We start from the raw sequence: 288,358 nt of genomic DNA, 5'->3' as shown, positions 1-288,358 counted from the left end.
TGTTTAACCTATTTGGAGGTGTAGTCAGTTGGATGAGTAAGAAACAATCTGTAGTGGCACTACGAACTACAGAGGCAGAATACATGGCAGCCGCTTATGCAAGCAAGGAAGCAGTTTGGTTGTAGAGATTGTGTTCAAGTATGGGGTTAGTATAGGGAGCTATAAGGACAGACTGTGACAACCAAAGTGCAATTTTCTTCGCAAAGAACCCTGCATATCATTCAAAGACAAAGCACATTGATGTTCAGTATCACTTTGTGAGGGATATGGTAGAAGACAAAAAGGTGTTGCTAGTAAAGGTGGACACTTTGAAGAATAGTGCAGATGCATTGAAAAAATATGTGAGCTCTGAGAAGTTCTCTTGGTGTAGAGAAAGAATGGGCTTACAGGGCTAGATAAATGACTAAGCTCTCTTGCACCCCCCTATGGAAAGAAAACAACAAGTGGGAGAATGTTGGGTTGTGTTATATTATTTCCATGACTAGCCCACGTAGTTAACCGGGGGGTTAGAAGGGTTGTGGAGCCCTCCCTTCATTGCGCTGATTGCGTGGAAGGGGGAGTCACAGGGGGTTTGAGGGATGCAGGTAACCCCACTCTATGGGTTTCGGGGCAGCTCCCTAGAAAATTTTGGTATTGGACCCTATGTTAGGTTCGGCGGACCTTCCTATGGTTTTGTGCATGATTTTCACACATGGTTTTGGATGCGATGGTTTTCGGTCCATGGTTTTGGATGCGATGGTTTTCGGTCCATGGTATTGGATGCTTCAACATGTATAAATATGTATTATAACATTGAAAGGAACATAATGAAAAATCAAGCTGTTAGTCCCGGTTTTGGGATACAGGGGAAAATCTCTATGTATATGTGTTTTATATGTTATGCTCTCGCATTGTTTATTTTCTGTGTTTTAGAATTCATATGCAGGTAATTTCTATATGGGGTTAAAGTCTACACATGTAACCTAGAGTGTAATAACAAAAGTTATTACCATACCTTTTTTCAAATATAGTTCTCTTCTAATGGGATGACTTAGATTTTGTTGCCCATTTAGAGGTCCATAATTACATGGATTAAGAAATTCCTATTTTCCTCTTTCTTAACAAAGAAGAATTTGAACCATTGTACCTTTTTTGGAATAGAGATAATGTAATATACAAGGTTTCTTATCCACAACATTCACCTATTGTCAACATTAAATGTTGAATTTAGTGTGATATTCTAGATGCTGCTAGTAATGTAATTTTAGAGAAGTTAGTTCCTAAACATTTGACTATCTTCAATAGTTAAAATTAAATACATAAAAAAGATATCATAGGGAATGTTAACCAACCACTTTTCTATTCATTCTTCATATGTGTTTGTACTTTGAAAGGATGGATGAAATGATTGCACCTACTCCAAATAACCATTTATTGCATTAGTTCATATAGGTATCCATATTCACCTAATTCCAAATGTGTTATAACATATGATCACATGTTATGAGCCTAAGAGGTCCCTCAATACTTTGGAAAATGTACCTATTAATGTTTTTATTCTTTATGTTATTCCTCTAGGTCATGTTTCTTCTTACATTCTAGTTTTATATCTTGGGATGTATATCTAGTGACTTCCCCTTGATGATAAAATCATGTTGCCTCTTCAATTCTTTTCCAATGTTGATTCTCTTTTGTTTGGTCAAAATCTAGTTTTGGTCTAAGTAAGAGAAGTGGGTTGAATATTCATCCCAACCCATACTGTGCTCATGGTTTGCACCAATTTCTTGCACATTGTAGCCATTGATTTAACAAATTGTAATTTGAATGGGGAATGGGGTTCCTATATTTGAAGGATGTAAGGTGGGGACTACCACTTTCTTTGACAAGATAAAGTAGCATCATCCCCCAATAATCAATGTTTTTCCTCTAGATGTGACACAAATTCATCTTTCCCTATGCATGAAGTAGAAATATTGTAGGAGTATCCATTCTTAGACCTTAAATTCTTGCTATTGGTAAGGTTTCTTAGCCAGTTGGGGATGCTTGTGCTAGTTGAGGTGTTTCTTAGTTTATTGAAGTTGATTTGTAGGATAGGGCGAGTCTTCAATTTTAACCACTATTGTGAAGTATGGTTCCATTTATCCAAAGATCCATTTTTATCTTGTTCTCTTCCTTCTCTAGGCCTAGGGATCTGAATCTATGATTGGTGTGCTCCATTTGAGTTTTGTAGTTTTCCTTAACTTTATTAGGGTGGTTGAATATTCCTTACCTGAGTTTTCTACTTTGATACTTTTCTTTTCCTTATGTTTATAGTGCCCTGGAATTGTGAATTTATTCTTCACCTTTTTTGTAATATCCTTATCCTTCATTTCCTCTTGTTTCTCCAAGAAATCTTTCCTATCCATATCTCTAAAATCGATCCAAAAGAAAATGTGTTCCAACTTATCCAAAGTATGGAAAACCAATAGTTGAATGAGCCCATAATGGGATAACAACTCATGTTTGCCCCCTTTTTTTTTTCTTGGAAATCATTCCATTTATGGATTGTAGGAGGAAGTATGCCACATTTACGGTCTCTACAAGTTATAATTGTGGTTGGTGTCTAGTTGGTATTGGAGTTTGAATTGATAAACATAAACTATACTTAGCATTCCTTAATATGATATATTTTAAAAATATGATATGCTACCTCATCCTAGATACCTTAATAATAATGCCTCTAGTCACAAAAATTTCAATCCCCTTAACAATAGTCACATATTTATTTTTTCCATTTTTTTGAAAATTCATGGAAAATTCCCTAGCTAAATCATCCTTATATCCTCTTAATTTGTTAAAACAATCTATTGAGTGGTATCTCTAAAAAAATTACACCACTTCAGGGTGTTGGCAGATCCTGGAGGGATCAATGTGTTTCCTATGATTAAAGGTCTCCCCCATTTCAAAATCATGTCTTATATAATTCTAAAGAAGGTTGCAATGTTGATGGATCTTATAGATGATTGAGTTCAAAAAATTATTTGAATTCCCTTCTCTTTTAGAATAATTGGATCAAAGAGATTCATTATAATATTCTATTCAGTTGAGAGTAGTGTTCTATTGGAATGGTTAACAAGAAATGAGTACATAGCTTTCTTATTGCATTGTATTTTTCCTAAAAAGCTGTGGTGAATTCTCCTTTCTCTATATGTAAACATTTATACACCCTCCTATAGAGAAATATGTAGAAATGTAGTGCAACCACAAAAATGAAATCTAGTCAAGGAACATGAGTTGTGAGTAGTTCAACAACTTACTGATAGATGACCAAACTAACTTATAATTGTTAGATAAATTATATATTACAGAGCAATGGAACACATCAAATATATTGCAGAAATATAAACAAATAAAATGTGTAAAACAAGTGAGACACAGATATACGTGGTTCACCCAATTTGGGATATGTCCATTGAGAAACAACTAGTCCTTCCTTTTATATTATCTAGCAAAATGAAGAAGTACAACCTACAACAGATACAATGTAATTCCCTCTTCGCTCTCACACAATCTCCTCTCTCTTTCTTGCTCAGAATACAAATCTACATAGATGCAATAAAATTCCCTCATATATAGTGAGGGGTTGCCTTCTAGGGCAAAAAACCCTAAATTAAACATAACTTCTACTGTCAGATCTCCGTCTAATGAATGGCCCAGATTGACTACGAAATTACAACATTTTACAAGGCAATTTTACATCTATTTTTAGCTTCAGAGGCACTGCCCTCGATCCCTCGCTAGTGGGGGGCTCCCAAAGATCACAGCACCCCCCATGGACCCCCCTACAATGTACATTTTATGGACAGTGTTGCCGCCACATTACGAACTGGGGTCCAATGTGGCGATACCTTTAAATAAAGAAGATAATCACGCTCCACACCCAACAATCTCCCACTTGGAGACTGATTATAGAAACTCCACCACTGCTTAATTTGCTAGAAAATGACTCCACTTTCGACTTGGTTGTTTCTCACCTTCTTCATCATACATGAAGAGCAATTGAAACTAAGCAGAATCTCAGTTTCTCCCTAGTTACAACTTTTGTTAACATATCTTTAGGATTCTGTCTAGTGTGTATCTTTTCCAGCTTCAACTATCCATCTTCCAATGATCACCATATGAAATGGTACTTGAGCTGTATATGTTTAGTCTTCTAATGAAATATAAAGTTATTTCCAAGATGTATGTCACTCTGGCTATCACTGTATAACCTGCCTAATTCCTACTTCTCACCCAATTCATCTACAAAACTTTGTAACCAAATCATTTTTTTACTAGCCTCTGTAGAAGCAACATACTCTGCTTCTATTGTTGAGAGTACAATAAGAATTTGTAGTTTTGAGACCCAACTGACAGCTATTCCACCTACAGTAAACACATACCCTGTGGTGCTCCTCTTGTTATATCTATCACCCACCATATTTGCATCAAGATATCCCTGTAGAGAAATGTTTGAACCACCAAATCATAATTCTTGATTTGTGGTACCTCTCAAATACCTGAGAATCCACTTCACTACCATCCAATGTTCTTTTCCTGGATTGTTCATGTACCTTCTTACAACTCCCACTACATGTCCAATATTAGGCCTTGTGTAGACCATTGCATACATTAAGCTTCGAACTATTGATGCATATGGAACTTTAGACATATAATCCATTTCTTACTGAGTCTTGGGACACATTTTCTTAGTTTGAAATGACTAGCCAAAGGTATACTAACTGGTTTTGCATTCTGCATATTAAATCGTTTCAACACCTTTTCTATGCACTCACTCTCAGACAATGTTAATTTGCGATTCTTCCTGTCTCTAGTTATTCTCATACCAAGGATTTGTTTTGTAGCACCCAAATCCTTCATTGCAAATGAGTTTGATAATTTTCTTTTGAGCACATTTATTTCCTGCATGTTAGAACCTGCAACAAGCATGTCATCTATATACAATAACAATATAATATAGCTGCCATAATTTTTCCTTTTGAGATAAACACAATGATCAAAGTGACATCTAGTATAACCTTATTCAGACATAAACCTGTCAAATTTTAGATACCACTGCCTTGGAGATTGTTTTAAGCCATACAAGCCCTTCCACAACCTGCACACTAGTTTCTCCTTCCCTTTTATCTCATACCCTTGTGGCTGCTGCATATATATATATATATATATATATATATATATATATATATATCTTCCTCCAAATCCCCATGGAGAAAGGTTGTCTTTACATCTAACTGCTCAAGATGCAAATCTTTAGCTGCTACTAGACTTAAAATAGTTCTAATTGAAGTCATTTTAACAATAGGAGAAAATATCTCATCAAATTCTATAGCCTTTTTATGTGCAAACCCCTTCACCACAATTCTAGCTTTATACCTTTTTCTACCTCCATATTCTTCCTTCAGCCTATAAACCCATTTATTCTGCAATGTTGTTTTACCTACAGGCAACTTGACTAAGTCCCAAGTCTGGTTATGTGCCAAGATGTCCATCTCTTCTTTCATTGCTTGCTCCCACTTCTTCCTAGTTTCTATCTGCACTGCTTCTTCTTAAGATTCTGGTTCACCAAAATCAGTCAACAATACATAATATAATGAAGGAGAGTATCGTTCATGGGGTCTACTTATCCTGGTAGATATTCTAACACCACTTTCAAGTGTTTGAGGTGCTTGTTACTATTGTGGTGGTTGTTGTTGTTCTGGCTGTTGATCATTATGATTTTTAGGCACCTTCACTTTTTATGTGATGTCATCAAGAACTGTGTATCCTCTATCTTGTTTTTCCTGTTTCTTTTCTTGCATCTAATCCTTATACAAAACCTTTTCATTGAATATGGAATCTCTACTCCTAATCATTTTGTGTTTTTCATAATCATAAAAGTGATAACCAAAATCATTAATACCATATCCAATAAAGGTACATTTCTTTGATTTTGCCTCAAGCTTTGTTCTATTTTCTTTATTAATGTGGACAAAGGCTTCACAACCAAAAGTCTTTAAAAATGAGTAGTTTACATTTTTACCTATCCATGCCTCCTCTGGAATACCACCATCCAAGGAACTTGAAGGCCCTCTGTTTATTAGATAAACAACATTATCTACATCATTTTCCCAAAATTGTAAAGGAAATCTTGCATGCAATATCATGCACCTTGCACGCTCCATGATTGTCCCGTTAATCCTTTCTAACACACCATTTTCTTGTGGTGTTCTTGGAACCATCTTCTCTTTGTGAATTGCATTCTTTGAAAAGAACCTATGAAACTCTTTGCTGCAATATTCACTTCTATTATCTGTTCTGAGACACTTCAACCTTTTTCCTGTCTCATTTTCAACTAAAGCTTTCCATTTCTTGAAAGTATCAAATACATCAGATTTATTTCGAATACAATAAATCCAGGTTTTTCTGGTTGCATCATCAATAAAAGTAACATAATAAAGAGAGCCACTAAGAGATGATACCTGAGCAGGTCCCCATACATCTGTATGCACAAGCTCTAATTTTTCGCTCTTATTTTCTTTCCCAACTCTGAGGAATCTGACTCTCTTCTATTTTCCATAAACACAATTCTCACATAATTTTAAATCAACATGCTTCAAACCTGGCAAATTTTTTTTGGAGTAAAGAATATGCATCCCCTTCTCACTCATGTGCGCAAGCCTATGATGCCACAATGCCGTATCTTCTCTTGTAGAGGTTAAAGTATTAACAGAATTAGAAATACCATTGCATAAATACAATGTACCAACCTTTTCTCCTTTCGCTATTGCCAGGGCTCCTTTAGTGACCTTCCAGGTTTTATCTATAAAAGTAGTTACAAAACCTTCATCTCCCAACTTCCCTATTGAAATTAGATTTTTCTTCAGATATGGAACATGCCTTACCTCCTTCAATATCCATTGATTTCCATTCTACTGTTTTATGAAAATTGTACCCATTCCAATGATTTTACAAGGTTTATCATCACCCAATCGAACCTGTCCAAAATCTCCTTGAACATAATCATGAAAATGTTTCCTATCAAGTGTGGCATATAATGAGGCCCCTAAATCTACCACCTATGCATCAATAATATTTTCTAATGAAATAATCAAAGCATATTGCAACACATCACCTGTCACATTCCCTTCATGATTGTTTTCTTGCTGCACATCTCCTTCTTTTCCCTTCTGAGACTTGTAGTATTTATTCAAGTGTCCTTTCTTCCCTCATTTCCAGCACACTATCCCCAATCTGGATTTGGATATGCTTTTCCTTGACTTACTGTGATATCTTGGTCTCTTGCGTCTTTCCATTTTTCTTCCCCTAGCCTTTGCAGTCAAAGCATTATCTGATGTCTGACCGAAGCTTTTCCGTCACATTTCCTTGCTAAGGGTTGCACCAACAACATCATCAAACTTCAAAGTACTAGATCCAGAGATAGAGTTACTAATGGCCATAACTAAACCACTCCAACTTTCTGGCAATGAGCATAGAAATAACAGAGCCCTAACTTCATAATCAAAAGTTACCCCTACACAACTTAATTGACTAGTAACTGTATTAAATTCATTTAAATGATCAGCAGTAGATCCACCTTCTGACATCTTCATATTAAATAAACACTTCATAAGAAATACCTTATTTAAGGCCGAGGGATTTTCAATTCCCATCCCTACCACCCATAAATCATGTTATACTCTACAGTTAATTCATTGTTAAATCAAAACAACAATAGTCTCTATTGTTGACAAATTGCATGAATAATTTACAGAGACTATTACAAGTTGCTACAGGAACTATTACAAGCCACTATAGGTTTACATGTTGCTATAGGAAGTACTGTAGGTCTAGAGGGGATTTCTATAGGATCACATATATGCTTCCAAATTTATCTCACCAAGCTCCCTGTGTGTATTAAAGATATTGATGCCCCAAAATAACTTATGAAATTCGTACCAAGTCCTTTGCTCTAGAAAATGCTTAGTTTGTATAATTTGTTCTGTGATTAGCTAGGCTCATAGTTTGAGTACAATTTCTTTTTTTGTGTCAAATTGTGAGTGGAAAGAAAGGAGATTCACCAATTTTATTCTTCATATTTTGATGCTTGGTTTAATGAAAGTATAGATTCAAGACTGTGAATTTTTTGTCCATTAAAAAAAAAACCCCACAAAGGTGTTGCAATAGGAAACTCTATTTCCTATAGCAACACAATCACACCACCTTCTCTCTAAATTTTCATACCCATAGATATTTTTTTTAGCTTGAGAAAGTCTTTAGGATTTATAAGAAGGAAACCTCCAGGTGTGATCTAAAAATGATTTCTAAAAATTGATTGAGAGAAATTTATGAGAATGGATTTGGGGGTAGTTTCAATATGAGAGAACCCATTGACACTAACAGAAATTATGAATACCTAAAGTTGTCACTATAATTGAAAATTAACAATGGCTAGGGTTTTTTGAGAGATTCAATTGTTTTAATGATGAGGTGGCAATGGAGTTTTTTGTGAACCTATAGAACCCTGAAGAGTAGGAGTTTTTTATTATAATCAAGGGGTCAGTAATTTACATAAATGAGGACTCAGTACGAAGAATAACAACTATCCCTATGGTACTTTAGTGGAATAAGGAGGAAAGACAAGAGGTCGCCATTGCAAAGAAATGACTCTTCCTACAATATGAAAAACATAATGAATATAAAAATGGAGTGAGGAGGGAAAGTCCACATGATCCTTGGGATGAGGTGGCCTACCACATCCTTAAATATATCTCCTATGAGGGTTGGTTAAGCATATTTATACTTACCGATTCAGGTGGTTACATCACCTAAAATTCCAAGCCCACCTCCCAACTTTTGAACTACTAAGCATTCCATCCTTTCTCCTACAATATTTTAAGAATATGAATACTAAGGTAAAGGAGGTAATGCACAATTATTTATCCAATCATGGCCTACTCAAATTGATTTAATTAATTTGTTAACACTAGAAAGTCGTACACATGTTTGCACAATCCATAAGGCGCTGAATGACATCCAACAAAATGCACAAGTGAATATTTTCCAGCTGAACACATCATGAAGTTTACAAAATTTGATTTCTCATAAGGTCAAAAGTTTATAAAGTTAAAAAATTAAGGACTCTGTGGCTATTTCTTTGGTAGCCACGCATCATGCAAAATTTTGTTCGAAAGTCGCGCAAATGAGAAATTGGATGAATCAGTGAACTCAGGACCACTTCACACACATGGAGGTGATTCCCTGATAGGATATCAATTGAGGACAACTGAATTCGAGTCTCCATGAAGATATGAAACCCTCAATGGCATCATCTTGTTCTACTCATGAGTAATTTTCATGCATGAACCAAGAGAGGGAAGATGGAGTCAAATTTTTCATATAAACAGGCCATGGGAGAAGCAAAATATGAGACAATGTTATTCTGGCCAAATTTATTTCGGAGCAAGCCAACATTCCATTTTTGAAGCCAAAGAAAGTAATAGCACTAGCATGTTAGCCATATTGCTTCTAAGAAATCCATCATCTTAGTGAGAGGATAAGAGTCCACATTTGGAGAGTCTTCATACTTCCTTGGGAGAGAGAGGAGAAGATTGCAAAGAGATTGAGGAAAAGAACCTCCTTGCCAATGATTTTAGAGCACCATAGTTCAAAGAATTATCTTCAAGTGTTTAAGATTCATCTATTGTATTCAACCTCTACTACTAGTAGTCGATAAAGGGATATTTTTCCATTGTTATGTTGACTTGTTTAATCCATGGAGCATTTTTTGTGTATTTATCTCTGTGTTTTAGTTTATGTTTGTATATGCATTTTTTTCACTATTTTCAATGCTCTATTTATCTAAGTCTATTCACTAACATAACCACATATGCATGTGATCGTTTGCAGGGAATAAACAATTGCTAAGGAGGTGTCTTTTGGTACACCATTTCCATAAAAAACCTACAACAAGACGCATTAGAATACCTACAGAATATGATTCCTTGGGATAACTTCATAGATATGGATAGATTCTTCAGTTTATGGAAGGCATCGCCAATTCTTTCAGGATGTTGCCTTAGGACCCATCAAGAGGTATCTCCACAAGGCCCAAAATATACTTTGAGAGTGATAAGGAAAATTAGGTCTTCTTAGGATCTTTTTTCACACGAAAAAAAATGAAGACCATTTTTTGTATGATTGATCACACGGGCTAAAGTTAAACGAAAAGTAATTTTTTTTATTTTTCGCTTTATTTTATGTATGTGATTTATTTTCTTTGAAGAATCATATCCTTCCCTCACCATACACAAAGTATCACACACTCTAATCAACACCATAGGGGACCCCACAACTCCCCATTGATCTAGACGTTTCTTAAACCTCCCCCCATTACCGGGAGGTGTGCTAGGACTCCCGCCATTTAGGCATAGAGGACGTCATGCAACCACCATTATAGGATCTTCCTTTATTGGTGCATCTTTGCTTGGGACCCCTCCCCATCAAAGCACACCCTTCATGACCCCACAAGGGTCCCTGCATGCTACCCCTTTGGGGAGCCCACATACCACTCCTCCAGATAGTCCGCGAGACACCCATCGAGGTAGTTCTCTTGAAACTTCCCCACAAAGGACCCCTTTAAATATAGCTATCAAAAATCATTTCACGATGGATGATAACTCGAAGATCCCATTCTTAGCTTCTTTAAACCTACCAGATTTAATTAAGCTAACCAATGACCTAATCACCCATAGCCAGAATTGGCTAGCTATGCCCACCAAGCTCCCTTTAGACATTCCAAAATTTGAAGGGAAACAGGGAGAAGATCCAGGAAACCATGTCATGAATTTTCACTTGTGGTGTTCATATAATAGTATCATAGACAATACTATTCGATTACGACTATTTCAATGCACCCTTACTAGGCCTGTAGTGAAATGGTACATTGGCTAAACTTCTGCATCACATGAAAACTTTAGCTCCCTACCTACAACTTCCCTCACTTTTTTCTAGCTCTCGGTTCGTCGGGATTCGGGCCTGGAATTCCTCACCCACTTCAAACAAAAAACTTCTACACACATATCACATCATATACATGAATGGTGGGAATTTCCTAGTTTATGTAAAGCATAGTTTGAAGACAAAGTCCTCCTCGACTTGTTTTTGAGATTCCTCACATCGTAAATTTCAAAAGACATGGAAAATGCATCCCGCATAATGAGGAAGAATCCAGTAGAAAATATCAATAGTTAGAGCTTATATACACCCAATCTAGATATATCTATCATGTGCTTCTATATTCCCTATGCTTATAGACTTATGAAGACACACCAGGAACATCCAATACTACTTATGGATTGATTGGGTCCATAACTCAAAACCAACTCAACAACACCTACCAGTACCCTGGATACTCATTCAATGTCTAAGCATTTGATGCTACACAAAATGCACGACCATTGTAGCATACATGATACTACCCTAGTCAACCCATACTGATGCAGAATATAGTCAGTAGGGTTAACCAATATCAGCCCCCTCATGGAGGCTCATATCTTCCCCCATAGGGAAACTAGAACTCCTCTAGGAATAGAGGTGTAATGTATTCTTATGAGAATCCATATACCAAGCAGGGACAAGGAAACTAATATTCTCCTTTCTCTGCACAACAATAGAATAACCCACCAGTGCAAAATAATGAAAGTCTTAATCTAGTGAAACCTTATCTCACTTACAACAACAATCAGAGGAGCAACTGAACCTAGCTAACATGCCTAATGTTGCTAAGAAAAAACAAGACAAAAAACCAAAGGGAGAACCTGAACATGGGGGAAACAACCACTAGCAACCCCCACAGGCATCGATAAGGGGAAACCCTAACTAGAATCAAAACTAAGGATCAACCAACAACAACCTATAGAAGCAAAGAAAGAACACAAGTCTACAGACTAATCACTACTATGCTATATGTGGGGAATATGGTCATTATACCTATCATTGTCCTCAACTCCCTGAGTTAAAAAGGATACAGGACAATAGGGGGCAGGGAGGTCAACAAAGTACAATAATGAAAGACCCTTTCCTCACACTCAACAACAATCATCCCACCCACATCCTTCTGGAGGAAACCCCCATAACAATTCTAATCATGAAATTTTTATGATAGGAGAAGATATCTTGCTACATATGCGTAATAGAATTTACAAAGCTCCCCCAGAGCCCAACCCTTCCACCTCAACCACAAAAATACCTAGAGGGTCGGTGATTGTTCCTCAACTTCCTATAGAGCCTATTCCAAATATGGTCAAAGGACCTTTATGATGAGAAAGACATAACTCAAAATTTTCTCATAGCTACAGTATAGTCAACAACTTAGCGCAATCAACATTAGCTATGTCAACATTAGAGGTCTTGCAAACATGCCCAACCCAACGTAAAGCCTTACTTTATTTTCTAGGTGCAATTGACTCCACAGATTCTCACCTAATGGTATTTGACTTGGATAAAGCTACCCCATGACTACTATCATTCGTTTCTTTCCAACTTCTAGTCTTAGTCAAAAACATCATCATCCATCATTTCATTTTCGACGAAGGGGCATCCACATGTACAATGTCAAAATATGTTTGGCAAAAACTGGGATCCCCCAAAATCAAGCCTTATGACATCACACTTAGAGCATATGATGGGTGCCCTTTATCCCTCGTAAGCCTATACCCTAGTGTGCTAGTACAATTGGCTGGAAAAACCGTGCTAATAGATATCGAAGTACTCGATGCTCAGTTGGATTATAATATCTTGTTGGGCTGAAGTTACAAGTATGGGATGTTGGTAGTCACCTCATTTGTATTTAGGGTAATGATGTTACCCAAAGACGAAAAAATCATTACAATATATCAACTCACATATTATGAGAATAAGACATTATCGACACCCGATGGTGTGATACCTTTAGTTTCATCTTCTCATGAATGGATCACCACTTACACTGAACTCAACCCTAGCCAATTTAAGCCGTCAACACTCCTAGAGACATTCTCAGGAGACCCTACTTTGATAGAGGAAATTTCCCCATCCATACGAGCACCAGTGTGCACTATGACCTCATCAAACACCCCCCAAGATCAAGAACTAGTTCCGGATAATAACAACAATGTTATTACTGATCCAAATTTCTTATAATATTCCATCACTCAAACACCCTTCTTGTTTCCCCAACTTGATTTGTCTCACACTAATTCATCGCAACACTCTCATTTCCCCCTATGGATCTCGCGATAGTGGTATGGTATTTAACCCCTCATGCCAGGCCAGGAAGCTCAGGAATCACTACAACAGGAATAATTCCTATTCCTCCTTAGGATAGCATGACACCATAAGTAACACCTACCCAAGCAGTGCCTACACCAAAAGAAATACCTACATTGACACCATTCAATGCTAGAAAAAGGGATAATAAAAAAGGTAAAAAGGTAGAAGCTTCAAACACTCCCTCTTGTAGGGTCCCTCAACCCTATGCTTTGTGTGAAATAGTTAGGCACCCCACCAATAGGTGCCCTAATTTAAATGAGCTCAAAGCTCTTTTGCATTCCCCAAAAGCACTAGTGAAACCACCTACCACTGTAGGAGAAAAGAGCACATCGACGCGTCATAAGGCATTGCACACCAACCATGCATGCACCATATGTGCGGAATATGGGCATTACACTCATCATTGCCCTAAAATCCCTTGATATCGAGATGCATTAGGTGTACTCACCCTAACAAATAGCCCATTACTCCCAATAGAGGATGGATCCAAAAACATTTTTTATGTCGTAGGGGAAGAAGCTTCTTGCTCCTATCCCTCGTTTGGTCCATCAACCTCCCGCCATGATTAGAGGAAACCTGAACCAACAACATTCCTTCCAGTACTCACTTGTGCTTCATGCGATGCACCAGGTCATTTGATCAGCCAATGTTCTGAATTAAGGGCCTTTACCAGTTATATCAAGTTACGGATGTCGCTCAAAGCACCAAACCCAGTCATAAACATTTCACTTGCCATTTTTTTCCAGGAAATCATAATGTGTGACATTTTCCCCACCTTTATCGATTCCATTCTTTGCTAGGATTCATGCAGCGATTTATTGCTAAGACTTATGATTTAGTCGGATCAGATATCAAACCATTAGATCATACCCTACCATCAGGGAATGAAGCATCTAGGTCCATTTTATGTGCATTTGAGGAGAAACAACCACCAACAATACAGAAAGCCCCCCATCATTACATCTCCCCTCACCATCATCATCAATCTAGATCATGAAAAGAATGATCTAAGACTATATGGTAAAAAATATCACCCCTCACATGTGCCCTATGTGATAAACCCAAACATTTGGTAAAATAATGTTGTGAATTGCCTAATTTTAATGACATATTTTGCATGGTGGTCCAAATTACACAAATCCATCTCTAAAATCAAGAGAAAATCACATGATGTTATTGTCACATCTGCTCTCAATCACATCATATGAGTGTTATAGACATATTTGGGCATTGCAACCCCAAACTCATATGTCCATAAACCAAGAGCTCTTTAGTCCCTAAAAGTGTTGTTTCATATGCTAAAAGATCATGGTCAACTGATTACATCATTTCCCAGAAGTTCCACTTGAAAAACCACTCAGAACTGGCCAAAATTGGACCATACTGACTGCTCCATGGTTAACGTGCGATGCATACTAGCTACTACACTAGCCAGGTGTGATGCATACTGAAATAGCCTTCTGTGGGGTGTGATGAGTGAGAATAGACAAATGGCAGAGACAGTTTGCTAAGTGGATGATCATGGAATCTTACAGAAACTTCTCATATGACACTTGCCTCTCTGAATTCGCCCAGGGATGAGTAAGAGATAAATGAAATCTCCAAGTGGAACCAAGAACTATCAGTGGAATGACACTAATAAAAAACCTAGAGCTGACTCACACCCTTGTAAGACATCTATAAATGGATCCCCCATCTGAGAGATCTGGAGGTTGGAATTTTGTAATTTGTAAGGAAGTGTTTTTGGTTTATCTGTGAGAAAAGACATTGTATTGTTGGGTGATCTTGCTTTTCATGAGGTGAAGAGGGATTCTATGTTGGGAGGATGATGCTGGATCAGATCGCTGGGTTGTAATCCTCTCTTCTACTATTAATAAAGTTCTTTGAGTTTTCCTCCATATAATTATGTATTTGTGAATCTTATTGTTTATGAATGAAATTGTATGGTCAATGTATTTTTGATTCTGCATTGTTTATGATGCTTTAGATCGTGATGCTTTGATGGTTTTCTGTTACTTTGACTCTATAGGTACTCTTTAAAGCAGGACAAGTAGGAGAGGAGTGGCAAATTCTATCAAGGGAGAGAGAAATCAAGCAAGGATCCAAGCGGAAGATCTAGGTTGGTCCTCTTTTCTTCTCTCTTATCTATTACACTTAAAGGAAATCTTAAATTTCTTTGATTGTTTGTTTCTAAGATAGCTACCCATCTTAGTGGGACTAGCAGTTCGAATCGACACTAGTTTTCCCAGAAAAAATGAGGAATTGTCACTACCTTCCACATTTTTGCGCAGTGAGAGAAACAGTGAGGAAAACCCACATCAGGAAGTCATGTCACGCAAATACTAAGATCTAGGGATGGCTATGACCCCAAGATTTCCCATCGCATGACGTTAAATTGGCATCATCATCTCATATTATGAGCAATACCACCACCCACACTATCTATTTGGTTAGTTCTAGTCCAGTGTGCAGTATTTGTACCAGTATCTCTCATAGCACCAAGATATGTCAGATGTTACAAAAATTTCGACAACTTAGGATTCAACATCAAACTCCTATTGAGGAAGATACTTTTGCCCCTTGTACACCAACAAGAATGTAAGAAATTCCTCCCACATGGCATCAACCAACCATAACTAAAATTATACCACCACCTAATGATGATGACACATAATACCATATATGATTCATTTCCTCATCTATAGGAACCATGATTCTTAATCTATGCTCATCATTTTTTGGTGTTGATACCACAAAATTCATCCCACCAGTGGTAACGCCATTGATGGTGCAGACCCATCCCATATGCACTTTTTCAACCTCACTTGGTTCTTCAGCATCAACCAACAAAAAATATTCCCTATTTTATGTGGTGTTATCTTCCGAAGTCATTGCATTCATGATTTTTTTCTTCTTTTTTTTTTGGAATCGACATTTCGAACCAACCTTTGTGGTTCATCATCAGGATTAGATCCATGAATGAATAAGTCGGAACTCAATAGGGTTAATAAATAAAGGCTAGGGTTGGGAAGGGAAAATAGCCGACATGTTTGATGATGATGTAATTCATGTTATAATTTAACTATATTTATGTTTTAATTCATTAATGATTTTAGTTTTTAGTTTTAATTTAATATTCTAAACTGCATATTAAATTAAAACTAAAAACTAATATCATTAACAAATTAAAATATAAATATAAATAAATTATAACATGAATTACATCATCATCAAACCTGTCGATTGTTTTCCCTTCCCAACCCTAACCTTTATTTATTAACCCTATTGAGCTTTGACTTATTCATTCATGGATCTAATCCCGATGATGGACCACAGAGGTTGGTTCGAAACTTCGATTCCCAAAAAAAAGAACATGAATGCGATGACTCTGGAAGATAACACCACACAAAATATGGATTGCAGAAGCATCAAATCAATAATATTCCCTCTTGTCGACCAGCACAACTAGGTCTGAACCACAAGACTTGGTATAACCCAAGTGAACACTAGATAATATTTTTCACTTAGATGAAGATATTCTAGAAGCCATGATGGAACCCAAATTTCCTTGGAATTCCATGCACCATCGTTCATTTTTTCTACTGAAAAAACGTTTATACCCACTAACACATCAATCCATGATATCTGCGCCATCGAGTCAAAAAATTTCCTCCCACTAGAAAAGGTCGATTTCTTCAAAAATCCCATCCCAGCACCTGATGCATTTGAGGAAGGCAACATGTCAAATATTTCACCTACCATCAAGGTAAATATTTCAAACAAACTTGGAAAAGTTGAAGAGATCTCCCTGGGGCAACATGCTCTCCAGAAGAAATAACTGCATACACATCTTTGTTCTAAGAGTACAGGGATATTTATGCATGGGATTACTTTGAGATACCAGGCATGAGTCCCACCATTCTGGAGCATCATATTGACATGTGGCCTGACGCCCATCCCGACAGGTAGAAATAACGATAGTTACATCCTTCTAAGGCTGAAGCAATCAAATAATAAATCCATAAAATCCACAAAGTTGGGTTCATATATCCTATCACTTACATGTCTTGGGTTTCTAACCCTATACCCGTCATGAAAAAATAGGGCACCATCTCTATTTGTGTGAAAATTCCCCTAACAGGAGTCCTTACTGCATCAACTGATGATATTACTCCTATTTGTTAAATTCCTTTAAACAAATTACTTGTAGTTTCCTACAGAAAATATCGTAATGCATACAATGCATCCTTCATTTAATTAAATTATAAGTAGAAACAAGATATTGAGCAAGAAAGAAAATACAACACAACAGACACTATTATTTTTGGACAAATGTCCCCGGAAAAACCCAATGCGAGAAAACCAGTGCAATAGTTATGAGGGTTTATTTTTATTAAGCAGTAGAAAATTATAAATACATCTCTGAATACCTCTCAGGTTATTCATTTACAGAGAGATAAATACTGGTAGAAATATTTGGTAGATTACCTCACACTATCATTGGAAATCCTGGCTAATCCAACCCCCAGAATGATTGCCCCCAACTTTTCTAGTTTCCTTTGTGTTGCCTCTGTGCAGTATCTGCATCAACCCAATGTCAAGCTCTCTGGGGAAAACGTCAACCCTCTGGCTGATCGATCTTCTACCCAGGAGATTCGATTTTTGCCTCTTGGTCTCACACCCTAGCTCCCGGTTTCTGAAACTTGAATTCCCTATGTAAATTTCAGACTCCCTCTTGGCTTCTACGCTGCCTCTGCATGGCTTTGTGTCAACCCTTTTGGCTCAGTGTTGCCATTGATGGATTACTCTCTGCCTCTCTCTGCTGATGATTCTCCATTTGAGAAAATTAGTCTATCTCCGGAAGCTACCCCTGCCCGTCAACTACAATAAATCTCCTCAATCGAATTTCCTCCTGAGAACTTCTCACTTCAGAAATTTGATCTCTTAATCTCTCTTGATGTGTTTTCCAAATGACCCTTAAGACCCTTCTTATATCTTTCTGTTGGACAACCAACGTCCTAGATTAACTCTTAATGAAAGGCTTAGATCATTTTGACTTGATCTCTGTCTTTTTTCTAGAAGTTACACCCATAATTAGATTAATACCCATTTATTATTTTAATTTCATAAGTTTAGACTTAGGGTCTCATTAAAAATAATTAATTATTTTAATATAATCGTTTCTGGGTGGAATTTCCCAAAATTATTTTTGGGTTTTTTTGAATACATGTGCCCAAGCCTCCCTTGAAAATTTGTGGCCTAGAGCACATCCTATGCTAACCCAAATCAACATTCCCTCTTAGCGAGGAATGTGCTCTAGTAATATATTGTTGCTGCATACTACTATGACTCTAAAGCATCATACTCTGCACTACTGATGTCTGACCTGTTGTCCACCAACTATTGCGTTGTTTCTGTAACTATACTACTACCTTTGACACTGCCATTGCCAATGCTACATATGTACTACAACTCCCTCTCAAATGTTGCATCTGCTATGCTACTAGCACTACCACTACTAACATTGCATCTGTACTACAACCCAGTTGCTAAGAAAAGGAACTGAAAAACATCCAAAATTATTGAACTAACCGTGTTCAGTATGATACCTCATGAATAATGGAACTGACTACTACTAGTCTTTGCATTGACCCTCTGAATCTACTGCACTGCTGTTGACCTCTGCTTTGTGCCATCAACACTGCTACCAACTCTGCTTTGTGCTGCTTAGACTCTGGCGCTCCTAGCCACTGCAACTATCTCCCCAAGACTCCTCAACACCATCCGATACTAGTCCAACCTGCTACTACAAAAATGGGTTCTTGTAGCAAGATATTGATCCAAAAGGTGGACTCCTTAATGATCCTGCCTATCTATAGCCCTTTCGAGCTATAGCTCCAAATCAGCCCGCCTCGCTCCTGGAGGTATCTTGGTTATCATGGTGAACTCATCCTATTCGATCTTCGGGACTATAACCTTAGGATAATATTTCTCATCCTTGTCCTTTTTCTTGAGACGAGATTGGGATTCATAGTGGCCCATCTCGCCACATATGAAACAATTCACCTTGGATAGATCCTTCTTACATCTCCACTACTCCTACTGTCCCTTCGATGGAAGGGATGAATTATCCTCTTCCTTCTTGGGTTTCAACCCACTGCTACTATTGCTTCTGTCAAGTTTGACCTTAACCATGTCTTTCCTCATCTCCTCTTGTTTTAGAGCTAACCACATCTCATCCCAATTCGGCAATGCTTCTGTTCCTAGGATACTCTCAACAAACAATTGCCACTCATTGGAGACAGAATTGAGGGCTATTCTAACCAACTCTAAATCCTAAGGTGTATGCCCCGCATCAGATAACTCATCATGGGTTTCCGTTAGCTTCATGAGGAATGGATCCACATGTTCTCTCTTCTTCATCTGAGTAGATCTCAACTTCTACTCAAAGTACATCTTCCGCTACTCAGAATATCCCTGATATAATGTGGCTAGGGCATCCTACATCTCTTTAGTAGTCGCTCTTCTAGAAATGTGGCACACTACATGATCCTTGAACATGGGGGCTTCACTGGGGGAGAAATACCATACCAAGTGGGTTCATATTGGGGGATATTTATTAAGGAAAAAATGACATAATATAATGGGGGATATATAGGGGGTAGAGGGTTTTTATATTGGCACGTATAAAAAAATGGAACCTAAAGTTAATGAAAAAATATAAAGGGGTGTAAAAAATGTTAATGAAAAAAGGATACCTACAATATCTAGTGAAAGTAGGGGTTTTTAAATTGGGAAGGTATATTGGGTTCATATTGGTAGGGGGTTAAATAATGTGATTTTTAGAAGTATTTTTCAATATGTAGTCAAATTAAGGGTATTGTTTAATATGCCACGAATGCACGTGATATGTTAGAGGTTCATTTAGTGAAGCCTCCATGTCCTTGAATCCATCCAAGATCATCATCTTGGCCTTTTCCGTCTCATCATTGTACTTCTTCAATGGATCTGCCTCTGTAGGTTCAACCACTGCGCTATCATTGTATGTCTTAAGGGCATGCTCATCTATAAGGAAAGACATTCTAGCCTTCCAGATGACATAGTTAGATTCTCCACCAAACTTGTCCTAGTCCCTAAAGCCACTGGTTTCCATATCTGCCAAAACTATCAAAAATCCCCTCTCTGCTTGTCACTGCTGTTGCTCAGCCAATGAGAAAATGAAATTCTCGGTGGGAATTCTAATGACGAAAATTTCCATCAAGGTGCTTCTCTTCTCTCTTCTGACATTTTTCATCCCAACAAACGACCTACAAAAAAATATATGACCCACCAGCTCTCTCACACTGAGGCTTCAATGCTACTCCTTCTACCCCTATAAAATTTCGAACTGGAAGTCCTTCTCTCTATCGACTCACTCGAGGAGAGACTGCCTCGAAAATCTGCACTCTAGGCTTGGAACTCCTTCAAACCTCCGGGGTTTTGAACTGCTGCCTCCTACATATTTTTTGAACTCCCTTCGTCTACTTACCACTGGATTTAATGACTTTTCTCTTCTTTCTTAACCTGGCTCTGATACCATGTGAAAATTCCTCAATAGGAATTCCTACTGCAACAACTGATGATATTACTCCTATTTTTAAAATCCCTTTAAACAAATTACTTGCAGTTTCCTACAGAAAATATGATAATACACACGTTGCAGCTTTCACTTAATTAAATTATAAGTGGAAACAAGATACTGAGCAAGAAAGAAAATATAACACAATAGACACCGTTATTTTTGGACAAATGTTCCCAGAAAAACCCAATGTGGGAAAACCAGTGCAACAGTTCTAAGGGGTTTATTATTATTAAGCAGTAGAAAATTTTGAATAGATATCTGAATACCTCTCAAGTTATTTAGTTATAGAGAGATAAATACTAGCACAAATATTTGTGAGATTACCTCATACTATCACTGGAAATCCTGGTTGATCCAGCCCCCAAAATGATTGCCCCCAGCTTTTCAGGCCAAGGAAAATTTTAAGGATGGAAATTTATCTTAAAGCTTCAAAACCTTGGCGAATCCCACTAGTCCATAATATGAAATCTATCAAATGTTTGGATATATTTTTGTAAAAATATTCAAATTTATAATATTTTTACATAGTCTATATATAATTTTTTGGAAATTTTTCGGGTAAAATAATTTCATTCTATAAAATTTGGGCGAATCAGTTTTACAAAAAAATGGAAATTAGCGAATCTTTTTTTTGGAAAAAGTATAGAAAATTAGCCTCATGGGAAAATATTAGCCCATAAAATTTTCCTTGTTTCGGGATGCCTCTGGGTAGTATATGCATCAGCCCAATGTAAAGCTCTCTGGGTACAATTTTAATCCTCTAGATGGTTGATCTGCTACCCAGGAGATTTGATTTCTGCCTTCGAGTCTCACACCCCGGCTCCCCACTTCTGAAACTTGAATTCCTTCTGCAACTTTTGGATTCCCTCTTTACTTCTGCACTGCCTTTGCATGGATCTGCATCAATCCCTATGGCTCAGTGTTGCAACTACTAGATTACTCTCTACCTCTCTCTACTAATGATTCTCCAGTTGAGAAAATCACTCTCTCTCCAGAGACTGTCCCTGCTGCTCAACTGCAAGAAATCTCCTCAATCAAATTTCCTCTTGAGAACTTCTCACTTCAAAAATTCGATCTCTTGATCTCTCTCAGTGTGTTTTCAAAATGAAACTCAAGCCCCTTCTTATACCTTTTTGTTGCACAACCAATGACCTAGATTAACTCCTAATCAACGGCTTAGATCGTTTTGACTTGATCTTCTTCTTTTTCTATTAGTTACACCCATAATTAGATTAATACCCATTAATTATTTTAATTTTCTAACTTTAGACTTAGGGTCTCATTAAAAATAATTAATAAGTTTAATATAATCGTCTCTTCGTGGAACTACCCAAAACACTTTCTGCGTTATTTTGAATAAATGTGGCCAAGCCTCCCTACAAAATTTGAGGCCTAGAGCACATCCGATGCTACCCCAAATCAACAGTTTGTACTAATTTCAGAGATCTCAACAAAGCTTGTCCCAAAGATAATTACCTGACGCCATTCATCAACCAAGTCATCAATGCTCGTTAATCATGAGGTCCTATCCTTCATGGATGGGTTCTCTAGGTATAACCAAATCCAAATTCTTCATACAGATTAGTAAAAAATAGCATTTACCACCCCTTGGTGTACATTCACATACCACGTTATGCCTTTCAATCTTAGAAATGTTGGCACCACCTTCCAGTGGGCCATGAACTACATCTTCCATGATTTAGCTCATCTCATCCTTGCATATCTGGATTACATTACAGTATGATCTAAGAAGTGTGATAACCATTAGAAGGATCTCTGTGTGGTCTTTCAAAGATGTCAACACTATAACCTATGCTTGAACCCTCTCAAGTGTGTATTTTGAGTCAATTCCAGAAGACTACTGGGTATTGTAATTTCCTATCAAGGTACCAAAGTCGACCCCCTCAAATTCCAAGCCATTAAGGAGATACCACCTTCGAATACATTGAAACAATTACAAATATTACAGGCTAAGGACAATTTAGTATGACGCTTTGCCCCTAATTACGCTACTTGCACGTAAAATTTCCTGCACCTCCTTCATCGGGATATTCCTTTCCATTGGGATGATCAAGCTCAAAAATCATTTGAATCTTTAAAAGATGCATTATCTCAAGCTCCTTTGATTAGACCACCCGACCACAATAAATAATATAACCTATACCTATCAGCATTATATGGAGCCATCATTGGGGTGTTAGTCTAGGACAGACTAGATAACAAGGAGCACATAATTTATTACATTAGCAAGAACTTATCTGGGCCTACATTGAAGTATGAGCTAGAGGAAAGAAATGCCTTAGCTCTCGTACATTCTATACAGAAGCTTTAACTTTATATCTTCATTTGTACCACTATCATAATAGAAACTATTAACCCCATGAGGTATCTGCTAACTCACCATATGATGAACCAAAAATATGCTCCATGGATCATTATTATGCAAGAATTTGATCTACAGTTTAATTCTCCTAAGAGAAAAAAGGCACTCATCCTCATCGATTTGATCACAGATCTCCCAACAGATACCTAAGGCTCTCCCGTTAATAATTCTCTCCTCGATGAACATCTATTTATAGTATCAACGAATGACCCTTGGTACAGTCACATCCTCCTCTTTTTACGAACTAAAAAGTCCAGGCCCCAACTTACCCACAATGATCAGAGGCGCATATGCCACCAACCCCCCATTACCTCCTTTTGGGGGATGTCCTATATCAACGATGCATAGACAACATCATACGTCGATGCCTCACCCACCAACAAGCTTATAAATACTTAAATGATTTCCACATTGGGGCTTGTGGCAAATACCTGTCAGGGATGGCCAACGCCTAGAATATCCTCCGTGTCGGTTATTTCTAGCCCACCCTCTTGCACAATTGCATACATGTAGTAAAAATATGTGAGAAATGCTAATGATATGTTCATAAGGTGCAAGCACCACCCGCTCGCCTACATCCATTCATTGTATCCAACCCCTTCTTCAAGTGGGGCATTGACTTCATGACCTATAAACCCCCACCGTTCGGCAACCATAGGTACATTGCAGTTTCCATTGACTACTTCACCAAATGGTCAAGAGGAATTCCCACATATAATAAAACCGCATAAACCTTGACACAATTTTTCGTTAACCATGTCATAACATGGTTCGATGTTCCCAAGGAGTTGGTTTCAGACCATGATAAATATGTCCAGAATGAAATATTTCAAGAGCTATCCCAAAACCTTGGCTTCTCTCACGAGTTTGCTTCACCATACTACCCTCAGTCCAACGGTCACGTAGAAGTTGTCAACAAGATTCTCAATTTTTTTTGCAACACATGGTGAAAAATCATAAAACCAATTGGCACCATATGGTGTTCTCAACCCTATGGGCATACCACACAAGGATCAAAGCATCTACAGGTTTCACACCCTTCTAACTAGTATATGGGGTCAAAGTTGTTCTTCCCTGCATTGCCATGTGAGGTCCCTATATTACGCTTTGCCATCAAACTTCTCAGTAACACCAAACGTTTGGACAAAAGGCTGTTATAGTTCGAACTTGTCGAAGAAACTCGATGAGAATCTCTCCAAAATAATTAATCACACAAAAAGAGGGTCAAAGCCTCATTTGATCGAAACATCACCCCTCAAACATTCACCAAATGGGAGTTATTCCTCCACTATGATGTTGCCTAAGAAGTGGTAGGACTCGGGAAGTTTAAAACCCTATGGAGGGGCCCATACATTATCTAAAATTTCCTCCTTATGGGAGTATACATCTTGTCATAGCCCGATGGGACTTTCCTGAAAAATCATTTCAATGGCCTCTACCTCAAAAAATATTACCCATAAAAATACTTGAGTAAGCCCTAGAATGTACATATATGCATGATGACTTATTTCTTATATGATGATCACCTAATTGTGTACCCACTCCAAAAATAACTCTCTCATCATGTGTCATAGATGGATCATCTTCTAGCCTATCCCCAGGAATTTGCTGATGGTGCCTCTCGATGGTTGCAAAACCTCATTATCACAGCCTGGGACATATACTCTCCCTAACAGAAACCTCGTGTTGGCTTTTGGGGGCTTGACCCAGGTTCACCGTTAGTTAGCCAAACAAATCCCTACACTACTGGCCCTTTCGGCATCAGCCTATGGAGCGTGGACTGAAGTCTCACCCGAAGCAGTATGGAGGGATGCTGGAACCAAGTTTTCACACCCTTGAGATGGTTGTGATGTTGGTTTATTCCAACTATACCTATCTTCATGCAGGTTTCTTCGCTCTTTGCTCTATCCTTCAGTACCTTCACGAAGTGTTAGATTCGGCTTTCACACAATCCTAACCAGGGGTTGTAGTCCTTTCGCGTTGCTAGAGCAGCGATCTATACTATCTCTCAAACTAGGTCAAGTATCTTACTTATCTTATTAGCAGATCTTAGTTATCTTCACAGAAACAAATGTTCTTACTTACATTTACTTAACCAATATATTTATAAACATTCATGCATCATATAAGCATTAGAATTGAAATTCATACCCAATATAACAGATGCATAAATAGGAAATAAATACGCAGAATGATAGAAAACTTCTCTTTATTAATGATTCTCGATGGTTACAGACTCGACTCAACCTACACACTTAGCTGCAGGGGTCCACGCACTCAGCTGCGGACTACTAGGCCTCTATTCTCTCAGCTGCAAAGCCTCTACCTATGCTATGACCCAAAACTTAAACTTACACTTTAGAGTTATCTCGCATACCTCTTCATTACTTAGAACTTGTTGATTATTCTTCTAACTACTTAGAGCTTAGCTCTATTTATACAATGCCATAGTCTATGGACCATGGGTAGATCTTCTATAGCCGACATTACATTATAAAAATAAGGGTGGACAACCCTATGACTCTTTAATAACAACGTGCTCTACGCCCACAATATGTGGAGTCTTTACATTGGAATTACAAAATTGGACCAAAATCTGGGCTTTAAGCCCCAAAACTACCCTTGGGGGATCCCACGCCCAATAGGCCCCCAACACAAACATCGTGAGTCGCCCTTAAATCACTCTATAGGTGTGGAGATATTAGCGTGAAGACCTCCTAGCTCTATCTGGATCACTGCAACTTCGGCAACACACTGAGCGGCGACTTGTTGGACTTCCTCCACGTGCTATTTGGTGACCGCTGCTGTTGAACTACTGCCCTGTATCCTCTCCTGAGTTGCTTGTAGTTGAGCGAGCTTTGCTTCAATGGAGGCTGTAATTGTATACGCGTCATCGATCCATGGTTGTAGGTGCGCTTTTAAGACCGTTTCTTTGTGCCAAGCAGCATCCACCTGTTCCTTGAGCACCTTTACCTGCTACATCCATGCAAGCCTTTATGTAAGGGTAACCGTCTGCATGGTCCCTTGTACCTCATCGTATTTTTGTTGCAGCTCACGTGCCTTTGTCTCCAGGTGCTCCACATTCGATTTCTCCTACAGGGCGGTTAGGACCTCGAATGACTATTCAAACAACTTCATGCAGTCTGCCACTGCACTATCAACCGCCGCAATCGTTTTCATAACCATGGTGGTACATTGTTCCTTAACCTCTAGCAGGGTTGAAGGCTGAGCCTTCAAGTGTAGTTTTGCGATCTACAGGTTCAACTCCAGCTAAACCCCATCCATTTCTGCTCTTGCGTCACGCACCCCTGTGGCTAACTTATGGACGTGCGCCTCCACTGGTTCCTCTACCTAAATGGCCAACTTCGAGACCATTTGATAGGCTTCCTCTATCACCTACATGATTTTCTAATTCTTCTCGACTCCCTCATTGTGCTGCAAGCCCAACTGTTCAATGTTGATGCACTGCTCGCTCATCAGCTGCAATGCACGACTCTCCCTAACTCAAAGTTCTATGGTGACTCCATCCTGTAAGAGGTAGAGTGTCTCTCGAGGGAACACAACCATGTTCAACCATACCCCTTTCAAACTGCTCACCGTGGGTTTGTTGGCTTCCTTCTCTATAGTAAGGGCCCCAGCTAGTAGCACTATCATGTTGGTCACCTTGGTGCGCAACATTTCCTCAGTAGCTGAAGTGCTGACTACGAGGTTGGTGGAAACTATGCCAGCTTGTGGAGTGCAAACCTACAACTCCTGCAACTCTATCCAAAGAGCCCCCAATACCAACTATCGTTGTTCCTCAAACTACTGGAGGGCCTCCGCAGTGACATCCCTCACCATTTCGCCAATATCATGCAAATCCCCCTCAGTGAGTGTGATTAGGTCGAAGGACATTTTGGATGCCTTGGTCTTCTTTCGCAGCACTATCTGATCATGTGGTCATGGATGCTTGAGCTGGGTGGACGTCATCTATGGTTCTACACCACCTTGTTTTGTGTCTGTCTCTTGTTCGGGCGAAAGTGACTTCTATCCTTCATGCTCTTCTTGTCCTGTTTTCTGCTGTTGTTCTACCAACTTCGTAGCTTCGCATGCTGCCTGGGTCTTAGCCACTGCTTCTTCCTTTCTGCGCTTCTCCGCTAGCTGTGCCATTCGAAGTTTTGTCTATTCTTTCTTACGCTGAGTAGTAGACTTCTCCATTTCCACTGCAGAGCCAACTTAAGCATGCCACTCCATCAGCCAAGAATCAAGGATTGTGAATATTACATCATCAGTTGCGAAGTATGGTAAATCATGCCACGTCTTCGTAGGGTCCTTCCGCGTCTTGATGAAGACATGGTGGAAGTCTGCTTCGAACTCTACAAAGCTCTGCAAACTATTGTAGGATGTGGGCGATAACTACAGCTTGCGATTGATCCCCATCTGGATATTCATCTCCATGAATATCCAAAATATCTTGCTCTCTTTTATCCTCTGCATGTCCCTGGTTGCCCACAACGAAGCATACTTTGCTGCATCTGGAAGGTTCGGCATGACTGAAGGGAATTGGCTATATTCAGGTAGCTCCCATGGCACCAGTATGATCAACAATAGGCGCCATGCATAATGAAATGTTTTTCCCTGCTCCTGTGCCTCACGGTAGTTTGTAAGAAACTCACCGCATAGATAGTTCGCCCAATTGAATTGTACCCCTTATGTGCATTGCGCTACTAGTTCAACCACTAACATAGGACCCTCATCTGTGCAACACTTCTGCATCACCTTCCCTACCAATATTTGTGTCACGACCTTAACTGCAGGGTTGTTAATCCTGGAGATGGCATACCCTCGCTTCTTCTTCTTCAACTTAAACTTGTTTTTCATTGCCTCCGTGAGGGCCAACTCGCCACCCTTTCCCTTTGAAATGTTTCCTGGGTCCTCTCCTAAGAAAGGTAGCCATATAATTAGGTGAATCAGATGGTTTGTGATGGGGATGGGCTCCTCTAGCCACAAGAACCCATCATGCACCAAGTAGAGCAACTGCCTAATGACAAAGACGGTCACTGGGGCGCGGTGGTAATTCTGCACCCATAGCAGGTTTAGCAACTCGGCCTTCTCTACAACTCTGAGCCATTTGTGTGGCTCTAATTCAATCATTCCATCCATTGCATCGATCTTCTAGTGCATTTTCTTCACAATCGGTAAATGCGGGAACTTCTCGTGGTCTACGAGGTCCCAATCTTGAAATTTCAACACAGGAACCTGCTCCAAGTGCGGTCCCTCAGATAATATTGTCTGCGATAAATGGAGTTTGTAGAGAGCTCTTTCTCTCATCTATATCCTTCGGAGCCTTGGCTTTACCCTTTCGCGGAGGAATATATTCAGGTAACTGGGAAATAGGGTCCGCACCCTGGGTTTCAACTACCATCTCTACATCCTCCTCCTCCACTAGGATTTCTTCAAATTCTTCCTCTTTGGCCTCCAAATTAATGGCCTTCCCATTTTCTTGCAATGTGAGCTTGGTCCTTAGTGGATTTCTAGGTGAGACATGCACTGGGATCATGGCCTACTTATCCTTCATAGGTCTTGGTGCTCGTGTTGATTTAGGGACCTCATCGATTATTCCAGTGCTCTTTGGGGCTTCCACTTTTGCAATTTCCTACGCGACCTCCTCGGCTGTCACTACTCCTGTGTCCATGAATTCTTCTAGTGCTAACATAGCGCTACTCCATAGTTCGTTCAATGTCTTGGGTAGTTTCTCAAACAACGGATTCACTTTCAGAGCCTCAAATAAGTCTCGGTTCTTGAATACTTGAACGTGCAACAACTCAGTTCTCAAATTTCCAAATGTTATTTGTTGGAAAACCACTTGTATTTTAAAGCACATTTTGAATTTGAATTCGATCATTCCCCCCGCATTCATTTGCGTCAATTGTTATCCACCCACTCCATTTGGCCTTAAAGCAACCATCAAATCGTGAACAATGACTTTAACGGTCACTTTTTGGCAAACTTGTGCACTAGCGTAGCTGTCTTCGTGTTGTCACAGACCCAGTGACACTTCACTACTACATGCAGTCTTGAGATCGCATAGCTCCCGGGTAGTGTAGTTTATAGTCTCGTGCCTCCTTTCAGCTGCCTCGGGTGCTAAGAATGTGCCACTTTCATATAGTCACATCGCCGGATCGCTGGTGTATGGCTTCAAGCGACTGCCATTCACCTTTCCTGGGAAGGGATCTCCATTCAACTTAACCAGTTGTATCATGCCTCCGTCAGTAATATCCTTAATAATATGTGGACCTAACCATTGCATCCTAAACGTTTCAGGGAATTTATCAAACTTACTACCATACAACGAAACCAGATCATTTACCTTGAATATGCATAGCTTGATATGTCGATCGTGCCATGCCTTTTCATGTTACTTTTGGACCTGCTGGAAAATTGAGCCAAAAATCATTCTTCTTGAAGCTCATCCAACTGTGTGAGCCTTTTCTTTAGGGCTCTGTGATCCATCATACCTATGAGCACTGTTATGCGTAGACTAGTCATGATGTATTCCATAGGCATTACGACTTCCACTCCATAGACAAGCCTAAAAGGTGTATGTCCCGTCAGTTTCTTGCATGTCATTCGATAAGTCCATAACATTGTAGGTATGCATAGGTCCCAATCACTTCACTGAGCAGAGCATACCTTGGTCAACGCATTTTCAAGAACTTTGTTGAAGGCCTCCACTGTCTTGTTAGCTTGTGGGTGATAAGGTGTTCTCTTTTGATGATACAATTGAAATTCCTCTGTTAATGTTCTAATTGTCTCATTCAGGAACTGTGTACTGCGATTGCTCATCAAGATCTTCAGACATCCAAATCATGTCAGTATGTGTTCAAATAGAACCGTCAAGGCAGTCGCGCCCATGTAATCCTTCACCGGCTGCACTTCTACCCAACGAGTCAAATACTCCGTCACAGCGATAATATACCTCACGCCTATCTTTCCTTGAGGTTTAATAGGTACTACAAAATCTATTGCCCAATTTTCAAAAGGTTGCAATGTCATTTGTGGATTCAAAGGCATTTCATCCCTCCGTGATGGCCTTCCTATCCACTGACATACATGACATGCCTTGCAATATGATTTTGAATCCTGATGAAGGGTTGACCACCACAACCCGGCACGTAGAATCTTCTATGCGGTTGCTCTTCTTGCATAATGTCCTCCCGCAGCACCCCCATGAGCATCCACGAGGATGCTACTTCATTGAAACTCAGGTACATACCTTGGTAGTATTTCATCATTCCCCATCTTATATAGATGCCCAGAAATGACAGAGAAATCTTCCTCGCATACCACTAATTCCTTCTTCTTCTGGAAAAAGTATCCTTCTAGTGCAATTCCAGTTGTCAGAATGTGTATTATATCTTCAAAATGTCCATCCACGACACGCACAACAAAGAGTTGCACGTCAGGTAATCCTTCCACCAAACTAGTAGGTTCCTCCCCTGTCTTGATGCGTGACAGGTGATCTAGTCTCGCGTTAAATCATCCAAGCTTCACAAAAACTTCAAAATCATATTCTTGGAATAGTAAAAGCCATCTGCAAATTTGCCCCCCCCAACACAAGCTTATTGATCAGGTACTTTAGTGCGGAGTACAGGTGCACCTACTCAAGTTGGGGCTTTTCTTCATAGACCTACATCCATGTGCGTGGATCATTCTGCCCATCATACTTGTTTGTCAATTGCATATTAGTCTTCACAAATCATGTTTGCATCATTCTCCTACATTCACACCAATCATCGAAGCTTCCTTTGTGCATACCCCACCATCTTACGGGTGTAGCGCGTAGGATCCAGTCCAAGGCTTGGAAGCATTACTTTTATGGCACCTCCCTTTAGAATGCATCCAAGAAGGTATCTACCTAATTTATACCATCATAAGTAAGCAGATATGTTACTTCTGTCGACATGCAGCACAATGACTGGGTCATCATGTTGCAATTCAACGTAGTTACTTCGTGTAACCAATTCTGCCATCGTTCTACTTCCTCATCAGAATCCAAAGTGCAAGAACTCTCACTCTCCCATGTAATCTGTCCATCCACGGTGGGATTCACCCAGTCTTGGTATCGTGATGTTATCTTGTAGATGCAATCCAGATCATCATCACTCTCATAGTCACGGACTGGTTCCATATAGCGAGATCCCTCAGCAAGATCTAGGGGTATTATTACACGCAATGAATTCTTCTCAAAGATCATCTTCCACTTCTTTAGATTAATTACCCCATTCATATCAGTGGCCCAATCAATTATCAGGAGTGCGGGTTAGGGATTGTTGTCATCAACAATCTCTATCACTTCAAAATCTTCTAGTGCACTCACTCCCTCAATATCCACAGTTATTCCCTGCAATCGCCCCATGGGTATGATTTTCTGCTGGTTCACCATTCTCAGCTGAATCAAAGACCATTGCAGTGTAGGTCTTCCCATTCACTCCCATGTATGTTTCGGTAAAAAATTCACATCTGATCCCAAATCCAGAATGATTTGATCAATCTCGTATTCTCCGATTTGCGCGGTGAGTCTCATTTCAAGCCTCGTCCTTGTTTTATGATTTCCGATCTTCTGGACTAAGCACGGTTCTCCTAGCGTAGTCCCAACACATCTGTTGATGAGTTCCTGTAACCCTTTGACGACGTTACTGTCACTCAGTAACTTCATATAGGTTTCCAGGAAAGTTGTGAGCATGGAGGGATCCATTTTCAGCTCAGGCTGATCTTTGCTTCCTGAAGTGGAGGCCTCAGCAAAGCTCTTCTTAGCTTCCATGAAGGTTTCCTGAGCACGCTGTAAATTAAACTCAGCCTCTTTCACCGGGGCTTTGCGAACCTAGGTACTCTCTTCTAGTTGTTTCCCCTTGTCATCTCTCGTCGCGATTCCACTTCAGAGCACTATATTTACGTTCGGATCTTCCTCACGTGGCTCAGACCTCATCATCTGTAGGTTCTAAGTTGGGGGAGGTGGTAGTGCTCCTTTGTCATGGATCCTAGCTATCAGTGTAGTCTCATGATCAAAAAGCATGTTGGATTAGTGAAATCATAGGCATAGTGTCCTAGCCCTCCACAATTGTAGCAAATCAAATGTCCATGACCTCTACGAGGTCCTCCTCCACCTTGGCCTCTTCCGCGCCCTTGAAATACTGTCTGCGCCATTCCTGCATTTTGGTCAAGGGGCCGTGCTTCGGCCTAAACTCTATAAGTGGGTGTTCTATCCATCATCAATTCATAGCTCCTACAAGTACGCTCATCATGTCCCACCGACCTACAAAAGTTACAGAATAATTGTTGCGGGGTTTGTGTATACTTCTGTAGCAAGTGGCAGTTATCCATGGCATGCTTTCCAGCTACTTGACAGATAGTGCACCACAAAGAAAGCACCACGCTAGGTCCTGCTTGAGCTTCCAGCCTTAGAGGCATCGATCCTCCTCCTACAAGGTAATTTATAAAGACCAGGCAGTGGTCTTTGTCTTGAACTTGACTCTTGAATTTCACGCACCATACTTCTTCGCACACTTCTGGTCGAGCTGTCCTATCCTGCTTCAAGCTTTGCATCTCAAGACACAGACTCTTAAGCTGCGTGTGAATCGGCTGAACTCCTTGATTAGGATCTTACATCATGGTGTCATGTAGTCTCGTGTCAATCTCTAGGGCCTTTGCCTGAGTTGTTATCTTCTGCTGCGACAACGCACTCCTCAAGTGTGGTAGTAGCGAAGCTACAAACCACTCGTGATGTTGTTCATCTGTAAGATTCATATTGGCTTTGTGAATCATACATTTCATCCTCTGATCCAGTTCCCAAGGTGTCTGACCTAGTAGCATCATGATTTATTTGAATCCAACAATTGACCGTGCTTCAGATTTAGGCCTGCTAAATTCCCTATTCAGTGCTGCTTCAATGTTCGCTACTCTCGCATTCGAGTTATCGTTGGAGTACTTAATATACCAGGCCAGTTAGTGATCTTGTAGGATGCTAACCAATGTTTCTTTCTTTATCTGGTCATTTGTAACACCTTGAGCTTCCCATACAGCCTTCACTGCGAACCAAAATTGGTCCAAATCCTCATTTCCCAAGCCTTTGAACCAAGGCAACTTCACTGTGTTCGCCATACGAAATCACAATGGCGGTGAAGGTAGTATAGGTGAAGATGGAGGTGATGGCGATGAAGCTGGTGGTGGTGTGGGTGGAGGTGGGATTCACAGAATTATTTGTCTTATCAGATGAATAACACTTCACAGAGAGACCTTCGCGAGCTCTTTCTCATCCCCTCGTGGAGATGAAACCAAGGGGCTATTTTCTGGACCCTTATTTCCTTCTTTCATGTAAACCTTTCTGCTTCGCGTAGCCCTGAACATCAAGGTAACTGCATAACCTGCTTTTCATAAAACATCATTTTAATCCAAGTATTCAAAGACTTTACGTACATACCTCACGATCCTTTGAGAAAGCGTCGCTCTGCCTCGCTGTAGCTAACTAAGGTGTCAACCGCGAACTTAGTAACAAATCCTCCTATAATGCGATCGAGCTAATGATTGACGACGCACGCGATCTTATCCTCTGTTGCTTCCAATATTCGCACTAGCTTTGGGGTCCACACAATAGGACTGTCAATTTTCTACCTTCCTTGGCTATTTGCTACCTTACCGATCCACTTGTATAGCTTAGTAGGGAAGGATGCAAAAAATATTTTGTGGATCTGCGTATACAGGTAGCTATCTAACCACTATTTTTTTGACAGTCGTGAGTTTCTGTTTTCCTATTCCGTGAAATCGTGAATTATTTTATCGAACTAGCCTTCGATTTCTTTCTTAGTTGGATTCCAATGATACAACATCACACATATCTTATGCAGATTCCAGTCCTGGCAACGAAACCATTTGTTGGCTTGTGGTGGCTTGACCTAGGTTCAATGTTAGTTAGCCAAACAAATCCCTACACTACTGGCCCTTTCGGCATCATCTTGCGGACAATGGATTGAAGCCTCACCTGAAGCAGTATGGGGGGATGCTGAAACCAACTTTCCACACCCTTGAGATGGTTGTGATGTCGATTTATTCCAACTATACCTGCCTTTGCGTAGGTTTCTTCGCTCTCTGCTCTATCCTTCAGTACCTTCGTGAAGTGTTACAATCGCCTTTCGCGCAACCCTAACCAGGGGCTACAGTCCTTTCACGCTACTAGAGCAATGATTTGCGCTATCTCTCAAAATAGGTTATCTTACTTATCTTATTAGAATATCTTAGTTAGCTTCACGTAAATAGATGTTCTTACTTGTGTTTACTTAACCAATATATTTATACACATTCGCGCATCATATAAGCATTAGAAGTGAAATTCATAACCAATATAATAGATGCATAAATAGGAAATAAATACGCAGAATGATAGAAAACTTCTCTTTATTAATGATTCCCGATGGTTACAGACTCGAGTTGCCCTATGCACTTAGCTGCAGGGGTCCGTGCACTCAGTTGCTAACTACTAGGCCTCTGTGCACTCAGCTACAGAGCCTCTACCTACACTACAACCCAAAAATTTAACTTACACTTCAGAGCTATCTCACATACATCTTTATTGCTTAGACCTTGTTGATTATTCTTCTAACTACCTAGAGCTTAGCTCTATTTATACAATCCCATGGTCAACATTACATTATCAAAATAAGGGCAGAAAAACCTATGAATCTTTAACAACTACGTGCTCCGCGCCCACAAAATGCGGAGTCTTTACATTGGAATTACAAAATTGGACCAAATCTGGGCTTTAAGCCCTAAAACTACCCTTGGGGGATCCTGCACCCAACACCTCATATATCTAATTATGGACATTGTATCAGGTCATCCACCAACAATCAATATGAATATGATGTCGTAATAGGTCTCTTGGATGATTCCTACAACTTAGGTATCCGTCACCTGCATGTATTCCTTGATTCCTAGCTAGTTGTATCACAGTTGAACAAGACCTTTCAGGTTTGTGATTCACACCTTTTTCGGAGGTATTTGCATGCACAAAGGTTAGCTCAACATTTTGATCATATCACATTTACAGATATACCCAGGCATCAAAATCATATAGTTTTTCGTATAGTTAATAAAATCCTAGACTAACATGCATACATATATATAAGCATAAATATACATAAACCGTGAGCATAATATCCATCTCAAAGAAATGTAGAAATATATCAAAAGTGTAGACACATAATACACATCATAAAGAGTCACCAAAATGTATCATCTCATATATTATATAAAAATATGTGAGTACCAAAAATGGTTGTACATCGACTGGCTCATGGATAGGAAAAATAAGTCCCAAAAACAAGGGAGCATCCTAATAATGGGTGCTTTACCTGGTGCATACATCTTATCATGTAGGGTCAGGGCCCTCCCATCCCCTCCAAAGGACCAATCTCTGCATCAGGGGCCAAAATCATACTAATGTTGACCACTACCATCATGATGCATCAAAGGACTGGTCTGAGTACCCAATCATGTTCCATCACTGTCTCTAATACTACCTCCCCCAATCCCAGCCAACCATCCTCAGGAATCCCCCTCATCAAAGATACAATTCGGTCCCATGCATCCACATAATCTCAGAGCTGAGTTGCCATAACTACTAGCTGAGCCTTGCTGCATCATCGCACTCTCGATGTCTCTTCACCTGCCCAGTCGTAAATGAGCTCATCCCCACACTAGAGGGACCACTAATCTCAAGTTGTTGATGTTGGACCAGCTACTCAAGCTCCTCCTCCTAGTCCTCACGTCGTTGTTGCGACACAATCGGATTACGAGGCACCCTCATGTGACATTTATAATTGCTTACCAAATAGGCGAGCAGTCGCCCACATGGCCCAACATCTACAACATAAAAGACATGATATCAAAATAATTTAAACAAAATAGCGTCATAAAATATACATGTCAACAAAATGGAAATTAGAAATAAAACATGTCACATACCTTTTAGCCCCCATACATCACCAGGAGGCAACCCCATATCTAGGTCACCCCTAAAATCCACCCCAAAATAGGGGAACTCCAAAATCATCTAAGGGTTGGACAGAAACCAACCCTCCACCTCTGTGTTCCAATAACACCACGTTTCACCTCACCCTTGTTGTGGCATCATAGGTGTCCAACATCTCATGCTAGGCTCCCTAGCTGGACCTGGGGGCATCATTATAAAGGGTTGTAGCATCATGACCCTCTCATACAAAATGTTGTACATATTGCTGGCATAACAAAAAATCCCTGATGAACCCTAAAAAACCTCCATCAGCTGGGAGACCATCCCCCTATACACCAAACCCACCTAATAAAAAAAGTTCCCTTCCTGTAACCTTAGCAGCATTGAAATCGTAGGCCTTGATACACAGTGCGAAGCCACTAAACTTTCTAGGAACACAATCATGGAAAGCATCACTCACTTCATATGGTCTAGGATAAATGGTAACCTGATACAAATACCATCTATAGGGTTGGGCCCATAATGAGCCCTGGACCACCTCCCTATGTCCACCCCACTAGTTGGCAGGGGATAAGGCATCCTCTCTCCTCAAGGCACCAACCAGGTAACAAAGCACACATAGATTGTCATACTGATCAGACTATCTAACCCCCGAATAATAGATATCTATCACTCCACATCCCATAACTACATTAGAAATCACAAGAACTCATCTTGCAATCTTAGTATGGAGTTTTGAAGAAAATTCAGCAACCCCCAACGATCCAAATTTTTTCTAATTGGAGGATCCTCTGCAACTTCCAATTGTAGTTGCTACCAATATCGCTCCCTCCAAAGCATCCCCATCCTACCATTAAGGATAAAAAAGAAAATCTCTACCTTCTAGGTTGTTAAAAATCATGTTTTTAAACCACCACGTGGTTATGTTCATCACAGACATGTCATCCGCGCATCTATTCATCAAAAAATGCACAGTTTGCACATCTATCACACCCTAACCCACGAGATGCCCATTCTAGGGACCGCACATCTTCTCACTGAGTAGACACATCATCTGTGCGTATGTTATTGAAATAGACGCATAGACTTTGTGACCTGGGGAGGCTAAGTTGCGTAGTCATCAGAGCAATGATGCAGCAACTTCAAGCCCATCAACCTCACTGACGGTGCGATTGTTATTCCATTTGTTGTGGTGTCTCCACATGAATTCTTCGAGAAAACATAGAGGCCACACGACTGTCATCTTTCCTCCCATGCGGTTGAGGTTCCTTGATTGTATAAAATACATATAGGGCACCCCTGTACGGCTTACCTAACCTAGTATACAAAATTTACAAGGTTAAGGTTCAATGTTCTAACCTGACTATCTGCGCGTGCTACTCTGGTACACCGATTGACTGCAATGGAAATGAACATCTCCTTGATCAGCTATAGATTCCCAAAACAGAAAGTGAAAATGAGGTGTTATTGGGCCCACATTTCCCTATATATGACCTTTTTAAACATCTTCTCAAGTACAGTATAGGAGCCGAAAACCTATGTTTTCAAAACTGTAAAAGACATTAGGATTAGAACCACATCATCCTCATCATGGCACCCCCCATTCCATTTCAACCCAAAAATCATTTTTTGGACTCGTTGCACGCTCACAGTACCATTTCAGGTGTGCCTTCTCTTATTTTTCAATTCATCTAGATCAATTGATTTTAGATTATTTATATGATCAAAAAATATGTTTTCACTTGGGTTATTTTCTTTTAAATTTTATGCACATCAACAAAGTTCCTGCTAGGATCAATGCCCCGATGGCCAGTAACTGAGAAAGTATCATTCATCACTCATCATGATAGGATTCCCAGAAAGATTTGCATATCCAGACATCATTTCTCTTGAATGCACCATAGGGTCCATCATCTCGATCACATTTACCATCACCTCCCCTCACATATGGTAAACATCCATGCTGGTCAATAGAGCCTCCCCATGCATGGATCACCTCATGATATAGTCCCCCACATACTACTAGGACCCATGACCATAATACCCAGGGCTAGGAACCACTTTAGATTACATGCCTTGAAGATCAACCTCATTCTTCTTTAATCATTTCTCACCAACCCCATTCCAGGGGCACCCCTTACATGTTATGACAGATCAAGATAGATGCACTATCGTGTCCTACATTTGGGCTATAATTCACCCAAATTACGTATACCATCTACGTCACTTCATCAACCTTAGCAACCCAACATAGAGACTTGCCAATGGGGCCCCCTCCCTTAGAAAAAGCACCACACCTCCATACAGGTCACTATTATCATGGGGCACCCATCTCCATGTCTGTACATCCAAACCACCGTCATATTCTTTTGGCAAGTGTACAAATATTTTTTTAGGAAAATGTCTCCCACCCATATTTTCATGTCTTTTACCCAGTGACAGTTTCTAGTCACCCTTGGTCCGAGCTCGCACATTACCCACAATCATCTACCATCTTCACAATAGTCAAAACATTCCTTCACCCACCCTAGAATTCCTATCGACTCTAGGGCCATCCATATAAGCAAAAATTGTTTTGATTGCCACCATTTGCATAATAGCTCCGACCTTGGGCCAGTTTTCCATTTCCACTCATATGATTAGCTCTCATTATTATTCCTTTTCTGACCCACGCTATTACAGTTTGTTTACACCTTATATTGATTCCCCGAAACACCCTATCGGGCGGTTGGCACTTCTCTCATATTGACTCCAACACTCATATTCTAGAATTGAGGTAGTACCTTGGATACTACCCCCTTGAAGGGATATCATTAAGTGGCATAATGGTAATCACTATTTCCCACTAATGTCATCAGTCCCCTTGACATTCGAAACCAACACAAGTTTTCATGTCAAGGTGGTACTTTACTTAATGACCATTGCAGTTCATTCATTTCATCAAAGACCCCTACATCACTAAGCACCTCATCCAATAGTGCTTACATCTTGATACGGGAGAGGTATGGAAAGTTGAATAACCATGCATACCTCAACACCTCATTCAATAGTGCCTCACCCTTTTTATGCATGTGGGAACCTAATTCAGTCTATTTGAAGAAACACCCTTGAGGGCATCAATAGTTATCATCATCATTCATCAACTCGTTGACCACCATAATATTGACTAGACATAACTGTTACTAGGAAAAGTGTCTATTTAGAACTACTCTATCCCACTAAGGTGTGACAGCTGCCTTAGAAACAAACAGAGAAAAACTACTTTTATATTTCCTTTATGAACTATAGATAGAGAGGAATAGGAAGAACCAACCTGTGTCTTGCGCTAATCCTTTGATCCAATCTCTCTCTTCTTTGACAGCTTCTAGCTACCAGCTCCCTTACTTGCCCAGCTTCACCAAGTACCTGCAAGATCATAGAAGAAGAACACTATACAAAGACATGGATCTATATTCATAAACAACTTAGGATCATATTTAAGTTAACCATACAAATGTAACAAGCATCAATGATACAAAAGCATGGAGGAAAAACTCAAATAGTTTTTATTGATAAACAAGAAAAGATCCAAGAGGAGTTACAACCGATGATTCCTGACCCAGCATCAACATCCCAGCAAAGAAGCCCCTCTTCACCTCCAACAAAGCATAGATCACCCAATACTCTGATGTTTGTCTCAAAACCAACAGCAATTCCTTACAATGTGCAAAATTCCAGCCTCTAGATCTCTGGGATGAGGGATCCATATATAGATGTATGTAAGGAGGATGAGTCAGCTTGTGATTTGATTAGTATCTTCTCTTTGTTAGTTCTTGCTTCCACTTGGAGACTGAAGGCCTCTTACTCATCCTTGGTCGAATTCAGTGAGGCAAGTGTCATAGGAGAAGATTCTGGAAGCTTCCATTGTCTCTCCACCTCGCGGAATGGCACTGCCATTTGTCATTTCTTTCCCAACGCACCCTCATAGTGCATTTAGGTGCATTGCAACGCACCTAGCCAGTGTGTTTAGGTGCTATGCAACGCACCTAGCTAGTGGAGCAGCTGAAATGATCCTGTTTTGACTTATTCTGAGCAGTTTCTGGTGGAGAACTTCTGGGAGAAGCTGTAATTTGTTGACCTTGTTCCTTTAGGGGTTAGGACAACACTTTTAGGGACTTAGGAGCCCTTGGTTTATGGACATTTCATGCTCAGAGTTGCAAGGCACAAAAATGTCTATAACAGTTGCCCCCTAAAGTATGAGGCCGTTAATCAGGTGAAATGCTTTATTATGAGGATCCAAAGTTCTTTCAATGATGGGAGGAGACCTGTAATAAGATACAATACAATACATTATCTTCATACTATTTTCATGACCTAGCTAAGGCAGGCATTCCCATGCTCAGGTTTATAAATTCATTTTTATGTACATAGGACAGACAATCGTCTGAGTGTAGACTGATGATTCTGATAGAGCCATCATCCTTTTGGTAGGATGATTATCTCTGCTGCAATGCTTGTACATTTAATGTCTCTATTTCCCTGAATATATATCGCAGCCCGGATGGATGAAACTAGATCCAGGGTCTTCAATCTCGTCCGATCTTCACTCAAAGTACAAGTTGATCCATGTGAGAAATGTCCTAAAGTCGAACATGCAAAGACATCGCTTGATTACCAGTCAATGATGTAAACTGTTAACAAGTGTTATAGACATTTTTGTGCCTTACAACATGAAGCATGAAATGTCCATAATCTAAGGGATCCAAAGTCCCTAAACATGTTGTTCCTACCCCTAGAGGAACAAGGTCAGCAAACCACAGCACTAAATATCAGTTCTCCACCTGAAAACACTCAAAAACAAGCAAATTCTGGATCATGTCAACTTCTCCACTGAGCATCTGCACTGAATGTCAAGTGCTCCACTCTGTACCTGCGTTGAATGTCAACTCCAACAAAGGCTACCTGCGCTGAGCGAGATTTGACATGTGGAAGTCTCATTCCTCAATGTGTCAGTGCCCAGGAAGCTTCCAAAGTGACACTTGGATCAAGGAATTCACCTAGTGATGAGTAAGAGGTTCTTAATCTCCAAGTGGAAGCAAGGATCTCCAAGTGGACTCAAGAACTGAAGAATAACTGAAGTGGGAGAGGACACTAGTCAGCTCTCAAGCTGACTCATCCTTTCTCCAAAACTCCTATATATAGAGCTCTCTCATGAGGTCTAAGGAGGCTGGAATATTGTGAATGTAAGGAAGTGTTGTTGGTTTGAGTTTAGAGCTATTGGGTGATTGCTTTGAAGGAGGTGAAGAGGAGATTTCTTTCTGCTGGGAGGTGTTGTTGGATTGGGCCTTTTATGGTTGTAACACTTCCTGAACTTTAATTCTTCCATTAATAAAGCATTTGAGGTTCTTCTATATGCATGTATCTCAATGGTGTATTGTTATACTTGTGTATTTGATTTATTCTAATCCTTGAATCAATTATGAATGTATGCTTCTTGTAGTTTCCCTCTCTTGCCTTTTTGCAGGATCTTTGTGTAGCTGGGCCGGTGAAAGAGCAAGGAGCTGGGAGCAAGTAGCAAGGAGAGAAGATTGGATCAATCATTAGAGAAAGACATCGGTTAGTGGATCCCTTTCTCCCCTATTTTACTTTCATAAAGAAGAAATCTTAGATAGCTTTGCTTCGGTTGTTGCTGAGGTACTATCACCCTTAGAGTGGGATAGGGTCATTCCGTATTGGATACTTTTCCCTACAACAACAAGCGTGAGAGGAATCACCGATAATGATAATGATCCTCAAGGTACTGCAGTACAATTCACGTGGTGTGAATAAAGGACTTGGTGTCGAACACCACGCAAAATCTTTCGGTCGAAGGTCATTGATGTAAACCTGTCACCGGAAGTGAGAAACTTGCCATTGAGACATGCAAGCTTCAAAGTACTGAATGGGGTGTTCCTAGACCAACTTCTTAGATAATGAGCTGATGTCGACAAGAAGTGATCTGTCACAGGAGGGCCTTAATAAATCCCACATCAATGACACGGAACAGAGCAAATGATTTTGATGGAGGTGAAAACGATCTGATGATATACAGTTCAGGGTGGCGGTCATGAAAGAATGGAGTATAATGTATGGTAGTGGGTGGGACATAGGTGGCTTCTCTGAATGACTTCACTTGAACATGTCGGCGACACTGATGTGATGGATTGGTAGCATTAACCCCAAATGTGGATGGTATGGTGTGACCATGGCGATGTGACCGGTGAATGAACCAACCCAACCCGACTCGGACACGGAGTGGAAGTGTCATGTTCAAGAGCGACTTGCTACCAATAAAGATTCTTTGAGTTTTCTTCCCAATTTTTCCCCAGTCATTGCTGACCAGTACCTCTTTATTTTTGTCAAGCTTGAGGAGGATAACATATGCTTTTTCTATAATTTGCCCTTCGGGCAAACCCATCGCTATGTTTTAACGAGCCTAGCGATAGTGAAACTCGTTCTCGTCTAAAGACAAGTTTGTCGCTATTAATCTTTTTAACGAGTTTAACGACAAAGATAATTTGGTCCTTTTCAATTTTAGAGAGTTAGAAAAGGTACGTAAAGATAACTCCAAAATTCCTTTTTCGTCATCTAATCCCTTAAGTCCGAAAAAGTGTAAAACAATACAGAAGGGATGAATTTTCGATAGTTTTAACGAGCCGAACAAAACAAGCGCTCGATCTTTTTGTGCAATAATCCCTCAGGTCCAAAAAGATTAAAATCTAGATGAGGGATAACACTTCCTGTCCCTTTAACGAGTTGGAGAGGCCAATGGCTCAGCAATCTTTTCATATTTTACGAGTCAGTTGAAAAGAGCTTAAAGGAGACTCGTCTTTTGAGGAACGAGTGATAAAACGGGTAGCAGCTGATTCCAGGTAAGGTTTGGAATTTTCCAATCACGGCAGTGTCACAAGGATGGCTAGTGAAATCACTCTTCGCAGCTGTTCCTCAAAATGGGTAAACAATCAAGTGGAGGTGAATGATCGGCCAATGAAAAAGTGGAGGTGACGGTGCAAACACGACCAAGGCTTTAATGGCTGAAGTACTTCATTCATGATGGTTATTTACCGGGGAATAGTTCATTTTTTAACGAGCTTAAACGCGGGTGGAAAAATTTGCCCGATGCGGGTTTATTTTTTAATGAGCTTGAACCTTGCGGTAACAGTGCTCGATTAATCCAGTCGAATGATAAGAATGTCTCATATAAAATGGAAATTTTTAGAGTTTTTCCCCACATCCTTTCTTTATGCAAGTTAGGAAATGACTAATCCAAAAACAAATAAATAATTGCTCTTTGCTTACACTCCAAAAGGTTTGCATGCCCCCAAGTATAAAACAGAGTTTCAAGGTTACCTCTACTTCTTTGCGCCAAAACATTTGTTTTACCGAGAGAGGCCTACCTCTTACAGGTTACCCAAAGATTGTTCTATTCACAATGCAAACAAAACACTTCTTCGGCGATGTCTACCGAGATAAACAAAGGTGAGTGGCAATGCCTGCCAACTCACATAACTTTGACAAGAGAATCTTGTTCTAGAATAACCCCCTCTTCCAATCACGGATGGGGGTACAGACTAGTCATATTCTCCCGCGGAAACCTACCCTATACCTGAAGTTTTCCTGCCGAAGCAGACCAGGATGCATGCCCCCTGGGTTTCAGTCATATCCCTCTGAATTACTCGCGCTCATCGGGAGGACAAACTAGAGATTGAGACATTTCTTGCATGAAAAGACCATTTAGGGATGGTATATGACTATTTTCTCTGTATGATCCGAGGAATGAAAGCTGGTCCATGAGCTTGACCATTCTTCCTTCGTGCGGAAAACACATTACTCTAAAGAGTGAGGAGACAATTGCTCCCATGCAATAAATATAGTCTCGTCCAAGGAGTAGATTGTAATCCAGGGGTCCTTGAACTACCATTACGTTCATGCGAACTATTTTCCTTCTCAATGTTATGGGCACATCGGGAAGGATCCCTAAAGGTCGACTGGTTCCTTTATCAAAGCCTGTCAGATTTCTCATCTCAGGCAAAAGCGATGGTGAACCAAGCGCTTTCCAAGCAGTTGAGGAAAGGATACTCACAGAAGGCCCCTCATCTATGATGGTACCAGCCATAACCATTCTATATATTTGAAAGATAATTCGGAATGGTATGCTAGCTGGTAAACGGGGTCTGCCTAGTTGATTCCAGTTGAAGGAGACAACTAGGTTGCTTGGAGGTGGGACCGAATAGACGGCCGGGTATGACTCTGGCGAACTTCCTTCCTGCGGTAAAGGAACGGGTAAATTGCCCCCATGTTCGTTGGAGTCTGTGCTTATGAAAAGAATTTGGACAGTGTCATCCTTGTTCTCTTCAGTGATTGTATCATCTGAAGATGGAACCTCTGAAGGCAAGACCGGGTCAACTGCCGCCTTGACCTTTTGACTTTCGTCTAGTATGGATTCAGATGGTTCATCTCCAATGATAGATGCTTTAGCCGACCACCTGAGCGAGCCAGCCAGATTTTCAACTAGTGATGGACTCGGCAAGAGTTTTTTATATCCAGGAGGGAGTCATAACGGTGAAACCGGATGATCATCAAAAACTCTTTTAGCTTCATCTAAGAAGGGACAACGGTGGATGGCATGATCGCCTTCACACAGTTTACAAGGAAATCTATATTTTCCTTTTTGTCCTGGGGCTTCACTTTCACTAGTCGACGGTGTGCTTTCAACATGATCATCAGAGGTTGAAGACACCGGGTTGTGCAATCGAGGAGACCAATCCCTTAATATCCAAGGGATGCAAGGAAAATCTCTGTGAAGGTGGTCTCCTTTGTAAATGACACATGGAAATTTAGGCCTGGTTGGTGCAGTGTGTGGATTTTCGTTAGATGACACTCGTTTTCCCCCATTCACCTTTGGCTCCTTCTTCTTCTTCTCTTTCTTCTTCTTTTCCTTCTTCTCCTTAGGAACTTGACTTTTAGCTTTACCAGCCCCATCAAGCGAAGAGGAAGGAGGAGAGGAAGAATTAGAGGAAGTAGAAGGTTGGTGGGCAACTTTGGACTTGTCTAATTGCTGATTCGATTGTTCAGGAATAGTGGTGTTCTGAATGACAGAGGTTGAGAAGAGCCATACAGGAAAACCAATTGTCAGCCCTGGAAGCGACAATGTGGCCATATGGGGCGCACCAACATCTCCCCAAGAGGAGAAGGGACTAGGATTTCCTCCAAGGGGAATTCCTTGGTTGGTAGACTCCATTTTCTCAACCCAAGATCAACGTAGGAAAGGGTAATGAATATTCCGTTTAAAATAAATTTTTATACACTTTGACACAACTTGTTTTTTTAGTTTTTAAGAGTCAACAAAAAACAAAAGATGACTCTAGTCTCCTTCAATTTTTAATGAGCCTGAAGTGACAAGTGCTCAGATGGACCTTTTCCGTTAAGGAGTCTGAAAAGGAACGAAAGGGACTGCTCTGGAGGTCTAGGTAGAGGGAGTACCAAACCAATCGCAAAACTGTAGAATACTTTTTACGGTACGGCAGTCAATCTTCCCGAATGCTGTGTTCAGTGCATTGCGATCGATAGGGCGGCAGACACGGCTTCCTATGGATAAAGGATTTAAGCCTATAGGGGTCTCCCAAAATATACTCGATGGTACGTGGGAGCACAAGTCTGTACTGGCACTTATCGTCTCAAAGTGGAGGAATCACCCAACCATCAGTGAGGACAACAGTTACCAGGCTTTACGACGCTAGAATACGTCTCTAGCCTAGACCTCTAAATGTTGTGCGTTAAGTTCCAAAGCATTGTTAGATTCATTGAATTTATTTTAAGTTGATCTTGCTTATGAAGTTTGCCTTTTGGGTTCACCACAAGATGTAGATGTAATTCCTAAAATGCAATCTAACGATGATAAACAAACTTTTATCTCTTTTGCGCAATGAAAATCCTAGCTACTAGAGGAAAAGAAATACACAATCTTTTCACAAAGAGCAAAGAGCACACTGTAAATGCACTTTCCTAAATCAAGCCAAACAAACTGTCTATATGCAAATGCACATGCATGTATTTGTTTTCGACTTTCTTAGTATTGATGCTAAAAAGAAAGTTGATGTACAAATCTGAATTTGCTTTCAAGCGACAAACACAAACAAGCTTCTTTTCGAAATCAAAAGATAGAGATGATTACGACACCTTGCGATTTTGAAATGAATACTCGTTTTTGACACTAGAAAATCACAAATTCAGACCAAAGGCAATAGTAAAAGTATAATCGACCATCAATAGCAATCAAACTTTCTCCTATGATCGAAATCAACACTTGCGACAGATCTAAATCAAAGGACGACAGTACGACTATTCTACTTTTGCAATGGAAAACTGTAAACGACTCAACAAACACACAAAAACATTTACAGTTCTTTTGTACAAAGGAAGCGAAATAACAGCAAGGAAAGGGGTTTTAAACAGACATATACTGATCATAGGCAGCAAAATTCAGAGACAGAACTGGAAAGAATGAAGCACAAGAACCTCAGTTGCACAGGGCTAGTCTGATCAGCGCACCTGTAACACAGAGAAACTGGATTGCAGCGCAGGTTGCCCTTTCGAGAAGTGCGCTGAAATACAGGAACTCTTAACAGTACCTGTGCTGGGCCAGAAACGAGAATCTATCTGGGTTCTGGGTCACAGTTTGCAGTTCAGTCTTTGGTTTTTGGCCGAGTGAAAGCAATCAGTAATGCACAATCAGGGGTAGATCTAAGGAGGGTCTAAGAGCTATCACAAGGGCAATCAGATAGTTTGTGAATCAGATGTTCAAATCGTAAACAGATCCAGTGAATGGATTGAAGCAGCAGATGTCTACTTTGCATTTGTTATGGCAAATGCAGTTCGAATGCTACTTATGAGTTTATGAAACAAACAACAAAGAGATACACAAACAAACTAATTAGACATTCTCCCCAGCGGAGTCGCCATTTTGTTACCGGGAAAAGTGTCTATTTAGAACTGCTCTATCCCACTAAGGTGTGACAGCTGCCTTAGAAACAAACAGAGAAAAACTACTTTTATATTTCCTTTATGAACTATAGATAGAGAGGAATAGGAAGAACCAACCTGTGTCTTGTGCTAATCCTTTGATCCAATCTCTCTCTTCTTTGACAGCTTCCAACTACCTGCTCCCTTACTTGCCCAGCTTCACCAAGTACCTGTAAGATCACAGAAGAAGAACACTATACAAAGACATGGATCTATATTCATAAACAACTTAGGATCAGATTTAAGTTAACCATACAAATGTAACAAGCATCAATGATACAAAAGCATGGAGGAAAAACTCAAATAGTTTTTATTGATAAACAAGAAAAGATCCAGGAGGAGTTACAACTGATGATTCCTGACCCAGCATCAACCTCCCAGCAAAGAAGCCCCTCTTCACCTCCAACAAAGCATAGATCACCCAATACTCTGATGTTTGTCTCAAAACCAACAGCAATTCCTTACAATGTGCAAAATTCCAGCCTCTGGATCTCTGGGATGAGGGATCCATATATAGATGTATGTAAGGAGGATGAGTCAGCATGTGATTTGATTAGTGTCTTCTCTCTGTTAGTTCTTGCTTCCACTTGGAGACTGAAGGCCTCTTACTCATCCTTGGTCGAATTCAGTGAGGCAAGTGTCATAGGAGAAGATTATGGAAGCTTCCATTATCTCTCCACCTCGCGGAATGGCACTGCCATTTGTCATTTCTCGCCCAACGCACCCTCATAGTGCATTTAGGTGCGTTGCAACACACCTAGCCAGTGTGTTTAGGTGCCATGCAATGCACCTAGCCAGTGGAGCAGTTAAAATGATCCTGTTTTGACTTATTCTGAGCAGTTTCTGGTGGAGAACTTCTGGGAGAAGCTATAATTTGTTGACCTTGTTCCTTTAGGGGTTAGGACAACACTTTTAGGGACTTAGGAGCCCTTGGTTTATGGACATTTCATGCTCGGAGTTGCATGGCACAAAAATGTCTATAACAATAACCTTTTCCTATCTAATTGTAATAATTTCTCACTAGTCATCATAACAAGCATATGACATTCCCGCCTTGTATAGACACTTTTTTACTCTTTAGGTTTTCTTCAAAGCATGGTTATCCTTTATACTCAGTCAAGGGGTTTCCCTACTCATCTCCATAACAAGTTATCCTCTCTCTCAAAAAGTTGATCAGATTCTTCGTCAGAATAGAAAACATGATGTATTTAGCTATATGTTTTCTCCTAACCTCATACATCAGGTGGAAACTTTTAACATGAAGAAATAGTACACATGTTTTCACAATCCAGAAGACGCTAAAAGATGTCCAACAAAATTCACAAGTGAATATTTTCTAGCTAAATACATCATGAAGTTTAAATAAATTGATTTGTCTTAAGGTCCAAAGTTTATAAAGTTAAAAAATTGAGGAATCCACGACTATTTCTTTGATAGCCACACACCGCGCAAAATTTTCTTTGAAATCTGTGTTGTTGAGAAAATGGATGACTCAGCAAATTTAGGACCACTTCACACACTTGGAGGCGATTCTATGATAGGATCTCAATCTAGGACAACCAAATTTGAGTCATCGTGAAGATATGCAACCCTTAATGGAATCATCTTGTCCTAGTCATGAGTCATTTTCATGTATGAACCAAGAGAGGGAAGATGGATTCAAAAATTCTATATAAATAGGCCATGGGAGAACTAGAATATGAGGCAATGTTATGCTAGCCAAATTGCTATCAAAGCAAACCAACATTCCATTGTTGAAGCCAAAAGTAAGAGCACTAGCATGTTGGCCATATTGCTTCTAAGAAATCCATCATCTACCAGCAGTCAATAAAGGGAGCTTTTTCCATTATTTTTTTGACTTGTTTGCTCCATTTAACATTGTTTGTGTATTTATCTCTTTGTTTTAGTTTATGTTTGTATATGCGTTGTTTTAACTGTTTGCATGCTTTGCTTATCTAAATATGTTCACTAACAACACAAAATATGCCTATGATCATTTGCAGGGAACGACCAACTCCTAAGGAGAAGTCTTTTGGCACACCATTGAGACAAAAGCACTACCACAAGATGCACTAGAATATCCACAAGATATGGTTCCTTGGGATAACTTCATGGATATGGATAGATTTTTTTTTCGAAAATCCCAAGAAAAACTCAATAGGCTAAAAAATATTACAACTAAAAAAAGGAAATGGAAGGCAGTAGCCAGCCCCTCAAAATAGAAGAAAATATACACTATGGAAGAAGAGGAAAAATAAATAGTAGCTACCTTGGTAGGTGTAAGTACCCCTACCAGGCCCATGGTGACTATTTTTTCCCAAAAAATTGTTTATGCAAGGAGAAAGAACACTAGAATCATACTCAGTGGAAAACCTCAACCTCCCTTTGCTACTCCCATTACAATAGAAGAGACACCTAACCCCGAAGGGAAATAGATGCAAGGGGGAGAAATGTAGGGTGTTCTCGAGCTACAAGTGCAAAAAAATGATATACAATAGAGGAAGATAGTAGTATTTCTTGCAAAAAGAGATAATCTATATGAGAATATTGTCAAGCGATAGCAGCAACTTGTCCAAATATAGGAAAAACATACATAACTACAAGAGGCATAAAAATCTGCAAAATTATCTACACCAAGGAAGACACCTTTTTCCTTTCCTAGCCATTAAAGGTTGACCCTCCTACTGCTAGGATATCAGGAGGAGTGACACCTGCACATCCAGTGCATCACTTTATGATTGAGGTAGAAAAGGTGAAAGTAGAAACACATAGATGGAAGAAAATTTCACAAGATAAAGGGGTGTCCAATCTTGCTAACATGGAAGAAGAAGTCAACAAAGTGATGGAGGAAGTGACCCTCTTAAGTATAGAATAATCTAATAGAAGAGATCACCTAGAAATAGAATATAAACAACTAATGAATTAATTGTAACATGCATAAGAATTGTTAAAAGTAAAATATGCTCAAATTGCACTGATGGAGACATCCCTAGGAACCATGACACATATTTATTTAGAAGCTTTCAACATTAGTTAGTTGTTGGATTGAGGGGCTTAGACCTAGGTTCAAAGTTAGTTGTGCGAACCAACAAAACCATTTATCGTCGGCCCTTTCAACAACGATTTTCTCACATAGACCATAGTCTCACTTGAGGCGATATCGGGGGATGCTGGAACTAGGTTTCCACATCTAGAAGGATTATGGAGTGTGGATCCTAACTTAGTCAGACTCACCTACAGATCTATTACTGTGCTACATGATATTACTTAATATTATACCGAATCCAATATATTCGTACAAAAATAGTATTTCACAGATCTAAAACTCTATCTATTGTGCATAAATCAATGGATCTTAACTGTAATTAACTGTATCATCATTCATATATTAATTTTGATCTTCTCTTTTACTATGTAACACAAAATTAAATAGTAATTGCATAAAGTAAAGTACAAAATCTAAGTACATAGGTCTTCCTCCAAAATATTCTTTATTATCTTTAGATCTTTACAATTACAATTCTTCTTACCCTGTGCACACATTTGCAGGGGCCTGTGGACACAACCGCACACTTACCAAGGTCTCTGTGCACATAGCTACAGGAGCCTTCCCCTTCTCTCTAACACATAAATATTTGACAATTATAGAATCAAAAACATCAAAACATATCCATCAATGACCTTTGACTTACAAAGACAACTCTTTATATATATTTTTCTCTTACAATGCCATTGCACACAAACCATGGGTGAAGATCAAAACATACAAATTGATCCCATCCTTTTACAAAATAAGGGTCTTCAACCCACCCTAAAGCCCCTATGACTCCTAAAACACTGCGTGAAGCACACTCTACTCCTCAAAATGTGGGATGTTTGCAAAACTTTGACAAACCTTTGACCTAGGGGGGCCCTACCCAACCTGCTCCCAACACAAAGATGTGACTGGTCCCGCGTCACTCAGCTGGTATGTCCTAAATATTTGCTTTGAGGCTAATATACGCATCCTTCAATGGTTGAAGTGTCTCTATTCATTGCGTGTCGGCTTATCATACTTCCTCTACTAGCTTCTCTATCGTCGGCTTTGCTGTCACCAGATTGATGGTTCTTTGCGTCTGCCTTATGATCTTAACTTTCTATCAACTATATGTGAAAGATGGATGGACTCATCGACCCATGGATAAATCCACATTAAAGTGATATTCCCCTTTCACTACAGCTCATCGATCTGCCCTTGCAAAAAGTATCTCTCCTGGAGATGGGAAAACCATTTCGCAAGTGCTAGGGTCTACACCATTACTTTGATCTCATCAAACTGTTGCTTCTTATCGCTGATATCTACCTCTACATTCTATACATGTGGGTCCTCCCGCAGCGAGGCTCATATCTCCATAGTTTCTTCAAAGATACAACTACAACCCTTGACTCTAGTAGTAATATTCTCCATAACAACCTTGATATCTGCTTCAAACTACTCATGAACCTCTGGTGGAGTTACTGGCTACAGTCTCATCTGCAACTTTGTGATCTACATTTCTAGCTCGAATTTTACTTTTTTGACTTCCACCTTTGATTATTTTACTACTCTCACAAGCTTCTAAAGTTCCTTTTCGGGTGCTACTTCTATCTCAATATGGATCTCTGGTAGCTCATTGCAAGCTTTCGCGATGGCCTCTTCTAGCTGCTTCCTGTGCACAACTGTGTCATCACGATCCTTTATGGCCTGATTCTTGTCCTCAAACATTTGTCGGTAGTCATTTTTAACTTATTTAATTAACAACAATGTGCATTTCTCCCGCAAATTTAGTTCATTGGTGGCTCCTTGATGTAATTCATGCAAGGTTTGAATGGGAAGCGTTGTAAGATTGATACTCAGATTTTTCCAGTGCTGCGCGTGCTCCCCATCTTCGATAGTCTCAAAAATGTAGAGTGCTACCTAGTAGTGGCACAACCTGGATCTTGGATGTAGTTACTATCTATGTTCTTCTTGTAGTTATGCGTGATGGTTCCACGCTCGCTTGAACAATGCTCGCCTGAGCCATGCTCGCTTGAACCACCCTCGCCCGAGTTTGCATTTTATTGAGGCCCTGTTGGACATCTGTCAAAACTACTTTATATTGGTCTTCAATTTTCCCCCATATGTCCTCAATCAAAGCTCATACTATGTCACCAATATCGTCGATGTTCCCCTCAGTGAGGACCATCGATTTTTCACTAGTGGATTTGTATGATTTGTGCTTGTTTTGCGTACCTCCTGCACTTGGTTTCCACTTTTTAACTATGAATGGAGAATCGACATCCTTAGTGTCAACAAAAGGACCTTCACCACACTGATCAATGCCTTCAGTGGGAGGTTCCTATTGCGCTTATTCGTGCTGTCTCTCTTTTGCACAGTGTCCTTCTCTAGCTTGATTGTGACTTTCTTAGACACCTTCTTTTCGTCCTTCTTGGTTGGCTGCTTCTTGGTCTGTGCACTTGAAATATATTTCGTTGTTCAGCTGGTGTCTTGTTCTGTCTCTGTGCCTTCCATGGGTGGATTTTTCCAATCACGTGGCCAATTTCTGACCACTTAGGTGATGTCATCATCAGTGACTGTTGACACCTAATCCGAAACGGATGAGGTGAAGCCGGACAGTCATCTAGAAGATGAACTGATCCGTTTTTGTATATGTATAAATAATAATAGTTGAATGAATAATATCACTCAGTTGTTTTGCGCTCATTAATTTCTGAGCTAACCTGGCCTGACATGGTATCAGAGCACAGGTCCCAGGTTCCAGAAATAGCGTAACTCCTCTGCTGCCTCATGAAACCTCTGCTCCCTGGCGCACCAGCGCTGCATACGCTCTCTGCTATTCTGAATAGCCTGACATCCCTTCTGACATCGCTGCATACGCCCTCCCTTTCCGCTGGTCTTTTTTTGAAACACTAATTGCTCATAACGCTGCGTTGAGGTCCGTTGCTGTATGTGGAAGTCGTGGAAGAGAACGAAGGTCTCCGCCCGGTTACCAATACTATCAAGGAAGAGAACGGTATCGTTTTATTACCTGCATTTTAATGTATTGAGAGCTGCCTGTTAACATATTGAAGACCTGCATTTCAATGTATTGAGAACTGCCTGTTAACGTATTGAAGACCTGCATTTTAATGTATTGAGAGCTGCCTGTTAACGTATTGAAGACCTGCCTTTTAATGTATTGAGAGCTACGCCTTTAAACGTATTGAAGCCTGCGTTTAAACGTATTGAAGACCATGGTATATGGTGCTGGTGACTGCGCCCTTTATTAAACACTGTGGTATATAGAACTGTGACTGCGCCTTTATTAAACGCTGTGGAGACTGCGTTTTTAAATTCTGGATGCGTATTTTAATGGCAAGCTAACACTGCGTTTTTTAAATGCTGGATGCGTATTGTAATGGTGTATTAATACAAGCTAAGACTGCGTTGATGTATGATGACTGTGCGTTTCTAATACAGCATTTTCATAACAGTGGTATTGGTCTTCCATGTCAGCGTTTTCATAACAGTGGTATTGGTCTTCCATGTCAGCGTTTTCATAACAGTGGTATTGATCTTTCATAACAGCGTTTTCATAACAGTGGTATTGAGCGCCCTCCTTTTCAAAACAATGGTATTGGTCTTCCATATCAGCTTTCCCGAGTTTTTTAAACAGTGATATACATATGTTTTCATATGAGCGCCTTTGTTGAACAGTGATATACATTGATATATACGTGAGAAATGATATGTATATGAGCGCCTTTTTTGTTTGATATATGTAAGCAGTGAGCGCCCTTTTTGTTCAGCAGTGATATATGTAAGCAGTCATATATATGTGAGTGCTATTTTTTTTGTTGAGGTATTGATATATGTAAGCAGTGAGCACCCTAGTTTTGTTGAACAGTGATATATATATGAGCAGTGATATATATATATGGAAAATGCATAAGGATATCATATAAGGATTTTTTTCTCTCTCAATAGAAGTGTTTTTTTTGGCAGAGATATTTTGTTACAGTATGCATTCAAGAGAAAGAAGAAGATACTTCAGAGGCAGGGGGGGCAGACACCCTCAAGAAGAAAAGGCAGACTTACATTGCATTCACTACAAACAAAAAGGATCTCATGATGCTTCTACATGCAAGCTACCATGGGAAAAGATTGAGCAGAGAAGAAATCAGCATAAAGGTAAAACTGATGACTCAGATAAAGGTAAAGCACCTGAATCCGCTCACTATATTGAGGCACAATGTAACATTGGAGTAAATGAAGATCTGTTTAATGCTTCACTTACTTCTTCGAAAAATTACTGGTTGCTTGATTCAGGAGCAACCTGTCATATGACTCATAGGAAATATTTTTTTGAAGATTTCACTGATAATGTTGATGGAGCAGTATACTTTGCAGATCAGTCAAAAATCAAGCCATCAGGGCTTGGCACAGTCAGGCTTAAACTGCCTGGTCTTCCAGACTTTCTTCTGGATCATGTTCTATATCTCCCACAGCTCAAGAGAAACTTGTTGTCCCTGGTCCGCATCCGCCAGCAAGGTCACTCCATTCATATGTTTGATGGAAAGCTTGAAGTAAGAAAGGCATCTGACCATTCACTTGTCATGAGGGGTATAGAAGAAGAAAGACTTCTTAAACTACAAGGAACCTCTGCTCATGCACAGCATTTTTCATATATTTCTCATCATGATGAAGGTACACTTCCATCAAGTTTATTATGGCATGCTAGATTTGGACATCTAAACTATGATAGTCTCCGCTTGTTGAAGAAAAATGGTGTTGCTGGTTTGCCTACAATTCCTAGAAAACATAAACAATGTGATGCTTGCATTCTAGGAAAGCATAGCAAACAGTCTTTTCATGATTCACATTCAAGAGCACATAGGAAGCTTGAACTTATTCATTCAGATTTATGTGGTCCAATGCCTGTTCCTTCTGCAAATGGAAATAAGTATATCATGACATTTATTGATGATTACACCAGAATGTGTTGGGTTTATTTTTTGAAGAACAAATCTAATGCTTTTCAAACATTCAAGAATTTTCATAAGTGGATTGAAAATGATGCACAATCTCATATTGGGTCTATTCGCACTGATAATGGAAAAGAATATACATCAAATGAATTTGAACACTATCTTCGCCAACATGGGATTAAACATCAAACAACTGTGCCTTATAATCCTCAACAGAATGGTGTAGCTGAAAGAATGAACAGAACAATTTTGAATATGGTACGATCCATGCTTTTCTTCAAAAATGTAAAGACAATGTTTTGGGCTGATGCTGTTCTATGTGCTGCATATATAAATAATAGATGTCCATCTAGTGCTATAAGAAACAAGACTGCTTATGAATTGTGGTATGGACATGTTCCTTCGGTAAAACATCTCAGGATATTTGGTTCCACCTGTTATGCTTTAATACCAAAGGTACATAGAAACAAACTTGGTGCTAGAAGACGTAAGTGTATCTTCCTGGGGTATTCAAACACATCTAAAGCATACCACCTTTATGATGAAGTAAATAAAAAGTTTGTTTTATCTAGAGATGTCATTTTTCTTGAATCATCCAAATCTGACAGTGCTGTTGAGCGGCAACTTGATCGCTTGGATAGATTCACAAAACCAAAATCATTTCAAGAGTTTGATAATCAGATTCCACATCTTGAAGGGGGGATTCCTATACTAGATCAACATGTGGAATCTTCTTCTGAAGAACAATCTCCCCTACATGACACTCCAACAACGGATGATGCTTTAAGTGATGTAATTGATAGAATTGGGAGACTCAATCTTGATTCAGACCCAACTCCATCAACAGAACAGCCTGGACCATCTCAAAAAGGTCCTCCAAAGTGGCTGACAAAGACACTTGAAAGTGTTCATCCTGATGAAATTGGAAAAACAGGAACCAGAAATTCAAACCGACAAGATGGAGGTGATGTAGATAACTCTAATTCACCTGTTGATATGGATGTTACTTATGATTGTGAATTGAACTTGTCTACAGATTTTGAACCAACTTCCTTCCAAGAAGCTGCTTCTCATGATGAATGGAAAGAAGCGATGCAGAAGGAGTATGATGCCCTCATAAAGAATGGCACTTGGAAGCTGGTTGATCCTCCATTTGGAACCAAACCAATTGGCTGCAAGTGGGTCTACAAGAACAAGTACAAAGCTGATGGCTCACTTGACAAGCACAAAGCTAAGCTTGTGGCAAAAGGTTTTGCATAGAAGGAAGGGGTCGATTATGAGGAAACTTTTGCTCCCATAGCAAAATGGGCCACCATCCGGACACTCTTTGCACTAGCTGCTCAGAATGGTTGGAAAGTCCATCAAATGGATGTAAAAACTGCATTCTTGAATGGAGATCTAAAAGAGAATGTTTTTATGTCCCAGCCTGAAGGATTTGCTGTGAAAGGACATGAACACAAAGTATGCAAACTTGTGAAGTCCTTGTATGGCCTCAAACAAGCACCACGAGCCTGGTATGAAAAACTAACTGAGCATCTTCTGAAACTCAACTTCAAACATTTTGATCTTGATGATGCAACTTTATTTGTCAAGAAAGTTGGCAAAACAGTTGTATATCTTGTGGTATATGTAGATGATCTTTTAATGACAGGGAACAATGAAAGCTATATTGCATCCATAAAGAAAGAATTAGGAAATTTTTTTGAAATGACTGATTTGGGCTATGTTCATTACTATCTTGGCATTGAAGTAACCCAACATCCAAAGTCCATATTTCTTTCTCAAAAGAAATACATTGGAGATTTGTTATACAGATTTGGTATGACAGAGTGCAATCCCCTTTCTACTCCAATGGAACAAAACTTGAAGCTCACATCTACTGAAGGAAAAGAATTTGAGGATGCAACAAAGTATAGACAGCTTGTAGGAAGTCTCATCTACCTAACTACTACCAGACCAGACATTTCATTTGCTATTGGAATCCTCTCCAGGTTTATGCAAAAGCCTTGTGAGGGACATTGGTCTGCTGCAAAAAGAGTTCTAAGGTACTTGAAGGGAACTCAAGACCTTGGAATCAAGTATACACAGGTGGACGACTTCAACTTGATTGGATACTCTGATTCAGACTTCGATGGAGACAAAGAAACTGGGGTATCTACTTCAGGATATGCTATGAGTCTTGGATCAGGAGCTGTCTCCTGGAGATCACGCAAACAATCAGTACCAGCAGATTCCACAACAGAAGCAGAATACGTGGCAGCAGCTGAAGCAACGAAAGAAATTGTGTGGCTCAGGAAAATTCTTGAAGATTTGCAAGTAAAACAAATACAATCTACCCCACTCATGATTGATAACACATCTGCAATAAAGTTGGCCAAGAATCCAAAGTTCCATGATCGTACTAAGCACATCGATACTAAATATCATCTGATCCAACATCATGTTGAGGCCAAAACAATCCATCTCCGTCATTGTTCCACAAACGAGCAAATTGCAGACATCTTCACCAAAGCGCTTGGGAGAGAAAAGCTTGAAAGATTCAAAACGATGCTTGGACTCACCAACATCCCTTCAGATTAAGGGGGGGAATGTTGACACCTAATCCGAAACGGATGAGGTGAAGTCGGACAGTCATCTAGAAGATGAACTGATCCGTTTTTGTATATGTATAAATAATAATAGTTGAATGAATAATATCACTCAGTTGTTTTGCGCTCAAGTATGGAAACTCTTACCATACCTCCTTTAGTACCTTCTTGGCGCAGATGTGTACATGGTGAAAGTCTTCCTTGAAGTCTACAATCTCTCTATATTGTTCGAATAAAATAGGTGACATCTTTAGCGTCTAGTTGATCATGGTGCATAAATCCATTTCAAACAAGACCTAGAACAATTTTTTCTATGTAACACGGTTCATCTCCTTGGAAGCCCACAACAAGGCATATCTCATAGCCTCATAGATGTCAGGGTCCACAGTAGGGAAATATGACTCCTCTGGTGTTCGCCATGATATCAATGCTATCAAGAGAAATAACCAAACATAGTGGAATTGCTTTCTCTCATATTGTTCCTCCCAACAGTCATCCAAAAATTCTTGGCACAAATATTCTGCCAAGTTAAACTGAACTCCCTTGCTACATTGCTCAGCCAATGATACGACCAATGTGGGTACCTTTTCCACTTGACACTTCCTCATTATTTTCCTGGCCAAGATGTGCGTGAAAAATCACACAACCTGATCATTAATGGATATGATGAGAAATCCACGAGAGTTTGTGATCGGATCATAATCCTTCTTCATCGTCTCGGCCAACATTTTCTCCTGCGATTTTTCGACAAATGCATCGGCGGGGTTTTCTCCTTTGTAGGGAAGCATAGTTATTATTCTAATCAGCATATCATCAATGGGGATTTTCATCCCCAACCATAGACATCCATCATGCACCAATGGTAATGGCTGGCACACAAAGATTGTGTTGATATTACTGCACCTGAAGTGTGAAATATGTAGCATATTCAAGAGCCCAGTGCACTAAATTCCTGCTGCCCACATCATCAATTCGACACTTGTTACTCCAACTTCTTCATAGTAAACTGATTTTAGGTACTTGCTAGGATTGAACTGGGGATACTTTCTCCGATCGTTAAGATCCCAATCCTCCATGCATAATTGTGGCACCTTTGCCAAGAAATCTCCCTCAATCTACACCTCATTTGGTAACAATGGTGTAAATACTTAGAACTTGATAGCATCTGGGTCTGTGGTAACCTTTGAGGTTGAATTTCAGTCAGCATATAGGGTGGCAACCTAGAGATCAGTTCCACGTCTTCTGCATTGATATATTCTACTCTTTTGACCACTTCTTCCATATATGAATCTTGGGGTTGCATTCACTGCTTCTCCTTGTCGGACCTCTCCTTAGTTCTCTTCTCCTTAGTGATTTTTCTTGGCGATTTCCTAACTAGAGGATCATGTAGTTTGCTTCCTTGGGGACCTCAACTCGATTACATGCACTAGCACTGTATAAATCATGAGGAATCCTAGCACTCATCTAAGAAATTCTTGTTCAATCTCCTACCAATTCTTACCCGCCTTGCAAGAGAACATTCAGCTCACACTTAAGCGAAAAATCACTAGTCAAAATATTAGTGAGTAAAGTGTTCAAATGTGGAGTGGGTTGCCATATTTATAACATTTTTGAATTTCAAACTCCATTATATCCTTCAGATCCACCTCATAAATGTGAATTTTGTAGCATATTTGCCTAGATATGCCCATTAAATGCATCTCCCTTGTTATCACTTAGAAATTCCAAACATCAATTTTTTAAATATTGTCAAAAGGTTGCTATTAGTTTTGGTCTGGTCTTCTCATCTTGTTTTAGAGTCTAAGAGTTTAAATAGGGTCTTGTTAAGAGTCTTGTTGGTATGACAAAAGGGGTCAATTCTCTGCTTTGGTTCATCATTGGTCCCATATCTCACATGAACATCATATGTCAAAACTTGTTTCAAAGTTCTTATGCGCTACGAAACTGTCTAGGTGATTTCGTAGCGCAAAAACCTAGTCTAGGTGATTTTGTAGCGCAAAACCTAGATTTTGCACTGGCTACACTATGAAATCGGGGATTCGTGCAGATCCGAAGAAAATCTTATCTAGCTGTCAAATTTGTCAAAAATCAGTTATCCTTACTACACTTGGTCAGTCCCTGAAATAAAGGAAGCCAAATACATCAGAAAGTTCAATACAAGACTGAGAGCTGGGATTAGAGTCATGAAGAGGCAAATAGAGGACTTGAAGATACAACTAAGCCAGCGGGAAGGATTTCCTTAGCTAAGGAAAATCACGCAGTAAGTAAGGTTAAATCCTTAAATTTTGATGATTTACCTTTTTGAATTTTTCCTTGAAGAATGATGCCTCTGCATTTAGTTTTGGATAACTTTAGGATAGATGAAAAGGACATTCCAAGATAAAGAAGATTAAGACAGTCGAATTTTGGCATTAAAACTGTGTTTTTGTGATTACACAACAGTTTCGTAGCGGGCTACGAAATGCTACGAAACTGCTGAAACTGCATGTTATAAATTCTGTTGACCAATTGCGAGTGACAAAGGGTAAATATTTTTGAAAAGAAGTTTATGAAGAGGATCATTAACAAAGTGTGAACATCCAACAATGGCAAAGCAAGTAGAGAAAGGACATATATGAACTTTCAAGCTATGTGTTATAAAAATGGTCATTACTCATAGCTAGTTTTGTTCATGACACTTCAAGAAACATAGGAGTTTTTGTCTTCACACGTATACATGGGCCAGGTCTACAGTACATGAAAACATGGCAATCCAATAAATTGTTTTGTAATCAAAGAAGAACAACAAGGATAATTGATTTCGAATATCCTTGTGGAGACCAAAAGCAGAAAAATTGGGGCAGTTTCCTACTTTCCAGGAGTAGTTAAGAGATGAGACATTGAGGCCAGCAAGCAGTTTCAAACATCCACCAAAGTTAAACTAAAGGAGACCACTTGTCAGAGAATGAGTTTTGATTGTAATAAATGCTATTACCAGCATGATGTGGAGTTAGACTCCTAATTGTCTTAGGTCTCTAAAACTTCCAGTTAGAAGTTTGTTGCATTTAATAGTTAGTTAAAGTTTGAGTAGGTGTCATAGCAAGCAGAATTTGAGTTCCCCTCATGCTGGAGGAGGAATCTCAGCTATGTAAAGAATTCTATATATAGGAGAGAGAGCAATGTAACTAGGGTTGGAAAATTATTCAGAAAAGATCTCATATTTGGCTTTATGTAAAGACTCTATTTTTTTTTAGTAATATAGTACTTTGGCTCTGCTTCTCAGGAATCAGAAGGAATTCGATGCTTTGAATGTCTTGTGTTGTTCTTCTCTCTTTATTTACAGTGGTATGAATGTGTGATTACTTAGAAATCTCTGATAGTGCTCTAACTTCCTTTACACATTTATAAATTGTGTGGTCCTATGTTTTCTGATACATTCTCCATATGTTGAATTCTTATGCCCTGACTTCTATGTAGAGCTAACCTTACTGTCAATACTGAAGCATATCAGACTCCATAGGCCCAATGGATACTTTCTAATTGTGTTTCCACCACTCACATTTTTACATTGGTTTCATAAGAGTTAGCCATCTTACTCGCAATCAAAAATCATTAATCCTTTGAGAGAGTCCTCTCAGGTTGAAGAGGCTAAGCCTCAGCCAAAAGTAGGTTTGAAATAGTTACTTAAGGTCTACTTGATTAGCAACCTATCAGGAACCGATTTTGAGATAACACCCCCAGCTCCTTTTAATAGAAATTTTCTTGTCAAATCAACTGTAGCAACCCCAACAATCATATTATGGATGAGCTATGTCAGACCCTTCCCTGCAGCATGGTTACTCCTTCTTTGTCACAACTTCCTCCATCTGCACCATCCTCTTGAATACTGTGCAACACTTCCTCCTTGATGAAGTCCGTCTTTAGTAGAGTAGTTTAAAGTCTCGTGCTTCCTTCCAACTACCTGTAGCATTAAGACTTTTTTCCATTCATATAGTCATTGTGCAGTCCCAGGGATGAAATTGCCCCTATATATTTTCAACCTACTAGAATTTACTCGCCTAGAAATAATTCTCCATTCAACTTCTTGAGTTGAACTGCGCCACTGTCTGAGATATCTTTGACAATGTATGGTCCTAGCCAATGCATTTTGAATTTTCCTAGGAACCTTGCAAACTTACTATCATACAACATAACCAAGTATCTATTCTTGAATTTTTTCTGCTTAATATGTCAATCGTGCTAGACCTTTTCCTTGGCTTTCTGCACTTGTTATCGAAATCCTACAATAAAGCGATCTTCGTCGAGTGCGAGCAATTGTTCGAATATCTCCTTCATATTGTTGCTATCTACCATTTGCGTGACTATGGCGATTCTAAGACTCGGTACTATTTATTACATAGACATTATGGCTTGCTGTCCATAAACCAATCTCAATGGAGTTTGTCCCTTCAACTTCTTGTAGGTAGTCCTGTATGCCCATAAAACTACTCGTATGCATGCATCCCAATTGTTTCTATTGAAGTTGCATACATTAGTCAAAGCATTCTCTAAATTTTTTTTGAAGCCTCAATCATGTCATTCACTTGAGGATGATAACGCACGCTCTTCTGATGATGTGCCTGAAATTCTTCCATCAATGATTCAATAGTGCTGTTTAGGAAGTGCGATCCTAGGTCACTCATCAAGATCTTTGAACACCCAAATCTCGACAAGATATATTCAAAGATGAATTGCATAGCAGTGTCTCCACTGCAATCCTTTACTGGTTGTGCTTTAGCTCACCTGGTCAAATAATCCATCGTGGTAATAATATGTATCATGAACTAGTCTTCTTTCTCGGTAGATTGACCAGACCAACAAAGTCAATCACCCACTTACCAAAAGTTTGCAATGTGACCTGTGAATTCAATGGAAATTCATCCCTTCTTGATGCTCTTCTGGTCCTCTGTCATACATCGCAAGCACTACAATATTCTTTGGAATCCTTGTCCACCATGGGCCACCATAGTCCCCCCCTTAAACTCTTCTACACGGCGGATTTCCCTACATAGTGTCCTCCTATGACAGCACTATGCGCTTCTGCCAAAATACCGTGTCATTCGTGCTCAAGGGCATATATGAGAAATATCTTGTCCGGGCCCATTTTATACAAATTTCTGACAATCAGAGAAAAATCCACAACTCTAATTACAATTTATTTCTTCTATTAGGTTGTATATTCCACAAGGGCTAATCCGATAGACAAGAAATAAATGATATCGGCAAAATGATCATCATCAACCCTTACTGCAATGAGCTGTGCATTGAATGATCACTCTTCAATGTTTTATGGTTCTTCACCAGTCTCAATTCTGGACAGATGACCCAGTCCAACATTCAATCATCTTGGCTTGACTATTACATCAAACTCATACTCTTGGAACAACAATAGCCACCTATAGATATTCCCCCCCAAAAAGGCTTGTTCACCAATTACTTCACTGAAGAATGGTTCGTAAACATCTTGAAGTGTGCACCTAATAAGTAATGCCTAAATTTCTGGAGTGAGTACACCATATCCAAGCCCTCTCATTCTATTGTGGAATAATTCCTTTCTAACGTAGATAATTTTCGACTTGCAAATGCGATGGGATGATCAAGATCGCCTTCTCCTGGCTACGTTAAGACAACACCCAACTCTATGCACAACACATCTACATGAACGTGGAACTCCTTCTTCCAATTTGGAAACACTAGGATCGATAGAGTGACCTTGTTTTCTTTTAAGATGTCAAGGCTATTTTGACATTCATCATCCCAACAAAAGGTGACATCTTCCTTCAGTAATTTTTCCATTGGCATAGTGATCTGCACGTAGGCCTTGATGAACTTCTGATAATAACCACTATGCCCTAGAGTCATGTGTAGCTACATCACATTATTCGACGGATCCAGATTGATAATAAAAAAAAAATTTGCAGGGTCCACCATCAACCCCTGCTTGCAAACAACATGTCCAAGTGATATTCCATATGGAACACAAAAAATACACCTTTTCAGGTTCAGCAAGATTTGATATTTCTTGTAGGTATCCAACATCAAGTGCAGGCTCGAAATGTGCTTCTTTAAAAATCCAAACATTGTCTAGTAATCAAAGTAAACCTCCATAAATTTGTGGATGTATTATTTAAACGCTGTGATGACAGCTCTGGAGAATATCACAGGGGCATTCTTCAACCTAAACAGCATGACTGTATACTGAAACGATCCCCATTCAGTAGAAAAAGTGGTCTTACTCCTATATTTCAGCGTGATCTAATATGATGGTACCTTGAAAAACCATCTGTAAAGGAGTAGGCCTCCTGTCCTCCCACATTATCCAATCTTCATCAATGAGCGATGTTGGGAACGGGTCATGTGCTCATCTGTCACTCAACTTTCTTAAATTGACACAAATCCTTATGTCACCCTTAGTATTTTTCTCTTGCACTACCATAAGGCTCATCCATTCGGATTAATCCATAGGTTCAATTATTCTAGCTACGACTATCTTCTCAAGCTCCTCCTTCCACGGTCATATTATGAAATTCTATTGCATGTTGCAACTGCATGTTCTAATCAAGTTGTACCCAAGTCATTAGCTCATTTGGTGTCTGGAAAATTCCTTCTTTTATTTCCTCAAGGGCATCATCGATACACTGAAAACCATCTTCAAAGCTAAAGGTCAATATGAAGATTTCCTTCAGATCATACCAGTCAGCGGTGCCACGGTGCATCTCTGTTTTGAGATACCAATTCATTGGTATCATATCCAAAGTGTTGACAAATATGTGTACCCATTCTGGTTGAGGTTCTTTGCCCCATGTTGTAGTACAGTGAGACAAATGTTCTCAGGGATCATCCTTACCATTATACTTCTCTACGAGCTTTGTGTTTACATGACCAAATCTAAACCTCATCAATCGATGATACTCTTTCCAATCTCCTATATTGTATTTATGCGTTCATCACCATAGCACATGTTAACCTCAAAGCTATATCCAAGGCCTAGAATCACTATTATTCTTCTACATCCCTTTCAAACTCATCAGGAAATAAGCTGACATCACCTATCCCATCATAGTAATGTAAATTACGTACCTTTGTTGAGATTCAACGAAGATATTTTGTAAGTATGTTACAACGCATAGTAGAAACTTTATGTAACTGGTTCTATTAGTTCTCCAAATCCTCATCAGAGTTCGAGACACATGAACTCTCCTTTTCCCAGCTTATCCTCCCATCTGCAATGGGGTTGATCCAATCCTCATCTTGCACTGTTAACTTATAGATTTTTTCAATATATTCATCACCATATTCTTCATGGACAAGTTCTGTATATGGTGCTCCTTGAGAGGGGTCCAAAGAAACAATGACCCTGGTACCATTCTTCTCGAATACCATACTTATTCATTTCATATTGATTATAGCATCCATATCAAAAGCCCAATTGATTTGAAGTAAAGTGAGATAGGAATTGTTGTCATCCACAATCTCAATGACTTCAAAGTCTGCTAGCACACTTACTCCTTCGATGTCCACAACAATGCCATGAAATCGACCCATGAGGATGATTTTCTATTGATTTTCCATGCACAATTGAATCGGTGACCATTGTAGCTTTGGTTGCTCCATTTGCTCCCAGGCCAGCTTCTGAAATACATTTTTATCTAGTCCCAAGTCTAGAATTACTTGCTCCATTTCAAATTTACCGATCTGTGTAGTTAATCAAATCTATCGGTTGATTCTTTTCTTATTTCTATATACTTTGTTTACTACGCGTTATTTAGGCTATGGCTTCTCTTTACCAACACAATTGTCAATTAGTTCTTGCAATCCTTCCAATACTTTTTGATCGCTTAGAAAATTAATATATGTATGCAGGAAGGACATCAAAATGGTTGGATCAGGGTTCTTCGTCATAGTAACCACTTCAGGATTATTCTTCCATGGTACTAGTTGCATCTGCATCTTCGATGTCGAAGCTCCTGGGTCCATGAAACTCTTCTTCGATTCCATGAATATTTATTTCTCCCTCTGCATATTGAACCCAATACTCTTTTTTCTAGCCTTCCTGAATCATGTATCTGCCATAGGCTTTTTTCCCTCTGTTTATCTCCTCCTGTAGGCGCACCACTTTGTGTCACTATGTTAACACTTGGATTAGCTTTGTGTGGTTCGTCCCTCATCATTTGCAAGTTTTGCATAGGCTTCTAATTCTTCTCTTCCTAACTTTTCTCCATAAAAATAGAATAATCCTCTATTACATTGTCGAACTATCTACAATACTTACAGGAAGGGGTAGTGGGGCTCTAACAATCACACACAAAATGTCCAGCTTCTCCGTAGTATAATCTGACCTCGACCTCATCCAACACCCCCTCCTCGACTGCATCCTCGACTCTAAAATCCTTCGCGGGCTGCAAGTGAACCATAATCTTCCTTTGTGTGGCCTTCAACTTGCATTTTATATGTCGTAGTTTGATCTATCGTCAAATCATAGCTACGACATTTTTTTTCATCATGTCCTACTGACTGGTAGAAGTTACAAAATAACTACTTTGGCAACTGTACATATTTCTATAACAAATAACAATGGTCAGTCGGGTGCTAGCCTACAATTTGGAAAATACTACACCAGACACTCGATCCAGTACTTGGTCTAGCACTAGGTTCCGGCTTCAAAGGATTAGGACCTCTAGAAGCCAAATAATCACGATAGACAAGACACTGGTCGTTATAGTGACCTTTCGCTTTACACTTTATGCACCAAAATTCTGAGCGTATATCAGGCAGATCTTAGTTGCGCTTCTTCAAATATTGTATCTCCATATGTAAGCTCACTAACAAGGTTTGTATTTACTGAAATCCTACATGAGTATGCAGTACTAGCAATGCTTCTAGCTTCATCTGAATTTCTAATGCCTCAGCTTGTGATGCGATCTTTTGTAATAGCGGTAATCTGAGATGTAGTAATAGTGTAGCTATATACCACTCTTTACGCTACTCATCAAAGATCTGAAGGTTTACTTGTCCCATTATTTTTTTAAATCTTTGATCTAATTCCAAGGCGACTGCATTGACTGCTTGTTTAATCTCTTTTATATCTATAATGCACTGCAACTGTGACTTTGGTTTCTTGAAATCTACGTTCAGTGCTTTCTTTGTATCAGCTAGTGAAGCACCTGGGTTTGTTGTTCTGTACTTAATATACCATGACAATGCTTTGTCCTACAGTGCTGTGACAATCTAAGATTTCTTCATATCTTCATAATTGATCTCTTGCGCTTTCCATACATCTTTTGCGACAAACCAAAATTGGTCAGGATCCTCTGATCCTTGACCGTTAAAAACATGCATCTTTACTGCATTAGCCATATTAAATGGGGGAAGTTGAGGTGTAGGTGTATGAGGTGGAGGTGGAGTGGTTGGATGGGGAATCCCATAAGTTCCTTCATTATTAGATTTAGATGCAGCTCTAGGCATGCTAGGGTTTCTCCTTTCTTCTTTGCTTTCTGATTCACCCAATAATGGACTATAAATAGTTTCAATGAAATTATCACAGTCTATTCTGAATCTCTTTCCACTCCACGTAGATCTAGTCTTTCTTCCTTTAAACATCAATTCACTTGCATGCGTAGTATTGTTATAGACATTTTTGGGCACTGCAACCCCAATCATACATGTCCATAAACCAAGGGCTTCTAAGTCCCTAAAAGTGTTGCTTCACACCCTAAAGGAACAAGGTCAGCTGATTATATCATCTCCCAGTAGTTCTCCACAGAAAACTGCTTAGAACTGGTCAAAGCTGGACCATACAGACTGCCCAATGCAGAGGGTCCGATGCATATCACCTGCTCAGTGAAAAGGGTGTGATGCATACTGGAAAGCCCTTCTGTAGGGTGTGATGGATGAGAGTAGAAAAATGGCAGAGACAGTTTGCAAGGTGGATCGTCATGGAACCTTCCAGAAACTTCTCCTGTGACACCTGCCTCTCTGAATTCGCCTAGGGATGAGTACGAGATCATCAATCTCCAAGTGGAATCAAGAACTATAAGGGAGAGGACACTAATCAAAATCCCAGAAGGTGACTCACCCCCCTGCAATCATCTATATATGGATCCCTCATCCCAGAGATCCAGAGGCTGGAATTTTGTATTTTGTAAGGAAGTGTTGTTGGTTTCTTGGTGGAATATCATAGTGTTGGGTGATCTAAGCTTTTCATGAGGTGAAGAAGGACTTTCACGTGAGAGGATGATGCTCGGTCAGAACAATTGGTTGTAATCCTCTTTGATATTCTTGATATTAATAAAGCTATTCAAGTTTTCCTCCACATTCTTGTATGTTTGATGATATATGCATTTGTGTGGTCAATATATATCTGATCCTATATTTTTTATGATTGTAGATCTCTGTTCTTCGATAGTATTGTGCTTCTTTGATCCCACAGGTGTTCTTTGAAGCTGGTTAGACGAAGGAAAAGTGGCAAGGATCTGTCAGAAGGGAGAGGAAGCAAGCAAGGAATCAAGCGCAAGACTACTTCTCATAAAGTAGAGCAAAAGTAGTTTTAGTTTGTTTGTTTCTAAGATAGTTACCAGTCTTAGTGGGACTAGCAGCTCCGAGTGGACACTAGGTTTCCCAATAACAAAATGGCGACTCCACTGGGGAGAGAATAGATTGTTTGCTTGTATATACTTGTTTGCTTTATAAACTTACAGATGGAGCCTGAAGTTAAGCCAACTAGCCTTCAAACTGCATTTTCTATGCAAGTGCAAAGTAGATCAATGTTGCTTCAGTCTATCTCTGGGTTTTGTTTATAAATTGAACAATTGATTTTCAAACCTTCTAATTGCCCTAGTGGTGGCTCCAGTAACCTCATTAGATCAGCCCCTGTGATTTCTATTTACTGACTATCATTAGCTCGGCCTAAATCCTTGAACTAAGCTGCAAACTGTGACCCAGAACCAAGTTGAAGTCTTGTCCCTGGATCATCGCACTTTCTCCTCTTGGGAATCTGGATGCATCATACCTCCCATGTGTAGTAGGTGTGCTGCATCACACTTTCCCTGTGTTGCAGGTGCGTTGATCAGACAAGACCTCTTTTGCTCTCAGACTTTAGTTTTTTGCTCACTCTCTTTAGCTTTATTCAGGAGTTTTGTTGTCTGTGATCAGTATACCACTGTAGAAACTCCCTTATTTTGCATGATTCTGCCTCTATAATACAAAGAATTGTGAATGTTTTTATGTATTGTGCACCATTTATAGTTCTCTTTTACAAAAAAGTAACATAATAAAACTGTCGTCTTTTGATTTGGAAGTGTCGCAAGTGTCGTTTTCTGTCAAAGAAAAGAAATCTATTGTTCTTGATGGTCGATTATACATTCACTCTTGTATTTGATTTGAATTAGTAGTTTTTCAAGTGTCGAAAGCAGTTTTCAATTCAAAATTGCAAAGTGTCGTCATTATCTTCCTTTCATTTTTGAAAAGAAATTTGTTAGTACTGTCGCTTTGAAAAGATAATTCAGATTTGTACTTAGCATTCTTCTTGTCATTCACACATTAAGAAAGCTGAAAAAAATACATGCATGTGCATTTGAATTTATACTGCTTGTTGGTTTGATTTAGGACAGTGCATCTAGTGTGTGCTCTCTGCTCTATGTTGAAAGAATATCATCTCTCTTTCTTTAGTAGCTAGGATTTTCATTGCAAAAAGAAGATTAAACGATTGTTTATCATCTTAGATTTCATTTTAGGAATTATATATCTACATCATGCAGTGAACCTGAAAGGCAAATTTCTTAAGAAATATCAACTGTAAAATAAATTCAATGAACATAAAAATGCTTTGGAACCTAACACACAACATCTAGAAGTCTAGGCTAGAGACGTATTCCGGTGTTGTAAATCCTGGTAACTGTCGCTTTCATTGTTGGTTGGGTGATTCCTCCTCTTTGAGACGACAAGTGCCAGTATACACTTGTGCTCCCACGTACCATCGAGTATATATTGGGAGAGTAGAATAGGTTATATCCTTTATCCATAGGAAGCCATGTCTACTGCCCTACCGATCGCAATGCACTGAACACAACATTCGGGAAGATTGACTGTCGTACCGTAAAAAGTATTCTGCAGTTTTGTGATTGGTTTGGTAAATCCTCTGTTTAGATTTCCAGAGTAGTCTCTTTCATTCCTTTTCAGACTACTTAAAGGAAAATGTCCATCTGAGCACTTGTCACTTCAGGCTCATTAAAAATCGAAGGCAACTAAAGTCATCTTTTGTTTTTTCTCGACTCTTAAAAATTGAAAAAACAAGTTGTGTCAAAGCGTCTAAAATTTATTTTAAATCAGAATAATATCACCATTCCCGCGTTGGTCTTAGGTTGAGAAAAATGGAGTCCACCAACCAAGCATTTCCCCTTGGAGGAAATCTTAGTCCTTTCTCCTCTTGGGGAGATGTTGGTGCACCTCATATGGCCACATTGTCACTTCCAAGATTGACGATCGGCTTGCCAGTATGGCTCTTCTTGACCTCTATCGTTCAGAACACCATGATTCCTGAACAATCGAGTCAGAAACTAGATGATACTAAAGTTACCCCCCAACCTTCTACTTCGTCCGATTCTCCCTCTCCCCCTTCCTCTTCGCTTGATGAAGCTGGTAAAGCCAAAAATCAAGTAACTAAGAAGGAGAAGAAGGGGAAGGAGAAGAAAGAGAAGAAGAAGAAGGAGCCAAAGGCAAAAAGGGGTAACCGGGCATCGTCTAGTGAAAATCCGCACACCGCACCGTCCAAGCCTAAATCTCCATGTGTCATTTTCAGAGGAGATCACTATCATCAAGATTGTCCTTGTATCCCTTGGATCTTAAGGGACTGGTATCCTCAGTTGCACAATCCGGTGTCATCAACCTCTGAAGATCATGTTGAAAGTACACCATCAACTAGTGAAAGTGAAGCATTTGGACAGAAAAGGAAATGTAAATTTCCTTGAAAACTGTGTGAAGGCGATCACATCATCCACCATTGTCCCTTCCTAGACGAAGCTAAAAGATTCTTGGATAACCATCCTGCTTCACCGCTACGGCTTCCTCCTGGATACAAGAAACTCTTGCCGAGTCCATCACTGGTTGAAAATCCAACCGACACGCCATTGTGGTCAGTCGAAGCATCTGCCATTGAAGATAAACCCGCTGAATCCATACCAGACAAAAGTCAAAAGGTTGAGGCGGCAGTCGACCTAGTCTTGTCTTCAGAAGGTCCATCGTCAGATGATACAGTCATCGAAGAGAATGAGAACGACACCATTCAAATTCTTTTCATAAACACAAACTCTGATGAACATGGGGGCAATCTACCCGTTCCTTTACCGTAGGAAGGAATTTCATCAAAGTCATATCCGATCGTCTATTCGGTCCCACCTCCAAGTAACCTAGTTGTTTCCTTCGATTGGAATCTACTAGGCAGACCCCGTTTACTGGCTAGTGTACCATTCTGAATCATTGTACAAGCTTACAGAATAGTCATGGTCGGTACCATCATAGATGAAGAGGCTTCTGTGAGTATCCTTTCCTCAACTACTTGGAAAGCGTTTGGTTCACCATCGCTTCCGCCTAAGATGAGAAATCTGACAGGCTTCAACAAAGGAACGAGTCGACCATTAGGGATCCTTCCCAATGTGCCCATAACATTGAGAAGGAAAACTATTTATGTGAATGTAATGGTAGTCCAAGGACCTCTATATTATAATCTACTCCTTGGGCGTGACTATATTTATAGCATGGGAGCCATTGTCTCCTCACTCTTTAGAGTAATGTGTTTTCCGCATGAAGGCCAAGTGGTCCAGCTCGTAGACCAACTTTCATTCCCCGGCTCACACATAGCTAATAGTCAAATGCCATCCCTAAATGGTATTTTCACGCAAGGAATGTCTTATCAATCTCCGGTCCATCCACCTAAAGAGCACGAGTGATTCTGGGGGACAAGACTGAAACCCAGGGGGCATGCACCCTGGTCTGTTTCGGCAGGAAAACCTTGGGTATAGGGTAGGTCTCTGCGGAGGATATATGACTAGTCTGACACACCTGTCCATTTGGGAAAATTGGATTAGACTGGAATAAGATTCCCTCATCAAAGTTATGTGAGTGGAGGCGACCGTGCCACTCACCTTTGTCTATTTTAGTAGACATGGTCAAGGAAGTGTTTTGTCTGTGGTGGGGATGGAGCAATCTTGCAAATGCGAGAACTTCCATATGGTAACCTAGAAACTATACTTCTCTATTCCTGGGGGCATGCAAACCTTTTTGCCTGAAAGTAAAGAGCGACCATTTATTTTCTTAGTTTGTAGTTTCTCAACCCTTTAAACTCATAGGATTGGTCGTTCCTAGCTTACATAATGAAAGGATCCGGAGTAAAGTTTCGAATGGTGCAAGCTCCCTAAAAATTGAACCTATCGATGAGACATCCTTATCATACGACTGGCACGAGCAGTTTTTATGTGGAATTCAAGCTCGTTAAAAATTAAACCTAATAAATGAGCAAATGTTTCCCCTAGAGTTTAAGCTCATTAAAAAATGAACCAATCCCCGGTAAATTACCATTGTGAATGCATTATCATCAACTTTTGAGCCCTGGTTGTGTTCTTACCATCACCTCCACTCTGTTTTAGCTGATCATTCACCTCCATTTGATTGTTTACCCATTTTGAGGGACAACTGTGAAGAGTGATCCTGTTAGCCATCCTTGTGACACTACCGTGATTGGAAAATTCCAAACCTTACCTAGAATCAGCTGCTACCTGAAATTATCACTCGTTCCTCAAAAGACGAGTCTCCTTTAAGCTCTTTTCATCTAACTCGTAAAATATGAAAGGATTGCCGAGCAATGGGCCTCTCTAGCTCGTTAAAGCTACCGGAAGTGCTATCCCTCCTCTATATTTTAATCTTTTTGGACCTAATGGATTATTACACAAAAAGATTGAGCGCTTGTTTTGTTCGGCTCGTTAAAATTACTGAAAATTCATCCCTTTCATATTATTTTATACTTTTTAGGACTTAAGGGATTATGTGACGAAAAAGGATTATTGGAGTTTCCTTTATGTCCCTTTCAGACTCTCTAAAATTTAGAAGGACTGAGTTATCTTTGTCGTTAAACTCGTTAAAACCAAATAGCGACAAACTTGTCCATATAGACAAGAACCAGTTTCACTGTCGCTAGGATCGTTAAAACATAGCGACGGGTTTGCCCGAAGGGAAAATTATAGAACAAGCATATGTTATCCTCCTCAAGCTTGATAAAAATAAAGAGGTACTGGTCAGCAATGACTGGGGAAAAATTGGAAAGAAAACTTGAAGAAACTTTATTGGTAGCAAGTCGCTGTTGAACATGACACTTTCACTCCACATTCGAGTTGGGTTGGGTTATTCCGTTCACCGGTCATATCACCATTGGTCCATTGCACCATCCATATTTGGGGTTAATGCTACCAATCCATGTCAGTGTCATCGGTATGTTCAAGAGAAGTCGCTCAGAGAATTCACCTGTGTCTCATCCGCTGCAATACACTCACGCTCCATTCTTTCATGACCACCACCCTGAACCCTATATCATCAGATCATTTTCATCTCCGAAATCATTTACTCCATCCCGTGTCATAGATGTGGGATTCATTAAGGCCCTCCTATGACGGGTTGCTTCTTGTCGACATCAACTCATTATCCAAGAAGTTGACTTAGGAACAACCCTTTCAGTACGTTGAAGCTTGCATGCCTCAATGGTAAGTTTCTCACTTCCGGCGACAGGTTTACATCAATGGCCTTCAACCGAAAGATTTTGCATGGTGTTTGACGCCAAGTCCATTTTCACACCACGTGAATTGTACTGCAGTACCTTGAGGGTCATCATCATTATCGGTGATTCCTCTTGTGCTTGTTAACAACTTACATCATTGGCTGGTAATGAGGTGATGTCTTTCCATGTTCGACTCCAGAACATCTTTCACATGGATCAACTTGTACTCTGAGTGAAGATTGGACGAGTTTGAAGACCCCAGATCTAGTTTCATCCATCTGGGCTATGATATATTCAGGAAAATAAAGACATCAAATGTACATCATTGTTGCACAGATTATCATCCGAATCAAAGGATGTTGACTCTATCAGAATCATTAGTCTACCAGACAGATGGTTGTCTGTATTATGTACATGAAAATGAATTTATAAAGCTGAGCATGGGAATGTCCGCCTCAGCTAGATCATGAAAAATACTATGAAGATAATGTATTTTATTGTATCTTATTACAGGTCGCCTTCCAGCTCGAAAAAACTGTAGATCCTCATGATAAAGCATTTCACTCGACATCAAAAGATTAACGACCTCATGCTTTAGGGGGCAACTGTTATAGATATTTTTTGGCACTGCAACCCAAATCATACATGTCCATAAACCAAGGGCTCCTAAGTCCCTAAAAGTGTTGCTTCACACCCTAAAGGAACAAGTTCATCTGATTATATCATCTCCCAGAAGTTCTCCACAGAAAAATCCTCAAAACTAGTCAAAGCTGGACCATACAGACTGCCCAATGCAGAGGGTCCGATGCATATCACCTGCTCAGTGAAAAGGGTGTGATGCATACTGGAAAGCCCTTCTGTAGGTTGCGATGGATGAGAGTAGACAAATGGCAGAGACAAGTTTCAAGGTGGATCGTCATGGAACCTTCCAGAAACTTCTCCTGTGACACTTGCCTCTCTGAATTCGCCTAGGGATGAGTACGAGATCATCAATCTCCAAGTGGAATCAAGAACTATAAGGGAGAGGACACTAATCAAAATCCCAGAAGGTGACTCACCCCCCTACAATCATCTATATATGGATCCCTCATCCCAGAGATCCAGAGGCTGGAATTTTGTATTTTGTAAGGAAGTGTTGTTGGTTTCTTGGTGGAATATCATAGTGTTGGGTGATCTAAGCTTTTCATGAGGTGAAGAAGGGCTTTCATGCTGAGAGGATGATGTTGGGTCAGAACAATTGGTTGTAATCCTCTTTGCTATTCTTGATATTAATAAAGCTATTCAAGTTTTCCTCCACATTCTTGTATGTTTGATGATATATGCATTTGTGTCGTCAATATATATATGATCCTATATTGTTTATGATTGTAGATCTCTGTTCTTCGATAGTATTGTGCTGCTTTGATCCCACGGGTGCTCTTTGAAGCTAGGTAGACGAAGGAAAAGCGGCAAGGATCTGTAAGAAGGGAGAGGAAGCATGCAAGGAATCAAGCGCAAGACTGAGGTTGGTGTCCTTTGTTCCTCTCTTATCTACTTCTCATAAAGGAAAGCGAAAGTAGTTTTAGTTTGTTTGTTTCTAAGATAGATACCAGTCGTAGTGGGACTAACAGCTCCAAGTGGACACTAGATTTCCTGATAACAAGTACACCCTTCTCACATAAGAGCATCTTAATCTAGAGCTTTAATGAATTCAAGTACTTGCCTCGCGAGTCCATGAAAAACTGGCACTCAGCTTCTATGTAGGATACCGATGTGTCAATCGTGAATTCAGTAATAAAGCCTTCGAGAACACTATAGATCTAGTAATCAACATCTCTTGTGATCTTATTTTTAGTGTCCTTGAGTCGCTTAATCATGTCTAGGGTTCACGCAATAGGCTCGCCATGCTTCCAATAGGTCTTACCTTCAACTAGTTTTGAAAGCCACTCATGCAACTCATTAGCGGATGATATGAAAAATATCTCATGCAGATCTATAAAGATATATTTCTACCACCACCTCTCTGTTGACAGGCACAAATTTCTATTCTCTTGTGCTACAAATTTGCGTAGCTTCAAATCGACCCAATCTTGAATATAGTTTCTGGTCGGATGTCACATCACATATCCCTCAGATAGATCCCAGTCTCAAAAATGGAACCATGTGTTGGATTAAGGGGCTTAGAACCAAGTTCAGAGTTAGCTACACTAATCAACAAAACCCTTTATCACTGACCCTTTCAGCAATGACCTTCTCACGAAAACCACAATCTCACCTAAGGCGATATTGGGGGATGTTGGAAACAGGTTTTTGCATCTATTACTCCGCTACACGATCTCAATATTATTAATGAGCCTCAGTATTGCAACAAGAACGCTGCAACTCCAAACGCTACCAACATTAATTATCAACTCGAGGTTCATACAAACTTAAAAGGTATCAACACTATATGTGCAACATACAATGTTTCATTCCTTTGTTGTCATGAGAGAAAAGAAATGCTGCCTATTTCCAGGAATGAAATATTAAATTTAAAAATGCTTGTAAAGTAACATGAAATCCTATATCTACTTATTAACACACTTTGCTTGCAAAAGAATCATATTTAAGCCTATATGTCACATGTGATGTTTTAACTAATCTAAGAATGAAATCTGATCTAGAGAGTGTTGGAAATAATACTGAGAGGGGGGGGGGGGGGGGTGAATCCGTATTAGTCAAATCAATAATCTTTTTCTTTTCATAGTCAAATTCATATACATTACTCTAGTGAAGGTAACTCGCGTGTACACGCAACTGTGTTTAAGGAAACCAACATATATCCAACAAACTTATGATTCAATTAATTCATTATATATTGATCTTTAATCAGTGCATCAGTACTTCATTAACCATATAAACAATAACCATGTGCAGTAATACCAGAAAAAACCAGCATACATAAGAAACACACATGAACACCAAGATTTAAGGTGGAAACCCAATGCAAGACAAAAACCACCCGCTGTTATCTTCTTTTAATATAAGAAAAACCTATCTACATTCTTGTACTAGTGCATACTAATACCAGTACGCAAGCACCCACCTGCAGAAGGCTACAACCTTCTCTCATTCTCCAACTTCTATTGGAAGGGAGCTACAACCCCCTAGCTCTTGTACTAGCTGATCTATTTACTAGTACGTAGGTGCTGGCCTAGTGAAGGCTCCAACCTTGACTCATTTTCTAGCTACTACTGGAAGGGAGATCCAACCCCCTGGATCTTGTACTGGTCGATATGTTTACTAGTATGTAGGCACTAGCCTACAGAAGGCTATGACCTTCTCTCTTCCTCCAGGGACCATGTTTCATAAATTTTCAGACTGGATACTCTTGGAACACAACACCATAATATGAAGGCCACGTTTCATCAAATTTTCATACTAGACCCATCAACAACATTGAAGCTCAAAGTCAATCACCACTACAATACAACCATCAAATACATCTGCATTAACCAATCATTGAAACTCAATCATCAATCTCTGAATCACCCACAACTAAATCACTGAAGTCCCATCATCACTGAAGCAAATCACAATCAACCAATCAATCTGAACATTTAGTATACTGTCATCAAAAACACAGTCACCAGAACACAGAGCAGAACCCAGAATTCTGCAACAACAGCCAAATCCAACTGCAACGTCAAATATCATATCTCTTAATTTATATGTTACTTTGATGAACTGAACCAGCATGTATACACATTTTTACCAAAACCAACCAATGTATACATCCACAAATATTAATTCATAATTTTGCAGCTATTTAAGACTTCAATCATACCTAGATTATAACATTTACAGAACAACACATGCGTCAGTATTTAGATCTATATTATACATGATCAAACCATATAAAGATAATTCATTTCAAGCCTTAAGATCTTGATCCATCATTAGATCTTATCCCTCACTAACCGCTAAAGTTCATCCTTGGTTCAGATCAAGCAAAGCACCATCAGCTGATAACCTGCATACTAGATCTCACACTTCATCAGATATTCAATACTTGTTCACCTGGCCTAATGATCTTCTCCACCTTTTATAGTTTTAGGCCTTTCTCAATACCATGGACCAAAACCACTTAGGACCAATTACTTGGACCAAATACCTAGGGTCAATACCTCGGACTAGATACCTTGGACCAATACCATGGATCAAAATACCATGGACCAAATACCATGGACCAAAAGCTTAGTTTTCCAACATATACGCACTTTTCCTTCTGTGAAAGTGTGTGTGTACATATACACTACTTATGTTCAATGAACCTACGTGTATACGCAGCTTGGTCAAGGTGAACCTGCGTATACCTCTCTTTCTTCTTCTTTGTAGTCTGATCTGGGATTCTTTGTTGTTGACATGCTGCACCGTGATATTTCACCTGAGTGAGTTGCATCAAGGAAAACACCTGTATCATAATGCCAACAGAGAGTAATAACTATTTTGCGCATGTGTAAATATAAAAGAACTCAATTTTTTTTTTTTATCTTTTTTCTTTATAAATGCAAATGCTATCTTTCCTTGATCTTTAGCAGGGGAGACAGGTGTGGAGGAAGATGGGTACAATGATTTTGATGGATTGGAGGTCAAGTAGGGGCCTAATCCCAACCTCAATGATAATTTTTCTCAATTCAGGTTCAAAAGAGGCCGCTACAGGATTTCCTACAGTATGTACTAGTTCCCCTACAAGATACCCTAGTTCTCCCATAGGATCCATTGTTTTACTACAAGATGTTACAAATTTACTATACGAAATTATAATTCATCGAATGACCAAAAAATTCAAATCCAAATTGGATGGGACAAATTTTTTTATTGACTATAATGTATTAGGTCCCCATTCCAAGTGGAATCACTCAAAAATACCTCTGTTAACCCATGCTAAAAAATAGCATAAACTTAGTAGTCGAAAATCTAGAAATTCGAGAACTAGTGAGCTAGTAAATATATAAATTTCCTAACCTAATCACGTGAAACTTCAATGGGGTAGTTTTTTTTATGAACTAGAATGTTTTTGTGATCGAATGCAAGTGGAACCAACTCGATTTGAGCTTGTTAGCATGCTCTAAGAAATTGTAGGAATTTACTGTTCTTTGCCACAAAGGAGTTATAGAAATCTAGATTTCGGAATAAGAAAGCTAATCCAAGTAGCTCAATGATTACTATGACCTTCCAAAGATTTTCCAAGGATGAAATGATGCTTGTGATCCTACAAAATAACTTACATCAACCATTTAACCAAATACCACAACAACAAATCATTAATACTATATGCAGAAATGGAAAGAAATAAAAACAAGAGATGCATGTGAATAAGAAGTGAAAAGAAGGAAATAAAATGATACAAAAGCATTCTGAGGATCTTGGGATGGACAACCCCAAGTAAAATCAGAGACTTATAGAGGATAAAAAGATTTAGAGGCTAAACATGACACCAATCTTCATTATTTTCATTAATACAATTACATACCTGCAAGAAAATACAATGGAACTACAGAAATACAAGTTCTCTCCACAAGAAAACTAATAGAAATCTATATCTAGAGGAAAATTCGACTTGGTATTTATAAAAAATGATTAGGAATAATTCCCCATGAAATAAGGAAGCTTTCCCCACCAAAATCCCTTGATTAGTGGATCTAGTTCCCAATACTAGAAATCTGCATTAAATGGGAGGGAACACATTCCTAGATTTTCTCAATATTGGAGTTCCACAATCTATGCCATAATTCCATGATATCTTATTGCTTTATTATTTAATATTGATCCTCTTATAGTAGGGAGCAAGTCCCTAAATTATATTTTCCTCCAAATCTTCATAATAAATATTCTCATAATATTCCACAAAAATAAATAATATTAGGCACAAATATCCAATTATTCATAAACCTTCCTAATGAATATATTAAAGTCAAATATACATTAACGCAGAAAGAGAGGTTTAATGTGTTTAAGGATAGTCACAGGCTTTAATTTATGTTTAATTTAGAGGCATGGGCCTTAATTTATGTCTAATTTAGAGGTCCATCATACCCCCTACTGAAAGTGTTGCTCATCCTTTAAGCAAATTAGTGATCTAATTGTGCCTCATTCATGGCCCTAGTGGCCTCTCACTTGTGCATTAATGATCTTGGCTGTAATTTCTACAAGGACAAGCCCAAAAACATATTTGTGCATAGAAAAATTGTTGTTTCTTGAGACCATTAGTTTTCCTTCTTCCCCTTATTCAAGATGGGTTCTTGAATATTTTTCAGTTTACCAAGGTCTTCCACAACCTTATCAACCTTTTTCTACCATGTTCCACCATTTGGACACCTGTGAAATCTTCAAAATGTCTTTAGATGAGAACTATGAAATCCTGTTGTAATTCCTGTCAAAACTATAGGAAACCTACAGGAAACCCTGTTAAAACTACAAGAAACCTATTTTGAGGATAAATGATAGACTGAGCCTAGAGCAATCCCTCAACTTGACTCCCATACCTTTCTCTCATTTCTATAAAATCTTTTAAGCCTTGGACAAAAGCTAGAAATAGATTAGACACCTCTTGGAAAGCCTCTTTTCATCACTGCAGTTTGAGTTCTATTTTGATGGTGGATGCCTCATTTTCCTTTTGTTTCCTTCTTCTTCTCTCTTGTGGCCTAGATGATTGCCTAATGGCCTTGGAGTTCTCTGTTTTGATTAGGTCTCTCTTAGGCACTGTCATTTTGGGTTTTAGTATAATTTTTTCCTTTCTTCCTTCTTGTGGAAGCATTCTGCCTTCCTGTAGTAGTCATTCCTTCTTCCTTCAGAGTCTTACAACTGTATGGGAGTTATGAGAAATGATGTAGGTTTATGAAAATGAAGAGGACGCTATGTTTGTTTTTCAAGAAATTTTCAGGGTGAGACAGAGTGTAGGGTTTTTTTTTGAAATTATGAAATGGGATGGATGAATGATGGATAGATAATGAATATGAAGTGGATGGATGGCTTGGAGTGCTATGGTGACTTGGCCTTCGCAAAAATTTCTTCTTTTAACTTTTGTCCTCATTCCTTGAAATCATCACCCTTTATAATTTTCACTTTTCAACACTGCGTGAGTGAAGGAGTGAGCTGCAATTAACTAGTTGAAGGTCACTGGAACTACTGACCCACCCTTAGCTTATAAAACCTCATCTGTCATGCATTGACAACAAATTTCTAAGTATAATATGCTCAAGAGAAGAGGTCAAGAATAATGCATACCCATACCCACCTGATGGTTGTTGGAGACGCATGCATGCTGCTGCTGGGTTGATGTTAATGTGCTTCTCATGATTCAGGTACATCTTCTTGACTGCATTTTTCTTTTTTGTTGATCTTATTTTGATGATGGGTTGTCTTCTTGTTGATGTGTAGGGGATGGCTTCCTGTGTTGCTGCTGAGCTCTAGAGGAGTTTCATTGTGCCTGTAGCTATGCTTCGCCTCTTTCAATCATGGTGCTGAAGGTTAGGCCTAGAGCCTGCTATTACTTCCAAATAGGCTACTATAGCTACCCTTTTTTCTGAATGTTTGTGTCCTTTCTTTGTTGGAGGGTTAATAGGTATTGGAATGAGTGGAAGGTGTGGCCATAGAGTGACATGGTCATGGTGGGCGTGGGCTGAGATGTGGTGAAGTCAATGTCATTTTTTCCTATCCCAAAACAAGCCTGCATCATAATTTTTCCATCGGACAGCCTTTCCTATAGATTTTCAGAACTTCCTGTAGTACTACAGGAAACTCCTATAGTAATTCCGAACAACCTCTTGTACCAGACTTGTTTTGTCCATATCTCCCAAATGGTACAATGAATTTACCTGAAACTTTATGAGTATGTTTCCATCATCATCATGAACCTCCCCATAAAATATCTTAGTCAATGGATGCACGAATCTTGAGAAAAACTAAAACATGGATGAAGGTGATGGAGGTCGATTTCTTAGAAACCGTGCACTGGAATTGGTTGAAAGTTCTTGGGCATGTTACCATCATCCATATGCATCTCCTGATGAAAAAACATTTTAAATGGATGCATGGATATCAAGAAAATTCAAAAATGGTTGTAGGTGATGGAGGCCGATTTCTTGGAAACCGTGTAGTGAAATTTGCTGAAATTTCTTGAGCATGTTACCATAATCCATGTGCATCTCCCCATGAAACATATTGACAAATGGATTCATGGTTTATAAGTTATGGTAAAAATAAATTTCTGCTCTATGTATTTTTGTTTCATGTAGTAAAACAGAGCATTCTTGTAGTTTTTAGGACAACAAGCAAACTGAATGGGAAAAGCTTGAGAATGATGGGTGGATGATGGAAATAGATGAGGGTGATGGATTGGCATGGCCTTGGCCTTGTTGGAGAATTTGAGCAAAGGAGGAGAAAGTCAAAATTTGACTTCTTTTGACTAGGTTTGACCTATTTTTTTCTTTCTTTGGTGGCAACTTGTTTTTGTTCCTTGTAGATGTTGGAGAGCACCTACATTCATCAAAGAGATACATGGAGCAAGGATTTTTTTTATTTTTCCTCCTTTTTTTTCTTCTAGGCCTACTAGCTGCCTCAAGGAGGTTTTCAACTAGTAGGTTTGCCTAGGCGCCTCAAAGGAGGTATTCACCTAGGATCTTTTTCTTTTTCTCTTTTTTCTTTTTTTCCACCCATTGACCACCTCATGGAGGTTTTCAATCAATGAGCCAATCTGAGGCACCTCCAAGGAGGTTTTCACTTGAGATTTTTATTTTTTTCTCTTATTTTTCATTTTTTTCTACCCTACCCTACTTGAAAAACAAAATCACTTTCAAGTATAAGAATACTTCCAATGGAACCATGTGCACATCAAGATGACAGAAAAAATGATGTGGAGGATTGAAATGTATGCTTTGACATGTACCTGGATTTGAGAGATCAAATGCTTTGACTTTGATGATATCAAGCACAATTAAAGAAGAGAGTGTTGCTGCAACTTAGTGACTGTCTGGAACCAAACCTCAATATAACTTTCATGCCCTTGGTTTGATTGCTTATCTGGATCATTCTTCATGTCTTCTTCTACCATGACCTTCAAATCTTCCTCTTTTTGCTGATTGTTCTCTTGAATACATGGAGGATTTGATGGTAACCATGAGGGAGCTTTCTCAATCTCTATTTTTGATGTCTTCTCTTCATCAAGTGCAACCCATGATTCTGTGGTCTTCTCATTTGAATCTTCTTCTTTTGGATGTGGTCCTTCAATGATATCAAGATAATCTCTTTTTTGCAATACTCTTCCTGAGCTATGGTGAATACCATTGATCTCAAGAGGAGATGTTTGGAAGTGTTGTACCTCAACATTGTAAGTGGGCTAAGCTACTTCAATGTGTGGGTTTGGAAATGGCGGTACAGGTAGTTGAGTGAGAGTGGATATTTGAGATGGATGTGGTTGGGGTTGTGGTTGTGGAGGACGTGAATGGTAGGGATAACATGGAGTTGGTTATGGAGGATATTGAGGAAAATATTGTGGATGTCTCCCATAATTTCCTTGCCAACCTTGTTGCCAAAATTGGTTTTTGGGTTTAGATGGCCAATGTTGCCAAGGAAAGGGTGTGTTCCAATTAATTTGAGATGGATGTGCATAAGCTTGAAATTGTGAATTAGGTTCTTTCATCATACTAGGTTGAATAGGATGCCATGGTCCTCTTGGAGCTACATAACATAGGTGCATTTGCAATTGACTTGCTCTCTTGTCCTCTTGTTAAACTTCCTTCGAGCTTGGTAATGATGGACAATGTTAAACGTCATGTGATTCTACATGGAAAACACAAATATCAACATCTTTTTTTCTTGATCTTGCATTCTTAACATTTCTTCTTGTTTGGTTAGATTGCTAAGAATTTATGTTTTAAAATCATCAACTAAATTTTGAAGTTTAGATTGACTTACTGATCTTGATGTTGATTTACCTACTCTTGCCTTTCCTCTTAATATGTGTTTGCAAGTTTCACAAATTTCTTCAAATGATAATTGTTATACATCACCTCTACTCATGAGATCAAGGAGATTAATCCATTCATCCCTAATTGTTCTAAGCAAGAGGGTTTTTAGTGTGTCAGATCCTAAATGATGTAGTTTTTCCCTCTTAACATTATTCATCAACCTCTCGATTAGATCCTCAAGGCTCTCATGTTCTCTTTGATTCATTCTAAATATTTCTTCTTTAAGATCATGATCTTTATATTTTTCTAGAATTATATTTTTCATATCATTCCATGATCTTATTGAATTAGTCCCTTAACTCACGAACCATTTAATAGCTCCATTGTTTAATGTTTCCAGAAACAATCCCAATTTTTGAGTTTTTAATAAGTAACCATAAGGTCTACAAACAATTTCAAATTCAAAGAGAAAGGTTTTTGGATCCTCTGACCTTAGACCATGAAATTTTGGAAGAAAAGATGGAGGGATTTTCTTCATGTGCACATTACCATCAATATCTTGAATTGGAAATCTGAGAGAATATTCCTCATTTTCATCATCTCCATACATATCTTCTACATTCTTTGCAATCTTCTTCTTCTACCTACAAAAGTGAATAGTGATGTGGCTCTTACTACACCACATGATCAAATGGGGGGGTGGGTTAGTGTTGGAGATCTTTTTTTGTTTTTATGACTCAATGAAAACACTAATGTAATGCGCTTTTCTATTTTTGAAATGAAATATGACTAATGTAATTTTTTTTTTTTTTGAAAAAGTAAAAAGAAATGAATCAACTAGGGAAGAAAACAATTCATACTTTGACACCTCCCCAGCAACGGCGCAAAAAAGTGATGAGCCTCGGTATTGCAACAAGAATGTTGCAACTCCCAAGGCTACCAACTTTAATTATCAACCTAGGGTTCATACAAACTTAAGAGGTATTGGCACTATATGTGTATCATACAGTGTGTCCTTCCTTTGTTGTCATGAGAGAAAATAAATGTTGCCTATTTGCAGGAATGAAAGACTGAATTTAAAAATGCTTGTAAAGTAACATGAAATCCTCTATCTACTTATTAACACATTTTTCTTGCAAAAGAATCCTATTTGACCTTATTTTTCACATGTGATGTTTACTAATCTAAGCATGAAATCTAATATAAGTACTAAGTCTAATGGATCTAGTTCCGAATACTAGGAATCTGCATTAAATGGAAGGGAACACACTCCTAGATCCGTTTAGTCATTGGAGTTCCACAATCTGTGCCATAATTCCAAGATATCTTGTTGATTTATATTCAATATTGATCCTCCTGTAGTAGGGAGCAGGTCCCTAAATTATCTCCTCCTCCAAATCTTCATAATCTACCCAATATTCTCATAATATTCCACAAAAATAAATAATATTAGGAACAAATATCCAATTATTCATAAACCTTCCTAATGAATATATTAAATTTAGAAATACATTATCTAATGTAGAAAGAGAGGTTTAATGTGTTGAAGGACGGTCATAGGCCTTAATTTATGTTTAGTTTAGAGACATGGGCCTTAATTTATGTCTAATTTAGAGGCTCATCAATATACTGAATCCGATCTATTCATACAAAAAGACTACTTCACAGATCTAAAACTCTATCTACTATGCATAAATCAATGGACCTTAAATGTAATTAACTGTAACAACATTCATATATGAATTTTGATCTTGTCTTTTAGTGCGCAACACAAAATAAAACAATAATTTCATAAAGTAAAGTACAAAATGTAAGTGCACAGGTTTGCTTCAAAATCTTCTTTATTATCTTGAGATCTTCACAGTTACAATCCTTCTTACCCTATGAACACAGCTACAGGGACCTACACACACACCTACAGAGTTACCACAGTCTCCACCCACATAGTTGCAGGGGCCTTTCCCTTTGCTCTAACATAGAAAGATATGACAATTACAGACCCAAAAACATCAAAACATATATGTCAATGACCTTTGACTTACTAAGACAACCCTTTATATATATTTTATGTTACAATACCATGGTTCGAAAACCATGGGAAGAGCTCAAAACATACAAATTAATCCCATCCTTTTACGAAATAAGGGGCTTTAACCCACCCTAAATCCCCTATGACTCCTAAAACACTGTGTGTAGCACGCTCTGCTCCTCAAAATGCGTGCTCTTTACAAAACTTTGACGAACCTTTGACCTAGGGGGACCCTACCCAATAGTAGATTTGTAAGGCATACTCAATGTTCCTAAAAGAGAAATGGTGTAGGTTTAAGATTAACCAGATAACTCATAAAGACACCATACAAAGACAAACACTTCGTAGACTTCTTCTTAAAACTTATCATGGAGGACAAGGCCAAATTTGTTGAATTCTGCATGCATAACCTTGTCCTCTCTGATATGTCAATATGGGACCCCAATCCTTATTTGGGTGACACACATATACTGACACTAGCATCTTGGTTAATACATGAGGAGATTATAGTAGAAGAACTAAAAAGGAAATTGGAAGGGCAATTAAATGATCCACAATAGATTAAACTAGAACACCCATCCCCTTTAGTTCTTACATCATCTTATGTCATTCTTTCACAAGACCTTGAGGTAGAAACTATTTGGAAAAAAAAAAAATAGAAGCTATCCTACATTTTGGGGGAACCTTCATACTGTTGGGAGAATAAATTTCACAAGATTTCAAGAATATATGGCAAGGCTTGTCTTACAACATGAGGATAAGGGAGTATCACTCGCCTAATAGAATACAAGCAACACTAGAAAGAACCCATCTATATAAGAGGATCATCCAGAGGCTTGGGGTTCAGTGAATAGGACTCAAGTTCAATCGACTTCTACTGCTAGGGCAAAAAGTGCACCAAATCCAAGAAAAATAATACCTAGTGTGTTCTATCCAGCATGGGAACCACAATTAGGTTAGCCTGGGACATAAGGAAAAATATAAGAGGGTTGAATGAATAAGAGAAAATAAGATAAGAAGATTGAATTGCTCAAGGATGAGCAGAAATTCCAGTAAGGGGTTATTCAAGGCCTCCTAAATAGGTTAATTATAAGGCCCATTAGTGAATGATGTGTCGGGGTTCAAACCTGTATAAACCATTTTTATATTACAAAAAGATAAATTTGTTTTAAAAAGAAAAACTGTCATTACACTTCCAAACATTCTTCCATTGACCGCCAACAGTTGCCATGACCATAACCACTATCGGTTATAACCATTGGATAAATTTTTAAAACCCGATGCCATATAATATTCACATCCATGTATGTTTTTAAATATGGATTTCTTGGTATTGTAACCATTTTTTTATGTTCCATTTAATAATAATGATGGGATTTATGGTTATAACAAATCCTCATAATAAATTTTGTTTTTAATAAGGCCCATACATATAACCATAACCAACCTATTTTTAAAAATATTTGTTGGTGTGTTCTTAATATAGTTATATTAATAATCATATGGTTATTTTAATATACTTTCTTTTTGTTTTCTTATGAATTTGTTTTATATGAAAATTTTTAAAATATATATATATATATATATATATATATATATATATATATTGTCTTTTTGTAGGAAGAAGAAGCCAATGACTGGGCACCATGTGTCAATGACTGGTAGGCCAATAAATGTTTGCCATATTTTTATAGACATTTTTGGGCACTACAACCCCAAGCATAAACGTCCATAAACTAAGGGCTCCTAAGTCCCTAAAAGTGTTGTTCCAACCCCTAAAAGAGCAAGGTCAATTGCTTACAGCTTCTCCCAGAAGTTCTCCATGAAAAACTGCTCAGAACTGGTCAAAACTGGACCATTTCACCTGCTCCATAGGCAAAGTGCATTGCATCTCACCTAAATACACACAGTAGGTGCGTTGCATTTCAAAAAGCCCTTCTATGGGGTGTGATGGGCGAGAGGAGACAAATGGCAGTGTCAATCCACGAGGTGGAGAAGCATGGAATCTTCTAGAAACTTCTCCTATGACACTTGCCTCTATGAATTCGACTAGGGATGAGTAAGAGATCATTAATCTCCAAGTGGAAGCAAGAACTATCAGAGGGAAGACACTAATCAAATCACAAGCTGACTCATCTCCCTTGCAGACATCTATATATGGATCCCTCATCCCAGAGATCCAGAGTTTGGAATTTTGCATCTTGTAAGGAATTGGTGTTGGTTTCTTGAGGCAACATCATAGTGTTCCGTGATCTAAGCTTTTCATGAGGTGAAGAAGGGCTTACTTGCTGAGAGGATGATGCTGGGTCAGAACAATTGGTTGTAACTCTCTTGGCTCTTTCTTGATTATCAATAAAGCTATTCAAGTTTTCCTCCACACTCTTGTGTGATTTATGTTTTATGCATTTGTATGGTCAATTTACATCTGATCCCAGATTGTTTATGATAATAGATCTATGTTCTTGTATAGTGTTATGCTGCTTTGATTATGCAGGTACTCTGTGAAGCTGGGTCTACAAGAAAACAAGTAGCAAAGGGCTATCGGAAGAGAGAGGAATCGAGCAAGGAACAATCGTAAGACAGAGGTTGGTCTCCTTTATTCTTCTCTCATCTATCTCTCATAAAGGAAAACGAAAGTAGTTTTACTTTGTTTGTTTCTAAGGTAGCTACCAGCCTTAGTGGGATTAGCAGTTCTGCATAGACACTTTTCCCTGTAACAAAATGGGGACTCCGCTGGGGAACGAATAGATTGATTGTTTATCTACATTTGTTTACTTTATAAACTTACAGATGGAGCCTGAAGTCAAGCCAGCTAGCCTTCGAATTGCATTTGCTATGCAAGTGCAAAGTAGATCAACGCTACTTCAGTTAATCTCTGGGTTTTGTTTATGAATTAAAGAATTGATTTACAAGCTTTCTAATTGCCCTCGTGGTGGCTCTAGTAACCTCCTTAGATCTACCCCTGTGATTGATTTACTGATTACCACTTGCTCGGCCAAAATCCCTGAACTGAACTGCAAACTGTGACCCGGAACCCAATCAAAGTCTCGTCCCTGGTCCAACGTAGTCTATTCTATGAATCTCAAATTCAGTTCACTTCCTGAGTGTAGTAGGTGCGCTGTATTTCAAATTCACTGTGTTATAGGTGCGCTGATCAGACAAGGCCTTGTTCCTGAATTTTGGTTTCTGTGTTCACTCTTTTCAGATCTATTTAGGAGTTTTGCTGCCTGTAGTCAGTACACCTCTATTTGAAACTCCTTTTCTTGCTATTATTCCGCCTCCATTTTGCAAAGAACTGTAAATGTTTTTATGTATTTGTTGAGTCATTTTCAGTTCTCCTTTACAAAGAAGTAACGTAATTGTATTATCGTTTCTTGATTTGAAAGTGTTGCAAGTGTCGTTTTCAGTCATAGAAGAGAATTTTATTGTTCTTGATAGTCGATTACCCTGTTACTATTGTATTTGATCTGAATTAGTAGTTTTTCTAGTGTCGAAAGCAAGTTTTCATTTCCAAATCATAAAGTGTTGTCATTGTCTTCATTTTGATTTTGAAAAGAAACTTGTTAGTAATTGTCGCTTTGAAAAATAATTCAGATTTGCGCATTAGCTTTCTTTTTATCATTGACATATTAAGAAGGCTGAAAACAAATACATGCATGTGCATTTGCATTTAGACTGTTTGATTGGTTTGATTTAGGAATGTGCATATAGTGTGTGCTCTTTTCTCTTTGTTGAAAGAATACTGTCTCTCTTTCCTTAGTAGCTAGGATTTTCATTGCACAAAGAAGATAAAATGACTGTTTATCATCTTAGATTGTATTTTAGGAATTGTACATCTACATCATGCGGTGAACCTAAAAGGAAAATTTCTTAAGCAAGATCAACTATAAAATAAATCTAATGAATCTAACAATGCTTTGAAACCTAACACGCAACATCTAGAAGTTTAGGCTAGAGACGTATTCCGGTGTCGTAAAGCCTAGTAACTATTGTTTTCATTGTTGGTTGGGTGATACCTCCACTTTGAGACGATAAGTGCCAGTACGGACTTGTGCTCCCACGTACCGTCAAGTATATTTTGGGATACCACAATAGGCTTAATCCTTTATCCATAGGAAGCTGTGTCTACTGCCCTATCGATCGTAATGCACTGAACACAGCATTCGGGAAGATTGACTACCATACCGTACAAAGTATTATGTAGTTTTGTGATTGGTTTGGTAATCCCTCTGCCTAGATTTCCAGAGCAGTCCCTTTCGTTCCTTTTCAGACTCCTTAACGGAAAAGGTCCATCTGAACACTTGTCACTTCAGGCTCATTAAAAATCGAAGGCTACTAGAGTCATCTTTTGTTTTTTCTCGACTCTTAAAAATTGAAAAAAAAAGTTGTGTCAAAGCGTCTAAAATTCATCTAATTCGGAAACATACTTCCCCTTGATTTTTAGTTGATCGAGTAATCTGTAATCTTGGAAGAAAGTCAATTGAAACCCCATCGTTCGCGAAGGCTTACTAGTCAACCGTCTTTGTCTACAGAATCGAAACTATTATGGACAAAGCAAACTCGTTTAACCGGTTCCAAATCTCTTGGTAAAGTTAGAACAAGTGTTCCAACAACATCAGAGACTCCAGTTACTCTAAACATTTCTGGTATCCTTGCCTTTACAGAAGAAGTTCAGCAGCCACCGAGGGACAGTAGCTCTGATCCTAGTTTGAAGGTAAACACTTGTGTTACTGAACCAGTTTCATCTACAACCGGTTCAGAGAGTGTTATTCCCCAAATATCTGTCGTTGCAGATTCCATACCTTCTTCGGCACCAGAAATATTTTACGGACCTGACATTCTACCTCTTCCACCTGGTCTGATTGCTATAGAAGAGATTGTGGAGGATCCTCCATCTAGTACTCCATCGCAATTTGGAGTCGGGATCACTCTATATCCTTCTTCATCAGAAATTAGTCTACCGCCAGTGGAAGCTCCTATAGAATCGCCAGGTAATCTTTTGGATAGATTAGAAATGTCTGAACAACCGTCGACATCTAGGACTATGTCGTCCGACACAGCGATGGCAGAACTTCCTGCTATCACTCCAATAATGTTCGTTGGTATACCATCTGTCCCAACTAGCTCTCAATCGCTAGAAGGGGCCCACTCAGGGGCTATTTTGATAGTATGGTCCATTCCTGTTTGCACATCCGGAATAGTATCCGGTAACTCTTATGTTGAGTCTCAACAAATTGATCCTTCAGGATGTCAATTTGGGCAGTCCGGTCCTCAAGGGAAAACCATTCCTTTAAGTACCGGATTACTGCCATATGGGGGGCAATATACCCTTTCATTGTCTCCTTCGGGAGGACAGCCATACGGGAGTTCACAACAAAATTCAGGTTATGCTGGAATTACATCTAGCAGTTGGGTGCCGATACTGCCTCAACAACCAAGAGTTGTATATTCAATGCAACAATGTTTACCTATGTCAAATATACCAACTACGCCAGCGATTGTGACAGTGTCACAAGTACAAGCGCTGCTTGTTGTATGCCAACCTCAGGTTCTCAGGTTGTAATGCAACAGCCTCTTGACCCTGCGACTCAACCACAATCACTGACTGGTGGAATGACACAGGCCCAAACGGGTATAATTACCCCTCATCTTGGTCAAACAGTTAGTATCGGGCAACAACACATGGCTTCACAACCCTGGCTGGTGCAATACCAACAACCGCAATTCCAACAAGTATACCAAGGATCTGAGCAACAAATCTTTGAAAATAGTGGGCAGTCGTATATTCAAAACGGTCAAAATCAACCATTCTACAATGGTATGCCCACAAACCTTACAAAAGTTACCAACATCAAATGCATTATGCTGGTATGCAAAGACCAACTGCTCATGCGATTCCATCCTATCCTAGGTATGCTTCACCTACCCTGAATCAACAGCTACCCTTCGTGGCGACTTTAGAGTTACCAGATCTAAATTGGTTAACAAACGATCCAATCTCTTACGCCCCTTGGTGGCCAGCGATTCTGCATAAACTTCCGTCAGATATTCCTAAATTTAATGGAAATCCGGGTGAAGATCCATCGAATCATGTGATGACCTTTCATCTGTGGTGTTCATCAAACACCCTAAATGATGATTCGATTAGGCTTCGCCTTTTTCAGAGGACATTAACTGGTCCGGCAGCAAAATGGTATATCGAATTTCCCATAGCTTCGTTTGACAACTTCAGTACCCTAGCCACAACCTTTTTAACCCATTTTCAATTACCGATAAGGTACGAAACGGGAACAAAACTTCTTACCAATTTCAAACAAACAACGGCCACTCACATATATGATCATATTCATGAGTGGCGACGTTGTCGTAGAATGGTAAAAACGTATGTTCCTGATCAGCTTTTAGCTGAATGGTTTATTAAGTCTTTGTTACCTTCCATTACAGAAGATGTGGCAAAAGGGGGAGTCGTCACCAAAGAGCAAGTTATTGCTCATGCGCAATATTTAGACTTGATTTACACTCAGTCTGGCACGCTCTACGATAAAATACCTGATGCTCCCAGACCGGAATTCTTGGTCCCTCCCCCTCCTAAATCAAACAATGACTCTCATGCTGGCGATGGCGTGATTGGCACGACAGAAACAAAATCGACAAAGGCTACATCAAAAATGGCCCGTAAGATTTCCGGTCAAAATGCAAAGAAGAACTTCTCGCCTCGGAAGTAAATGCCATCTTGACAAATAACGGCAAAGAAACCAAGCAACCAGGAGGCAAGAAGAAAAACAAAGGGAAGAAGAAGAAACAGGAGGAATCATTACCTAAAAAATCTTCTACAAACCCTTCTGGAAATAGGAAACCAAATCATCCATGCTTTATATGCGATGAGGATCATTGGACATCAGATTGTCCATATAAAGTTGAGCTCAAAAATTCTTCAAGAATACAAAGACCTCAGCAGTATTAACGGATCCGTTTCCGAATCCAGGAACAAATCTGGTTGACAGTGGAAACGCTTCCCCGTCTCAAGTGCTGATGTTGTCAGTTTCAAAACAACAAAATGATGCTTTGATATCGACAAGGAACAAAGATTACGAGAATCCACAGCTATCGAGCAACAAGGATAAAGATCAACCTAGTAGTTCGACAACAACTTCGACAGAAGTTGCGCTGCCCATCATTCCTGAGCTGACAATAAAACCGCCAAAGAGAGTAGTACACAAGTCGACATTTATTCTCATGCCAGAGCAGCACAACATTATAATATAGTGGAAGATCTGGCCCAATCACCATCCGCTATGTCGACACTTGAGGTACTACAAAATTGCCCATCCCAAAAGTAGGCTTTATTATCAGCCATCAGTTGGATAGACCCAAAGGATTCCAATCTTGTGTCCTTTAATCATAAAGAATACGATCCTCAGTTACCAGCTCAACTAGCTTTCCTCATTCAAGTGAAATCCCTCAACAAAACTGTTCATTGAACAATTATTGATGAGGGGGCATCTACATGTATTATGTCGATGAGTTGCTGGAAAACTTTAGGATCTCCAACCTTGTCGCGATCTTCGATGACATTAAAAGCATTTGACGGATGAACATATACCCCATATGGTATTCTAAGTAACTTGCAAGTTGAACTAGGGGGGAAAACAATAGAAATAGATGTTGAAGTAATCGACGGAAACCTCGATTACAACATCCTACTGGGAAGACCATGGATATATGCTATGGCTGCTATTGTGTCAACCTATTTTAGGAAGATTGCATTTCCCTTTCAAGGAGGGATTACAATCGTCGATCAACAAACCTTCCTCCCCAATGGTTCTCAAGTTACGGGAAGCATTCCAATGATCCATGGAAGCCCCCATTCACTTCAAAATATCAGAGTAGGCCTACTAAAAGACCCTATATTAATGGGAACTTTTGCCCTTCCACCTCCAATAAATCTGGCGGAAGTAGCATCGGTAGGAACCTGCAATATGATATCTTTGATTGAAAAGATCTCAGAAAACGATATAAACATGGATCATACGCAGGTATTGCCTCCAAGCCCAATGGAAATATTGTAGCAATCAATGTTCCTAGCATGGGAGGCAAACCCAAATCAACGCTCATCAAGCGTTTGGATAGATAGGTCTAAGGAATATGGCACCCCTTCAGATCCTTGGTCGCGAGTGCATTACACTGACGAAGGAATTGTTCAATCAATGGTAATTGAAGGGGCACCATGGGAAGATTACCACCATCGTTCCCTTCTTCCAGATTGTGAAGAAGATATTCCTGATGACCTTCATCATCCTTCAGTTTTTGATTTCCTATCAAATACTGTAAACACAGTGGATTCCGAGCGAAACTTGTCCAACATTGAAGAGACTATCGCCATAAATATCTCGACCAAAATAGATGTTGTAGAGAATATTTATGTTGGAAAATGTTGTTCTCCTTCAGAACTGGAAATATATAACGCTCTTTTTCACGAATTCAGATATGTCTTTGCTTGGTCATATAATGAAATGCCAGGCATTGACTCGAGTATCGTTGAACACGAAATTAAGATGTATCCAGATGTCAAACTAGTATGACAACGGCTACAGTAGGTGCACACCAAGAAAGCCGCTACCATCAATGCAGAAGTTGAAAAACTTCTCCATGCTAGTTTCTTTTATCCGGTTCCTCTAACCGATTGGGTATCGAACATTGTTCCTGTTATGAAAAAGCAAGGAACAATTAGAGTGTGTGTTAGGCCCCTATACTACAAGTGTAACCCCTTATTGTTATTAGTACAACCCACTTATTATATTGATGTACCCATGTAGTGCCTATATTGTTACTATTGTGCCCCATAGAAGCCCACTATTGTTATTATTGTGCCCTTACATTATTATTGTTATGTCGGCTCTGATTATGTTATGAACCCTTAGATTCCTATATATAGAAAGGAGGTCTTTTTAATTGTATCATCCAAGAATTGTTCATTTATGTAATGTAAAGGAGGTTTCCCCCTCAAAGAGGCTGAATTCTAAGGCATTGATCTATCTTTTCTATCTTTTTCTTGAGCTGATTACATAACATTTGGTATCAGAGCTTTGGATTCTAGGGTTTCGCTGCTCCAAACAAGTGATCGTGGCATTTTCACTATAACTTTTTTTCTATGACGTTTTAGAAGTTGCAAAAAAAACCCATTTGAGAAGAAATCACGCTAAACCTTGGGTCTGAATTTCAGAGCTTTTTGCGTGATATTTGCAGAGATATGATCTGAGGAAGTTGGTCTTTTTGCAGACTCCTGAATTACATTCAAAACAGGTGACCTGGGGAAAATCGTCATAACTTTCTCTCATGGGATCGGATGGAAATTTCATAAGAAGTTACATAAAGAGGATAGACTATAGTTTCTTGTATATATTTTTCAGAGCCAAAGGTCGAAAAATTGACACGTGGCACTTCATACAATTTCGCACTTCTGGAAAGGTCTATAATTAGGTCATCTTGGGAGATTGTGCATAACTCGTTTTTGGAGAATCCAATTTGGATCAGACTAGTGGCATTGGAAAGAGGACACAGAGGGCTACTATAGGTACCAATTTCAAAACTTAAATATCTGAAAGTATATAGTTACAGTCGTTTCAAGATCGAGGTCTTAAAATCAAGAAAAAGCAAGATGAGGAAGTTTGATGGCAAGGATCCGGTAAATTGGATACTTCAGATGGAGCAATATTTTGATCTACATGGTGTACCACTATTACAAAAGGTATGTATTGCATATTCATATTTAGAACCGGATCAATTTTTATGGTATAAAGGGCTTTGTTCTCGTAAAAAACTTGTTACGTGGTCAATTCTCATGGAGGAAATGATAGCACATTATGAGGATACAAAGAGAAACACCTTCTTTAGAGCAAAACCACAACAATTGGAAAGAGTAAAAGGGCTTTGTGACATATTGGAAAGTAAAATTATGGCAACAAGGAAGTATACCCCTCACAACTATAAAGATGGAAGTGTTGTTTCTCCTAGCCTTCCACAACCTACAAGGGTTACACCACAACAATTGGAAGAAAAAAGAGAAAAAGGGCTTTGTTACAATTGTGATAGAAAATGCACTAAAGGTCATAAATGTGCTGAGAAGAAATTGTTTTTACATAGAGTATAAAGAGGAGGAAGAAAAGGATCAAGAAACATCAAAAGAAGAGGATATATGTCAGGACTCAACCCTAGAGAAAGAAGAAATGAATCAGGCCATATCTTGTCAACTATTAGCAAGAATGACCACTCCTCAAACTCTCAAGATAGAAGGACATATCAAGAAGAAAAAGGTGAAAGAAGTGAAAGATCACATTAAGAAAGAAGAAATGAATCCAACCATATCTTGTAATTCATTGGTCAGAATTACCACTCCTCAAACTATCAAGATAGAAGGACATATCAAGAAGAAAAATGTTCAAGAAGTGAAAGATCACATCGAGCGTCAAGAAATGAATCCGACCATATCTTGTAAAGGATTGGAAGAAATTACCACTTCTCAAACTCTAAAGATAGAAGGACATATCAAGAAGAAAAGGGTTCAAGCAGTGAAAGATCACATCGAGCATCAACAACAAGTTCTCCAACTTTTAAAGGATAACTCCACTTTGGTGCAAAATCAAATGAAACAACAGGTAGATCAACATCATAGTGAAAATTTTTTTGATGTAGGTGATTGGGTTTTTTTACTGCTACATCTAAAGAAAGCTATTTATGAGAAGGAAATGTTGGCAATACTACATGCACGTAACAAATGGAGACTTTACCGAATGGGAAGACTCTTCAAGGATGAGGATGTGGAAGAATTGTTTTGTGCTATTTATATTATCCAACCAGATTGGATAAACGAAGCAAGGAATGAATGGAAGAAGGAAGAAGTATGGCCACTTATTCAAAAGTTGCAAAAGATCCCAATTCAAACAATATTGCCAGAAATTGAAGAGGAAGGAAAAATCATATTGGAACTTGGAGCAGTCACAGAAACAAGAACCCAATAGCTACGAAATCGATCAATTTCAGAGTATCTCATCAAGTGGAAGAACTTACCCACTGAAGATTCCACATGGGAGGACAAGAATTTTACATAGAAGCATCAAGAACTACTCAAGCATTGAGGACAACGCTTTTTGAAGGAGAGGGGCATGTTAGGCCCCTATACTACAAGTGCAACCCCTTATTGTTATTAGTACAACCCACTTATTATATTGATGTACCCGTGTAGTGCCCATATTGTTACTATTGTGCCCCATAGAAGCCCACTATTGTTATTATTGTGCCCTTACATTATTATTGTTATGTTGGCTCTGATTATGTTATGAACCGTTAGACTCCTATATATAGAAAGGAGGTCTTTTCAATTGTATCATCCAAGAATTGTTCATTTATGTAATGTAAAGGAGGTTTCCCCCTCAAAGAGGCTGAATTCTAAGGCGTTGATCTATCTTTTCTATCTTTTTCTTGAGCTGGTTACATAACAGTGTACGTCGATTATAGGGATGTAAATCAAGCTTGTCCAAAAGATAACTACCCTACACCCTTCATTGACCAGATAATTGATGAATGTGTTGAATGTGAAATCTTTTCATTTATGGATGGATTCTTCGGGTATAATCAAATAAATATCCGCCCACAGGACCAGTCAAAGACTGCATTTATTTGTCCGTGGGGCACATTCGCATATCAAAAATTACCCTTTGGTTTAAAGAACGCATGGGCAACATTTCAGAGGGAAATGAATTATTCCTTCCATGACATCAAAAACATTGTTCAACCATATCTCGATGACCTTCTGGCTCATTCGCGAAAGCGGACTGATCATTCGAAGCATTTAAGAGCGATATTTCTACGTTGCCGACACTACAAGATACGACTCAATCCATACAAATGTGTTCTGTGTCAGTTCTAGTCATTTACTTGGCTTTGTAGTCTCAAAGGACGGGATTTGTCTCGACCCATGTAAGTTTCAAGCAATCATAAATTTGCCTCCACCTTCGAATTTGCTTCAGATTCAGAAACTCCAAGGGAAAGCAAACTTTCTGAGGAGGTTCATTCCAAATTACGCCAAACTTGCTAAAGGTTATACAGTTCTATTGAAAAAGGAAGTGCCCTTCGACTGGGATCAGGTTGTGTAAGCTTCCTTTGATGCTTTAAAAGAATCCCTAATGAAAGCATCATTAATGTATGCTCCTGATTATCAAAAAGACTTTAACCTGTATCTGGCTGCAGCGGATACAACCATCGCAATGGTTTTAGTTCAAGAAGACAATGGAATTGAACATCCTATATATTATTTGAGTAAGAACTTAAATGATACAGAAAGCAAATATTCTTATGTTGAAAAGCTAGCGCTCGCAGCTGTTCAAGCGATACAGAGATTTTGACACTATGTCCTCTTTCGAAAAACTACCATTTTGTCAGATTGCAACCCCATGACTTATATATTGTCGTGACAGTTGCTGGGGGGCAAATATTCAAAATGGATAGCAATTTTACAAGAGTTTGATCTGGAATTTGTAAAATACAAGTCAAAGAAAGCCCTGGTTTTCGCAGAATTATTATGCGATCTCCCATCGTCATCCAATGATGAAACATCCAAAGAAACAATCATGGATGAATCTTTGTTTCTGATATCTTCAAGCAATCCGTGGTATGGAGATATAATCATTTATCTCCAAACCCAAAAATATAGGCCTAATACCTCCCGCTCTGAACAAAAACTTATTCGATACCAATCAAAAGACTACATGATCGTCGGTGATACACTTTACCGTCGTGGTGTCGATACAGTTCTGAGGAGGTGCCTCACCCATGAGGAGGCCGAAAAAGTCCTGAATCATTGCCATTCAGGCGCGTGTGGGGGGCATCAATCCGGTTACGCTATGGCGCAAAAATTTTTACGAGCAGGATACTTCTGGGCAACAATGTTCAAAGATTGCATAACCGTAGTCAGAAGTTTCCATGCGTGTCAAATTTCGATAGCAAAACCAGAAGACCACCCGCACCTCTGCAACCAATAGTTGTTGTTGGGCCATTCACCAAGTGGGGCATTGATTTCATGACATGTAACCCCACCTCGACCGGGGGGCATGGGTATATCATAGTCGCAATGGACTATTTTACCAAATGGGCCGAGGCGATGCCTACATTAGATAACGCTGGTGAAACAGCTGCCCTTTTCTTTTTCAATCATGTAGTCGCCAGATTCGACGTCCCACAGGCTATAGTCACAGATCATGGATCGCATTTTCGCAATCACATGATGGTCAAATTAGCTGCGAAATTAGGGTTGTCTCACGACAGCTCTACTCCATATTACCCGCAGGCCAACGGACAAGTTGAAGTAATCAACAAAGTCCTGAAGAGCATGCTGCAAAGGATGATTGGAGTCCACAAAAGGAGTTGGCACCTGATCTTGTACTCAGCCTTGTGGGCATACCGAACATCAGTAAGGAATGCAACCGGGTTTACACCTTTCCAACTGGTGTATGGCCTAGAAGCAATCTTACCAGTTCAGTGTGAAATCTCGTCCCTCAAACTCGCAATTGACCTTCTCCCCAAAACTTCAGAAGAGAAGGCTAGTTTCTTGGAACTAATCCAATTGGATGAAACCCGTCGTGATGCCGCTTTGGCTAACGAATCCCATAAGAAACGAGTCAAGGCACAGTTTGACAAGAATGTCAAACCCCGTGTCTTCTCAGAAGGTGACTTGGTCTTGCTTTATGACCAAGAATCTGATAAATTGGGAGCAGGTAAATTGAAGTCTTTATGGATGGGCCCCTATATTGTTAAGCAAGTGTTAGCAAAAGGAGCCTACGAGTTAATGGATTATGACGGGATTCCACTGTCACAACCTCGTAATGGGTTGTACCTTAAGAGTTACTATGCATGATTCAGTGTGGTAACCTATATTCTTTTGTTACATTTTTGTTTTTGCTAAAGTATTTGTTTTGGTCAAGTAAGTCCACTTTTTACATTTGTCGCAAATGTCGAACCTATTGGAATCTTTTGTTGGATATGCCGACGGAGCAAGTCATAGTTTGCGGAACCTATCTTCTGCGGCCTGGGCCATTTTTGATCCAAGCGGTGAGTTAGTAAGTTTCAGAGGGGTATGTATTGGTCAATCAATGAATAAGATCGCTGAATATAGCGCGTTGATAGAACTTCTCTCTGATGCCATCACACATGGCATACGCCGACTGGTCGTCAGGCTAGACTCACAGCTCGTCATACCACAGATCACTAGTATCTACTCCGTTCGAAATCCATCTATCTATCGCATGTTCCTAAGGGTCAAGATTTTGGAAAGGCATTTTGATTTTATTCAATATTAGCATATTTCCATAAGCTTAAACACATTAATTGACTCATTGGCAAATTATGTGTTAGATAGAAATTTGCAACATTTGTAAAAAGAAGCATCTCATCAATATTTGCATCAGGATCATGTAACTTAACCAAAATAAAACTCCGAAAATCAAAAATATATATATAATTGTTTATGGTTTACACATAATGTTCTATAACCAAGACAAAATTGGTCAAATGACCCAAAACTCAAAACGCTAGGGGGCACCCTAGTCTAATGATGCTGGTGATAACAAGTCACCACCTGTGCAATCATGCGTAAAAGCCTAGTCCATCGACTTGGCATGCCAGTAGTATGTCGCTGCAACCTCAAAGGCAGCTTGTCAGTCCTCACATCTGGAATACCGAGAGTGAGGCCCTCGACCTGATCCTGTAATGCTGAAAGAGTCTCGGCCACATCAAGGTTGCAAAGGATAGCCCTTCCCACAGCCTCTCCTGCTGGAGTGGCAGCTGGTACTCTAAGGCGTACTACTAGCCAAACAGGACCAACATCTGCATGAGCACATGAGTTCTGATTAGTCTTGATAGAGTAAAGCACAAGGACATTATAAAAGAAAAATGATAAACAAAAATATGGTCAAGAATTTACCAATGGCACCCCACTGTTCGCCAGCCGGCAGTATCAAATTCGGGTCACCCCAGAAGTCCATACCAGCATATGGATACTCGGAATAAATCATCTCCTGACGATCAAACCACCCGAAGAAGGTATCAGAAAAGGAAATCTGAGACTGACCAGCATGCCTAGACATATGGTCGACCCATCTTTGCATACGTGGTTCAGTCGGTGGAGGTAAACCAAGTGCAATATACTGTGGCTGCATCAGTGGTATCTTTTCCAAGGCGAAGGCAGTCAAAATAGAACCATATCCAAAGTTCTTCAATCTCTCGCTTTTCACCTTGGTCAACTGTTCTTTCATCACAAGGAGTACTGCATCACACCAGTTGAACACCTTCTGTTCGAGACATTCCAAGGCGTACTGCATATAAGACCGGTTGGCCACATGAAGAGCCGCACCACCAGCCATCCTACCAAAAGTGAACAGAATGGTCCTCAAAGACCTGTCAATGACATCTCGGATGATGATCTTTCCATCTTTACTCGGCTGAGATCCCTCTCTGCAATACCTGTGAACATAATCTCTCACAGATTCACCTCCACGGGCCAAACTTGATAAAGAGATAGGGGCACCCCGCCTCGCTAAGCCAGTCAAAAAATAGATGTCCACTACAGTCAAGGGGATGGATTTGCCCCTAATCTAGAACACTTGGCTGGTAGGATCCCAAGCATTGAGAAAATACTGCAACAAGTTGATTTGTTGTCTCATGCTAGAGATGCGAAAAAACTTCAACAGGCCACAGTTTTGCAGTGCGTTTACTGTAACCGGATCATGTAAAGCAAGCATGTCCTCTTCTTCATGCTCACATTCTCGCCATGTAATAGTCATCTTACTCCAATAAATCTCTGAAAGCAAACAAGAGAAGAGTTAGATCTTGATTTGGTGAGAAACAAGCAAAAATTTCCATTGAAAATTGTGCATAAATTTCCTTCCTTGCACTCATCGCACCTACAGTAGTGTTCTGGGTGCGTTGCATGACAATTGGCTACTGGAAAGGCCAACATGAAACACATTTTTTGATATAGAAAGGGTGCGATGGAGCCAGGGTGAGTTTTTCAAACCCCAGAGGCTCAGAAAAACCAGAAATCAGGCTCAGAATGCAAAATGGAAAGGATGAAATGAAAGAGCTTAGGTTTAGCTCCTACCTAGTCTAGACGGCGCCAAAAATCGTCCACAGAATCTCCTAGAATCAGCTGGTGAAAATCAAAGGGGGAAAGCACCTTCAAAGCTCCAACAAGCCAAAGTTCAAATGAAATGGTAAAATGGGAGGTAAAAGCACTTTTAAATTAATTTTTACGTAATTCAAGCAAAATATTAGTGTCCTAACTCATTTTTTAAACATATATTGTTCATTTCTAACTAGTTTGATGAAGCTATTGAGCATGCAGTACAATCTTTGAAGGAACAAAACTATTTATGGTAAAGTCAAGAAATGACCATTATAATCGGGCAATTTTAACGCAGACTTCATGCTCATTAAAAAATAAACATAATCAATGAGCAAATGTTTCCCCCAGTGTTTAAGCTCAATAAAAAATGAACCAATTTCTGGTAAATAACCATCGTGAATGTAGTACTTCAGCTTTTAAAGCCTTGGTCGTGTTCTCATCATCACCTCCACCCTGTATTGGCCGATCATTCACCTCCATTTGATTGTTTACCCCTTTTGAGGAACAACTGTGAAGAGTGATCTTGTTAGCCATCCTTGTAACATTGCCGTGATTTCAAAATTCCAAACCTTACCTGGAATCAGCTGCTACCCGAATTTATCACTCGTTCCTCAAAGACGAGTCTCATTTAAGCTCTTTTCAACTGACTCGTAAAATATGAAAAGATTGCTGAGCCATTGGCCTCTCCAGCTCGTTAAAGTGACCGGAAGTGCTATCCCTCCTTTAGATTTTAATCTTTTTGGACCCGAGGGATTATTACACAAAAAGATCGAGCACTTTTTTTGTTCAGCTCGTTAAAAGTACCGAAAATTCATCCCTTCTGTATTGTTTTATACTTTTTCAGACCTAAGGGATTAGATGACGAAAAAGGATTTTTGGAGTTTCCTTTACGCCCTTTTCAGACTCTCTAAAATTGAAAAGGACCGAGTTATCTTTGTCGTTAAACCCGTTAAAACCTAATAGCGACAAACTTGTCCATAGTAGACAAGAACGAGATTCACTATCACTAGGCTCGTTAGAACATAGTGATGGGTTTGTCCGAAGGGCAAATTATAGAACAAGCATATGTTATCCTCCTCAAGCTTGACAAAAATAAAGAGGTAATGGTCAGCAATGACTGGGGAAAAATTGGGAAGAAAACTTGAAGAAACTTTGTTGGTAGCAATTCGCTCTTGAACATGACACTTTCACTCCGCATCCAAGTCAGGTTGGGTTGTTTCATTCACTGGTCACATCACCATGGTCACATCACACCATCCACATTTTGGGTTAATGCTACCAATCCATTATGTCAGTGTCGCCGATATGTTCAAGAGAAGTCACTCAGAGAATTCACCTGTGTCTCATCCACTGCAATACATTTACGCTCCATTCCTTCATGACCGCCACCCTGAACCTTATATCACCAGATTGTTTTCACCTCCATTAAAATCATTTTCTCTATTCCGTGTCATTGATGTGGGATTCATTAAGGCCCTCCTATGATGGATCACTTCTTGTCGACATCAGCTCATTATCCAAGAAGTCGATCGAGGAACACCCCTTTCAGTACTTTGAATCTTGCATGCCTCAATGGCAAGTTTCTCACTTCCGGTGACAGGTTTACATCAATGACCTTCGACCAAAAGATTTTGTGTGGTGTTTGACACCAAGTCCTTTATTCACACAGCGTGAATTGCACTGTAGTACCTTGAGGATCATTATCATTATCGGTTGTTGGATACCTATAGTAATAGGTTTCATATTTCATGATTGGCAAGAGAAAAGCCAAATATGCTCTGCTCTGGTATCCCAAAGATCCCATATTTCCTAGGAAGCAAGAGCTGGGTAAAGTGTTTCAAGTATTGAGGACCTTATTTCAAATTTTGTGGATGATTCAACAGTTTAATCTGGATCATGCCATGTTTCAATTTTGTGTTGTAGAATAGAGAAAGAGGTCTGTCCAAACAGCTTAATCTTGGCAGACAAGTAGTTCAGGCAGAGAAGCAAAGGTTCCCAAAAGTTCAATCTGGGACCTTGGAAGACATAAGGGTAGAAGTAGATAGAGAGAAAAGGAAAAAGCCAAAGAAAAGAAAAGGCAATTGAGGGTTGCAAGTCCAAGTGCCCCTCCAAGAAGAAACAAAAAAATGCTAGGAAAATAGTTGGGTAGGCAGTTGTGGTTGCAGAAAGAATATGATCACCATTACCCATGCATCAATAGGTCTCTTGCCAAGGCAATAAATCTATCAGCGAACAAAGTGGTGAATTCCATGAAATTACAGCAAAGAGGATCACTAACTTCTTTTCTTTTCCCTCTCTAGTCCATCACTAACACCCCCTTTCTAATTCCCCTCCTTCATTCATGTTAACTCCTAATTCTACTATATAACCTCCCTTATCTTACCCCCACCCCTAATATTATTAACACTAAGGTGTATAAAACCCCAAATCTTATGTATATTCCCTCCCCTAGGCATAATAGCCGTGTATTTTTCAAAAGGGACCAAATGGCATCTGGCCACTTTGGTGAACCTATTCCACCCTATTTCCCCTTTGCTGCAAGTCAATTTGCCTTCAACTCACCTCTGCATTGCTAAAACCCACTTTCCAAACCCATTTTGCCTATAAAACCTTTGCAAAGATCAAATGCCCGCCTCTGGCACGTTTCCCAATCCTACCGCATTGTGGTTTAATCAAAACATTTGCAAAACCCACATAAACCCATAAAATTTGATTTTTCCGCCCACAATATCAGACACGCTTGTTTCCCCTCCGCCAGCCGTCTGATCAAGCCCACCAGATCCGACGGCCTACAGCAATATCGGAGCGCCTCCCGTGACCGCACGTTAACTTCCGGGGAAGTGACGTTGCGCCTTGTCACGCCTCCTCCACGCGTCGGGCGTTAAACCATCTCGGAGCCCGCTCTGACATCCTCCGCGCCGTACCTTAACCGCCCCGGGAGACTGCGACGGTTAAGGCCTTAACCGTGACCGTTGCATGTTAACCGCTGCCTACCCGCCGCTAATTCACCGCCACGTCTTTCCCTGCCCGTACCCGCTTACGTTATTGGCCCACCTCACTGCTGACTGGGCTGCCACCTCGCCGCACCTTTGACCAGTCGCCCACTGCCACGTCACCCAATGACGTCATGCTGACGTCAGCAGAAAAAAGCGCCAAATGGTAAAATGACCCATATTTACCAAATTTTCCCGTGTTTTTACCATTTTCACTGTGTTTTTTACTGAGCGCTCTGCTTGACCGTTTGAGCTCGAATTTTCGCCAACCAGCCGATTAGCCCGGGCGACCTCCTCAAAAAACAACCGTGCACCTGTGTTTCAACCTCTGCTCGTCGAATTACAGGTATTTAGATCATTTCGCCCTCCATACGACCTTCATTAAGCTCAAAATTGCTCGCAGGGATAATAGAACCATAAAGACTAGATTTACACCGTTCATTCCCCTTCATTCATCCAGCATTGTCATTGTGAGGGCCAAGAAACACCGGCAGAGCTCTAGAAACCTGCAATTCCCATTAAACCTCTGTAATTCTGCGTTTTCCCGGCAGAATTGCTAATAGACATAATTCACCCTGTCAGAGAGTTCAGTTACACCACAGAGAGGTTCTGTCACTAGACTCCAGTAGTATTTCAATTGCTACTGGGAGAATTCCCCTTGGACATTCAAAACCTCAAACTGTTTCCACAGAAGACTGCCTCCAGACTGTGTTTTCACCATTCCACCTGTCTATTTGCAATTCTGGTAACTTGAACAGCTATGGAGACCCCTATTGCACTAAACATTAAGCCCATCAATGCACCTCACCAAGAACTAGCATGGAAAGCCCTGGGAGACATGGACTACCAAATGCTGGATTGGTTCCCTATGGGGACCAAGTACAATATTCAAATGTTGAATGAATTAAGAGCCCAACACCTCAGTGAGGCAGATATCCTGGGGATTTGGGAGTCAAATCTGCCCATATACAACCTTCCCCAAGTCAACCCTATGCCAGAGCTCATTTATAGCTGCCAGGAATGCTATGACCCCAGCCAAAGAGCAGTCATGAGCCCCACAGGCCTAGTCCTGTTCCAGATCACCCCAGAGAGCATAAACCAGATGCTGCGCTTCAATACAGCCAAGAAATTGACCCCTCTATCTATGCAGAATCTGATAAACAGAGGGAGCAAGCTGTCCAGTGACCAGATTGTCAAAATCAACCAACTGTTTGTCACACCGGGCTCTGAAACAGTCAGAACCCCTCCTATTGGGTACCACTATCTAAATGAGTTGGGCAGAATGTTGGTGGATCTAATTGGCTATGTCCTAGGATTCAGGGGGCTGGAAGATGTAGATGAAAGCATAATGGCAATGCTGTCCATATTTGCCCCTGGTAAGCCTCCAGCTGTGCAGTATGATTATGCAACTTACATAGCAGAGAAAATCCATGAGCAGTTCATGAATTTGAAAAGGGAGAGACTGTTCAGGTACACCTCCTATATATATCATTTATTCCTTTTCTACCAGCCAGCTACCTTCTCTGTTCCTTTGAGGCCACTCAATGCCCAGGGAATCCCAAGATCAGTTGTTTTCTGGACCTCTGTTTTTCATTCTACCTCAGTATCACCCTATACATACTGTGAGTTTATTGATTTATTTGTTCATCCAGCCCTAACAGCTCTGCAAGGTACTCCTCCTCCTAGATTAACCGATGATATGAAGAGGATTCTACATTTGAACAAATCTTATAATATTGGCAACTGGTACTTCTACCAGAACCACACAGTCATTAGGATATATGGCTGTGAATTGAACCCATTTAGGTTGCCAAGGTATGTCCCCATGAGGCTTTTTGCCTTAGAATATTTCAGGCAGTTTGGGAACTCAGATTACCTTCACTTTCAGAGTAGAAACAAGAAGTCACAATTGAAGGTAAGAAACCAGCTAGGTTCCTTCCTATATAACAGGAAAGAGGAAGGGTGGAAAGAGGCACACAGCATACTGGAAGGCCTCAGATTGCAGACCAGTTTTGAATGGATTCCCTATGACCCCAATCATTCTATCTCCCTCAGAAGAATTAGATACAAATTGGGCAACTATGCACATAAAAGACAACCTGAAATTGAACAGTATGCCAATGCACTAGATTGGAAAGAGGGTACACTAGTAGAACAAGTCACTGAGGTAGAATTACTTGAGAAAGAAGCTAGGAATGTGCAAAAAGAAGCTGACTTGGAAACTTGTGGACAGGTGCCCCTCTCCTACAGAAAGCAAATTGGAACAGCTGCTAAATCTTCAGCAGCACAACAGAAAACTACTGAGAAGACACCCCAGGCAGCAAGCAAAGACAAAGGAAAACAAGTGGAACAGCCACCTATATTGACAGAAGAACAAGTTGACACCTTGCTACAACAGCAAGAAGAAATGGAAGAGCAAGAACTGGGGCAGCAACAAGAAGAAGCACAGTCCAGTGAACAGCAGCCCTTGCAGCAGGAAAAGGGGACAGATTTACCTAGTAACACTGAGCAGCATCCCCAAACAGAGGTGCCTCCCAGGACAGACACCAATGTAGACACCTCAGTCCTCCAAACACCACAGAAGGAGGACTTGACCAGGAAAAGGGAGAGAGAGACCCCCCAGACCTCATCCTTCATCAGAGGAGAGAAGAGACAAAGACTGAATGACTCCCAAGAGGAGGACATAGCAGTAAGGCAAGCCATGGGCATGGGCCCACCCAGTGGAGAACTTTCGGCCAGCTCATCTCAGCGTGGACATGACATGACTATGGGAGGAGAGGTCAGCTCCTCCGGTCAACATAGAGAAGAGCAGTCAAGTATAAAGCAGCAGTTCATTGACATCAAAAGGAGGAGTGATCCCATAAAAGTGACAGCTCAAATGAAAGCAGTGCTATGGAGCAACATTGGGCGGTCCATTGCCAACCAGTGGCAATATATTGAGACCACGGATGAGCAAATGGTGCTCATCACCAAAGCAAACAGAGAAATTCAGAGAGCCAGGGCAAGCCTTGGACACATGCCAGAAGCTGCTACAAGGATAATCAACACACTGAATTATAAGACTAGCTCTCAATTAGCTGTCATGGGAATCACTAACAGGACAGAAGCAATTGCTGTAGCAAAGAGAGTCATTACATTGAGAAACTTGGTTGGGACATTGGAGAGGAGGACCCAGGATATGCAAACTGAAATCAACAGATTCCTGGAAAAATTCGTGACACTACAGAACAGAGGCCTCCCCAGCATCTTAAGCAGTGTAGGAAGACTGCTCACCCTGGACAATTACAACAAGAGGATTGATGCCCATGCAGTGGCAGAGATTGCACAACCACCCAGCACTTCAGCAGAGCCAGGGCCAGCCACAGGGCAGAGTATGTATGACAGGGTAGAGAACCTGTTTTTCCTCATGAATGAAGTCGAGCATCTGTTTGATACACCACCTAACTTCTTCAAATACACAGAAGCAGATGAAACTCTAGGGGCAATCTTAGCACACCAACTACCCACACAGGATGTCTGGAGGAATTTGACACAGACAGTTTTGTCAAGCCAGAATCAGTAGCGCTAATTCTCCAGGCAAATGAGCATACATGCGCAGGCACAATTTTGAAGAAAAATATCTACAGGGAAGAGGCAGAAGCTGAGCCAACTCAGCAGGACCATTGATTCACCACAAGCAACAGTCACAATCTCAGGTGACAAGTCCAAGACACAGCGTACAAAGCATTGAAGACAGATTTTCCAGCATTTACTCAGAAAATCTCGACCGACTTAGCTGTCTCCAAAGGCTAAAATATCTTCTGACAGAGCATTAAAATGCCTGTACTCTGTAATCAATGCTGCATTAAATTTTGGCCATAATATCTTAAGTAGTTGGTAAGAAAGTAAAATCTGAGATAACTCAGGACTCAGATATTTTGTAAATGACCGCAAGTATATATTCACCCTTCACAGCAGTTGAAGGGGTTGTTGTTATTTTCTTTTGAAGAGCTCTAGCTCGTTGTAACATTTTCAGAGAATTAATACAAAGGAAGAATGGAATTTCCAAGGCTTGGTGTTCTTTGATGTATTGTGGTGAAAGATGAATGTTACAGGATTCCAGGGTGTTGCATAAAACAGCAAGTATTCTCAAATCTCTTCGTTATGTTTTTTTGAGTCTTTTGTTCTCTTTTGTTGTTCAAATGTTTTACACTTGATAGCAAGGTGAAAGGATAGTCCCAGGATTTAACCATGTTTACCCTGGACTCAAACTGAGCTATTATACATGTTTTCCTCAGATACAGTGACAGAATTGTAATTCTTAATTGCTGCATTTCGAAACTGTGTCTTCTACTGTGATAGACATTCTCAGGGATTCAATCTTTGCCCCTAAGACCTCTGTTTTCTCCTCTTAAAGCTATCTGTTGGGAACATGTAGATAAAAAGTGGAAATTCTTAAATGCTTTCACTGTTTGTGTTACCTGTTTCCAGTCATTTAATCAAAAAACCTGTTCTATTAAGCACTCGAATGGCCCTGTAAGTCCCATCTTTCATCTCAAAGTTTCAAACACATATAGCCACAGACTCCATTGCCCAATGGTACTCAACCTCTCTGAAAACTACATCACTGAAATCTGAAAGGAGTTTCATCAACCAAAAACATGAACATAACCTATGCCCAATACCTAGCCTAAAACACTATCATTGTAGATACAAACTCATAAAGAGAGAGCCCTCTCTGATCACAGTTTGGCTAGAAACAGTGATCCAAAGACTGGTTAGTGGTTACCCCGGCCGTATTCCCTTGGGAGTCATAGGGAACAACCTGGGTGTTAACATAATTGGCGACTCCGCTGGGGATTTTAAGATTTTGCAGTTTCTATCTATCTTCCAAAGCTACCATCAAGCCTGAAACTAGCCAAGAGGCCTTAGGACTGTTTCTCTAATACAGGAACAGCTTTAGGGAAGAGCTAGCTAGGGAAACTTCATCTTAGCTTTGAGACCTATATAGTCATTCCAGAATGCTTGTTCAGTCCTTGTACATATAAAACTTCTGTATAAAGTTCTAAAAGAATACTTAGAAGCTGGCTCCCAAAAGAAACCCAAGGCACACTAGGGCAAACCCTGACCCTAATCAACCTATCATTGTTGATAATCCAAATATCATACCAAAGAACATAAGGAGACGGCAAAAGCAGGAGAAGCCTGCTGATTCAGATATAAGTTTAGACCAACCTATCCTCATTCCAACTCCTTGTAAAGTCCTCTTCCGTTCCACACCTAATTCCCCTAGCTCATCATCAACACCTCAAAGCCCTCCTCTCCCATCTTCACCATCTGCACATACTCTTCCAATCAGTTTCCCGCTTGTTAACCCGGTTACACCTGTAATCCCTGTTGTCCCATTTATTCCTATTAACCCCATAAACCCCATAAATATGGCTAACAGATATGCACCTCTGCAGATACCAGCCAATGCTCCAGCTCTACCCCAAGACTACCAAACTAGACTCTCATTTTTTGACTCCCATGGCCCTTTGACAGCCATCCAGCATGCTAAAAAGATGCAAGACCACTTTGAGACCTATGAAATAGACGATGACAGTGTCAGGATGAGGATCTTTGTCCAAAGTTTAACTGGGGATGTCAGAACTTGGTTTAGATCCTTAAATGCAAATTCCATTGCAACCCCTGAAGTTCTATACCAGGAATTTACCAATAGATGGGAGAAAAAGAGAGATCCGCACCATATACTTGGTGAATATAACACTATTAAAAGAGGTCCCCAAGAAACGGTTTTGGAGTATTGTGCTAGGTTTAACAACATATACAATGCTATCCCCCAGAACTTAAGGCCCCCTCCTGATTTGGCCCTTTATAACTTCCCTGATGGTTTTGATTCTGATATGGCCTATCAGTTGAGAGAAAGAGACCCTCCAACCCTTGCAGAAGCCCAAAGGGTTGCAGTCACTGTAGAAGCCAACCTAATCGCCAAAAGAAACAGGGCAAAGCTGGAAAAGAAGACTGGTTTCAAAGAAGAGCCCTCAGGTTTTGATCAGAAGTTGGATGCAATACTAAACAGCATGAAAAGACTAGGTGAGAGAGTGGAATCAGTAGAAAGAAAGTCATCATGGGAGGCACCACAAAACAATACTCCTAGAAATCCAAATTTTAGGAGAACACAGAACCCCAATATAGGAAAAACAGGTGCTGATCAAGATATCAGACCCCCTTTTCAAGAAAATTATGCAGAAACTTCCTCAGCTAATCAGCTCAATGAAGATCCTGAGATCAACTTAATAGGTCTGGATGGTAAAAGCCAGGTTTTCTTAACACAGCAAGACCATGAGGAAGATGAAAACAAAATATTCCAAATACAATCAGGAGAATCCTTTGACTTTAAACAAGGATATGATACTGCTGTCTATGAAGTCCATAAGCAATACAAACTAAGGAGTAGGACTGTGAATGTGAATCAGCCCGAAAAGATAAAAGAGAAACAACAATCTAAAGAAACCTTAGTCACTGAACCTAATGACAGAACAAACTTACCTACAAAAGAAGTAGTGGTTGAGGAGGTCACTGAAATACTGCCCCCACCACAACAGTCCACGGCAGCCTCGCCCTCTCACCCTAACCCAAACACTAATCCTCAAGACATCAATATAAGGGGCAAGTTCCAAAATCAGGATGAAATCCACCAAGAAGATCTAGTGAACAGAGAAAGAACTGCTACCCGTGACTCCAAAATCCAAATTGATAAACCTTTTGACCTAGGAACAGAGATTGGCAAGTTAAAGGTAGCAATCCCCCTCTCAGAGCTAGCCAAGCATGACATATACAAACAACAGATCAAAAAATCCCTTCAGCTCACCAATAGCAAAGATGATGTAAATGTGCTAGATGACACTCCAGAATTGCTGTTTGGCCCAGAGGTAGATGGAAAAACAGTAGTCACAGGGGTTTTACCTTTTTATGTCAGCTTGCATATTCATGATAAAATACTGCATAATGCAATGTTTGACTCAGGTGCATCTCACAACCTTATGCCAAAAGCAGTCATGGAAAGATTAAACTTGGATATAACAAGACCATACAAAGACCTGTTTTCCTTTGATTCTAGTCAAGTCAAATGCTTGGGCCTAATTAAGGATTTATGTGTGTCCCTGGTTCAATTTCCCAACAAAACCATTTTAATGGATGTTGTTGTTGCCGATATCCCACCCAAATATGGGATGCTCTTATCAAGATCATGGGGAGCGAAACTCCAAGGCTCCCTGCAATTAGATATGTCATATGCAACCATTTCTGTCTTTGGACAACCAAAAAGACTCTATAGGGAAACACTCATGAAATATATGGTCAGTAGTGAAGAGAAGCCTCAAAATTTTCCAATATATGCTGTCCATTCGGACATAGACTCCTTCATCCTCTTCAATAACAGCGCAAGCTTCTCAAACAATGACATTAAGACCGAAACACTCATACAAGAACAAAACATTGATCAAACAAGTAGCACCTGCCAAATCTCAATTAGCCCAACAATACCCATTAACCCTCCTCCATTTGTCAAAGATTGTCAAACAAATGATGAAATTATCCTAGGAGACAAATGGGAAAAGAAACCTCAACTCATGCTCACATTGCCATCCCATGAAAAGAATGTTAAATCTCCTATTCAGCAAAATAGTCTGTGGGTCCTAGAGTTTGATGGCTCAGTTAACAAGTTAGGGGCAGGAGCTGGAGTATGGATACATAACAAAGAGAAAGGCTATGCAGAAGGCCGGGCTTATAGATTAAACTTTAAATGCACTAACAACATGGCAGAATATGAAGCTCTGCTACTAGGCCTCAAGATTGCAAAATCATTACAAGCACATAGCCTCTCAATCCTGGGGGACTCTGATCTAATAATTCAACAAGTGAGAGGAAATTTTGTTACCAATGACAAAAGATTGAGGTCCTATAGGTCTGCTGTAATTGAAATATTAGAGACTTTCTCCGAGTTCGTTATCACAAAGATTCCAAGGGGCCACAATCTCCATGCTCACAGCTTGGCAACATTTGCCAGCACCTTCAAATTCCCACTACAACCCAACAATTGTTTCACAGCAGAGGTCAAATATAGGCCTTCTATTCCAAACAATGTCAAAGAGTGGCAAGTATTTGAGAATGACATGCAAATAAACAACTTTTTAACCTTGCAACAAGAGTTTACAGGATTAAATATTGACCTTGAGATAGCAAGTCAATCTCAAATAGTTGACGGAGCAAGTCAATCACAATTACAGTTTCAACAGTCTGCCCACCCAATGTCACCTAGAACAGCCAAACAATTACTCAGTCCAACCATCTTCAACAAAGAAAACATTCAGCAAATTCACCAAATTGACTGTGAAGAGCTGAGCAACGCTGAAGATGAGATCATACAACTCAAAGACAATCTTCTTCCAGCAGGCCTTACCCCACTAGAGGATATTTTTGACTCAAATGATGTCCCCAGAAAACCAAAGATGCAGCCATTAGATGCAACAATTGAAGAATGTAACATTGGTACCACTGACAAGCCTAAAATAATAAAGCTATCTGCTGCTTTGCCCCCTGACCAAAAACCCAAATATGTTGATCTCTTTAAAGAATTCCAAGATGTCCTTGCCTGGGGTTATGAAGACTTGAAGTCTTATGATACCTCTGTTATCCAGCACACCATTCCCCTCAAGCCTAATCAAAAACCATTCAAACAGAAACTGAGAAGAATCAATCCTGTGCTTCTTCCTTCCATTGAAAAAGAATTGCAAAAAATGTTCAAAGCTGGTATCATAGCACCAATCAGGTTTTCTGAGTGGATTTCAAATTTGGTCCCTACAAGAAAGAAAACTGGTGAGATTAGACTTTGTGTAGACTTAAGGAATCTGAATCAAGTATCACTCAAAGATAACTACCCCTTACCCAAAATGGATCACATCCTTCAGAGGGTAGTAGGGGCTTCAAGGATATCACTGCTTGATGGATTCTCAGGCTTCAATCAAATTTTAGTACACCCTGATGATCAAGACAAAACTGCATTTACTACCCCATGGGGAACTTTCAAGTATGTGAAGATGCCCTTTGGATTGAAAAACGCAGGGGCAACATTTCAGAGAGCAATGGACATTGCTTTTGCAAAAGAGATTCATGACTTCTTGGTCATCTACTTAGATGATCTAACACCCTTTTCAAAATCTGACCAAGAACACTTGAAACATTTGAGACAAATCTTCATAACATGCAGGAAATATGGCATTTCCTTAAACCCCAAGAAGTCATTATTTGGCTTGGAAGAAGGAAAACTTCTAGGGCATATTATTTCAAAAAATGGCATAAGAATTGATCCAAATAGGATACAAGCTATCCTACAAATGCCTTACCCAAGGAATGTCAAGGAGCTGCAAGGGTTCTTAGGAAAAATCAACTTTTTGAGAAGGTTTATCCCAAATTTAGCAGAGTTAATCAGATTACTAAACAATATGCTAAAGAAAGATTCAAAGGTCAAATGGACTGTTGAAGCAAAACAAGCTTTTGAAAGTATAAAATTGGCCTTAACTCAAACCCCAGTGTTAACTAACCCTCAGTTTGACAGAGACTTCATCATTTTCTCCTTTGCTGTTTTATTACAGAAAGATGACCAAGGGAATGAAAAGCCCATTGCTTTTTTCAGCAGAGCTCTTAGAGATGCCCCCCTAAAATACCAAATAATGGAGAAACAAGCCTATGCCTTGATCAAAGCCATCAAAGACTTTAGGATTTACATCCTTTACTCCCATGTTGTAGCCTATGTACCAAGTCCTATTGTCAAAGACATTCTCACACAAGAAAACTTAGAGGGAAGGAGAGGAAAATGGATTGCAAACATACTTGAATTTGACATTGAAATAAAGCCTACAAAGCTGATAAAAGGGCAAGGTTTGGCCAAGTTAATGACAGAAGCAAATTTCCAAGCCTTAGATATCAACCAAATGGACAGTGAAACAGAGCTGGCGACTCCAAAGATCAATGTAGCCTTTGAACAATCTCCATGGTACTCTGATATCTGTTATGTGTTACAAAACCTGTGTGCTCCCCCAGGACTGTCCAGAACTAAGTCTAGGTTCCTAAAAATGAAAACATCTAAGTTTTGTGTGATAGATGAGAATCTACTCTGGAAAATCCATGAAGGTATTTTGCTGCACTGTCTTCTTGAGAGTGAAACTGACAATATCATGCAAGAATTCCATGCTGGAAACTGTGGTGGACATTTGTACTGGAAGTCCACTGTGGACAAGATATTAAGGGCTGGTTATTACTGGCCCACTATGTTCTCTGATGTGAAGAAATTCACAACATCATGCCACAAGTGCCAACTGTTTGAAGGCAAAAGACAGTTGCTGCCACTTCCTTTGAGGCCCATTGCAACAGAGAGACCTTTTCAACAATGGGGCTTGGATTTCATTGGAGAAATTCATCCCTCATCTTCAGGACAACACAGATGGATCTTGACAGCAACAGACTACTTCACCAAGTGGATTGAAGCTGTCCCGTGCAGACAAGCAAATGATTCAGTAATCATTCAATTTTTGGAGAACAATATACTGGCTAGATTTGGCTGCCCAGATAAGATAATAACAGACAATGCTGCTGCCTTCAGATCCAAGAAAATGGTGAACTTCTGCCATAAATTTCACATTACTTTGGGCCATTCTACAGCTTACTATCCTCAAGGAAATGGTCTTGCTGAATCATCAAACAAAAGCCTGATAAATATCATAAAGAAAGTGCTAGAAGAGAACAAAAAGAACTGGCATAAGAAACTAGTAAATGCTTTATGGGCAGACAGATTAACCACTAAAAGATCAATTGGGACCAGCCCATATGAGTTAGTCTATGGATTAGAGGCCAGATTTCCTTCATCACTAGGAGTGCCGGTTATGAAACTTCTGCAAGAAAGTCAAGCAGAGCCAAATGACATGCAAAGAAGGATTAACCAGATAATCTGTTTACAGCAGACCAGAGAGCAAGTTTTCAGCAGAGTGCAGATACTACAAGAGAAACTGAAAAAGGCCTTTGATAGACGAACCAAAGCAGAAGATTTCAATGTAAGGGACAAAGTTTTAAAGTGGGATGCAAGAAGAGAAGAGAAAGGAAAACATGGGAAGTTTGATTCTTTATGGAAAGGACCATTTGCTGTCCAAGCAGTACAAGGTAATAACACCTACTTCCTAAAAAGTTTGACTGTAACTGAACTGGATGAAGGCCCTGTCAATGGCAGGATGCTGAAGCACTATTTTGACTGTTCACTATGATAAAAATTCAGAGGTTCATTGTATATATGCAGTTGTACATATTCCTTTCTGATTTAAATTGTATAAAGAGGTTTTCCCATATGCTGCACCTAGCAGCAACAGGCAGATAGAATCAGAGGTTCTCCAAGAAAGAAGCACACTATTTTGACAGATTATATGCAGCAGATTTTAAAGACAAAGATGGGCAGTCAAGCCACAAGGCAATCTGACCTGCTGTTCTTGGTCTTTCAAAAGAAAAACCATCCCCATGTGGAGCCACTGTTGGATACCTATAGTAATAGGTTTCATATTTCATGATTGGCAAGAGAAAAGCCAAATATGCTCTGCTCTGGTATCCCAAAGATCCCATATTTCCTAGGAAGCAAGAGCTGGGTAAAGTGTTTCAAGTATTGAGGACCTTATTTCAAATTTTGTGGATGATTCAACAGTTTAATCTGGATCATGCCATGTTTCAATTTTGTGTTGTAGAATAGAGAAAGAGGTATGTCCAAACAGCTTAATCTTGGCAGACAAGTAGTTCAGGCAGAGAAGCAAAGGTTCCCAAAAGTTCAATCTGGGACCTTGGAAGACATAAGGGTAGAAGTAGATAGAGAGAAAAGGAAAAAGCCAAAGAAAAGAAAAGGCAATTGAGGGTTGCAAGTCCAAGTGCCCCTCCAAGAAGAAACAAAAAAATGCTAGGAAAATAGTTGGGTAGGCAGTTGTGGTTGCAGAAAGAATATGATCACCATTACCCAGGCATCAATAGGTCTCTTGCCAAGGCAATAAATCTATCAGCGAACAAAGTGGTGAATTCCATGAAATTACAGCAAAGAGGATCACTAACTTCTTTTCTTTTCCCTCTCTAGTCCATCACTAACACCCCCTTTCTAATTCCCCTCCTTCATTCATGTTAACTCCTAATTCTACTATATAACCTCCCTTATCTTACCCCCACCCCTAATATTATTAACACTAAGGTGTATAAAACCCCAAATCTTATGTATATTCCCTCCCCTAGGCATAATAGCCGTGTATTTTTCAAAAGGGACCAAATGGCATCTGGCCACTTTGGTGAACCTATTCCACCCTATTTCCCCTTTGCTGCAAGTCAATTTGCCTTCAACTCACCTCTGCATTGCTAAAACCCACTTTCCAAACCCATTTTGCCTATAAAACCTTTGCAAAGATCAAATGCCCGCCTCTGGCACGTTTCCCAATCCTACCGCATTGTGGTTTAATCAAAACATTTGCAAAACCCACATAAACCCATAAAATTTGATTTTTCCGCCCACAATATCAGACGCGCTTGTTTCCCCTCCGCCAGCCGTCGGATCAAGCCCACCAGATCCGACGGCCTACAGCAATATCGGAGCGCCTCCCGTGACCGCACGTTAACTTCCGGGGAAGTGACGTTGCGCCTTGTCACGCCTCCTCCACGCGTCGGGCGTTAAACCATCTCGGAGCCCGCTCTGACATCCTCCGCGCCATACCTTAACCGCCCCGGGAGACTGCGACGGTTAAGGCCTTAACCGTGACCATTGCACGTTAACCGCTGCCTACCCGCCGCTAATTCACCGCCACGTCTTTCCCTGCCCGTACCCGCTTACGTTATTGGCCCACCTCACTGCTGACTGGGCTGCCACCTCGCCGCACCTTTGACCAGTCGCCCACTGCCACGTCACCCAATGACGTCATGCTGACGTCAGCAGAAAAAAGCGCCAAATGGTAAAATGACCCATATTTACCAAATTTTCCCGTGTTTTTACCATTTTCACTGTGTTTTTTACTGAGCGCTCTGCTTGACCGTTTGAGCTCGAATTTTCGCCAACCAGCCGATTAGCCCGGGCGACCTCCTCAAAAAGCAACCGTGCACCTGTGTTTCAACCTCTGCTCGTCGAATTACAGGTATTTAGACCATTTCGCCCTCCATACGACCTTCATTAAGCTCAAAATTGCTCACAGGGATAATAGAACCATAAAGACTAGATTTACACCGTTCATTCCCCTTCATTCATCCAGCATTGTCATTGTGAGGGCCAAGAAACACCGGCAGAGCTCTAGAAACCTGCAATTCCCATTAAACCTCTGTAATTCTGCGTTTTCCCGGCAGAATTGCTAATAGACATAATTCACCCTGTCAGAGAGTTCAGTTACACCACAGAGAGGTTCTGTCACTAGACTCCAGTAGTATTTCAATTGCTACTGAGAGAATTCCCCTTGGACATTCAAAACCTCAAACTGTTTCCACAGAAGACTGCCTCCAGACTGTGTTTTCACCATTCCACCTGTCTATTTGCAATTCTGGTAACTTGAACAGCTATGGAGACCCCTATTGCACTAAACATTAAGCCCATCAATGCACCTCACCAAGAACTAGCATGGAAAGCCCTGGGAGACATGGACTACCAAATGCTGGATTGGTTCCCTATGGGGACCAAGTACAATATTCAAATGTTGAATGAATTAAGAGCCCAGCACCTCAGTGGGGCAGATATCCTGGGGATTTGGGAGTCAAATCTGCCCATATACAACCTTCCCCAAGTCAACCCTATGCCAGAGCTCATTTATAGTTGCCAGGAATGCTATGACCCCAGCCAAAGAGCAGTCATGAGCCCCACAGGCCTAGTCCTGTTCCAGATCACCCCAGAGAGCATAAACCAGATGCTGCGCTTCAATACAGCCAAGAAATTGACCCCTCTATCTATGCAGAATCTGATAAACAGAGGGAGCAAGCTGTCCAGTGACCAGATTGTCAAAATCAACCAACTGTTTGTCACACCGGGCTCTGAAACAGTCAGAACCCCTCCTATTGGGTACCACTATCTAAATGAGTTGGGCAGAATGTTGGTGGATCTAATTGGCTATGTCCTAGGATTCAGGGGGCTGGAAGATGTAGATGAAAGCATAATGGCAATGCTGTCCATATTTGCCCCTGGTAAGCCTCCAGCTGTGCAGTATGATTATGCAACTTACATAGCAGAGAAAATCCATGAGCAGTTCATGAATTTGAAAAGGGAGAGACTGTTCAGGTACACCTCCTATATATATCATTTATTCCTTTTCTACCAGCCAGCTACCTTCTCTGTTCCTTTGAGGCCACTCAATGCCCAGGGAATCCCAAGATCAGTTGTTTTCTGGACCTCTGTTTTTCATTCTACCTCAGTATCACCCTATACATACTGTGAGTTTATTGATTTATTTGTTCATCCAGCCCTAACAGCTCTGCAAGGTACTCCTCCTCCTAGATTAACCGATGATATGAAGAGGATTCTACATTTGAACAAATCTTATAATATTGGCAACTGGTACTTCTACCAGAACCACACAGTCATTAGGATATATGGCTGTGAATTGAACCCATTTAGGTTGCCAAGGTATGTCCCCATGAGGCTTTTTGCCTTAGAATATTTCAGGCAGTTTGGGAACTCAGATTACCTTCACTTTCAAAGTAGAAACAAGAAGTCACAATTGAAGGTAAGAAACCAGCTAGGTTCCTTCCTATATAACAGGAAAGAGGAAGGGTGGAAAGAGGCACACAGCATACTGGAAGGCCTCAGATTGCAGACCAGTTTTGAATGGATTCCCTATGACCCCAATCATTCTATCTCCCTCAGAAGAATTAGATACAAATTGGGCAACTATGCACATAAAAGACAACCTGAAATTGAACAGTATGCCAATGCACTAGATTGGAAAGAGGGTACACTAGTAGAACAAGTCACTGAGGTAGAATTACTTGAGAAAGAAGCTAGGAATGTGCAAAAAGAAGCTGACTTGGAAACTTGTGGACAGGTGCCCCTCTCCTACAGAAAGCAAATTGGAACAGCTGCTAAATCTTCAGCAGCACAGCAACAAACTACTGAGAAGACACCCCAGGCAGCAAGCAAAGACAAAGGAAAACAAGTGGAACAGCCACCTATATTGACAGAAGAACAAGTTGACACCTTGCTACAGCAGCAAGAAGAAATGGAAGAGCAAGAACTGGGGCAGCAACAAGAAGAAGCTCAGTCCAGTGAACAGCAGCCCTTGCAGCAGGAAAAGGGGATAGATTTACCTAGTAACACTGAGCAGCATCCCCAAACAGAGGTGCCTCCCAGGACAGACACCAATGTAGACACCTCAGTCCTCCAAACACCACAGAAGGAGGACTTGACCAGGAAAAGGGAGAGAGAGACCCCCCAGACCTCATCCTTCATCAGAGGAGAGAAGAGACAAAGACTGAATGACTCCCAAGAGGAGGACATAGCAGTAAGGCAAGCCATGGGCATGGGCCCACCCAGTGGAGAACTTTCGGCCAGCTCATCTCAGTGTGGACATGACATGACTATGGGAGGAGAGGTCAGCTCCTCCGGTCAACATAGAGAAGAGCAGTCAAGTATAAAGCAGCAGTTCATTGACATCAAAAGGAGGAGTGATCCCATAAAAGTGACAGCTCAAATGAAAGCAGTGCTATGGAGCAACATTGGGCGGTCCATTGCCAACCAGTGGCAATATATTGAGACCATGGATGAGCAAATGGTGCTCATCACCAAAGCCAACAGAGAAATTCAGAGAGCCAGGGCAAGCCTTGGACACATGCCAGAAGCTGCTACAAGGATAATCAACACACTGAATTATAAGACTAGCTCTCAATTAGCTGTCATGGGAATCACTAACAGGACAGAAGCAATTGCTGTAGCAAAGAGAGTCATTACATTGAGAAACTTGGTTGGGACATTGGAGAGGAGGACCCAGGATATGCAAACTGAAATCAACAGATTCCTGGAAAAATTCGTGACACTACAGAACAGAGGCCTCCCCAGCATCTTAAGCAGTGTAGGAAGACTGCTCACCCTGGACAATTACAACAAGAGGATTGATGCCCATGCAGTGGCAGAGATTGCACAACCACCCAGCACTTCAGCAGAGCCAGGCCCAGCCACAGGGCAGAGTATGTATGACAGGGTAGAGAACCTGTTTTTCCTCATGAATGAAGTCGAGCATCTGTTTGATACACCACCTAACTTCTTCAAATACACAGAAGCAGATGAAACTCTAGGGGCAATCTTAGCACACCAACTACCCACACAGGATGTCTGGAGGAATTTGACACAGACAGTTTTGTCAAGCCAGAATCAGTAGCGCTAATTCTCCAGGCAAATGAGCATACATGTGCAGGCACAATTTTGAAGAAAAATATCTACAGGGAAGAGGCAGAAGCTGAGCCAACTCAGCAGGACCATTGATTCACCACAAGCAACAGTCACAATCTCAGGTGACAAGTCCAAGACACAGCGTACAAAGCATTGAAGACAGATTTTCCAGCATTTACTCAGAAAATCTCGACCGACTTAGCTGTCTCCAAAGGCTAAAATATCTTCTGACAGAGCATTAAAATGCCTGTACTCTGTAATCAATGCTGCATTAAATTTTGGCCATAATATCTTAAGTAGTTGGTAAGAAAGTAAAATCTGAGATAACTCAGGACTCAGATATTTTGTAAATGACCGCAAGTATATATTCACCCTTCACAGCAGTTGAAGGGGTTGTTGTTATTTTCTTTTGAAGAGCTCTAGCTCGTTGTAACATTTTCAGAGAATTAATACAAAGGAAGAATGGAATTTCCAAGGCTTGGTGTTCTTTGATGTATTGTGGTGAAAGATGAATGTTACAGGATTCCAGGGTGTTGCATAAAACAGCAAGTATTCTCAAATCTCTTCGTTATGTTTTTTTGAGTCTTTTGTTCTCTTTTGTTGTTCAAATGTTTTACACTTGATAGCAAGGTGAAAGGATAGTCCCAGGATTTAACCATGTTTACCCTGGACTCAAACTGAGCTATTATACATGTTTTCCTCAGATACAGTGACAGAATTGTAATTCTTAATTGCTGCATTTCGAAACTGTGTCTTCTACTGTGATAGACATTCTTAGGGATTCAATCTTTGCCCCTAAGACCTCTGTTTTCTCCTCTTAAAGCTGTCTGTTGGGAACATGTAGATAAAAAGTGGAAATTCTTAAATGCTTTCACTGTTTGTGTTACCTGTTTCCAGTCATTTAATCAAAAAACCTGTTCTATTAAGCACTCGAATGGCCCTGTAAGTCCCATCTTTCATCTCAAAGTTTCAAACACATATAGCCACAGACTCCATTGCCCAATGGTACTCAACCTCTCTGAAAACTACATCACTGAAATCTGAAAGGAGTTTCATCAACCAAAAACATGAACATAACCTATGCCCAATACCTAGCCTAAAACACTATCATTGTAGATACAAACTCATAAAGAGAGAGCCCTCTCTGATCACAGTTTGGCTAGAAACAGTGATCCAAAGACTGGTTAGTGGTTACCCCGGCCGTATTCCCTTGGGAGTCATAGGGAACAACCTGGGTGTTAACATCGGTGATTCTTCTCGTGCCTGTTAACAGCTTACATCATTGGCTGGTAATCAGGCGATGTCTTTCCATGTTCGACTCCAGAACATCTCTCACATGGATCGAATTGTACTTTGAGTGAAGATTGAACGAGATTGAAGACCCCGCATCTAGTTTCATCCATTCGGGTTGCAATATATATTCAGGAAAATAAAGACATCAAATGTACATCATTGCTGCACAGATAATCATCCAATCTAAGGGATGATGGCTCTACCAGAATCATCAGTCTACAGTCAGACGATTGTCTATCCTATGTACACGAAAATTAATTTATAAAGCTGAGCATGGGGATGCCTGCCCCAGCTAGATCATGAAAATATTATGAAGATAATGTATTGTATTGTCTCTTATTACAGGTCTCCTTCCAGCTTGAAATAACTTCGGATCCTCATGATAAAGCATTTCGCCAGACATCAAAAAGATTAACGACCTCATGCTTTAGGGGGCAACTGTTATAGACATTTTTTGGCACTGCAACCCCAAGCATAAATGTCCATAAACTAAGGGCTCCTAAGTCCCTAAGAGTGTTGTTCCAACCCCTAAAAGAACAAGGTCAACTGATTACAGCTTCTCCCAGAAGTTCTCCTGAAAAACTGCTCAGAGCTGGTCAAAACTGGACCATTTCACCTGCTCCATAGGCAAAGTGCGTTGCATCTCACCAAAATACACACAGTAGGTGCGTTGCATTTCAAAAAGCCCTTCTATGGGGTGCAATGGGTGAGAAGGGAAAAATGGTAGTGTCAATCAGTGAGGTGGAGAAGCATGGAATCTTCCAGAAACTTCTCCTGTGACACTTGCCTCTCTGAATTCGACCAGGGATGAGTAAGAGATCATCAATCTCCAAGTGGAAGCAAGAAATATCAGAGGGAAGACACTAATCAAATCACAAGCTGAATCATCTCCCTTGCCGACATCTATATATGGATCCCTCATCCCAGAGATCCAGAGGCTGGAATTTTGCATCTTGTAAGGAATTGCTGTTGGTTTCTTGAGGCAACATCATAGTGTTGGGTGATCTAAGCTTTTCATGAGGTGAAGAAGGGCTTACTTTCTCAGAGGATGACGCTGGGTCAGAACAATTGGTTGTAACTCTCTTGGCTCTTTCTTGATTATCAATAAAGCTATTCAAGTTTTCCTCCATACTCTTGTGTGATTTATGTTTTATGCATGTGTATGGTCAATTTACATCTGATCCTAGATTGTTTATGATAATAGATCTATGTTCTCGTATAGTGGTATGCTGCTTTGATTCTGCAGGTACTCTGTGAAGCTGGGTATACAAGAAAACAAGTAGCAAAGGGCTATCGGAAGAGAGAAGAATCGAGCAAGGAACCAAGTGCAAGACAGAGGTTGGTCTCCTTTATTCTTCTCTCATCTATCTCTCATAAAGGAAAACGAAAGTAGTTTTACTTTGTTTGTTTCTAAGGTAGCTACCAGCCTTAGTGGGATTAGCATTTCTACATAGACACTTTTCCCTGTAACACATATAAACCATGGGTCTGACCTGTTGACTCGGATACCATGTGGCATGATGTGGCCCCATTTTCTTACCTTTCATGACAAAATTCAAACTGCAATATGTTGGTCATACAAACTGGGATTTGAGTGCTATCTACACCATTGGAATAAGGACGTCAAGCTCTTCAATATGGTCTTGTATCAGAAAAATCTGAGGAATTTTATTCTTGAGCCATCACAGATCCACCTAGATCATGGGAAAACCATCATTTTAGCTTGATCTTCAGGGAGCTATTTTGGGATTCCAGTGGACAATTTTCAGTCATGTTCTTTGAGGTAATAACTCTCTAACCCCTCTATTTTTACGTCTTCATGTCAAGTTTTCTTGATGATTTCTATCAATTTTAACCTTCTAATGAGATGAAAAGCACACCCTTCAAGTGTTGCACCTTTCCCGTATTAGGAATTGCGACACTCTAAGGTTGTCGCAGGTCCCAAACATGAAAATTTTGATACTATCACACTATCTCTAACTAGAGTTATGTGACACATCGGAAAAAAGTGTTTTTTAATTTTTTGAGTAGAAAAAGTGAAAAAAAATTCTTCCTAGTGGAATAATAAGTTTCATCTTTAATTTTTTCGGGTTATTTTATCAGCAAGATGTTGAAATGGAGAGGGGGGGGAGAGAGAGAGAGAGAGAATGAAGTGGAATATTTAATTGAAAAGAATTATCCAAATACATTTCTATTACTTTGTGAATGCAGGTTAATTAAAATTTTCTTGATTCTTGGCATGAGGGCTTATTTATAGTTACTAATACACTTGGTGAGGATGTAGCTTGTAGATGAAAAAATATTTCAAGTTTGTGTCCATACCCTCATCATTGATGTGGAATATATATAATTTTTTACCACCCACATTTCCTCCATTCTTATGAATTATCAAGTCATATACCACTTGAAGATAATTTTCCAGTAAGCATGAAGTGCCTCTATTCCTACTATAGAAAACTACATTGTTCTATAGAAAGATGAAAAAAACCTATAGGCCCATCTTGTTTAACACAAATATCCGTCTAAAGGGACTACATTCTCCAAAAAACTCCACAAATTCAGAAATACCTTCCACAAATGGTGAAGAGGTCCTAAGTAGATACATGATCCCCTATAGACTGCTACAAGATGAGATGTACACTACAATCAACACTTGAAAACACATAAAAGAATGACATACATCAACATCAAAAGTCCAAAACCTAACCATGAGGTATGGAACCCCCAAAATCTCTCTCAAATTCATTTAATGTGTAGTTAAAATTATCTTTTGTGTAAAAAAAGGTTCAAATAGGGTAAAGAATGAAATCTAATCAACTAGTAGTTGAAGACTAAAATAATAGTAAACACTCACTTTTCTAAAAACTTTCTTCCCACATGTGAGGGTAAAATGAGAAAATTGAGCTATTCTCTTGGAATTATTCAAAAATGTGGTCATTATCTTCATCTGATATAACGGTTGAGGTGGGATGGCCAAGGCATGTGTTGGAAGTGGAGTGGTAGATGAGATAACTAAGAATTGCGGGCTGAGTCCCATCCTTACCACCCATAAATTATGTTATACTCTACAGTTAATTCATTGTTAAATCAAAACAACAACAATATCCATTGTTGACAAATTGCACGAAGAATTTATAGAGACTGTTACATGTCGCTATAGGAACTATTACAAGCCACTATAGGTTTACATATTTCTATAGGAACTGCTCTAGGTATAGAGGTGTTTGCTATAGGGTCACATATATGCTGCCAAATTTATCTCACCAAGCTCCTTGTGTGTATTTAAGAGGTTGATGCCCCAAAATAACTTATGAAATTCTTACCAGGTCCTTTGCTCTAGAAATTTCTTAGTTTGTATAATTTGTTCTCTAATTAACTATTATGAAACCAGCTCACAAAAACATAGAAAAGATAAATCAATGCCTTAGAATCCAGTCTCTTCGAGGGGACAACCTCCTTTACATTACACAAATGAATGATTCTTCGATAATTCAAATGAAAAAACCTCCTTTCTATATATAGGAGTCTAAGGAGTCACAATATAACCCAGCCGACCTAACAATAATAATATAAAGGCACAAAAATAATAATAGAGGGATTCTATGGGGCATAATAATAACAATATGGGGACAATAGGGGCACAAAAATATTAATAAGGGATACAACTATAGTAATGGGGTAATCACTAGTATTATAGGGACCTAACATACCCCTCTCCTTCAAAAAAAGTGTTGTCCTCAATGCTTGAGTAGTTCTAGATGCTTCTGTATAAACTTCTCATCCTCCCATGTGGAATCTTTAGTGGATAAGTTTTCACTTGATGAGATACTCCGAAATTGATCGATTTCATAGTTTTCAAGTTCTTATTTCTGTGACTGCTTTCGATTCCAATATAATTTTTCCTTCCTCATGAAGTTCTGGAAATATTGTTTGAACTGGGAGCTTGTCACCTATAACCTTCTTTAAACATGAAACATGGAAAACTCAGTGCACTCGAGAAGCTGCAGGAAGCTCCAATTTGTATGCCATAGTACCAATATTTTGCAACACCTTGTATGGACCATAATACTTTGGTGATAATTTATTATCGTTCTTAGCTTGCTTGAGGGATAGTTGTTTATATGTTTGTAGTCGTAGGAATACCCAATCACCTACATCAAAACTTCTTTTGCTGTGATGTTGATTTGCCTATTGTTTCATTCTATTATGTGCCAACACGAGGTTATCCTTTAAGAGTTGGAGGACTTGTTTTTGATGCTCGATGTGATGTTCCACTACTTGAACCTTAGAATTTTCTCTTAAATATGATGTGATGGATGGTTGTTGATTTCCATAAAGTGCCATAAATGGGGTCATTTTTGTTGCTGTATGGAAGGAAGTGTTATACCACCATTCAGCCAGAGGAAACCATTTGACCCATTGTGTCTGTTTATTAGATACAAACCAATGAAGATATCCTTCCAAACATATGTTTACTATCTCAGTTTGCCCATCAGATTGAGGATGATAAGATGAGCTATGAGATAACTGAGTACCGAGACAAGAAAATAATTCTGTCCAAAAATTTCCAGTGAAAATGGGATCTCTATCACTTACAATAATCTTTGGGTTTCCATGTAGCTTTTGAATTGCTTCCATAAATGTAGTAGAAACTATACTGGCTTTAAATGGATGTGATAATGCAAAAAAGTGTGCATACTTCTTAAGTATATAAACTACCACCATGATGACACTCTTTCCCTCAGACTTGGGTAAACCTGTGATAAAATCCATTGAAACCTCCTCCCAACGTTGGCATGGAATGGATAAAGGTTGTAATAGACCTAGGGTCTTAATTGTTTCAACTTTATTTTGTTGGCAAACCAAACATTCCGCCACAAAATTTTGAATATCCGATTTAAGGCAATCCCAAAAAAATTCCTTCTTAACCCTGTGGTAAGTTTTTAAAAATCCTGAGTGCCCTCCTAAGGGAGAAGTGTGCAATTCCATAAGAATATTTTGTTTGAGTTGGGAATTATTACAGAGGTATAAGCGATCTTTATACCATAAAGAATCATTTTTCCAGCTATATGTATCAGATGTACTGGAATCTTGTTGTAACTTTTGAATAAGTGCCCACACTTCTTCATCATTCTTCCATTCCTCCCTTGCATCGTTTATCCAATCTAGTTGGATAATAGAAATGGTGCACAACAATGCTTCCACATCCTCATCCTTTCTTGAGAGCGCATATGCCACCACATTTTGCTTCCCTTTTTTGTAGATGATTTCAAAGTCATAACCCAACATCTTTGTGACCCACTTTTGTTGCTCTTCAGAGGATAATCTTTGTTCTAAAAAGTATTTAAGGCTATCATGATCCATTTTTACCTTGAAATGTCTTTCCATTAGGTAGGGTCGCCATTTCTTAAGTGCATGTAGTATTGTCAACATTTCCTTCTCATAAATAGCTTTGTGTAAAAACTTTCCCCTGATTGGAAAACTTTCAAAAGCAACAGGTCTTTCATCTTGCATTGAAACAACACCAATTCCATTTCCTAAAGCATCACATTCCACAATAAAGGTTGTTGTGAAGTTCAGTGTAGCTAAGACCAGTGCTTGGCACATTGCCTCTTTAAGATGTTCAAAGGCCTTTGTTGTTTCTGGAGTCGATGAAAATGCATCTTTCTTCAATAATGTTGTTAGAGGTGCTGCTATTCTCCCATAATTCTTAACAAACTTGCGATAATACCCTATCAACCCGAGAAATCCTCACAGATGCTTTATGGATGTCGGGATTTTCCATTCCTTAATGGCTTTAATTTTGCTAGGGTCTACCTTAACTCCATTATGAGATACAATATGACCCAGATATTCCACCTCTTGTACTCCAAAGAAACATTTGGATCTTTTTGCATATAATTGTTTCTCCTCCAATAGTTGTAGCACCCTGTCAACATGTTCAACATGATCCTTCCAAGACTTGCTGTAGATTAGTATATCATCAAGAAATACTAACACAAATTTTCTAAGGAAGGGTTTGAAAATGGAATTCATCAAACCTTGAAATGTAGAAGGTGCATTGGTAAGGCCAAAAGGCATGGCCAAAAATTCATAATGACCCTCATCAGTTCTAAATGCTATTTTTGGAATGTCTTCAGTCTTCATTCTAATTTGATAATATCCTAAACGAAGATCTAACTTGGTGAAGTAAATTGATCCATGCAATTCATGCAGTAATTCATCAATGATAGGAATGGGAAACTTATCTTTAATAGTGAGCTTTTTGAGCTCTCTATAATCTGGACACATGTGCCATGATCCATCCTTCTTGTGCACCAATAATACTGGAGCAGAGAAAGAACTTTGACTAGGTTGAATTATACCTAGTCATTTCTGCAACCATACATTCAATTTCACTCTTTTGGCCATAGGGATATCTGTACGGCCTGATGTTTGGAGGAACACTTCCTGGAATCAGATGAATAGCATGATCATGATCAAAAATAGGTGGGAGACATTTCAGAGTCTCAAATACCTTGGAATGATTGTCCAAGACTTTTTGGAGATCTGGAGAAATAGATGATTTTGATGTGGAAACATCTAGCGAACATAATTGTGCAATTACACCTCTTTGTTCCCTTTTTAGAAGCTTTGTCATACTGTTAGAGCTGATTATCTTTCCCAGTTTCCCTACAATACCCCTTAATTCAACTTCCTTTCCTTCCGCAAAAAATTTAATGAAAAGTTCTTGAAAATTAAAAGCTATTGTATCCAAGGATTGTAGCCATTGGACTCCTAGTACAACATCAGCACCTCCCATTGGAATGGAAAGCATTGGGATAGTCAATACATATTCTCCCATGGATACCTTGATATTATGGCACTTTCTAGAGCAATTTATTGTTCCTCCATTTGCAACCATCACTTGACACTCTAGTGTTGGATATAGGAAGCAATTCAATTCTTTTGCTACCTTACAATGAATAAAATTGTGGGTACTTCCTGAATCAATCAACGCTATTACCTTTTTCTTCTTGATTTTTCCTTCTATATTGAGGGTTTGAGGAGTGGTAATTCTAGCCAATACATTACAAGATATGGTCAGATTCATTTCTTCTTTATCTAGGCTTTGTTCCTGGAGTATATCCTCTTCTTTTGACCTTTCTTGCTCCTTTTCTTCTTCCGCTTCACAATCTATGTAGAATAATTTCTTCTCAGCACACTTATGACCTTTAGTGTATTTTCTATCACAACTGTAACAAAGCCCTTTTTCTCTTCTTTCTTTCAATTGTTGTGCTGTCAACCTTATAGGTTGTGGAAGACTAGAGGCAAGAACACTTACATCTTTATAGTTGTGAGTGGTATGCTTCGTGGTTGCCATAATTTTGCTTTCCATTTTTCTTGCTAACCTGAATGCCTTCTTTAATGAATCAGGTTCCCAAAGGAAAACATCATGTTGGATATTATCCTTTAAAGTCCCTATGAACACATCAATCCTATGCTCCTCTGGAATATTTTTTACCCTTATGTTCAATTTTTGGAACTCCTCAATGTGCTCTATTATTGAACCCTTTTGTTTGAGACTTATCAATTGGCTAAAAAAAGTGTTGCTTTTTGTATCCTCATAATGTGTTGTCAATTCTTCCATAAAAATTGCCTAAGTGATAATTTGTTTACGAGAGAAAAGCCATTGATACCATACAAATTGATTTGGTTCCAAATATAAAGTTTCAATACGTACCTTTTGTGTGTTTTCCACATTATTGAGATCGAAAAATTGCTCCATCTGTAATATCCATGTTGTAGGATCCTTGCCATAAAACTTCCTCATATAGATTTTTGGAATATGGTGGGTATTTGATCCAACATTAGAGTCTATGAAATCATGATTAACATTTCTTTTGTTCGCATCATGAGTTTCCTTTACTACCCTTTCACCATTAGTAAGTATTTCTTGTAGAAAATTTGTCAAATCTGTCTTCAAATCTATCTTCAAATTGTCAATCCTAGCTTCCACGCCCTTTATCTTAGATTCCATGCCATTTATCTTAGATTCTGTTAGCTTTTGTGAGAGTGAAATTTTTTGCACTTGGTCTTGTAATTTTGATATATCATGTAGCATTTCTTCCTCTTCTTCATGAGTCATGCTAGAGCTTTCAGGTTGCTTACTAGGTGTTTGCATTTTCTTTCCTCGGGGCATCAATTACCGATAATAATGCTCTACTATGCCCTTTGAATTCCTTCAAAATAATTTTTCAAGCCAAGATTAAGAAAAAATTTAAAAAAAATCTACACACATTTTTTCACTTTGTAGGAGCTTGATATTGACTCTGATGTATCTCTGTAATTTCGGATCACCCAGTTCTGAAATTGCGACCTGTCGTAGCTCTCTATGTCCTCTTTCCAGTGCCACCAGTTTGATCCCAATTGGATTCTCCAAGGAAGAGTTATGCCAAATATCCCACAGTGACCTGATTATAGACTAGTTTAGTAGAGCGAACTTGTATGACGTGCCACGTGTCCCTGTTTTGACCTTTGGCTCTGAAAAATATATACAAGAAACTACAGTCCATCCTCTTTCTGTACCTTCTTTAAAAATTTCAATCTGATGCTCAGAGAGAATGTTATGATGATTTCCATCAGGTCACCTGTTTGGAATGTAATTCAGGAGTCTGCAAAAAGACCAACTTCCTCAGATCATATCTCCGCAAATATGGCACGAAAAGCTCTGAAATTCGGACCTGAGGTTCATTGTGATTTCGTCTCAAATGGTTTTTTTTTCTCTTCTGAAATGTCGCAGAAATTTTTTTATAGCGAAAATGCCACGATGACCTATTTGGAGCAGCGAAACCCTAGAATCCAAAGCTCTGATACCAAATGTTATGAAACCAGCTCACAAAAAGATAGAAAAGATAGATCAATGCCTTAGAATTCAACCTCTTCGAGGGGGAAACCTCCTTTACATTACACAAATGAATGATTATTTGATGATTCAAATGACAAAACCTCCTTTATATATATAGGAGTCTAAGGAGTGACAATATAACCTAGCCAACCTAACAATAATAATATAAAGGCACAAAAATAACAATAGAGGGATTCTATGGGGCACAATAATAACAATATGGGGACAATAGGGGCACAACAATATTAATAAGGGATACAACTACAATAGTAATGGGGTAATCACTAGTATTATAGGGACCTAACATTAACTAGGCTTGTAATTTGAAAACATTTTTTTTTTTGTTTTGCTTCTCTGTCACCTTGCGAGTGGAAAGAAAGGAATTCACTAGTGTTATTTTTCATTTTTTATGCTTGGCTCGAGGAAATTATAGAGTAAATACAACGATTTTTTTGTCCATTATAAAACAAAACCCCACATAGGTGTTGCAATAGGAAACTCTATTTCTTGTAGCAACACAAGCATACAACATCCTCTCTAAATTTTCACACTCATAAAGATTTTTTTTTAGATTGACCAATTCTTTTGGATTTATAAGAAGGAAACCTATAAGCGTGATCTAAAATTGATTTCTAAAACCTGATTGAGGGAAATCTGTGAGAATATAATGGTGGGTAGTTTCAATATGAGAGAAACCATTGAAACTAGAAGAAATTACCAACACCCTAAAGTTGTCACTATATTTAAAAATTATCAATGACTAGGGTTCTTTGGGAGACTTAATTGTTTTTATGATGAAGTGGCAATGTAGTTTGGTGTGAACCTATAGAACCCTGAAGGGTAGGAGTTTGTTATTAAAATCAAGGGGTTAGTAATTTACATAAACGAGGACTTAGTAAGAAGACTCACAACTATCCCCAAGGTACTTTAGTGGAATAAGGAGGAAATGCAAGAGGCCATCACTGCAAATAAATGACTCTTCCTACAAGATGAAAAAACTAATGAAGATAAAAATGGAGTAATGAGGGAAAGACCGCATGATCCTTGGGATGAGGTGGCCTACCACATCCTTAAATATATCTCCTATGAGGGTAGGTTAAGCATATTCTATGCTTACTAATTTAGGCAGTTATGTCACCTAAGATTCCAAGCCCACCTCCCAACTTCTGAACTACTGAGCATTCCATCCTTTCTCCTACAATATTTGAAGAAGATGAGTAATAAGGTAAAGCATGGAATGCACAGGTATTTATCCCATCATGGTGTGGAGTGATAAAAAGGTGTCTTTTGAACTCCTAATTACCTTCACATTAATTATCAACCCAGGGACGACTTTTTATTTCAAGAGTGTACTCAGTCTGAGGCAGCTATTTACTCAAGAGTAATGTTTTGCAGTATAGTGCTTAAAACCCAAAAGTAAATGAATGTTTGAAAAAGAAATCTAATTGGAACAACAAGAAACTGAAATGTTCTAAACTAAATCATTCATTCAAACAACCATCAATCGAGGATACAGTAGCAATAACTCATTCCTCTAGAAATTGATGGAAAGGAAATTAGAGCATGGACCAAAGATCTGGGAGCTAAGCAGTGACTTGCTGACTCACTACAGCTTTAGACATTCTCTCACACCAAAGCAACAATTGCAAGTAAATGGAATGGCAGAAAGTAAAATGAAATAGCAAAAGGAAATAGAACAGCAGTAAATGAAACAGCAATTAAAAGAACTAAATCTCGCGAGTCAAAACCAACTTACTCACACTCTGCTATGAAATAACACTCTTCACTCCTCAAGCAAACTGGATGGAATATACTTTATGGAACAACACTCATCGATCATATATGCACACGTCACACTAATATAGTAATATGACAATTAAGGATAATACGGCTATGTTTCCAAATAGAATAACATTACTTTCGGATTCCCATAATTAGGATTTCAAATGAATCAAATGACAGTAATATTCAATACAGACGCTCTGTAACATAAATAACTAGTTGAGACTAAAAGCATGCGATCAACTCTGAAAAGATTCAATTATACAATGCAGAGTCATTACACAGATTTCCTGAGAAAAACCATTAGTGCATTGATCATAACAGAGCATAACATAGCATATGAAAGATATATCAGATTACCGAGTAATAAAGATAAGCGAACCATGCATAAATCATAGTATAATGATACAGCAGCAATTGTAAAGATATGATACACAACAGCAGCAGCGTGCTCCACCATAGGCTGGGCCCTTAGCCGCCAGCGGACGCTGCTGGGTTACTTCAGAAGGAAAAGAGTGAACAGCAACGCCCAAATTATGTATTAATCATTAAATAGTGAAATCATTACAATAGTTGAAGCTTTGAGACTTATAGCATAAAACAATCCTTCCTTCCTCCTATCCTATCATGAATCCTTGCTTCTGAATCTCTAATTCAAATCATCAATTCACCATCATTTGAATCCCCAAAGTCATCCTGAAGTCTCTCCCTCTCTGATCTTTGTTTTCATTTAAATAGAGAAAGATCAAAGAGCAGTTATAACATAGATAATTACAACATGATTTCTTTTACAAATTTGGGTTGATTCTAACCAGATGATCAACAAGAAAATATATTTCCTTTGATCTCTCAACAAAAGCAAGACGAATTTGGGTTTGCAGCTGAGATTTGGAGGGTGGCCGCAACAGCAAATCTGAGAAAATCGTGCTCAAAGAACCCTACATTTCTCTCTGTACAAGCCTAATTTGGGCAATCCGTTCTTAGCTAAAGTTAACTGGGCCCGTTCTGGACAAAACCCATGTTCCATATTTCTCAAATTCGTCTTCATTTGCTCATAATCGCAACCGCAAAACTGTCACTCCTTAAACCAGCGAATTTCTGAGTTGGCGCTTTTAAAAATCAAATCTTCAATCTGAAAATTATCTTGGAGGCTAAAAATGGTAAATAATGTTATAACCAACTTTTTAAAACTATGATTGGTAAAATAATTCATAATCATGAATTTATTAGAAATAAAGGAGAGTAGATAATATTCATTCATAAGAGCATAAATCATTTATAAAATGGATTTAAATGATAAATTATAACAAATGATATGATGAAGAATAGTGGAAATGGGTGGGATAAGTGTTTAAAAGTGATAATAATAATGGTATATTATCGACCCAACATACCCCCACACTCAATATGTTGCATGTCCTCATGCAACGAAAACTGAATATATTGCATGTCCTCATGCAACCCAAAGACAAAAACCATGTGTTAACCAAACAATAAAAATTTGAGAATGAATGCTTCCTTAATTAATGAATATTCAATTTTAGCAATCGCGATGGAGGCATAACAATTTTTACATTGACAGTCAACTATATGTATGAAGTTGCAGCAAAATATGACATAGATAACAGCAAACTTCATTAACCATTTTCCCAAAAACTACAAACCAGATTTTGTTGAAATGTTGCAAGTAGATTTGTAATATATGAAGGCTTCTATGATCCAAAAATCAGATCGTTTTGATGCATGGATCATGAGATATAAACAAAATGGTTGTAGGTGAGAGTGCATGATTTCCGAAATTTTATGAACCAATATTTCTTGAAATTGTGTGGGTTTGTATTAATGATACGTATGTGTTTTCCAAAAATTACAAGAATTGAGTTCATAGTTTTAAAAATATGTGGAAATCAATTTCTGCACTGTGTAAAAATGAAATTGTATGCCTTAAATAAGGAAGAAAGTAGAAAACATCCATCATGCATAGCAATTCCTCCCCCTCTCTAAAAAATTAGCATGTCCTCATGCGATGCTAGAAAACAAATAGAGGTGGTTGCTACCAGCTGTTGAATTCTATGCTTGGTGTAAAACAACATGGAATAAGGGAGGTGTTGAGAGTGAATAAGAATAGCAATGGATGATAAAGAATATGAATGGCGTGGTCATAAGAAAGAAATGAATGAAAGGAACACTCCCCCACACTCGAAAATGACATGCTGCTGAAAAAGGGGAAGTGGTAAAGATGTGGAATGAAGGATGACAAATAATGCTCAAAATGGATTGTCATTAGATTCTCCTAAATTGATAATAAATTAGAAAACTATGCAATTTTACCTCAAGTTTTACCTCCAAAAATGTGGAATGACATATATGGACTGGCAGTTGTTGAAGCTGATGTAGGCAGAGTTGGTGCTGAAAGTGATGCAAAAGGTGGAATCCAGGGAAGCACATCATGTCTGAAGAATTGTTCATGTTCGCGAGCCTCTACTGTGAAGTGCAATAGTGTGGTCATGCTACGAATAGAATTCTTCCCATACTTTTTGTTCGCCTGTAAACAAAGCACTATTTTGCATACAATGTTCTTGAATCCATAGTGTTAGTTTTGAATAGAAATAGATAAGATGCATGCAAAACTTTCAATCAGAAAAACTTTTGTCAAATCAACAAGTTATGGCAGAGTGTGGTAATCATATCGCATGCAATTCCATAATGCATACATTCCCCCCCCTCTAATTGGAAAATGAATTCCATGACCATAAAGCGTATGAGAGGGGTTATGCTGATGGCAAGGCAAGGGAATGAACAATACAGCAGTAGATTACACATATCAATGATAGGACGACGAGAGTTATGGTTATAATGAGAGCAGAGTGTGTAAAGATAGTTATGAATAAGAGATAGGACGCTTTGAATTGATGATAAGTGATGAAAAAGAGAAAAAGAACAACAATATGTCAATAAGATGCTTTACTGATAGTATTCTAGATGAAAATGATGCGATTGATCATAAAACAATTTCTCATGCAGAAAGGTTCAAAACAGGGAAAAAGTTAAGGAAATAACTTCTCTGATAAAAAGAAAAATAAGAAAAGGGTATTATAATAATAATTGACGATAAGATATAACTTCAATACCATAAGCAGAGCCGCTGCTGCCAGCAGGCGTCCATAGCCTCGGCAGGGTTGCTTTTTAACCCATATGAGCCAGAATCCTCAATTTATAACTAGAGAGTTTCAGTGTTGTTCTATAGAAGAGATCAATGTGCTGGCATGGTAACCAGATAACCACACTGCCATTCACTAGGATGTAGCAAGAGTGATCAGGCCGGCTCGTGATGAGACCTCTTGTTCCATGGATAATTTAGCTATCCAATGGATCATAACCCTGGTGTGGTGGCCATAACGGGAATGTCACTCTGTTACAGCCTTATGAACATGGTAGGCTGGCTCGTAATGAGACCCCCTATCCCCCATCTGCGAACAAAATTTTGTTATTATTACACCTGTTGATGATAAAAAGAGGGAGGCTCAGTACTCCTTAAGAGCAGGGATGGTGGAAGAAGTTGAACATGTCAATAGAAAAAAAATATACCCATAATCTCATTTATTACAGACAGAGAAGATTATAACCAGGAAGGGTGGAACCAGCATGGTATTAAGATGGTCAATCAATATCATGTTCAACAGAAAACAATGCAGTAAAGTGATATATAAATAATTGTGTCCCTTCTGAAAAAAATCTATCATCAAGGAGCTGTCCGGTTAAAGATTATAACGTGAATGATATTAACTTTGCTTCAAAAGAACCCATAATTCTTGTCCTCATAAAAATAGTGTACTTCATGCCATGAAGGGGAATTAGTAAAATGTGGTTGAGATGGATTAGGAATAATCTCACAAGAAGAAAGAAGGGTTGCTCTTGAAAATAATCCCAAAGTGTTGCTCTTTTGCATGAACAGCAAAAACACTCAAAAAGTGGTGTTCCGTGTAGGAAACAGCAAAGAAAATGCACACCAAAAAAACAAAAATACATACAAAAAAAGTGTGAAAATGGAAATGTCGTTCCTTTGGAAAAAGGAACAGCAAAAACGCAAGTGCTGTTCCTTTGAAAAAGGAACAACAAATGCAAGTGTCGTTCCATTTCGAAAAGGAACAGCAAAAACATGAAAGTGCAAAAGTGTTGTTCCATTTCGAAAAGGAAGAGCAGCTGTTCCATTTCGAAAAGGAACAACAAAATGTGAAAGTGCAAAAGTGCTGTTCCATTTCGAAAAGGAACAACAAAACGTGAAAGTGCAAAAGTGTTGTTCCATTTCGAAAAGGAACAGCAAAACGTGAAAGTGCAAAAGTGTTGTTCCATTTCGAAAAGGAATAGAAAAACGTGAAAGTGCAAAAGTGTTGTTCCATTTCAAAAAGGAACAGCAGCTGTTCCATTTCGAAAAGGAACAGCAAAACGTGAAAGTGCAAAAGCGCTGTTCCATTTCGAAAAGGAACAACAGCTATTCCATTTCGAAAAGGAACAGCAAAACGTGAAAGTGCAAAAGTGCTGTTCCATTTCGAAAAGGAACAACAAAACGTGAAAGTGCAAAAGTGTTGTTCCATTTCGAAAAGGAACAGCAAAACGTGAAAGTGCAAAAGTGTTGTTCCATTTCGAAAAGGAACAGCAAAACGTGAAAGTGCACAAGTGCTGTTCCATTTCGAAAAGGAACAGCAAAACGTGAAAGTGCAAAAGTGCTATTCCATTTCGAAAAGGAACAACAGCTGTTCCTTTTCGAAAAGGAACAACAAAACGTGAAAGTGCAAAAGTGCTGTTCCATTTCGAAAAGGAACAGCAGCTGTTCCATTTCGAAAAGGAACAGCAAAACGTGAAAGTGCAAAAGTGCTGTTCCATTTCGAAAAGGAACAACAAAACGTGAAAGTGCAAAAGTGCTGTTCCATTTCGAAAAGGAATAGCAGTTGTTCCATTTCGAAAAGGAATAGCAAAACGTGAAAGTGCAAAAGTGCTGTTCCATTTCGAAAAGGAACAGCAGCTGTTCCATTTCGAAAAGGAACAACAAAATGAACTGTGAAAAAGGAACAGCAAAATGAATGGCTGAACCAAAAAGTGCTATTCCTTTAGAAAATAAATAGCAAAACGAAAATGATGTCCCTTTGAAAAAGGAACAGCAGGAACGACAAAAATGCACACAAATGCTGTCCCTTCAGAAAAGGAACAGCAAAATACACAACCATAAAATGCAAACACGCAAAGAATGAATTAGCTGTTCACTGCATTGATGCTGAGGATGAGTTGCACTTTGAATGAAGCAACGCCTGAAACACAAAATATAAGAGAAATTAGAAAAAAAACAACAAAAAACAGTATGTAAATAAATAAATTGAGTTACAACAGCTATGATGTTATGTCAAAAAAAATGATCTATTTGAAAAATGTTTTGGCAACAGTGACAAGACATGAATCTTCAAATGGAAATCAATTCTTCATTTATTCTATTATGAATCCATTGGGTAATGAGTTGGATGAAATTCCTTTGTTTCATTTAAAATTTCTTTCAAAAATCACTCGTCCATAAATTGACCTTCTTTATTTTCCCAAGACCTGCAAAAAACGAGTATCTACCTGCAATAAAACATTAAATCATGAAGAAAGAGAGGTGTACAGGCTCCCCTAATCCAAGAATTATGTAAAAAACTAACAAGTAGTTACTCTGTAGAACAAATCCACAGAGAAAATAACAAATTAAAATTTATTTGTTACCTGCGGGAGAGCAGTGGCCAATCATACTAACCTGTAGTATTTTAATCACAACTTCTTTGTTTTTCGTCGAAACTGAGTGATTCCAAATCCAAATGAGAGCTAATTCAAAGGTTTATCTTCATTAGAAACAGGTTTTAAAGATTCAATGATATGATATGTCAATTTTAGTTAGAACAACCTGCACAATAGAGTCATTGTCGATTACCCGGCTTAGACCAACAGTTGATATTTCAAGCGCAACCTTTTCGTTTGATGTCGGATTCGAATGATTCAAATTGGAAATGAAAATAGATTCATTTATTTATCTCCAATAGAAACAAGTTTTGAAGACAAGAAGAATTGATAGGTCAAATATTGTAAGGAACAGCCGGAAAGGCATAGTTTTAAGAGTGCTGATTTACGATAGACAGACAGTATTTTGATCATAACGTCCCCATAAGATATCGAAAATGAGTGATTCAAATTGCATTGTAAACTAGATTCATAGGGGAATCTACCATAGAAACAGGTTTTAAAAATATGGTCATTTAGGCCTCCAAAAATTGACTGTCCCAACTCTGTTCCTGAGCTGCCTGCTAGATATCCGGTCAATGTTTTGGTTCTAACTTTTTCGTTTCAAATCAAAATTGAGTGGTTCAAATTGAGTTAGAAAGTAGACATCAAGGGATACCTAGGGTAGAAACAGGTTTTAAAAATATTTACTTTTGGTCCCTCAAAACATGATTGTCCCGACTGTTTTTGCAGAAATTCCATCAAGCCCACAAGCCAAAAAAATATGATATTCAAGCATTTTTTCAAATTGGTGATAAAAGTTAATATGAGTGTTTGTAGAGCTATTATTTCCATTATAAGTCATCTACATACACAAAAGAATTAAAAAATTATCACCAATGTTGATTTGCATAGCATGTTGCAACAAAAACACTAGTTTTACATGGAAAAACAAAATGCATTTATTTATTCCCTTATTTGTTTTATTTTCTACACTAACCTATTTTGATTTGAAAAATGAATATGACTACGCATATGAGCACTTCCAGTGAAGCCATTTTCGAAATAAGGCTTCATGTATACACATACCCAAATTTGAAAAATGTATATTAATGAAAATTAGGGTATGAGAAGACATCTTCCCTTGAAAAAATGATATCAAAAATTGTTGAAGCATGGAGTGATGTTGCAAACAAATGATGGAGTGAAACCAATCTTCAATGTATCCTTTACTTTTTTGATTTCGTATAGCCATCATATCATGAAGTTCTTGAGCTTTTAAAATAGCTTGTTGATGCATAGTAAAAGAAACCTCATTTTCTTCCATAGCTTCTACAATTTTTGCATTTGAAACATTCTGAATCTCATTGTAGGTTTTCTCTAATAACACATGTGAGATAGAATGGGTGGGAACGGTGGGTAAATTTGGCAGTTCAACATTGTAAGCATGTTGTACTGGTTTATTATGGTGAGGGTGTGGAATTAGTTGAGCAGGAAAATGTGTATGGAATGGAGCATTTTGATGATGTGGTTGATTGGGTTGTGTGAATGGTTTTGATGGGCAAGCAAGGTGTTGTGAAAGAGCTGGTGGAGAATATGGAGAATGTGCTTGTGCTACAAGATGAGGGAGAGTAGTTATGCCATCATAAGATGAACCATGCCCAACTTGTAAACAAGATTGGTGGTTATATTGAAATTGACATGGCTGCCTTAACACATTAGCATTCCATAATGGATTATGCAAGTATGACAATGGAGAAAAAATGTTTTGAACCATACCTATAGGCCTTGTTGCAGCTTTCCCATCTCTTTGATATGCCACTTCCATCCTAGATAAGGAAGAGTGAGTATCTATGAGATGCTCCTTTCGGTCATGAGGGCAAAACACTTCATCAAATTCTTGATTTTTATGAACCTGCAAAACGTCCAATTTTTCATTTAGAGAGCTAATAAAATCAACTTTAAAATGTTCAAGTAAATCATTGATTTCAGCTCTTATGTCTCCTGTTCTTGTAGCAGATTTGGAAAACAAAGAAAAAATATCTCTAGGATTCTTACCAGCCTTGGAGATTCCTCTTGAATACCTTATGCACAACTCACAAACATCATCATATTATAACTAAAAAACATCACCTTTTCCTATCAGATTTAAAAGTTCTAAAAATTCATCTTTGATTCCTTTAAGAAGGAGTGTTTTTAAGATCTCTTTTTCCAAATGCTTATATTTTGATTTTTGAAGGTTGTAATGAAATCGATCTACATAGTCCTCCAAACTTTCATCTTCCCCTTGTATCATATCGAAAATATCTTCATTGGCTTTGCAATAGTCTTGGTACTTCTTCAAGAATATGTTCTTCATGTCCTCCCATGATTGGATGCAATTCCCACCTAGGCTCATGAACCATCGGAGAGCTGCTCCTTTTAGAGTAAGAGGAAACACTTTCAATCTTTGATCGTCAGTACAATAATCATATCCTCTACAAAGTATTTCAAACTCAAATAAGAATGTATTTGGATCTTCATTTGCTAAACCATGAAAATTTGGTAAAGATGGGGGAATTATGTGCATTTGTGTCACTCCTCCTAGATCTTTGATAGGAAATTCAAAAGTAGAAACGTGAGCCATTTCTTACCATAGCTTAAGATGTTCTTCATGTGTTTCTTCGAGGCTCCTTCTTCAAATATTCCTATCAATCGGTTAGTGAAATGGGTGGTGCTTACATCACCACTTGCGTGAGATCATGTGATTCATTTTTTAAAAAATTTCTATCTTTTTCCTAATCATTCACACAAAAATTCAAACATCTATTTCTACCCTAGGTTCTTTAATAGTCCTGCTGGAAAGCGGACGGGGGAGCAGGGCTTTTACATGCTCCGTACGCAGGTTCTTACCTTTCATTTTTAAGATCCAACTCTTCCCTAGCAGGCACTCATCAGATTCACACTACTCTTTAGAAATGGCTACACTCTCCCCGACAACGGCGCCAAAATGTGGAGTGATAAAAAGGTGTCTTTTGAACTCCTAATTACCTTCACATTAATTATCAACCCAGGGACGACTTTTTATTTCAAGAGTGTACTTAGTCTGAGGCGGCTATTTACTCAAGAGTAATGTTTTGCAGTATAGTGCTTAAAACCCAAAAGTAAATGAATGTTTGAAAAAGAAATCTAATTGGAACAACAAGAAACTGAAATGTTCTAAACTAAATCATTCATTCAAACAACCATCAATCGAGGATACAGTAGCAATAACTCATTCCTCTAGAAATTGATGGAAAGGAAATTAGAGCATGGACCAAAGATCTGGGAGCTAAGCAGCGACTTGCTGACTCACTACAGCTTTAGACCTTCTCTCACACCAAAGCAACAATTGCAAGTAAATGGAATGGCAGAAAGTAAAATGAAATAGCAAAAAGAAATAGAATAGCATTAAATGAAACAGCAATTAAAAGAACTAAATCTTGCGAGTCAAAACCAACTTACTCACACTCTGCTATGAAATAACACTCTTCACTCCTCAAGCAAACTGGATGGAATATACTTTATGGAACAACACTCATCGATCATATATGCACACCTCACACTAATATAGTAATCTGACAATTAAGGATAATACGGCTATGTTTCCAAATAGAATAACATTACTTTCGGATTCCCATAATCAGGATTTCAAATGAATCAAATGACAGTAATATTCAATACAGACGCTCTGTAACAGAAATAACTGGTTGAGACTAAAAGCATGCGATCAACTCTGAAAAGATTCAATTATACAATGCAGAGTCATTACACAGATTTCCCGAGAAAAACCATTAGTGCATTGATCATAACAGAGCATAACATAGCATATGAAAGATATATCAGATTACCGAGTAATAAAGATAAGCAAACCACGCATAAATCACAGTATAATGATACAGCAGCAATTGTAAAGATATGATACACAACAGTAGCAGCGTACTCCACCAAAGGCTGGGCCCTTAGCCGCCAGCGGACGCTGCTGGGTTACTTCAGAAGGAAAAGAGGGAACAGCAACGCCCAAATTATGTATTAATCATTAAATAGTGAAATCATTACAATAGTTGAAGCTTTGAGACTTACAACATAAAACAATCATTCCTTCCTCCTATCCTATCATGAATCCTTGCTTCTGAATCTCTAATTCAAATCATCAATTCGCCATCATTCGAATCCCCAAAGTCATCCTGAAGTCTCTCCTTCTCTGATCTTTGTTTTCATTTAAATAGAGAAAGATCAGAGAGCAGTTATAACATAGATAATTACAACATGATTTCTTTTACAAATTTGGGTTGATTCTAACCAGATGATCAACAAGAAAATATATTTCCTTTCATCTCTCAACAAAAGCAAGACGAATTTGGGTTTGCAGCTGAGATTTGGAGGATGGCCGCAACAGCAAATCTGAGAAAATCGTGCTCAAAGAACCCTACATTTCTCTCTGTACAAGCCGAATTTGGGCAACCTGTTCTTTGTTAAAGTTAACTGGGCTTTGTTAAAGTTAACTGGGCCCGTTATGGACAAAACCCATGTTCCGAATTTCTCAAATTCGTCTCCATTTGCTCAGAATCTCAACCGCAAAACTGTCACTCCTTAAACCAGCGAATTTCTGAGTTGGCACTTTTAAAAATCAAATCTTCAATCTGAAAATTATCTTGGAGGCTAAAAATGGTAAATAATGTTATAACCAACTTTTTAAAACTATCATTGATAAAATAATTCATAATCATGAATTTATTAGAAATAAAGGAGAATAGATAATATTCATTCATAAGAGCATAAATCATTTATAAAATGGATTTAAATGATAAATTATAACAAATGATATGATGAAGAATAGTGGAAATGGGTGGGATAAGTGTTTAAAAGTGATAATAATAATGGTATATTATCGAGCCAACACATGGCTTGATAAAATTGATATTATCAGATGCACTAGAATACTTGCGACATCTCATTCCTTGGGATAAATTTGTAGATATGGATAAACAAAAATTCTAAAATCACATGAAAAAATAAATAGGCTAAAAAATATTACAACTAAAAAGAGGAAAGGGAAGGTAGTAGCCAACACCACAAAATAGAAGAAAACATACACCATGGAAGAAGAGGAAAAATACATAGTAGCTACCTTGGTAAGTTTAAGTAGCCCTACTAGGTCCAAGGCGAGTAATTTTTCCCAATAGATTATCTATGCAAGGAGAAAGAGCACTGGAGTCATATTCAATGGAAAACTTAAATCTCCCTCTACTACTCCCATTACAATAGAAGAGACACCTAGCCCTGAAGGGAAATAGATGTAAGAGGGAGAAATGTAGGGTATTCCAAAGCTATATGTACAAAAAAATGAGGTACAACAAGGGAAGATAATAGTATTTCCTGAGAAAAAAGGGACTTTATAGCATAAGCTTGTCCATATATAACAACTTGTCGAACTACAAGAAAAACATACATAACTACAAGAGGCAAAACAAGCTGCAAAATAGTCTACACAAAGGAAGCTATATTTTTTCTTTTCTTGGCCATTAAGGGTTTAACCTCCTACTGCAGGGACATCTAGAAGAGTGACACATTCACATCTAGTGCATCACTTGATGATTGACATAGAGAAAGTGAAAGTAGGAATACATAGATGGAGGAGAATTGCACAGGATAAAGGGGTGTCCAATCTTGCTAACATGGAAGAAGAAGTTAACAAAGTGAGGGAGGAAGCGACCCTCTTAATTATTGAATTACCTAATATTTGAGAGCACGTCGAAAGATAAAATCAAGACCTAATGAATCAATTACAACATGCATAAGAATTGTTAAAAGTAAAAGATGCTCAAAATGGAGTGATGGAGACCTTCCTAGGAACCATGGCACACCTTTATTTTGAAGTTGTCAACTATAGGTAGCCTTCTAAGGCATATCCTCTATTCCTAAAAGATAAATGGAATAGGTTCTAAATTTATTAGATGGCTCATAGAGACACCATATAGTTTCCATAAGCCAAACACTTCATAGAATTCTTCCTAAAACATAGCATGGAGGACAAGGCAAAAATTAGTTGAATCCTATATGCATAAACTTGTCCTCTCTGATATGTCAATGTGGGACACTAATCCTTATTTGCGTGACACACAGATATTGACACTAGAATCTTGGTTAAAACATGAGGATATTAGAGTGGAAGAAGTAAAAAGGACATTAGAAGGGGAATTAAAGAAGCCACAATGAATTAGACTAAAACACCCATTCCCTTTAGTCCTTACATCATCCCATGTCATTTTTGCACAAGATCTTGAGGTAGAAACTATTTGGAAGAAAATATAAGTAGAAGCTATCCTAAATTTTGAGGACACCTTCATATTATTGGGAGAAGAATGTTCACTAGACTTCTAGAAAATATGGCAAGGCTTGTCTTACAACATGAGGATAAGGGAGTCTCACTCTCCTGATAGAGTACAAGAAACACTAGCAAGAACCCATATATATAAGAGGACCATCCAGAGGCTTGGGGTTCAATGAATAATACTCAAGTTCAATCGACCTATGATGTTAGGGCTACAAGAGAACCAAATCCAAGAATAATAATCCCATGTGTGGAAGGATATTAATGAAAATGCAATATTCTATTTAGAATGGGAACCACAACTAGCTTAGCCTAGGACATAAGGTAAAAAATAAGAGAGTTGAATGAACAAGAGAAAGGAAGATAAGAAGATTGAATTTCTCAAGGATGAGCAACAATTCTAGTAAGAGGGTATTTAAGGCCTTTGAAATAGAAAAATGATAAGGTCCATTAGTCCACTCCTAGGCACATATAATGATGTTTGACCCCACATTTTTCATTTAATGGTATATTTTCCTAACATAATGATATCTAAGAGGATTCAATGTGGTTTCATGCTATATGTTCCTTAATATGTTTATTGTGTAGGATTTACAAAGATGTTGAGCATATTATGAGGAATCCAACATTGGAGAGATTTTAGGTGCTTTCTCCCCGTAGAGGGAAGAATTAAACTCGACTGGCTTAGGGAATTTAATCCCTGATAATATTGCTTCGAATTGGATTTGGGACAATATATCATTTTTTGGGTTTTTGGGAGGGAAATGTAGCCCTCTTCTCAAGGAGTTTGTTTCCCTACTTGATAAGAGACTCAAATTTTCCCTAGAGAAAACAGTAGAATAACATATAGATAAGAAAAGTTAGGATTTTTTGAGTATTTCCAAGCAAGTTTTGTAGAATGTAATGTAAGAATATATTTTTAGTCAATATAATAAATTCCTTATTTTAGCTCTTAAATTGGTTTTTCTTCAAGGACTCTCAGCATCCTTGGTATGGGCCCATAGTAGGAGCTCTGAGCCCTCTTGTACTTATGTTGATATTATACTTTTGCATTTGTCTTGTTTATCTTTTAACATTAGCATTTTTAGAAACTATAATTTAATGGTTTTGCACATGATTAAGAAGGTAGTTTCTTGAGAAAATATTATTTGCAGGTCATTTATGTAAGTTTTCAACCTTAATTATTAATGCATCTTAAGTCTATTTTAATTCCATTCCCTTTGCTATTATAAATAATGTAATTTGTTATTTTACTATGCAATTGATATTATGGATACATGAGATAGAAAAAACTTAATTTTGTGATGATAAATATTGGATTAGGTTGTACCAAGTTGTTACTAGTTGAATAACAACATTATGCATCATTAGTACCTTCCTTCTTCACCTTTGGTTTGTATTCTAATTATTTTATTACCTCGCTGGACTATTCCTATAGCAAAATAGGGAATCTTGTAACAACCCACAAACAATCCATTTCTCTCACCGATTTTAGGAATAAACATTTAGTTTAGTCTTCTTGATGTATTAAAACATGTATGGGATGTTGATGGTGGAATTTAGAGGCACAAAGACCTCACAAGTTTCCTATAATTTTTTTTACCAAATTCTTTTTGAGTGTTGTTTTGTGCAACTTAGGTTTTAGGATTTCAATTCCTTTATTTCCAAGAAAGTGTACTTTTCAGTTGTTGTAAGTAGCCTATGTGTTCCATTTCATTTCTCCAAATTATTTCTACAAATTTACTTTCCTGTAGTATAGTTTTTCTGATAACTTAACCTATTTTTTGTTCATCTAGCCTTCACTCCAACAACCCTCGTCTATATCATAATTAAAAGAGGAAGAAGATAATTCCTATTGCACAGAAAATGTTGACCCCTTTTAAGTTCTTATGAAACTAGTGTTGATTATTAAAGCAGAGACCCTCAAAGTTACAACATTGTTTTTACAATAATGAGGGCCAACAATTATGTAACTATCAATTGGGTTAGTTCTCCTATTTATGGGTTTCAATGGTAAACTTTATATATAATGCGTGAATATTTATTATCTTATTATTTTTAGACTTCACTAGTATTTTTTTTTTTCTTACATGGTTTTATCAAACTATTCATTATTAAAGGTAATAGGTTAATAGTTACATGATGACAATAAAGGATATTAGAAAAATGATCATATGTGTTATGGGAATTATTAAGAAGGTATTTTCGAAGTTATTAACACCACTATCAATCCATCTTAACCACAAATATAGCAAGACCAAGAAAGTTCAAATATCTTGATGTGCAAATGCTTTTCATAGTGCAAAACATAAAAGATTGCATCGCTCTAGGGACTTGATAGATGATGGTAAAAAATAATCTCTCTCTCTCTCTCTCTCTCTCTCTCTCTCTCTATATATATATATATATATATATATATATACATATATATATACATATATATACATATATATACATATATATATACATATATATATACAAATATAGATATATATATATATATATATATATATATATATATATATATATATATATATATATATATATATCATTTTTTATTTTTTAAATTGCATTTTTGAATACATAAATGGATTCAACCCCTTGAAAATCCCTTGAATACATGGAATAAAATAACTTAAACATGCAATTCCAACAAGTATTTTCTCCATTCAAAAGTAACTCTTAAATATAGGGTCAAAATGTAAAGTAATGATACTTGAAATGCTATAACAATAAAAAAAAAAAAAAAAAAAAAAAAAAAAAAAAAAAAAATCAATTACTTTATATAATATATACATAGTCTATTCTTCTTCTTCTTATTATTACTAGCAATTGCACGAGATGTTGTAAAGGAAACGTTGTAAGGAAATAACATATTGTACTAATTAATGCTTCTTTGACAATTGTTGAAATATAGAAAAATATCGACAAAAGGAAAGGACCATGCTGCAATGAAATATTATTGCAACACTGCTTCCTTGAGCCTTACAAATCATGAGGCCTATGTTCAAGTTAAAGACCTTGTCTGGTTATTCCAACTTGAATGCCTCTTAAATAAAGAAATAGATCATGATTTTCTACCTTTAAATCTGAGTTCGTTTTGGTACAATTCCTTCGTATTTCTTCTTGATCACTTTCTCTTGCTATAGACAACCTTAATCAGTATGAAGCAATTTTTTTATAGTTTGAAATATGTGTCTACAAAGGACTATAACAATTTTGTAAATAAATTTTGAATTTCTATGTGAATTAAGATATACCCTTGAATAAAAATACACATATCTCCAATATGGAAACTCAACACAAGAATAGCATCAACTACATGACTCATTGAGAAAATTGGCTATGCTTCTCTTCTAACTATTGAATCACCTCTATATTATTACCTTCATGATCCTTGAAACTATTCAAAAGATCACATTGCTCTTTACAACTAACATCCTTGGTGTCTGCCATGTTCTTGTTTTAATCCAACATAATCTACTCAATAAAATCTAACCCATGCCATGCAGTTGAAAATAATGTAGAGGTCATTCAACAACATTTAAACCACTTTATCTTGAAAATAAAGCAAGTGTGATCCATAAGAAACGCAATGAAAATACTTCTTTTTTAGATCAAAGTACCACTAATGGCACAAACATTTATATAACCTATTTGTTTATTTGACTAGTAAAATCATGAAAGAGTTATTATATGCATTCCAAGCAGACTGAAAAGTGATCTAGTAAATCACAGGTGACAGTACAAAGATGCTAAACCATGAAACTAGTTTTGCTTGCTTAATCTACATAACCCAAGTAAGGTCCAAAGAGATAAATGAGGAAAGATGAGAATCAAATAAAAAAAATACTAAGGGGTTAAATTTCAAAATTGTAGTAGATGAAATAAAAGGAAGACCACACAATTTTTCATAAACGAACTGGTTCATTCCTTTATAATATCAATTATATTAATAATACAACTACAAAGTTAAGTAAAATTAGAGACTGAAAACAAAATAGATCCTCAACATTTTATGAATCTAGCATAAAACAAAGTAATTTAATGGAAAAAAATTCTCAGATAAGGAGTACTAAAGTAACTTGGTGTGTTAAATATATAAAAAAAACTATTTTTAATGCTCATCATTGATAAAACCTTCTCCCTGAGCCTTAAAAAAATATTTTTAAGGCTCTTCATCTTTTGGAGAGTGGGATGAAAGTAAAGGAATATGAGTTACATGAGTTCTTCATAAGTTCATAAATACTATTTTTATTAATAATTACTGTAATTTAAAAATAATTATCATATTTATTTTAAATGTCTTTATATAAAATATTAATTTTTATACTTCTATTAAAAAATATCTTTAATCTATTAAATTATGGAAATATACTTATATTCTCTATTTGAAACATCATGTTATATATATCTGGATCTTTTCCAAAGAAACCAAACTTAAAAGACATTTCCCATTTATTAAAGATAGATCAAATCAAGATTATAAAACTCCAATAGTAAAGGTACTATTAAATGGTACACTAATCAAGGATTTCATTCATTGTTATCTTAAAAAGAATGATTGAAAAACATCATAGAAAAAGGATGGATCCAATCTTATAAAACTCCAGAGATAAAGGTACTATGGAGAAGTACAACAATTTGAGATTTCATCCAATATTACTTCAAAAATAATTGAAAATCATCAGAAAAACAAAATTGCAGGTCATGAAATGGGGGTAAAGTTGGACATTTTTTTTCATTTATCAACCAATGAAAAAAATAAACATGTTTCCTTACATTCAGGGCAAACATATTTCATCACAAATTTGTTGTCAAATGACTTCATGAAGATGCATTATATCACAAATATTAGGAACATTGGTTTTTCAATAATAAACAAATACCAATGGTACTTTCTTTCTATTTAAAAGAACCACCAAACCGTCTTTTCTGTTATTGGCACTAAAACTCCTACATATGTCAACCAATGCATCTCATCGAGATCCCACCCAAAGAATGGTGCATATCTTTAGATTAGCTCTGGAAAATTAAATTCCCATTGGTTTTTTTGACATTACTACTAATATAATTGTTCCTCTTGTTGCATCTAATGTGTCTAATACCAGTGGTTCTTATTGTTCAAGAAATAATAAGCTCACTCTAATAAGCCCCTCTACTTCTACTACTGGTCTGCTACTACGGTTATCACTGTGCCATCTGCTTGAGATTTTTCCTCAGAAGATTCACTTATTAGTATATAATTTCTCTAGTAGGATACATTTTCACAGCCAAGCTTATGTATATTTGTTGTGCATTTACCTAAACCTTATAGAGGTGTTGTGTATCTGCATGGTATACATGTAGACATTTGAGAAGAAGGTGAGTTGGAGGGTGCCTCAAGTTACCAAGATTGTGATGAGAAAAATTATAAATGGGCTATTCATAGAAAAATTATGGATCTAATATTATAAATATATATAGATAAAGGTACTACTAATGAGTACAACAATATGAGATTTCATCCAATATTACTTCAAAAATAATTGAAAAACATAAAAGAAAGGGGATTTCCCATCATGAAATGGGGTGAAATTATTTTTTTTTTCATTTATTGACCAAGGAAAAAAAAACATGTTTCCTTACATTCAAGGAAAATTTGACAATCCAAAAAGAGTGGAGCTGGGAGGCATCAACAATTACATTGCAACAACCTATTAAAGAAGGAAATCAACTTGTTGTGAAACCTGATACTTGTTTTGAAGCCTGAATAATTTGAATTTGAATACTGGTACAAGGTTACAAAGTCGATAGATTATCGATGGGATTGAGATTAGTATCTCAGTAAATTGTATCCAATCCAACTTTAATCTTTCATTATTTTGGGAACCATGTTGTAAACTCAAAGAGGAAATTTGTTTAGACCATATATAATGTCATGCTATTTTAAGAAGCTTGACAGATCTTGAGGCTGAATCAGTAGAATAGATGCTCTGTAGAGAATATGCAGTGAGGAGAAGAGAACCCATTTTGAACTTAACCAACTATTCTTAATGCCTACTCACATTCTCTGAAAAATTTAATACACATCAAAAAAGAAATTATGTTAATGTTGATAGGTAATCAAAAGCTTTATTTGATCAGATAACCTTAGCTCTCGACAAGGAGTTGGAGCAAGTGAGATGCAAGTTCACAAGCAATAAAAAGCAGGGAACCTTGTTAGATAAGTATATGCATCCCCTTGAGCACTCATTTCCAAAAGAGCTCCTTCCATCAACAACCTTCTTTACAGTGTCAACACTTTTAAAGGTAACTTAATAGAAAGGTTATGGTTTAATCAACTATGTATTATGTAGTTCAGAATTGCTCACAAGCTTTAAATATATTTAGTTAATTGTTTTAGTTCTGCCAGTTTTGGCTTATAGTTATCTTTTGAAAAGTGAGATACCACATCATTACACAATAGCATTTGATGTGTGATAAAAATTGTGTAGTCATAAAGTACTTTAAACAAACATGCAATGGACTGAGTTATTAGAGAAAAGTACAATATTGTAAAAGACGAAGAGCATTAATTTGGTACTAGATTTCAAAATATGGATACATCACTTGGAATATATTAAAAGGATGAGTGGGAGAGTATTATTTTGGGACTTGATTTCAACATAGGGATATGCCACTTGGAATAGATTAATGGAAAAATTAAATGGCCTCATTTCCAATCATCTTGGTTGGTGTTGGGAAATAAAATAAAATATTTTAAAATTGTTTAAACTGTATTTTTAATAATTTGGATCTATTCATAAATTATGAATCATTTTTAAAAATCATTTCTAAATTGTATTTTGGGGGAAACCTCGTAGCTTCAACCTAAAATTCACTTCCTTTCAAAGGAAATCCAAAACCCTAAATATGAAGCCAAACTATATCAAAGGCACCTTAGGGATTATATCAAAAGATATCATCCTACTAATGTTATCAAGGTTGCATGTAGTAGATTAAATGAACTAATTTTTTGAATTTAATCTTCAGCTCTGAAGGTTTGCAATGTTATGACATGATACAGGAATTACCTAAAACATATGTTGACAAGAAGTTTCGTGAGATCCAATTTGTTTTGTCAAATTGGGGTCATTGGGAAAAGAAGAAAGAGACAATTCAAGTGAATTGGAACTAGATGATTCCCTCTTCCTTGTCCATGTAGATCCCCAAACAACCAATGGGGTGCATGTACAACCAATAATATGTCTAGTAAAAAAATAATAACATAAATAATTGCGCAATCAAAAGCATTTTTTGAACTATAAAAATAACATACCATACTACACCATTTACACTTAGTTAATCAAATGTGAAACTTTTTTTTTGTGATTGGGGTTCCTTTTGTGAAAATATAAGAAAAAGTACAATATTGGATACTTTCATGCCTTGGAAAGAACATAAATCATGCTGATTAGAGTTAAATTTACGATAAAACCGGTTCATGAAAGGAAAAAAGAAAATATAGAATAAGAAAGTTTAGACTCTGGAAAAAAGTGACATGAGAAGTCACCAAGGAAATGAGTTTCACAAGGAAAAAAACAAATACTCTATACACATATATAGTTTTACATATCAACTGATTACTAATAAATTCTCAAAACTATGCTTTAATATAAACTACAAGTTTTTTCAATCCGAAGAAAAATGCCATGTACATACTACAATACAAACATTAAAAATAAACCAATAATAGAAATTATTAATACCCTTCCTCCCTCAATCTGACTGCATAGATTTTATAGCAGTGCAGACAAACTGATGATTTCCTCGCAACTACGAAATCTTAAATCAAATTACCCTAAACCATTAAAAAGTATTTAATGGAAACTAATATACACTATGCCGCCGCCGATCAAGAACCCAATTATGCATTTGAAAATCTAACTCTACTAACATACTATCAGGAAACTAGAGAAGCATGTAAGCACACAAAATGCAACACATAATCCTCCATTCCCAATCACTTCGCTGAAATATTCACTTCTTTTAGTTGTTGCCTTGGTGAACTTGGGGCCACTAAAATCCTTTTTAACAACTTTCATGACTCCTACTACAACCATCTGATGCATGCCCCTCACTGGAAAATGACCAAATGGAGGATACTCAAGAAAGGTTTTGAAAGCCATGTGTTTGGTTGGAGTCATCTTCATAAACCGCTTAATAATATTTGTTTTTAATATATTAATATATTAATATTATAATTTAAACATTATTGTTAAAATATAGTCATTACTTGAAATTATGTCTCTACACTGCTCTCTATTTAAGCCTTTCCCATGGTATGTCTCTTCATCTGGTCTTGATGATGAACCACACTTGTTGGTTCGAAACGTGTCGGCCAAAAAATTCTCTCATGTGATTTCTGCTGAAAGACTTTGTTTAAAACATCTCCATTCTTAACGAACTTGGGCTCCTTTTCCAGGTCCTTGCTAGAATGGTTGTCAACCTTGGTCATGATATCAAAAAAATTGACGAGAATGTGTGAAGTGTGGTAATCCAACATGAGCATAACCATTTCCATGAGGATCGTTCTTGTAATTATATGCCACACAACCACACTTGAGATCCTTAACAACAACATTCTTAATTTTGAATCCCACATTTTCACTAGGAAATGCCTCTTGAAGAGCATCATGATGCATCTCAATAGACTTAACTTTAGTGGTCAACCCATCGGGACCAAAGGTAAAATCATACATGGATTTAAGATTCCACTTTCCGCACCACCAACGTGCATAGTCCCAATACCACCAATCTTGTAAACATCCTGAAGAGGCAACCTAAAAGGCTTTTCTGAAGGATTCTTAGGCTATGGAACGTGGTCAAGAGCTTCCAAGAGTGTTGGGCCCTTGTGCCAATCAAGGTTAGTAGAACAGTCAATCATGTTGTCACCATCAAAACCGAAGATGGGAACAAAAGGAATATTGCCTGGGTTGTATCCAACCCAATTCAAATAAGAAGATACTTCCTTCACAATTACATCATCAAGAGCCTTATAATTAAAATCTCTTAACAAAATCGCCTGGTGAATTTTGGAGAATCAGATGCACCGAAGAACAACTTTGTAGCGACATAGAGAGCAGAGAGACTCGCACAAGATGAAGAGGAAATACGACATCATCTCCCACATTCACATATTAGTTTGGTAGACAAAAACAGCTTGCATAGGTTTGGAAATTGGGTTCCCTGATATTGTCGCCAGTCATCCTAGTGTAGGGACTCTATGGGTGAGAGCGGGAGACTTTCATGCATGGGCTCTAAGGTAGAAAATAATTTTTGGTGTTCAACAGGGATGATGAACAATCAATAGGGTGTGTTTATAACCAACTTGGAAATGAAATACGTCCAACTACCTTGCCCTGATCATCCAATTGTGGAACATGTTTTGATCGTTTAACATATAATCCAACCACTCATAGTGGTGAGGGGAGGGAAAGAGGGAAGTTCTTTTCAAATGGAACGCTTTATGGCTTAATTAGTATTATTTTAAACTATATATAATATATAGATTGTTGACATTGAAATAATTTAGTTAACATGAGCTTTTATATATTGTATTTATGGATTAAATTTTCCACATTAAAGCTTTTTTCCATTAATATATTTCAATATTACTTAATTTTATACATTGCAATATTTTATTTATGATGCACATTTAATTTTTTAATTACTATTAATTTTTTTGTTAAATGTCACATATTAATTTTATATTAAGAATTGAATTAATTACAAATCTCCCTCTTATTACTAATTATAAATAAGGAATTGAATATTTTTACTTCTTTTTTTATTCCCACAGAAAAAACTTATAATTTCGAATAATTAAAATAAAAATTACACTTTGTAGACACACATAGTGTGTATGTAGTAGAAGACATGAAGAACACAAAACATTACATGAGAAGGCAAATATATGTACACAATGGAAGAAAAATCCAACATGTTGAGCATATCCTGAAAAAAGAGGAAAAGAAAATTCAAAGATTATGGATGACTAGTTGTGCTGATTTTTTCTTTTTTTCCTTTGTTGCACCTTTTTCTATCCTTCTAGATCTAGATCAATCAGAACTAAATAAATTTCTTGGCCACCATGTAGACATGGAGACTCTTTTTCTGAATGATGATTCTAAAATATGAGCTTGTTTATTGCCTTTTGGACCTACCGAAGACTGTTGGGTTCCTTGATCTAGACTTGGCAGGGAAAGAGGGACTGAAATCTCTTGAACCATAGCCTCCCCTTCCTCTTTTTCCTCGAATTGTTTAGGCTATGCTGCTTGGATTTCCTCCTCATATTCTGAATATGAAGAGACATTAAACTTCCATCCTTTTGGTTTGTTTTGCTCCTTCTTTTTATTTTTTGAGATTTTCTTTCCTTTACGGCAAGAGTTCTGAAGATGACATGTTTGAAAAAGAACATGCAGAATCTAAAAGCCATGTTCTCATAATCTAGAATCTGAATCCATGAAAAAGTCTTGTGATTCAAGATGATGTGTTATGGTAACCCTTTTCTAAGATCCATCTCCACACATATCTTCTCAACTGTGAATATTCCTTTTTCTGTTCTTTCATTGTTTATTTTTAAAAAATTTCCAAGTTTATTCCCAATTTCTTTGAGAAATTGATGGTGCTAGAATGGAAGGGGAATATTTGCAAGACTTACCCACACTAGCATGGAAGTTACCACCATGGAAGTTGCATCAAAACCAGGAAACCGTGGAGTAATTGATAACCACGCATTACCACAACACCAAGGTCCTGAATTTAGAATGAAATCCAATTATTTTTGTGTCAAATTGACAACGAAAAATCCTTTGGAATAGAGATAAATATCACAATTTTTTTTCCAAGAAGTGAATATCCACTAATAGAGCTTCAGGTTTTGCCTAGAAATTGGTAAATCTAAAAATGATGGCTTTTGACTCAAGGGTAGTGAATAAATTAGATACCTATGGGTTTTTAATCTCCAAAGAAATATATGGACCAGAGGGGAAATTTTGGTTTTTTTCTATGTGGGACATGGATTTCACTTTTACTGTAGTATAATTCCCTTGGAAAACATCATTGAAGAACATATAGAGCCATTTGAAGACCTAACCCCATTTTTTCCCCACAAATTTTGAAATTCAAGATAATCGATGAATTTTTAACTATACTATGATCCTCTAAAAACAGGGGATCTTTCAAAACTTCCCCTACAAAATGAAGGTACTGGAGATTTGTAGGTAGTCCTCATCTACCTTGAATCAACTTCTAAACACATGAGACAATTAATGGTTCATGAACCCAAAATACCCCTTTCATTCCATTAATATTTTTTATGAATATCTGGAAAAATATATTTGAATCATTCTCTCGTCGTGATTGAAAGGCCTCAAAGTTAGGCCTCATCAAAATAATTTTAATCAGTGCACACAAGGTTTGAGGAATGACACCATGTGAAATCGACGAGGAATGGGAAACCTATTGCATGCAAGTATTATTTTTCAAGAAGCATAGGAGCTGATGGGAAGTAGGAAGACTTCTATAATATATCTTGAGATATTGAGATGTATAAAAAATAGAGTACGATGAGTTTGTGTCCATTGCACCTCTCCCATCAAGAAGACCCATTTAAAAATGTTGTCAGAAAAAGACTTGAGCACGATTTGAGGAGAAAATTTAGGAACTAAGCTAACCCAGGAAGAATGGTCAGTTATAAAAATAATATTCCTGCTATTATTGTTCTCCTTGGGAGATTTGCTATGTGAATTCCAGTATTTTATAGGAGAGGCCTGAGAAAAAGTTCCTGGAACAACCAAAGTGTTAAACAAGACAACACATTGGCTAAAGACAAGGATACAGTAAGCTTCAAAGGCAAGTTCATCATGTGCAACAAAGACCAACGAGACGTCAACTTGCAGAGTAATGGCTACCCTAGCCGTGTGCACCATTTTCACATCAATTTTATTACTTTCAATTATTTCTCTTTGCAAATTTAAATATTTTATTGTGGTTCACATATATACATATATGTTTATGTTTTTTCTAAGATTAATATTAAAATAAATTAGTTAACATGGATATTAAAATGGTTTACTTCTGTGTTCAATTGAAATATGAAAATATAAATAATGTCAACTTTATTTTCTTTTTGTACTATTTACTTAAGATAATTTTAAAATTTGATATAAAAGTATATTATTTCATATTGACATGGAAATATTTTATTTATAATTGAGAGTGAGAGTGAAATTTTTAACCATATCTCTTTTGTATTGGATTGTAATATCAACAAACAATAAGGAAAACATAGTTAGAGTGAGACTACATTTTATAATACTTTAAGTAAAACTATCCAAATATGTATATTTGTTTTTTATTTTGATCATAGCTAACATTACTTTCTAATTTAAAAAATATTTTATTCTTATTTTAAAAGGAACATGTGTCAACTCCATGCTAAGCAGAGATGAAATTACATATATCCCTCATGCTAGGTTGTAGAAGCCTCCCAGATTAACAAGGACCACAAGCATTATAAAAGTTATTGGTACATGGACCAAAAAGGTTATAGAGATTATAAATGTTACAAAATAATTGTCATAAAACAACTATCATTAAATGATTAAAAATATGTTTTTATCTTCGATGTCAACTTATACATTTTATAATGGGTAGTTTTTGCATCATTTATGTTGTTGTATTCCATGCATACAATGATGATCATGTTGGAAATAATACTGGGGGGAGGGGGGGGGGTGAACCAGTATTATCTAATCAATAAAAAAATTTCATTTTCATACTCAGATTCATATACGCTACTTCAGTTAAGCATACCCGCGTATATACGCGACTGTGTCTATTGAAACTAGCGTATAACCATTAAACTCATGATTCAGTTATGTGATCTTCAATGGATGCATCAGAACATTATTAGCCATATTAACAGTCTACAGTAGCAGTAAAACAGATAGATCAACACACATAAGCAACACACATGAACACCATGATATAAGGTGGAAACCTAATGTGGGTGAAAACCACCTGCTGCAATTTGTTTCTATCTTCCTTTATTAAGAAACTTCTTTTACAATGTACTTGTGCAGTCCTTTACCAGCACGCAGGCTACAAACTGCAGAAGGCTACAACCTTCTCTCGTTCTCCAGACTCTCCTGGAAGGGAGCTCCAACCCCCTTTTCTCTTGTACTAGCTAAGATACTAGTACGTAGGCGTCGGCCTACAATCTTCTCTCCTCTAGGTACCATGTTTCGTACATTTTCAGACTGGATACTCCTGAAGCACAACACTATAATCTGAAGGCCACGTTTCATCAAATTTTCATACTGGACCCATAAGTATTGTTGAAGCTCAAAACAATCACTACTAGCATCATCAATTTCTGAATCACTGAAACACTGAAACCCTGTCAACAACACATTCACCAGAACACAGAGTAGACACAGAACTTTACAATAACAATCAGAACCAATTGGATCATTAAAATCATGCATTAGAGTGCATACGCTACTTGGAAGTGCTAAACCTGCGTGTACACGCAACTTCATCAAGGTGAACCAGCGTATATGTCATTAATTACTTATTCATAACTTCGTTGCACTTCCTGACTTCAAACATAACCAGATCATTACATATACAAGGATAATATATGTGTTAGCACCCAGATCTAGTCCATCGGATCACATAAACATGAGTCATTATGATCTTGATCCATATTAGTTCTCATCCATCAATACACAATCATCTAACCGAGATATGCAGAATACTGACACCAATAAACTGTCATCAGAACTCATCAACAGTCAGAACCACCTGTAACTTCAGACGTCATAACTCAAATGGTATATGTGACTACAATGAACCAAACCTGCGTACATACGCGCTTACACCAAAGCCAACCCGCGTACATATCTATAAATATTCAAACATGACTTGCAGTGATTTCAAACTTAAGATACCCAGTTCAAATCATTACATGCGCCGGTATACAGATCTAGAATAAACATAATCAATCATATAAAGATAGTTCATTTCAAACCATTTGATCCCGATCTATCCTTAGATCTTGTTCTCCATCCACCGGTGAGATCCCTCCTTAGCTCAGATCAAGCAATGCATCATCAACCCATAACCTGCATACTGGCTCTCATACTTCATCAAATATTCAAGACTTTTTCGATACATTTGCCTAATGATCTTCTTCTCCTTTTATATTCTTAGGCCTTGCTCAATACCATGGTCCAAAACCATAATAAATCAATACCATGGGCCCAATACTTGGGATCAACACTTCTGACGAGACACCATGGTCCAAAACCATAGGTTCAAATACCGAGGACTAACTACCACGGACCAAAAATCATATACGCGCTTTTCCTTGCATGAAAGTGCGTGTATACGCATACGCGCCTTTGTAATGTATAACCCACATGTATACGTGGCTTGGTCACAATGAACCTGCGTATATGTATTTTCTCTTCATACTTGTAATTTGATCATCAATTCCTTGCTGCTAACCTTCTGCTCATCAATTCTCTCTTCATACTTGTAATCTGATCATCAATTCCTTGCTGCTAACCTTCTGCTCATCAATTCCTTGCTACTGACCTTCTGCACTATGATTTTTCATCTGTGTGATTTGCCATCAAGGACAACACTTGTCTCATAATGCCAACAATCTCCCCCTTTGGACTTGATGGCAAAGCTAGCTTGTCTCACTTAGAACTTGATCTTCTTATTCCTTTGAGTTGTCCTGCATCCCATGCATTTCTTCTTATTCCTTTGAGCTATCCTACATCCCATGCATTTAGTCACATCTGTAGATTGATCTCGTTATATGTAAGTGAGATGTTCTTCTATGAGAGGGTTGCCATCAAGTACAACACATGCATCATAATGCCAACAATCTCCCCATTTGGACTTGATGGCAACAACACCAAATCACTCTCCCCCTTTGACATCAAGGGCAAAGGGTGAACCAAGATATTCTCTTTCCAAGATAGGCATTCCGCTGCTCATACTCCCCCTGAGTACCTACTGAACTCTCTAAATGAGCTCCCCCTTTGTATATGCCAAGGTGTACCAATCTGTTCATGCTACATGTTGAAAGCTCTGCTCTTGCTGAAATGTGTTGTTCATGCTCCCTTTGACTGTAGGCAAGATCTGCAAAAGTTGTTCTTCAAGAAGAAACAAGACTTATACATCATAAAAGACCTTCCTATCACCCAACGACCCAATACATACATCCATCACCCAACCAAGTGGGGATATACTAGAATTGATTCATCTACCCAACCAAGTGGGGATACATCAAAAGTTTACACATGATAAAACAAGAACATTACATCTTCATCCCAGGCATAGTGGGGAAACCAATATAGGCCGTTACTTGACCTTGACACCATGAAAGAGATACCACAAAAGAGATATATGACATAGAAACGAATCATCTAGAGCAAGACTTATGAAAGTCACAAATAACTAGTAGCAGCAGCATCTGTCCATCATTATTCAGATAAGCAACCAAGATTTCCTTCTATTCTCCCTCTGTCTTTGTTCCACCTGAAACCAACAACAACTGAGAACTAGAACCAAAAGCTTCTAAGATAATGCCAACAATGCATCATTGGAAGTTTATCTGCTCCCCCTGAACCTGTGTCAGATGGTCTCCGTCAGACCCATATCAGAATCTTCTCATTCTGAGTTTGACCCACTGATTTCCTTCAAATTATCATATACACAACTGTATCCTCATAAACACGTGTATATACATGGATAGCCCTTATAAAACTCGCGTACAACCTTTTCCATATCAGCAACCTGTAAATGTCCTGTAACAAGGTATGTCTGAACATAGATGTCAACTCATCCTTTTAAAACATCATCATGAAATCATTCACATTATATCATATGTGAAACCACCATAGCCATTTCATCAACATCAGGCTCTACATGATCCAAGTATCATTACTTGGGAACATCTGCATCAATCAACATATGTAAGTATCAACCTATCATCATATAGATAAGAACTCATCATCATGTCTCCAACAAAGTGACTTTGAGTAGTCATCCATGTATTAGCACTATGTATCTTGAGCTCAAGCTCATTTGACAAAACTTCTTGATATCATCAACAACAACAATCCTTATCCACATGAGTGCCTGCATCATAACTGTATGATCTTTATGCATATGATGACAGTAGCATATGAGTGACTCATCATCAAGTGAGGAAGATGTGTATTCAAGCTTTGTACTTCTCCTTATCCTTATGAAGATCACCATGTAAGCACCATATATGCATCATCAAAGAATCAACCATAAATCTGATCTGAACATCTACTATGTAACCCCAAGAATCATATGAGATTTTATCATAGACAACTCACAACCACATAATAGCAAGATATATCATTTAGCCATATAAGCATCATCACCAAGGACTATTAACCATAATGCCAACAATGCATTATTAAAGGCATATGCTCCCCCTCAACCTGAGCCATCTGTTTACTGTTAGATCTGATCATGCATATATTAGCAATAAGCATCAAGACATCATCATCAATTTAGGATCAAACCCTTCTAAACATCTTACAAGTAACAAGACATTTCCACACATCCTCAGCAGACTGTAAACATTATCAAACAGAGAAAATAATGTTCTGAAACATAACAAATCCTTTTCTTGAACCTGTCCCCATTGCATTTATTCAGATAATTATATACGCGACTGTGCAGTATCCAACTCACGTATATACATGACTTCCCTTTATGGAACTTGCGTATGAGATTCAAGACACTGAGGTTTTATACTTTTAGCTCCCTCTGAGTCTGTTATGTCCGTGCTATGCTGTGTCTGAGTACATTGTGCTGTGCCCCATCTTTCTGACTATACTTCCTTCTTCTTCCATATCTTCAAGTGTGATTTTGTTTTCTCCTTTTGGTGTGATGTCCGCACTTTGTTCCTGCATTCCTTTGCTATATGTCCAAGCTTGTTACATGCATAACATCTTACATGTTTCATTTTTCTCCTATAGCAATTAGCAGCTTTGTGACCAAACATATTGCAAGCAAAGCAATATCCATTAAAGTACCTTGAATGTGATGATCTTTCTGCATGATGGTCTTGAACCCTTCTTCTTCCACATCTAGCTGCAACATGTCCAAGATTATGACATACATAACATTCAACATTATTCATAGGAGGAGTAAAAGATTTTCTTTGAGGAGTCTCTTTCCTTGATTGTTGATGGGGTTGACCTTTCATCTCCTTGTTGATCATTTTAGATTTCTCTTTAGAGTTCCTTGCCTCACCTTGTGAACTAGATTCTCCTTCAACAGATTCATGAAAACATAGGCCAGTCTTGATAGCAAGAGTCCTTTGACTACTAAGAATATCATCCAAGGCTTTAGTACTATCTTGAAATCTCAACAGTTTATCCTTTTCTTCTAATTTACCTTTCAAGATATTTACCTCAACTTGAAGTTGTTCCTCCTTTTCTAGACATTGCTTCTTTATGTCTTCTTCTGCTTTCCTTCCTTCTTCCAACTGATACCTTAGTTTGAAAATCTCCTTTTCTTGTTCTTCATTCAGATCCTGCTGCATTTGACGAATTATGAAGGCAAATTCTAGCTGAGATTATATGTTGATAACTTCGTTTACCTGTTTTTCAATAGCTTGGAGTAGATCTTTATTCTGTTTCTTTGATTCTTCAAGATCTTCCTTTAGCGAGCGGTTCGTGGCTTTAAGACTTTCATAGTAACCGGATCTATCTCTGAGTTTCATGATGGTTGTGCTTCTTTCATTTACTTCATCTCTTAGTGATGTTGCTTCATCCTGCAACTTTTGATATTTGTCCTTGAATAACTTCCTTACCTTGTTTCCTTCCTCTAGTTGGGCCTTTAGTTTGGTAGCTTCTTCTTTGAAGTCACATTCCCTTTTGTTCAAAAGATCTTGTTGATCTCTGATTTTATCTGAAAGCCTTTTAAATTCTACCTCTATTTGATATCTTTCTTGTTCACCCATAAGAGCAAATTCAGTTGTTTCGCTATCACTTTCATCATGTTTTCCAAATGGATAGATAGTTGGAACATCAAAGGATAGAAAATTCATACCTGATAGTTCATCTTCATTCTGAAATGATTATGAATCTGATTCTGAACCTGAAGAGCTTCTTACACCTAATCCCCAATCGATTCTCCCACTGTCATAGTTCTTCTTCTTCTTCTTCTGCTTATGTGCTTTCTTCTTAAGCTTCTTTCCCATAGTTCCATGGATCTCCTTCAGGCGATCAAGATTCTACCAAAGGACCTGTTCTGATACCAATTGTTGGAAATAATACTGAGAGGGGGGGTGAATCAATATTATCTAATCAATAAATTTTTTTCACTTTCATACTCAGATTCATATACGCTACTTCAGTTAAGTATACCCGCGTATATATGCGATTGTGTCTATTGAAACTAGCGTATAACCATTAAACTCATGATTCAGTTATGTGATCTTCAATGGATGCATTAGAACATTATTAGCCATATTAACAGTCTACAGTAGCAGTAAAACAGATAGATCAACACACATAAGCAACACACATGAACACCATGATATAAGGTGGAAACCAATGTGGGTGAAAACCACCTGCTGCAATTCATTTCTATCATCCTTTATTAAGAAACTTCTTTTACAATGTACTGGTGCAGTCCTTTACCAGCACACAAGCTACAACCTGCAGAAGGCTACAACCTTCTCTCATTCTCCAGACTCTCCTGGAGGGGAGCTCCAACCCCCTTTGCTCTTGTACTAGCTAAGATACTAGTACGTAGGCGCCGGCCTACAATCTTATCTCCTCTCGGTACCACGTTTCATACATTTTCATACTGGATACTCCTGAAGCACAACACTATAATCTGAAGGCCACATTTCATCAAATATTCATACTAGACCCATAATTATTATTGAAGCTCAAAACAATCACTACTAGCATCATCAATTTCTGAAACACTGAAACCCTGTCAACAACACATTCACCGGAACACAGAGTAGACACAGAACTATGCAATAACAATCAAAACCAACTGTATCATTAAAATCATGCATCAGAGTGCATACGCTACTTGGAAGTGCAGAACCTGTGTGTACACGCAACTTCATCAAGGTGAACTAGCGTATATGTCATTAATTACTTATTCATAACTTCGCTGCACTTCCTAACTTTGAACATAACCAGATCATTACATATACAAGGATAATATATGTGTTAGCACCCAGATCTAGTCCATCGGATCACATAAACATGAGTCATTATGATCTTGATCCATATTAGTTCTCATCCATCAATACACAATCATCCAACCAAGATATGCAGAATACTGACACCAATAAACTGTCATCAGAACTCATCAACAATCGAAACCACCTGTAACTTCAGACATCATAGCTCAAATGGTATACGCGACTACAATGAACCAAACCTGCGTACATACATGCTTACACCAAAGCCAACCCGCGTACAGATCTATAAATATTCAAACATGACTTGCAGCGATTTCAAACTTGAGATATACCCAGTTCAGATCATTACATGCACCAGTATACAGATCTAGAATAAACATAATCAATCATATAGAGATAGTTCATTTCAAGCCATTTGATCCCGATCTATCCTTAGATCTTGTTCTCCATCCACCGGTGAGATCCCTCCTTAGCTCAGATCAAGCAATGCATCATCAACCCATAACTTGCATACTAGCTCTCATACTTGATCAGATATTCAATAATTTTTCGATACATTTGCCTAATGATCTTCTTCTCCTTTTATATTCTTAGGCCTTGCTCAATACCATGGTCCAAAACCATAATAAATTAATACCATGGGCCCAATACTTGGGATCAACACTTCTGACGAGACACCATGGTCCAAAACCATAGGTTCAAATACCGAGGACTAACTACCACGAACAAAAAATCATATACGTGCTTTTCCTTGCATGAAAGTGCGTGTATACGCATACACACCTTTGTAATGTATAACCTGCATGTATACGCGGCTTGGTCACAATGAACCTGCGTATATGTATTTTCTCTTCATACTTGTAATCTGATCATCAATTCCTTGCTGCTAACCTTCTGCTCATCAATTCCTTGCTGCTGACCTTTTGCACTATGATTTGTCATCTGTGTGATTTTCCATCAAGGACAACACTTGTCTCATAATGCCAACAGATCAATGTCCTAACCATTCTGTTATGTAACCAGCTCAAGAAAAGATAGATCAACGCCTTAGAATTCAGCCTCTTCGAGGGGGAAACCTCCTTTACATTACATAAACGAACAATTCTTTGATGATACAAATGACAAAAACTCCTTTCTATATATAGGAGTCTGAGTCACAATATAATCCAGCCGACCTAACAATAATAATATAAAGCCACAAAAATAACAATAGAGGGATTCTATGGGGCACAAAAATAACAATATGGGGGTAATAGGGGCACAACAATATAAATAAGGGGTATAACTACAATAGTAATGGGGTAATCACTAGTATTATAGGGACCCAACATGCCCCTCTCCTTCAAAAAGTGTTGTCCTCAATGCTTGAGTAGTTCTGGATACTTCTGCATAAAATTCTCATCCTCCCATGTGGAATCTTCAGCAGATAAGTTCTTCCACTTGATAAGATACTCTGAAATTGATCGATTTCGTAGCTGTCGAGTTCTTGTTTCTGTGACTGCTTCTGGTTCCAATATAATTTTTCTTTCCTCGTCAAGTTCTGGCAATATTGTTTGAATTGGGAGCTTTCACCTATAACCTTCTTTAAACATGAAACATGGAAAACTGGGTGCAATCGAGAAGCTGCAGGAAGCTCCAATTTGTATGCCATAGTACCAATCTTTTGCAACACCTTGTACGGACCATAATACTTTGGTGATAATTTATTATCCTTCTTAGCTTGCTTTAGGGACATTTGCTTATATGGTTGTAGCCGTAGGAATACCCAATCACCTACATCAAAACTTCTTTCACTGCGATGTTGATCTGCCTGTTGTTTCATTCTATTTTGTGCCAACACGAGGTTATCCTTTAAGAGTTGGAGGACTTGTTGTTGATGTTCGATGTGATGTTCCACTGCCTGAACCTTAGAATTTTCTCTTAAATATGATGTGATGGATGGTGGTTGATACCCATAAAGTGCCATAAATGGGGTCATTTTTGTTGCTGTATGGAAGGAAGTGTTATACCACCATTCAGCCAGAGGCAACCATTTGACCCATTGTGTCTGTTTATCAGATACAAAGCAACGAAGATATCCTTCCAAACATTTGTTTACTATCTCAGTTTTCCCATCAGATTGAGGATGATAAGATGAGCTATGAGCTAACTGAGTACCAAGACAAGAAAATAATTCTGTCCAAAAATTTCCAGTGAAAATGGGATCTCTGTCACTTACAATAATCTTTGGGTTTCCATGTAGCTTTTGAACTGTTTCCATAAATGCAGTAGAAACTGTACTGGCTTTAAATGGATGTGATAATGCACAAAAGTGTGCATACTTGGTAAGTCTGTCAACTACCACCATGATGACACTCTTTCCCTCAGACTTGGGTAAACCTGTGATAAAATCCATTGAAACCTCCTCCCAACGTTGGCTTGGAATGGATAAAGGTTGTAATAGACCCGGTGTCTTAATTGTTTCAACTTTATTTTGTTGGCAAACCAAACATTCCGCCACAAACTTTTGAATATCTGATTTAAGGCCATCCCAAAAAAATTCCTTCTTAACCCTGTGGTAAGTTTTTAAAAATCCTGAGTGCCCTCCTAAGGGAGAAGTGTGCAATTCCATAAGAATCTTTTGTTTTAGCTGGGAATTCTTACAGAGGTATAAGCGATCTTTGTACCATAACGAATCATTTTTCCAGCTAAATGTATCAGAAGTACTGGAATCTTGTTGTAGCTTTCGAATAAGTGCCCACACTTCTTCGTCATTCTTCCATTCCTCCCTTGCTTCGTTTATCCAATCTGGTTGGATAATAGAAATGGCACACAACAATGCTTCCACATCCTCATCCTTTCTTGAGAGTGCATCTGCCACCACATTTTGCTTCCCTTTTTTGTAGATGATTTCAAAGTCATAACCCAACATCTTTGTGACCCACTTTTGTTGCTCTTCAGAGGATAATCTTTGTTCTAAAAAGTATTTAAGGCTATCATGATCCGTTTTTACCTTGAAGTGTCTTCCCATTAGGTAGGGTCGCCATTTCTTAAGTGCATGGAGTATTGCCAACATTTCCTTCTCATAAATAGCTTTGCTTAAAAACTTTCCCTTGATTGGACGACTTTCAAAAGCAATGGGTCTTTCATCTTGCATTAGAACAGCACCAATTCCATTTCCTGAAGCATCACATTCCACAATAAAGGTTTTTGTGAAGTCCGGTGTAGCTAAGACCGGTGCTTGGCACATTGCCTCTTTAAGATGTTCAAAGGCCTTTGTTGCTTCCGGAGTCCATGAAAATGAATCTTTCTTCAATAATGTTGTTAGAGGTGCTGCTATTCTCCCATAATTCTTAACAAACTTGCGATAATACCCTGTCAACCCAAGAAATCCTCGCAGATGCTTTATGGATGTGGGGATTTTCCATTCCTTAATGGCTTTAATTTTGCTAGGGTCTACCTTAACTCCTTCATGAGATACAATATGACCCAAATATTCCACCTCCTGGACTCCAAAGGAACATTTGGATCTTTTTACATATAACTCCTCCAATAGTTGTAGCACCCTGTCAACATGTTCAACATGATCCTTCCAAGACTTGCTGTAGATTAGTATATCATCAAAAAATACTAACACAAATTTTCTAAGGAATGGTTTGAAAATTGAATTCATCAAACCTTGAAATGTTGAAGGTGCATTGGTAAGGCCAAAAGGCATGACCAAAAATTCATAATGACCCTCATGAGTTCTAAATGTCATTTTCAGAATGTCTTCAATCTTCATTCTGATTTGATGATATCCCGAACGAAGATCCAACTTGGTGAAGTAAATTGATCCATGCAATTCATCCAGTAATTCATCAATAACAGGAATGGGGAACTTATCTTTAATAGTGAGCTTGTTGAGCTCCCTATAATCTGGACACATGCGCCATGATCCATCCTTCTTGTGCACCAATACTACTGGAGCTGAGAAAGAACTTTGACTCGGTTGAATTATACCAGCCTCTAGCATTTCTGCAACCATACGTTCAATTTCACTTTTTTGGACATAGGGATATCTGTACGGCCTGATGTTTGGAGGAACACTTCCTGGAATCAGATGAATAGCATGATCATGATCACGCATAGGTGGGAGACCTTTTGGAGTCTCAAATACCTTGGAATGATTGTCCAGGACTTTTTGGAGATCTGGAGAAATAGATGATTCCAATGTGGAAACATCTAGCGAACATAATTGTGCAATTACACCTCTTTGCTCCTTTTTTAGAAGCTTTGTCATGCCATTAGAGCTGATTATCTTTCCTGGTTTCCCTGCAATACCCCTTAATTCAACTTCCTTTCCTTCCATAGAAAATTTGATGAAAAGTTCTTGAAAATTAAAAGCTATTGTACCCAAGGATTGTAGCCATTGGACTCCTAGTACAACATCAGCACCTCCCATTGGAATGGAAAGCATTGGGCTAGTCAATACATATTCTCCCATGGATAGCTTGATATTATGGCACTTTCCAGAGCAATTTATTGTTCCTCCATTTGCAATCATCACTTGACACTCTGGTGCTGGATATAGGAAGCAATTCAATTCTTTTGCTACCCTACAATGAATAAAATTGTGGGTGCTTCCTGAATCAATCAACACTATTACCTTTTTCTTCTTGATTTGTCCTTCTATCTTGATGGTTTGAGGAGTGGTAATTCCCGCCAATGCATTACAAGATATGGTCGGATTTATTTTTTCTTCATCTAGGCTTTGTTCCTGGAGTATATCTTCTTCTTTTGACCTTTCTTGCTCCTTTTCTTCTTCCTCTTCACAATCTATGTAGAATAATTTCTTCTCAGCACACTTATGACCTTTAGTGTATTTGCTATCACAACTGTAACAAAGCCCTTTTGCTCTTTTTTCTTCCAATTGTTGTGGTGTCAACCTTATAGGTTGTGGAAGACTAGGGGCAACAACACTTCCGTCTTTATAGTTGTGAGTGGTATGCTTCCTGGTTGCCATAATTTTGCTTTCCATTTTTCTTGCTAACCTGAATGCCTTCTCTAATGAATCAGGTTCCCAAAGGCGAACATCATGTTGGATATTATCCTTTAAAGACCCTATGAACACATCAATCCTATGCTCCTCTGGAATATCTTTTACCCTTATGTTCAATTTTTGGAACTCCTCAATGTGCTCCATTACTGAACCCTTTTGTTTGAGACTTATCAATTGGCTAAAAAAAGTGTTGCTTTTTGTATCTTCATAATGTGCTATCAATTCTTCCGTAAAAATTGCCCAAGTGATAAATTGTTTACGAGAGCAAAGCCATTGATACCATACAAACTGATTTGGTTCCAAATATACAGTTGCCATACGTACCTTTTGTGCATTTTGCACATTATTGAGATCGAAGAATTGCTCCATCTGTAATATCCATGTGGCGGGATCCTTGCCATCAAACTTCCTCATATCGATTTTTGGAATATGGTGATTCTTCGATCCAACATTAGCGTCTATGGAATCATGATTAACATTTCTTTTGTTCTCATCATGAGTTTCCTTTACTACCTTTTCACCATTAGTGACCCTTTCTTGTAGCAACTTCTTCAATTCTTCCATGTCTGTCTTCAAATCTATCTTCAAATCTGCAATGTCTCTCTTCAAATCTATCTTCGAATCATCCATCTTAGCTTCCATGCCCTTTATCTTAGATTCCACGCCACCTATCTTAGCTTCTGTTAGCTTTTGTGAGCGTGACATTTGTTGCACTTGTTCTTGTAATTTTGATATATCATGTAGCATTTCTTCCTCTTCTTCATGAGTCATGCTAGAGCTTTCAGGTTCCTTACTAGGTGTTTGCATTTTCTTTCCTCGGGGCATCAGTTACCGATAATAATGCTTTACTATGCCCTTTGAATTCCGTTAAACCAAGCTTACACAAAAATTAAAAAAAAAACTACACACCTTTTTTCACTTTATAGAAGCCTGATATTGAATCTGATGTATCTCTGTAATTTCGGATCATCCAGTTCTAAAATTGCTACCTGTAGTAGCCTTCTGTGTCCTCTTTCCAATGCCACAAGTCTGAGCCAAATTGGATTCTCCAAGGAAGAGTTATGTGAAATCTCCCACAGTGACTTGCTTTTAGACTGGTTCAGTAGAGCGAACTTGTATGACATGCCATGAGTCACTGTTTCAACCTTTGAATCTAAAACACACACACAAGAAACTACAGTCTGTCTTCTTTCTGTAACTTCTTACGAAATTTTAATCCTATCCCCAGAGAGAAAGTTATGATGATTTTCCCCAGGTCACCTGTTTTGAATGTAATTCAGGAGTTTGCAAAAATACCAACTTCCTCAGATCATATCTCTACAAATATCACGCGAAAAGCTCTGAAATTCGGACCCATGGTTCAGCGTGATTTCTTCTCAAATGGGACTTTTTTGTGACTTCTGAAACGTCAAAGAAAAAAAGTTATAGCGAAAATGCCACGATGACCTGTTTGGAGCAACGAAACCCTAGAATCCAAAGCTCTGATACCAAATGTTATGTAATCAGCTCAAGAAAAGATAGAAAAGATAGATCAACGCCTTAGAATTCAGCCTCTTCAAGGGAGAAACCTCCTTTACATTACATAAATGAACAATTATTTGATGATACAAATGACAAAACCTCCTTTCTATATATAGGAGTCTAAGGAGTCACAATATAATCCAGCCGACCTAACAATAATAATATAAAGCCACAAAAATAGCAATAGAGGGATTCTATGGGGCACATAAATAACAATATGGAGGTAATAGGGGCACAACAATATAAATAAGGGGTATAACTACAATAGTAATGGGGTAATCACTAGTATTATAGGGACCCAACACATTCTCAATATGTGTTTTAATTGTGTATATTTGTATACCATTGCTTATGTTATTGAATTGTATGTATTAAAAATGTATTTTTTTTAAAACATCATTGATAATATTAACTTGGAACATGTAAATAGGTCTGCACCTCCATATCAAAGTGATTTTCGGGTTCAATGCCATAGAGATAAAAAAAAAAAAAAAATACCTATGGATTTTGATTTGTTTCAAATCTCTCTCCTATCAAGCTTGGAAACCGGTAATTTCTAACATAAAAAATAAACTGGAGTAATGGGGGGCTGGATGAATCACTCTTGCTAGTTGAATTGTTGTTAACAAATCGGTTATGTTAGTCATCCCTCTATATCATCTTTCTATCTTTCTAGCTCCCCAATCCATCCTATAGTCTCTTGGGAAGGTGTTGTGTTGTACAACAACCCCCCATTTCATAAATTTTTTCTTTAAAAATCATAATATGAAATGGGTCCCTTTTAAACATAGATGTGTGAATAAATTGGTATTAACTTATTATTAAAAAAAACCCTCATCAAAAGGTTTGACTGAAATATGATATCCCTTTTAAACAATGATAGAATAGGTCTTTTAAACAAATCATAAAGCTTTTTATTATTACGATAAAGTGATCGCAAGATCGCATATCGCAATAATAAGAGAAACATAAATAAAGGCCCATTGAATTACTCCGATCTGAAAAGGGAAATCGCTATCGGATATCAGGAAAAGGTAAATCGCATCATATATAAGGCACCCCCCATTCCTCCGATGCGATAAAAGGTATCGCTATCGGCAATCGGCTGTGGTAATCAATGCATTAATTGTGACACCTTCAAATCCCCTGATGCAATAAGGCATATTGCTATCGGCGATTTCACAATAGCGTAAGCAAAGTGACCCGAGCCCTGTCCCGATTGCGATACATTAAATCAAGGCGCGTGTTTCTAAGCATATTAAAGATCAGCATGCATTATACCACCTTTGGTGATTGAATGATATTTTGGACTATCATTAAAACCCTCCCTTTCACGTCACCAATCATCAAATGCGATTAGCCACCAAAAATCTAAGCCACGCTTGAATCAATTTTTCACCATATAAATGTTATGCTGGATATTTAAAAGCTCCCTTATCATGATTGACAGGTGAAGCGGCCAATTAATGAAGCAGTTATGCCGAGATTTTCCACTTAGATTCTATCTGCAGCAATTTCACTATGATCTTTGATTATTCATTAAAAGATATAACTCTTTCATATTGGGTCAGGTTATCTATTTCTCTGTATCACGCTGGTTTCCTTCCTTGTGAAGAATTCTGTCAAAGTATCAAGTTTTAAGCAAATGGGAAAGAAATCTAAGAGATATGCTGCGGCAGCAGCCCCGACAGTAACAGTCCAGCCCACCAGTGACCAAGGACCCAACAAAAAGGGCCTAATTTCAGACACTACATGTCTCAGCCTTGGAAATACAAGCTGGCAAAGAATCTATAATCTAATTGAGGCAGAAGAACCAGAGCAAGTGTCGGAAGAAGCTACTGCAGGCTCAACTAATAAATCAGATGCCTCCCTAAAATATTTGGACAACTCATTTACACAGGATAACAGCTCGGGAGAAAATTCTTCCTTACACTGATGTGGTCAGATGGGTGGTCGAATAAATTCCTGTTTCTGATAGGACGTTTTGCACAGTTGTTGGAAGAATTTTCGGTTCATTTTAGCCTGACGACTTGAGGAAAATGTATCATTTGACCGAACCTAAAAAGAAATACAACAAAGAATTTCTGGAGAAATTCGCAGAGGAGAATGAGACGAAACTAGCCCTGATTAGACAATGGAGACAGAATCCTGCAAAGCACAAACATGAATCACTGGGTAAGTACTCCGTGGATTCCTTAGCATCTCCTTACTGTTTCACTGGGGAAATGATGTGTAGGATATGGGGAATGCATGATTCATCAAAATTTACTATTGAAATGGTTCCTTTTATGGAAGCGGTTGTTAGTAGTTATGTCATGGATTGGGCGAATATATTGTTTGATAAATTAGCCTCTGCAATTCTTGATTTTAGATTCAATTCATGCAAAAAAACCAGGACTATTCCCCCCTTCTATTACAGTGCTTATGTTATGGATATGCTTTGCTTTAATTCCGAATACCCAATACTTGGGTGGAGGTGGACGCCACAGGACCCTAAGCCAATCCACATCTATCATTAGATGTTATGGAAGGCACATTATAAAGACCACTTGTATCAAATCTGTAATGGTTTCATGTTGCCTATATATTATGCCATTTTTGATAAGCATGCCCCAAGTATTTTCGAGGAGGCAGAAGTTGACTTGAATACTGTGGGAAATTGGTTCGGGGAAGATAAGTTCACATATATAAGGGTGTTTGGTAGCGCCACAAGACCCCATGTCCTCCCATTATATGTACCTGATAAACTGTTGGCACGAGAATTAGTTTACCAAATCACAACTGCTGGAACATCCAAAACTCTTAGGACTTCTAAAAAGCAGCTATGGCCGATATTCCCTTTGAGATGCGGTGTTTATACCATACTTGATTGGAAACATGCTGAGAAGGAGACAGGAAAAATAAATATGCTCAATCTTGCGACCATCCCTAATAGGCAATTCGATCCCCGGAAGGTTGCCTATAATGTGCTTGAACAGGCCAAACTTACTAAGTTTGACCATGAAAAAGATGAATTTGATGATCTATTTTCTTCAGCAAAATCATTGTCTCAGGTTAAAACATTGGCCAAGATGAAATATAATGACGAAGGACTGGTAGAATTCAATGGGCTCAGAGAACATAGGTTGCAAACTCTGCCTCTGGATTTATTGGCTACTACACCAACAACTAAGTCAAGCGAGCCTAAACAGAAGAGTATTGACGAGCCTCCGGCTACAAAGAAAATTCCCGAAAAGGGAAAAGAATTAGAAAAAGGAAAAGAGAAGGAAACAAAACAGGAGAAAGAAAAGAAGTAGGACAATGAAGTTATTGATTTAGAGACTCAAATTGATCCCAAACTCCTCAAAGAGTGGCAACAATTTGACTCTATCATAAACAATCCCGAGACTTCAAAAGGATTCGGCACACTCCAAGTGATAGTCAGACAAGAAACAACCACGAATACGGTTCCAAGTGAAGGGACCAGCGGCCTACTCAGTAGCAAAGATGCGGAAATAATTCCCAAAGATCCATCCGATCAAATTGTTTTACAGATAGAAGACATACCACCATTAGATGTCTTTTACAGTCCTAAACACAGGGCTGTGGTGAAAAGATAGAGGAAAAGGAGGAGACTTGATCAATCTTCCCTTTTGCCAGATCAAACAGAGATGGCTAATGTGGTGTGGAAGGAGGAATTGAACCCTTCCGATGACCTTACGAAACTCTCCCAGTATGCCGGAGCATATTCGGCAGCCACCATGGATAAAGCCTCGGAAGTAAGCAGTCTCCTTAAGGAAAAAGATCAAATGATTGGTTCATTGCAGTCGCAGGTGTCTGAAGCACAACGGAAAATAGAACAATTGGAACAACAACTATCAACACAGCGGCAGACAAACAACCAATTAAATGAGCAATTGCTCAAAGAGAAACAGAGGATAGATTCGAGTGCAGTACAGAAACAGAAGGAATTGTCTGAAGCATTGGCCAGATTAAAGGTGATGAATGAACAAATGAGCAAGACCAAGGATGAGCGAATCGCTCAACTGTCACAAAAAGTAGAAAAGTTCAAGAGCCTTCCTCAACTAGTAGAGTTCATAACAGAAGCTCTACAAATCAATAAGGCATTGATTACACAGCTAAAACTGCTATGTTGTAACATTTCTCTGGCTGAACCTCTTTGTGAGATTACTACATCAATAGTTGATAAATCAGTTGAAGCTAGGCAGGATTTAGAACAGGCCGATGAAACCTTAACCAGCTTTCTTGCTTGGCAAGACTCCAGTGAAGGACAGGCTTCAGATCTGGCCAAAATTATAGAGTCACATAAAGACATCCTGTTTCTAGAATGGCAGTCGCAACTAATGGAGGCATAAAGAGAAACCTCAAGATGTCAATTATCTACTAGAAATTTAATTGAATTTGTCAATGACACTCTTTATCTGTCTAACATGAATTCAAAATGTAATCCAGGTAAATTGACATCGGCCAAAGCCTTGGAACAAACATCCAATCAGGAATTGGAAAAGAATCGAAGACTAATCACTGGCATCCAAAGTTTAACTTGGGATGCCTTTTGGTTTTTCTTAATCAAGCCATGCAGTCAGAGGGTCGCACTCAAATGTTTAACTAATGCTATCAGTTGCATGATCCCTGAAATCCAAGATGCCACATATTCAGCTCAACTAAATTCTCGCCTAAGTCGCCCTCCAGAGTTGCAACCGATGCTAGATATCTGCCAGCTCAAGCCGAAGGGAGATCATCTGAAACAATGAATCATGCTGCGGACTGAAGACAAGCTGATTTTGAGGAGATATTCATAATATAGCTGTACCAATTAAATAGCACTTTTATTTTGTAATTAGTTAGCTTAATTAGTATTTATAGGCCCTTTCATGCATTTGGAAAGGGTCCTCAGTTTTTGTATAAACTCAAATCAGTAAGTCACACTATCGTGCTTCTGATCTATTTTTTATGAAGACTGGACCAGTATTTTGAATTTTGATGAAGAAAGCTTTGATGACATGTGCACTATTACCTTTTGTGGAAGTGTTTCTAAGTTAAAAGAAGGAATTTGAATGCAGTTGATACCGAGAGTGATTCAAATAACATATGGTACTATTATCTATGCTCTTGTGTCATTATTTTATGTGAATCAGCATTCGTTTAAATTTTGATATCATTGAATATATGTATGTGTTTTAACAGCAATCCTTGTACTTTTCACTACTGAATGTCTAAGGAATATTTTTCTTTCAATCATATCTATGTTTATGATATATACGAGGAATAGTGTAATAATGTTTGCTTGATTGCTTTGTTCAACTATTTGGGCTTAGTAATTATCATATGAATAAATATCTTTTTTTACCAACAAGAGTCATCTATATGCCTGTTTGTGGATGAAGACCATCAAAAGTTACGCTAAAAGCAGCAATTTCCCGGGATAGGATAGTTGTTTATAATTTTACTTTTAGATTAAATCATTCATCCATTATCATTAGATATTAGAGAATCAATCATTCATCCATCTTATTTACCAATCATTGGGAAACTGGTCCCATTATATCCAGTCGGAGCCACCACACCAAATGGAAAAGGAGTTGCCTTTAAGGTCTGGACCAGGTGGTTATCCCCAATGTCAATGCAGCGATTTTTGAGGCATCAACATTTTTGGCGCTAGAAGGAGGGCATGAACTGTGAATGGCGAGCAAAGCTAAACCCATAACCCATTCTGAGAGTAAATCTCCCTCCACCTCACCTCGTACCTCCCGTTTGCATGCTGGAACTCCAGTATTCAAGCAAGAAGAGGAGGAATCAACTACCACTACTCAAACCCACCATAATTCAGAATGATTAAGTCCTGAGTCCCCTGAAGTTCAGTCTCTCATCCATAAACTTCAAGGCTTTTCGATATCACCACAGAAATCTGAGGTATATCAAGACAGTGAGACTTCGCAATTCAATCTACCTCACCCTCTCACCAGACTTTAGAGCGGAAAGCTCGGTATCGAACCTACTGAGTTTCCTTTACCTAAAAGGAAAAGGGCAAAAAAGAATATTGAAGGATCTGACAGTGAAACTTTCTCATCATCATCTTCCATATCATCTTCCCCAGCGCAAAGTCAGCCATCCACTCCTCCATTACATATTTTTGTTCAACAAGGATCAGGAACTTCAACATCCCAACCTATTCAATCCTCAATATCAACTCCTTCCCAAACATCTGAAATATCATCAGCAGTATCATCCACTACTAGTTTTTCAATGGCTCGGAATCTGTGGAATAGTCCTGGTGCAGTCACCATGCCTGCACCATTACACCCATTGCCTGATTTTCCTGAAAAATGGTTACCCAAGTTTAATCCAGATGTTGGAACACAAGCCAAAGAACATATTAATAACTTCAAGTTATCATTTAATTTGAAAGGAGTGACAGAGGAAGATGTTGTTGTTAGGATTTTCCCTTATACTTTGCAAGGATCAGCTGGGTCTTGGTATTTTTCCCTGCCCTCTGGATCCATTACTAGTTGGAACATTTTCCAAGAACAGTTTCTTACTAAGTACGACGATGATAGATCTTTAGCCACATTAATCAATGATCTCTCCAATCTTAGGATAGAGCCCAAAGAACCTATTAAGGAATTCAACTCACGATTTAATAAACTCTTGAATAAGATTCCAACCGCCTCTAAACCAAGCGAGCAAATCAGAAGCGAATGGTATATAACTGCCCTACCCTCAAATATAGCTATTTTCATAGATAGGGCTGCAAAACCAACTTTAGCTGAAAACATGAAAGAGGCACTTGCTGTAGAGAAACGTATTATTGCTTTAGAAAAGAAAGCTGCTCTTGAAGATAGAAAATCTAAAAAAGTTTCTTTCAATGATGATTCCAAGAAGAAAACCCCTAAAGATCCATATGATATGGAAGGTTTATAGAAAGTCCTCAAGACTATGTCAAATGAAATGGTCGAAATCAAGAAGCAAGTAGTTGAAACCTCAACAAAAAAGCCATTTAGAAATTTTAAGAAACCTGAATCAAAACCACCAAATGTTATATCCAACGCAGATTCAGATCCTAAAGAAGAAGAAGAAGATGAAACAGTCTTTCCATCTGAGGAACCAAAAGAAGAAGAGACTGTCGAATGTCATGGGATGTGGGATTTTATTTTACCCACCTCCATTACAGAAAATGAACAAGAAGCTTTCTCTGTGACTACCAGGAGTAAAGGTACTCCTGAACCTATCCAGACAACTTCGAAGAAAAGGAATGTAGGTTCCACTACTACCAAAGAAAAGATTCCTACAAAGAAAGCTTCAGCGATACTATCGCAAAATCAACCATCATCTTCAAATCTACCTTCAACATCTAAGACATTGGTAGTATCAAATTCTATGGACTACAATATTATCGAAGATAAGAAGAAGACTAAGGTGAATATTACTATGTTTGAACTTAGCAAACTCAAACATCAGCAGAAATTACTCCTTAAAGAGTTAAATGTCATTCCTTCTTCACCTCTTCCTAATGCTGTATTGTCTAAAGCTACTAATGATTCAGGCCAACCACCTTCTGGTAGAGTCGAAGCTACTGATGCAGTCTTAATTGGGAATAGATCAAATTCTCATACTCCTCCTTTCCTCTTAACCTATGAGATCTATAATAGAAATTTGAACAACTGTTTGATTGACTCAGGGGCTTCCTCTAATATAATGCCAGCTTTAGTTTGTTTGAAACTGAACATCGAACCCCAAAAGTCTGCAATTCATATTGTACAGTTGGATAGAACTAAGGTCTAGGTTTTAAGGGAAATCAACTCAGTAACTATCAGGTTATCAGCTGATCCTAAAGTGGTTCAAAGAATTGATATTTTGATCGCTAATATACCTGAGTTCTATAGATTGATTTTAAGTAGAGATTGGTCTAAAAAACTCCATGGTTATATTTCCACCGATTGGTCTCATATGTGGTTATCTTATAAAGGAAAACCAATTCAGATCAAGATTGATCGGGAGAAACACATAACCCATACAGTAACCGAGTTTGAACATGAAAACCAACCAATAACATTCAATAACAATATTTTGGGGAATTATTCATCTGAATCATTCTTTGGCAATTTCACTGCCCAACCATCTCCTTTCCCAGTTAATAATTTCGCATCTCAGATCGAAAATTTTTCACAAACAGATAGCTCAAGATGTGTTAATGTTGCTGAGGAAACTGTAAATAAAATTATTGATAATTCCTTATTTTGGTCACTATATTTTGACGGGTCTAAGTCTAGTGAAGGTTCAGGAGAAGGATGTATTTTAGTTAGTCGTCAGGGAGAAAAAACTATGTTATCATGTAGATTGGAATTTGAATGCACAAATAACACAGCTGAATATGAGGCCCTAGTTCAAGGACTCTACAAAGCAATTGGCCTCAAGGTTCAATATCTGAAAGTGTTTGGTGATTCAGAAATTTTTATTAAACAACTTAGAAATTCAATTCATTGCCTTTCTGGTCATCTCAAACACTATCAGTCTGTGGTACAGGAACTCATCTCTCAATTTTTAACATTCAATATTTCTCCCATCCCTAGGTCCTAGAATGCAGCAACAAACCTGCTAGCTAATGTTGCTTCCAGACTCCTACCATCCAAAGATGACAACCCGGATAGATTTTCAGTAGAGTTAATTTTTAGACCATCAATTCCCGATAATGTCACCAATTGGAGAGTGTTCAGTCATGATGAAGACATTTTAAACTTCTTGACTTCTGACAAGTCCTACGCTGACCAAATCATTGATGAAAGTGATCATGACCTTGAGATGAAAGAAAAGCAAGAGGAAAACTCAATACCAAAACCAGTGGTCAAGCTTGAAGATCTTTATGATATTAAAGACAGGTTTAAATGGGTGACCAATTCAAAACTCCAAAGCTCCACTTTAAGATTTGAATTGATAAACCTAGGTACTGAGAAGAACTCTCAAAACATCAACTTGGGACTAGGACTTTCTTTAGAAGAAAGAACAACATTCATTAGGCTGTTAACAAAAAACAAATATGTCTTCGCTTGGAAATATGATGATTTGAAAACATACGATGCATCAATAATTCAACATACTATTCCACTAATTTCCGAACAAAAACCAGTGCAACAGAAGTTAAGAAAAATTCATCCTAAACTAGAGAGTCAAATAAAGGCTGAATTAAATAAACTCTTGAAGGCTAAGAGAGGAAAGATAGATTGAAAATAACTATTCATAACTTATTGTTTCGAATAACGATAGTAATATATCATCACCAGGAATATTTCTTAATAAAAAATTTTCCTGTGAGACATTCAAACTGGGTCTCCAATATGGTGCCTATTAGAAAAAAAAATGGCGATATTAGGATTTGCATTGATTTCAGAAATCTTGATAAGGCAAGCCAAAAGGATAACTTCCCTTTACCTACTATGGATTAGACATTACATTCGGTAGCTAGTTTAGAACTAATGTCCTTTTTAGACGGTTTTTTAGGATATAACCAAATTTTGGTTCATCATGATGACAGGCTTAAAACTACCTTTAGAACTAAGTGGGGAACTTATGCCTACCAAAAAGTGCCTTTTGGACTCATCAATGTAGGAGCTACATTTCAGAGAGCCATGGACATAACATTCAAAGGATTTCTCAATAAATCAGTAGTTGTCTATTTAGATGATATTACTATATTTTCCAAGAAAAGGTCTAATCACTTACATGATTTAAAACAAATCTTTGAACGTTGTAGAAGGTATGGTATCTCTCTTAATCCAAAGAAGTCCTTTTTTGCTCTTAATCAAGGAAAACTTTTAGACTTCATTGTTTCAAAAGATGGTATCTTTATTGATCCAAACAAAATTAAAGAGATTTCTGAAATTCCATTCCCTCATAGTAAAAAATCCATGCAGTCATTTTTGGGTCAAATTAACTTTGTTAAAATGTCCGTTCCGGATTTTTCCTAGATTATTTTACCATTGCAAATGATTATTAAGAAAAATTCGGTGTTTAAATGGGGATCTGCAGAAAAGGAGGCATTTGATTCCATTAAACAATCGATAATTAATGCCCCTGCTTTAAGCACTCCCAATTTTTCTAATCATTTCATACTATATACCCTCACATCCGCTTCGTCATATGCAGCAGTGTTGACTCAAATTAATGATCAAAACTTGGAAGCACCAATTTCGTTTTACAGTTCAAATCTTCAAGGTGCTGAACTAAATTATTCAGAAGTTGAAAAACAAGCCTTTGCTGTGTACAAAGCCACAAAACACTACAGGCCCTTCCTCTTAAAAGCTCACAGAAAAGTTATAGTTCCTTTTTCAGCAGTAAGACAATTACTAGTTCAAAGGGAATTAGGAGAAAAGAGAGTGAATTGGGTCACAACATTACAAGAATATGACTTGGAAATCAAGCCAACAAAGATTGTCAAAGGCCAAGATTTTTGCAAGTCATTAGCAGGAGCATCAAACATTCAAAAACCCGAAAGTACAAAGGATACTGAAGAAATCAATCAGATAAGTAGCCCAGGTCCTGAATCACAATATATAGATCTGATTTTCTATTTAAAAAATGGGTACGCTCCTTCCAATCTCTCCTATAAAAACAAACATGCCATTAGATTGAAAGCAAAAAACTTCACAATTGTAGATGATGTAATGTTTAGGCGAAATTATGATTCAATTTTATTAAGATGCTTAGAAAAACCTGAAGCACAAAAAGTTTTGGAGGAACTTCATGATGGACCAGCAGGAGGACATTTTGGAGCTGACACCACAGCTCAAAAAATCATTCATGCTGGGTACTATTGGCCCACCTTTTTAAGAGATACTCATGAATATTTAAGGAAATGCCAAAGTTGTCAAACATCCAGTGGAAGGCAAAGAAAGCCAGCTTTCCCTTTGCAACTAGTCAATATTGAGAAACCTTTTGAGCAATGGGGATTGGACATCATTGGAGAAATCACTCCACATTCATCCAAACAGCATAAGTATATCCTTACTGCCACTAATTACTTTACTAAGTGGGTTGAAGCAATTCCTTTAAAGACAACAAACTCTGAAGCAATTATGGAATTCATAGATCAATTCATTATTACCAAGTTTGGTGTGCCGAATGCTCTTGTTTTTGATAATGCATCTTATTTCTCTGGAAATTCTATGTTTGAATTCACTATCAAAAGGGGATTTAAATTGAGGTATTCTACAAACTACTACCCTCAGGGCAATGGTTTGGCAGAATCCACCAATAAAAACCTTATTAGAATTATTAAGCGAACTATTGAACAGAATCATAAAAACTGGCATAAATCTTTGATATTCGCACTATGGGATGATAGAATAACTCAAAAAGCCTCTATAGGCACTTCTCAATTCAATCTAGTGTATGGAAAGGACGCTGTCATACCAGATAACTTAGTGCTTCCATCCTTAGCTTTAGTGCAGTTTATTGAAGAAAGTCCCTCATCTTCTATTCAATTAAGACACGATCAAATTTTGAAACTAGAAGAAGAAAGGGAAAAAACCAGAATTATACAGGCAAAACATCAACAAATTATCAAGTCATCTTTTGATACAACATTGACCAGTTCAAAACAATTACAAGTTGGTGATCTAGTTTTGAAATGGGACAAAGCCCATGAGGACAAAGGAAAACACACAAAGTTTCAGGAAATGTGGCTCGGACCATTTCAAATCAATGAGAAGATAGGACCTTCTACTTTCATACTGCAAGATCTATCAGTAAAGAGAGATTCTCTTCCTGTTAATGGCCTTATCTTGAAAAAATTCTTCAATTGAGGAGGTAACCCCTTCTCCCTTTGTAAATATTCAATTTTCAGCTAAAGTTTTGTACATAGCTTAGATTTTTAGGATTTTGGAAAATTAAAGTTAGCCTTCCATTGGTATTTACTATATTGAAAAAGTTTCTCAATGGTATGTTCTATGCTTATAACAGTTTACTTCTTTTCCTTATTATATTCCAAAGATTATCAATCACACGTACATAAAGTAAAGTGCAGATAGAACATTAAACAATTGACAGAAAACAAGCCAAGACAAGAGACACAAGATGTGGCGGCTAGCGAGGGACAAACCCCACAATGTGTGGGGAAGCCCTTTGATCAAATATTCTTTTATCTTCAATAATTTAGCAGAGAGAAATAGTACAATAAATCTGATTCATATCAGCAGTAGCAAACCCTAGATCAATAGCATCAACATTAGCGGCTTCATTATCAAACTAGGGCAGACGATATCTTACAAACCGTTCGTCAAATTGACTTCATTCCACCACCAAAAGTTGTGGCTTTCAGAGGAGGTTCAGATGAACCTATAGCACAGTTCAGATGAGGAGATATTCTAGGCCACGCAGGTCAATCTTTACTTCTGCAATTGCAGCTTCAATTTCAGCAATTTCCGGCTTCAAACTAGGGCAGTCGATATCTTGCAAACCGTTCATTGGATTGACTTCATTCCACCACCAAAAGTTGCGGCTTTTAGAGGAGGTTCAAATGAACCTATAGTGCAGTTCCAAAGAGGAGATCTTCTAGGCCACACAAGTCAATCTTTACTTCTGTAGTTGCAGCTTCAAATTCAACATCTTCCGGCTTCACATGTGTGAGAGAGAGACCCATTTCAGCGCAGTAGAGAAGAGACTCATTTCTGCGTAGTAGAGATAGAGAGAGATGTGATGAGATGAGTGAGTCCAAATGAGGAAAAGTCCTCTTATATTTATACACAACGTTGGTGGGTGAATAGATGTGACTATTGGGCTTCTGAGCCTACATGAGTTGTAGGTCGGCTTGATAATAATTCCATAATCAAAATAAATTCATATCTCCATGAATACTTATCGGAATCGAATGACATTTATATCAATCCTACACCTCTCGATGAGAGGAATCTAATAAAAATATTATCAGCCATGAATAAGATGACCCACATGAAGTTTTTCCCTGGTTTCCAATTTTAACACTCCCTCTCAACCATGGAGAACTTCATCTGCAATCTGTCTATCGGTCATTACTATTCATCCATCAAATGCACTGCCCTGTACAGCCTGAACCTTGCCCTGCTCTGCTCTATTCTGCCTGTTCTGCTTTGTCTGAATTATGAAGAAGAAGAAATGATCGAGGATGTATCATACTGACTCAAAGTCAGTCTCAGAGTATGTACCACTAGTCCCAGACTAGTCTCAACCAACCGGAAGTCAGCGTCATAGTGAGTACAACTCCACTGGTCCTAGAGCAGTATCATCCTCCACTGACTCAAAGTCAATCTTAGAGTGCGTACCACTGGTCCCAGACCAGTCTCAACTGACCCGAAGTCAGCTTCATAGTAAGTACCACTCCTACCACTGGTCCCAGACCAGTATCGCAGTCTCAGAGAGTGTACCACTAGTCCTAGACTAGTCTCAACCGACCCGAAGTCAGCATCATAGTATGTACCACTCTCACTGGTCCCAGACTAGTACTGCACTGACATGAAGTGAGTTTCAGAGTATGTACCACTGGTCGCAGACCAGTCTCAACCGACCTAAAGTCAACATCATAGTATGGTACAACTCCTACCACTGGTCCCAGACCAGTATCATTGATCCCAGATCAATGGAGGTCATCCTAGCGTAGGGAGTACGGTAGATACAATGATGCGTCCATCGGTACTACTATGGTCCCTAACTTCATTTCCCTGCTCATTGATTAGATGAGAGGTACTTCCCATGAGTCCCAGACTGCATGGGTAGGATGCCTCGATAGGAGAACTAATAAATCCTATCCTCACAGGAGAACACATCAATCCTGCTACAATCGCCGTGGAGAACACATCAATCCAGGCTGCCATGGAGAACACATCAATCCAGGCCTCACAAGAGAACTAATCATCCTGCTACATAGGAGAGCGAATCATCCTGTTCCACAAGAGAGTGAATCATCTTGTCCCACAAGAGAGCGAATCATCTTATTCCAGTGTGCACCACTAGGGGAGGGTGAGTCACCCTGTGGTCATATGTTGCTCCAGTAGGAACCGCAAGCCCTCAGAGCTCCCAGAGCTCAATGTATGCAACATGCAGGACCCTTGTACAAGGGTTTCTTGCCAACTCCAAGTCGTTTTGGAAAATCACAGATTAGATCTTTCCTCGGGGCTTTGACAAGGTGTATCAACCTGTACATTGTCTTAATGTGATGGAGCTTCCTTGCTCATCGACTTACCATATCCCAGATGATGTCTATCTGCTGGAGCAATTGATGAATACGGGATTCCTCAATAATCGAATCCCACCTCTGGTTGTTACAGAGAATCACAATGGTATCCAATGTAAACCCAAACAGCTCACTGAAGAGCTTTCGCAACCAGACTGCCTCACACGAGGTTATGCTAGCAACAATAAATCCTGCTTCGGCGGTGCTCAAAGCCACCGAATTTTGCTTCCTACTCATCCAAGATATTGAAGAAGATCCCAAGGTGAAACAATACTCGAAAGTGCTCTTACGGTCCACCACACTGCCTGCCCAATCAACATCAGTATATCCAAGTAGTCTCACATCTCCGGCAGTGTATCTTAATCCATGAGAGATTGTGTCCTGAAGACATCTCAGAAGATTCCTGGCATCAATCCAGTGAGGCTCAACCAAATATGAGCTCACAATGCTAACTGCAAAACATATGTTCGGACGGAGGTTCACCAAGAACATTAATGCGAATGAGTTTTTGAAACTCAGAGGCATTTCCGAAGTCTGGTCCGAAATCACTACCATATAACTTCTAAAAGTTAAGATCCTCGAGGTAGTCACAGGCTTGCAGTCCATCATACCGAATCTTTCCAATATATTTACCACATATTTTCCTTGAGATAGGAAAGTTTCCCTTGGCTTCTGCCACACTTCAAGTCCTTGGTCCTTCATTTCAAATTCAGAAGCCATCTCCCTCTTACATTTGTGAATGAGAGGGTTTGCACATGTTAGAAAGAGGTCATCCACATACAACACCAGTATGAGAGGCTTGTCATCTTCAACCTTAAAGTAAAGGTTAGGATCAGCTTCACTCCTAGTGAATCCCAGCTTCATCAAGTAGTTATCAATCCTCTCATACCATGCTCGGGGTGCTTGCTTCAGCCCATAGAGAGCCTTCTTCAACCTTCATACATGAGATTTTCAATCATAAATCTCAAATCCTTCAGGTTTCTCCACATAGACCTCTTCTTTGATAGAACCATGCAAGAACACGGTATTAACATCCATCTGATGTAGGTTCCATCCTTGTGAAGCCACAAGGGCTATGATCAAGTGGATGGTCATATATCTGGCAATAGGTGCAAATATCATAGCCTATACGTCCCTTCTCGGATAAACCACGAGCAACAAAATGGACCTTATACTTTTCCATACTTCCATTTGCTGCATGCTTTATCTTGTAAATCCATTTTGAAGTAACAATTGTCTTGTCCAGGGTCTGGGAACTACTTCCCAGACATCATTCTCCATAATAGACTCATATTCTATGGTCATAGCATCCTTCCATAGTTAATGCTTGATGACATCTGAGAATGATGAAGGTTCATTTTGTATGATTGTGCTCATGATGGTCAAGTATCCCTGATATCTGTTAAGTTTCTTACTTTGATGGAATGTTCCTCAGGGTGCAGCATGTCCTTCAGCATCATCAAGTATCCCCCTAAGCCATGAAGGCCTCTTCCTAAAAGAGGAAGGCTCATGTGGATGAGGAACAATCGGATCCATGGGTTCTTCTACATCAGGCATTGATTCATCATCCTTTTCTTTTGGTTCCCCGGTGCCGGCTTCTTGAGAGCTACTCAAAGTCAACAGATTGTCCACCTTGCTGAGAGCCATATCTTTGTCAAAGGTGACATCATGACTAATCACGACTTCCCTTTGACCGGTGGTGAACATTTCTTCAGGAGTTTAGGAACCCAATGCTTGATGAGGGCAGCGATTTTGTACATATACGGCAGTGTTTGTAGTTTTAGCCCATAGAAACTTTGGAAGTATTTAATCATGTAGCATGGCCTAGACAGTTTCCACAATCGTGCGGTTCTTCCTTCCCACCACACCATTCTGCTCAGGAGTATGTGGTGTAGTAGTCTCCCTCTTAATGCCAACCTCAGGTATGCCTGAGTGAACCAACTGTAATACATCGGAGGTCTTGCCTTGGCTTGAGGGGAATGGTCCCCTTTTGAGCTTTCCTTTGGCACATCCTGGACATACACCTTCTTTCTCTACTTGGAATTTGGGCATCCCTATTACCATCTGTCTTACATCAGGTAGAGCTTTTAATGAAGGTGGGAAAACCTCTGATGCCAAAGTTCGGACTAAAGAGTTGTGTCACAAGACATGACACCTAGCAGACTTCCATCAACCTGATATAATGAATCAACACTAAACGCAAGAGTAAAGGCATCTTTAACATTATTTTTCCATATACATACCTTGCCATTGTTGAAGGTTACCTTGTAGCCTCTGTCTTCCATTTCTAAGATGGACACTAGGTTTCTTTTGAGGTCAGGTGCATTTAATACATCCTGGATTTTCTAGCCTTCTTGAATGGTTGTCCTCTTCCTCGATCTCCAGCTCTCCTCTTACCTTTGCTGTTGAATTTGTCATTCCTTTGATTTGACACCAGAGGGATTTTGATCATCGTCCCGGTGTGAGTCCTTTCTTCTCTTTGCATGAGAAGAAAAGGCGGTAGGAGGACCTTTAGGCATGGGCATTTCTTGCACTTCTTCCCTTGTTTCTTCTTGAATGCATCTAGCCATTAATTCCTCGAAACCAGGAATTACATTATAGTTCAGAAGAGTAGTCTTGAACACGTACCATTCCGATGGTAATCCTCCAAGAGTTGTGAGTGCCATTTCTCTATCAGTAATAGTTTCCCCAATAGATAGGAGATCGTTCTTGATCTCGGTGATTCTTAAGAAGTATGTTTGCATACTTTCATCCTTACTCTTCTTGATTTACCTCAGCTTATTTCTAAGAAAAAGAACTTGATTTGCATCATTAAATTTAAATAAACTCACCAATCTATTGTAGATTTCCTTGGAGGTGTCCAGTTCAGAGATGTAGGCCACCAAGTGCTTGTTGATAGAGTCCCGGATGATCTTCTATTGTTTTGACTTCTCCATTTTTCCATTTGTTCTAGGCAGCAGCAGATGAATTTGATGGAGGCTCAATAATATTGCCTCCAACACTCCTTGATTCAAAAGGGTTAGATCGATAGACATCTTCCATCCGTGATAGTCAGCTTTCACATGGAGTTTGTCTTCGGCATGAAAGAGTGTTGAGGACCCCATAGTTCTTTTAGGATAGCCTTGCCAATCTTCTCTTCAATGATTGCTCTTGCTCTTGCTTGGGCTTTGTCTTCACCTCAGCTCTGATACCATGTTAAGTTATGGTATGTTCTATGCTTATAACAGTTTACTTCTTTTCCTTATTATATTCCAAAGATTAGCAATCACACATACATAAAGTAAAGTGCGGATAGAACATTAAACGATCGACAGAAAATAAGCCAAGACAAGAGACACAAGATGTGGCGGCTAGCCAGGGACAAACCCCACAATGTGTAGGGAAACCCTTTGATCAAATATTATTTTATCTTCAATAATTCAGCAGAGAGAAATAGTACAATAAATCTGATTCATATCAGTAGTAGAAAACCCTAGATCAATAGCATCAGCATTAGCAGCTTCATTATCAAACTAGGGCAGACGATATCTTTCAAACCGTTCGTCGGATTGACTTCATTCCACCACCAAAAGTTGTGGCTTTCAAAGGAGGTTCAGATGAACCTACAGTGTAGTTCAGATGAGGAGATATTCTGGGCCACGTAGGTCAATCTTTACTTCTGCAGTTGCAGCTTCAGTTTCAGCAGTTTCCGGCTTCAAACTAGGGCAGTCGATATCTTGCAAACCGTTCATTGGATTGACTTCATTCCACCACCAAAAGTTGCAGCTTTTAGAGGAGGTTCAGATGAACCTACAGTACAGATCCAAATAGGAGATCTTCTAGGCCACGCAAGTAAATATTTACTTCTGCAGCTGCAGCTTGAAATTCAACATCCTCCAGCTTCACATGTGTGAGAGAGAGACCCATTTCAGCGCAGTAGAGAACAGACTCATTTCTACGTAGTAGAGAGAGAGAGAGATGTGATGAGATGAGTGAGTCCAAATGAGGAAAAGTTATCTTATATTTATACACAACGTTGGTGGGTGAATAGACGCGATTGTTGGGCTTCTGAGCCTACATGAGTTGTAGGTCGGCTTGATAATAATTCCATAATCAAAATAAATTCATATCTCCATGAATACTTATCGGAATCGGATGATATTTATATCAATCCTACACCTCTCGACGAGAGGAATCTAATAAAAATATTATTAGCCATGAATAAGATGACCCACATGAGGTTTTTCCCTAGTTACCAATTTTAACAGTATTTACTATATCGAAAAAGTTTCTCAAAAGTAACAGTTATGATATTTGCTTTTAAAATGGAAGCCTTAAACGAAAGGAAGATTTCTAGGAAATTAGGTATGTTTAGATTCTAAAACCGCATTTTATTTTTGTGAACTCTTCTCAAGGATTAGAAGTACTATAAACCATTTTAATGTTTTTAAGCAGCCTGAAAACGGTTATCAATACAAAACAGATACTGATTCAATCTTAGCATCTTCAACTCTTATCCTGTCATCCATCTTCTCTTAAGGATAAAATTGTTCATCCCATTTATCAAGGGTTATAATTACTCAGAGTGTAATTCTAAAATATATTTGAGGTAAAGGATAAGAGGTCTTATTACAAGCCTGCTTACCATGATCATAGGGAGATAGTTCAACTGACATTACCAATACTGCATATCAAAACAGGGTAATGGCTTATAATTATAAGACAAGGGGTCTCATCACGAGCCAGCTTGTTCAGTTAAATTATCACTAGTGAATGGCATTGTCAAATAGCTAGCTACAAAACCAGGACATTGGCTTTTTATCTTACAAAATAAAGAAAAAGAAAAAATGATACAAAAATATGAAAACATATTTCTGGATTCATTCTTTTTCATTATACTCTGAAATGGATGGGATAATGAACAATCAAATGGTTAAAAGGTATCCCTGTCGAGACTATAGACATTTGTTGGTAGTAGAGGCTCTACCTGTGACAAAGGAGTCAATATAAAGCTAAGTCGGAAAAGTTTTTGTTTTATGATTAGCAACCAATTAAGGCTAATTTAAAACATAGAATGTATTTAATTCTAACATGAGAAGAGAATAGCAGAAATAGTTATCATTACATTCAGAATTTATGTTTGCCTAGTTATATTAGAATTTTTCGCTCGGATAAGATTTTCAGATTTAAAAAAGTTTAAGTACATTAACTTTTCCCAGAGATAACTGTTTCTCCCAGTGAATCCCCAATTGTTGTGTTGTACAACAACCCCCCATTTCATAAAATTTTTCTTTAAAAATCATAATATGAAATGGGTCCCTTTTAAACATAGATGTGTGAATAAATTGGTATTAACTTATTATTAGAAAAAACCCTCATCAAAAGGTCCGACTGAAATATGATATCCCTTTTAAACAATGATAAAATAGGTCTTTTAAACAAATCATAAAGCTTTTTATTATTACGATAAAGCGATCGCAAGATCGCATATCACAATAATAAGAGAAACATAAATAAAGGCCCATTGAATTACTCCGATCCGAAAAGGGAAATCGCTATCAGATATCGGGAAAAGGCAAAGCGCATCATATATAAGGCACCCCCCATTCCTCCGATGCGATAAAAGGTATCGCTATCGGCAATCGGCTGTGGTAATCAATGCATTAATTGTGACACCTTCAAATCCCCTGATGCGATAAGGCGTATCGCTATCGGCGATCAGCGATTTCGCAATAGCATAAGTAAAGTGACCCGATCTCTGTCCCGATTGCGATACATTAAATCAAGGCGCGTGTTTCTAAGCATATTAAAGATCGGCATGCATTATACCACCTTTGGCGATTTAACGATATTTTGGACTATCATTAAAACCCTCCCTTTCACGTCACCAATCATCAAATGCGATTAGCCGCCAAAAATCTAAGTCACGCTTGAATCAATTTTTCACCATATAAACGTTATGATGGATATTTAAAGGCTCCCTTATCATGATTGATAGGTGAAGCGACCAATTAATGAAGCAGTTATGCCGATATTTTCCACTTAGATTCTATCTGCGACAATTTCACTATGATCTTTGATTATTCGTTAAAAGATATAACTCTTTCATATTGGCTCATGTTATCTATTTCTCTGTATCATGCTAGTTTCCTTGTGCAGAATTCCATCGAAGTATCAAGTTTTAAGCAAATGGGAAAGAAATCTAAGAGATCCGCTGCAGCAGCGGCCCCTGCAGTAACAGTCCAGCCCACCAGTGACCCAGGACCCAGCAAAAAGGGCCTAATTTCAGACACTACATGTCTCGGCCTTGGAAATACAAGCTGGCAAAGCATCTATAATTTAATTGAGGTAGAAGAACCGGAGGAAGTGTCGGAAGAAGCTACTGCAGGCTCAACTAATAAATCAGACGCCTCCCTGAAAGATTTGGCCGACTCATTTTTACACAGGATAGCAGCTCGAGAGAAAATTCTTCCTTACACTGATGTGGTCAGATGGGTGGTCGAACAAATTCCTGTTTCTAATAGGACGTTTTGCACAGTTGATGGAAGAGTTTTCGGTTCATTTCAGCCTGACGACTTGAGGAAAATGTATCATTTGCCCGAACCTGAAAAGAAATACAACAAAGCCTTTCTGGAGAAATTCACAGAGGAGAATGAGATGGAATCAGCCCTGGTTAGACAATGGAGACAGAATCCTACAAAGCACAAACATGAATCATCGGGTAAGTACTCCGTGGATTCCTTAGCATCTCCTTACTATTACGCTGGGGCAATGATGTGTAGGATATGGGGAATGCATGATTCAGCAAAATTTACTATTGAAATGGTTCCTTTAATGGAAGTGGTTGTTAGTAGTAATGTCATGGATTGGGCGAATATATTGTCTGATAAATTAGCCTCTGCAATTCTTGATTTTAGATTCAATTCACGCAAAACCACCAGAACTATTCCCCCCTTCTATTACAGTGCTTATGTTATGGATATGCTTTGCTTTAATTCTGAATACCCAATACTTGGGTGGAGGTGGACGCCACAGGACCCTAAGCCAATCCACATCTATCATCAGATGTTATGGAAGGCACATTATAAAGACCACTTGTATCAAATCTGTAATGGTTTCATGTTGCCTATCTATTATGCAATTTTTGATAAGATGGTGGGCTCCAGTATTGTAGCAATAATGCTACAACTCCTGGAGCTTCCTTCTCTAATTTTATCAACCCGGTAGTTCGTAACAAACTTGGAAGCGATGGTGCTGTATGCACAAGTACTAGCTCTTGTCACAGCTGTCACTTGGTCAGCTGGCACAAGTCCACTAGGGCTCAAGCCAACTTCTATATGTTCTCAGAAGAAGCTTTTTGAGTGATGAACAAGAGCTATCTCAAAGGAAATTAACCTACTTTGCAAGAATGAACTGAAAGCCAACAAAACATGGAAACCCTAGTAAACCCTAATCTGACCAGCTTAATCCTTACGATGCAATGATGGGAATGCAACTCCTAACAATGATGCCATTACTTCTAGTGAGATGAGATGCATGAGTTTAAACTAATTCCATTGAAGAGAACACATTTTTGTATTTTTGCTCAAGTGGTTGGAGTTATTATGATTGTGCTTCTCACTGGGTCTTGACTGTGCAGGGGTAGTTCAAAGGGGAGGAAGGCTTGGGAAAGGTCAGGAGGACTCTGAGAGGTTCCAGGGGATCCCTAACATCATTCTACAGAGGTTCACAACGTTCAGGTGCCTAGTAACCATGTTTGCAAGCTTCTACAGGATGTCTGCAGGGGATCCTACAGGAAGCTCGGGATTTCTACAGGAAGTCTGCTAACTTCTACAGGATGTTCTGTAGTTGGAGTTTTGGGTGATGGAGGAGTGAATGGGCTGTATGGGTGGATAGGTAGGATGAGAGGGGAGCTTGTGATGGCTCATGGACAGAGAGATGAGATGGAGAGAGGGTGTGTAAATCTAGTTGGTCGATAGAAGGGTAGAGGCAATGGAAGGTCGAAAAGATAAAACAACGTGGATAATAGAAGAGTTGGTGGGCAAAGGATCTAGCTGGGAGGTAAGGAGATGGCTTGGGCATGGCTGAGAAGGATAAGGAAGTGTTGAAGTGGTGCTGCGCAGTGTAAATGAAACAAATCACCTTTGTCTTGCACAAAACCGAGAATTCATCAAGCTATTCTAACTGTTTTATTAAAAACCAAAGAATAGTGATGGAAGTTAAGATAGAAATCGTGCATGGTGCTGAAACAAGGGGTTGTTGCTCAAGATCTAAATGCATGTACACTTCTACCAATGGAAATGTGACTTTAAAGCTTGCATGAACATGTAAAACTGCGTTTTTTGGTGGTTGGCACGGTCTACACTCCCAATCTCTAAACAGAGGTGGAAGTGAGTGTACGATCAACCTTTTCTTGGAACTCTGATGAATTCTAATCCTCCTACTCTAATCTAAGCTGCTGAAAGCACTTTATCCATAAACTAACCTACTTAATCACATCAAGAAATTTGAATCAACAGACTGTGTTTTCCAAATGCATGTGAAGGCAAAGAAATGAAATTCTGAAAGGAAAGACAAGTAACAATACAAAGAAAGGAGGCCTATTGCTCTCAGGTTGGGCCCTAACCTGAGAGCTATAGCTCCTCTAAGAACTCAGAATTGAATCCAAATCTGCCTGCCTTTTATTAAAAGATCATAATCATAAGTCTAACAACATGCCAAGAATGGCTTACAAAGAGCAAAACAGAGCGATAGCTCGTGATTCAAAATCTGCAACAAAGGTTCAAAAAGTCTTTCATTGAAGGCTAGAGCCTCAAGATTTATACATTATGAGGGCCAAGCTGGCCTCCTAAGTTAGTGGGGCTTGGCTGTCCAACTAAAAGTAAACTGCTGTTCCTGTAGAATCCGTTGGATGCCTTCTAGCTCGGTGGTGATAGCTATTGGAGCTCGGAGTTGGGGTGGAGATCACGAGGAAGTTCATTCAAGGCTATGGACAACCTTCCTACAAACCCGCAATGCCACCTTGGCTGTCTCCTTGCCTCCATCTGCGTGGTTTTTGCTCCATTTAATGTCAAAAAACCTGAAATACACATGTATTAGCCACATAGGCATAATGACTGCCCTCCTTCCTACAAATAACATGAATATACTAAGAAATGATGCATAAGTGATAAAAAATGAAGGGTTGAGCAAGGTAAGTAGGCCAAATGAGCCCAAAATGTTACCAAAATTTGGGGCTCATCATCACCCCCCAGCTAAAGTATTTGCTCATCCTTGAGCAACTAGTCCAACTCTTCATCCTTCATTGCCTTTACTGCTACCCTTACATCCCAAGCCTCTGTAGTAGTGTCCTCCTTGCTGATATGAAACCCAGCCCTTTTGTTTACCTCTTCCCACTGTTCATTATCATCTTTCTCTGTGCTGCCTTCCATCAATCCTAGCAGAAGTGGTGGGCTGAGTTTAAGGCCAATCCAGCTGGCCTGGAGGTTTTGCATGGATTTCTTATAGAGGGCTACCCGTACCAGAGCTTCCCTCATCCGAGTTGGGGTATGGTACTCTCGGATTTTCAGACTGTGTGCCAATGTATTCCATCTGCGGGTGCATGCTTGGACAGCGTTGTCTCCTAACAGTCTCTCCATGTCCTCAAAATGAGCTATGGCTTGGGCCTGTTGATCCATATATCTTAATGAAGCTTGAGGGTCAGTGGACAAATGTTGGTGTGCCAAGATTAGTGCAACTGGATCCCCTGGTTCTGGTCTGATGAGCAATGGCTCGTTCAGCTCTCGGTTCATGACCACTTTCGCTTTTGCTGCTCTTTTGTCCTCATGGTTCAGCCATGAGGCAAACGCCATTAATTGCATATCTCCCAAGGCCATATTGGGATCCCATGAAACTACATTAGGCAGGGCCAGATTATGGAGGTAGAACTCCACTAATTTGGCCTTATCCTCTGATGAACTAGTACTGCATACTTCAGTGAATTGCTGCGGGTCTTGGAGCTGAGAGATACCTCTTTGCGCCAAGGTATTGATTTGAAATTGCAGCCATTGGTCCTTCAAGTACAGGCCATAGGATTTGGCTGGCTGTCTGCATTGGATAGCATCCATGGCCTAGCTGGCCATGCAGGCCAATTGTGCCTCTTTCTACTGCAGCTGTTGTCTGAGAGCTTGCACCTCAATTTGTGCTTGATGTTCTGCTTCCTGTAGAGGTGTGGTTGGCTCCCCAAGACCGGTGTTCAGTTCCTTTTTGCCTTGCTGTGCTGCTGTGGTGTCCTTGGAGGATGTACCTGTCCCTGCCCTCAGCTCCTGTAGCTGCAATCTCAGCTTTTGGTTTTCTTCCTGTAGGAACACTCGTTGGCAATTTTCCACGTGTTTAGCCATGGACAATTCACTTCTGGCCTCCTTGAGCTGCTCCTGTAAGGGACCTATGTCCGCCACACCCTTTGACTTGGCTATTTTCATCCACGTGTGTGTACGGACTCTTTCTTCCTCCAATGCAAAAAACAGTGGCACAGTAAATTTCTGAGGTATAATTTTGCCAGCCTCTAAAAAGGTGTAATATGAACTCAGACTTGGCTGAGGGCTGGGCTCTGGTATATGCTCTTTCTCCACTTCCTTTGGTGGTTCTACTTCACCCTCCCTCGGTGGTGATAAGGGTGCTTCTCCTTCCATTCTCTCAGTTTCTTTAAGCCTGGCTAAGGTTTCCTGTAGAGCATCTTCAGCATCCTGTAGCCGAGCTTTTGTAGTCAATTGGTCTAACCTTTCTTGCCACGTAGTTTTCTTCGGGCTCCCCCTCTCATAGGTGACTGATATCCTCGAGGGGGACCTTTCCTTGGGCGAAGTAGGGGCATCTTCAATAATGATCGGGCTGCTGGACGGAGGCTGTGGCTTGCCCGTCTTTATTCTCACACTTCTTCTAGCTTTAAAATATAGAGGGGTCTCCCTCTTTCTCTTCTCCTTTGGCTTAGGAGGTGTGCTAAGGGTGGCCAGCACAGCTGCTACCTCCCTTTCAAGAATGTCAGCTTTCTTCTCCTTGGGTTTCACTTTTTCAGGGCTTCCTGTAGAAGACCCCGTTTTAGTTAATTTCGGGCTTCCTGTAGAAGACCCTTTTTTAGTTAATTTCGGGCTTCCTGTAGAAGCCAGTTTAAGTTTTCCTGTAGAAACAGGTGTCACCATTTTGGTTTGTTTTGCTGCATGAGTTTTGCTTTTTGACTTGGTTGCGGTTGCTGTCGAGGCACTTTTGCTGATGTGGACCTTCTCAGCCTTGTCCACTCTGCTTTGCAACCTTTTCTCTCTTGCCGTCAAAATGGGTGTGTCATCTTTCTCTTTGGCGCCCTTTTTCTCTTGTTTCTTCTCTTGCTTTTTCTTCTGCTCCGTGGTCGTGGTCTTCTGGCCTTTTTCTTTCTTCCCTGCGGGCACTGACTCTTTCTCCTCACTGCTAGATGAACCGAGCTCTTCGGTCAGCATCTTTATATCACCATCCTTGGTCAAATTTCTGAAGGCTTCCCATGAGAGAGGAACCTTGTATGTGTGGAGCGCATCCTCAACGAGGAGTTTGATGAGTCCATGCTGGGCTACCTGGTCTGGTGTGCCTTCTTTCAACTTGGTGGCACACTCAATCAGAGACTGTAGTAGAAAGTAGGGGAGACTGAGTTTGTCTTCTACAGGTAGATCCATCTGGTGCCTTAATTCAGTGAGTAACCGAAAGTGGTACCCATCAAGGATAATTTTAGGGGCGAATGTTCGCCCTTTGGCGAAATTAAGGGGTTTTAAATTTTTAGTGGGCGAATATTTTGTATCATAGTACATTTTTACAAATCACCTCAAATAGCCCACCTTATTTTAAGGGAGAGGGTAAAAAAGGTAAATTTAGCCCTTGAAATTAGGACTTAGAACCTTCCATTCGCCCATTTTCAAGAATAGGTTTTATTTAAGTGAATCCATTCGCCCATTTTCAAGAATAGGCTTTATTTAAGTGAATCCTATGGGCCAAATACCATATTTATAAAATAGGTATGGTAAATTAATAAAAATATAAATAAATGAGAGGTATGGTAAATAAATAAAACATTTTTTATATTTACTCCATAAGTCACCTTATATACATGTAAGGGTGTAAACAAATAAAAATATAAGTAAAGTGGAGGTATGGTAAATAAATAAAACATCTTTTTATACTTACTCAAAAGGTATGGTAAATAAATAAAAATATAAATAAACTAGACGTATCGTAAATAAATAAAACCTCTTTTTATATTTAGTCCATAACCCTCATTCTATTTATGAAGGCTCGAGAAAGAGGTTTTATTTAAGTGAATCCTATGGGCCAAATATTTGTAAAAGAGGTATGGTAAATTAATAAAAATATAAATAAACGAGAGGTATGGTAAACAAATAAAACATTTTTTTATATTTACTCCATAAGTCACCAACTCACCTTATATTTACGAACACTCAAAAAATGGGTTATATTTAGGTGAAACCTATGGCCAAAATACTATGGGACAAATACCATGGACTAGATTGTTATTAATACCATGCAAAAAACCATTATTAACCCTAATATTAGAATTAATAAAAATAAAAATGGCACATGGTATTGACCCATGGTATTCACCAAAATGGCACATGGTATTGACCCATGGTATTCACCTGGAATGTAGCCTATTTAAATGGGGGAATTAAACCAGCATGTAGCTTATGCTAAGATTCACTAGGACTTTACAAAGTTTTATTATTTAGTGAAAGACTCGCCAAGATCTTACAAGATTTTATAATTGAGTAAAATATTCTAATAAAAATAAAAATGGCACATGGTATTGACCCATGGTATTCACCAAAATGGCACATGGTATTGACCCATCGTATTCGCCTGGAATGTAGCCTATTTAAATGGGGGAATTAAATCAGCATGTAGCCTATGCTAAGATTCACTAGGACTTTACAAAGTTTTATTATTTAGTGAAAGACTCGCCAAGATCTTACAAGATTTTATAATTGAGTAAAATATTCGCCATGCCTGGTGAGAGATTCGCCAAAAAATTATATATACATATTATATTATTGATAAAATCGCCTTCCATTTTTCCTATATACCATGGAGATTTGCCCATTTATTATATTTATAAATTTAGCGGGGGTTCTTAAAATTTTCCCTGGTACCCATATACAATGCTAAAACGGACTTCGCAGGTGATGTACTTCATAATCTGCAGGCTAACTTCATTCCACGGTGGCAGTAAACTGGTTCTATGAACCCCATTTTTATCTTCTGAGAATTCCTCCTCTGGTGGAAAGAATTCTTTCTTAGCCTGTTGGCCCAATTTCCTTTCTTCTTTATCCCATGGTAATCCCATTAGGAGCTCCGTAACTCGGCTGATGAATTGTGGGGTGAGTTTGAGAGTCAAACCCCTGAAGTTAACGGTGGCCAATGTTTTGGATTTCGACCTCAGGGCCTGCAAAAACTCCTCTGCCACCTCGTCGTCATAGCCCTGCAATTTGTCACAGAAGGGTATCCATTGCGCTCGCGTGAAGAGCTCCACCACCTCAGGATTTTCTCTTAACTTCGTTGAATCAGTTGGTACCCTTCTGATGAACCCACCCGGCATGGTGAAAAACTGCTGCGTTAGCTGGAGGTGGTAAATGCGGGAGAAATTTGGCCTACTGGGACAGAGCGTAGAATTACGCTTCTGTCATGCATATAATTCACGAAGCTTATCTCCTTAGGACCTTAGCACAGCTTAATTACACTGACATCCTGTAGGACGACAATTCATGCAACGACAGACAATATTTGCAAAAGTTTTCTATGACCAGACTGTAGACGTTGATTCTGCGACCCTCAAAACCAATTGCATGGAGAGTTCAGGCTTACCTTTTTAATCCGCCACCTTTTGACGTGAGGAACCCAATTTCCTGTAGAAACAACTTTCCTGTAGGAGCAGCGCGCGAATCCTGGAGGATACTGCAGTGGGTCTGCGCTCTTAGTGTTGATTCACAGGCGTTCGAATGGCCAAAGACTTGGAGTGTCGAGCTGCAGAGGGATCCAGATGATCACTCGAGTTTCAAACGGTGGATGATAAATGCATGGGGTGGCAATCTAGCCGATTAGATTTGAATTCGGCGGAATCCATGGCACGGGGGTGAGCTGTCCCTGCCAGACCGTTGGACGACGTCACTCCATCATTCGTCTGTGAGTTCCCTTACTGCCGCATCATTCCCTGCAGATCCGCCGCCGTCTCTTCTATTAAAACTCGTTTTTCCCAACAGGATGGCTCTCACGTATGCACTGCCCGTTTCTTTTGCCACGACCACCGCCCAAACATCAGACTAGACCACTAACTGGTCGACGTGGCCAGTCGAATGGCCATACAACCGCTCAACCCATTCACTTCACACTTGCAAACATTTTCAAAGTAAAATTCATGCGATTCGACGGAAGAAAGGGTTGAGGCACTTACTTGTGCGGCCGCAACATGATTTTTCAGGCTCTTGGACGACGATGGGTGGATTTATTTGCTGCTGGTGGATTTGCACAGGCCCGGAGGTTCATATTCGCAGGCCGCTGATGATGAATTTGATGCTTCGGTTGCATGCGCCCGCGTTTTCATTGCATGTGGTGAGCACTGTGAATGGTGTACACTCTAGCGGGCTTAACTGTTATGGGACTCCTGCAGGATGTCCTGTAACAGTTTTTCCTCCTCGGGTGCATGCTGCACGACGAAGGCAATGGCCTCACGATCATGCCCGCAGAGCTCATGGATGGCTGGGATGGATATGGTATGACATCTCAGCATTTTTTTCATCTTAAAAATTGCTTTCTCTTGATAACTCAATGATCTGCTTTGATGGTGCAGGTAACTTCATTGCATGTCGACAAGGATGGTAGAAAGAGGTGACAGCAGTGTGTAAGGGTGACAACAGTAGCTTGCATGTGTCCAAACCGATCCTTGGTCATTAGATCTCCTCATAAAATGAATTCTGGGCCGTCCCGAACTTCTACAGGAAGTTTCCTGTAGAAATACAGAACTTCCTGTAGAAAGTTTGCATTTCCTGTAGAAAGTCTGCACCTTCCTGTAGAAAGTCTGCATCTTCCTGTAGAAGACTTAAGCTGTGATGAAATCGTGCCCATACCTTGGAGAAGATGAGTATTCTTGGAGGAGGTGCTGGTGAGGTCTCCTGGCAGCATGATAAGGATCTTTGGCTTTGCGTTAAAAGACCTCCTCTCCTTCATAGAACACCTGCAACCTGCATGCATTTTCACATTATAAACTTGTTGTCCCTGTCTTTTTTGCTTATTGTTTTTTTTCTTTTTCTTTTTCTTTTTCTCTTTTTTTTTTGAAAGATAGCAGGGGCGCCTCAATGAGGTTTTCACCCTTGCCATCTGCCTTAAGCGCCTCAGAGAGGTTTTCACTCAAGGATCTTTTTTCAAATTTTTTCTCTTTTTTTGAAAGACAATAGGGGCGCCTCAATGAGGTTTTCACCCCTACCACCTGCCTTGGGAGCCTCAGAAAGGTTTTCAACCAAGGATCTTTATTATTTATTTATTTATTTATTTTTATTTATTTTTAGATCTTTCAGGGTATGCCCAATGCAGAGGCAGAACCCTTCTCTATGACCAACACTGATTTCTCCATAGTTTTAATGAACTCTTGTCTTGAGAGAGGTTTCCTGTAGATCTTCAATCGATGCCCATTGAAAAGCATGGGGATGGACTCCTCATCAATGGTCCGAATAAGAACAGATCCATTGTCATGACATTTTTCCATAGCATATGGTCCCAGCCATCTGGTTCTCAGCTTCCCCTTGAAATCTTTGTACCTGGAGTCATACAACAATGCCCAATCTGCTGGCTGGAATTTCTTGTCATTGAGGTGTTGGTCATGCCACACCTTTCTCTGAAGTTAAACCACTTCTGAGTGAAGGAGGACCTGCATTCAGTGCTCGTCCAATCCATTCAGCTGCAATAACCTTTCTTGTTGTGCATGGCTGAGATCTAAGTCCAGCTGAGCTACCATCCTCAAAGTGTTGTATTCAAATTCAATGGACAACAAAGATTTCTTCCCGTAGACCAGCTCATAAGGTGTGAAGCCGGTGGTGGTCTTCCAGGTGGTGTTGTAAGCCCATGTGGCCTCAACCAGGCGATCTGCCCAATCTTTCCTACTGCTACTCACCACCTTAGTCAAAATCCCTTCCAATGCTCTGTTGGTGACTTCCACTTGCCCATTTGCCTGTGGATGATAGGGGGTGGAAGTCCTATGCTTGATTTTGTGATGAGCTAGTAGGTCTTCAATTAAGTTGGATGTGAATTGGCTCCCTTGATCGGTGACCAGCTCTCTTGGGTAGCCAAACTTGTAGAAGATGTTTTCTCTTAAGAACTTGGCCACCTTTTCTTCTGTTGCTACTTTGATTGCTTTAGTCTCTACCCACTTTGTCAGGTAGTCAGTGCACACAATGATGTAAGACCTTTGCCTCGAAGGAGGGTTGATTGGACCCACAAAATCCATACCCCACTTCTCAAATGGCTCAAGAGTCACTTGAGGTTGGACAGGCATCTCATCCCTTTGAGTCGGTTTCCCCATTCTTTGGCATTGGTCACATTGGCTGATATATCTTCTGACATCTTGATGAAGTGTGGGCCAATAGTAGCCCGCCTACAGGATTTTGAAGGCAGTCCTCTTTGCTGCAAAATGTCCTCCACAAAGCCCATCATGACAGGTGAGGAGGATATCAAAGACTTCCTCCTCCCTTACACAACGCCTTAAGATCTGATCAGGGCCAAGCTTGAACAGATTGCCCCCGATCCAAGTAAATGAGGCACTTTTTCTGATGATTCTGCTCTTCTCTCTTGAAGATAGGTGCGGAGGGAACTGTGCTGAAACAAGGTAGTTTTCTATATCAGCGAACCATGGAGAGAGTACTGAGATAGCAAATAGATGTTCATCGGGCATCTGGTCATCCACTGTTCCATCCTCATCTGCAGACAAATCCAATCTAGATAAAAAGTTAGCAACAACATTTTCTTTACCTGGTTTGTCAACAATGGTCAAATCAAACTGCTGCAACAAAAGTAACCATCTAATAATACGAGCATTCACATCTGGTTTATTCATTAAATATCTAATTGCAGCATGATCCGTATGTACAAAGGTTTGATAACCAGTAATATAATGTCGGAACTTGTTCAGTGCATGGACCACAGCCAAGAATTCTTTCTCGGTTACAGTGTAATTCAATTCAGCTTTGGACAAGTTTTTGCTAACAAAGTAAATGGCATATGGAAGTTTTTGTTCAACTTGTCCTAAAGCTGCCCCTATGGCTTTGTTCAAGGCATCAGTGTGGATGTGGAAAGGTAGGGCCCAGTTTGGACCTCTCAAGATTGGGGCTGACACCAACTTGTCCTTTAATTCATTCAAAGCCCTCTGACAATCGTCAGTCCATTTAAACTCCACATCTTTTGCCAACATGCCAAACAATGGCGAGGCTAGCTTGCTGAAGTCTTTAATGAATCTCCGGTAATACCCTGCTAATCCTAAGAAACTCCGAACATCCCTTACCTTTTGGGGAGGTGGAACCTTCTTGATGAGAGCAATTTTGTTAGGATCCACTTGTAACCCTTGGCCAGAAATGGTATGGCCTAGCACGGTCCCTTCAGTCATCAGGAATTCACATTTTTCAGGACTAAGGGACAGGTTCATCTCAATGCATTTGGTTAGGACCTTTCCCAGATTGGACAATGCTTCCTGGAAGTTGGACCCATAAGGAGTGAAGTCATCCATATAGATTTCCACCGCGTCATGGACCAGCTCCGAGAAGATGCTCAAGACAGCTCTCTGGAAGGTAGCAGGAGCATTGCATAGCCCAAAGGGAAGAACTCGGTAGGCAAAGTTACCCCAAGGACAAGTGAAGGTGGTCTTATCTTGGTCCTACGCGCTGATTTGGATTTGGTTGTACCCACTAAACCCATCCAGGAAAGAGAAGAACTTCTTTCCTGCCAGTCCATCCAACACTTAATCTATGAAAGGTAGAGGGAAATGGTCTTTCTTGGTAGCTTTGTTCAGTTCTCGATAGTCCACATAGATTCTCCACTTCCCATTTTTCTTGGGAACCAACACCAGAGGGGACACCCATTCACTATCTGAGATGGGGTAAATGAATCCGGCATCCAACAGTTTTTGCAATTCTTCCTTGACAATGTCCTTAAGGGCTGGATTCATTCTCCTCTGAGGTTGCCTAACCGGTTTACAATCCTCTTTGATGTATATGTGATGGGTACAGACCGAAGGATGGACTCCTTTCATCTCCTTATAGCTCCAAGCAAAAGCATCTAGATGACTGGCCAACAAGCTACACAGCTCCTTTTCCTGGGAAGGAGATAGGGAGGAGCTAATCTTTAACGTTCTCTCAGGGCCGAACTCCACATTCTTGACTCTGGGAGTGACAGGGTTGGTGGCACAAAGGTCCACTAAGGTGCTGGCTTGGGCATCCTCCACCAATTTCTCTAAGGATAGTGCACTGGAAGGTGGATTCTAGATCAAGGTCTCAATCAAGTCATCCTCGGTTGGGGGGTCTCTTCTAGTGGTGTCTAGGGTGCACAAAGGTGCTGAGTACACCTCATCCTCTTCTCCTTCCTCCAACCACAGTGGTAAGTCATGCTCTAAGGAGGGTTGGGCAGGAGGGTATAGGACTAGCTGCTTGGACATAGGACCATTTTTGATGGTCATGTTTCCTGCACGACAGCTTATGTAAGCATCTGTAGTGGCTAACCAAGGCCTTCCCAAAATAAGAGGATATCCAGTAAGCTTTGCCTTGGGTTGCAGAACCAAGAAATCTGCAGGGTATTCCCAAGAGTCGACAGAGACCAAGCCATCCTCCACAATCCCTTCGGGAGTCACGGTGGAGCGATCTGCTAGTTGCAGGACTGTCGAGGTCTTCCTCAAGGAACCCTGAAGATTGAGTTTGAGCATGGTATCCCTGGTCATCACATTAATGGCAGCCCCCAGATCAATCAAGGTGTGAGGTATGATGGTGCCATTGATGTGGACATCTACTACAGGACTTCCAGGATCTAGGTACTTTGGTCAGATGACTTGTCCTAACATAAGGTCAGACAGTTGTCCTAAGACATTGATGGTTGAAGCATCTCTCTTTCGCCTGCCTGGGTGTTTGAAACATTTTTCCTTAACCGGCTTGTTGTATATTGGCACATCCTTGATGGCTTGGAGAAGTGGTATTTTCACACACAACTGCTTGAGCTCTCCCAGAAGCTCATCCTCCTCTGGGTTGGGTTGTGTGGTAGCTGTTAGTCTCTCAGGAAAGGGTGGAATAGCCTTTGGCTCACTTTCCTGTTTGTCTTCCTCGTTCTCTGGGGGAGGAGGTTGGCGATCCAGAAGAGTCTTTCTAGATCGAAGATTGATCTCCTGGATCTCCACAACATAGGTAGGGCATGATGTTTCCCCAGTGTATACCTGCTGGGCCTATCTATTGTTGGGGTTCAGGTTCGGTTGAGCAGGCATTTGAGGTTGCCTTGGCAGAACAGGAGGTAATGGTTGAGGTTGAACTGGTGGTGGAGGCAAAATGGCGGGAGGAGTGTTGTACTGGGGCCTCCACCCCGACTGAGGTGCATTCCATTGAGGCTGTGGTTGGGCATGTGAGTGATAGGAATGAGTAGTGGGTTGAGTAGGATATTGAGGTGGATAAGACCATGCAGGAGGCATAGACCAGGAAGGATGAGCAGGGGGACCCCAGGAAGGCATAGGAGTCGACTGGTTGGGGCTGTAATAAGCTTGGGGTGCCCCTTGCATCCCCTGCTGGTAAGGTCTAGGTCCTTGTGGCCTTCTTTGGTTGAGGAAATAGAGAGGTTCAGTGGGGGGTTCTGTCCCTTGGTACATGGCTTTAAGCCTAGGTAAGGTCGGACATTGATTTGTGGGATGGTCCTCCTCACAAACGAAGCACACTTCAACCGAATGCAATGGGCATTCGTTCTTAGGGTGTCTCCTTGTACATCTAGGGCAGAAGATAGCCAAGGCCCTCTCAGCTTCTTCCTTTTTCTGCTGGATCCTGAATGTGTCAAGTTGCATGGCAATGGTATGTCTCACCTCACTCTTAAGATCTTCTAATTGATTTGCAAACTCATGCTTGGAGAAAGGAATACCAGCTAAGAGGAGGTTTCCTCTACCTCGTTTCTGGGCTGCCCTAGAGTGGTTTCTAAACACAGTCTTGATGTCCTCATAAGGCAGTTGGTAAATATCTCCCCTAGCTAACATGTGAAGGGTATCTAAGAAGTCTTCAGAGACTCCTCGGAGCAGGACCAACTTGAGGGATTCAGGGTCAAGTGTGCACCTGGCCCGCTTATAGCTAAGTTGGAACCTCTCCTCATAATCCTCTAAGGACTCATCATTTCCCATAGTCATCCGAAAGATTTCTCCCTTGGTTTCCTTGGACCTACAGTAGTCCTGGTACTTGGTATTGAAAGCTTGCTGCATCTGAGCCCAAGTGGTGATACTACTCCCAGGTAAGCCCATGAACCAGCGTAATGCTGCATCCTTAAGAGTTGAAGGGAAGAGTTTCAGCTTCTGCTCATCTTCAGTATAGTCATAGGTTCTACAAAGGACAGCAAACTCAAATAGGAAGGAATTAGGATCTTCAGTAGTTAGTCCATGGAAGTGAGGTAGAGCGGAGGGACTAATGTTTTTCATTTTCATGTCTCCATTGGTTTCTCAGATGGGGAAGGCACCTTCTATTCTCTCATCTTCTTCTCTATTGTCAGCCATAGCTTCAGATGGGATGGTCTCTAATTCTTCTTCTGCTATAGGATCTTCGTATATCTCAGGAGGTTCACCTATAGGTTCTTCTGGATCACTGTCACCGAAGAAGAGAGAAGGGTGACTCAGTGATGTGGTGGGGGTGTTCGGTAAGAATTTGCCTGTTTTATCTCGATTCCTACGAGTCATGAAATGGAAAGACTTTTTGATTGCTTTTGTTTTTTTTCTTTGGTACCTGCAAAACTGAAACAGATTGATCTACAACTAACTATCTTGCTGAAATAAAAATGCAGAATTGAAATGAAAGCAGGAAAGAACTAATCTACTTTGCTCAAATGGAATTGCAGGAATGGAAATGCTAGTCTACGCTTGCAAAATTGAAATGCTAATCTATGCTTGCAAAATTGAAATTGCGGAATTGAAATGCTAATCTATGAAAGCAGGAAATGTCTATGCTACTTTTGCAGAATGGAAATGAAATAAACTACTTGGCAGAAGGCGAGAGTAGGAAAATAGAAGAAAAGCAACAATTACTAATACTCTGACACTTCCCTGGCAACGACGCCAAAAATATGGTGGGCTCCAGTATTGTAGCAATAATGCTACAACTCCTGGAGCTTCCTTCTCTAATTTTATCAACCTGGTAGTTCGTAACAAACTTGGAAGCGACGGTGCTGTATGCACAAGTACTAGCTCTTGCCGCAACTGTCACTTGGTCAGCTGGCACAAGTCCACTAGGGCTCAAGCCAACTTCTATATGTTCTCAGAAGAAGCTTTTTGAGTGATGAAGAAGAGCTATCTCAAAGGAAATTAACCTACTTTGCAAGAATGAACTGAAAGCCAACAAAACATGGAAACCCTAGTAAACCCTAATCTGACCAGCTTAATCCTTACGATGAAATGATGGGAATGCAACTCCTAACAATGATGCCATTACTTCTAGTGAGATGAGATGCATGAGTTTAAACTACTTCCATTGAAGAGAACACGTTTTTGTATTTTTGCTCAAGTCGTTGGAGTTATTATGATTGTGCTTCTCACTGGGTCTTGACTGTGCAGGGGTAGTTCAAAGGGGAGGAAGGCTTGGGAAAGGTCAGGAGGACTCTGAGAGGTTCCAGGGGATCCCTAACATCATTCTATAGAGGTTCACAACATTCAGGTGCCTGGCAACCTTGTTTGCAAGCTTCTACAGGATGTCTGCAGGGGACCCTACAGGAAGCTCGGGATTTCTACAGGAAGTCTGCTAACTTCTACATGATGTTCTGCAGTCAGAGTTTTGGATGATGGAGGAGTGAATGGGCTGTATGGGTGGATAGGGAGGATGAGAGGGGAGCTTGTGATGGCTCATGGACAGAGAGATGAGATGGAGAGAGGGTGTGTAAAGCTGGTTGGTCGATAGAAGGGTAGAGGCAATGAAAGGCCGAAAAGATAAAACAACGTGGATAATAGAAGAGTTGGTGGGCAAAGGATCTAGCTGGGAGGTAAGGAGATGGCTTGGGCATGGCTGAGAAGGATAAGGAAGTGTTGAAGTGGTGCTGCGCAGTGTAAATGAAACAAATCACCTTTGTCTTGCACAAAACCGAGAATTCATCAAGCTATTCTAACCTTTTATTAAAAACCAAAGAACAGTGATGGAAGTTAAGATAGAAATCGTGCATGGTGCTGAAACAAGGGGTTATTTCTCAAGATATAAATGCATGTACACTTCTACCAATGGAAATATGACTTTAAAGCTTGCATGAACATGTAAAACTGCGTTTTTTGGTGGTTGGCACGGTCTACACTCCCAATCTCTAAACAGAGGTGGAAGTGAGTGTACGATCAACCTTTTCTTGGAACTCTGATGAATTCTAATCCTCCTACTCTAATCTAAGCTGCTGAAAGCACTTTATCCATAAACTAACCTACTTAATCACATCAAGAAATTTGAATCAGCAGACTGTGTTTTCCAAATGCATGTCAAGGCAAAGAAATGAAATGCTGAAAGGAAAGACAAGTAACAATACAAAGAAAGGAGGCCTATTGCTCTCAGGTTGGGCCCTAACCTGAGAGCTATAGCTCCTCTAAGAACTCAGAATTGAATCCAAATCTGCCTGCCTTTTATTAAAAGATCATAATCATAAGTATAACAACATGCCAAGAATGGCTTACAAAGAGCAAAACAGAGCGATAGCTCGTGATTCAAAATCTGCAACAAAGGTTCAAAAAGTCTTTCATCGAAGGCTAGAGCCTCAAGATTTATACATTATGAGGGCCAAGCTGGCCTCCTAAATTAGTGGGGCTTGGCTGTCCAACTAAAAGTAAACTGTTGTTCCTGTAGAATTCGTTGGCTGCCTTCTAGCTCGGTGGTGATAGCTGTTGGAGCTCGGAGTTGGGGTGGAGATCACGAGGAAGTTCATTCAAGGCTGTGGAAAACCTTCCTACAAACCCGCAATGCCACCTTGGTTGTCTCCTTGCCTCCATCTGCGTGGTTTTTGCTCCATTTAATGTCAAAAAACCTGAAATACACATGTATTAGCCACATAGGCATAATGACTGCCCTCCTTCCTACAAATAACATGAATATACTAAGAAATGATGCATAAGTGATAAAAAATGAAGGATTGAGCAAGGTAAGTAGGCCAAATGAGCCCAAAATGTTACCAAAATTTGGGGCTCATCATAAGCCTGCCCCAAGGATTTCTGAGGAGGCAGAAGTTGACTTGACTGTTGTGGGAAATTGTTTTGGGGAAGATAAGTTCACATATATAAGGGTGTTTGGTAGCGCCGCAAGACCCCATGTCCTCCCATTATATGTACCTGATAAACTATTGGCATGAGAATTAGCTTACCAAATCACAACGGCTAGAACATCCAAAACTCTGAGGACTTCTAAAAAGCAGCTATGGCCCATATTCCCTTTGAGATGTGGTGTTTATACCATACTTGGTTGGAAACATGCTGAGAAGGAGACAGGAAAAATAAATATGCTCAATCTTGCGACCATCCCTTACAGGCAATTCGATCCTTGGAATGTTGCCTATAATGTGCTTGAACAGGCCAAACTTACTAAGTTTGACCATGAAAAAGATGAATTGGATGATCTATTTTCTTCAGCAGAATCATTGTCTCACGTTAAAACATTGGCCAAGATGAAATATAATGATGAAGGACTGGTAGAATTCAATAGGATCAGAGAATAGAGGTTGCAAACTCTGCCCCTAGATTTATTGGCTACTACACCAACAACTAAGTCAAGCGAGCTTGAATAGAAGAGTATTGACGAGCCTCCGTCTACAAAGAAAATTCTCGAAAAGGGAAAAGAATCAGAAAAAGGAAAAGAGAAGGAAACAGAGCAGGAGAAAGAAAAGAAGCAGGATAGTGAAGTTATTGATTTAGAGACTGAAATTGATCCCAAACTCCTCAAAGAGTGGCAACAATTTGACTCTATTATAAACAATCCCGAGACTTCATAAGGATTCGGCACACCCCAAGTGACAGTCAGTCAAGAAACAACCACGACTACGGTTCCAAGTGAAGGGACCAGCGGCCTACCCAGTAGCAAAGATGCGGAAATAATTCCCAAAGATCCATCCGATCAAATTGTTTTACGGATAGAAGACATACCACCAATAGATGTCTTTACAGTCCTAAACATAGGGCTATGGTGAAAAGATAGAGGAAAAGGAGGAGACTTGATCAATCTTCCCTTTTGCCAGATCAAACAGAGATGGATAATGTGGTGTGGAAGGAGGAATTGAACCCTTCCGATGACCTTACAAAACTCTCCCAGTATGTCGGAGCATATTCGACAGTCACCATGGATAAAGCCTCGGAAGTAAGCAGTCTCCTTAAGGAAAAAGATCAAATGATTGGTTCATTGCAGTTGCAAGTGTCTAAAGCACAACGGAAAATAGAACAATTGGAACAACAACTATCAACACAGTGGCAGACAAATAGCCAATTAAATGAGCAATTGCTCAAAGAGAAACAGAAGATAGATTCGAGTGCAGTACAGAAACAGAAGGAATTGTCCGAAGCATTGGCCAGATTAAAGGTGATGAATGAACAAATGAGCAAGACCAAAGATGAGCGAATCGCTCAACTGTCACAAGAAGTAGAAAAGTTCAGGAGCCTTCCTCAAGTAGCAGAGTTCAGAACAAAAGCTCTACAAAGCAATAAGGCATTGATTACACAGCTAAAACTGTTATGTCGTAACATTTCTCTGGCTGAACCTCTTTGTGAGATTACTACATCAATAGTTGATAAATTAGTTGAAGCTAGGCAAGATTTAGATCAGGCTAATGAAACCTTAACCAGCTTTCTTGCCTGGCAAGACTCTAGTGAAGGATAGGCTTTGGATCTGGCCAAAATTCTAGAGTCACAGAAAGACATCCTGTTTCTAGAATGACAATCGCAACTAATGAGGGCAGAAAGAGAAACCTCAAGATGTCGGTTATCTACTAGCAATTTAATTGAATTTGTCAATGACACTCTTTATCTGTCTAACATGATTTCATAGTGTAGTCCAGGTAGATTGACATCGGCCAAAGCCTTGGAACAAACATCCAATTAGGAATTGGAAAATAATTGAAGACTAATCGCTGGTGTCCAAAGTTTAACTTGGGATGCCTTTTGGTTTTTCTTAATCAAGCCATACAGTCAGAGGGCTGCACTCAAATGTTTAATTGATGATATCAGTTGCATGATCCCTGAAATCCAAGATGCCACATATTCAGCTCAACTGAATTCTCACCTAAGTCGCCCTCCAGAGTTGCAACCGATGCTAGATATCTGCCAGGTCAAGCCGAAGGGAGATCATCCGAAAAAATGAATCATGTTGCCGACTGAAGACAAGCCAATTTTGAGGAGATATTCATAATATAGCTGTACCAATTAAATAGCACTTTTATTTTGTAATTAGTTAGCTTAATTATTATTTATAGGCCCTTTCATGCATTTGGAAAGGGTCCTCAGTTTTTGTATAAACTCAAATCAGTAAGTCACACTATTGTGCCTCTGATCTATTTTTTATGAAGACTAGGCCAGTATTCTGAATTTTGATGAAAAAGGCTTTGATGACATGTGCACTATTGTCTTTTGTGGAAGTGTTTCTAAGTTAAAAGAAGGAATTTGAATGTAGTTGATATCGGGAGTGATTCAAATAACATATGGTACTATTATCTATGCTCTTGTGTCATTCTTTTATGTGAATCATAATTCATTTAAATTTTGCTATCAGTGAATATATGTATGTGTTTTAACAGCAATCCTTGTACTTTTCACTATTGAATGTCTAAGGACTGTTTTTCTTTCAATCATATCTATGTCTATGATATATATGAGGAATAGTGTAATAATGTTTGCTTGATTTCTTTGTTCAACTATTTGGGCTTAGTAATTATCATATGAATAAATATCTTTGTTTACCAACAAGAGTCATCTATATGCCTGTTTGTGGATGAAGACCATCAAAAGTTATGCTAAAAGCAGCAATTTCCCGGGATAGGATAGTTGTTTATAATTTTGCTTTTAGATTAAATCATTCATCCATTATCGTTAGATATTAGAGAATCAATCACTTATCCATCTTATTTAGCAATCATTGGGAAACTGGTCCCATTATATCCAGTCGGAGCCACCACAACAAACGGAAAAGGAGCTGCCTTTAAGGTCTAGACCGGGTGGTTATCCCCGATGTCGATGCAACGATTTTCGAGGCATCAACAGAAGGTTATCTGAAAATTTATCTAGGAAGGAAGTAAAAGAACCAATAAAAAGTTCCATTTGATAAAATGGGCCACAATATATGCTCCAAAAGACCATAGAGGATTGGGGATCAGAGGCTCTGCTCTAATGAAATAGGAAATGGGGGCAAAGATGCCTTGGAAAATAAGAACGAATAAGCAAGCTCGGTGGGTTAAAATCTAATCAAGAAAATGTAATAGTCGATCAAATAAGGTCAGTGTATTCCATCTCACCTTTGCTCTGCAAATTGGAAGTTGATTTCCACCTCAAATGACTTAATTACCAACCATCTTAGTTGGACTCTTGGAAATGGATCCTCAATTTTCCTCTAGTCAGATTCTATCTTAAATTGTCCTTCTCTTCTTAGCTTTGAAGACTTGAGGCCTCTTCATTAGTGGATCCAAGAGAGGTCACTCACTAACATTTCTAAATGGAAGGGAGATGGATCCTGGGATGATTGACATCTAGAGAATGTCCCACCTAATCTCATGAGTTTGGTGGATCTTCTTAAAATTAGGTTATTAGGATATCCAAAAATAAATCGATGGTATAATGACAACCTAGGTTGGAAAGAACACTCATACATTGTGAAGCCCAGAGATGAATATTTGCTTTTCTTATAAAACATTATGCCAAGATCCTCCACATGGAAAATGATTTGGGTCAATAATTCTATTCCTAAGGTAAGAAGATTTTGTTGGAGCCTTCTCCATAAAAAAAATTTAGCTACAAAATAAATTAGAAGAAGAGGGATTTGTGGCCTCTCTCATTTCCCTTTTTGCAAGCAACAAGAAGAGTCCATTTCCCATCTCTTCTTCTATTTTCCTTTCTCTTCTTAGGTATGGAGTTTTTCCTTAGGACCCTCATCTTCCCACTTGGTAAAGCCCTCTATTGGCTTATATGGGCCTGACCCAGGTTTGGAATAGTTATTTAGCTAAACAAATTCCACAACTACCAACCCTTTCGGCAAAAGCCCACTGAGCGTAGATTGAGGTCTCACCTGAGGTAGCAGGGGAGGGTTCTAGAACTAAGTTTCCGCACCCTAGGGATGTCTTGGTGTTGTCTGGGAGGTTTGTGCACTGGTTTACAATTCCGTGCTGATCGGTACTTGCACTGATCCATAGTGACTATATTTTCCTTATTACTGCGCTATTCTATTCGTATGATTTAGAGCTATTTAACAGGGTCTTTAAGCAAACATTTAACCAACATAATCGATTCATGCAAAAAATGAACCCAGATTCGCATACGCTTATCACATTTACATTAACCAGATATAGAAAGGAAAGTCATAAAGACAAATGAGCAATAACACTGAATTTATAGAAGCAAAATGATCTTTATTATTATTCTCCTCCAATACATCCAGATCTACCCTGCGCACTCAACTACAGGGGTCCGCGCACACAGCTGTGAACTTTCTAGGCCTCTGTGCACACAACTGTAGAGCCTCTACCTACTACCCAACCCTCGACTCAGACTTACAGACGCTTTCCAACTATCTTCTTTAAGAACCCATTACATTTCATCCCTCAAAAGAACAGCCTTTTCCTCATAGAGTCGCGCTCTATTTATACCCTTCCCTGGCCCACGATCGTTGCATGGGCTGTCTCTATTTACATTAATTTTTATTATTTTTAGGCAGAATACCCTTTGAATCAATCTATTACGCTTCGCGCTTCACATACTTCGGAGCTTTTAAAATATTTTAATCCTACTTCTTGGGCTTTCTGCCCCAAAATCGTTACGCGGTACCCCCGCTACCCAACAGTACCCCAACACAATCATCGTGACTCGTCCCGAGTCACTCGCTAGTACGGCTAGACGATCTGCCTTGGCTTCATGGTTTGCCTCCATTTGAGTGGTGCTCATCATCCTGCTGCTCCTTCCTTATCTTTTGCACTGCTTCTACCATCTTCTTCTTTAGTGTTTCTACCACATCCCGCAACCGATAATGCTCATTCTGCTCTTCTCAGTTAACATAGAACCACCTCTAAAGATTCTAGTGGGAGCAGGGGAGCCGCCTCCTAGTACCACCGCAGATTCTTTTGTCCTTCATACCTGCCCTTCACACTGTCCACTACAGCTTGTGTTGAAATTTTGCAAAACCCTAGCTGCTGTCCACAAGATCCCAATATTCAAGGGACATTAGAGATGACTTATTAACTGCTTTTCTACCTATGGTCACCATCTGTTCATCCGTTCGTTGTTCTGTTGTAGTGCACTAACCTGCCCTTGGGCGAGGCGACGACCTCTGGACCAATTCTACTCCGTGTTCCCTCTTTTCTAGTACATCTGCTACTGGTGATGCTGCAGTCTACGGGATGCCCGCAACTGTCACCCACATACTCCTTAGAGAGTCCTACCTCTCTATCAGCCAGACTACTACCTTCGGGCGCATACCTTATGCATAGATAATGAACAACTCCATCTATGTTTCCGAATCATAGGCCACCCAGTGGACTCCCCTTGGTACTTTATAAGTCATGGGAAATTCAAATGTAGTGATTGTTGCTTGTTCCCGTTCATGTAACCTTCCCGTGTGGAATTTGTAGCCATTCGTTCCATATCTAACTCGTACTGTTTCTATTAATTTCTTGCTGCCCACTCCCTTTTGCCGTGATGCAACCATCTTGTCATATCTAACAGTCATCATTCCTTTTATCAGCGTGTCCGCGTGAGCCTTCTTGTGCGACCACGACCGTTGTTTATGGTCAAATGTACACGTACCGTAGTACTTGTGCATCCATCCCCGAGGCTACTTTATCATCCCTCGCTCTCTTGCAATTGGGTAGAGTGGTGAGACTATCTTCTGAATGGCTAGTCAAGAATTCGGCCCGCCCGTATAGAGGTTGAGGCGACTGCGATTCACTCTTCCTGGGAAGGGGTCTCCATTGAGTTTAGCCAACTGAAACACACCCCCATCGGTGACTTCTTTGATGACATAGGGTCCCAACCAGTGCATGTGGAGTTTTCTCGAGAATTTTTTGAACTTACTGTCATACAGCAACACTAGATCATTCTCTTTGGAGGTGTGCACCTTGATATGGCGATCATGCCACACTTTCTCGGGTTGTTTTTGTACTTGCTGATGGAATCTAGCCAAAAGTCATTCCTCCTCCAATTCTTCTACTATGCGAGCCACTCTTTCAGGGCCCCACAATCTACCATACCTTTGATTGCTATGATCTGTAGACTAGGCACAATATATTCCATAGGCATGACAGCCTCCTTGCCATAAACTAACTGAAATGGTGTCTTGTCGGTCAGCTTCTTGCATGTAGTTCTGTATGCCCATAGTACGGCAGGAATGCGCAAATCCCAGTCATTTCGTCGTGCATTGCAGACCTTTGTCAGCACAGTCTCTAGAATTTTGTTGAATGCCTCAATGGTCCCATTCGCTTGTGGATGGTGGGGCGTGCTCTTTTGGTGATAGATCTAGAATTGCTTAGTGAGTGCGCTGATCGTTTCATTCAAAAATTTTGTTCCCCTATCGCTCATGAGAATTTTGGCGCAACCAAACCTGGTCAGTACATTCTCGAACAAGAATTTTGCTATTGTTGCAGCCATGCAATCTTTAACTAGTTGTGCCTTAGCCCATCAGGTCAAATATTCAGTCGCAGTATTGACATAGTGAGTGCCCGTCTTTCCTCGTAGTTCGATAGGCCTGACGAAGTTGATTGCCCATTTCTCAAATGGCTGTAGCTGTTGGGTCCCTATAATACTAGTGATTACCCCATTGCTATTGTAGTTGTACCCCTTATTAATATTACTGTGCCCCTATTGTCCCCATATTGTTATTACTATGCCCCATAGAATCCCTCTATTGTTATTTTTGTGGCTTTATATTATTATTGTTAGGTCAGCCGGGTTATATTGTGACTTCTTACACTCCTATATATAGAAAGGAGGTTTTTTCATTTGAATCATCCAAGAATTGTTCATTTATGTAATGTAAAGGAGGTTTCCCCCTCGAAGAGGCTGAATTCTAAGGCGTTGATCTATCTTTTCTATCTATTTCTTGAGTTGGTTTCATAACATTTGGTATCAGAGCTTTGGATTCTAGGGTTTCACTGCTCTAAACCGGTCATCGTGGCATTTTCACTATAACTTTTTTTCTGTGACGTTTCAGAAATTGGAAAAAAAAAAACCCATTTGAGAACAAATCGTGTTGAACCTTGGGTCTGAATTTCAGAGCTTTCCACGCTATATTTGCAGAGATATGATCTGAGGAAGTTGGTCTTTTTGCAGACTCCTGAATTACATTCCAAACAGGTGACTTGGGGAAAGGCGTCATAACCTTCTCTCTGGGGATCAGATTGAAATTTCGTAAGAAGGTACAGAAAGAGGATGGACCATAGTTTCTTGTATGCATATTTCAGATCCAAAGGTCAAAACAGTGACTCGTGGCACGTCGTACAAATTCGCTCTACTGAATTAGTCTATAATCAAGTCACTGTGGGAGATTCCGCATAACTCTTCCTTGGAGAATCCAATTTGGGTCAGATTTGTGGCATTGGAAAGAGGACACAGAGGGCTACTGCAGGTCACAAATTCAAATCTAGATGATTGGAAAGTACAGAGATACATCAGAGGCAATATCGAGCTCCTACAAAGTGAAAAAAGGTGTGTATATTTTCTTAAATTTTTGCTTAAGCTTGGTTTGAAAATTTATTTTGAAGGAATTCAAAGGGCATAGTAGAGCATTATTATCGATAACTGATGCCCTAAGGAAAGAAAATGCAAACACCTAGTAAGGAACCTGAAAGCTCTAGCATGACTCATGAAGAAGAGGAAGAAATGCAACATGATATATCAAAATTACAAGACCAAGTGCAACAACTGTCCCTTGCACAAAAACGAACAAAATCTAAGATGGATGGTTTAATGAAAGGTGTAGAAGCTAATATGGATAGTTTAAAGAAAGGTGTAGAAGCTAAGATGAATGATGTGGAAGCTAAGATGGATGATTTGAAGATAGATTTGAAGATAGACATGGAAGAATTGAAGATAAATATGAATAAGTTGCTACAAGAAAGGGTCACTAATGGTGAAAAGGTAGTAAAGGAAACTCATGATGAGAACAAAAGAAATGTTAATCATGATTCCATAGACTCTAATGTTGGATCAAAGACCCACCATATTCCAAAAATCGATATGAGGAAGTTTGATGGCAAGGATCCCGCAACATGGATATTACAGATGGAGCAATTCTTCGATCTCAATAATGTGCAAAACACACAAAAGGTACGTATTGCAACTTTATATTTGGAACCAAATCAGTTTGTATGGTATCAATGGCTTTGCTCTCGTAAACAATTTATCACTTGGGCAATTTTTACGGAAGAATTGATAGCACATTATGAGGATACAAAAAGCAACACTTTTTTTATCCAATTGATGAGTCTCAAACAAAAGGGTTTAGCCAATTGATAAGTCTCAAACAAAAGGGTTCAATAATGGAGCACATTGAGGAGTTCCAAAAATTGAACATAAGGGTAAAAGATATTCCAGAGGAGCATAGGATTGATGTGTTCATAGGGTCTTTAAAGGATAATATCCAACATGATGTTCGCCTTTGGGAACCTGATTCATTAGAGAAGGCATTCAGGTTAGCAAGAAAAATGGAAAGCAAAATTATGGCAACCAGGAAGCATACCACTCACAACTATAAAGACGGAAGTGTTGTTGCCACTAGTCTTCCACAACCTATAAGGTTGACACCACAACAATTGGAAGAAAAAAGAGCAAAAGGGCTTTGTTACAGTTGTGATAGCAAATACACTAAAGGTCATAAGTGTGCTGAGAAGAAATTATTCTACATAGATTGTGAAGAGGAAGAAGAAAAGGAGCAAGAAAGGTCAAAAGAAGAGGATATACTCCAGGAACAAAGCCTAGATAAAGAAGAAATGAATCCGACCATATCTTGTAATGCATTGGCGGGAATTACCACTCCTCAAACCATCAAGATAGAAGGACAAATCAAGAAGAAAAAGGTAATAGTGTTGATTGATTCAGGAAGCACCCACAATTTTATTCATTGTAAGGTAGCAAAAGAATTGAATTGCTTCTTATATCCAGCACCAGAGTGTCAAGTGATGATTGCAAATGGAGGAACAATAAATTGCTCTGGAAAGTGCCATAATATCAAGCTATCCATGGGAGAATATGTATTGACTAGCCCAATGCTTTCCATTCCAATGGGAGGTGCTGATGTTGTACTAGGAGTCCAATGGCTACAATCCTTGGGTACAATAGCTTTTAATTTTCAAGAACTTTTCATGAAATTTTCTGTGGAAGGAAAGGAAGTTGAATTAAGGGGTATTGCAGGGAAACCAGGAAAGATAATCAGCTCTAATGGTATGAAAAAGCTTCTAAAAAAGGAACAAAGAGGTGTAATTGCACAATTATGTTCGCTAGATGTTTCCACATTGGAATCATCTATTTCTCTAGATCTCCAAAAAGTCTTGGACAATCATTCCAAGGTATTTGAGACTCCCAAAGGTCTCCCACCTATTCGTGATCATGATCATGCTATTCATCTGATTCCAGGAAGTGTTCCTCCAAACATCAGGCCGTACAGATATCCCTATGCCCAAAAGAGTGAAATTGAACGTATGGTTGCAGAAATGCTAGAGGCTGGTATAATTCAACCAAGTCAAAGTTCTTTCTCTACTCCAGTAGTATTGGTGCACAAGAAGGATGGATCATGGCGCATGTGTCCGATTATAGGGAGCTCAACAAGCTCACTATTAAAGATAAGTTTCCCATTCCTGTCATTGATGAATTACTGGATGAATTGCATGGATCAATTTACTTCACCAAGTTGGATCTTCGTTCAGGATATCATCAAATCAGAATGAAGATTGAAGACATTCCGAAAACAGCATTTAGAACTCATGAGGGTCATTATGAATTTTTGGTCATGCCTTTTGGCCTTACCAATGCACCTTCAACATTTCAAGGTTTGATGAATTCAATTTTCAAACCATTCCTTAGAAAATTTGTGTTAGTATTTTTTGATGATATACTAATCTACAGCAAGTCTTGGAAGGATCATGTTGAACATGTTGACAAGGTGCTACAACTATTGGAGGAGAAACAATTATATGCAAAAAAATCCAAATGTTTCTTTGGAGTACAAGAGGTGGAATATCTGGGTCATATTGTATCTCATGAAGGAGTTAAGGTAGACCCTAGCAAAATTAAAGCCATTAAGGAATGGAAAATTCCCACATCCATAAAGCATCTGCGAGGATTTCTTGGGTTGACAGGTTATTATCGCAAGTTTGTTAAGAATTATGGGAGAATAGCAGCACCTCTAACAACATTATTGAAGAAAGATGCATTTTCATGGACTCCAGAAGCAACAAAGGCCTTCGAACATCTTAAAGAGGCAATGTGCCAAGCACCGGTCTTAGCTACACCGGACTTCACAAAAACCTTTATTGTGGAATGTGATGCTTCAGGAAATGGAATTGGTGCTGTTTTAATGCAAGATGAAAGACCCATTGCTTTTGAAAGTCGTCCAATCAAGGGAAAGTTTTTACACAAAGCTATTTATGAGAAGGAAATGTTGGCAATACTCCATGCACTTAAGAAATGGCGACCCTACCTAATGGGAAGACACTTCAAGGTAAAAACGGATCATGATAGCCTTAAATACTTTTTAGAACAAAGATTATCCTCTGAAGAGCAACAAAAGTGGGTCACAAAGATGTTGGGTTATGACTTTGAAATCATCTACAAAAAAGGGAAGCAAAATGTGGTGGCAGATGCACTCTCAAGAAAGGATGAGGATGTGGAAGCATTGTTGTGCGCCATTTCTATTATCCAACCAGATTGGATAAATGAAGCAAGGGAGGAATGGAAGAATGATGAAGAAGTGTGGGCACTTATTCGAAAGTTACAACAAGATTCCAGTATGTCTGATACATTTAGCTGGCAAAATGATTCATTATGGTACAAAGATCGCTTATACCTCTGTAAGAATTCCCAGCTAAAACAAAAGATTCTTATGGAATTGCACACTTCTCCCTTAGGAGGGCACTCAGGATTTTTAAAAACTTACCACAGGTTTAAGAAGGAATTTTTTTGGGATGGCCTTAAATCAGATATTCAAAAGTTTGTGGCGGAATGTTTGGTTTGCCAACAAAATAAAGTTGAAACAATTAAGACACCGGGTCTATTACAACCTTTATCCATTCCAAGCCAACGTTGGGAGGAGGTTTCAATGGATTTTATCACAGGTTTACCCAAGTCTGAGGGAAAGAGTGTCATCATGGTGGTAGTTGACAGACTTACCAAGTATGCACACTTTTGTGCATTATCACATCCATTTAAAGCCAGTACAGTTTCTACTGCATTTATGGAAACAATTCAAAAGCTACATGGAAACCCAAAGATTATTGTAAGTGACAGAGATCCCATTTTCACTGGAAATTTTTGGACAGAATTATTTTCTTGTCTTGGTACTCAGTTAGCTCATAGCTCATCTTATCATCCTCAATCTGATGGGCAAACTGAGATAGTAAACAAATGTTTGGAAGGATATCTTCGTTGCTTTGTATCTGATAAACAGACACAATGGGTCAAATGGTTGCCTCTGGCTGAATGGTGGTATAACACTTCCTTCCATACAACAACAAAAATGACCCCATTTATGGCACTTTATGGGTATCAACCACCATCCATCACATCATATTTAAGAGAAAATTCTAAGGTTCAAGCAGTGGAACATCACATCGAACATCAACAACAAGTCCTCCAACTCTTAAAGGATAACCTCGTGTTGGCACAGAATAGAATGAAACAACAGGCAGATCAACATCGTAGCAAAAGAAGTTTTGATGTAGGTGATTGGGTATTCCTACGGCTACAACCATATAAGCAAATGTCCCTCAAGCAAGCTAAGAAGGATAATAAATTATCACCAAAGTATTATGGTCCATACAAGGTGTTGCAAAAGATTGGTACTATGGCATACAAATTGGAGCTTCCTGCAGCTTCTCGATTGCACCCAGTTTTCCATGTTTCATGTTTAAAGAAGGTTATAGGAAACAAGCTCCCAGTTCAAACAATATTGCCAGAACTTGACGAGGAAGGAAAAATTATATTGGAACCGGAAGCAGTCACAGAAACAAGAACTCGACAGCTACGAAATCGATCAATTTCGAGTATCTTATCAAGTGGAAGAACTTATCCACTGAAGATTCCACATGGGAGGATGAGAATTTTATACAGAAGCATCCAGAACTTCTCAAGCGTTGAGGACAACACTTTTTTGAAGGAGAGGGGCATGTTTGGTTCCTATAATACTAGTGATTACCCCATTACTATTGTAGTTGTACCCCTTATTAATATTGTTGTGCCCCTATTATCCCCATATTGTTATTACTATGCCCCATAGAATCCCTCTATTGTTATTTTTGTGGCTTTATATTATTATTGTTAGGTCGGTTGGGTTATATTGTGACTCCTTACACTCCTATATATAGAAAGGAGGTTTTGTCATTTGAATCATCCAAGAATTGTTCTTATGTAATGTAAAGAAAGTTGCCCCCTTGAAGAGGCGTTGATCTATCTTTTCTATCTTTTTCTTGAGCTACTTTCATAACAGTAGCATTATCTATGGCTAAAGTGGCATTTCATCCCTTCGTGACGGTTTGCCCATCCGTTGACATGAATTGCAAGCCCGATAGTATGCTTTCAAATCTTGATGTAGAGTAGGCCACCATAATCTGGCGCGGAGAATCTTTTGGGCTATGGCTCAGCCCACATAATGTTCGCCAGCAACCCCTCCATGTGTTTTGTCCAGGATCTGTTCATGCTCGAATTTCGATACATATCGACGCAATATTTCATCATTGCCCATTTTGTAAAGGTGACCTACAATTATGGTAAAATCTACTGCATGTATTACTAATTCCTTCTTTTGCTGGAGAGAATACCCTTGCAGCATAGTGCCCGTAGTTAAAAAGTGGATAATATCTTCAAAGTGGCCATCTGCAACGCGCACGGCATATAACTGGGCATCCGGGAGTCCCTCTTCTAGATTTGTTGGTTCTTCACCGGTCTCAATTCGGGACAGATGATCCGAACCTACATTCAGGCATCCCGGCTTTACAACAACCTCAAAATCATATTCTTGAAATAACAGCAACCATCGAAAAATGTGCCCCCCCAACATAGGCTTATTCACTAGGTACTTGAGCACAGAGTGATCCGTGTACATCTTAAAATGTCCTTCGAGCAGATAGTGACGGAACTTTTGGAGCGCGTATACCATCACTAATCCCTCTCGCTCAGTAGTAGAGTAATTCTTCTTTGCTTTGGACAACCTGCGACTTGTGAATGCAATCGGATGGTCTAATCCCTCCACTCCTGGTTGAGTGAGTACTGCTCCCAGTGCGATACAGGACGTGTCCACATGCACATGAAACTCAACATCCCATTTTGGAAAGACCAATATAGGGGTTGAAGCCATTTTCTCCGTAAGCATCTCTAGGCTTCTGTTGCACTCCTCATTCCAGCAATAAGTAGCATCCTTTTTCAGCAATTGCTCCATCGGAGCCGTGATCTCGACGTATCTTTTGATGAACTTCCGATAGTAGCCCATGTGTCCCAATCTAGCGCATAGCTTCTTTACACTGTGAGGCGCTTGCAGATTCAATATGACAATGATCTTTGCCGAATCCACAATTAGTCCTTGCTTACAAACCACATGGCCCAGCAAGTTCCTAAAAGGGATGAGGAAAGTACACTTTTTTAAGTTGAGCACAATCTGGTGTTGTCAGTAGGTATCCAGCATCAATTGTAAGCTCGCGACATGTTTCTTAACGAGGCCAAACATGGTGCAGTAATCTAGGTAGACTTCTAAGAATTTGTGGATAAATTCCTTGAATGCAGCTACCACAATCCGGGAAAATATCGTAGGCACATTCTTCAATCCAAAGGGTATTACCATATACTGAAAACAACCCCATTCGGTAGCGAATGTTGTCTTGCTCTGATCCTCTGGCACAATCTTCATCTGATGGTACCCGGAGAACCCGTCTATGAAGGAGTATGCTTCCTTCCTGCCCACATTTTTGAGTACCTCATTTGTAAAGGGTGTTGGAAATGGATCATTAACACAAGCATCATTGAGCTTTCGCAAATCCACGTAGATGTGGATCTCCCCCTTCTGTTTCTTCTACTGTACTACCATAGGGCTGACCCAATCAGACTCCTCGACTGGTTCAATAATTCTTGCTGCCAACATCTTATCCAATTCTTCGTGGACCTTCGCTTTGTATTTTGGATTCAATCGATAGGTTCGCTGCTTCACTGCCTTCACATCTTGCTTCAAATTTATCTTCATCATTGCTAGGTCTCCTAGAATCCCCTTCAGCTCCATCATTTTTGTAGGGAATAAATCACGGTATTCTCGGAGTAGCTTGATGACCTTTTCCACTATGGCATCGTCCCAGTAGTCCCCAAGCATAGCATACTTCGGCTCATCCTCTATTCTGATATTCACTTGCTTTGTTTTCAATAGCACCGTGATATCTGGATCTTCTATCTCAGGGCTGCACATCTCATAACTCCCTTCAGTTTCTGGTATATTGATGTTACGCGGGTCATCCTCATCATCTTCTGCTTGTACATTGTAACATGCTAAGGCCTGGCTCAATTGTCGCGACTAGTCTGATGGTACAACTTCTTCTAGCTCCAATGCTGTTCTGAATATGGCAGCCTTTGCTAGCTGTAATGCATCGTCCACAATATCCATCCATTGGTCTTCAAAGAGAAATGTCGACAAAAGCCCTTCCCGTAGAATATCCCACTTGCTAGTGCCATGCCAGAGCTCTATTTCCGTATACCAGTTCCTTGGAATGACATCCAAGGTATGGTAAAATAAGTGCACCCATTCTATTTGAGGCTTTGTACCATAAGCTTTGGTCCATTTTCTTAGATGTATGCGCGAATTCTCCCATCCATCATATTTCTCCACTATTCGTAGCTCAGGCTTCCCAAATCTTATCGGCATCATGCACCTACAGCTTCGCCAATATTCGAAGGTTCCTTCATGGGTATCCCACCATCATGCCAGTGTCGTGTGTAATGCCCATTTGAGTCCATTTAACCGTTGGTACTTGATGAGCCCCAAAAATGGACAATTATTTGGGCTCATTCAATCTCCTAATTTGACTTAATCCACCATTCTCATTGGTTTGTTGCATGTTTTTGATTATTTTTATGCTAATAGAGTGAATTTGGTTAGTCATTATGCCAACAAGTCTAATGGGTGCTTTGTGTAGCCTTTTTGGTCAACTTGGAGACAAAATTGAAGGTCTTAATGAGCACTTGGCAGCCAAATTCGTGGGAGAACAAGCTAGAGGATTTGTAGGAAGGTGTCCCCTTCATTTATGGGCCCTTACCTCAAATTCTCCACCATCATCTCGGAGTTCAAGGGCCACCGAATCAATCAGCACAAGGGTAGCCAAGCAAGTCAAGTAGGACTGTTGTTAACTACAAGTCTTGGGCAGCCGAGTCCCTAAATTTTAGGAGGACTGTTGGGTCCTCAAATTGTATAAATAAGAGGGCTTAAGACCTCATTTCAGTTAGTCAATTTGGTTAGCCAGTGTAGCCAGTGGATGTTAGCTAGTTAGCCAATAGATAGTAGCTAGTAGTTAGTCATTTCATAGCCTTGTTGTAGTCATTTCGTAATTCGATTTGTATGCAATAGATTAGCTTTGCTTTCAGCTCATTCTCAAGCTCTCCTTGTGGATAGTTTTGATGTAACTCTTCATTTCTTGATCAATAAAGATGAATCCAGCTTTGCACCAGCTCTAAATCTTTCTTGGGAGGCTGTAGCTCTTGGGGTTGGGCCCATCTCAAGCGCTCAGTACCTCCTTTGTTTATCTTTATGTGTTTGCTGCGTTCTTAAAATAAAATCTGCTCTTTAGATCTTGCTTTGTTATTTTGGTTGTTTTTTATGGTTAAAGTAGCTTTTTATGTTTGGAATCGATTGGTAGGAGTTTGTCATGCATGTAGATCTTTCGGAATGCTCTTGCTCACGTGATGTACATGGTTCTCTTTCCAAACAAGGCTGTTGTTTATTCATTTCATTGACAGTTAGATTAAGTTAGCTAGGACTTAGTTTGTTTGCAAGAATTCATTGATTCGGTTGAATGTGCATTGTGCAGGGCATCCCTATCACTCACTCACATGGTCAAGCTTCATCAGAGCCATCTGATTCATCCCATATCTAGGCTTCTCGCTTCACACCCATCCTCTTGCCCACGTAACCCTACCTTCTTCTCCATTGTTGTCTCAACTACCTTAAAGCCAAATCAGCCTTCCACATATCATCTCACCACTCCATCCATCAGTTCCTGGGTCACTTCAGACCCCCATCCTACCTCCATAACCATCCATGCATCTTCCATCAATCACCCATCCTCAAAAATCCCATTTCGAAACATCCTGTAGAAGAATTACAGAACTTCATGTAGAAACCCCTGCAGACTTCCTGTAGAAGTTCATAAACATGGTTGCATGGCATCCAGACTTTGTGAAACTCTCGGAAAGAATGCTAGAGACTCCTTAGACCCTCTCTGTACCATCCCAACCTTTCCCAAAGCATTTCATCCCTTGATCCATCCCTGCACAGTGGAAAACTAGTTAGAAGCACATGCATGATAATTTCAACAACTTCAGCAAAAATACAAAAATATGTTTTCTTCAGATAGTGATAACTTAGACACATGCATTTTACCTTCCTAGAAGTAATGGCATCTCTTTTCGTAGTTTGCATTCTTTCCTTTGCATCAGTAGGACTACTTGGTAGAATTAGGGTTTGCTAGGGTTTGCGTTTCTTTTTGGCTTTCAGTTTCTTTCCGCAAGTAGATTAGCTTCCTTTGAGTTAGCTTTCATCCATCAGTTAAAAAGCTTCTTCTAAGAGCTCATAGAAGTTGGCTTGAGCCCCTAGCGGACTTGTGCCAGCTGACCAAGTGACAGCTGCGGCAAGAGCTAGTACTTGTGCATACAGCACCGTCGCTTCCAAGTTTGTTACGAACTACCGGGTCGATAAAATTAAAGAAGGGAGTTCTAGGAGTTGTAGCATTATTGCTACAATACTGGGGCCCACCATCTTTTTGGCGCCGTTGCCGGGGAAGTGTCAGAGTATTGGTGATTGCCGCTTTTCTTCTATTTTCCACTACAATCTTCTTCTAAGTAGTTTATTTCGTTTCCATTATGCAATTTTGTTTATGCAAAAGTAGATTAGCATTCCCCGCTTTCATAGATTAACATTTCAATTCCGCAATTTCAATTCCGCAAGCGTAGATTAGCATTTCAATTCCGCAATTTCAATTCTGCAAGCGTAGATTAGCATTTCAATTCTGCAAGCGTAGACTAGCATTTCCATTCCTGCAATTTCATTTGAGCAAAATAGATTAGTCCTTTCCTGCTTTCATTTCAATTCCGCATTTTCATTTTAGCAAGATAGTTAGTTGCAGTTCAATCTATTTCAATTTTGTAGGTAGAAGTAGAAAAAAGAAAAAAATCAACCAAAAAGATTTCATTTCATGCCTTGTAGGAGTAGAGATAATTTAGAAAAATATTTGCACAACACCCCCCACTGCTTCACACAGCCAACCTTCTCTCTTCTTCGATGGCTGTGACTAAGAAGAACCCCTGGGTGGACATCAAGGCATATCTAAAGAACCTCTAGGGGAGAAGAAGAAGGAACCATTCCTCTGGAGCAAATGGCTACAAGCAGAAATGTTGGGAGCAGTCCCTTATCCAAAGATGAATTTGCAAATCAGCTGGAAGATTTCAAGAGTGATATGAGGCAGTTTCTTGCCATGCAACTGGATACCTTGCGGATCCAAAAGAAGCAAGAAGAAGCCAAGAGGGCTTTGGCCATTTTTTGTCCTAGGTGCACTAGAAAGCATCCTAGGAACGAATGTCCATTGTACTCCCTAGAAGTGTGTTTCATCTGTGAAGAATACCATCCTACAGATCAGTGCCCTTCCTTACCCAGAATCAAAGCTGCATATCAGAGAGCCAAAGGAGCCACTGAACCACTCCATTATATGAACCAAAGGAGGCCGCATGGACCTAGATCTTACCAGCAGGAACTGCAAGGGACACCTGAGACCTATTATGACCCCTGCCAAGCCACTTTCATGCCTTCTTGGGGTCCCCCTGCTCATCCTCCTTGGTTCACACCTCCTCCTTGTTCCTTCACAGATCCATATTATGCCCAACCAGTTGCTCATTCATTTCACTCTTATGCGCAGCCACAGCCCCAGTGGAATGCACCTTATTAGGAGTGGAGGCCCCAGTACAACTCTCATCCCGCTCATTTTCCTCCACCACCTGCTCATCCACAACCATCGCCTCCTCCTCCACCAAGGCAACCCCAAATGCCTACCCAACCACAATGCCATCCATCTCCATCTCAATTTCACACCTCCACTCAACTACCCATACCACCATTTCCAAAACCATACAATGGAGCAGCTCAACCCAATTGCAAAGCTGAGGCACAACATATCCAAATGACTCCTCTTGAGCTCAATGATCTTCACCATAGCTCAGGAAAAGCATTGCAAAAAAGAGATCATCTTGAAAGCATTGAAGGATCACATCCAGCAAAAGAAGATTCAAAAGAGGAGATCAAAGAACCATGGGTTGCACTTGATGAAGAGAATAGATCAGAATCAAAGATCGAGAGAGTTTCCTCATGGTCACCATCAAATCTTCCATGTATTCAAGAGAAAGATCAACAAAAAGAGGAAGATCAGAAGGTCATGATAGAAGGTGACATGAAGAATGATCCAAATCAGCAAGACGACCAAGGATATCAAAGCTATATTGAGATATGGTTTCAGAAGGTCACTAAGTTGCAGCGGTACTTTCTTCCTCAGCTTTGTTTGATCCCTTCAACGCCAGATCATTTGGTCTCTGAGATCTGGATAGTTGTCCAAGCATGCATTTCGAGCCTTCACATCATCTCGTCTCTAATCTCGATGTGCACATGGCTCCATTGGAAGTATTCTTATACTTGAAAATGATTTTGTTTTTCAAGTAGGGTAGGGTAGAAAAAAAAAAAGAAAAAAAAAGAGAAAAAATGAAAATAAGAAGAAAATAAAAATCTAAGGTGAAAACCTCCTCGGAGGTGCCTTAGATTGGCTCATTGATTGAAAACCTCCATGAGGGGGTCAATGGGTTGGAAAGAAGAGAAAATAAAAAGGCAATAAGATCTTTGGGTGAAAACCTCCCTTGGAGGTGCCCAAGGCAGGCAATTAGGGTGAAAACCTCTATGAGGCGCCCTAGTTGTTTTTCAAAAAAAAAATAAAAGAGAAAAAGAAAAAGAAAAATAAAACTAATTCCATTGGCTAATTGTAGGTTGCAAGAAGGACGTTTCATGACAGGAAGAGCACTCAAATCAAGGTTAAAGGAATTTTTCTTGTGCCTTCTACAGGAAGCTCTGTATTTCTACAGGAAACATCCTGTAGAACCTTTGGACGAGCCAAATCCAATTTCAAAAGTGAATCTAATGGTGGGAATCTATTGATTAGGCCTACAAGCACTTGTGTGTCCATCCCTTGCCTTTCTCCATCATTTTTTCCACCTCATTGTGCTTCTCATTGTGCTTCTACAGGAACTTCCTGTAGAAATTGTGGGAAACTAGCCATGGATTTCAAAAAGTGGTTTGGCGAACATGGTAGCTTCCTCAAGGGTTCATAAGTCCTCATGCAATCTTCCAACTCCTCCTCCATCATCTCCATACCTGCATCACAGCCCGAGCTCAGTTTTTCCTTCCATGCAAACATTTGCAAAAAGCCTTGAGGCAAGAATCCATAGAACAAAATTTGTTTTTACCATAACTTGAAAACCATGCATCCATTTGACAAACCGTTTTATGGGGAATTGTACAAGGGTGATGGCAACATGCTTGAGCAGTTTCAGCCAATTCTGGTGCACGGTTTCCAAGAAATCAGCCTCCACCACCATCAGCCATTTTTGCATCTTCTCCATAACCGTGCATCCATTTCAAAACCTGTTTCATGGGGATATGCATATGAGTGATGGTAACCTACCCAAGCAGTTTCAGCCGATTCCGATGCACGGTTTCTGAGAAATCCATCTCTGAAATCTTCAGCCATTTTCCATTTTTCTCGAAATCCGTGCATCCATTGATCACGATTTTGCTATGGGAGATGCATAATGATGATAGGAACATGCTCACCCAGTTTTAGATCAATCCGGTTTACCGTTTGAGAGCAATGGCAGAAACAAGTTCTGGTTTTGTGACCATGCAGTAGCAGCAGCTTGAAGGTGCAGATCTGAACGTGGAAACAATTGCATGCAGCTCAGATCCAGCCAGAGGACACCTGCAGAAGGAAAAGCAATAAAAAATCATCAGCCAAGCCCTCATGCAATCAAAGGATCCAAGCATGCAGCAACAAAATCAGAGCATGCAGCAACAAAAAGCTCATGGCAGCCATTCAACTTCGAGGTATGTGACTGAAACTCATTCCTCTATTGCATAAATTTAATTTAAAAACTGCATGAATTAATGGAATGGTGGGATTAGGCCACGAATTATCAAGGTTAAGCTGATTTTTTTCTCTAGAACTCAGCCGGCAGTCACGCAGTACATGTGGACAGGTGACTCACGTAAAAAAAAAAAAAAACAGTTAGTGTCAGCTGCTTGAACTCCAGTGCAGCGGATCAAGAAGAAAGCATACAGTTAATAAGTAGAACATGCAGTTCGTGACAACACTTCTGTCTGCATGGCCAACACAGGTTCTTTCCAGCTCACCACAAATCCCGCAGCAACTAAAGAAGGCTCGACTGAAATTCACGAACTGCTGTTCATCTTCACTTGCCACATCGTCAACTGAAGTTTGCACAAAATGATTAACTAGTCATCCTCCACCAGTTTCTCTACCTGTCTTCTAGATTCTGATGTGTATTAGGCTCGCTCAGAGGTGTAGGGCACTCTACAGGCATTTCTACAGGAAGTCGTCTACAGGAAAGGCAGAAAACAGCCCTGCAGAAAGAGAACACGGGATTTTTAGAAAACTTCAAGCTCAAAACGAGGTATGCTCGAGAAAACTCCTCTATGCATGGTATGTTTTGAAAAGGTGGTGAATTGGACAGCATCAGATTCTGGAATCAGAGAAAAATTTGCCAGTGAATTGGAAGAAAAACGTTTGCTTGTGTATTGCACTGGGTTTCCCAGTCATTTCTGCATCAAGATTCTCGTCCATGTTCCCTGTTTTTAAAATTCTCCTGTAGGGAAGATGTATGCAACTGTGGGGGCCAGCCTGTGTATGAAAAATTTTAAATGTACATATCTGTATGTGTGCTGAGAAGAAAACTTGATCTCTGTACTCTGTCTGTGAAAACAAAATTCTTCTTTTCAAAAGCAGAGAAGCCCAATTGTTTTCTTCATCTAGTTCGAAGCTTGAAGAAAGAGCGGGATTACTGTAAGAAATTAGTCAGTGGTGAGAACAGGTCTTGGTCAAAGTGCAAATCGAGCTCAAAGAAAACTTTACATTGGTCATATTTCATATGACATGGCCAATGATAATATTCTAGAATTTTTTTTTCCAAATATGGAGAGATGGAAGAAGGTTCAGTTGCATACGATAAGAATACCAACAAATCTAGGTTACGAATCTAAGATACATTAGATTTCTTTATGATGGGCAGTTTAAAATGCCTCTATTCTTAGAGATTTATGCATGTTTTTCCGAGGCCTAGATTGTTTGGCTGTATTTGTCTTGGTTAATGTTGTATGTATTTTTCACCAACCAGGGGTTTGCATTTGTGACTCTCAAGACTGTGGAGGCTACTAAGTGAGCCCGTGAGGAACCAAACAAAACCATTGATGGAAGGATTGTTACTGTGAAACTTGCAGCTGAGGGACAGAGAAGACTGTGTATATATATTGCAGAAATAACAAGGGTTACATCTCGGCTCTATATTCAGAACAGACATATCACAACGAATATATGTGATGCTCAACATACCTATGATTAAAGGAAATATCTATGGATGTATAAACCTAGGAATATGTATGAACATCATCTTGTCAACCTGCAAGTGTTTTCATCAAAGAGATGAAGTTGAAGGATCTGTCCTATGATCAAGGATCTCAGCATACAATTTATATTAGCCTGCATACCTCAGTGTGAACTGTAATTTGATATCTCTCAATGGGTATTTGAATTAAAATTCCACAGTTGCAATCACAGTTTAGACACACATGGAGATCTAACCTTCAGGTAGACTTCATGGATATGATAAAGAAGCAACAGTGAGGGTCTCAATGATGATGTAATAATGGTGCAATAATGAGGACAACCTCAGTCTCAGCGCTGGAAGTCTTGGCATAATTACATTCATAGCAAGATCAAGATCTCAATGAAGCAATTTCAGATTGAAGGGAAATGCTGATTCATAGCAGTGATATGTGAGCAAGTCATATTTTCTCTGCCCTTGATCTATCTTATGTTCTGTTCTGCTTCTGTTATCAATTTTTAGCAGAGTTCAAATCTAAGATTAAGAATGCCATTTGATTCAGTTAAAGGCCTGGAAACACTTTTTCCCATCCAGCTTTGGCATGCAATATCTATTCTCAGGCAGTTCATTGTACTTGTGTGCTTTTATAATACATTAGACTTGCCATTCGTGTTGGATTCGTCAGCTTTCAGGCAGCACAGTTCAAGGAGAAGGCACCCCCAGCCAAGCAAGCAAAATCAGAGAAAATTGGTTCTACAGGAAGTTAGCAGACTGTTTCTACAGGAAGACAGAGGACTGTTTCTACAGGAAGCCAGCGAACTGTTTCTACAGGAAGTTTGAAAAGAGGGAAGCCAAAGGAGAAATCGGCCGAGATGTTAGCCAAAGAAGCCACCAGGGCCATCAAAGATGAGGAGAGAGATTGGTTTCTCAGAGGATGAGCAACACTTTCAGTAGGGGGGTGATGATGAGCTCCAAAAATGGACAATTATTTGGGCTCATTCAATCTCCTAATTTGACTTAATCCACCATTCTCATTGATTTATTGCATGTTTTTGATTATTTTTATGCTAATAGAGTGAATTTGGTTAGTCATTATGCCAACAAGTCTAATGGGTGCTTTGTGTAGCCTTTTTGGTCAACTTGGAGACAAAATTGAAGGTCTTAATGAGCACTTGGCAGCCAAATTCGTGGGAGAACAAGCTAGAGGATTTGTAGGAAGGTGTCCCCTTCATTTATGGGCCCTTACCTCGAATTCTCCACCATCAGCTCGGAGTTTAAGGGCCACCGAATCAATCAGCACAAGGGCAGCCAAGCAAGTCAAGTAGGACTGCTGTTAACTACAAGTCTTGGGCAGCCGAGTCCCTAAATTTTAGGAGGACTGTTGGGTCCTCAAATTGTATAAATAAGAGGGCTTAAGACCTCATTTTAGTTAGTCAATTTGGTTAGCCAGTGTAGCCAGTGGATGTTAGCTAGTTAGCCAATAGATAGTAGCTAGTAGTTAGTCATTTCATAGCCTTGTTGTAGTCATTTTGTAATTCGATTTGTATGCAATAGATTAGCTTTGCTTTCAGCTCATTCTCAAGCTCTCCTTGTGGACAGTTTTGATGTAACTCTTCATTTCTTGATCAATAAAGATGAATCCAGCTTTGCACCAGCTCTAAATCTTTCTTGGGAGGCTGTAGCTCTTGGGGTTGGGCCCATCTCAAGCGCTCAGTAACTCCTTTGTTTATCTTTATGTGTTTGTTGCGTTCTTAAAATAAAATCTACTCTTTAGATCTTGCTTTGTTATTTTGGTTGTTTTTTATGGTTAAAGTAGCTTTTTATGTTTGGAATTGATTGGTAGGAGTTTGTCATGCATGTAGATCTTTCAGAATGCTCTTGCTCACGTGATGTACATGGTTCTCTTTCCAAACAAGGCTGCTGTTTATTCATTTCATTGACAGTTAAATTAAGTTAGCTAGGACTTAGTTTGTTTGCAAGAATTCATTGATTCGGTTGAATGTGCATTATGCAGGGCATCCCTATCACTCACTCACATGGTCAAGCTTCATCAGAGCCATCTGATTCATCCCATATCTAGGCTTCTCGCTTCACACCCATCCTCTTGCCCACGTAACTCTACCTTCTTCTCCATTGTTGTCTCAACTACCTTAAAGCCAAATCAGCCTTCCACATATCATCTCACCACTCCATCCATCAGTTCCTGGGTCACTTCAGACTCCCATCCTACCTCCATAACCATCCATGCATCTTCCATCAATCACCCATCCTCAAAAATCCCATTTCGAAACATCCTGTAGAAGAATTACAGAACTTCCTGTAGAAACCCCTGCAGACTTCTTGTAGAAGTTCATAAACACGGTTGCATGGCATCCAGACTTTGTGAAACTCTCGGAAAGAATGCTAGAGACTCCTTAGACCCTCTTTGTACCATCCCAATCTTTCCCAAAGCATTTCATCCCTTGATCCATCCCTGCACAGTGGAAAACTAGTTAGAAGCACATGCATGATAATTTCAACAACTTAAGAAAAAATACAAAAAGATGTTTTCTTCAGATAGTGATAACTTAGACACATGCATTTTACCTTCCTAGAAGTAATGGCATCTCTTTTCGTAGTTTGCATTCTTTCCTTTGCATCAGTAGGACTAGTTGGTAGAATTAGGGTTTGCTAGGGTTTGCGTTTCTTTTTGGCTTTCAGTTTCTTTCCGCAAGTAGATTAGCTTCCTTTGAGTTAGCTTTCATCCATCAGTTAAAAAGCTTCTTCTAAGAGCTCATAGAAGTTGGCTTGAGCCCCTAGCGGACTTGTGCCAGCTGACCAAGTGACAGCTGCGGCAAGAGCTAGTACTTGTGCATACAGCACCGTCGCTTCCAAGTTTGTTACAAACTACCGGGTTGATAAAATTAAAGAAGGGAGTTCCAAGAGTTGTAGCATTATTGCTACAATACTGGGGCCCACCAGTACTCTAGTACCACACTTTTGAATTTAACCAAGAAATTCTCTACTATTGTCAGCCCGTCATACATCGGCAGTTCACGGTTCTGAACTTTAATGCAATATAGGGATTTCGTCATCATATTACAGTGCAACGTGGTAGCCTCACTCACCTTGTTACGCCATCAATCATCTTCCTCATCTGAATCACTGGCATAGCCCTACATGAATCTTCGCTCCTCCTGTGTAGCAATTTTGTAGATACTATCCAATACATTGCCCCTCTCTTCGCTACGTGCCAGTTTTGTGTAGCGTGGTCCGTCTATTGGATCCAACAGAACAACGACCCAGTGCAACTTCTTCTTGAATATCATCTTCCTCTGTTTCAGGTTAAATACCCCATTCATATCAATGGCCCAGTCTATCCCTCATAATGCAGGGTACAAACTAGTTTCATCCATGATTTCAATAACTTTGAAATCCGTTCTGGGTACTTACGCCCTCAATATCTATTGTAATGTTGTGCAACCGTCCCATAGGAAAGATCTTCTGCTGGTCGGCCATCTGCAATTGGATAGGAGACCATTGTAGTGTAGGCTTACCCATGCATTCCCAAGTCTGTTTAGGTAATACGTTTGCATCAGAAACCAGCTCCAGAATTACCTGATCTATTTCATAGTCTCCAATCTGCGCCATTAGCCACATTTCCCAACCCATTCATGATGCGTGTCTTTCAATTTTTCGAACTATACAAGGTTCACCCCAACCTGCGCATCTGTTAATTACTTCTTGTAACCCTCTAACTGCCCAGTTGTCGCGAAGCAGTTTTATGCATGTCTCTAAGAAGGTAGTCATCATCGAGGGATCCCTTGTTGGCTCAGGCGGATCCCTACTACCTCGAGTAGAGATGCCCGTGAAGCTTTCCTTAGCTTCCATAATAGTCTTCCTATCGAATTCTCCTATGGCTGCACCACATCGCAATATCATGTTAACCGTGGGTTCGTCATCACGGGGTTCGGATCTCATCATCTACTCATTTTGTGTTGTTGTAGGAGGCGCTGCCTTCTTTTGGTGAATTTGTGCTATCAACATGGGGCAATCTAGTAGCTCATGATCAATTTTCTCACAATAAGGACATGATACTTGGGTTGGATTGGTACAATCCTGTGTGTAATGTCCTATTCCTCCACAGTTGTGACAGATTAGCTGCCAGCAACCCCTTCCTGGTCCCATTCCGCCCCATCCTCGACTGCGTCCTAGGAACCCACCACGTGCAAATGCTGTGGTTGGATCCTGACCTCGCACCTCAGTCTACATTCTATAGGCTAGTGTCTGATCCATCAACATTCGATAGCTACGACAATCTCTTTCTTCATGACCCACCGATCTATAAAAGTTTCAAAAGAGATTCTGGGGGGTCTGGTTGTATTTTGGCAATAGATGACAGTTATCCATGTTGTGCTTTCCTCCTACCTGACAGATTGTGCACCAGAGCAGGGCAATCATGCTCGGCTCTATCTGTGCCTCTGGTTGCAATGGTGTCGGTCCCTTGGTGACGACAAAGTTCACCGAGACCAGACAGTGACCTTTATCGTGTCCTTGGCCCCTGCACTTTATACACCATACTTCCTCCCAGATTTCAGAATGCGACATTTGATCTTGCTTTAACTTTTGTATCTCCAAACAAAAATTTTGGACCTGCACTTGGATTTGCTGAACTCCCAACCCTGGGTCCTGTACCAGGGTTTCGTGCAACCGCATTGCTGCCTCCAGCGCTTCCGCTTGGGTTGAGATCTTCTGTTGTGACAAAGTTGACTTCAGATATGGCATTAATGATGTGACGAACCAAGCGCAGTGTTGTGCATCCGTTAGGGTCATGTTGGCCTCGCGAATGGTGCTTTTCAATCTTTGATCCAGATCCCATGGGGTCTCGCCAGGCATCATCGTGATCTCTTTGAATCCTACGACCGAATTTTCTTCTATCTTTGGCCAGCTAAACTCCTTTTTCAATTCAGTATGGATGTCCGCTATCCCCACCGTTGGGTTAATGCTTGAATACTTCATGTACCATGTTAGTGCTCGGTCCTGTAGTGTGCTGACTAAGATGGCTTTCTTGATGTTATCATCCTTGACTTGTTGTGCATTCCATATTGATGTTAGTACGAACCAAAATTGGTCCGGGTCTTCGCCTTCGACTCCCTTAAATACTAGTAACTGAATTGTGTTCACCATCATTACCCTTGATCTATTACCATTCCTAATCCTATTGAATTTTCAACGTTCTTTCTCTATATTGTTGGTTTATATGGGCCTAACCCAGGTTTGGAAGAGTTATTTAGCCAAAAAAATCCTGCAGCTACCGACCCTTTTGGCAACAGCTCACAGAGTGTGGACCAAGGTCTCACCCGAGGTAGCAGGGGAGGGTGCTGGAACCAGGTTTCTACACCGTAGGGATGTCTTAGTGTGGTCTAGGAGGTTCGTGCATTGGTTTACAGCTCCGTGCTGATAGGTACTCACACTGATTCAGAGCTATTTAATAGGGTGTTTAAGAAAACATTTAACCAACATAATCGATTCATGCACAAAATGAACCCAGATTCGCATACATTTATCACATTTACATTAACCAGATATATGAAGGTAAATCATAAAGACAGATGAGTAATAACACTGAATTTACAGAAGAAAACTTATCTTTATTATTATTCTCCTCCAATACATCCAGATCTACCGTGCGTACTCAGCTGCATGGGTCCGCGCACACAGCTGCGGACTTTCCAGGCCTCTACGCACACAACTGCAGAGCCTCTACCTACTACCCAACCCTCGAATCGAACTTACAGATGCTTTCCGACTATCTTCTTTAAGACTCCATTACATTTCATCCCTCAAAAGAACTGCTTTTCCTCATAGAGCCGCGCTCTATTTATACCCTTCCCTAGCCCGTGATCCTTGCGTGGGCCGACTCTATTTACATTAGTTTTTATTATTTTTTGGCAGACTACCCTTTGACTCAATCTATTACGCTTCGCACTCCGCATACTTTGGAGTTTTTACAATATTTTAATCCTACTTCTTGGGCTTTCTGCCCCAAAACCGTTGCACTAGACCTCTGCTACCCAACACCCTCCAACCTATAAACCTTCATTAATAGCTGGTACAAGAATTACTCTGGGTCCTTCAAAGCGAAGCATTGTCTAAAATGGATCTAGCCCCCTCTTCCAAAATTTATCTGTTGGAAAATATAGCTATAGAGAAATAGTATGATTTTTAAAAATTTATACATCACTTTCAAATCCACTGCAATGAAATCCCTCTTTCTATATTCATATTTGAATAAACCAAAACTTAAGGATCAAGACTCATAATTAGATGTAATAGAAAGTTGTTGGGTGGATCTTCTCACTAGCCCCTAATACATTCTTCCCTATCTAGTTTAGAGACATTACACAACTAACATGAATTGGAAACTCAGGCTTCGTAATGAGGAATTTGCATAATGGATCTCCCAAAAAAATAAGTGGCTCTTATTTTTTTGTGGAGTCTCTAAAAGTAATCTAGGGGTGTTTGGGGGGGGGGGGGGGGGGGGTTATTTTAAATTCCAAAGGAAAATTGGAAATTAAGTATGCTTGGGGGCTTGGTCATAAGTCAAAGAACTCTGCGAAGATGTATGGGTTGTATTCCATCTTCCAGATAGCCAAGAACTGAAACGTTTCCTCATTAGTAATTATTGGTGTCTCTCATATTACCATTAAACACATCCTCAAAGGATCTAGTCCAACAAATAATCAAATATCCCTCACTCTTTACAAAATTAGAACCATTTTGGAGGACTTCTCTTATAAATTTTATTTCCACATCCTTAGAGAGAAAGTTAAAGAGGTATACATGCAAGATAATAGGGCATGTCAGCTAGAAGCAAGGAAATAGTTGTTGAATGGCTCAACAAGATGGAGAGTAATCCTACAATGAACATAAGCATGTACAATAGAACCTCCCTTCCTAAAGGGATGCTTGGAAATAAGAATAAGGATCAGATTGACATAAACTATAATATTGCTCCTCCATCTCTTACAATTCTTCACATCTATCTACTAATCAATATTAAGACTAGATGATGGCATCGAAACTACGTCATCCAATGTAAGGTGAATGAATGTGTATAACATGGCCTTTCACCTATTGATGTAATGAAATATGCAAGGACAAATCCAGACAAAAAATTTATCTCCTCCCATGCTTTGGACTCAATTATGAAGGTGTCTGCATAGATTGAAATCAAAACAAGGACGAAACACAAAAAAGTTGAAGCATGGGACTCAACCTGAATAGATGAAGCATTCATGGTAAAAAAGGATGGGTGGTATTTTTCCTTGTAAAATTGAAATTTCAAGATTAAGAGAAACCAAGATAAATCAAATGAGATGGAGATAATTCATCACAACTTTCTCTGCTGTTTGTGAGAATTCCCTCGCATTCATTTTTTGTCTCTTGGTTGGCTTATTTGCATTGGGTGGGTAGACCTTGACTCATTCTGGATTGAAGGTATAATACCTATCCTCTTCATCATCTCAACATTGAAATATCGGGCTCTCAAATTGGCCATTGGTTCATCATCATCTGTAGAAGTGGAAGCGACTAATATCTTAGAAAACTAGTACGGAGTTCCTATTAATTTCTCTCTATGTGAGATTGTGAAAGGTCTACATGGGACAGGTTCTTCATTCTTGTCAACATACAATATATTCCATCTTTCTTCTTAGAGGGAAAACTATGCATCAGTGGATCTATTTGGCCAAGATAACTACTTCTTCAGGTGTGGCGTACTTTCATCTTAGCAACAAAACTTCCAGTTCTCCACTACACTTGTTCTCTCACCTCTCAATCACCCATCAGAGATTACTACACTGTGGTACTAGTATTTATTTATTTTGGACGATACGGTGAATAGGGATGCACCTCCCTTAGGCTCCGGGGGACCATATTGATTCCCACTTTTCACTCACCCTCTAATGGATGGAAATGAAGAGATAAATCAAATCAAGAAACAAGCAAGCCAATAATCTGACCACATTCTCTTCCTCCACAAAGAATTCTAGAAGTAGAAAGCACATTTAACTCATCTAGAAGAATAAATAGATTGGTTTTGATGCTAATTTGTGGATTTGGAAGCCTAGAGAAATGTGGACATGGAATGAAAAATAGCTAGTAGTGTGCCATATGGACCTTCTAACAAAATGTCCACCAACCCGCTAAGTTATTCCATGTTTACGAAATGCAAATGTATCCTGGTTTGTGGCTAATTTTATAGAATTTAGAGTTGCAACAATTTTTGTTTCATGTATGATCAAGGTAGGCACATAGAAGAAATTTTTGAATCCACATCAAAAATGTATTAAGAACATGTAAAATTTTCTGATTCTTTCTCCATGCATGATTCATGGATTGTGAATGTAGCACACTATCAATCCTAATTACAAAGTCTAATCATGAGGGAATCAAGAGAATCAAATCCATGGCCTCCTCAAATTTGGGGGACAAATCTAACTTCTCACTTATAACAACTTCAACTGACCTTGAGGGCTACATAGCACCAATATATATGTTTAATAAGAATAATTATTACAATAATCCAATAATTTCCACCACAACATGAATACTATTAGTCCCTACCTTGCTAGGGACTATAGAAATCATCTTGCAATCAAAGTGCTTTGACTTTGCATTATTTCATTTTGTTTTTGCAATTTTAACCAAAGTTTCAAGAAAATGTTGAATATTTATTTTTTCGATACATTCAAAAATATTTTCTTAATTTATGGAAATATTATTTCTAATTTTTTATTGGATGAGCAAGTTGTGATGGGACATAATTCCCTGGTGGAAGGTGATTTATTTTCAGTATTTGTCAGTTCCTGAATATTTTTTTAAATAAAGAAATCTAATTTTCTAAGTGGTCATTCTGTCGACAAGTGCTCTAACACTGACACTCTTTCAACTCTTATTTTCAACTTATCTCCCTATGGTTTTACTAAAATTTCGAGTGGGAGCACTTGTTGGATGCATAATTTAATTCGTCATCCAAGGAGTACCCATGTTGCATACTTTTGATGGGTCCTGCTAAACAAAAAATGAGGAAAACATGAAAACATTATTACAATCATGTTTTTCATGTATTTCTAATTTTTTGTGTAGTAGGGTCCATCAAAAGTATGCAACATGGGCACTCCTTGGATGGGGAATTAAATTCTGCATCCAACAAGACATCCTGCTCGAAATTTGAGTAAAGACGTAGAGAGATAAGTTGAAAATATAAGTTCAAAAAGTAGTTTTTTTTTTTTTTTGCCTCTAAAATTTGGTGATGTAATCAAATATTATTTTATTATTTCCACTATTATTTTATAATATTCCTTAGGGGCCCCATTTTAGACCTCGAAGTTTCTCTAATCAGTAACTACTAGTAGGAAAAATAACTTGGGAGGAATGTGACACTTGTAAAACTTGAACGAATAAATGAAAAAACACTTATACAAGGTAAATATAGTAGAAACAAAAGCAAAGATACGAGGAAATGGGAAAAGCAACGCTTGCAAACTCAAAAATGACAAAAGCGACAAAAAAGCGATAAAAAGAGAAACTTTACAAACTTACCTAGAAAAGCGTTGAAAATTGAATCAAAAGCTCCTTAATATAATGGGGAAGGCTAGAGCTCCAAATTTGAGTGGGTAAATGAGCTCTATATGTGTCTATTATATATATCCAACCTCCACAAGGTTAAGTTAGGATTTATGATGCACATGCCTAAAATCAAGGAGAAAGTGACACTTGTCCTTAGATCGAAAATAGAAACTTTGTGCCACTTGTCCATAAGTAATTATGCACTCCATATTTTATAGGGATGTGCAATTTCTTATTTTGGGGGACTGCAAAGTCCACTTGCAGAAATGATTGTGTAATTCCTAGTGACAAGGGATTGCACAGTTCACTCACTTAGTGGATTGTGGAGTTATGACTCTGAGTGAAAGATTATGCATTTCACTTGCTCAATGACTGCCTATTTTGCATGATTACACAATTCACTTCCTCAAGGGATTGTGCAGTCTCCAATAGCAGGGGTTTGTGCAATTCCCATAAGAAAAAATAGCAATCAATGCTAGATTAGGACAGGAGTTAGGTTTCTTTTAGAGGGAAGTAACTTGTCGTACAAAGTTGTGCAACTATTGACGGAAAGACTTAGTTAAGACATAACATAATTGTTGCATGAAAGAATAAGTGATTATGACATTAAAAATTCAAGAGGAACACTTGACGAATGTGAGAGATAAGGCCTTATTGACAAAAGGTAGGCCCAAAAATCAAAGCGTAGGAAATTTTTTGGAGGAGGGTTGTAGAAACTACAACACTTGGTGACACACTAGTAGAACTCCAACATCTTTGTATGGGTCTAATTCTATAGAAAAGGTCTAGCTCTTCAATAATTTTTGTTCATTCCATTGATCATTATATATTCATTTCTTAGCTTGATTTAAAGATATAGTTTCTTTCATTCTTTCATCGACGAAACACTAACAAAAATAAGTCCATATTTGGTTGTTTTGATTGGGGAGAAGGAGTATATAGATATGCAAGTGAAAATGATTGTTAGAGTCTTAGTTTTCATCTATGGTGTTGTTGCACTACTAGCAAGATTGGACAATACCCTGATGGAGTCACTACAGGAACATAACCATTGCTTTGCTACTAGGGAGCCAGAACATTACCCCAACGAAGTTGCTTGCTTCACCTCTCTACACAGGAAGCATTTCTCTTCTTTCATCCTTTATTTATTTTATTTATAGAATTGTGCTTCAACACTAATTATTTCATGGGGCGAAAGAGGGATCCTAAATTATTGAAAGTAGAAGGGGTTGTCCCTTAAGAGAAGGATATATATACACCATTGAAATACAATTCACTTGTTTAGGTTCCCCCCTTTCCTTTCTCTACTCGACCAAGTTCACAAGTTAACTAGTCAAACATAAAAGCCAATTGAAGAGGAAGATCCTAATTATATATTTGAGCATCATAGATCCACTAAGGTTTTCTTCGAGAGAAAACATGTTTTCTATCCAAGCATCATATACTAAAACATACAAGGCCCGTGCAAAGAAGGGGGATGGAACATTAGCCAAGTGTTAATAGTTGTACAATGCCTTTTCAAACTTTTCCATGCTTATTTAGAACCAAACATGACCTTCATACAATGCTTATTATGATGAAGGAAAAGAAAAGCGCGGAAAGACAAAAAAAACACAGTCAAAACAAATAGAACTAAACAAAAATAAACCTACTCCTAAGATAATGAAGGACATGTTAGGCTTACGTAAATTTAAATTTCTAGTGCAACCAATGAATCATCTCCTAACCTAGACCAATGAGGGGATTAACAATGAGAAGGGTTATCAAGAAAAACATAAGACAAGAAAGATAAATTGTGACATGACCCAAAATTTGAAGACAGAAAACATGAGAAAATAAGTAAGATAAAATTGCATGCACTAAATACTTTGTTGACACAACATAATGTTCATACAAATCACGACAAACTCTCATATCAAAGCCTCCATTCCAACATTCAATCTTGTCAAACGTGAAGAAAGATATGAAATTGTTCTTAGCAAAAGGGCTTACCAGATAAGATTCCTCTAGCCATTTAGCAATGGGATCACTATAAATGGGTGAAGGATCTTGAGACTAAAAGATAAATTTATTTCCAATATTTGCCAGAGTGTCAACCTAATCATGCATGGAACGACCATCAAGATCGTGATATCTTGACATAACCATCAACATAGGTTGAAGTGTCTTGACGTCTTCACATTGTTATAAACTATCTGAAGGTAGATCGCCAAAAACTAGTGGCTTGGGATAATCGACAGTTGAAGACACAAAATCATTACTAGATGAATTAATGAATATATTAAGACAATTGTGATCAAGTTTTGATTTTTCATTCAAGGGAAGGGAATCCTCATTATCTGATGAATCATGGAGAGGGGTTGATTAAAAAAATGAACTTACATTCTCTTCTTCTTCACATTTAGAAAATGATGGATGAGATAGATTATGATGAGTGGATTCTTCCTCACTTTCCTTTGATTTGAAATCGACAATCCACCATTCCTGACTGCAATTATATTCAATACCATTTAAAATTATATCATCAAAACATGTGACAGGTGCAATGGAGTTAGTGAAACTGTTAAGACAATGGGTGAAAGGGAAAGAAATAGAAAGATCAATTGAAATATCACCTATCAACACAAATTCTTGGTCATAATTAGAATCCCACACATAGTCATAATAAAAAATTTCTTGGTCTCCACTGACTCCATCTTGGAATTGACCCTATAGAGAATCAAAAGAAATTGCTGTAACATGTCGTTGTGACACCTCAAAATTAGGAGCATTGAAGGAAATAACTGATGGAGAATGAGAATAAACAATGTCAATGATTAAATCAAATTCAAATTTGAAACTTGAGTTCAAATCTTGAATATAAGGGGAGTATAAGATGGTGTTGGATCAACAAATTGATTATCAGATTCTCCACCCTCGACTTGGGTTCATGGAGATTTTTGATTTTTTGAAGAATCACAAGAAGATGAAAAGTCACATGGAACAAAAATTTCTCCTTTTGAATATTTGAGAGCTCCATAGCCAAGAAATGTTGGGAGACTTTCAAAGGATTTGAATTCAGATGGATTCAAAGAAATATGAACAAGATACTTAAATTTCTCTTTCATAGAATTCTAGTCTATGTCATCCTAAAAGAAAATTATAATAGAAGTGAATGAATCGATCATGAAAGTCTTCAGAAGATTCATCAGGTTCCTCTTTGAGATGAATAATTTTCTTATAAACACTTTTTTAATCATACCTGTCAAAGGCTTGATCGAACTCTTAACAAGATGTTTGAATGAATGGATAGAGGTGGTCGACAATGTATAACACCATTGTTTAACACATGTTTCAAATGTAAGGACTAACAACCTGCAAGTAGTATCCTAACAATTGGTTTCATGAGAACTAAAAAATTCAAGAAAGTGAAGGGTCTATTCAAGAATAGTTGTTCCATCCTCACCATCAAATTTCAGATTCGACAAGTCATGAGTTATCCTTAAAGGCAATTTCAGATTTGCGACTCTAGAAAACATGTTGGAGTTAAAATTTGGGAAGAAGCCATTTTAAGATAAGAAAGATTCAAATAGACTTCACAGACTCAACTTGTCATTTGGCCCTCCTTCTACCACAAAAAACCTATTGACTATGTCAGAAGCCACCAACAGGGAAGGGGGTCTCCCCGATGTGAAGTCCCAATTAGACCCCACATTATTTGTAGTAGGAGCGCCAACTAGAATACAACTGATTGCTAAAGTGGTGGTTTCAAAGATGTGCCTTGGCTATGATAAAAACATTGAATGATATATACATGGATTTGGTGACAAGTGTATGAAATTTGTGAAGTATCAAATATAATTCATGAAAGGTTCCATCACATTGAAGGGAAATAAGTGATCCCCTTAGAGTCTAATAATAGTACTAAATTAGAAGGGATGAATGAGAAAAAGAAATAATCCGCTAGTTAACCTGAAAAATAGTTCACAATATAACAATGATCGTAATAACATAAACAACACTCATCAAACAATATACATACTAAAGAAAATGGATTATTTTATTAGCATTAGCGTAAGTAAAACAACACATATCACAAATATATAAATAATAGTCTTAATACATTCACGAAATATGCATGAAGGCGTGCTATCTCTGAGCTTTTATTATAGAAAGTTTCAAGAATACAATTACATTGATAAGATGCTAGCCCCAATAATGGAACATGAAGCCGACACTTAATTCTCCAATGAATGGTATTCCTCGTATGCTAAACTAGAGATTCCAAGGCTCCAAACCAAAGCTTCCAATCCTTGGGTTCCAAGCCCTTTGCTTGAGTTATGAGGGTTTACTTATAAAAAATGATATGAATCTTCATCTCTCTTTGTGACCTATAAGATACACTCATGACTGTTTGACTTATTTTGTCCTTTAATCACTCTTCACATTCCACAACTAACTCTTGGACTTCGACTTACATATTTTATTTAAATACAATAATAAAAAACCCATATAGGACAAAAATGGGTGGAGCCTAATAAGGCAAACTAGACACATTAAGCTTGAGTTTGAAGAAATTCTATCTCTACAACTTCAACTCGCAATTATGTGGTTACATATTGATTCCAAGATTTGTACTATGTGATGGTATCCTAAAACTTTGCTGGAAGATTAGGCTAAAAGTGGAATCTAGCTTCGATCACATCTGGGTAGATGGTTTTGGAGCCAGTTTGCACTTCTTTCTACAAAAAGAAGAACTTCATGTTGATCTTAGTAGTACCACCTATGTAATTCTTCATGTTGTGTAGATTGACCTCCAAGTCTTCCTTAGTAGTGATCTGCTTCAGCTAGTTCAAGTATTCCTCAATCTCTTGCCTAACCATGTTTCTTCCCTTTTCTTTATACAAATGGCCCTACTAAGGATATCTTGTGTGCTTGAACCAAGTAATCCAAACTATTATATAACCATGCATAAGAAGCTAGAGTCTTGGCCAGGAAGGTGTCGAGTTGTTTATTTCTTTGTATAAGCATTATGATCTTAGCCTTTTCCAACTCTGATTCCTTCCTTGTCTTCTTGACAAATTCTTCTAGAGTGCTCCTATACTTAGCTTCCCACTCATGAATCATGGTATTTACTACATGAATGACTTTCAAGGATTTCATATTTTCCCCTAATTTCTTTTACATATCATTTAGAGGAACTGTTGCTTTATGTACCATGACCAGCTCCTCGTGAAGATGCCTTATAGTGTCTCCCAATGCCTAGATATTGCCATATATAGTTACTTGAAGCTCCTGTAAGTAAGCATGCGTGGAAGACAACCTCTGATTCTCTGCTTGGAGTTGTTTTATTTTTTTCTTTGTAGCTTCCATATTATTAGCCATCTATTTGTTCATAGACATCAAGAGATCTGTATTTTCTTTGAAGCACCTATAAAGGATAAGTTAGCTACAATGATGGTTTGAGGATTCCTTTTCGTATCAATGACGATCACCCTCTTCATATGAAAAAAACGTAGGATGTGCCAGATCATTAGGAAAATGTTTCTTTCTTTCCTACACAATGTTTCTCTAGGGATCATTAAAGGTTAAGCTTGATACATTGATGACTGTCTCATCATCTAGAAGAAAGATCTCTTCTTCATAATTCAGGGCTTTCCCATCTGTGAGGGGAGGTGGACACTCATTGATGATTTGTTTTAAAATAGGCATGAGGTTAGCATCCTCGTTCTGATCCCCTTGTTTTATTTGCATGTCCTGGGCCACTATCTGGTCCTCTATCTCTTTAACAAGCTCTTGATCCTACTTTTTCTTACTTACTTCTTCTGCATGTTGTTTATGCCTTTCTTCTTCGACCAGCTTCAGTGTAGCTTCTTCTTCCTCTGTTCTTCTTAGCTCTTCTTGCACTTGAATTTCCTCCTATTCCTTCCTCCCCTATTCTTCCTTTTGTATTCATTCTTTTTCTTGTCTCCTCTCCAGTACCCACAACTTCCTTATCCCTTTTGTTGTCAAATCCACCTTTAAAATAATTCAATCTACTTTGAATTTGGGGATTTTCTTGTCTGCTAGGTTGTGGATAACCTTTCTCTTATAGTTAATAATGACTCAAGAGTTCCATTCTAACTTCCTGGCTTCCTGAGTAACTCTTTGTTTTGGAACCACATTGTAAGAGCCTGCTTGATCTCCTAGTGCACATGATGGAGAGGCATTATAGAGACTTTTCATATTGTCTTCCTCTAGTCTAGCATAGGTCCCATATGGCTAGAAAAAGTGTTACTTGGCACAATGGTTCTTAGAAACTCCTCTGGGATCATACTGATGATAGTCTATTGTACAAATCTTGAAGCCCTCTAATTAATTTTCTTTAGTTTCTACAACATTCAAGTTTTTAATCATGTAAGATCCCACCTGCAAGGGAAGATATGGCCATGATGCTTTCTTCCGCCTTTGCAGAACTAGGGACAAACATGTGAAAATATGATATGTTATATCTTGGATGACTATTTTATTAGTGGCATGCCTTGCTAAGAGATGAGATGGTTTTTCGCAGCCAAAGACCTTGAGATAAGTGCCATTTGGTGAGGACAGCCAATATAAAACTTTTGATACTACACTCATTGCCTCGTGAGACATGTGTTGTACTATGAAGCAACCCCCTCATTTATAAAGAACAATACCTAAGGTTAGAGTTATTAATGGGGACCCTTTTAAATTTTTTAGGCTAAGGATAATAATACCTAACTCTAAGAAAATACCTAGCAAAACCTTGCAAAACGTACTAAGGATGAAATCCACATCGCAAATCACAAATTATACTTTTCCGCATGCCTATTTTAAAACACCTTCAGAAAATTGCGATATGCGATTAGGTATCCCATTGTGATAACATCACCTTGTCATTTCGCAATCACAATTCACACTTCGCATAGTTCACAAGAAACTTAACCATTCCATTAGAACGACCGTTAGCGATTTACAGAATGCAATATTGCGATATCCGCAATCACATTTCGCTTGATGCATCTGGTAGCACTATACTGTATCCCTTTAAAGACTGCGATGCAGGATTAAGACTAGTAAAGCGTGTGGAATAATTACATTTTAAATACTGAAACAAATGATTTGATAGGTTAATAAATATTTAGCGGCCCAAGGAAGGATAATCATTTTCCAGGCTATGGGTAATTACAATTGGGCATCTCATTAAACCTTTCTCACGATCCAAAGTCATTTTAGAGAAGCTTTTAGTCTTAATTACCTAATATCATTTGTGCCGATATATCTTGCCTATTATAGGCAAGTGACAAAAGACATGTCACTAAGAAAGGTGATGTAGAAACAGAGCAAACAAACCATTGTTGAATATGAGTTTACAGAGACAGCTCCTATCTTCATTGATATAGTTTGTGATGTTGTCGAAGGCGCAACAACTTGGGAAGTGATTTACAATAGGCTGGAGGATGAGCATCCTAAAATCATTGTTATGAGAGCAACAACTGACTCAACAAGGCCTTCAGAACTTCAATGCAGAGATGTTTCATGTTCTTTCCTTCATAGGATAGGAGAAAGAGATAAAACCCTCCCATACACAGATATGATCAGGTGGGTGGATGAAAACCTTATCATTGAAGATAGGTAGTTCAAGAATTCAAGGATGGAGCTCATAGGATCATTCAGAGAAGAGGACTTGAAGAAGATGTACCACATACCTGACCCGTAGGATATCTACAACAACACATTTGTGGCTAACTTTGCAAAGAATAATCTAAACCCCTTCAAGCTAATTTAGGGTTGTAGAGTGTTGGACAACAAATTCAAATATGAAAAATTGGGTATGTATGTTATAGCCTCTTTAGAAAACCCCTAAAACTATGCAGCAGCCATGTTATGTGGATTGTGTGGGCTACCCAATAATATTAAGTTTTCAATAGAATGGATTCCTCTGATTCATGGCTGTGTTAATTCCCATATCATGAAATGGCCTTCCATCCTATCTGATAAATTAGCCACCAACATTACCGAATATCGACATAATAAAGCCTCCTCTTTGGATAACCTCCCTCCCTTATATTTTAGTGCTTGCATTATGGATGATATCTTTTTTTGCATGACATTTCCAACCATGGGTTGGAAATGGACCTTACAGGATCCTTGCCCAATCCATCTCAGTCATAAACAAATATTGGAATCAAATTACATACCTCACTTTAATAATATATTTCATGCTGTTTTGTTTCCCCTACATCAAATAATTTTCAATAAGAAAGCCCCTAGGTTTTCCCAAGAAGCCACAATAGACCTGCTTACTATCTGCAAGTATTTCATTGAAGAATGGTTCACCTACATTAGGCTTTTTGGTAGCACAGCTGATCCACACATCCTTCCTTTATATGTTTCTAATAAGTTATTAGCAAGAGAGATTGCCTACCAGACTGTGGGAAGGGGCCTGACTAAAGTTCTCAAAGACGACAAGAAGTCATTATGGCCCATTTTTCCTGTCAAATGCAGTTCTTTTGCTTTAACAAATTTTTTTCATGCTACTAAGGAATCAACACATATGGAAGCCCTTAGGCTTCATACATTGCCTAAGAGGCAATTTGATCCAAACAAAGTGGCATATAATGTCACTACTAGAGTAAAGCTCAAGCCATACAATCATCAAGATAATTATTTTGAGGATTTGCTACATTCGGTCGTATCCTTTGAAAAATCATAGAATGGGCAAAGTCGAATCTGAAACCTGAAGATTTTCAAAGATTTTAGGAATTTAGAGTTGAGAGGCTCCGAGTGATCCCAATGCATCTATTAAAGCCCGAGGATAAGTCTACATTAAGTGTCAGTGTTGATAGTGGAGGACCTAACATCAAGTAGGCTCTCAGGTAAACACTGAGAAGACACCAAACGTAGGGAAACCCCAAGACGCAAACAACACATATGAGTCCAGCAGGAAGTCAGCCGAGAAACAAGTGATGAGCACCTTGACTACAAAGATCAATTCAAAGGCCAAAGGTAGTAGTTTGGAGCAAGAGTGGGATCAGTTTAATCAGAAATTGCAAGGCACTCCCAAAGCCTCAAATACCCAAGAAACAGAGGAATGTAAAACTCCTCTGCATGTTCATAAGGATACAAAGCCGAAGTCTATCGACGAACAATCCATGCCTATGGAGGAACAAGCAACAATGTCCCAGCATATTAAAATTATTCCTGGTCTGCCCACATCAGAAATTGTTCTGAAAGTAAATAAAATACCTTCACTTGATGTTTTCTATAGCCCTCTCCACAAGGTTCTAGTTATAAGGCAAATAAAAAGGAGAAGGTTTGATACACCCGAATTCCCACCTGGAAACAAGCCGATGGACATTGTTTGGATGGACATTCCTTTCAATTTGGCCAAGAACTTGACTAGACTATCACAGTTCATGGGAGCATATGCATTAGCCACTATGGACAAAGCTACTAAGGTCCCTACTTTACCAAGGGAAAAAGAGGAGGGGATTGTGCGGCTTGAACAAGATCTCGAGGCAGAGAAAGCAAACACAAATGGGCAGGTGGATGAGAAGCTCGCACAATTGCAGCAAGACATGGAGGTCCTAAAAATAAGCCATGAAGCCAATATATCCGCCAAAAACTTGTAACTCCAAGAAATGCAACAATCCATGGAAATATACAAGGATGTTTCCACTACTTATGAATTTATTAAAGAGGCCCTGAAATTAAATTCCCTTCTGGTAAAACAACAGGAGTATTTCTGCCGGAAGATGTCACACATTACTCCCTATCTGACTACTAGTGACCAGCTGACAGATAAGACAATCGACCAGAGAACGATGTTTAACAATTTAAACACCAGAATCTCTAAGTTCATCAAATGGCAGGAAACTAAAGATGGAAGGAAAGCCAATCTACCCGAGATTTAAGAAACTCATAAAGACATTCTCTTCACAGATTGGGATGCAAGAATCAAATAGGATGAGCTAGCAATTTCAAGGGCAGCCAGGGTATCAAATAATATCATTAAGGTAGTAAATCACATCTTGTTCGCCACCAATCTCATTAAAGAAGGCAATACGAAAGAAATGCCTGATTTAAGTGCTTTGTATAAGGTTGGAAAGAAAGGGCGAGAGGAAATTACAAAACTGACCACAACCAACTGGGAGCCATATTAGCAATATCTTGTTAAGACACATAGCCAGATTATAAATCTCAATTGTTTCCTTCATACGACTTAAAGGATGCTGCCAGCGCTTACTGATGAGATCTTCACAAGACAACTCAAGACACATTTTGGGGTAACTCCTCAAATTCAACCGATGACCAATATTTTTGATTTAAAGAACAAGCTAGAAGACAACAAGTCATCCTCTTAGTTCTGTTTATTTAGCCTCTATTTATTTTTGGAGTTAGTTACCTACTTAGGACGAAGGTTGTTTGGAACCTCCTCAAATTTTGTATAATCTATTTTTGCACATTAGTTAGAATAATATTTATACCCTTCTCATGCATTTAGAGAATGGTCCAGAATTTTATCAAAAACATTTTCAAAGAATGCACTATTGTATGTTTGTGAATTCTTTGGTGAAATTATGGAACACGATGGTTTCTTTTAGATATCAGACTACTTTCCTTTCTTGATGCACTTTTGTATTCTTGGGAAGAAATTTGATTTGAAGAAAGAAGTTGGTCTATGTCATTTGTCAAATGAGCAGGACTTCACACATATGGTACTATTATCATGTATGCTTGATTCCTTTTACATTTAATTAGTGTAAAAACTTTACCTTCATGAATTATATGTGAGATTCATTGTTTCTGTTAAATCGTTAATTTCACTTCTATATGGTGCCTAGCTGAAATTGTGATTTTCATATATAGCTCATCATATATGCGATATATTTTATAAATTCCTTTAACTAACTATTTAGTCAAAGGAATTATATTTTACTTAATCATCTCTATTTAGTTGTATTCAATGTTTATTATCACATGTTAAACATATATCTTTGTATATCGCACACCACAGAGGAATACCCGAGTCTATACTATAATAAGTTAGTTAGAGAAATTGCATTATAGAATAGATCACTTAGATTATCATTATTCTATTGCAAACACTCATGAACGACCCACTCTCATTTTAAAACCCACATTGGGAAATTGGTCCCATTATCCCTAGTCGGAGCCACCACTTTAAACAAAAAAGGAGTTTTCTTAAGGTTCGGACAGGGTGGTTATCCCCCATGTTTCGGTTGCAGAATTATGAGGCCACAACATTTTGGTGCTAGAAGGAGGGCATTCAACTATGAATGGCATATAAACCTAAAGATCATTCGAAAATCATTGATAAGAGTCAAAACCCCTCCACCATTTCTAAACCTTATGAAACTTGTTCAGGATTTCCCGATCAGAAGTATGAAGTTGTAGAAACATCTACCTCGTATCCTGAAGTATTAAGGAAACCACTCTCCAGATTACACTCTCAAGTCTCTTGAAGTTAATTCTTTGATACAGAAATTGGAAAATATATCCATTTCTACCGAGAAACCATAGAAACCCGAAGTGTCTAAAGAAAGTGTTACCCCCTTATTACAAAAAACTGGTGTATTGACTAGACTGCAAAGTGAAAGACTTGGGGTTACCCCTTTTGAGTTCTCCATTCCTTCACGACATAGGAAAGTCACTTCATCAACATCTAAATCAGATAACAGTGAGATCACATCACCTTTTCATCCATTTTCTTCCCCATCCACTTCTCCAAGTAGTACTATAATTAACAGTACTAATATAGCAGTAAGTTCTACGCCATCTATACCTACTTCTAGAACGACTTTCCCATCTTCTCAGTTCCCAACTCAAGTTATGGCCAATCAACCTTTGAAAAATCCTAGTGATGTCCTAGTTGCAAATCCAAATGCACTTCTAGCAAACCTAGAAAAATGGCTACCTAAGTATAATCCTGAGCATGCTCTCCCGGCCGAAGAAAATCTAAATACTTTTATGTTAGCCATGAATATCAATGGGGTTGCACATGAAGATGTTGTAATCAAACGGTTTCCTTATACGTTCCAAGGATATGTTGGGTCTTGGTATTTTTCCCTCCCAGCGGGTTCAATTAGAGACTGGGATACTTTTCAGGAAGTATTTCTTGCAAAATTTGGTGATGATAGGACCATAACATCCTTGATCAATGATCTTTCTAATTTGAAAGCTAATCTAGATGAAAAGATCAAAGATTTCAACTCCGGATTTAACAAATTGCTAAATAAAATCCTAGCTACCTCTAAACCTGTTGCAGATGTACAAATAGAATGGTATATATCATCTCTTCCTTCTAATATTGCAATTTTTGTAGATAGAGCCAATAAGGCTACCCTTGTAGAAAACATGAAAGAAGCCCTGTCTGTAGAAAGAAGAATCATAGCTTTGGAAAAGAGATCACAAATAGACGAAAGGAAGTCCAGGAAAGTAAAATTGAAGGATGAATCTAAGAGGAAAGCTTCAAAGGACCCTTTCGATCTTGAAGGCCTTCAGAAAGTGTTAAAAATAATGTCTAACGAAATGGTCGAAATTAAAAAATAGGTCGCAAAATCCTCTGCTCCCAAGAAACCTTTTCGATCATTCAAAAGGAACCCTTCTTCTGCATCAAAACCCACAAACACCATTTCAAATGCTGAGTCTGACCAAGAAGTAGAAGAAGATTTTCCAAACGAAGAGGAAGCTGAAATAGAAGAAGAAATTGAACTAAGCGGGATGTGGGATTTCGTCCTCCCAAGTAAAGAAGAGGCAGAAGAAATGTCAGTGACTACAAGAAGTGAAAACTCTCCTGACATGTCTGTTGAGTGATAAAAATGTGTCTTTTTAACTCCTAATTATCTTCACATTAATTATCAATCCAGGTACAATTTTTTTATTTCAAGAGTGTGCTCAGTCTGAGGCGGTCATTTACTCAAGAGTAATGATTCTAAATTGCAGTACAATGCTTCAAATACAAGAGTAAACGGATGCTTGAAATAAAATCCAATTGCAATGGAAAGAAACTTAATATTCTGAAACTAGATCCTTCACTCAAGAAACTACAGCAATCATAAGTGAAGGATGTAGTAGTAATAACTCTTTCCTCTGTCAACTAAAGCAAATGAAATAAAACAAGATCCTCAATCTGAGAACTTAGATAGTGATAGTCCATGTCCTTTACATTTGTTGATCTTACACTCCACACCAAAACAATTAACTGGAAATGACAATTCAATCAATAATGCTGCTAGTAGAAATGGAACAACTACACTTGCTGCAATAACATTTAAAAGGCAAAACCAAATCCTTGCATGAAAGAGATAACAACAAAGCCTATTTGAACAACAAAGCTAATATACCTGAAATGAAAAGCAACACTAAATTAATGGAAATGAACAACAAATCTAAATTAATGGAAATGAACAGCAAAGCTAAATTAATGGAAATGAACAACAAAACTAAATGAACAACAATATGTAATGAACGACAGAGTCCGAAGTGAACAATGAAGCTTTATAACTAGAATGAACAACATAAAAATTTAAGTTGCAAAGGATAATAATCTTGTTATGATGGAAGAAAATGGCAACGCGATTCAATTACAATTTTATGCCATAAAACGATTTCAAGGAAATGTAAAGAAACAGGAAATTGTAAAGCAATGCAATTCAAAGAAATGAAAAGTAAATCAAACCATCACACGACTAGAATTGTAAAGTAATGGTACAAATAGCGAGTGGATCCACCAGGGCCAGGCCCTTAGCCGCCAATGAATACCGCCATATTACTTCAGGATATGTGAAGGAACTGCAATTGTTTTTATATATTCATCATTTCATAATTGTTACAGCAAGTTTGTGCTTTGCTTCAATAGTGAGAGTCGATGATCAAAGTTACAATCTGAATAGTAATTCTCCCATTCCTCCTATCCTATCCTATTTATTTCTAATCTAATGATCCATCTAATTCTCTCTCTAATCATCCATCTTGAATCTTGAATCCCCTTCTTTGATCTCTGTTCTCATTTAAATACACAGAGAGAAAAGAGAAGTTACAGTCGTGATGATTACAAAATGATTTCTATTAAAAAATTGGATTGTTCACAAGAAACTGATAAACAAGATCATATTTGAAATATATTCTCTTCAATCATTCAAGAGGAACAGGTCGAATTTGGTGTTGCAGCTGAGATAATTTGGAAAATGGCCACAATAGTGAATATGAGAAAAACGTCTTCAGAGAACCTTCCATTTATCTTAGTACGGACTGAATTTGGGAAAACTGCACATTAGAAAACTAATTTGGTCTGTTCTAAACAAAACCCATGTTTTGGATTTTCCAGATTCTTCTCCATTTGCCCGAACCGTTCAATACAAAATTGTCACTTTGTATTCCAGTGAATTTCTGAGTTGGCCATTTAATGATGAGCTGGAGATCAAATCTTCAATCTGTAAAATATCTTGGAGGCTAAAATGGTGAACAAATTTATTAATAAACCATCATTGGTAAAAACATGCATAATCATCAATTCATTAAAAATAGAGAAGAAACAATATTTATCCATAAGAGCATAAATAATTATAAAATAGAATTATATGATAAATGACATGATAAAGAATGGTATAAATGGGTGGAATAGGCGTTCAAAAGTGATAATAATAATGACATATTAACGGCCCAACAATGTCTATCACAAAGCAGAATTAAAAATTTGTTACTCTTGCAAAGGAGAAAACAGTAGCTAAGAAATCTAAGACTAGCAAAATTGATCCTATTCCTCCAGATTCCCCAAATGCCTCAAAAACATTGGTAATCGTAGACACAGTCGAATACAATATAGTGGAAGACACGAAAAATACTAGAGCTATCATCTCGTTGAATGAGCTCACTAAAACCAAAAAGCAACAGAAGATTCTATTAAGAGAGTTGAGAGGAGTTCTAGTATCTCCTCTGCCATCTGCTGTAGTTACTCAAGCTGCCTACAATATGGGAAAACCTCCCTCATCCTCAAACAAAGTAGATCCTTTAGATCTAGTTTTGATTGGTGATAGGAATATTTCTCATGTTCCTCCATTTCTGCTCACTTATGAAATTTTCAACAGGAATGTTCACAACTGCCTTGTTGATTCAAGAGCCTCCTCAAGTATAATGCCAAGAGTTGTGTGCACCAAATTGAACATTACACCTCAAAAATCTGTAGTGCTCATAGTTCAGTTAGATAGGAAAAAAGCAGAGGTTCTTGGAGAAATAGCACCAGTTTCAATTAGGCTTTCCTCTAATCCAAAAGTTTCACAAATAATTGATATTTTTGTGGCTGATATCCCTGAATTTTATGGTTTGATTCTCAGTAGGGATTTCCCTAAAAAGTTGCACGGTTATTTCACAACAGATTGGTCTCACTTGTGGTTGCCACACAATGGTAAACCAAACCAAATCAGGGTAGATCGAGAGAAATTCATGAAATATACAGTCACTGACATCGAGGGTGTTGAGCTATAAAGAGGGTCTCTTTAACCTCTAATTACCTCACATTAATATGTCAATCCGGGAGCATTTTGTTATTTCAAATAGTGTCTCAGTTTGAGGCTATCATTTGTCAGAGTAATGCTAGTAGTACAGTGTTCAAAAATACAAGAATAAACGGATGCTTGTCTATAACTAAGTTACTTCAAAGGAATAAATCACACACTCAGAAACTGGGCAACTTATCAGTCAAGGGTTCGGCAACGATAGCCCATCCCTTTGGAAACTGATGGAAAGAAAATTAGAGCATGGACCACGGGTCTGGGAGCTAGACAGTAAATTCCGAGGCTCACTACAGCCACAGATCGTCTCTCACACCAAAACAACAAATGCGAGTAAATGAAACGACAGATAGAAAAATGGAACAACAAATAAGAAATCGAACAGCAAATCTGGAATGGAACAGCAATGATAAAATGGAACAGCAATTCTGAAATGGAACAACAATCAAACAACTAAGTCTCGCGAGCAGTAATCAAACTTAATCTACTAACTCAAATGCACTCATCGTAATCAAACAACAATCTTTCATTTCTAAGGCAAATCAAGCAGCGTACACTAATAGAACAGTACTAATTTATGATAAGTTATGGAACAACGCTTGGAAATCATATACACGCACAACACGCTTAAAGAGTAATCTGATCTAGCATCAATCTTAATTAACAGGAATATGACTGCGTTCAAAATGGAACAGCATTACTCCTGAATCGTAAATAACACAACTTTCGGATAAATTCTATAACATGAATGTACAGCACAAAAGCTCTGTAACAGAACAGTAATAATATTCGGTCAAGGCTAATAACATTCAATCAACTCTGAAAGGATCAGTACTATAATGCAGAGTCAATACAACAGTTCTATTTGTAAAAACCTTAATGGATTAATCTTAACAGAGCATGTGATGTCAACTTATAAAGCATATCAGATTACCAAATAACGACGATAAGCAAACCACGCAGAAATTAAATCGTAGTGATATAGAAGCAAGTGTTCTCTGGGGCCGGGCCCTTAGCCTCCAAGGGTACACCGCTTTAAGTTAATCCAGACGTAGAGATAAGATAATCACCAAGTTTATATTAATGCATAAAACAAAAGTACAATGAACTAGTTCTCAATGAGATTCGATGATCAAAGTTTGATCTTTAACAGAAAATTACATAAAAGCATAATCCCCCAAAGCTAACAGTGTTGTCCCTTTATATAAGGGTGACGGTGGAGATGTCTAAGTAACAAGATAGATAAAGCAACGATCCCTGAGGATCAAACATCTTGAGGGATTCGCCAAACTGTTAATCCTTAATCACTTCTTTTCTCCTTCGCCGAGCTGGTGTCTTCTCCTCCTTTTCCAAGCCGGTTTGCTTCGATCTGCTTAGCCTTGTTTGCACTCTGTCCCCCGTCAAAGGGACAACAGTTACCCTGTTCTTGTCTTTTTCTTTGGAATAGCAGCTCCTCTTTTTCACCCCTTCCTGCACAGGAGAATGACAACTATTAGCGGTTAAGTCTTGCATATTAATCCCACATATTTTGTTATAATTCTTTATTGTTTTCCAAGTTCATGATGCAAAAAGGTTCACAAGTTCCACTGAAAAACCACTAAAATGATCATCAAAAACATACCTTTCTAGTACTCCACACACCCCCCTGCTTACCCTGTTTCATGCCCTCATGAAAACGTTGTAGTTGACATGCAAGGCAGTGAGAGAATAGGCTGGAGAAGGAATCTCATGCGGAGGCCTACAGCCATGGTGAGTGACTAGGTAGTCAAAGAACTGGCCTGTTTGACCCTCAGGCATCTCATACAGGGCTTGATATCCGGGTGTAGGGTGCCAGATAATTGGACTGCAGAATCTATATCCTAACCAGGATGGCCCTGCTCTCAAAATGCTTTCACCATAGAGGTTCAAACGGTTGGCAGCTAATTCAAAATTCTCATACTTAAACGGTTCCCTGAGCTGGATGTTTGGATTAGAGATTCGGTACCGAAATTTGGCTGCAGCAATGGCGAGGTCTTTGATAGAAAGAAAATATTCTAAACTTTGTCGAATGAGTGCCTCATGCATGGGTCCTAATGTTTCAATCACACCCAGAGTCCTCATGAGGTTTCTATGTGCTTTCCACAACTGCACTGGGTCCCTAGGCTCAGCCCTTACCCATAAGTCTAGGCCATTTTCTTGCCTCTGGAAAGTATTATAGGCTTTGAGCCATTTAATCTGATTAACCCCGAATGAGATGAATGCTTGCAATTGGATATCTCCAACAAAAGGGCCAGGGTTCAGCTCAGTCTCCTGATCTAGCACGAGGTTATGCAAATAGAATTCACACAGCAATCTCTAGACCTTCACCCCATAATGTTTACAACAGTCTATAAAGTCATTGACAGTGTTAATTTGTATAGGGGCGCCTGCTTTAACAGCTTTTATTTTTAATTGTAAATATTGTTCCAGTAAAAACAGAGCATAGTTTTTGGCAGGGGCCCTACATGCTAAAACGTCATTGTATAAAGAACACAAGGTATCCATCTGCTTGATAACAGTATCTAGCCTACGAGTTACCTTTGCAACCTTCTCTTGTTCCTTTCCCCATCCTTCAAAGGCCTAGCTTTTGGATTGATTGACGTTCCTTAGTTGCTGTTGGAGTTCTTCATACTTCTCGCGAGGGACCGTTTGCTCTCTAAGCCTTTCTGCTTCTTGCTGAGCCTGTTTCAATCCCTTGCGCAAGGTCACTGTCTTTGGATCTCTTCTCCATGCAGCAGTGGAGGCCAGGAGTTTTACCTAAACTTTCTTATTGCGTTGTTTTGAGTTCAGAACCCTTATCATCCTTGAGGGTGGTGCCTCCGTCTAGATTTCCTTGTCATAAGTCATCATATCATCCATTTCTATTTTAACATGAATATCAGTTTGTTGCTGTTCCTTTTCAAATGGAACAACAGTTTGTTCTTCAACATCGTTTGGAACAACAGCTGGATTTTCAGCAGGGTTTTGAATAGCAGGGTGATTTTTGGTCCTCCGACTTTTTGCCCTACAGAGTTTTACTAGAATGGTCACCTTTTTCTTCCTTGCGGTCTTCCTTACCCTCTGCCTTGCTTTCAGGATCCTAATCTGTTAGTGGAGTTGGGCTATTATGATCAATAATCTCTGTTGTTCCTTTCGCAATTCCTTAATTTCCAGTGTTTCATTAGAAGGAACAGCAGGCTGTCTGCTGCGGTTTGGACTGTGACTAGTCCCTGGATCTTTCTCCTGGGGTGTTTCTTCGCTGTTCTGCTCTGGCTGTTCTTGGGTAGGAACCTTAAATGGTTCCGTCACTTCCTGGGCAACTTCTTTTTCTGCTCCTACTTCCTCCAGAATTTCCTCTGGTGCTTTAAGAATGGATTGTTCCTGCTCAGTACCTCTTATCTCTTCTTCATCATGAATAGGGAGATTTCCTTCTTCTGCCTCTTCTGCATGTGGTTTTTCAGATGCATTTTCCTCTTGGGGTTTGTTGTGGAGGTCTGCTGGACTGGAAGGTTGGCCATACTCACCCATATTGGCCGAAACTGCGGCCAATTCATCTTCTCCCACTGGGTCCTGTGGTGGGCTACCTTGCAACCTTCTCTTGTTCCTTTCCCCATCCTTCAAAGGCCTAGCTTTTGGATTGATTGACGTTCCTTAGTTGCTGTTGGAGTTCTTCATACTTCTCGCGAGGGACCGTTTGCTCTCTAAGCCTTTCTGCTTCTTGCTGAGCCTGTTTCAATCCCTTGCGCAAGGTCACTGTCTTTGGATCTCTTCTCCATGCAGCAGTGGAGGCCAGGAGTTTTACCTAAACTTTCTTATTGCGTTGTTTTGAGTTCAGAACCCTTATCATCCTTGAGGGTGGTGCCTCCGTCTAGATTTCCTTGTCATAAGTCATCATATCATCCATTTCTATTTTAACATGAATATCAGTTTGTTGCTGTTCCTTTTCAAATGGAACAACAGTTTGTTCTTCAACATCGTTTGGAACAACAGCTGGATTTTCAGCAGGGTTTTGAATAGCAGGGTGATTTTTGGTCCTCCGACTTTTTGCCCTACAGAGTTTTACTAGAATGGTCACCTTTTTCTTCCTTGCGGTCTTCCTTACCCTCTGCCTTGCTTTCAGGATCCTAATCTGTTAGTGGAGTTGGGCTATTATGCTCAATAATCTCTGTTGTTCCTTTCGCAATTCCTTAATTTCCAGTGTTTCATTAGAAGGAACAGCAGGCTGTCTGCTGCGGTTTGGACCGTGACTAGTCCCTGGATCTTTCTCCTGGGGTGTTTCTTCGCTGTTCTGCTCTGGCTGTTCTTGGGTAGGAACCTTAAATGGTTCCGTCACTTCCTGGGCAACTTCTTTTTCTGCTCCTACTTCCTCCAGAATTTCCTCTGGTGCTTTAGGAATGGATTGTTCCTGCTCAGTATCTCTTATCTCTTCTTCATCATGAATAGGCAGATTTCCTTCTTCTGCCTCTTCTGCATGTGGTTTTTCAGATGCATTTTCCTCTTGGGGTTTGTTGTGGAGGTCTGCTGGACTGGAAGGTTGGCCATACTCACCCATATTGGCCAAAACTGCGGCCAATTCATCTTCTCCCACTGGGTCCTGTGGTGGGCTACCTTCCTGCTGTCCCATTTCCTCCTCCTACTTGGATTGTTCAGCTTCTGCCTCAAAATGCTCAGCTTCTGTTTCAGAATGCTCAGCTTCTTCCTCATTTTCCTCTTCAGATTGCTCGGCCTCTTCTTTCTCTTCTCCTTTAGCTTGCTCTACTTCTACTTCTGGCCGTGAGGATTGCTCGTCCTCAATTTCTACTGGCTGGTTGGTGCTTTCCTGGAGCTTTTCTAGCCTTCCTCATATCCGAGCTAACTGGACTGATTTTCTGCATTTCTCTGGCTGTTCGGGTGTACTGGTGGCATGCTTACGCTCTGCCGATTCCTGGTGTGTTTCTGGACATTCAGATGTACTAGCAACATGTTTTTTTTTTACTAATTCTCTGCGTTTTTCCGGACGTTTTGGTGTGCTGGTAGTATGTTTATGTTTTGGGGATGGTGCTGTCGCCCTTCCCTCAATTATTGCAATTATCTCTTCCCAACTGCTTTGCTGCTGGGTGAGGCTATGACTAACAATTAATCGAATTAACTCGTGGTGACTGACAACTGACTCTACATGCTATGCCTTTTTTAAGCTTCGTGCAACGTCATGAAGTAATGAATTCAAAAGTGCAGGAAGATTTACAAAGCATTTCTGCTTTAGAACAGCTAAGAGTTTAATATGCTGTGTTCTTACCACATCTTTTCTCCCCTCGCAGGTGATGTAGCTTTGCACGGTTCTTGCTAATTCTGCCCAGGGTTCTCCTAGCGTTGCTGGCAGAACTCCCTTCCCTTTAACTGTCAAGCTCTGGCCTTCGTCCTGGAAGATTTCTATAATCTTCTGTAGTCTTTCCTTCTTTAGTGTCCATATAGGTCTGGTGGCTGGTAGTCCCGAGACTTCTGCGATTATATCATCGGTGACTCCTATCTGTCTCCCCCTTACTATGGAGTAATCCTCCTGCAGATTTTGCAGGAATTCAATTGCCACTGTTTCGTTAGACTCCTGCAAGCGGTTGAGATAAGTCAGCCACCCTGTGCTTTCCAGGATCTCCTAGGCAGCAGCGGAGACTATCAACACCTGAGGTTCCTTCGAATTGCCCTTCCTCCCATGGTTTCACTGTGGATTCTCAATGGAACAGCAACTGCTTGTGCTGTTTGAAACACAGAGAGGGTAATAATCGCAAGATTTCGAAAAAACACAGAGTATGCAACAGAAATGGCTTATGAATAGCAACTTGTGTAAAAAATAGAAATATCATGTCGTTAATCCGTGCCATACCCTAGTACACTATCTTTCCCGAATAGTGAGCTGACACATAATCTGGGGAATAATGAGGTTAACCTCCCCCCCACAATGTGATAGGCTGTCCCAGCCGTCAAAGAAAGGAGCAGCACCCGATCAGCAACAGAGTCATAAAGGAACAGCGTATGAAAATATGCCATGTTTAGAAAAACAACAAATTACCGAAATCGAGGCATAAAGTTGGATCGCGTATTACGTAAGAGGCTGTTGTGATATGATGCGATGCTGGGGAATAGGACGTCTGTTGTACTTGCCAAATCTCAAGTGGTCATTGTCACCTCCTTTGCCATGATTGGTGGTAATAAATGTTCATGCGATATATAAGTCGAGAGATAATATATGATTAGTTCCTAGGATATAAGAAACAAAAGAGTATTAGTATCTTACCTATTGGTGTAACCAATGTGACTTCAATACCATTAACAGTGCTCTGCTACCGACAGGTGTCCATAACCTTGGCAGAGTTGTTTATTTCACCCCTGGAACCATGATCCTTTATGTGCATATTAAGGAATGTAATGTCAAAGTGTAGGCCATTATGTTGGCTTGGTAACCAGTTAGCCATAATGCCATTCACGAGGAAGGAGCGAAAAGTGGGCAGGCTGGCTCGTGATGAGACCTCCTGTTCCAAGGTTTGTTTATTTGATATACCTTTTGGACCATATCCCTGGTGTGGTGGCCATAGTGGGAATGCCACTTCACTTCCATCCTCATGATCATGGTAGGTTGGCTCTTGATGAGACCCCCTATCCTGCATTTGACAACTTATAATTCATCTTTTTACTTTTTTCTTTCCCATAAAGCACTTTTCCTTATTTATACACAAAGGGTGGTTCAACACTCCTTAAGAGTGGGAATGGTGGAAGAAGTATTATCATCTCAATAGGAAGATATAAACCCTTTTCTCTTATTCCTAAATAATAATCAAAGAGAATTAAAGTGAATGTCATGATAAAGATAACCAATCAAAGCAAAATTAGTAAGACAGTGACAACAAAGATGATGAATAAGTGTGTCCTTCCTTTTGTCCTCTTACCAATACAGAGCCTTATAAAGATAGCGATTTATAATTGCGGATTTCAATATGTTGTGATTTTGTGTTCATTGCATAAGTGCATAGTTGTATCTTAAAGACTTTGAAAGAACAGGAGCAAGGAGCATCCTCAATTTAGGTCAGCAAAAGGAATGAGCTATTTCACAAGGAGAGAAAAAGTATGCTAATGGTGTTCCAACAAAGGAGCATAGATAGAAGTGCAGATGCCGCTCTTTTTGAGAAAGGAACAGCAGAACACACCAATGCCGTTCCTTTGAAAAAGGAACAACAAAAATTAAAAAAATGCTATTTTCTTGGAAAAGGACAGCAAAACACTCGAAATGATGTTCCTTTTGAAAAAGGAACAACATCCATTAAAAATGTTGTTCCTTTGAAAAAGGAACAGAAAAAGACGCAAAAATGTTGTTCCTTTGAAAAAGGAACAACAGAAACCAAAAATATGTTGCGCCTTTGGAAAAGGGAAAGCAAACACACTGCAGTGTCGTTCCTTTTGAAAAAGGAACAACAAAAATCAAAATGTTGTTCCTTTTAGAAAAGGAACAGTAGAACAAGCAAATGTCGTTCCTTTGAAAAAGGAACAGCAAAATAATCAAGAATGTTGTTCCTTTTGAAAATGAACAACAGAAACACACAAATGCCATTCTTTTAGAAACGGAATGGCAAAAATCGAAATGTTGTTCTTTTGAGAAAGAAAAGGAAAAACAAAAATGACAGGAAAACATTAGTTCAAACATATGTACAAGAACGACTCAAAGAAAAAAACTTATGTACAAATTGTAAAAGGAAATGAATTCCTTAATGAATTACAGGTGAGGAAGACTTCTCTTCTTCTCCTAAAATCTCTTTATCAGTGTCTCGGCGTAGCTGCTAGCAGAAGGATTCCCGAGTGAGTGGTTTACAATAGAGATGAACTCGGTGGCCATTTGCTTTGAAGGTATATCCAGAACCGTCAATGGTGATTAGAGTAAGGGTCCCATTGTCATGTACCTTATGGATTTCGTATGGTCCCAACCAACGAGTCTGGAGTTTCCCAGGGAAGTCCTGAAACCGAGAGTCGTACAACAGAGCCCAGTCTCCCTCATGGAAGACTTTGTTTTTAATGAGTGCATCATGCCATTTAGCTCGCTGTTGTTGAATCAGTGCTGTATTTTGAAGTGCAGAGAGCCTAATTTCGTCCAACTCATTGATCTGCTGTAGTCGATTAATTTGTTCCTTGTTTAGATCTAAGCCAACTTCCTGTGCTATTCGTAATGTTTGGATTTCAAATTCTATGGGAAAAATGGGTTGTTTTCCAAACACTAATTGATAAGGTGAGTAACCAGTGGTGCTCCTCCATGTTGTTCTATAGGCCCAGAGTGCTTCAGGTAGTCTGGCAGCCCAATCACGCCTGTGTGACGCAATGGTTTTCATTAGGATTGATTCTATTACCTTATTGCTGCTTTCTACTTGTCCATTCGCCTGTGGGTGGTATGGAGTAGTGATTTTATGTTGGACGTGATAATTATTGAGTGTTGCAGTTAATCTATTCCCAGCAAATTGTGGTCCCCCGTCTGTAATTATTTCCCTTGGAAGGCCATAACGTACAAATAGATGGAACAGGAACTGTATGACAGAGTCCTCTATGGCTCTTGGCAATGCTTCTACTTCAACCCATTTGGTGACATATTCTGTTGCCACCAAGATATATGTTTTCTGATTTGATGATGGGTTGATGGGTCCAACGAAATCAAGAGCCCATCGCTCAAATGGTTCAATGAATAACTGTGGTTTCATAGGCATCTTGTCAGCTTGACCAGGACATCCTGCTCACTGGCAGCTGTCACAAGCTTGGACAAATTTCTTTGCATCTCTGAAAATCATGGGCCAATAATATCCTCTCTGCAATTCTTTATGTCCAGTTCTACGCTCAGCGAAGTGTCCACCACATGGTCCATCATGAGAGGGTTTTAGGATGTCAAAGATTTCATCTTCTCGAACACATCTCCTGATATTCAAGTCTGCCCCTGTGTGAAACAAATAGCCCCCAATCCACGAGAATCAAGTACTCTTCGGAACAATCTGTTTGCGTTCATTAGGGGTTAGGTGTTTTGGTAGTTTACCTACTGCGAGGTAATTGGCAACATCTACATACCAGGGTGTTTGAACGGCAACAGCAAACATATGTTCGTCCGGAAACTGATCTTCAACTGCTACTGCATCGATTGGCTTTGGCATTCTTGAGAGAAAATCGGCTACAGTGTTTTCTTTGCCAGGCTGATCCTTGATTGTGATATCGAATTCCTGCAATAAAATCAACCATCTAGTTATTCTGGCATTTGTGACAGGCTTATTTGCTAAATATTTTACGGCAGAATGATTTGTATACAAGATAACAGGATAGCCTGTAATATAATGTCTAAACTTATTGACAGCATGTATTACAGCTAGGAATTCTTTTTTAGTAACAGTGTAATTTAATTCAGCAGGGGATAAATTTTTGCTGATGTAATAGATAGCATATGGTTTTTTATCCTCTTCCTACCCAAGGACTGCACCAATGGCTATATCTGAGGCATCAGATGATATTTGAAATGGAAAATCCCAATTTGGTCCTCGAAGGACTGGGGCTGTGGAAACAAGCTTCTTTAAATCCTTGAAAGCACGCTCACATTTTTCTGTCCAAAGAAAATCAACGTTACCAGTTAGTGCATATAAAGGTGCAACAATGTGCGAATAATGTTCTATAAATCGCCTATAATAACCAGAAAATCCAAGAAAACTGTGTACCTATGTTTGAGTAGTAGGAGTGGGGATAAGTAAAAGTATTTGGATTTTGGCCGGGTCTACTTGAATGCCGGCTGCTGAAACATAGTGTCCTAGGGTAAGTCCTTCAGTCATCATCATGTAACATTTTTCGTGACTTAAGCAAAGCCTGGTAGCTATGCAGCATTGTAGGACTTTTTCTAGGGTGTTTAGTGCTGGATCAAAATCATCTCCATATGGTGTAAAGTCATCCATGTATACTTCAAGTCCATCATTTATTAAATCTGCAAAAATGCTAAGGATAGCCCTTTGGAATGTGGCAGGAGCATTACATAAGCCAAAAGGTAGAACTCGATAGGCAAATGTTCCCCAAGGACAAGTAAAAGTAGTTTTGTCCTGGTCTTCAAGGGCAATCTGAATCTGATTGTATCCACTGAAGCCATCCAGGAAAGAAAAGAATTTCTTTCCTGCTAAAGTATCTAATACTTGGTCTATGAATGGGAGAGGAAAGTGGTCTTTTTGTGTTGCTTTATTTAGTTCCTTGTAATCCACACAAATTCTCCATTTCCCATTCTTTTTTGGTACCACCACAAGCGGAGAGACCCATTTACTATCATAAATAGGATAGATAAAATTGACATCTAAAAGTTTTTGAAGTTCAGCTTTTACCACATCCTTTAGATGGGGATTAAGTCTCCTTTGCGGTTGACGAACAGGTCTGGCATCTTTTTCTATATAAATGTGGTGTGTATACAATTGGGGATCGATTCCTTTCATATCAGGGTAATCCCATGTGAATGATTCTTGATATTTTCTTAACAAATGGATGAGCTTCGTTTCTTGTTCAGGTGTGAGGTTGGCATTGATATTTAAAGTTTTTCCTGGTTCAATTTCCACAATTTTACTATTTGCAACAGAAGTAACGGGTATTGTTTGGTCATGCGTATCTTTCAGAGGATCTTCTTCTAATTCATTATCAAATGCTATTTCTATCATGTGACACTGTGTGCAGGAGTTGGATTCAGTTTGACTAATGAAGTTGTTAATGGCATCATCTTCTATTTGATCTTTAAATTCAAGTGCCCCTTGTATAGTTAATGGAGATCTAATGTTATCAGTAAGGTATGATACAGGGTGTTTGTTAGTTTTAATTATCGTGGCACTTGGCTGCGCTGGAGGGTATAGAACTAAATTCTTGATATTTGGTCCTTTGGTTATGGTCATATTTCCCTGCCGGCAACCAATGTAAGCATCGACAGTGGCAAGCCAAGGTCTACCTAGGATTAACGGGTTTCCGTCAAGTCAGGTTTTTGGATTAATTATCAGGAAATCGATTGGATATTCCCAGAAATCTACAGAGACCATGACATCATGTAGAGTACCCTCTGGTCTAACCACAGATCGGTCAGCCAATTCTAACAAAGTAGAGGTGGGTTCTACAGATGTAATGCTGAGCTTTTGGCAAGCAGTGGTTGTTAAAATATTAATTGCAGCTCCTAGATCAACTAAGGCATTAGACAGGGTCTGACCATAAATTTGAATAGTTACAATTGGATTTCCTGGGTCTTCATATTTAATGGGTGTTTCTTTCCTGGATAGTAAATCAGATAAAGTACCGACTACTTGGACTCTTGGATTAGTTGTTATATTCCTCCTTGGTTTCTTTATGCACAATTCTTTGATAGTTTTTGCGTATATAGGAATGTCTTGAATGGCTTGGAGGAATGGGATTTTTATGTACAGATTTTGTAATTCTCCCAGAATGTCGAAGTCAGGATACTGTAAAGGTCGAGGTATGACTAATCGTTCTGGGAACAGAGGAGAGGATGTGGTTGCTTGATTATGAGTCTGCTTCTTATTTACATCCTCTCGTTGCAACTGATGTTCTCTTGGTAACTGATCTTCGATATGAACTGTTTTATCTCCCTCAATTTCAATAATACGTCCAGATCGTAACTGAAGATCATTACACTCCCTCAGGTCGGGTCCTATTTTTGGTGATTCTACAATTTGAAGAGATTGGACCGGTCTATTATTTGGATTGGGGTTGGGTTGGGCTAGGAGTTGCGGTCTCAAATTAGACTAGGGATTTTGTTGTAAGGCTGGCAGAGTAGGTTGAGGGAGCGGAATAGTTCCTACTGGCTGGTGCATAAGTATTTGCCAGTTTGTATGCCAGGGTGAACTTTGTGAAGTAGGGGGAGTCCATTATGGAGGATATGGGCTATTTTGCCAATATGGTGGAGTGTAAGGGAAATTCGGCCAACTAGATTGGCTTGCCTGATTCAGCCACGGTTTGAAGAAGGAAATGACTGTGGTGACCAGTTTGAAAATGGGGGTTGGGACTGACTTTGCCACATACTATATTGTTGAGCATTATACTGTGGAGGCTGAAAAGAAGAAGTTGGATCTGGAAACATACCAGATTGTCTCGGCTGCCACTGGTGGCGCTGGTTGATAAAGTACACCAATTCTGGTTCTTCTTCCACTTCCTTATATACTGCTTTCAATCCAGGAAGTGAGGGGCAACTTTCTGTAAGATGATCTTTTGTACAGATGGCGCATGTTTGGACTATATCTAGTGGATATTCCTTGTGACTATGCTTTTTCCTGCATCGGGGACAGAAGATCACCAAATTTTGTTCTGCCTCCATCTGCTTCTGTTTAGCCTGCATAATATCAAGTTGTGTAGTTAGTGTCCCCAGAATCAGTTTTAAAATTTTCCAATAAATTCCCAATCTCTACAAGTGTTACTCCTTCTGTTGGTATTTTATTATCTCTTACAAACCGATCATATTCTGTTGGTTTTACTCTTGTTCTGCCTCTCGAACTCCTGATACATAAATCAATGATGTCAGCAAAATTCTCTTATCCACTTTTCCCATGATGTTTAATGTTTCAATCCATTGTTCCTTCATGCCCCTTATCAATGTAGTTTTTAACACATTATCAGGTAAAGGTAGTGATGCATAAGGAGATCTTTGTATATTGTACTGAAAACATTCCACATACTCCTCTAAGTTTCATTCGGTTTGGCTATCATTTGGAATATTTTGTCCTTTAATTCTCTAGACCTACAATAGTCCTGATATTTTTTTAAGAAAGATTCTTTCATTTGATCCCAATTGTTGATGACCCCACCACCTAGTCCCATAAACCATCTTAAAGAAGCCCCTTTTAATGTATAAGGGAATAATTTCAATTTCTGGGGATCAGTGGTGTAATCATATCCCCTGCACAACACATCGAATTCGAATAAAAATTCATCCGGATCTTCTGATGTGAGACCGTGAAATGTAGGGATATGTTGAAGAGGGATGGCTTTCATGGGTGCATTTGTTGCAGAATCCACTATAGGGTATTGTAATGTAGAGGTTTGAGTGTTTGGCTGGTTCTGAGCCATAGGATTGAATATATGCCAATAACCTTCTGGGATATCTAGGAGGGTATTCCTAGGTTGAGAGGGAATGGCTTTGACAGGGATTGTTTTAATAGCACTTCCTTTATCTGGGATGATGAGAATACCTAATGCCTGAGGAGATTGGGTTCCTTCAACAATGATTTTTGCAGCGCTCCCCTTATCTGGGCTATCTAATGGCTGATTTGTTCCAATAGGAGATTTTGGTTCCTCGGTTTCCCCTGTCTCTCCTTCTCCTTCACAAAAGTTGCTAAAATTCCCTTCCTGCAATAGTTCTGGAGTAGAATTTTCAATTTCTTGAAAGTCCTGATCTTCAGCTTGACTATGCACCTCAACAAAGGCTATAGATGGTGATCCTGTGGCCTGAAGGGAACTAGTAGGCTATTTAGAAATGATTTTCCTGGGGCCTACTGATGGCTGAGATTCTGTTTTCTTATAGATTTTGTCTATGAAGGTAGTTCGGCCAAGGGTCACCAGCCCCTTAGCTTTTTCAGGTTTGCGTGGAGGTTTAATATTCTTTTCTGGTTTTTTCTGCTTAGTCATGCACTCAATTGAACTACTAAGTTCTATTCAAACAAAGCAACAACAAATCTGTTAGGAAAGCGGACAGTGGAGCAGGGCTTTTACATGCTCCACACGCAGGTTCTTACCTTCCATTTTTAAGATCCAACTCTTCCCTGGCAGGTTCGTACACTACTCTGAAAAAGATAAATGGCTACACTCTTTCCTCGGCAACGACGCCAAAATGTCAAGCTATAAAAAGGGTCTCTTTCACCTCTAATTACCTCACATTAATATGTCAATCCAGGAGCGTTTTGTTATTTCAAAGAGTGTCTCAGTCTGAGGCTATCATTTGTCAGAGTAATGCTAGTAGTACAGCGTTCAAAAATACAGGAGTAAACGAATGCTGTTCTATAACTAAGTTACTTCAAAGGAATAAATCACACACTCAAAAACTGGGCAACTTATCAGTCAAGGGTTCGGCAGCGATAGCCCATCCCTTTGGAAACTGATGGAAAGAAAATTAGAGCATGGACCATGGGTCTAGGAGCTAGACAATAAATGTCGAGGCTCACTACAGCCACAGATCGTATCTCACACCAAAACAACAAATGCGAGTAAATGAAACGGTAGATAGAAAAATGGAACAACAAATAAGAAATCAAACAGCAAATCTGGAATGGAACAACAATGATAAAATGGAACAACAATTCTGAAATGGAACAGCAATCAAACAAGTAAGTCTCGTGAGTAGTAATCAAACTTAATCTACTAACTCAAATGCACTCATCATAATCAAACAACAATCTTTCATTTCTAAGGCAAATCAAGCAGCGTACACTAATAGAACAATACTAATTTCTGATAAGTTATGGAACAGTGCTTGGAAATCATATACACGCATAACACTCTTGAAGAGTAATCTGATCTAGCATCAATCTTAATTAACAGGAATACTACTGTGTTCAAAATGGAATAGTATTACTCCTGAATCGTAAAGAACACAACTTTCGGATAAATTCTATAACATGAATGTACAGCACAAAAGCTCTGTAACAGAACAGTAATAATATTCGGTCAAGACTAATAAAATTCAATCAACTCTGAAAGGATCAGTACTATAATACAGAGTCAATACAACAGTTTTGTCTGTAAAAACCTTAATGGATTAATCTTAACAGAGCATGTGATTTCAACTTATAAAGCATATCAGATTACCAAATAACGAAGATAAGCAAACCACGCAGAAATCAAATCGTAGTGATACAGAAGCAAGTGTCCTCCAGGGCTGGGCCCTTAGCCTCCAAGGGTACACTGCTTTAAGTTAATCCAGATGCAGAGATAAGATAATCACCAAGTTTATATTAATGCATAAAACAAAAGTAAAATGAACCAGTTCTCAACGAGACTCGATGATCAAAGTTTGATCTTTAACAGAAAATTACATAAAAGCATAATCCCCCAAAGCTAACAATGTTGTCCCTTTATATAAGGGTGACGGCGGAGATGTCTAAGTAACAAGATAGATAAAGCAACGCTCCCTCAGAATCAAAGATCCTGAGGGATTTGCCAAACTGTTAATCCTTAATCACTTCTTTTCTCCTCCATCGAGCTGGTGTCTTCTCCTCCTTTTCTGGGCCGGTTTGCTTCGATCTGCTTAGCCTTGTTTGCACTTGGTCCCCCGTCAAAGGGACAACTGTTACCCTGTTCTTGTCTTTTTCTTTGGAACAGTAGCTCCTCATTTTCACCCTTTCCTGCATAGGAGAATGACAACTATCAGCAGTTAAGTCTTGCATATTAATCCCACATATTTTGTTATAATTCTTTATTGTTTTCCAAGTTCATGATGCAAAAAGGTTCACAAGTTCCACTAAAATGATCATCAAAAACATACCTTTTTAGTACTTCACAGAGGGAAGCAACGAACTTGCTTTCTTCACTAATAATATCATTGGAAATTACTTAGCTGAGTCCTCTTTAGGATCCCTTAATGCTCAGAGGTCTCCCTTTTTAGATAACATTATAGTTTCTCAAATCAAAAAATTTTCACAAAAAAATGCTTCCAAATGTCTAAATTTAGTAGATAAAGTTTCTAATAACTCTATGTTTTGGACTCTCTATTTTGACGGTTCTAAATTAGAAGACGATGTAGGTGCAAGGTGCATTTTGATTAATCCGCAAGGAGAGAAAACCATGTTGGCTTGCAGACTTGAATTCCAGTGCACTAATAATATCGCTGAATATGAAGCATTGATCCAAGCACTGTATAAAGCCATCAGTCTTAATGTCAAATACCTGCAAAGCTATGGTGATTCTGAAATAATTGTGAAACAGATGAGAAATACAATCGATTGTGTCTCTAGGCACCTTAAATTCTATCAATCTTTAGCTTAGAAATTGACTTCTCATTTTTTCTGCTTTCAACATATCTTCAGTCCCTAGACTGCAAAACATAAGTGCTGACTTACTTGCTAATGTGGCATCCCTCAGAAGACTTTAGTCCAGAAATATTTTTCAATAGAGCTAATATTTAGGCCATCTATTCCCGACAATGTAACAAATTGGAGAGTATTCAACAACGATGTAGATATAGTTAATTTCCTTACATCAGAGGGATCATATAAAGAACAAATCATAGTTGAACATGAACATGACCTAGAAATCAAGCATAATCATGATCAAAAACCAATCCCAAAGTATGTGGTTAAGATGGAAGATCTCTATGATCTAAAGGATAGGTTGAAGAGTATTACTAACTCCAAAACTCAAAGTTCTACTGTGAGATTTGAAGTAGTAAACTTAGGGTCAAATGAAAAACCTCAAAATGTCAACCTAGGTCTTGGCCTATCATCTGAAGAAAGAATATCATTCATTAGGTTATTGAAAACATATAAAGGTGTCTTTGCTTAGGATTATGCAGATCTCAAGACCTATGTTACCTCTATAATTGAACATACCATACCCATGACTTCGAATGAAAATCCAGTTCAACAGAAGCTTCACAAAATTCACCCAAAACTTGAGAGTCAAATAAAATCTGAATTGCACAAGCTTCTGAAGGCCAAAATAATCTTCCCTATTAGACATTCTAAGTGGCTATCAAATATGATACCCGTAAGGAAAAAGAATGGTGATATTAGGATTTGTATTGATTTTAGAAACTTTAATAAAGCTTGTCAAAAAGAAAATTTTCCCTTGCTCACTATGGAATAGATATTGCAATTAGTTGCAAGTTCCAAATTAATGTATTTTCTAGATGGATTCTCAAGATATAATCAAATTATTATGCATCCAGATGATAGATAAAAAACAACATTAAGGACCAAGTGGGGAACATATGCCTATCAAAAGATGCCTTTCGGACTCAATAATGCTGGTGCCACATTTCAACGTGCTATGGAAATTACCTTTAGAGGTCTAATCAATAAATCGGTTGTTATTTACTTGGATGATATCACAACCTATTCTAAGGATAGGAACAATCATTTGAGTTACCTGAAGCACATTTTTGAAAGATGCAAGAACTATGGCATTTCCTTAAATCCCAAAAAATCTTATTTTGCTTTACTAGAAGGCAAACTCCTTGGGTTTATAGTATCTAAGAAATCAATTTACATTGATTCTAAGAGAGTCCAAGAGATTGAAAAGATTCCCCTCCCACACAACAAAAAAACCATGTAATCATTCATGAGCCAAACAAATTTTTTAAAATGATTTCTCCCGGATTTTTCACAAATTGTCCTACTCCTTCAAGCAATGATAAGAAAAAAAATAGTTTTTAGATGGAGCAAGGATGAAAGAGAGTCATTTGAGTTGATTAAAAAATCCATTATTAACGCTCCCTCTTTGACAACCCTTGACTTACTCAAACCTTTTTTATTATAAACATTTTCATCTGCTACATCATATCTAGCAGTTTTGATAGAGCCGAATGATGAAAATATCGAGGCACTGATCTCCTTTCTCAATTCTAACATGCAAGGCATTGAATTAAATTATTCAGCAATCAATAAACAAGCATTTATTGTTTTTAAAATTTTGAAATGCTTCAAACCTTTTCTTCTTAAAACCCATACAAAGATAGTTGTACCCTGCCCTGTAGTAAGAAAACTATTGATCCAAAGAGAAGTAGGGGAGAAAAGGGCTAATTGGGTAACTACACTCCAAGAATATGATGTAGAAATCTAGCCAGCTAAAATTCTTAGGGGCCAACGTTTTTACAGGATGTTAACAGGAGATTCCAAGTTACCACCAGAAGAATATCAAGGTAATGAAGTGCAAATATTAGAGGTAAGCCTCAATGATACACAATCACAATACGCTGATTTGAAATTTTATCTAAAAAATGAATATTCTCCTATGCATCTTAATTATAAAACAAAACGAGCTTTAAGATTGAAATGAAATCAGTATGAGCTAGTTAATGATGTATTGTTTAGGAAGAATTATGATTCAGTATTGCTAAGATGCATAGAGAAACCTAAAGCCGAAAAGGTCATGCAAGAATTACATGATGGATCAGCTAGATGACATTTTGGAGGAAATACCATTGCTCACAAAATATTACATGCAGGATATTATTGACCAACGGTATTTAAAGATGCACATGAATATGCAAGGAAGTGAAAAACTTGTCAAACCATAGTCGGAAGAGAAAGAAAGCTATCATTCCCTTTACAACCAGTTAACATCCAACAACAATTCGAACAATGGGGATTAGACATAATTGGTGAGATTGTTCCTAACTCTTCCAAACAACATAGGTACATCCTTACAACTATTGATTACTTTACTAAGTGGGTAGAACTTGTCCCATTAAAGATAGCTAACACATAAAACATCACAGACTTCATTGATCAATACATAATTACCAAGTTTTTCTTACCCTCAGCTTTAATGTTTGAAAATGCATCTTACTTTTTTTGGAAATACATTGGTATAATTTTCTCTTAAGCGAGGTTTCAAGTTGAAATATTCAACCAATTATTATCCTCAAGGTAAAGGATTAGCATAATAAATAAATGAGAACCTAATCAGAATTATCAAAAGGACTATTGATCAAATCACAGGAATTGGCACAAAGCATTAACATTGGCTCTATGGGCAGACAAGATTACTCAGAAAGCCTATATTATTTCTTTTCCCTTTTCTTTAGTTTATGGAAGAGAAGTTGTTCTTCCCACAAACGTAGCAATCCCATCTCTTTGACTAGTACAATTCATCGACGAAAACCCTTCATCTTCTCTCTAGGCTAGACAATTTCAAATTCTCAAGCTTAAAGAAGAAAGAGAAAAGGCTAAAGCAACCCATTTCCATCGTCAACAATTATTCAAAGCTTATTTTGACACAACTTCTGTCGGTCAGAAAAATCTTGAAGTAGGTGACTTTGTTCTGAAATGGGACAAAGCACTCGAGGAAAAAGGTAGACATACCAAATTCCAAAGACTATGGCTTGGCCCTTTTCAAATCATTGAAAAGATTATACAATCAACTCTTCTTTTACAAGACTTGTCAAGTAAGAAGGATTCTTTGCCCGTTAATGGGAAATTTTTGAAAAAATACTTTTCCTAGGAGATAACCACTTCCAATTTTGTAATATATTGCTTTTTAGGAAAATAATGGTTAACTAGTATTTATTTTTGGCTTTTCAAAATAAAATCTTTGATAACATTTATGTTTTTTTCTTTTATAAGAAAGTAAGAGTTAAAAGGAATAATTAGGACATTTCAGTACTAAAGTAAACTTGATTTCTTTGGAAAAACTTGATCTTGTTTAAAACATTTATTTTATAAACAAACACTTATCTTTATAGAATATGAAGGTTTTGTTATCGGTCAAGAAAATATTCTTTAACCTAGTAAGGACTTTCTGTAGATTAGTATCTTAAAAACTCTATCATTATCACCCAAAACTCTCAAAAGAGCCAATGATCCACCCCATCTACTAAAATTTTCCTTTTTCAGAGTGTAATTCTAAAATATATAAACTTAAAAGATAAAAGGTCTCATTATGAGCTTCTTTACCATGTTCATAGGGAAGTGATTAACACTGATATTATTGATACTGCATATCAAACAGGGTAATAGCTAATGATTTCCTTGATGAGAAGACAAGGGGTCTCATCAAGAGCTAGCTTGTTCAATTTAGTTATAACTAGTGATAGCATTGTCATTAGTAGGTTACCACACCTAGATGATGTCTTTTAAGAAATCAAAAAAGAAAAAGATTACATGCAAAAGGGAAAAAAGGGACAAGGTCCAAGTGAGATTTAATCCAAGTGAATATCATTTTCAAATTTGAAAATTTATATAGATGGGATAATGAGTCATTGTTGGTTAAGGTATAAACCTGTCAAGGCTATGAATGCATGCTGGCAGTAGAGGCTCTATCTGTGATAAATGAGTAAACACCAAAAAACTAATCTACAGAAGCCACCTGTTATATTACTTTAAACCTTATTATTGTCTGATGCGAACATTTATACTTCTATCATTACAAGGGTAAAGTAATTAAGTAAATAAGATGAGAAAGTAATGATGATTCCAGAGAAATTTTGTTTACCTTATAACTCATGTAATCATTATTATTATAACTCTAATTACTTTGAAAGTTTTTAGAAATTTCATAAAACTACTAAGAGATAACTAGTTCTCCCAAGTGAATCGCCAATTGTTGTACTATGAAACAACCCCCCCATTTATAAAGAACAATAGCTAAGGTTAGAGTTATAAATGGGGACCCTTTTAAATTTTTTAGGCTTAGGATAATAATACCTAAATCTGAGAAAATACCTAGCAAAACCTTGCAAAACAAACTAAGGATGAAATCCACATTGCAAATCGAAAATCCCTCTTTTCTGCATGACTATTTTAAGACACCTTTAGAAAATTGCGATATGCAATTAGGTCTTCCACTGTGATAACATCACCTGGTCATTTCGCAATCGCATTTTTCACTTCTCATAGTTCACAAGAAACTTAACCATGTCATTAGAATGGCCGTTAGAGATTTCTGAAATGCGATATTGCGATATCCACAATCACATTTCACTTGATGCATCTGGTAGTGCTATACTGTATCCATTTAAAGTCCACGATGCGTGATTAAGAGCGGTAAAACACGTGGAATAATTATGTTTTAAATACCAAAACAAACGAGTTGATAGGTTAATAAATATTTAGCGGCCCGAGGAAGGATAATCATTTTCCAGGTTATGGGTAGTTACAATCGAGTATCTCATTAAACCTTTCTCATGATCCAAAGTCATTTCAGAGAAGCTTTCAGTCTTAATTACCTAATATCGTCTACACTAGTATATCTTGTCTATTTCAGGAAAGCAACAAAAGGCGTTTCACTAAGAAAGGTGATGCAGAAACAAAGAAAACAAACCATTTTTGAATCTGTGTTTATAGAGATGGATCCTATCTTCGCTGATACAATTTGTGATGTTTTCGAAGGCGCAATAGCTTGGGAAGTGATTCACAATAGGCTGGAGGATGAGCATCCTAAAATCACTGTTACGAGAGCAACAACTGACTCAACAAGGCCTTCAAGACTTCAATGTAGAGATGCTTCCTGTTCTTTCCTTCATGGGATAGGAGCAAGAGCTAACATCCTCCCATACATAGATATGATTAGGTGTGTGATTGAAAACCTTATCATTGAAGATAGGTAGTTCAAGAATTCAATGATGGAGCGCATAGGGTAGTTCAGAGTAGAGGACTTGAAGAATATGTACCACATACCTAACCCGTAGGATATCTATGACAACATATTTGTGGCTAACTTCGCAAAGAAGAAACCAAACCCCTTCAAGATAATTCACGGTTGGAGAGTGTTGGACAACAAATTCAAATATGACAAATTGGGTGTGTATGCTATAACCTCTTTGGCAAACCCATACAACTATGCAACAACCATGTCATGTAGATTGTATGGGCTACCCAATAATACTAAGTTTTGAATAGAATGGATTTCTCTGATTGATGCTTGTGTTAATTCCCATATCATGAATTGGCCTTCCATCCTATTTGACAACCTAGCCACTACCATTACCGAATATTGATAGAATAAATCCTCCTCTTCAGATAACCTCCCTCCCTTCTATTTTAGTGCCTACATTATGGATGCTATTTGTTTTTGCACAACATTTCCAACCATGGGTTGGAAATGGACATTACAAGATCCTTACCCAATCCATCTCAGGCATAAACAATATGGGAACCACATTACATACCTCACTTCTATAAGATATTTCATGTTATTGTGTTGCCCCTACATCAAATAATTTTCAATAAGAAAGCCCCTATGTTTTCCCAAGAAGTCGCAGCAGACCTACTTATTGTCTGCAAGTATTTCATTGAAGAATGGTTCACCTACATTAGGTTTTTTGGTAGCACAACAGATCCACACGTCCTTCCTTTATATGTTTCTGATAAGTTATTAGTAAGAGAGATTTCCTACCAGACAATGGGAAGGGGCCTGAATAAAGTTCTCAAGGATGGCAAGAAGTCATTATGGCCCGCTTTCCCTGTCAAATGTGGTTCTTTTGCTTTAGCGAATTTTTTTCATGCTACTAAGGAATCAACACATATGGAAGCCCTCAGGCTTCATACATTTCCTAAGAGGAAATTTGATCCAAACAAAGTGGCATATAATGTCACTACTGGAGTAAAGTTCAAGCCATACAATCATGAAGATAATTATTTTGAGGATTTGTTATAGTCGGCCGTATCCTTCGAACAAGCATTCGAATGGGCAAAGGAGAATCTAAAACTTGAATATTTTTAAAGATTTCAGGAATTTAGAGATGAGAGGCTTCAAGTGATCTGAATGCGTCTATTAAAGCCCATGAATAAGTCTACATTAAGTGTCAGTGTTGATAGTGGAGGTCCTAACCCTTAAGTAAACTCTCAGGTAAACACTAAGAAGCCACCAAGACAAAGGGAAACCCTAAGATTTAGACAAAACGACTGAGTCCAGTAGGAAGTTAGCTGAGAAACAAGTGATGAGCACCCCGACTACAGAGATCAGTTCAGAGGCCAAAGGCAGTAGTTTGGAGCAGGAGTGGGATCAATTTAATCAGAAATTGCAAGGCACTCCCAAAGCCTCAAATACCCAAGAAACAGAGGAATGTAAAACTCCTCTGCATGTTCATAAGGATACAGAGCCCAAGTCTATCGGCAAACAGTCCTCGCCTATGGATGAACAAGCAATAACATCCCATCATACTGAAATTATCCCTATTCTGCCCACATCAGAAATTGTTCTGAAAGTAACTGAAATACCTCCACTTGATGTTTCTATAGCCCTCTCCACAAGGTTGTACTTAGAAGGTAGAGAAAAAGGAGAAGTGTAGATACACCCAAATTCCCACCTGGAAATGAGCCGACGGACATTATTTGGAAGGACATTCCTTTCAATCCAGCTGAGAACTTGACTAGACTATCATAGTTCACTGGAGAATATGCATCTTCCACTACAGAAAACGCTATTGAGGTCTCTACTTTACTAAGTGAAAAAGACGATAAGATTGCACAGTTCGAACAAGAGCTCAAGGCAGAGAAAGCAAGCGCAAACAAGTAGGTGGCTAAGCAACTCACACAATTGCAACAAGACATGGTGTTCCTAAAAATAAGCCATGAAGCTGATATATCGGCCAAAAACATGCAACTCCAAGAAATTAAGCAATCCATGGAAAGATACAGGATGTTCCCACTAATGAGGAGTTTATTAAAGAAGCCCTGGAATTAAATTCCCTTCTGGTCAAGCAGCAAGAATATTTCTGCTAGAAGATGTCACACATTACTCCATATCTTACTATTAGTGACCATCTGATAGATAAGGCAATTGACCAGAGAACGAATTTTAATGATTTAAACACCAAAATCTGTGAGTTCATTGAATGGCAGGAAACTGAAGATGGAAGGAAATCCAATCTACCCGAAATTGAAGAAATTCATAAAGACATTCTCTTCATAGATTGCGATGCAGGAATCAAACAAGCCAAGCTAGCAGTCGCAAGGGTAGCCGGGGTATCAAAGAATATCATTAAGGTAGTAAATCACATCCTGTTCACCACCAATCTCATTAAATAAGGCAATATGAAATAAATGCCTGATTTAAGTGCTTTGTATAAAGGCTAGCAAGAAAGGGCAAGGACTCAAAGAGAGGCAATTAGAAAACTGACCGTGACCAACTAGGATTCATATTGGCAGTATCTTGTTAAGCCACATAGCCAAATTATGACTCTCAACTGTTCCCTTCATACGACTCAAAGGATGCTACCACCAGTCACCAATGTGATCTTCATAGGACAACTCAGGACACATTTTAGGGCACCTCCTCAATTTCAACCGATGACCAATATTTGCAATTTAAAGAACAATATGGTAGATAGCAAATCATCCTCTTAGGTTTGATTATTTAGCCTCTGTTTATTTTTGGAGTTAGTTACCTACTTAGGAGGAAGGTTGTTTGAAACTTCCTCAAATTTTGTATTATCTATTTTTGCACATTAGTTAGAATATTATTTATACCCTTCTCATGCATTTAGAGAAGGGTCTAGAATTTTATCAAAAACATTTACAAAGAATGCACTATTGTAAGCTTGTGAATGCTTTGTGAAATTATGGAACATGATCGTTTCTTTTAGATATCAGGCTACTTTCCTTTGTTGATGCACTTTTGTATTCTTGAGAGACAATTTGATTTGAATAAAGAAGTTGGTCTATGTCATTTGTCAAATGAGCAGGACTTCACACATATGGTACTATTATTGTGTATGCTTGATTCTATTTACATTTAATTAGTGGCAAAACTTTACTTTCATGAATTATATGTGAGATTCATTGTTTCTGTTAAAGCGTTGATTGCACTTTTGTATCATGCCTAGCTAAAATTGTGATTTTTATTATTATATATAACTCATCATATATGTGATATATTTTATAAATTCCTTTCACTAAATATTTAGTAAAATGAATTATCTTTTATGTTATCATCTCTGTTTAGTTGTGTTCAATCTTTATTATCACATCTTAAATAGATATCTTTGTAGATTGCATACCACATAGGAATACCCGGGTTTATATTAGAGTAAGTTAGTTAGAGAAATTTCATTATAGAATAGGTCACTTAGAGTATCATTATTCTATTGCAAACACTCATGAACCATCCACTCTCATTTTGAAACCCACACTAGGAAATTGGTCCCATTATCCCTAGTCGGTGTTGGTCGATAAAAGGTGCCTTTTAAAACTCCTAATTATCATCACATTAATTATCAATCTGGGCAAGTCTTCTTATTTCAAAAGTGCACACAGTATGTGGCTGCTATTTAACTCAGAGAGTAATGTTTCCTAAATTGCAGTATATATCTTTTAAATATAAGAGTAAATAGATGCATCTAGTAAATTCCAATTGAAATTAAAGAAAATTCAATCCTTTAACGAAATCAAAGCTTACATTCATCAAAGTAACAACAACATCGGTTGAGAGTAAAATAGTGATAACTCATCCCTCTTTAACTGATTTAATTTAAATCAAAGCTAGTCTTCAATAATTAATCTAAACAACAAATGAATATCAATCTGAGAGTTTCAATGGTGATAGTTAATACTCTTTACAGTTGATTATATGAAGCAGAATATTTATCTAAGAAACTTGATATGAAATGAAAGTAAACTGAATCAATGACAATATTGCAAATTATATAAAGTAAAGAGATTTTGTCAACACTGGAAAATAATAAACAACGAAGCGATAAAATCACAGAAAGCAAGAATACTATCAAACCATCACACTTGTGAGAATTGGAAATGTATGACACAAGAAAAGTAGTTGAATCCACCAGAGGTCGGGCCCTTAGCTGCCAGTGAACACTGCTAAGTTACTTCAGGAAACACGAGGGAACAACAACTTTACTTATATATTAATCATCAAACTGAATGAGCATTACAATATATTCATGTTCTTCTCGACAACGAGAGTCTGTAATTACAATTACAATTTCAATAATACAAAAATTCCTCCTCCCTTCTTACAAAACATCTCCTTTTATAATAGGAAAGGGTAAAAAGATAAATGATAAACGCGATCCCTCGGGATCTCTCGATCCTGAGGGATTTGCAACAGTTTTTCATCTTTAGACATCGTTTCCTTTCTTGCACTGATTCTTTTGATTTGATTTTGGACTTATCTGCAACCACCATGTTCCTTCCTTAGCTTGTTGATGTTTTTTGTTCCTTCATAGGGAAAAACATTTGTCCCTTTTGTTGTTTTCATGCATAAAGAAAGGTAATAATTAGCTAAGTTGTAACTGCAGATAATTCCTTCATTTCTTACCGTAATTCCTTAATAGATTAGCACATTGAGATATAGAAAGGATAAGAATAAAGTAAAAGGATGATGAGTTTAATAGTAAATGTATACCTTTTCCATGACTCAACATACTCCCCTACTTACCCTTTTTCATGTCCTCATGAAAAGCTTGTAGTTTGTATGCAGAGCAGTCAAAGAATATGCTAGAGAAGGAATGTCGTAAAGTAGTCTGAAACCATGATTCTTGGCCAAGAGCTCAAAGATGTGCCCTATTTGTCCTTCAGGTAGTTCATATATAGCTCGATACCCTTCAGCAGGATACCAAACAATAGGGCTACGAAACTGACAACCTAGCCAATAAGGACCTTCTCTTAAGATGAGATTGCTATAAGTGACAAAGCGTTCTGCAGCCAATTTAAAATTTTTATAATTAAATGGCTCTCTATTTTGTACATTACTATTGGAGACTGTCCACCTGAGCTTGGCTGCAGCCAAGGAGCTTTCCTGAATGGAGAGGAAGTATTCTACTCCCTTCTGGACAATATCTTTCAGAATAGATCCCTAAATTTTGATTACTCCTTCCCTTTTCATCAGAATTTTGTGATTGGCCAGCATTTGTAACGGGTGTTTTGGTTCACATGTGACCCAAAGGTCCAGTCCATTTTCCTACCTCTGGAACATGTTATGAGCCTTGAACCATTTCAGTTGATTGATAGTGAATGAAATAAAATCTTGGAATTGCACATCCCCCACAAAAGGATTGGGGTCCTTTTTGATTTCTTCTTCTAATAAAAAATTATGTAGGTAAAATTCACACAACAATCTCTAAACTTTTACCCCATATTGTTTGCAACAGTTTATGAAATCCTTAATTGTTTTTAATTCTATCATTTTTCCAGCCTTGATGGCTTTGATTTTCAGCTGCAAGTATCTTTCTAGCAAAAATAAGGCATAGTTATTGGTAGGGGATCTGCATGCGAAGACATCATTGTACAATAAGAAAATAGTGTCCATCTGACTCATGACCTTCTCTAATCTGAGCTTCATTTTCTCAATTATATCTTCTACCTTTCGGTATTTATCGAAGGTCTCACTTTCTGATGTATTCATGTCCTGAAGTTTCCTCTGTAATTCTTGGTATTTTTTCTGGGAGACGATTTCTAGCTCAAGTCGTTCTATGGTAAGCCGAGCCAATGCAAGATCTTCTTGAAGATTCACTATACTGGGGTCGTTGCTCGTCATGATATCTTTGTCTTGGGTATTTGTCTGCGTACTCTTGCTATGAGAATGGATGCCTATTGTCTATGTTTCTTTGTTATGGGAGGCCCAAGCCTTCGTCTCGGTAGCTGTGCTATAGGAGGGTACCACCTCCATCTGAATAGCTAAGTCATAAGAAGGTATAGCCTCTGTTTGGGTAACTACTTCTGAAAAATTGCATGTTGTTCCTTAGCAAGTTGAGTGAGTGTGGGCTCAGTTTGAGTCCTTGTAGATTTTGTTTCATATAGTTTAGTTTGAACAGCTGCGTTTATTGTTTCTGAGGTTTTGTCTGGAACCTTCCTCACTGATAATTTTCTTATCTTTTTCTTGAGCCTTTTTACTATTTTCCACAACCTCTATTGTTCCTTCCTAAGCTTTTTAATTTTGTCTTTATGCTTTTTAGGAGGAACAACTGTTCTGCTAAATGTCTTTGCTCCTAATGAGCTCGACCGCTCATCTTGGTTTTGTTCTATAAGAACTGTGTCCCCAGATTGGTAGTCATCTCCCTAGTTTGTTTCTATTTCTCTTGTTTGTCCTACATTCTCTGTATTTAGGCCTACCCGACTCGGTTCTCCTGGAGGCATATCACCAAGTAGGTTCACCTCTTCTTGAGTGGCCTCTGCCCTTGTTTCTGCTTCGTAGCTTATGTTTTCTGATATAATTCTATCGTGGCTAGAGTTCTCTGCAGATTGGATTGCTCTAATGTTCAAATTGAGCGGGCTTTCAAGCTGTATGAAATCATCCATATTGGCCAAAATCTGGGCCAATTCGATATCATGCAATAAATCACCTAGGAGACTTGATGTTGAGGAGAGTCCTTATTCATTTCTTTCTTCTTCTCCAGAATGCCTTGATTCTTCCTCATGGTCCCACTCAGGGTTATCTTGGCCTTCTATCTACAATTGCTGTTCACTTCCTGAGCTAGACAATTCTATGGGCTGGCTGATACGGCCCTGGTGGTTTTCAGTCGCTCCTAAGTTTTTCCTCAGCCTAGCGAAATGTCTGCGCTTTCGGGGAATTTTTGTTGTAAGGGTAGTCCTCTTCCTTTTCGGAACAAGGTTAGGTGTAGGCAGAGCTAGGCCCCCTTCAATGGCAAATACTAATTCCTCCCAACTTGATTGCTATTGGGCGAGGTTGTAACTCACTATCAGCCTAATCAAGAAATGGTGACTCACGACGATTCCTATATGTTTGGATTTTTTCATGCTTCGAGTGGTGTCCTGCAATAGGAAATTCTAATATGCAACCAAATTCAGAAAACATTTTTGTTTCAGGACTGCTAAGAGTTTAAGTTGATGCAGCCTTACCACGTCTTTTCGCCCATCACATGTGATGTAATTTTGGATGACTCTAGCTAGTTCTCCCCATGGTTCTCCAAGGGATGATGGTCAAACTCCTTTGCCTTTGATAATCAGGTCCTATCCCTCATCATTAAAGACTGCAATAGCATCTTGAAACTTCAATCTTTTATTAGCCCATATGGGTCCTTCTGCTGGTAATCTGGACACTTTAGCTATCACCGCATCTAACAATGTGATTTGCCTCCCTCTTATCATAAATTGTCTGTTTTGTAAATTTTGTCGGAATTCAATAGCAATTACTTCATTGGGTTGCTGAAATCAAGTGAAATATTTTATCCACCCATCTCGGGCTAGAATTTCTCTGGCTGCATCAGAAACAGCCAGTATTAGTGGCTCCTTGTGCACTCTTCTTCCTCCCATACTACTTGGATACTAAAAATAGTTAGTGTAGTAGAGATATCACAACAATAGATAAAGCTGAGTGACAGAACAATAAGGTGTTATAATGGTTATTTCGGATGGTACTTTATAGGCATAAATACCATTATCTAGGACTTGCTATTATACCACCTACTCTATAATCATGGAATGTCATATTACCCTGCACAATTGAATAAAGGCCTAACATGTATACATAAATACAATGGAGGTTGCTCCTTGCCCCCCTTTGAAATGATATGTCACCTTCGACCGAATGAGTGAAGGAATGACATGCTAGCAGCGAAGTACAGGGGTGATAAAAGTGGAAAGGTATGCATATTAATGATAGGATTGCAAAAGATATCGGAGTGCTGAAATCAATGCATATAATGAAAATTATGAATAAGTTTGGAGATGCCGTGAGGTGATTCGAAAAGGAAAAAGGACATCTAACGCAGGAAAGATACTTTGCCGTCATCATTCCACTTAAACTACTATGATTGATTTTTTAAAAGATATCGCATGCATAAAGATTCAAAAATAGATTAGGAACATAATCTCTCTGTAGTAAAGGTAAAAAATAAGAAAAGGGAGTTATAATAACTATTGATGTTGAAAATATGACTCTAATACCACCAACAGAGCTTCTATTTGCCGCAGGCATTTATAGCCTCAACATAGTTTCTTTTTCACCCTTTGGAACCATGATCCTCTATGTATAATTAGGGAAGTGCATTATGATGTCAGAGTAGAGACCAATGTGCTGGCTTGGTAACCAGATGAACACATTGCCATTCACTAGGAAGGAGCGAAAGGTTTGCAGGCCAGCTCGTGATGAGACCTCCTGTTTCAAGGACTTTATTTTTCTGATGCATCCATTGGATCATATCCCTGGTGTGGTGGCCATAGTGGGAATGCCACTTCGCTGCTTCCTTATGATCATGGTAGGCTAGCTCATGATGAGACCCCCTATCCTCCATCCGAAAAATCATAGAATTATTGGTAAATATATGTATTTTTTTTTTTTTTAGTATCACTTCCTATTTATATATATAGAGGGTGGCTCAACACTCCTTAGGAGTAGGGATGGTGGAAGAAGTCTGAACATATCAATAGAAAAAAGGTATGCCCTTAACCTTATCTAATGATAATGAACAAAGAGAATTATAGGGGTTAGGGGAGAACCAACATGGTACAAATAATAAATCAATTCGATTTATATTGAAAATAAGGACAATGAAGTGATATAGAAGGTTATTTCCTTCCTTTTTCGATCAATACAGAGAAATCTCATTAAAGATGATAAAATTCGATTTGCTTGTTCTAGTAAACTTGAAATTTTGTATCCTTACATATATATTTGTATACCTTCCCTATAGAGGATCATAAAGAGTGAACAAAGGAAAGAAATGATATTCACAAAGTGCTTATTTCCTAAAGAAAACTCACACAAAGAGTGTTGTTCCTTATAGGGAACAACAAGAAAAGACACACAAAAAGGTGTTGTTCCTTAGAGGGAATAGTAGCTGTTCCCTGTAAGGAACAACAAATGAAAAATACATGCAGATGGTGTTGTTCCCTGTAGGGAACAACAAAAGTATATATACACAAAATTGTTGTTCCTTACAGGGAACAACAGTTGTTACTTAGGGGGAATAGCAAGAAGAAAAACTGCACACCAAAGCTATTGTTCCTTAGAGGTAACAATAGTTGTTCCCTGTAGGGAACAACAAAGGAAATACATGTCGAAAAAAAATCGATGTTCCTTAGATGGAATAGCGAAAAGAAAGAAAGAAAAAATTGGATGCGAAATTGTTGTTCCTTAGATGGAACAACAGTTGTTCCTTAGAGGGAACAACAACTGTTCCTTAGAGGGAATGACAACTTTTCCTTAGATGGAACAGTGGGAAAACAAATACACATGGAATTGTTGTTCCTTAGAGGGAACAATAGTTGTTCCTTAGAGGGAACAACAGTTGTTCCTTAGATGGAACAACGAGAAAACAAATACACATGGAATTACTGTTCCTTAGAGGGAATAGTAGCTGTTCCTTAGAGGGAACAATAGTTTTTCCTTAAAGGGAATGACAACTGTTCCTTAGATGGAACAACAGGAAAACAAATACACGCAAAATTGTTGTTCCTTAGAGGGAACAACAGTTGTTCTTTAGAGGGAACAACAACTATTCCTTAAAGGGAATGGCAGTTGTTCCTTATATGGAACAACAGGAAAAAAAATACATGCAAACAATTGTTCCTTAGAGGGAACAACACGAAATGAAAGAAGTGAAAAATTGTTCGCAAAATTGTTGTTCCTTAGAGGGAACAATGGCGGTTCCTTGGAGGGAATAGTAGCTATTCATTAAAGGGAATAGCAAGAAAATCTACACACAAAATTGATGTTCCTCAGAGGGAACAACAGTTGTTCCTTAGAGGGAACAACGGCTGTTCCTTAGAGGGAACAGCAAGAAGAAAATCCATACGAACATTGTTGTTCTTTGGAGGGGACAATAGTTGTTGCTTAGAGGGAAAAACAGTTGTTGCTTAGAGGGAACAACAGTTGTTGCTTAGAGGGAACAACAAAGTAAAAGTAGAAAAAAGAAACTATATACAATTTATACAAGCAAATTCAATGAAATAGAAAGGAAAATTTATGTACAAATTTCAAAAACAAATAAATTATTCACTAGGCTGATGCTGAGGATGGGTTGCCCTCCTCAGTAAGAAATTGTATGGTGGAATCTTCCTATAATTGTTGGCAAAAGGACTCCTTGGTAAGCAGTTTGTGATAGAGTCATACTCGATGTCCATTCGCTTTAAAAGAGTATCCAGATCCATCAATGGTGGCTAATGTGAGGATGCCATTATCATGCACCTCTTGTATCTCATAAGGCCCTAACCATTGGGTCTGGATTTTTCCCTGGAAATCCTAGAACCTAGAATCATACAGGAGTGCCCAATCTCCTCCGTGGAAGATCTTCTTCTTGATAAGGGCATCATGCCATTTCACTCTTTGTTGTTGGATCAGTGCAGTGTGCTGAAGAGATGATAGCCATATTTCATCCAATTCATTGATTTGATGTAGCCTATTAATTTGTGCTTCAATTAAGTCCAAGCCTACCTCGTGAGCTATCTTGAATGTTTGGATTTCAAATTTGATTGGGAAGATAGGTTCTTTGCCAAAAACTAGCTGATATGGGGAACATCCTGTGGTATTTCTCCGTGTCGTGCGATATGTGCACATGGCTTCTAGCAAACAGGTATCCTAGTCACGTCTATGTGATGCAATTGTCTTTGTGAGTACTGCCTCGATTACTTTATTGGTGCTTTCTACCTGGCCATTTACTTGCGGGTGCTATAGAGTTATGATTCTATGCATGATATGATGATTCTTTAATGTTGCAGAAATCTTATGGCCTATAAATTGTGGCCCTCCATCCATGATTATTTCTCTAGGCAAGCCATATCACACGAATAGTTGGAAAATAAAGTGGATTACCAAGCCCTCTATTTCCCTTGGTAATGCTTCTGCCTCCACCCATTTAGTC

At 38.8% G+C, this 288,358-nt stretch overlaps 1 pseudogene; it reads right to left on the bottom strand.

The window, feature by feature from the left end:
- Positions 1–53,113: 53,113 nt before the first annotated feature.
- LOC149155408 (uncharacterized) lies at positions 53,114–214,418 on the bottom strand (annotated as a pseudogene).
- Between the last annotated feature and the right edge of the window lie 73,940 nt (positions 214,419–288,358).

The sequence above is a fragment of the Pinus tabuliformis genome, chromosome 9 (assembly GCF_031772625.1).
Source record: "Pinus tabuliformis cultivar Carrire ecotype Pingquan chromosome 9, CPIR1, whole genome shotgun sequence".
NCBI classification, from domain to species: Eukaryota; Viridiplantae; Streptophyta; class Pinopsida; order Pinales; family Pinaceae; genus Pinus; species Pinus tabuliformis.
The sequence above is the reverse complement of the archived record's forward strand: the minus strand, read 5'-3'. Positions and strand labels throughout refer to the sequence as shown.